The 288358-nt window shown below is 38.4% G+C and overlaps 1 protein-coding gene and 1 long non-coding RNA gene across 9 annotated transcripts; both read left to right on the forward strand.

Moving 5' to 3' along the window:
* Window positions 1-20519: 20519 nt before the first annotated feature.
* On the forward strand, window positions 20520-26164 carry LOC105706640 (uncharacterized). The gene is made up of 3 exons (XR_001104874.2): window positions 20520-20575; window positions 22554-22661; window positions 25766-26164. It is a non-coding gene; the product is annotated as an uncharacterized LOC105706640 (long non-coding RNA).
* A 40826-nt stretch (window positions 26165-66990) lies between these two features.
* On the forward strand, window positions 66991-213181 carry MME (membrane metalloendopeptidase). Of its 8 annotated transcripts, XM_021669536.2 has the most exons (24): window positions 66991-67137; window positions 72332-72449; window positions 123382-123551; window positions 124283-124318; window positions 153798-153959; window positions 155307-155387; window positions 155486-155581; window positions 155691-155809; window positions 157658-157723; window positions 169865-169999; window positions 172013-172114; window positions 174213-174349; window positions 174459-174552; window positions 175653-175781; window positions 176719-176817; window positions 179445-179525; window positions 180851-180954; window positions 191831-191889; window positions 198266-198385; window positions 199883-200016; window positions 200119-200184; window positions 203780-203875; window positions 204209-204285; window positions 211960-213181. In XM_021669536.2, the coding sequence occupies exons 3-24, from the start codon at window positions 123392-123394 to the stop codon at window positions 212057-212059; spliced, it is 2253 nt and encodes a 750-aa protein (XP_021525211.2). In that variant the 5' UTR covers window positions 66991-67137; window positions 72332-72449; window positions 123382-123391; the 3' UTR covers window positions 212060-213181. The 8 variants fall into 8 exon arrangements, with proteins under 8 accessions (XP_021525211.2, XP_021525210.2, XP_021525214.2 ...); XM_021669535.2 differs by lacking the exons at window positions 66991-67137; window positions 72332-72449 and adding an exon at window positions 118265-118387; XM_021669539.2 differs by lacking the exons at window positions 66991-67137; window positions 72332-72449 and adding an exon at window positions 118511-118654.
* The last annotated feature ends 75177 nt before the right edge of the window (window positions 213182-288358 follow it).

Consider the following 288358-nt stretch of genomic DNA (forward strand, 5'->3'; position numbering starts at 1 on the left):
CTCTTGATGAAAGGGCTACCAAAAAGATAATAATAATAATTATTTTTATGATCTACCAAAGAGAGAATCTTGAAATAGCTAGAATATAGAATTAAAAATAGTTGGTGGCAGCTGGTAAAAGAAGAAAGATAGCAAAATTAAAATTACTAACCAGAGATCCATGATTAATTGAATCCTGTTTTTGCCACTTACCTCTCCACATGGTTCCTAGGAAAAAAAAAAATAGACACAGAAAACAAAGCAAAGTAAAATTGACCCATTTTATTTCTCTCTGAAGAATTTGACTCAAAAACCAATAGAGATGTGTATTAGTCCATTCCCACACTGTTATAAATAACTATCTGAGACTGGGTAATTTGTGAAGAAAAGAAGTTTAATTGACTCAATGTTCCACAGCCTGTACAGGAAGCATGGCTAGGGAGGCCTCAGGAAACTTACGATTATGGTGGAAGGTGAAGGGAAAGCAAGCATGTCTTACATGACCAGGGCAGGAGAGAGAGAGGGAAGAGGGAAGTGCTACACACTTTTAAGCAACCAGATCTTGTGAGAACTCATTATCACAAGAACAGCAAGGGGGAAGTCCACCCCCATGATCTAGTCACTTTCCACCGGGTCCTTCCCCCAACATTGGGAATCACAATTCAACTACATGAGATTTGGCTGAGGACATAGAGCCAGACCTGGACTCTCCCAAATCTCATGGCCTTTTCACATTTCAAAACACAATCATGCTTTCTCAACAGTCCCCCAAAGTCATAACTCATTCCAGCATTAACTCAGAAGTTCAAGTCCAAAGTCTCATCTGAGACAAGGCAAAGTACCTTCTGCCTATGAGCGTGTAAAATAAAAAACAAGTTAGTTGCTTCCAAGATATGATGTGCGTGCATGCATTGGGTAAGTGCCCCCATTGCAAAAGGGAGAAATTGGCCAAAACAAAGGTGCTACAGATTCCATTCAAGTCCAAAACCCAGCAGGGCAGTCATTAAATCTTAAAGCTCCAAAATTATCTCCTTTGACTCACTGTCTCACATCCAGGCCACAGTGATGCAAAGGGTGGGCTCCCAAGGCCTTGTGCAACTCTGCCCCATTGGCTCTACAGGGTACAGGCCTTGTGGCTGCTTTCATGGGCTGGCATTGAATACCTAAAGTTTTCCCAGGTGCACAATGCAAGCTGTGCACTGTGCAAGCTATCCTGGGATCTGGAGGATGGTAGTATTCTCAAAGCTCCACTAGGCAATGCCCCAGTGGGGACTCTGTGTGGGAGCTCTAACCCCACATATCCCCTCTGCACTGATGTAGTAGAGGTTCTCCATGAGGGCTCCACCCCTGCAGCAGATTTCTGCCTGGTCGTCCAGGCATTTTCATACATCTTCTGAAATCTAGGCAGAGGCTCCCAAAACTCAACTTTTGTCTTCTGTATAGGCGCAGGCCCAACAGCACATAGAAGTTGCCAAAGCTTGGGATTTGCACCCTCTGAAGCAACAGTCCAAGCTGTACCTTGGCCTCTTTTAGCTACGGCTGGAGCTGAAGCAGCCATGATACAGGACGCCATGTCCAGAGGCTGCCTAGAGCAGTGACACCCTGGGCCTGGCCCATAAAACCATTTGTTCCCTCCTAGGCCTCTAGGGCTTTGATGGGAGGGGCTGCCATGAAGGTCTCTGAAATGTCTTGAGGCATTTCCCCCATTTTCTTAGCTATTAATATTCGGCTCTTCTTTACTTAAGCAAATTGCTGAAGCCTTGAATTCCTCCCCAGAAATTGGGTTTTCCTTCCTACCACATGGTCAGGCTGCAAATTGTTCAAACTTTCCCTTATCTTCCTGTCTTATTCTAAACCTCCCAAACTCTTCCATCCTCTGCCCATTACCCAGTTCCAAAATTGCTCCCACATTTTCAGGTATCTTTATAGTAATGCCCCACTCCTCCAATACCAGTTTTCTGTATTCATCTGTTCTCACACTGCTATAAAGAACTACTTGAGATTGGGTAATTTATTTATTTATTTATTTTTTGGAAGAAAGAAAGAAAAAAAAGAATGAAGAAGAGGAAGAAAAAGGAAGAGAAAGAGAGAGAAAGAATGGGAATATTGCTTTCTTGCCCAGGCTAGAATGCAGTTTAGTAATGGGTATTGAAAACCTCTTTTATACCAATAATTATACTTAATGATGTAGACAGGAAGGAATAAGGGAAGAAAATAACAAACAAGCAGCCAACCAATATTTCATTTAAACCTATGAAATGCTATGCGATTACTGAGGAGTGATTTACTTCCAATTATGTAGTCACTTTTGGAATAGGTGTGAGGTGGTAATGTATGTTTTGTGTATTTGAAGTGGAGAGTTCTATAAATGTTTACTAAGTTTACTTGTTCCGGGTCTGAGTTCAAGTCCTGGATGTCCTTGTTAATTTTCTGTCTCGTTGATCTATAGAATCGTTAGCTCTTCTTGTTACATTGATCCTTTTGCCATTATGTAATATCCTTCTTTGCCTCTTTTGATCTTTGTTGCTTTAAAGTCTACTTTATCAGAGGCGAGAATTGCATCTCCTGCTTTTTGTTTATTTGTTTATTTTTACTCTCTGTTTGGTTGGTAAATCTTCCTCCTTCTCTTTGTTTTGAGTCTTTGTGTATCATTGCATGTGAGATGGGTCTGGATGCAGCATACTGATGGGTTTTGGCTTTTTATCCAATTAGAATATATATAAGTTTAATACTGGCCTTTGATGCTAGCTGGCTGTTTTGCCCATTAGTTGGTATAAATTTTTCATTGTGTAAATGCTCTTTGCTTTTTGATATATTTTTGGAAGGGCTGATATTGGTTGTTCCTTTATATGTATAGTGCTTCTTTCAGAAGCTCTTGTAAAGCAGGCCTGGTGGTGGTGAAGTCTCTAAGTACTTGCTTGTTCGCAAAAGATTTAATTTTTTCTTCGCTTATAAAGCTTAGTTTGGCTGGAATGAAATTCTGGGTTGAAAGTTCTTTTCTTTAAGGATGTTAAATATTGGTCCCCACTCTTTTCTGGCTTGTAGGGTTTCTGCTGAGAGATCTGCTGTAAGTCTGATAGGTTTCCTTTTATGGGTAACCTGACCTTTCTCTCTGGCTGCCCTTAGTATTTTCTCCTTCATTTCAACCCTAATAAATCTGGCAATTATGTGTCTTGGGTTTGGTCTTCTTGAAGAATATCTTTGTGGTGTTCTCTGTATTACCTGGAGTTGAATATTACCCTGACTTGCCAGGTTGGGAAAGTTTTCCTGAATGATATCCTGAAGAGTATTTTCCAACTTGGATTCATTCTCTTCGTCACATTCAGGTACACCTATCAAACGTAGATTTGGTCTTTTCACATAGTCCCATATTTCCTGGAGACTTTGCTCATTCCTTTTTATCCTTTTTTCTCCAATCTTGTCTTCTCGTTTCATTTCACTGAGCTGGTCCTCGACTTCTGATATCCTTTCTTCTGCTTGATCAATTCGACTGTTTAAACTTGTGCATGCTTCGCGAAGTTCTCGTGTTGTGTTTTTCAGCTCCATCAATTCACTTATATTCCTCTCTAAATTGTCCATTCTTGTTAACATTTTGTCAAGCCTTTTTTCAAGGTTCTTAGTTTCTTTGCATTGGGTTAGAACAAGTTCTTTTAATTCACAGAAGTTTCTTATCACCCACCTTTTGAAACCTGCTTCTGTTATTGGAACACACTTGTTCTCCATTAAGCCTTGTTCCGTTACTGATGAGGAATTGCGATCCCCTGTAGAGGGTGAGGCATTCTGGTTTTTAGTATTCTCTGCCTTTTTAGGCTGGTTTCTTCCCTTCATTATATATTTATCCCTCTGTCGTCTTTGTAATTACCAACTTTCTAACTAGGTCTCTGAGCGGACGTCCAACTTGTTGATTCCCAGCGCCGAAATCTGAGCAATCCACTGCGCTGGCCAAAACAGCAGTGTTAAGATTGATGGTGCCTTTCTGCCCGGGAATCTCCGGACTCTGCACCAAGAACTGCTGCGCTAAGGCACCAGCAAAACCGCTGCGCCAGCCACAAGAGTCGCTCTGGCGACCCATGGGGCTCCTCTGCTGGGAATCTCTTGGTCTGTGAGCAACAAATATTTGTCTGAAAGTGTGGCATCCTCTCGTTCTCTGTGCTTTCACTGGGAGCTATGAGCCCGAGCTGCTAGTGATCAGCTATCTTGGATCTCTCTCCCGAGATTTGGTAATTTATGAAGAAAAGAGGTTTAATTGACTCACAGTTCTGCAGACTGTACAGGAAGCATGGCTTGGAGGCCTCAGGAAACTTAAAATCATGATGGAAGGCGTAAAGGAAGCAAGCATATCTTACCGTGACCAGAGCAGGAGAGAGAGAGTGAAGGAGGAGGTGCTACATACTTTTAAACAACCAGCTCTTGTGAGAACTCATTCTCTATCACAAGAACAGTAAGGAGGAAATCTGCCCTCATGATTCAGTCACTCCCACCAGATCCCTCCCCCAACATTGGGAATTACAATTTGACATGAGATTTGGGTGGGGCACAGTGCCCAACCATATCAAGAGGTCTTACGAATTATCTTCTTTCAAGAGAAGTTTCCTTTGCCAAGGAAATTCTATCTTAAAATCAACAAGAAAAGCAGAAGGAAAGATCTGTTTAGTCCACCCAAAAATATAAAGCTTTCTCCAAAATGTAGAAAGTTTGCACCTATGGGGATGGGAGAATGGAGGAAAAGAGGGCAGGAAAGAAAGAGGAAAGGTATGGAAGTGCAGAGGAGAGGAGAGAAGATGAGACAAATGAATGATATATGGGTGAACTCCCAGGAAGCCTACAGTACTGGGGGAAGAATGCATCCTCGAAAGACTTTCCCCATGTAAACTGGCCTCACAAGGGCAATGCCGAATATATGCTCCTGAACCTGATCAGTTTTTGGCAATATTGCTCCTACAAGGGAGTGCACGAGGGACTGCTCTTCAGCTTTCCTTTAGGAGGAAAAAGCAGGGAGAAGGAAACTATTTGGCTTCAGCTTCCATCTCCTCATCGGCTGTGAAACATTAGCTATGAGAGATGAAAAAAAGGGAAAAGGTCAAGAATGACTCCCAAGTCACACATTGGGCACTCGGGAATGCAGAGTTTTATTTGGACTGAATGTAGATATTTGGGCATACCAACTTCAGCACGAGCGTCAGCATAGTTGGTAGTTAATGTTGTGTGCATGAGGAAAATTGCCTGTGGAGCATATGTAAAGTGAGAAAAGAAGAAAGCCAAGAACAAAACCTTGGAAAATATTAACACTTAAGCAGCAAGTAGGAAAAGAGGAACTCATAGAATTGACTCAAAAGATTGGCCTACAATTTGCAAGTAGAAAATCAGGAAGGAACGTGGATGTATAAGACATCCAGGAAGAAGAAAGTTCCAAAAAGAAGATCATGCCCTACATAGTTGAATGCAGCTGAGAGTGAAAGTGAGATTAAAGACCGAAATAAATATTGCCTTTAGCAATGATCATGGGTAATACATTAGTTTCAGAAATCAGTAGAAAGTGAGATCAAGATTGTGGGTAATGACTATTTTATTGCATAGAGAGGGAGGAAGGGCAGAGATATAGGAACATGTGTGTTATACAAAAAAAGAGATAGTTTTTTTATTAAAGAAATTTGAGACGTATATACCTGCTGAGGGGAAGAATTCACTGAGCGGTTGAAGATACAGAAAGGGGGAGAAACTCGGTACAATAGTAGCCCAATGTATACGGAGTAAATGAGTTGAAGGGCATGCTAAAGAAAAAATCTCTTATAAGGAAGAGAGAAGTAGAACCTGGTCAGTGAAAGAGGTTAGGAGTTGTGGGTTTTCAAGTGGATAATTGTTTCTTTCTCTATCAAGCAAGGGACAGCCATCAGTTACCTGTTCTGACACAGACAGGAGGGGGCGTGGGGATAGCATGGATTGAAGGAGGAGAGGACAGTGATGAATGTAATATTATACTCTACACACATAATTTTTATTTTATAAAAATGTGGCAAACATAGTAAAAGAGCATAACTAAAAAATAAACAAAAAATTACAAATATTTAAATGGAAGATGATCTAGCAATGTTTAGCTTCAAATATAGAAGATAAACAGTTTGGGAAACATACAAGAGCAAGAACTGCAATGCATTTATTCCACATGTATTGAATAACTTGGCCAGGTCCTCCAAAAATTAATAAAGGATCCTATGCTAGCTCACAATCTGGCAAGGAAGAGACTCCAATAAATCATTGTAAGAAAAGCTAACCACAACAGAGATGCACATGATGCTCTGGAGGGAGATATGCAAACACTCCTTCCAGAGGGAGGAAATGAATCAGTCAGAGAAGATTTCAAGAAACAAGCAGGATTTGAGCTGAGATTCCAAGATAGAAAGAAGTTTATTAGGGGCCGGGTGTGGTGGCTCACGCCTGTGATCCCAGCATTTTGGGAGGCCAAGGTGAGTGGATTACTTGAGGTCAGGAGTTTGAGACTAGCTTGGCCAACGTGATGAAACCCTATCTCTATAAAAATATATTTATAAATTAGCCGGGCATGGTGGCCCACACCTGTAGTCCCAGCTACATGGGAAGCTGAGGTGGGAGAACTGCTTGAACCCAGGAGGTGGAGGCTGCAGTGAACTGAGATCGTGCCACTGCACCCCAGCCTGGGAAACATTGAGATTCTGTCTCAAGAAGAAAAAGAAAGAAAAGAAAAAAGAAAGAAGTTCATTAGGAAGCTGGGCATGGACATGGGTCAGAAAGGGCATTCTAAGAAATGGAACAAATACAGAGAAGTGCAGAAGAGTATCCAGAAGAATCCAATCTGATGGACAGACGTGGAGACTTCATCTCTCTACCAGTTACATAGGCAATAAGAGGCTGGGATGGTGACTCATACTTGTAATCTCAGCACTTTGGGAGGCTGAGGAGGGAGGATCACCTGAGCTCAGGAGTTTGAGACCAGCCTGGGCAATATAGTGAGACCTTGTCTCTACTAAAATAAAATAAAATAAAATAAAAAATTAGCTGGGCATGGCAACTTACACCTCTGGTCCCAGCTACTCAGGCTTCTGAAGCAGGAGGATAGCTGGAACCCAGGAGGCTGAGGCTGCAGTGATCACACCAGTGCACTCCAGCCTAGGTGACAGAACAAGACCCTGTCTCAATAAATAAATAAATAAATGATTCTCAGGCTCTACCAACTAAGCTTTCCAGGCAGTTAAATAATATTTGTATCCCTTTAAAGTTCTCCCACTCCTCATACGCATTGAGTAAGAAAATTGGAGCAAGAAAATCAGGGCTTTTCCCTTCTCCACTATCTTGTAAACACTTGATAACGTTATTCCCCTATCTGTAAGTTCTTGCTAGGTCATCTGATAAACACATTTACCCAGAAGAGTCATAGTTTAATCATTGCTTTGCATTTAACCCCTTAAACAGGCATTTGCATCTGCCCTCATACTTCTAGACACAAAGCCTTTCTAAGAGAGAAAGTTTAGGCCCTCAGGAGGAAGAAAAGGGAAGTAAATGGAAAAGAATGTCTCTCAGCATTTCTTCTCAAATCATAGTCACATCATTTACTCTGCTTATACTTTAATGCTGGTCCTGAATAACTGAAAAGGCTGCATTGTGTCCTGAATTTTAAAAAGTAACGTAATATACAATCTATTCACCACATTAATTCAGGTGCAACCTTGGACAAATTGCTTTGAACAATTTCAGCCACCAGGCAAGTTTAACTGCAAAATGCTCCATTCTCCGTGAGGGAAACCTCTGGGAAATATAGTGAATTTGAAATTTTAAGAGTAATTCAAATGTGTACAAAAAAGATAGAACAAAAATATGGTTTCTACAAAATTGGTTAAAAAATTCTATTCAATTTAAAGTACCATTATTCTAATCTTTCTATTAAAAGATAAAACGTGAGTGAAAATATTACATACTTTTCTAACCTTTGCTGATGCATAGGAATGCAATCTATTTTTTAAAGAACACAATCACTACTGTAATTCTTGAAAATACCAAGCTTTGAAATCCTCTTAGTTAACAATAAAGTTTTGGGAGGGGACTGCCTAGGGATGCAAAGAAAAGTATAGAATTTTGCATTTTGTAAGTAATTTTAACATCTATTTTATAATGCCTTCACTTGTCAGAGCTAGCAGCAGACAACACTAGCTTTGTCCTTGGTTCTGCTTATAAAGGTGAAGGGACAGATGCATGCAGGATTTTAAAACTAGAATCATGTTTTTCTCAGAATATGAAAGGGAAGTTTGACAGTATCACACGGTTTCCAGTGACACTAAATGAATACCATTGCCTTTTGTTTTTCACTCATAAAGCCCCAGGTATTCTGAAGGTCTAAAAATAGGAACAATTAGATCCATGGGACAACCCACGGTACACCTGGATCATTTGTTCTCTTCAAAAACCACATTCTTTCTGTGCCTCTGTCTCAGTTTCTGTCTCCCTCTCACACACACATGCACGCATGTTCTCTCTCTCTCTCTCCACACACACACACACACACACACACACAGAATTCCATAACTTATGTTATGGTTTTTAATCCCGTAGTGTTTTAAATCTATCAATCTATCTATCTATTTATTTATTTATTTTGAGACAGAGTCTCACTCTGTTGCCCAGTGGCACGATCTCAGCTCATTGCAACAATGCCTCCTGGGTTCAAGCGATTTCCTGCCTCAGCCTCCCAAGTAGCTGGGACTACAGGTGCATGCCATCACACCTGGCTAATTTTGTACTTTTAGTAGAGATGGGGTTTCACCATGTTGGCCAGGCTGGTCTTGAACTCCTGACCTCAGGTGATCCACCCCACTTAGCCTCCTAAAGCGCTGGGATTATAAGTGTGAGCCACTGCGCCTGGCTATCTATTTTTTATTTTATTTTATTTTTATTTTTATTTTTTATTTTTTTTGAGACGGAGTTTTGTTCTTGTAGCCCAGGCTGGAGTGCAATGGCATGATCTCGGCTCACCGCAACCTCTACCTCCTAGGTTCAAGCAATTCTGTTTCAGCCTCCCGAGTAGCTGGGACTACAGGTCCGCGCCACCACATCCAGCTAATTTTTGTATTTTTAGTAGAGATGGAGTTTCACCATTTTGACCGGGATGGTCTCGATCTCCTGACCTCGTGATCTGCCCGCCTCGGGCTCCCAAAGTGCTGGGATTACAGGCGTGAGCCACCGCACCCAGCCATCTATTTTTAAGTGTTAATATTTTAAATTTTTTCCAGCCACAAAATATATAACATTTTTAGATCTTCCCAGTCCTCATCAGAAAGGACCGGTCAAGATGATTAAGTACTATTACTATTATTGCCTTATTACTGCTATAATAAAGGAATTATGCCTTATTCCCTTATGTCTCTGTTAAAATGAAAAAAATACTCAGTACACACACACACACACACACACAAATATTCTTTAAAAATTGACATGTGAATCAATAGCGCTTGATAAGGAAAAATCTTTTTTGGCACAGATCTCAATTTCCTAGACAAAAGGGCATGACTACATAAAAATCTCATTAATGCAGACTTTTTACTAAGTCAGAATTTGTGATCACTCAAAATAAAACTGAGCCAAAGTGTAACTAATCGTGCACAATTATTACAAAGTTCTTTTTCTAGGCATGTAAATTCCTTTTAGTTATTTTCATGTATAAGAACGCATAAAATTAGAAAGAGCTCTAAGACGGCATTCCCTTCTCCATCCCACTCCCCAAGCTTGGTTCCCTTTTTATTTATTTCCTCCATCTCCTTAGGCAAGAATCTTAGAAGCACCGTAGATAAAAGAGTCCTGGTGCCTCCTCTCAAGGACTCTTTGCAAACCCACCTCACCCCATCATATTGCCCCACATCCCTCTGCCCTTTCTAGACAGTTACACATGCCCATATTTCCAAAGCAATTTATACTTTCTCTTCTCTTTTCATTTATCTCTTCTCATTGTCATTACGTGTCATTACTCTTTCACCCTCCATCTTCTGTTTCAACTTGGAATACAGGGTATTTCTTTTGGACTCTAGACCTTTTTACCACCTGTAATGCTCTTCTCCAAGATCATCGCATGATCTGATCCTTCTTATCAATCAAGTCTCATTGCTTTTGTCACCCAATAAGAAATGCCTTCTCTGGGCCAGGTGTGGTGGCTCACATCTGTAATCCCAGCACTTTGGGAGGCTGAGGCGGGCAGATTACCTGAGGTCAGGAGTTCAAGAACAGCATGACCAACATGAAGAAACCCCATCTCTACTAAAAAATACAAAATTAGCAGGGCATGGTGGTACCTGCCTGTAGTCTCAGCTACTTGAGAGGCTGAGGAAGGAGAATCGCTTGAACCCAGGAGGCGGAGGTTGCAGTGAGCTGAGATTATGCCATTGCACTCCAGCCTGGGCAACAAGAGCAAAACTCCATCTCAAAAAAAGGAAAAAGAAAAAGAAAAAGAAATGCCTTCTCTGAACACCCTATTCCATTACCCTGATCTTTTAGTATTTTTACTGATGCTATGTCATTTGCTTGTTTACTTGAATATTATCTCTCTCCTCCCTCTCCCCTATCCTTGCCACTGCCACTAAAACATAAGCTCCTCAGTGCTTAGAACAGTGGCAGAGGCATGATACATATTCAATGTACATTCTTGGAATGAATGAATGAAAAATGAATGCTTATCTCCCCTACTAGACAGTGAATTTCTGCAGGGCAAGGGCCATGCGTCATTCATTTTCTTTGTGTCTAATATTTTGGGTACGGGGAAACCTAGTAGGGTTCAATAAATGGTCACTAAATAAATAATCTATTAATCATGGAACAAAAAATCAATAGCAATATTTTCATTATGCACACAGGAAAATGTTGAGCTTAAAGAGATTATCTGCCAAATTTGGTTAAACAGAAGGGGCAACAAAGCCAGGACAGCTGCGGGGACTCAGATTTGGGATTTGAGTCCCTTAAATCAGTGGATTTGAGTCTCTTAAGCTTTTATTGTCTGTTTCAAGTGAAAGAGGTGAAGTGTTTTGCCCATGGTGTTTAAAAGTAATAAAATTGTATCTTTTTAAACAAAATGTATTTAATTCTTTGCAACACTATAGGCTAACCTCCTTTCCAAGGCCACAAAAACTGTGGCTTGTATATGCTGTGAGGCTCAGAAAGGTTGCCAAGTGTTCAACTCTAAAGTTTGAGGTCCTCAAAGAGAGTAGACAGTTCAATGCAGAGGCCAAAGCTAAGAGGGCTGGAGAGACAATCCATCACAGCCCTGTCATATCACTAGCGGACCGAGACTCACCAGGGACAAAGGGTTGCTGCCATTGGGAAGAACTCTCTAGCTATGTTTATTATATTTACCAAACCAAAACTGTGACATGCAGTCTAAGCAGATCTGTGTACAACAGACAGAATGCTTGAATCTAATGCCAGCTTAGAAAATCTGGGGCTAACATTTGCAGTATTCACAGGAGAATAAATTAGTTTGCATACTCTTCCATAGTTGGGTGAAATTTTCTGCAAAATTTCTCATCCCTCCCAACACTAATTTATTTTACTGATTCCAAATTTTAGTTCAGTTTGAATTGTCTTAATACTCATCAAAGGATCCTCATATTTTGAATGTGTTCTGATATCTAGCAAATATTATCTTAGAAATGGGTTATGAACCTATCTATTTTGAGTTTTGTTAGGCTGAGACACAGTTTTAGAGGAGAAAAAGCCAGAAGGTTCTTCTCAACTCTGGGATTCTGGGATTCTGTGATTCAATTCTTTGGAGCCTAATGATCCCAATTTGAACTGATGTACACTGGTAGGTGAAGTGATAGGACAGAGGAATGGATGCTGGAAACTGATGATGGATGTCTAAAGTCCTTCTATAACACTTGGCCTCATGAAACTGAAAGATTGCTACTTTTTTACCTCAAAAGTCTGTGCTAGAGGAGTTAGCTACTGTATATGGGTAATTGCCCCCACTCTGGACTTTCAACCTCTACCTAGGCTACACCCTATTTCTAGAAAACTGTTGTCATCACCAGATCATCAAGGTTATCTCCTTCCTTCCCTTACACAGTCTTTAGAATCCATTCCCACCATGTTGCCTCCCCTAAGTAACAAGAGAGCAAATAGAATAATACCTGCCCTGGGTTCTGTGTCCTGTGTAAATTACTTATCTACTACTCTGCATATACATGGTCTCAATGAGCAAACGTGTTGTGCCCAGTTTCTATTTCTGAGCGTGTGATTGAAAACCTATCAAACTGGGCCTCAGCAAAATTGGGAGGTGGAAAGTATGGGCCAAATTGATCACATTTCCTGGGAGAGAGGACCATGGGCCAAGTTACATTAAAAGGCCTGGCAATCAGTTTCAAGGTGTTTAACATTCAATAGAGAAACTGCAAGAAAGTAGGGAAAGTCATACACATTTTAAAAGTTACCTCTATCTTTTAATCAGACAACCCCTAAGTCATCAGCCAACTAAAATGTACTCTACACTGAAACACACTTGATACTCAAAGTGTGCCCCATGGACCAGTAGCATCTCTCAGGAGCTTGTCAAAATGCAGAATCTTCCCTTGACCCCAGGAGTTCAAGGTAACAGTGAGCCGTGATCATGTCACTGCACTCCAGCCTGGGCAACAGAGCAAGACTTTGTCTCAAAAAAAAAGAAAAAAAAGAAAGAAAGAAAAGAAAAAGAAAAAGTATAATCTTGAACACCACCCAGGACCTACTGGATCTAAATCTGTATTTTCAAAAGCTATCTAAGCGATTGGTATGTGACTTAAATCCTCAAAGTGTGCTCTCCAGACCAGAAGCATCAATTGTCATCAACTGAAACTTATTAAAAATGCAGAACCATATGTCACTCCAGACTTACTCAGTCTAAAATTTTGGAGTAAGGTCCAATAATCTGTGTTTTAACACACCCCAGTGATTCTGATATATCCTCAGTTTGGAGAATTTCTGCCTCTGGCCTTTTTCAATTGATATTAAAGAAGAGCCATCTTTTGACAAAAGTTAATTTAATTCTTTTTTTTTTTTTTTTGATAGAGTCTTGCTCTGTAACTAGGCTGGAATGCAGTGGTGCAATCTCGGCTCACTGCAACCTCCGACTCTCGGGGTCAAGTGATTCTCCTGCCTCAGCCTCCTCCCAAGTAGCTGGAATTACAGGCATGCACCACCACACCCAGCTAATTTTTTTATTTTTAGTAGAGACGGGGTTTCACCATGTTGGCCAGGCTGGTCTTGATCTCCTGACCTGCTTTGGCCTCCCAAAGTGCCCAGATTACAGGCGTAAGCCACTGCGCCCAGCCTAATTCTAAATGCTTTAAGTAACTGAGAGAACAATATACCTATCTATCTGGACACTTTTTAAAATATTGTCAATGCCCACTAGTATTTTCCAAAGATATATCCGTATGATTTTATTTAAGCACTAGTCAGAATCGATGAATGTGTATGCTGAATACCGTTTGCTAATTCATCTGGCATCTGGCAAAACCGTATCACATTAATATGATGGATTATCCTGCTTCTTTGGAATGAGAAAACTTCCACATGGAGGCACAGTAATTATTCCTGAAGGGGTGAACATAATGTAAACTGTCATTATGGATAAGTTTTGTGGGCAAAGGATGCCCAGGAGAAAGGCATTATGTTAAGCCTTTATTCCCAGCAATGGAGCTCTGCAGCCTTGCTCTCACTTAAGTCATTGACAGAGCTGCCTAGACCTTTCTGCCCTTTGTGGCTTAAGTCAACCAGTCAACCCTCCTAGCAATTTTATTTCTAGAAATGTATATTCAGCTATATCCCCAGATAAATATATAGACATATGTACAAGAACATTGTTGAAAACAAGCAAAATACCTACAGTCACATGGAGTAACCAATCAGAGCTAGTTCCCATGGGGAGGCCTCTAGTGTGCGCCAGGAATCAGCTCTTTAGTTTCCAGATTATGAGAGAAACAAGTGTATCAGTCTCCTTGGGCTGCCATAATAAAATACTGCAGACTGGGTGGCTTAAACAACAGAAGTTTATTTTCTCACAGTTCTGGAGGTTAGAAGTCCAAGATCAAGGTGTCAATAGGTTTGATTTCTCCTCAGAATCCCTCCTTGGCTTGCAGACAACTGCCTTCTGACTGTGCCCTCACATGACCCTTCCTCTGTTGGTACACATCCCTGGTGTCTCCTCCTCTTGTTATAAGGATATCAGTTATATTGGATTAGGATATGTCCCTAACACCCCCATTTAACCTCTTTAAAGACCTATCTCCAAATACGTTCACATTCCAAGGTCCTGGGAAATGGAATTTTAACATACAAAATTTGGGGATACCATTCAGTCCATGACAACCAGTCAGTCTTAGAGAGTAGCTGGATCACAGAGGGTTATTTACTAAATGGTTTAGAAGTAGTTTCATATTTTTCAAAACTGGCACAGTTACCTTAGTAGGTAATGGCTGACTATTACCGCTGGCATGGGCTCTGTGGCAATTGTAAAACCATGTTGTAAAAAACCCTAAAGTTTGCAGGAGCCCCTTCAGGGACCTCCAGGATTGAAGACTGAGGCTAAGTAGGTAGGCTCTGAGACTGTTTCTGGAATTTAGTTATTTTACATCTAGTAGACAAAATAATGTGGTACGGTTATAAACATAGGAGTTGGAATCAGAAAGAGTTTGCATTTCTGTTTCTCACCTGTAAAATAAAAATGATAATAGTACCCACCCCTAAGATTACAAGCAATAAGATAACGATATAAAATGTTGGTGATATGCCAGACTCAAAGTAGATAGTAAACAAGACATTATTGTACCTTTATATAAGCTTACTTTTCTAAATAATCTTACACACACACAGTGTTCCTTCTTCTTTTTTTTTTTTTTTTTTTTTGAGACGGAGTTTCGCTCTTGTTACCCAGGCTGGAGTGCAATGGCGCGATCTCGGCTCACCGCAACCTCCGCCTCCTGAGTTCAGGCAATTCTCCTGCCTCAGCCTCCTGAGTAGCTGGGATTACAGGCACGCGCCACCATGCCCAGCTAATTTTTTGTATTTTTAGTAGAGACGGGGTTTCACCATGTTGACCAGGATGGTCTCGATCTCATGACCTCGTGATCCACCCACCTCGGCCTCCCAAAGTGCTGGGATTACAGGCGTGAGCCACCGCGCCCGGCCAACACAGTGTTCCTTCTAACCGTTGTACTTGACCTCTAAAGACACTTTTAGCTCTAGCGCTCTTATTCTAATTGATATTTAGGCACGAGTGATTCACAATAAAGGATTGAAACTTTTGAACACATTTATTGTTTTAAATATAAAAATAAATAAGAAATAAATTGTACTTTCCTACTCTATGGGAATTCTACTTTTCGCAGTCACATTGCTTGATTTAACTGCTAAGTGTTAAAATAACAGTGTAGTACTCACCTGATAAAACATTGCAACTTCTGTTAGATTACTTTTTCTATGGTTATCATATTATTAAACTGCCACTTATGTGTTACAAATTGAATTAAGTAATATGTAATCATTAAAATAATGAAATACGTATTTTATGTACCAATATGGGATAATCTTAAAGATCTATTAGTGACAAAAGCAAAGTACACAGAAATACTCACAGTATATGTTTTTTAAAAACACATTTTTATATTGCTTAATTTTTTTACCATGTGTATAAATCACCTTTTGAAAAAAAAATAGATTTCCTTTCAGAGTAAAGTATAAAAGGAGAGAACAGATGCTCAGGATTTCATTTTCAAACAGAAACCACAATCAACAGCACCAGTAGCAGCTGCTATTTATCTGTATTTGATAAGAGCAAAGCAACAGATAGAAATGAAAAATAAACTAAATGAAAAGGCATCTACAGAGATCAAATTCCAGGTGATTCCTTTCCCAGTTGCCTTTGTTGTACGTTCCAGAATAGTTTCTTAGTACTAAGAAATTCTGTGATTTAATGGAGACAACAAAGGATGTGGTATCAGACTGAACTGGGTTCCAATTCTACTCTTCTGACTTTCTAGCTCTGCCAACACAGAAAAATGCTTTTACCCTCTGAACCTCATTTTTATCAGCACACAAGCATCAAAATGCCCATCCTTCCACCACTCACACTGGTTTTGAGGCTTAACTGAGATTATACGTATACAAGCAAGGCAACCAATACAGAACAAGTATGCTCACTTATCTTATTCATAAATTCCTCTTTAACTTGTAGGATACAGCTATACATTCATTAATTTACTCAATAATAACAAATAGACCCTTCTAAATACTGGAACTAAAATAGAAAGCAGAACACACTCCTTCTCTGCCCTCTTGAAGCATAGACTTTTGCAGGAAGATAGACAGAACACACATCCATCACATTAAATCGTGACAAATGCTATGATACAGATAGATGGGATACCCTAGAAATGCATATCAGGCACATCTACTCACCAAAGATGTCAGGGAAGGATTCTGGAGGAAGTTGTGTTCAAGTGAAGCCTGAGGAAAGATAGGAGTTCACTAAGTGACTCAGGGGAATGTCGTAGGCTTCCCACTGGCTTGGCTGACCCCTGGAAGATAAATCCTAACTGGTGAACAGTACAAGTTGAGAGCTCACAAAGCAGTTCCCTGAGCATTTAGCTTGTCATAGCCATTTTTTTCCATTCCTCTCGTGAAAGTAGTTGTTGGACACAATCGAGACGTGTGAAAACATCAGCTCAGAGAAAGGAAGTCAAAGGTCACATAGCTACTGAGTGATAAAGCCAAGATTTTGATTGTCTCTCACATTTCTGAAACACTCAGTTGATGGAATTTTTATTTTTTATTTATTTTTTGTTATTATATACTGATCAGTGGAGTGTGTCTTATGATATTGAAATTCTGACTCAGTACTAGGTAGGTCTAGGATTTCAGCCACACTGCAATACCTAGAAGAGTGCTTGGTGCATAATAAGTATTCAGCAAATATCTCCTGAGTGAATTAATAAGTCCCGTGTTTGAAGGATCACTTGGAGGCATCCTTTGTCTTTTGAATAATTGAATTAATTCATGTTGCCATCCTTGAATTGAAATTAAAGCATTTTAAAGGTCTTAGAGAACTTCAGAATCCTCCCAAACCAGGGTGTTTTGAAACTGGATCGGGTCTTATTTCTTTCTACAAAATGCTAAAGAGGCATCGTGGTATCTAAAGCTAGCTCCATCAGGAAGTCCACTTGGGCTCTGAGATGTGTGAGAAATGACACTGCACAACAGTCCAACTGAATAACTCAGGAAATAGGCCAAAGTTTAAAAATATATATATCATGTAAGAATTAGGAATTTACCTTAAGACATGGGTCCCTAGTATGTTGTCAACATGACTCATTCATTTTGAGTTGGCTGAAGAAATTTTAGATGCATTTTGAAAGATCATCTGGTTTTCCTCTTACAACATAGACTTGATCCTTGCACCATCCAAACAAAAGACTCCATTGCATTGAAAAATGTTCCTGCGATTAGAAAACAGAATCATCATGACTTTTTCATTTTCCTTTTACCTGAAACCTAGCTGTGAGGTGCTTGAGAAATTAGTTTTAATACATTGACCAAACACTAGTCCTTTCTGGAAAACTTTGCTCTTCTGGCATTGCACTGAGTATACTTTGCCCTATTTTAAGTCTGAGTAATCTAATCCTGGGAGGTAAATTAGGTCCTTTTAGTGGTCTATTAACTTTCTCCTACTCCTAAGGAAAAATTTATTTAATTATCTTTATGTGTTCCAAGAAAGCAAACTTTGAAACTGGCCAGTAAGCTTGTAAGAACCTAATGACGACCATGGCATGAGTTTCCATCAGCTTTTGGTGTCATTTTAATACATTCCAAATGTAGACTTAAGCTATTAGTGTGTGCTGTGTTCTCTCACTCTCTTTTCCTCTCTCTCTCTCCACCTGTCTCTTTCTCTTCCTTAACATACAAACACATGCACACACACCCACTTTCTCTTCCTCAATACACACAAACTTGAATATTCTATTTATTTTTCAGTTCTCCTTTCCTCTCAGAATTCCTTTCCTGACCCCCAAATCTAGATTCAGGTGTTCCACTAATGCACTCTTACTGCAACTGCTAACTTGTCTATCTCCACACTAGTCTGCAGACAATATGACCGACTGTTTTTGTAATTGACCACTGTATCCCCTGGGTCTTGGCAAAGTACCTGGTATGTGAAAAGCACTCAATACATTTTTGTTAAATAAGGAAATGAATGAGTACAATTATCTAGCTCTTGTATGCTTAGATCTGTCAAAAGACAAAGTTACAACAAATTTATCTTAAAGATCTCAATTGGTTTTACTGAAATTTTAGAATTGGGCAACACTTCATTCCATAAAATAGAATAAGTGTTCCAATAAGCTGAACAGAAGAGGTTGGTTTTATAGACAGAGAAGAACTGAAGAAAGCAGAAATAAAGAACAAAAAGTGACTGGTCATTTCAAAGCTATTTGCCTTGTAAGGCAGGAACAGGGAAACAATAGAGAAAAATGGTTGCTTAACATCAGGTTACTTCAGGTTACCTTTCTTATAAAGATTAAAGGCAAAGGAAACTTCATTATCTTGTAGATTGAAACCAGTCTGTTTGAGAAATTAAGCTGTTATTGCTCCTTTTGGGCTTCTCCAAAGGTTAGATAACAACTCAGTTTTGGTTTGGTAACATAGAACCATAGCATGTGTGACTCCATTTTGATTTTTAGTCTGATCTGTTGACGTCTAGTGTAGGAGCTTAGCTCAAAACAATGGCCTCCTATAATTTTTTATTTACCTGAGATAAAAGGAAATATACAAATTCAATCAATTCCTTGATGATTCTCTATAAAGTTATTAATTTCCCCAGTAAAAAAAAAAAATCCATCTGTTGCAATATGAAAACTTTCTTCCTAGAATCTCTGGAATGAACAGCTTTAGACCCCAAACCAAAAAATATATACAGTCAAGCTAACTCTATTTAATTAAATGTTTTCCATAAGTATTGAAAAACAACTTTTGAGCAATGTGAATAGCTATCGTGTGCAAAAGTTAGGTAGAAGGTAATATTATCCTTATTTTTCAGTAATTCTATATTGATAATATATACTTGTTTCACAAAACAAGAGAGAAACATGCAGATTTTTTTTTTACACCCGGTTTAATGGCTCTTCAGTATATGCCACTAACAAAAAGGTATTAGAAAGAAACAAAAGAAAATTCAAAATTCAGAATTGGCACAAAAAGATGGTCTTTGTTGCAAATGAGAAAATAACAGAAGTCAATTTCTACAGGTATGCACTAAAACATAGAGAAAATACCATATATCATGATTTAGTCCCTAGTACCAGTTTTGAAAATCTAAACTTCATTTTATACCTCTGAATTTCATAAGATCACATACCAAGGAACATATGAGGTCCTCAGTTCTTGGAAACTAAGTCTGTGGTTTACCTCCCAAGGTCTCTCCCTGGTTTTTATTATGACTGGCAACAGAAGCAGTGTTGGAAGCCCACTGCAGAATTAAGAATTTACATAATCTGAAACTGCTTATGTCAGGCCTTTCTTTGGGGTGAAAATAATATTCAAGAACTTTCAGCATGTGCTTACCACATCTGCACCCATTTTGGGTCAATCAGAAAAAAAAAAAAAAAAACTGCTGGAAAGAAATAAGCCACCCATTCAAAAGTAAAAACAGGGAAAGCCAGCTGCATACAAACTCTGCAGATTGTGCTGATGAGATCCATGGATGGGCAGAAAGAGCTGCTTCAGGAAAAGAAAATCTAACTTCTGAGCAAAAAGGCTCAGAACATAGATAGGACACAAATGATCTCCATTAAAAGCAATTCCTAAGAATTTAGGGAAGGTGATTCATTCTATCCCAAAAGTAATCACAAAATAGTCTTTCTTTCTCGTATGTATTGATTGATACATTGATTGATGTCCCCCCCATCATATTTTTTGTTGAAACGATATGGGGGAGCACAAAGAAGCAAAGATTTTACAAATCACTCACAATCTCATCACTTAGTAATACCTCTGTTATACTTCCACAGATGGCTAAAATCTCACCCACAATTCCTCATGGCCATCAATAAATTAGAGCGAGAACTTTTTCTATTAAACTTTATTCCAAGAGTTTATATCAGTTTTTTCTACAATCAAACCTCTTTCAGTATGAGTTTTTAATCAGCAAGACAAAACTCAGGATAGAATCTAGTATATTCCATAGTTCAAATTGTTTAACAGCTTGTTTCTTTGCTGTACTAAGTGAGTGAATTGAGACACAATTATGCTGAAATTGGAATAGATCTGAATGTTTAGAGGAGTTCAAGAACACGCTGCTGTCTCAGAGATAAGAGGGAGAGAGTTGAGTCCCAAGACACACCACTAGGGTCTAAATGATGAACCACCCTATGTCTGCAATTGATCTGCCTTCTTTGCTGTTTGCTCCTTAGGTTAGAGTTCCAGGTTTAATTTTGGCGCAATCCAGTTACTTTTCTCTTTCCCAAAGGCCACAGAGATCATCATTATCAAAAGGTGTCATTCATGAATTAGGAGGTTGGGAAAGATCATCTAGATGCATTTGTACAAAATAACCCTGGTAAGAAATGGACTCTTCTGATGGTTATTCCATCTCAGGCACGTTATCTACATTATGTAATGTACTCCTAAGAGTAGGATAATTGTTATTATTAGGTGAAAAAATAAGACACAGTGAGATCAGTAACTAACACAAGACTGTACTGTTAGTATGACCACACTGTTAATTTGACAGAATCAGGACCTAAAACTCCAAATCCATGCTTTCCCCACTCTATAACCTTGCCTGGCTGGGGAGAACAAACCTCAAATATGCCTATTTGATGATAAATGTGTGAGAATATATGTACATATAAATATATACACACACACATATATATACACATGTATATAATGTAGATATATATATGTATATGTATGTATATCTCACAGTGACTCCAAATTTTTTTTGTGTGGGGGTGGGGAGACAGGCTTGCTCTGTCTCCTAGGCTGGAGTACAGTGGTGCAATCTCAGCTCACTGCAACCTCTGCCTCCTGAGTTTAAGTGATTTTCCTGCCTCAGCCACCCAAGTAGCTGGGATTATAGGTACACACCACCACACTGGCTATTTTTTGCATTTTTAGTAGAAATGTGGTTTCATCATATTGGCCAGTCTAGTCTCAAATTCTTGACCTCATGTGAGCCACCTGCCTCAGCCTCCCGAAGTGCTAGGATTATAAGGCATGAGCCACCATGCCCAGCTGACAACAAAATTCTTGAGGTCCGATAATACCAAAGTCAAAATTTCCAGGGAATTTTTAGTAAAACACATCAATCTCATATCTGTATGTTATTTATGTAAGAATGACGCCTCTATTTATATGGTTTTCGTGATACTTAAACAAGAAAGTGGGGATGTGATGTATAAACTATAAACACCATGAATACATAACATATTATTGTTTAAAGAGTCCTCAGGGCCTTAGTTGACCAAAAAAAAAAAAAAAACCACACACTCTGCAAACAATCAATCATTCAATATTGACAGTGAAGTTCAAAAATGTTTGTGTTTCTTCTAAACTATCTGGTGAACATGCCTTTTAAATCCTTGTTGAAGTCACTAAATCCGTAACAATTTATAGAATTCTTTTGTATCTTGACCATAAGTCTGTACACATACAAAATCCTGTTTTCTTTTTGTGAGATTTCCATAAGTCATCTGTCTCTAATCCTATCTAGGAATAGAAGTAGAATGTATCCAGCAGCTCAAGTTATCATTAGTCAGTGCTATGTGACATGGGATAATGCCTACTCCAGTCTCTCTGCAAGCTAAAAAGAAAATCATTTGCTACATTCTCCTTGCTGAACCTCTGTATGCACAGAGGGAGAGCAGATATGACTGGCCTGGTCAATAGAACTATTTACTTAGCTGATGGCATGAGTAGCCAAATGAGCTAAAATTGGCCATATTAACTGATTTCTATCAATAATACTAATATATTTCCTGGATCAAAATCTTTAAAGGGCTGAACTTTATAAGGGCTAACTGACATTTTCTTAAAAATTGTTTAACATGACATGTACTGGTCCTGGGAAACTGCTGGGAAAATTACAGAAAATAAATTTTAGGGTAATTGGGAAAATGGCTTTGAGAAAATGATTTATTATTTCCAATAAGGAAAGAGGAGGTGAAGAATGAAGTATAAAAAGAGAAGGAGAAGAACAAGAAAGGAAAATGGGAAAGAATAAAAGAGAGAGAGAGAGAATGAATCCCACGACAATTTAATTTGACCATCCACTATCGTATGCAAAGGCCCAAATAAGGTACTTGGGAGTCTACAAAGAAAAATAAAATAATTCCATGCAACAAATTCAACAATTATTTATGGAGTTAGAAAACGAGCAACTATCTAATATGCCTCAGCAACTGAAAATATATCTAAGATTACCTAAATGAAAAGTAAATCAGAAGTGTACTTGAAAAATAATCTGCTTATTTAAACAAGTGTTAAAAGATTATATTTTCTTAAGGAGCAATCTTTGTCTTTTCCTGAAACAGAACTGGGTGATGGCTGTTACCTGTGGCTAAACAGATTGGTTCCGAACCACCATACACAGAAAACATTCCATCATCTGTTAAGAGGGCCAACATCATATAGACAATTTGGTAAGGAGAGCAACTTTCCAGGGTTTTTCTGATTTTAGCATCATGCAGCACAGGATTATAAATGAGCTGTAGTTTCCCACATTTAAGTTTTAAATTCAGCTGTGTTACTAATTGCCCTTGAGATAATTAGAGTCGAGGACCCAGCATTTATTTTTTATCTTAACAAGATTTTGATTCAATACATAGTATTTTCAAATACTATTTTGAAAAAATTCTCTGAAATAATTATACAATGAACATGCAATTCTTAGATCTTTCTAGTTTGAATAAGTAAACATAAATGTATTTCTGTTAAAAGGCTTAATACTGGGATGAGTCAAGAATGACTATAGGCATGAATCACTTAAGGACAAGGACACATTCGGAGAAACATATTATTAGTGATTTTGATTTTGTTGTTGTATAAACATCATAGAGTATACTTACACAAACTTAGGTGGTATAGCCTACTACACACCTAGGCTATGTGGTGAAGCCTATTGCCCCTTAGCTATAAACCTATACAGCATATTACTGTACTGAATACTGCAGGCAATTGTAACACAATGATAACTATTTGTCTACCAAAATGTGTCTACACATGAAATGTACAGTAAAAATACCACAATATACTCTTATGGGACCATAGTTGTATATGTGGTTCATTGTTTATCAAAATGCCATTAGTGGCACCTGTTTTGTGAACATCAAAGAGTAACTGGCTTACTAAAACTTCATTAAATTGCTCCTCTATCTTCTTGAGCATGTCCAAAAATCTGCCAGCTAAGCTTCAAATGTAAGAATATTTATTATTTTAAAGAATCACTACTATAAAACCCCAGGAGTAATATCAAAAAAATGAAGCTGCTATTATGCACTGGTTTCCAAGTGAAGCATACAGCTATATTTGGCTGAACAAAGTTCAAATATTTCTGCCCAGATTTATTCAAAACATGTTTCTAGTGCCACTGGAAAAGAAATTGTAACTGGAAAAGACAATAACTGGCATTATAAATAATGAATAAATGAGTACAAATTCCCAGGAAACACCTCAAATTATTCTCTGTAAATCAAAAGGACATGTAGTTGAATTCATAACATGTATATTTTAACTTGCTTCATTAAAAAGCATATTTTCTCAAGACATGCTTCATACAGTCTAAATGATTGCTTTAGTTAAGTGTGATTTGTATCTAACATCAGTTATGTGATATCAGTTTATGTATTTCTAAATCTCAGAAGAAACAAACTGTTATTTCAAGGGTTAAAACAAAACCAGGATTTGTCCAGATCCACCATGCACAGAAAACATTCCATAACATGGTAACAGTTCCAGCATCTCATAAATTACAAAGATCCTCTTTATCCACGAAGAGAGAGGCGAGGTGAATTATTGTAGAAATTATTTCATTCCATTAAAGAACATTATTAATGAAAGCAATCAAATGTTGAATTAAATAAGTAAAAAAAAATGATCCTTTCAATTTAATAGCAAGCTATATGTCAGCTACCAAATATTCTAGAGCAAATAAATCTTGGAGAAATAAGGAATGGAGGGGCTATTTGTCCCCTTGCAAGGGCTTTCACATGTTTGGCTCTAGCCACATGGAAAGTCCAGTTTCTCATTTGATCTAACACATTTGCACCCAAAAAATACCATAACCTTTGGGGCATATCAAGAACCTACTACTGGCACCCCTCTAGAAATTTGACCATCGCTCCAGTCTTCCAGTGAGATTTTTTGAGAGGAAAAAGAGAAAATATGAAATACCAACATAGTTCCCTGTAAAGGCTTTGTTTTTAATCAAGCTTTTAATCACTTTAAATAACAGATAATAGCCTTACATGGATGATGATGATGATAGCAGAATGTTTTGTGGGATTTTTTTTGACCATTTTACTTTTAAATGGATCTGCTTCAATTTCATTTTAGTTTAATTCTCTTGAAATGTTTTTATGAAGCATCTCTTTTGCTCTAGGTACCATGAAAAGACACAGCCATTAACATATGTATTCAACTAAGCACAGAGCATTGACTTCAAACTATACACTATCAGTATGAAGGCAATATTATAAGGAACTACAGGGAGAAACTAACATTGTCAGGGTGGAGAGGATAATGGAGAAAACAAAGAAGGAGTCATTATACCTAGGACTTTAGGGAGAGAAGGAAATGGGCATAGAAGCACATGAACATGAAAGTACAGGTGTGTTGACACACTGGTAAGTGAAAAGATATTAGATAAAAAATATAGTTATGGGCCACGTTATGAAAAGCTTTGAATGTCATGTGGAGGAATTCAGACCTTATCCTCCCTACGGTCAAAGTTGCGAGGGATGCATAGAAATGTAAACTTTCACTATATTTTGTTTACTCTAAGGTGTATATTTTTCACTTTTTTTTTTTTTAACAATTCTGACATTATAATGCATCTTTCAATGGATAGTTCTACAGTAGGAGTTGTGACATAATTGTCATTGCCTACACTTGCAACTTATATTTTCCTTCTTATGCATACACAGGAATTATACATAATAAAAAATCTGACAAAATAAATCTAAAAGAGTTATGGTATAAAAAGAAAAAGTCTAAGTGATAATAATTATTTTATAGCTTAGTTGGTAAAATTTTTTTTCTTCCTTGGTGATACATAAAATGAGTATGTGGTAGATTGTTTTAAATATGTACTGTTCATATTGTGAAATGCTTAAACAGGGAATGACATGATGGAATTTGTTTCCAAAGAATATTTCCTGTGAAATGCTAGTGGATATACTGGAAAAGGGAGATGTGAAGTCCAGTGACAAAGCTGAAGGTTATTCTAATAGTCTAGACAAGCAAAGATGGGGTAAGAACTGTAGCCATGGCAGTAGGAATTCCAGCGAAAGAGTCAAGATGCATTTTAACATTATAGTTGATAAGAATCAGTGCCCATCTTGATGTCATCTGATGAGGCAGAAGGACTTAGCAGTAACATCTTTAAGATTTTGTGATGTTGTTTGTTTTTGCTTGTCTGAATCCTTTATTCATTGAAATCAAAGTTCTGGTGTAGGGAAACAATAGTAAATAGTCATGCTGTCAAAAAAGGAAATGAAACATCTTTCTCTTCTGGCTTTGTCAACAGGCCATTTTATAAGAGCTGTCATTTTGGTCCATCCACAGTCTTTATGACTTTGAGGAGGAGCTGTGGCTAACACTAATAATCTGAACCATAAAACCACTCATCCAGACCACCAGCTGAGCCATCAGCTTAAATTCCCAGGAGATAACTTTTGCACCCAAATTACTGGGGAGAGAACTGGAACATCTGTTTTATTGCCAGGTCATCGGTATTTATTTGAGGAACTAAAGTCATGATCTTCAACATCCATAACTCTCTGACACTAAATAAGCCTCCTGATGGAGCTACAATATGGACCAAAAAGGAAGTAAAGCATGCCTAGAGGAAGCCTTCCATAAATTTAGTTTTGGAAAACTGGCTATAGTCCCACATATTTAATGGCTGTCTTTAAGCATGATTAAAATAAAGAACAATAACCAAAGTGTGAGAGTCTCTCTAATGTTCATTTTTTCTTTGGTGTACTTTTAATAAAATCAAAAGGCAAGACCGAGATCTCTTAGAGAAGAGTTTGATTTTTCAGGAAAATAAAGAGATTGCCCAGGAATGGAATGATCTTCTTAAAGGCTCACAGAATCTAATTGCATGATGATGATCACTTTTGGCAAAGAAATCATCTTATTAAACACCCTTGTAACTCCTTGGTAACTAGCACACTGTAATCCAGAACTCTCAAGAACAAAGACTGTGTAACATCATGGATCATGCCAATCTCCAGCCCACCCGAATAAATATTCATTCTCTGGAGTTAAAAAAAAGAAGATTAAATCATTTACTTTTTAATACAAATTCATACTTTCAAATGAAAGGGATATATTGTGTTTAGATGGACACATTTCAAAGTATGCTGAAAAAACATACAGGCTTAGCTTTGACCCCTTCCCACTACCTCCACCATTATTTTGTTAGTTCTTTAATGAAAAACATCTTAATTTACCTAAACTTCTACATAATTCTATTAATTATCATTTGACTATTTATTGCTTTGACAATGGAATTAACAACATTCTCAATAATTCTCCAAGTTTTTCTTACATAACCCAGCATTTTAGGCTAACTTTTAACCTCCTTTCACTGCGCTCCAAAGGGAGAGAATATCAAAATCCTGTCCATATGATCATCTTGGCAAATTTTTTAGTGGCAGATAAGTAGGTGGACTATAGAATTTATTATCTACACCAGGATATTTTTTAGAATGAAGGAGAGCATAACTGTTAATTATACAGGAATAACGGTGTAATCCAGCTCAGCAAGAATCACCTTATTACTTAAAACGCTCTGAGTGATCTGGCCTCTGAGTAGTAATCCAGCTCAGCAAGAATCACCTTATTATTTAAAACGCTCTGAGTAATCTGGCCTCTGTTGTGTGCCCTCCTCTGGCAAACAGCAGCTACTGTACCTCTCCAGCACTGAGACTCCATCTTCATTATACCAAGCCCATACCAGGGGCTGTATGCCACAACCCCAGCAGCACAGACTAGGCACAAGATCAGCTGTGACTTTCCTCCCACCAGCAGGGAAACCAACTCCTGTGACCCTCACTTCCAGCCAGAGGAGCAGTTTAACAGTCCTGTCCCAGGTGAACCCACTCTCAAGCAGCCAAACCATTGCACTCCATCCTCCAAATGAGAGAGGCCCTCAAGCCTCCAAGAAACTGACATATTCCTGAGCTGGTGTAGCAGGTAGGCCCCTGTACCCAGGGCCTGAGAAATAGCCCTGAGGTGCCCATCCTCCTGCAGACAAGCCCCTCACCTGCTCAGTGGCCCTGAATTCACAATCAGAGTCTGAGAAGTAGCTCTGTGGACTGCCCCTGGCAGAAATTCCCCTAGACTGACCAAAAAAACTATACAGCTAATTCCCAGAACTGAGAAACAACTCCACATACTGCTCCAAGGAGGCATGCCCCTGTGCTGGCCAAGAAACTATGTGGCCTCCTGGGCCCAAGGAAAAACTCCTTTGGAGATTCCCAACAGACACATTCCCAGAATAGCCAACAAGTTGTGTGCCTGCACCATGAGCCTGAGAAACTTCCCTGTGGGCCACTCCAGGCAGCCAAACCCCTAGGACAGCTGAGAAGCTTTGGTCCTCTGATTCAGGCCTGAGAAGCAGCCCCATGAGACATGCCCTCTGGTTAGTCATGCCCCCAGGTTAGTCAAGCAGACATGCCCCAGGCTAGTCAAGCGACCTTGCACCCACATCCTAGGCCTAAGAAGCAGCCTGAATTTCTGAGCTTGAAGGCAGGTTTTTCAACATAACACAGGCAGACCAAAATAAAAATTAAATATTAAAAAGAATAAAGGTCTGTCCACAGGATTTATGAGACACCATTATGCAAACCAATATTTATATTATAGGCAATTCAGAAGAACAGACAGGAAAGGGTGAGGAAAACATATTTAATAAAATAATCACAGAAAAACTCAAATCTTGGGAAGGAGATAAACAACTGGGTTAAGGAAGCTCAAAGAATTCCTAATAGATTCAGTTGAAGCAAATACTCTTCAAGGTGTAACATACTCAAATTGTCGGGCCAGACATGATGGCTCAGGCCTGTAATTCCAGCACTTTGGGAGGCTGAGGCAGGCGGGTCACCTGAGGTCAGGAGTTCAAGACCAGCTTGGCCAACATGGTGAAACCCTGTCTCTATTAAAACACAAAAAATTAGCTGGGCATGGTGGCAGGCACCTGTAATCCCAGCTCCTCGGGAGGCTGAGGGGGGAGAATTGCTTCAACCTGGGAGGCAGAGGTTGTAGTGAGCTGAGATTGCACACTTCAGCCTGAGCAACAAGAGTAAAAGAGCAAAACTCTGTCTCTCTCTCTCTCTCTCTCTCTGTGTGTGTGTGTATATATATATATACACACACACATTATATACATATATATATATATATACTCAAATTGTCAAAAGAAAAAAAGTATTTTAAAAGGAGCATGATAAGAGTGTCAGGTTAAACATACAAAAATCCCCATTGGACTAACAGCAGATTTCTCAGCAGAAACCTTATAGGCCAGGGAAGAATGGGATGATATATTCAAAACATTGAGAGAAAAAACTACCAATAAAGAATATAGCCAGCAACACTATCCTCTAGAAATGAAGGACAAAATAAATTTTTTCACATATAAGCAAAAGAGAATTCATTACCACTGTACTGGAATTACAAGAAATGCTCAAGGGAGTCTTTACATTTTGAACTGAAAAGGCAATAACCACTATCAAGAAAAAATGTGAAACTGTAAAACTCACAGGTAGAGTTGATACACAAAGAAGAAAGAGAAAGGAGTCAAACCTTATTACTACAGAAAACTACCACACTGCAAATATAAACAATAAGAGAATGTAAGAGACAAAGAATATACAGAACAACCCAAAGACAATCAATATAATAACAGGAATAAGTCCTCACCGAATAGAAATAAGCTTGAATGTAAAAGAATGAAATTCCCCATATAAAAGATACAAACTGGCTGAATGGATACAAAACAAAACTCAACTATACAAAAAAACATCAAATTTCAACCACACCATAGACCAAAAGGACCTAATAGACATCTACAGAATATTTCACCTACGGCTGTAGAATACACGTTCTACTTAGCACATGAAACATTCTCTAGGATTGACTATATGTTAGGACACAAAATGAGTCTCAAAAAATTAAAAATATTTAAAGTAATATTAAGTATCTTATCTTACCACAATAGAATAAGAAGATAAATACTTTAAACTACAAATACATGGAAATTAAATTTTCTTGGAAAAGTAATAGGTGAAGAAAAAAATAAGAATAAAATTTAAAATTCCTTGACACAAATATAAATGGAAATACAGCATACCAACACCTATGGGACATACCAAAAGGAGTAATAAGAGGAAAGTTTTAGCATAAAATGCCTACATCAAAAAAGCAGGTAGAGTTTAAACAAACAACCTAATAACACACTTCAAGAAACTAGAAAAGTAAGAACAAGCCAAACTCAAAATTAGTAGAAGGAAAGAAATAAGAAAAAAATACATGAAAGAGAAAAAATAAAATTGAGACTAAAAAAGTACAAAAGATCAATAAAATAAAGATTTTGGTTTTTGCAAAGGTAAACAAAATTGACAGTTAGACTAAGAAGTAACTAGAGATGATCCAAATAAATAAAACCAGAAATAAAAAAGGAGACAACACAACAGATAGTTTCCCAACAAAGAAAAGTCCAAGAATGGATGCTTTCACTGCTGAACTCTATCGAACCTTTAAAGAAGAATTAATACCAACTATTTTCAAACTATTGCAAAAAATTGAAGCAGAGGGAATTCTTCCTAATCCATTCTATGAGGCCACCTGATGTCAAAACAAGACTAGGACACAACCACAAAAGAGAAAACCACAGGCCAATATCCCTAATGAATGTAGAAATCAAAACCCTCAACAAAATTCTAGCACAACACATCAAAATAATAATACACTGTGATCAAGTGGGATTTATCCAGGAACACAAGCCCGGTTCAACATATGCAAATCAATACACATCAAACATCTCACCAATAGAATGAAGGACAAACACTATAAAGTCATCTTAATAGATGCAGGAAAAAGCCTTTGGTAACATTCAACAATACTTTTTAATAAAAACTCTAATAGGTAGAGAAGGAAAGCAGCTCCACATGATGAAGGCTATATCTGACAAATCCATAGCTTAACATCTTACTGAACAGAGAAAAGTCAAAAACTTTTCCTCTAAGAACTGGAAGAAGAAAAGGATTTTTATTCTCACCACTCTTATTTAACATAGTACTGGAAGTCTTAGCCAGAGCAATTAGGCAAAAGAAATAAAGGGCATCCAAACTGGAAAGGAGGAAGTCAAGTTGTTGCTGTTTGTAGATGACATAATTTTATATAGAGAAAACCCTAAAGACTACTATAAGATCATTAGAACTGATAAATGAATTTACTAAAGTTGCAGGATACAAAATTAATAGATAAAAATCAGCAGTGGGCTGGGCACAGTGGCTCATGCCTGTAATCTCCGCACTATGGGAGGCTGAGGTGAAAGGATCACTTGAGGTCAGGAGTTCAAGACCAGCCTGGCCAAAATGATGAAACTCCATTTTATATTTATAAAAATATAAAAATTAGCTGGGTGTGGTGGCAGGCACCTGTAATCCCAGCTACTCAGGAGGCTGAGGCAGGAGAATTGCTTGAACCCAGGAGGTAGAGGTTGCAGTGAACTGAGATTGCACCACTGCATTCCAGCTTGGGCAACAGAGTGAGACTCCATCTCAAAAAACAAAGCAAAACAAAAATAAGTAGTGTTTCTATACATGAACAAGAAAATAGCTGAAAAAGTAATCAAGAGGCAATTTCATTTATAGTAGCTACAATTTTAAAAAAAAGAGGAGAGGTCCAAGATGGCTGATCACTAGCAGCTTGGGATTTTAGCTTCCAGAGAAAATGCACAGAACGAGAGGACACCACACTTTCAGACGAATTTTTGTTACCCACGGACTGGAAGATTCCCAGTGGAGGAGCCCCACGGGTCGCCAGGGCGACTCTTGTGGCCAGCATCGCGGTTTTGCTGGCGCCCTGGCGCGGCGGTTCTTGGTGCAGAGTAAACGGGACTGATCGATGTTTGGAGCTCCGGGAAGGCAGAGTCTCCCATTTACCTGATTGAAGAAGGGACTCAAGAGGGAAGCCAGACTGGAGATTCCTGGGTAGAAAAGCACCACGAATCTTGATGCCGCTGTTTTGGCCGGCGCAGTGGGTTGCTCAGATTTTGGCACTGGAAATCAACAGGTTGGACGTCCACTTAGAGACCTAATTTGAAAGTAGGCAATTACAAAGACGACAGGTGGATGAACTCACAATGAAGGGAAGAAACCAGCATAAAAAGGCTGAGAATACCCAAGATCAGAATGCCTCTCCTTCTACAGGTGATCACAGTTCCTCATTAACAAGAGAACAAGGCCTGATGGAGAACGAGTGCGTTCCATTAACAGATTTAGGCATCAGAAAGTGGATAATAAGGAACTTTAGTGAACTAAAAGAACATGTTCTAGCCCAATGTAAAGAAACTAAGAACCTCGAAAAAAGGTTTGACGAAATACTAACGAGAATAGACAATTTAGAGAGGAATATAAGTGAATTAATGGAACTGAAGAATACAATACGAGAACTCTGTGAAGTATGCACAGGTTTTAACAGTCGAATTGATCAAGCAGAAGAAAGGATATCAGAGGTCAAAGACCAACTTAATGAAATGAAACGAGAAGACAAGATTAGAGAACAAAGAGTAAAAAGGAATGAGCAAAGTCTCCAAGAAATACAGGACTATGTGAAAAGACCTAATTTATGATTGATAGGTGTACCTGAATGTCATGAAGAGAATAAATCCAAGTTGGAAAATATTCTTCAGGATATTATTCAGGAAAACTTTCCTAATCTAGTAAGGCAGGATAATACTCAACTCCAGCTAATCCAGAGAACACCACAAAGATATTTCTCCAGTAGAGCAACTCCAAGACACATAATCACTAGATTCACTAGGGTTGAAATAAAGAAGAAAATTCTAAGGGCAGCTAGAGAGAAAGGTCACGTTACCCATAAAGGGAAGCCTATCAGACTCACAGCAGACCTCTCACCAGAAACCCTACAAACTAGAAGAGAGTGGGGGTCAATATTCAATATCCTCAAAGAAAAGAATTTTCAACCCAGAATCTCATATCCTGCCAAGCTAAGCTTTATAAGTGAAGGAAAAAGAAAATTTTTCACAAACAAGCAAGCACTCAGCGATTTCATCACCACCAGGCCTGCTTTACAAGAGCTTCTGAAAGAAGCACTACAAACAGAAAGGAACAACCAGTATCAGTCATCCCCAAAACTTACAAAACGTAAAGAGTATCTCTATAATGAAAAATCTACATCAACTAATGGGCAAAATAGCCAGCTAGCATTAAACGACAATATTGAACTCACAAATATTAATATTAATTCTAAATTTAAATGGATTAAATGCCCCAATCAAAGACACAGACAAGTAAATTGAATAAAAAGTCAAAACCCATCAGTATGCTGTATCCAGATCTATTTCACAAGTAACGACATACAAAGACTCAAAACAAAAGGATGGAGGAAGATTCACCAATTAAATGGAGAGCAAAAAAAAAAAGGAAAAAAAACAGGAGTTGTAACTTTTGTCTCTCACAAAATAGACTTTAATAGTAACAAAGACTAAAAGAAACAAAGAAGGACATTACATAATGGTAAAAGGATCAATGCAACAACAGGAGTCAATGATCATAAATACATATGAACCCAATATAGGAGCACCCAGATACATAAGACAAGCTCTTAATGACTTATAAAGAGACCTGGACTCCCGCACAATAATAGCTGGAGATTTTGACACCACATTGTTAATATTCAACGGATCAACGACATAGAAAATTAATAGGGACATCTATGATTTGAACTTAGACCTGGAATAAGTAAACTCAGTGAATATTTATAGAATTCTCCACCCCAGGTCCACGGAACATACATTTTTCTCAGTATCACATTACACCTATTTTGAAAGTGACCACATAATTGGAAAATTGGAAGTAAATCACTCTTCAGTATTTGCATAGCATGTCACAGACTTAAATGAAATATTGGTTGGCTGTTTGTTTGTTATTTTCTTCCCTTATTCCTTCCTATCTCCGTTGTTAAGCACAATTATCTGCATAAAAGAGGTTTTTAATACCTATTTTTAGATTGCATTCCAGCCCGGGTAATAGAGCAAGATTCCTCTTCTCTGTCCCCCTTTTTCTTTTTCTTTCTTTCTCTCTCTCAAAAAAAAAAATCAGGGCTTGTCTTTTGTATGCCTTCTTAATTGCGTTTTTCTAGTAGTGTTCTTCAAATGTCTCTACAAATGTATAGGCCTGCAATAAAAAAAAAAAAAAATAGAATACTTGGGAATAAATTTTACCAAGGAGATGAAAGACCTCTGCAAGAAAAACTAAAAAAAAAAAAAAAAAAAAAAAAAAGATGAAAGAAATTAAAAAGGATACAAACAAATGAAAAGACATCTCATGCTCATAGATCAGAAGAATCAATATTGTTAAAATGACAATACTACTCAAAGAAATCTACAGATTCAATGAAGTCGCTATGAAAATACCAATGACAGGCTAGGCGCAGTGGCTCATGCCTGTAATCCCAGCACTCTGGGAGGCCAAGGTGGGTGAATCACAGGTCAGGAGTTCAAGATCAGCCTGGCCAAGATGGTGAAACCCCATCTCTACTAAAAATACAAATATTAGCCGGGCATGATGGCAGGCACCTGTAATCCCAGCAACTTGGGAAGCTGAGGCAGATAATTGCTTGAACCAGGAGGCAGAAGTTGCAGTGAGCTGAGATCGTGCAACTGCACTCCAGCCTGGGCAACAGAGTGAAATTATCTCAAAAACAAAAAACAAAACAAACACAAAAAAACAGACAGAGAAAATATCAATGACATTTTTCACTGAAATAGAAAAAAAAAAATCCTAAAATACGTATGGAAGCACAAAAGACCCCAAAGTGCAACCCTCAGGAAAGAGAACAAAGCTGAAGGTATCATCCTCCCAAACCTCAAAATATACTACAAAGCGATAGAAACCAAACCAGCATTCTACTGACACAAAAATAGATACATAGACCAAAAGAACAGAGTAGAAAACTCAGAGATTAAATCAGTACTTATAGCCAACTGACACTTGAAAAAGGTGCTAAAAGCCCTCAGGGAAAGGATAGTCTGCAATATTTGTTGCTGGGAAAACTGAATATCTATATACAGAAGAATGAAACTAGACCTTCACATTTTACCCTATACAAAAATCAACTCAAATTGGATCAAAACTTAAATGTGAGACCCAAAATGATAAAATTACTGGAAGAATACATAGGAGAAATGCTTCAGAACATTGGTCATAGGAAAGATTTTATGAAAAAGACTTTAAAAGCACAGGCAACAAAAGCAAAAATAAACAAATGAGATTATATCAAACTGAAAACCTTCTGCACAGCAAAGGAAGCCATCAAAAGAGTGAAAAGGCAACCTACAGAATCAGACAAATATTTGAAAACTAGTCATCTGACAGGGGATTGATGTTCAGAATATTCAAAGAACACAAACATCTCACCAGGAAAAAAAATAAAATAAAAACACACACACAACAATCCAGTTAACAAGTGGGCAAATGATCTGAATAGACATTTCTCAAAAGAAGACAAATGGCTCACAAATATGTGAAAAATACTTAACATTACAAATCATCAAGGAAATGCAAATCAAAACTGTACTGCAGTATAATCTCACTCCAGTTGATATGGCTATTATCAAAAAGACAAAAAAAAATGCTGATGATGGTGCAAAGAAAAGGAAACTCATAGAAGCTGTTGGTGGGAATGTAAGCTAGTACAGCCACTGTGAGAACAGTATGGAGGTCCCTCAAGAAACTACCAATAGAACTACCATATCAACCAGCAATTCCACTGCTAGGCATTTATCCAAAGGAAAAAAAAATGTTGTATCGGAGACATCTGCACCCCCATGTTTATTGCAGCACTATTCACAGTAGTCAAAATATGGAATCAACCTAGGTGTACAACAACAGCTAAATAAATAAATAAATAATATATGATATGTGCACAATGGAATAGTATTCTGCCATAAAAAAAAACAATGAAATCCTGTCATTTGCAGAAGTATAAATAGACTGGAAGACATTATGTTAATTGAAATAAGCCAGGAAGAGACAGTGAGATATCACATATTCTCAACTCATATGTGGAAGCTGAAAAGCTGATTTCATAGAAGTAAAAAAAGTAGAACAGAGGACATCAGAGGTGGGCAGGTAAGGGAAGGAAGGAATAGAAAAGAATTGTTAAAGGATAGAAAATTGCAGCTAGATAGGAGGAATACGTTCTAGTGTTCTATAGCACTATAGAATGACCACAGTTAACAACAGCATGTTACGCAGTTTCAAATTGCTAGAAGGAGGATATTCAATGTTCCCAGCATAAAGAAATAATAAATGTTTGAGATTATGAATATGCTAATTACCCTGATCTGATCACTATACATTGCATGTATCGAAATATTGCTATGTATTCCATAAATATGTATAATTAGTTTTTGTCCATTAAAAAATACAATGTCTTTAACAGGGTTAAAGAAATTAAAAGACCTTTAAATAAACATAATTGTATTTATAAAACAAAAAGAAGAAAAATATTATACCTTATCTCCATATATAACTGGCCAAAGTGCTTGTTTTTTTTTGTTGCTGTTGTTTATTTTTTTGTATTTACTGCTTCAATATTTATTTACAACCCTGAAGTGGCAGTTTATGTTGACTTGAGAGTAATTATTTCCTTTGTTAATTTACTCTTTTCCTTGATATTGTTTATGATTAGGTCTGAGAAAATGCATCAATGCAGCTATGAGGCTCAGGGGATATAAACATTATTAATATAGTGTGTTTGTGGGTAGGAGTTTCTCCAGTTCCATAAGAAGCCTTTTAAAGTGTAAAGAACGTATAGCATTCCACTTAGTTTCCATATTCTTTTTAACAACATACTTTCGATGAAATGAAATCAACCTGGATGTTTTCTTTCTGAATAATCAGGAGAAAGGCCATGCTCTCTCTTGTTAGATAATACTATCAGGATATGAAAAATAAATCTTGGCAGAGCTATTGAGATAAATCCTCAAATGAAACTCACATAAAGACACATGTAAAGTTAGTAACTTTATATCATTTGCAGGGGAAAAAAAGAAAAACAAATTTAAAAGGATCCAATGAAAAATTTAAGACCAACCATTAAAGACAATTTTTTAAAAAGAAAATTCAGAAACACTGTCTTCCCGAGTATGATTTCTGAAGAAAACATAATTTAAACATAAATCTCTTTTGATAAATGGGTAAGTTATTACACTCAGCATTGGAGGGGTGTTTTTGTTTGTTTGTTTGTTTCTTTGAGACGGAGTTTCACTCTTGTTGCCCAGGCTGGAGTGCAATGGCGCCATCTCAGCTCACTGCATCCTCTGCCTCCCAGGTTCAAGTGATTCTCCTGCCTCAGCCTATAGAGTAGCTGGAATTACAGGCACACGCCACCATGCCCAGCTAATTTTGTATTTTTCAGTAGAGAGAGGGTTTCTCCAAGTTGATCAGGCTGGTCTCGAATTCCTAACCTCAGGTGATCTGCCTGCCTTGACCTTCCAAAGTGCTGGGATTACAGGTGTGAGCCACAGCACCTGGCCAGCATTGGAGTTTTAAAATATTTTTCCACTTGTCCTCTGATAAAACAGTTAAGCCTGAAAAGGACCCTACAAGATTTCTTATTGTCAGGTTTATTTATTTTTCTTTGCTTTGTAGCTCCAACACTTATCAAACACTTTTAATATAATTAATTTGTAATTATAATTCTTTTAGAATGTACATCTAAAAAGAGAAAAGAAACATTGACCACTAAATATCTGTATTAGTCCCTAGGCTAGGCTGCATACAGCGGCAGTGGGAGTGGGGTGAGCCTGGCCCATGAAACCATTTTCCCTACTAGACCTCTGGGTCTGTGGTGGCAGGGGCTGCCATGAAAGTCTCTGACATGACCTGGAGACATCTTCCCTACTGTCTTGGTGAGTGACATTTGGCTCCTTCCTACTTATGTGAATTTCTGCAGCAGGCTTGAATTTCTTTCCAGAAAATGGGTTGTTCTTTTCTATCACATTGTCAGGCTACAAATTTTCAAAATGTTTGTGTTCTGCTTCCACTTGAATGCTTTGCCGCTGAGAAATTTCTTCTGCAAGATGCCCTAAATCATCCCTCTCAAGTTCAAAGTTCCACAGATCTCTAGAAGAGGGGCAAAATGCTACCCATCTCTTTGCTAGAGCGTAACAAGAATCATCTTTGCTCCAATTCCCAAGAAGTTGCTCATCCCCATCTGAGACCACCTCAGCCTGGACTTCATTGTCCATCTCAAACTGTCAGCATTTTGGTCAAAGTCATTCAACAAGTCTCTAGGAAGTTCCAAACTTTCCCACATTTTCCTAATAAGCCCTCCAAATCATTCCAACCTCTGCCTGTTACGCTGTTCCAAAGTCACTTTCACATTTTGGGGTATTTTTACAGCAGTTCCCCACTCTCTATGGTACCAATTTACTGTTATTGGTACAAATTTACTGTAAATTGGTACCAATTTACAGACTTATTAGTCTGTTCTCATACTGCTAATAAAGACATACCCAAGACTGGGTAATTTATAAAGAAAAGAGGTTTACTTGACTCACAGTTCCACACACCTGGGGAGGCCTCAAGAAACTTAGTCATAGCAGAAGGAGAAGCAAATATGTCTTTCTTTATGTGGCGGCAGCAAGGAGAAGTAGAGAAGTGGGGGAAAAGTTTATCTCCAACCAGGTCCCTCCCATGACATGTGGTGATTATGGGAACAATAATTCAAGATGAGATTTTGGTGAGGACACAGCCAAACCATATAAATATCTTAATTATCCAAATATATCAAAAATACTCAGCTTAAGTCATGAAATGGAGAATTAGTAGGTAATATGCCAAATGTTGCCACCTTATTTGAAGAAGAAGGATTAGATCACCAGTGTATTTCTCATTTCTGCATGTTTCTTGAAAAATAAATGTTGCAGTGGCTCAGACCTCAGACTTCAAGTCAGACAGATGTGGATGTAAGTCCTAGCTCTGCCACTGAGTACTATGACATTAGATGAATGTCTACACATCTCTAAGCCTCATCTGCAGTGGAATGCTAGTTATAACTCACTTATGAGCTTCTTGTAAAAATTTTACAAACAGAAACATGTAAAATATTTGACTGAAGTTCTGACGTATAGTAAATATTTAATAAATGTCACTACTAAAGAGATTTAGTATTTATAAATGCTTTACATGAAGTATAGTTTGAATTGGCTGGGTATGTTCCAAGACGCCAGATTTCATTCATTCAACAAATACTTAGCCTGTCTACTATATATACTAAATATATATCTGTGCTATATGTATATACTAGATACATATCTGTGCTTCTATACATCTTTTGTCTAAGTCACTACATATCAAGAATAAAGCTTTTACTAGCTTCCCGTTTCTCTTCTCCTCTTTCTTTCACTAGCTTTTGCTTTCCTTTTCTTTCTTTCTTGGGATAGCAGTTCTGAAAATGCAACACTTGTTACTGTTGAAGGAAAATCTATAGAGAAAAGAAGTCTAAATAAAATAACTGTTAGATTCTACCCATCAATGTTTCCAAAAATCAAAGATTGCTGCCCACCCTACCCACCATACCTTACCATCACTCCAGAAAAATAAGCCAATACAAACTGTTATTACAGTCTGGACCCTTATATTAGTCTGCTAGGGCTGCCATAACAAAATACCAAAGACTGAGCAGATTGTACAACAGAAAGTTATTTTCTCATAGCTGTGAAGGCTAGAAGTCCAAGATTAAAGTACTATCAGTGTTGGTTCCTGAGGAGGACTCTCCTCTTGGCTTATAAGCAGCTACCTTCTCACTGTGTTTTCCCATGGCCTTTCTTTGTGAGTGTGGGGTGAAAGAGATCTTTGGTGCCTGTTTCACTTATTTATTTATTTATTTATTTTTTGAGATGGAGTCTTTCTGTGTTGCCCAGGCTGGGGTGCAATGAATGGCATGATCTCGGCTCACTGCAACCTCCATCTCCCAGGTTCAAGTGATTCTTCTGCCTCAGCCACCCTAGTAGCAAGGATTACAGGCTCAGGCCACCACACCTGGCTAACTTTTGTATTTTTAGTAGAGACAGAGTTTTGCCATGTTGACCATGCTGGTCTTGAACTACTGACCTCAGGTGATCCACTCGCCCTGGCCTCCCAAAATGCTGAGATTACAGGCATGAGCCACGATGCTGGGATTTCTCTTTCACTTTTTATGAGGACATTAGTCCTATCAGATTAATACCACCCTTACCACCTCACTTAACCTTAATTACCTCTTTAAAGGCCCCATCTCCCAAGTATGGTCACATTGAGAGTTAGGGCTTCAACATATGAATTTGAGGGGAACACAGTTCAGTTCATAACAGCTTGCTTTTTCCCATTACCAAGAGACCATATAAGCCCTTTCTCCCCCCGTATGCAGGCATCTTTTTGGGAAAAGATGCAGAGCAGGAAAAGGCTCATTCAGGGGAAGAAAGCCATGGTAGATGTCTGAAGTGGTTCAAATAATAAATTTATTTGTTGCACCTTTTTAAACAAGAGATCAGGATATTTTTGGAAACTAAAGTATAACACTGATTTCTCAACTGCTTTCTTTCCCTCTGTCTTAGTCAGTTTGGGCTGCTCTAACAAATATATCACAGACTGTGTGTGTGACTTAAATAATAAACATTTATTTCTCATGGTTCTGGGGGCTGGAAATCCAAGATCAGGATGATGAGTTCTGGGTTGCAGACCTCTGACTTCTCTATGGATATTTACATGGCAAACACAGGGAGTGAGCTAGCTTTCTGGACTCTTCTTAGTATTGCCTCTAATAGCTCCACTTTCACAGTCTAATTATCTCCTGAAAGCCTCACCTCCAAACACCATTACCTTGGGATTAGTCAACATAGGACTTTTGAATGGACACAAACATTCAGTCCATTGCACCCTCTAATGAACTCTTATAGCCTCTTCCTGTTTCATAATACCTGTGGTCTCCTACTTTGCAATATTTAGCTGTTTACATGTTTCATTTTTTTCTAAATATGCAGGTATCTTGAAAATGAAATCTGTATCCAGTTATTTTATTCCTCATAGTAATTAACAGTGTTTCCAGAAAACAATCTTTCACTGATTCAATGTATTTTGAGTCAGTGCCTACCATATGCTAGCCTACTGCAGTTACAATGAGAATTACCTAATAAATACATAAATGAACTTATAAATAAATTATAAAACATTTAAGAATAGTTGAAAAGCTGGAAATAACATATTCTGATCTACCTTTTAGATAGTTGTAAAGTATATTTAAATTCATCATCACTCCTGCCTAATATATGAGCAAACATATGGCTCAAAAATGTTTTCTTTTTGGTTCTACATTACACAGAAGTTTTGCATGTAAAAATTCTACATACGCTTTTTTACAATGAGGGAAGAATTAAATTTAAATTGCACAGCACTATGCCTGACACATATCCATTGAATGGTAAATATAGTAATTCTACGTACCACTGGACAGCGGATTCCTTGAGGGTAGGAACTGGTTTCTTTTTTTCAATATAATCAGTCTTTGTGATGGTTAATTTAATGTGTCAACTTGACTGGACTGAGGGATAGGATAAGCAGATAGCCGATAAAACATTATTTTTGGGTGGGTATGTGAGGGTATTTCTGGAAGAAATTAGCATTTGAAGAAGTAGTTTAAGTAAGAAAATTCACCCTCACCAGTGTGGGTGGGCATCTCTTAAGGGCCCAAATAAAAGAAAAGGACAAATGAAGAGTGAATTTTCTCTCTCTTTGGAGGCTGGGACATTCACCTACTTCTTCCCTTGAACGTCAGTGCTCCTGGTTCTCGGGCCTTCAGACTGACTTGAACTTACACTTATGGCTCTCCTGGTTCTTAGGTCTTTAGGCTTGGACCAGAACTGTTTCGTGTTCTTCAATTTGCAGATGACAAATTGTGGGACTTAGCTTTCATATCCCATGAGTCAGTCTCATAACAAATTTCTTTCTCTATATCTAGGCATGTCCTATTGGTCCTGTTTCTCTGTAGAACCCTAACATAATCCTCATAACCCCAGAAATTTGTCTCTAATTTAGCAGTTGTTCAAGAAATATTTATGGAATGGAATAAAACAGAACTGCCATCTGCCTGATTTCTCCTTTTAGAGTGGGAAAATACCACCTGAGTAGAAGATAACTGTGAATATAAAATGAGACAATTTAAAGAAGTAATTAGGATCACTTGAGCCCATGAGTTTGAGACCAGTCTGAGCAACATAATGAGACCCCATCTCAACAAAAATAATTTTTTAAAGCAGCTAGGTGTGGTGGTGCACAACTGTAGTTCCTGCTACTCAGGAGACTGAGATGGAAGGATTGCTTGCTTGAGGAGGGAGGATTGCTTGCTTGAGCAGGGAGGATTGCTTGAGCCTGGGAGTTCAAGGCTGCAGTGAGCCATGATTGTGCCACTGCACTCCAGCCTCAGTGACAGAGCAAGATCCTGTCTCAAAAAGAAAAAAGAAGCAATTATTCCTTCTTTGGGTGAGAACTGAGTGTTCTATACTGGATCTTACATGTTATTTTGTCTGTCATTTTAGCAATCATCCCAAGGAAAGATTAGTTTCCTCTTTCAGAGCAGGAGTTAGTTCTCAAAATTAGGAGCTAGGTTCCTCAGTGGATCTTCTGGATTTGAGGATAAAGTTTGGAAGAACTTGGGACTATAGGTACAGGTCTGACTTGAGAACAGTAAACCAAGTCAGGACAGCAGCAACTGCTGTGGGGCAGGGAGAGGGGAGGAAAACAGGACGCAGGAAAAGCAAGCATAAACCACGAGAGCAGAGTCAGCGATTTAGCAGGATCCAAAGTTTATACTGAGGAAATTTTCCTGGTTTTGGTTTTGGAGAGATTATGTAGGGCTTTGGGGATGCTTAATTAACTGTATGGTTCCATTTCCTTTTCATGGTCTCACATTCTTCAAAAGAATGTTTTGTGTGTGTCTTTAGAATTGGTGAATGAATGAATCTTATTTTTTTTAATACCTGAGATTGTCACTGAAGCACTGTCACACAATTTAGGCTTAAAAATCTGACAATGAATTGATTCTAGGTAAGGCGCTGGGCTTTTGTCATTTAGAAAGCATCAATCGGCTGGGCGTGGTAGCTCATGCCTATAATCCCAGTACTTTGGAAGCCGAGGTGGGCAGATCATGAGGTCAGGAGTTCTAGACCAGCCTGGCCAGCATGGTGAAATCCCATCTCTACTAAAGATACAAAAAATTAGCTGGGCATGGTGGCACGCACCTGTAATCCCAGCTACTTGGCAGGTTGAGGCAGGAGAATTGCTTCAACCAGAGAGGCAGAGGTTGCAGTGAGCTGAGATCGAACCCTTGCACTCCAGTCTGGATGATAGGGTGAGACTCCCTCTCAGAAAAAAAAAAACAAAAAATAACAATAAAATTTAAAAAAAGAAAGCATCAATCAAGAAAATACCCAGGAGTCACTGGACACAACACTCTCCTGGAATCAGGGGGTGTAGGATGATGCTGAGGCCCAGCATGGTCTCAGCAGCACACATTCTGCAAGAGGCCAAAGATTTTTTACTTGGCAAAACTTCAGTCCAGCTTCTTAATCTTCTGCTAGATCCTTCAGGTCACTTCATTGTAAAACCCATTTTTAGCAAAAAAAAACAACAAAAAAACAACCCTGCTAAGTCTGTTTAGCAAGAACCCCTCACCCTCCATATCTGATCAGGTTTACCCTCCATCATCTCTCGGGTGACATCTGATCACCCTGGCTTGTCTTAAGCAAGAATCCTGCTAGACTGGAATCCCCTTTACTTCTGATGTTTCCTCTTAGTCATTTTCTATCCAGGGACTCCCACACAGTTCCTTGGTTATAAATCCCTACTTGTTCCTGATGTATTCAGAGTTGAACCTAATTGCTCCTTCTGACTGCAAGCCCTCATTGCAGTGGTCCCTACACCTATGGAAATAGTCTTGAATAAATTCTTCCTTACCGTTCTGTTAAAAAAGAGAGAGAGAAGAAAACAGAACTGAATGTACTGAGAATATTGCTTAATATATGGCGACCTCTGTGTAACTGTTCTCACTTCCTTTTAACAGATTTCCTCACTATTAGCATAATCTTGGGGTTATCAAAACAGTAGCTACATGTAGCTATTTAATCCTTGAAGTATGACCAGCCCAAATCAAGAAGTGCCATAAATATAAAATACATATAAAATTTCAAAGATTTAGTTCAAAAAATAAAATCTTAATAATTTTAATATTGATTGCATGTTGAAATGACAATATTTTGTATATATTGGGTTAGAGAAAAGGTAATTTAATTTCATGTTTCTCTTTTTCAATGTGGGCTACTAGAAGATTTTATATCTCATAAGTAGCTAACACAATATTTACATTGTACAGTGCTAGTTTGATCTCTTCACAGATGCAGACTATTTTGCCTAAAATTATACTATATTATCATAGCATGGTAACAATTACTGTAGCCTGATACAATTTTTGAAACTTTATTTGTATAGAAATTCTTGGCCTCTTAAAAGCTTATTCACAGGAATGGAATGGGAATACCCGGTACAGTTCAAACAACATATTATTTTAGCACCTATTTAAACAAATTGTTGAATATTTTGGAAATTCACAGTGTGACATAAAATAGTACAATTATTGTAATGTGATTCCTTAACAATTACTTCCTTAAAGAGCACACAGTTGTGAGCCAGAAAAATCATAAATTCTGGCTCAGTCGCCTTTATATAGCACGCATGAATAAGAAACTAGATATTTTATAATAATTATCTCTAAGAAAAGTGAAATTTGGGTTCCTGTAACAGCAAATTTTTGAGGAATTAAGGAAATAATGTTAAAATAATAAATATTTAATAAGCTTTCAGATATTGTCTTAGTAAATTGGTATCTACATAAATGGCATTTCAAGGTTGCTATAAGCACTTGGGTGAAGAAAAAATTAGAATCTTGTATATTTTTTCATTAGAGATAGTGATATGGTTAGGCCTTGTGTCCTCAAATCTAATCTTGAATTTTAAGCCCCATAATTTCCATGTGTCAAGGAAGAGACCAGGTAGAGTTCATTTAATCATGGGGACAGTTTCAATGCTGTTCTCATGATATTGAGTTCTCATGAGATCTGATGGTTTTAAAAGGGGCTCTTCATCCTTCGCTCAGCACTTCTCCTTCCTGTTGCCTTGTGAAGATGCCTTGCTTCACCTCCATCTTCCACCATGATTCTAAGTTTCCTGAGGCCTCACCAGCCATGCTGAACTGTGAGTCAATATTTTAAACCTCTTTCCTTTATAAATTAACCAGTGTCAGGCAGTTCTTTATAGCCGTATGAAAACAGAATAATACAATAAATTGGTACCAAGAAAGTGGAGCACAGCTTTAAAGATACTTGAAAATGTGGAAGTGACTTTGGAACTAGGTAAGAATCAGAGGTTGGAACAGTTTGGAGGGCTCAGAAGAAGACAGGAAGATGTGGGAAAGGTTGGAACTTCCTAGAGACTTGTTGAAGGGCTTTGACCAAAATGCTGATAGTAATATGGACAATGAAGTCCAGGCTGAATTGGTCTCACGGAGATGAGGAACTTGCTGGGAACTGGAGCAAAAGTGACAATTGCTGTGCTTTAGCAAAGAGACTGGCAGCATTTTTCCCCTGCCCTATGAATCTGTGAAATTTTGAACTTGACAGAGATAACTTAAGGTATGTGGCAGAAGAAATTTTTAAGCAACAAAGCATTCAAGAGGTGACTTGGGTCCCCACCTGCCCACCTTATTTTGATTTTTATTTTTTGGAGTTTTGTTCTGTCACCCAGGCTGGAGTGCAGTGGTGCCATCTTGGTTCACTGCAACCTCTGTCTCCCAGGTTCAAGCAATTCTCCTGTCTCAGTCTCCTGAGTAGCTGAGATTATAGGCACCCACCACCATGCCCAGCTAATTGTTGCATTTTTACTAGAGACAAGGTTTCACCATGTTGGCCAGGCTGGTCTTGAACTCCTGGCCTCAAGCAATCCACCCACCTCAGCCTCCCAAAGTGCTGCAGTTACAGGCATGAGCCACTGTGCCCAGCTGACTTGAGTGTTTTTAAAAGTGTTTGGTTTTATGCATTCACAAAGACACGGTTTGGAATTGGAACTTATGTTTAAAAGGAAAGTAGAGCATAAAAGTTTGTGTAATTTGCAGCATGATGATGCTATAGAAAAGAAAAACTCATTTTCTGAGGAGAAATCCAAGCCACTGCAGAAATTTGCATAAGTAACAAGGAGCCAAATGTTAATCAACAATACAATGGGAAAAATGTTTCCAAGGCATGTCAGAGGTCTTTGCTGTAGTTCCTCTCATCACAGGCCAGGAGGCCTAGAAGGAAAAAATGATTTCATGGGCCAGTTCCAGGGCCTTGGTGCTTTGTGCAGTCTTGAGACTTGGTCCCCTATGTGCCAGCTGTGACTAAATGGGGCCAGCATACAGCTCAGGCCATTGCTTCAGAGGGTGCAAGCCCCAATCCTTGGCAGCTTACAAATAGGGTGAAGCCCTCATAGAGAACCTCTGCTAAGTGAGTGTGGAAGGGAAATGTGTGAGTCCCCACACAGAGTCCCCACTGGGGCACTGCTTAGTGGAGTGGTGAGAAAAGGGTTACCATCCTCCAGAACCCAGAATGGTAGATCCACTGACAGCTTGCACCGTGTCTGGAAAAGCCACAGACACTCAACACCAGCAATGAAAACAGCTGAGACTGGGGCTTGTAACCTGCCACAGAGGCAGAGCAGAGCTGTCCAAGGCCATGGGAGCCCACCTCTCGCATCAGTGTGACCAGGATTTGAGACATGGAGTCAAACAAGATTATTTTGGAGCTTTAAGATTTGACTGCCCCACTGGGTTTCAGACTTGCATGGGGCCTGTAGCCCCTTTGTTTTGACTGATTTCTCCCATTTAAATAAGTGTATCTATCCAATGTCTGTGCCCCCAGTGTATCTAGGAAGTAACTAACTTGCTTTGCATTTTACAGGCTCATAGGCAGAAGGGACTTGCCTTGTCTCAGATAAGACTTCGGACTTGGACTTCTGGATTAGCCCCAGAATGAGTTAAGACTTTGGAGGATTGTTGGGAAGGCATGATTTGGTTTTGAAATGTGAAAAGCACATGAGATTTGGGAGGGGCCGGGGCTGAAAGATATGGTCAGGCTTTGTATCCCCAACCAAATCTCATCTTTTATTGTTATCTCCATAATCTCCACTTGTCAAGGGAGAGACCAGGTGGAGGTAATTGAATCTTGGGGGCAGTTTTCCCCATGCTGTTCTGGTGACAGTGAGTTCTCACAAGATCTGATGGTTTTATAAGGGGCTGTTTCTCCTTCACTAGACACCTCCTTCCTGCTTCCTTGTGAAGAATGTACCTTGCTTCACCTTTGCCTTCTGTCATGATAGTAAGTTTCCTGATGCCTCCTCAGCCATGCTGAGCCATGAATCAATTAAACCTCTTGCCTTTATAAATTACCCAGTCTCAGGCAGTTCTTTATAAGAGTATGAAAATTGACTAATACAGAGAGTGACCTCCAAAACTCCCTTTATTTACTAAATATATTTCCAAATATGTGGTAGCTTTCTTTTCAATTTCTGCTATCAACGACTCCAAAAACCACTGATATCAGTGAACCACAATCATTAGGTAAGTAATCTGCATTAAGCATTTCATAATATATTTTCATATTAAATGCAGGAGTCATTTTCTTCCTCCATCAGTACTAATAGGTACCCACTCCAATTAAATGCAATAATCAAGAAGTATTTCTATGTGCTAGTATATCTCTCTTCGAGAGATATAATGATATCTCTTCCTGTGTCATCTGAAAAGGCTTAGATACAATGAGAAGCTATTCTGTCACAGTTAAAAATGGAATTAAGTCTGAGAGGAGTGTAAGAGTGAAGATACTAGTGAGAAAAAATAACAAGTGCAAAGACCATTTCAAAGTAGAGCAATCATTAGAAGTGTAGAATAAAATAAGGTACACTTGTCTTTTTAAAAAGGGAATGAGAAAGTGTCAGTTCTCAGAGATGAGTTCTTTAACCCCAGACAACTGTGAGCAATTTGTCAACCACTCTGAAGTGTGGTGTGGAGTCAACCCCAGGGTCTCAGCCAGGTGCTTTAGGTACTGGTTTCCATGAGGCTAAAAGCACAAGAGGATATTCTGTCTCAAGGGCATCCTACCTGTCACTGCAGTCCAAAGAATATCAAAACAGTAATTCTTAAAAATTAAAAAAGCTGCATTAATAGGCACCTTGGGTGGATGGGAAAAAAAAATAGATCAGCAAAAGCTGTCAAATAAAAGTGTCCACATAGCATGGTGCAAAAATCACCACTTTTTGCCATTGCTCTGAATTCTGGCTCCACAGTTTACCTTACCACCTTGGGCAATTCTTTTCACCTCTATGAACCTCGGTTTCATATTCTATAAAACAAAAGTAACATACAGTTTGTCCTCCATATTAACCACAGATTGACAATATTTGGAGAAAAAGAATTCCACAAAGTTCCAGAAAGCAAAACTTGAGTTTACCTCACATCAAGTACTACAATGAATCCAGGGGAATGAAGTGATGTATAGGCATTGTATTAGGTATTACAAATAATCTAGAGAAGATTTAAAGTATGAGAGGATATGTATAGGTTATATGCAAATATTGTGTCATTTTGTATAAGAGACTTGAGCATCTGCAGATTTTGGTATCCAAGAGAGGTCTTGGAACAAATCCCCCATGAATACCAAGAGATGATTGTACCTAGGGTTTAAAGAAATCGTGCTACTTAAAGTTTCTAGACTAGAATAGTTTCTTTTTTTTATTTTTAGAGGAAGTCTTGCTCTGTCACCCAGGCTGGAGTGCAGTGGTGCAATCTCAGCTCTCTGCAACCTCTGGGTTCAAGTGATTTTCCTGCCTCAACCTCCCAAGAAGCTGGGCTACAGGCACACGCCATCACATCTAGCTAATACTTGTATTTTTAGTAGAGATGAGTTTTCACCATGTTGGCCAGGCTGGTTTCAAAATCCTGACCTCAAGTAATCCACCCACCTCAGTTTTTCAAAGTTCTGGGATTACAGGCATGAGCCACTATGCCTGGCCAGTAGACTATAATGTTCTTAATGTATATATTAGTATCTTGCTACAAAAGGAAACCATATCAATAAATACATTGATTAAGAGCTTAGGGGATTGGTTTGCATTCACTCTTAACAATCTTTGTGATTTGGTATAGGAGAAATGTAATCATCTAGAAACTTTCTGGGCTTCTTGTTTGCACTTCACGTTTCCTTAAATGGCAGTCAGACAAGGACCTGGAACTGTCAGAGCTAGCCAGGAAGGTCAACGTGATCCGTCAGCTGCAATCTTCCTCACTACCCATCTTGACCAGTCAGACTTGTCTTCTGCTGTGGTTCCTACTCTGGAATTATTCTAATCTGGAGCTCTGGTTTCAGCTCCTACTCTCACCCACAGTGAGAAGAGCTACTGCCCCAATTTTCTTGCCAGTCCTTCTTGTGAATCATCCTTTTTTTTTTTCAGACAGAGTTTCACTCTTGTTGCCCAGGCTAGGGTGCAATGGCACAATCTCGGCTCTCTTCATCCTCTGCCTCCCAGGTTCAAGTGACTCTCCTGCCTCAGCCTGCCAAGTGGTTGGGATTATAGGCATGCACCACCACATCCAGCTAATTTTGCATTTTTAGTAGAGATAGTGTTTCTCCATAATGATCAGGCTGGTCTCGAACTCCCGACCTCAGTTGATCCGCCTGCCTTGGCCTCCCAAAGTGCTAGGATTACAGGCATGAGCCACTGGGCCTATCTGTGAATTATCCTTTTTCCGGCATATTCACAGTTACACATGACTGGCCCCCTAGTTACTTAGTAACAGGCTCTGTTATCAGATCAACGGTCATGGTATTCCAGTGCTTGCATTCCAGTAATCCTTATTTTACATACTAATGGCCCCAAACCACAAAAATAGTCATGCCAGCAATTTGAATTTTTTAAGAGAGGCTAGAAAGGGCTTCCTGTGAGTCTTGATTAATAAAAAAAAAAAGTTTCATGTTCCAAGACTGCTAAAATTTATGGTAAGAACAAATCTTCTGTCCATTAAACTGTGAAGAACAAAAAATAAATTTGTGCTATTGTACTTCAAACTGCAAAAGTTCTAGCCACAATACATGATAAGTGTTTGGTTAAGATGGAAAAGGCATTAAATTTGTGATTGGAAGACATTAACAGAAATGTGTTCTGATTTACAGCAACAGGGTTTGGTACCATCTGAGATTTCAGGCATCCACTGGGGTTATTAGAATCCCTTGTGATATGGGGGAACTACTATATTAGCAAAAGCCCAAAGTACACACTGTACTCCAAGCTCCTGGTGGAAACCTGTATTAGTCCATTTTCATATTGGTATAAAGAACTGTGCAAGACTGGGTAATCTGTAAAGGAAAGAGGTTTAGTTGACTCACAGTTCAGCATGCCTAAGGAAGCCTCAGGAAACCTACAATCACGGCAGAAGGCAAAGGGGAGGCAAGGCACCTTCTTCACAGGGAGGCAGGAAGGAGAAGTGCCTAGCAAAGAAGAAAGAGCCTCTTATAAAACCACCAAATCTCATGAGAACTCACTCACTATCACAAGAACACTGTGGGAGAAACTGTCCCCATGATTCAATTCCCTTCATCTCATTTTAAAAGTTGGGGGAGGTGGTTTAAGAATAGCAGTGAAAAAAAATGCCTTCCTTTATAACTCTGGGTTACATGTCTAAAAATTCGCTAGCAGTGAGGAATTAGTCTGTGAGAAAGTAACAAAGACATACACCCAATGGAATCTAGTGACATATCACAAAAGCATAATTGTTACTAATTTATGAGTTTGAGGTCCTCTCTCTTTTCAGCCAGGAAAAGCAGTCTCACCAATTTCTGACCCCCCTCCAATCCCAATGTGATTCTTCCACATCTCCTTTGAAAATGTCAATAAAATGCTGTAAACTCTTTGTTATATGGAATTGTGTGGAAACTGGATGTGCTGATTAATCTAAAAAATAATAAGCATCTTCTATATGTACATGTGACAAAATGATGACGAAACCACCTTGGAGTACCTTACGTTTTCTCTAACAGCCCTGCAAAAGCTCCAAAGCTCCACAGTTGGTATTGAATGTCTCCACTATTACTGTGCTATTGGTAGGCCCATGTATCAGTTTATCAAGAGTTCTCAGGGTCAGGCACGGTGGCTCCTGCCTGTAATCCCAACACTTTGGGAGGCTAAGGCAGGCAGACCACCTGAGGTCAGGATTTCCAGACCAGCTTGACAACACAGCAAAACCCTGTCTCTACTAAAAATACAAAACAAAATTAGTGGGTCGTGGTGGTGGGCGCCTGTAATCCCAGTTACTAGGCTAAGGTAGGAGAATCACTTAAATCCAGGAGGCAGAGGTTACAGTGAGCCAAGATCATGCCATTGCATTCCAGCCTGGGAAATAAAAGTGCAACTCCTTCTCAAAAAACAACAAAAAAAGAGTTCTCATTGCTAGAATGTCAAGAAACAACAGCTATATTGTAGTTTTGCTTGTGCTATTTTTTTAAATGTCACCATCTTTACGAGGCATATGGTAACGTTCCTCAAGTTATCCAAACAGAGCAAAGCCTGATACTGATTAAATACTAAAGTTCTTTATAATGAATGTTCATGAAGCATGTGGATAAATGACATACATAGTGTGTTCTATGAAAACAAAACAAACAATTAAAGAGAGATTTTCCTTTTTTTTTAGTTTTGAGTTTTGTTTTTCTTTATTGTCTCTATAGGTTAAATTCTTCCCGTCCGTGATTTTTAGCATAGTTATGCATAAATAACTATGGGTGGAAACTGGCTTAGTGGAGGAGGGGAGTAATCAAAGGAAATGGAGCAAGCTATATCGACTTATTACATTTAAGACTTATCTGAAACCTCTAGTGGGTAATCAATAGGACCCTAAAATTTCTTCCAGGTTTCTGTAGAATGTTGTCTCTTAAACTCCCAAGAAAAGCCTTTTAGACCTTCTCTCTCTTCTTAAACCTTCCTCAACCTTCCTTCACTGTCAGCCACTGCGCATAACTCGCACATCACTCACAGAATCCCTCCTCTGGGAAAATTTCCACACCTGACCTTCAGACTCCATGCAGGGACTCCTAGCCCCTCCTTCTTCCCTCTTACCTTGTGAAAGGCCAACCCCTCCTTGTGTGCCTGGATTCCATTCCCTCTCACCTTCACAGGAATGCTCTTTCTTCATTATCTACCCTATCCCTGTCCTCACAAGCCTCTCCCTTTCTGCCATCTTATTTTTGTCAGCATAAAAACTTGTCCTAGTGACTCTTTGCTAAAAAACAAACAATCTTTTCCCCCAGACATCTTCCCTTTTCTCTGATCTCTACCTTCAAATCCTGTCCATTTCTGGGCTTCTCTCCTCTCAGTTGCTGATGAGAAATTAGAAGGTAATAACAGGATGATAAGCATCATCATATTGTGCTGCTCTCCTTCATAGCTAAATGTTCTTCTCTTTCTCACCTTCTTCCACCTGCTTATACACTCACTACCTTACTGAACTTGGCCAATTATTATAAATCTCCTTATTGACAAAACAAATAATGGCCATGGCAAAATATATGACTTCTGTTGATGAATAGAGTCAAACTCTGTAAAATATTTGAAGAGATTTATTCTGAGCCAAATAGGGGTGACCATAACAGACCTCAGGAGATCCTGAGAACATGTGCCCAAAGTTATTGGGGCACAGCCTAGTTTTATACATTAGGGAGACATGAGACATCAATCAAATACATGTAAAATACACATTGGATTGTTCTGGAAAGGTAGGACAAATCAAAAAGGGCAGGAGTGGCTTCAAGGATATAGGTAAATTTTAAAAATTTCTGATAAGCAATTAGTTGAAAGAGTTATTAACAATAAAAAGGAATGTCAGCTGGGTGCAGTGGCTCATGCTGGTAATCCCAGCACTTTGGGAGCCTGAGGTGGGTGGATCACAAGGTCAGGAGTTCAAGACTAGCCTGGCCAAGATAGTGAAACCCCATCTCCACTAAAAATACAAAAATTAGCTGGGGGTACTGGTGGGTTCCTATAGTCCCAACTACTCCAGAGACTGAGGCAGAGAATCACTTGAACCTGGGAGGCAGAGGTTGCAGTAAACCGAGATCGCCTTCACTGCACTCCAGCCTGGGTGACAGAGTGAGAGTCCATCTCAAAAGAAAAAAAAAAGGAATGTCTGGGTTATGATAAAGAGTTGTAGTAACCAAAGTTTTATCATGCAGATGAAGTGTCCAGGTAGCAGACTTCAGAGAATAGATTGTAAATGTTTCTTACCCGACTTAAGGTCTGTGCTGATGTTAAATGCTGGTTATACGCTCGCTACCTTACTGAACCTGGCCAATTATTGTAAGTCTCCTTATTGCCAAAACAAATAATGGCCATGGTGTTTCATGAATTACAAAAGGGAGTAGGGCAAAATGAAGCATGTCTGACCCTCCCTTCCTGTCTTGGCCTGAACCAATTGTTCAGGTTTGGAATGCCCTCACTGAGAGAAAGTGTTCATTCAGGTGGCTGGGGGCCGTGGAATTTTATTTTTGGTTTATACTTCCTTCTGGTTTACATTTCCTCACCCCCTGCCTAGGCCACTCTAGCACAAGGCTTCCCTGTCCTTTGTGGGGATTTTTTATTTTGATGTTTAGTAGCTTAAAACTATCACGCATGTCTCTCACGTAAAGAGACCACGAGATAGGCTTTGTGTGGGCAACAAGGCCATTTATTTCACGTTTGGGTGCAAGCGGGCCAAGTCTGAGAAAGGAGGTAGGCAAGGGAGTAGGAGAGGGGATTGGTTACATAGGTTGGGGCAAAGTGTCAGCTAAAGGCGGTAATTTATCTTGGGGAGGGGAGGGCATCATAGGATGCATGATTACAAGGGTAGGGGTCATTTATTACAAACAGGCATGATCATAAGGGTAGGGGGTATCTGTTGCAGAGTGGAGGGTGCCGTAGATTACATAGTTACAGGGGTGAGGGTCTTGAGAAACTCAATGTCCAGCGGGGGGAAATTGTTGCAAGGCTGAACAGGAACAATGGGTGCAGGTTACAGAGAAATTAGTTGAGGCAGGAACAACGTGTTTCACTTCTTTCTGTGGCCACCTGCTTATTTATGGTTACCTCAGACTTTTCTGGATCCTGGGGACCATCCAGAGGTGTACGTGCAGGTCGCCAAGGCTAAGATGGCCAGGCTTGGACTTAAAGGCCTAACAAAAACAACAATTGATTACTTTCTTTTACAGTTCTGGGGCTAATGGGTTCAACCAGGCAGTCCTTGTTCACCATGCTTTGTAAAGTTGTAGACAAATCATGACTGTGGCTGAAGGCTTCTTTACTCATACTTCGGTGCCTGGGATAGGATGGCAGGGACAGTTAGGGGTTGGCGGGACATCTCTCTCCCTCTGCCTTGCCATCTCCTTCTCTAACACTCTCCCTTCCAGTGTCCCCCAGGTGCCTTCTCCACACGGCTAGCTTAGGCTTCCTCAAAGCCCTGGCAGTCTCGAGATAGCTAGACTTCTTTTTTTTTTTTTTTTTGAAACGGAGTTTCGCTCTTGTTACCCAGGCTGGAGTGCAATGGCGCGATCTCGGCTCACCGCAACCTCCGCCTCCTGGGTCAGGCAATTCTCCTGCCTCAGCCTCCCGAGTAGCTGGGATTACAGGCATGCACCACCGTGCCCAGCTAATTTTTTGTATTTTTAGTAGAGACGGGGTTTCACCATGTTGACCAGGATGGTCTCGATCTCTTGACCTCGTGATCCACCCACCTCGGCCTCCCAAAGTGCTGGGATTACAGGCGTGAGCCACCGCGCCCGGCCGAGATAGCTAGACTTCTTAAATGGCAGCTGAGTTCCAAGTTGCCTGAAAGGAAAACAAATTCTGGGACGCTCAAATCACTTAGCCAAAGAGAAAAGTCAAGCTGAGAACTGCTTAGAGCAAACCTGCCCCTGAGGTTATCCATTCCTAAAACAGACAGCTACTAAGATCTAAAAAAATAAAAATAAAATAAAGGGTACATACATCCCTTACAAGAAATTTCCTTCTAGACAAAGGACAGACAGAACTCCAAGTCATCCCACTGTTCACTAAGATAAATGCATATCTATTGTCTCCTTTGGAAAGACTAATTAGAAACTCAAAAGATGGGTACAGGGTAGACAGTTCGGGCGAAGGGTGAACCAAAATCTCAGAAATCACCACTAGAGAACTTATCCATGGAATCAAAAGCCACGTGCAGCCCCAAAACTATTGAAATAAAAATAAAATTAATTATTAAAAGAAAAAAAAAGAAACTCAAAAGTATGCAACTGTCTGTTACTTACCTATGACCTGGAAGCTCCTGCCTGACTTCAGGTTGTCCTGCCTTTCCAGGTGGAACCAACACACACCTTGCACATACTGACTGGTGTTTCACGTCTTCCTAAAATGTGCAAAACCAAGCTGTGCCCAGACCACCTTGAGTCAGGACCTCCTGAGGCTCTGTCACAGTTACATGTCCTCAACTTTGTGGCAAAATAAACATCTTAAATTGACTGAGACCTGCCTCAGATATGTGGGGTGCACACTGGATACTTTATGTAAATCCAGCCACACAGGCAGTAGTATAAGTAGTATTACCCTTGATCAGAAAGACAATGTCAGTTGCTTTTTGTTTGTCATATTGGATTCGGTAAGTATGGTTCGGTCCCTCACAAAACAGTAAACTCTTGTTTCTAGGTTGTACCCCAAAGTCCTTGAGGCTCAATAAGTTTACATTGTTTTCTTTCATTTTTCAAAACCACATTATAAAGTAGAACAGTACTTCCTTTTGTTCTCTACAGTGGTGATTTCTTTCAAGAGTTATACATCACTGGGTCTGTCTGGATGGATGTACAATGGTTACAGTCTGAAATTCTCTGAGAAGTAGACATTATTTCCATATTGTGGTCTACAGTGGATTCCAATTGCTAGTTTTTATTTGCTTACAAGTTATTTCTCCTGACAAAGGCTATATTTAGCTGAACTATGTGATATGATTTGCAAATCCTCCTCCCTCACACACACATATTTAAGTAATTGTTTCAAACAAAGGTTCATACTCATCCACTTTGTAAGGCAGGCTGAAGGTATATGTAAAGTGGGAGTAGCTGTGTTTGTTGCTGCAAGTTAAAAAGTCCTTTAATATGAATAGTTAAGCAAATTCCTATAGGTGAAAATTATTCCTATCATCTGGCTTATGTGTTTGATTTCCTTACCATGCAAATAGACAAATCCCTTCAGAAAGCCACCCACACAGAGTAAAACTGCTATGATAGGGTTCACTGCTTGTTTTGCTGTTATTGCAGTGAAAATGATTCTAAATGATGGGCATAAGCTAAACACAACTCCCCAGTAAATGAAAGTGGGCCGTCATGCTAATTGGAATAAACCTGTAGCACAATTTAGACCAGCAGAAAAACTGTTCAGTGAAACAGCCCTGAACCTAAAGTCAAAAGATGAGAGAGTCTAGCCTGAGTTCTGCCCATTGCTTGCTGAGTGACACTGCTTAAATAGCTTAACTTCTTGTCCAGGCACAGTGGCTCACGCCTGTAAGTCCAGCACTTTGGGAGGCTGAGGTGGGCAGATCACAAGGTCAGGAGTTCAAGACCAGCCCGGCAACATAGTAAAACCCCGTCTCTACTAAAAATACAAAAATTAGTGTGGTGGCACACACCTGTAGTCTCAGCTACTCAGGCGGCTGAAGCAGGAGAATCACTAATCACTTGAACGTGGGAGGTGGAGGTTGCAGTGAGCCACACCATTGCACTCCAGCCTGAGTGACAGAGTTAGACTGTCTCAAAAAAAAAAAAAGCTTAATTTCTCTGAGTCTCCTTTGTGAAACTGGGTTAAACTTAACTTAATAACTTTTATTGTCCCATGTAGCTATTTTTTAAATACAATAATCAAACCTTTTTTTTTTGAGACAGGGACTCTGTCATGAGGCTGGAGTGCAATGGCGAGATCTCGGCTCACTGCAACCTCCGTCTCCTGGATTCAAACGAGTCTCCTGCCTCAGCTTCCAGAGTAGCTGGGACTAAGGTGGGTGCCACCACACCCAGCTAATCTTTGTATTTTTGGTAGAGACAGAGTTTCCCCATGTTGGCCAGGATGATCTCAATCTCTTGACCTCGTGATCCGCCCCCCTCGGCCTCCCAAAGTGCTGGGATTACAGGTGCCAGCCAATCAAAACCTTTTAATTACATTACCCAGCCAACCAAAACGTTTTAACCACATTCTCTCTTTATATATTGATATGTTCTTGGGTACTGGGTTTCAAGATGTGTATGCTTTTTAGTGAGCAGAATAAGCATAAATATATCTAGGCGTTTTTTCCCTTTAATCACATTCCATTTGTTACACTCAATGCCTTAATTCTTTTCATCAGGTGGTTGCTTTTCCTTGCTATATTGTATTAGTTTTCTAGGACTGCTATAACAAAATACCACAGACTGAGTGGCTCTAACATCTGACATTTATTTTCTCACAGTTCTGAAGTCCAAGGTCAAGGTGCCAGCAAGGCTGGTTTCTCCTGACGCCTCTCTCCTTGGCCCCTCTCTTGCTACCTCTTCAAATGGCCATCCCTCAGGGCACCTGTGACCTGCTATTTTCCTGTGTGTCTAAATTTTCTCTTCTTAAAAGGACACTAGTCATTGCATTAGGGACCAACCTTATTACCTTATTTTACCTCTTCAAAGTCCCTATCTTCAAATACAGTCACATTCTGAGTTACTGGGGGTTAGGGCTTCAACACCTGAGTTTTAGGGAGATGGAATCAGTCCATAACATATGTAATCTTTTTAAAATGTATTATTTCTTATCTTATTTAGTTTTAAAATGTTATTTATTTAAAAATTTTATTTTTATAAAGATGGAGTCTCGTTATGTTGACCAGGCTGATCTTGAACTCTTGTTCTCAAGAGATCCTGCTGCCTCAGCCTCCCAAAGTGCTGAGATTATAGGTATGAGCCCCTGCACCAGGCTCATAGCATATATATTCTAAGTCTTCTTTATATTAATATAGACTTTTCCAATAACATTTTAGTATCATTTTAAAATTATGGTGACTATTTAAAGTCTATTTGGAAGAAGAATAAAATATATACTACTTCTAAATAGACTTTAAATAGTCACCATAATTTCAATTACATGAATCAACGCTTATAGGTCTTTATGAATACTCCTAGCAGATATATTCATTTTTTTCATGAAATTGTATACTGCAATATTTTCATAATTTATTCTTCCTTCCTTATGATATCTAACAAAGAAATGTATTAATAGCTAGTCACTTATAAACCAGCATCCTAGAATTCCTGGTATCACCTCTGGTATGATATAATCATATGCTCCCAATGTGTGCCTAATAAACACTTGATAGGTTAATTAATTTGATTCTTTTAACTTATAGGAGACTAAAGGCCAGGAAAAATAGAGATCAGTATCTAGGATTCACTGCATGGCACAAAGTAACAATTCTCAAAATTTTACAGCAACAAATGCAGAGGATAATGCTCTCTGGTACATGTCCCTCTTGCTGGATGCACAGTTAAAGACCTCACTCTTGACTGGGCACGATGGCTCATGCCTGTAATCCCAGCACCTTGGGAGGCCAAGGTGGGTGGCTCACCTGAGGTTAGGAGTTTGAGACCAGCCTGGTCAACATGGTAAAATTCGTCTCTACTAAAAATACAAAAATTAGCCAGGTGTGGTGGCTGGCGCCTGTAGTCCCAGCTACTTGAGAAGCTGAGGCAGGAAAATCACTTGAACCCAGGAGGCAGAGGTTGCAATGAGTGGAGACCACACCATTGCATTCCAGCCTGGGCGACAGAGCAAGACATTGTCAAAAGAAAAAAAGAAAAAAAAAACTCACTCTCGTGATGTGGCCTTGTCTCCTGCACATATAAACCATGTTCAGGGAAAATTCTGGGCATACGAATAGAATTGTGAAGGCAGTTTTTAGGCTCTCCATAGAATTTGTTGACAGTGTTAGTGTCTCTCTCCAGGGTTTTCCTGACCTTTTAGAGATTTGGGGAGCTTGGCTAGAATAGCCTGGCCTAGCCCTGCAGAGATCCACTCAACCTCATCACTAGACAGGGCGAAAACCAGAGTCAGTATTCTTTTTTTTTTTGAGACAGAGTCTTGCTCTGTTGTCCAGGCTGGAGTGCAGTGGCATGATCTTGGGGCTCACTGCAGCCTCCGCCTCCCAGGTTCAAGTGATTCTCCTGCCTCAGCCTCTCAAGTAGCTGGGATTACAGGTGCGTGCCACCATGTCTGGCTAATTTTTTGTATTTTTAGTAGAGACAGGTTTTCACCATATTAGCCAGGATGGTTTCAATCTCCTAACCTTTTGATCTGCCCACTTTGGCCTCCCAAAGTGCAGAGTCAGTACTCTTACTGGTGTCAGGATCACACTGGGGAGAGATTCTAAAGAACTACATGTAAGAAGAAGACATTTGGCTGGGTGCAGTGGCTCACTCCTATAATCCCAGCACTTTGGGAGGCCAAGGCGGGCAGATCACGAGATCAGGAGTTCTAAACCAGCCTGACCAACATGGTGAGACCCTATCTTTACTAAAAATACAAAAATTAGTCGGGCATGGTGGTACGTGCCTATCATCCCAGCTACCGGAGAGGCTGAGGCAGGAGAATGGCTTGAACCTGGGAGGCGGAGGTTGCAGTAAGCCGAGATCACGCCACTGCACTCTAGCCTGGCAACAAAGTGAGATCTCATCTCAAAAAAAAAAAAAAAAAAAAAAAAGACATTTAAGAAAACCTACACCTAAACACAGAACAGTCAATAAGTTGGGAGATCCAAGAACAATTGCACTCACTTTGGCGGTGTTTGGCAAAGAATGCCAGCCGTCTTGTACCTAGTACTTTTACAGAACATAGACCTACACTGTTTCAGCTCACTTCCTCTCCACAGCTTCTTGAGAGAAGAGGGCAAGAGCTCTTACCATGTACATTTGACAGACGATGAAGCTAAGGCTCAAAGAAGGTAAGGATTCCACATTGTAAATTCAAAGTCACAATGAGTAGCTGGGTAATTGAGGAGGCTGCAAACCTAAGTCTGATGACTTCCTGTTTTGCAATGTTTTCGCTAAGTCATACCTCCTTCCTTGGATGTCAAGCAGGAACTTGATATGTTTTGCTATTTAGTGAATTACCACCATGACTCACTTGCCACCATATGTACGGCAACTTGATATCATTTTTTCTGGGATGGTACTATCTAAACTGTCAGAGCAGATAACCTTGTGCAATCTCAATAAGCCACCATGGTAAAACTTGAGAAAATTTCATTGCCTAAGAGATGTGGGCAGATGTTTTTCAGAGCAGTTGAGTATATTCAAAGATTTATTAATTAATATAAGAATAGAAAATGTTAAATGTCCATTCCCTGGAAGTGAAAATAACAGGATAAATGAATCGCAGAGTTGCTGAATGTAGACCATCAGCCACACATTTTTGTATAGTCTGGTAAACTAGCAAAAAAAGAAAGTAAAAGAAAGTCTTGATGTGCACAGAAACAAATCAAAAAAGTTACTGAGTCTTTTCACCATCAGCTCCCTACTACCTAACCTAGTGCCCGGAAACAGTAAGAGACCAACAATGTTTTGGCTGAAATAAGTTTAAGAGCTAAAAACTTCCTAAACCAATAGTCTTTTTTTTTTTTTTTTTTTTTTTTGAGACAGAGTTTCACTCTTGTTGCCCAGGCTGAAGTGCAATGGTATGATCTCGGCTCACCACAACCTCCATCTCCCGGGTTCAAGTAATTCTCCTGCCTCAGCCTCCTGAGTAGCTGGGATTACAAGCATACAGCTTTCACATTTGCCCTGATTCAGTCTCTTCACACCCTGCAGCCAAGTAATCCTTGAAGAGTATAAACTAGAGTGTGTAATCAGCATAACTCTCCAATGACTCCCATTCTCATTCAGACCAAATGCCAAGGTCCTTGGAACAGTTTATACGAACCTGCAAGATTGACTTCTCTGTGTCTCTTCCAACTCATTTCCTACTCTCAGTTTTATTTACACCCCTCCATCCACTCTGCCATTTGCTGTTCCTCCAACATGCCCAATGTCAGATGCATAGTCATCCAGGGGCCTTTGTCCCTAAACTGCTCATCCTCAAGATATTATCCACTGCTCACCTTCTTCAAGGTACACAATTTATAGCTGAAACCACTCACTTACATGCTTTCTATTTACCCTTTCTACTTTACTTTGCCCTGAAATACTTTATAAATTTATTTATTTTGTTTACTGTCAGTTTTGCCCCACTTAAATGAGAATTCCATGGGGGTGGGAATTTTTGTTCATTTTGTTGTTTTTCCAGTGCCTGGAACATAAGTACTCAGTAAATATTTGTTGAAAGTAATACAGAGAGGTTGGGCATGGGGACTCATGCCTGTAATCCCAGCATTTTGAAAGCCAAGGTGGGTGGATCACTTGAGGTCAGGAGTTTGAGACCAGCCTGGCCAACATGGTGAAACCCCGTCTCTACTAAAAATACAAAAATTAACTGGGCATGGTGATGCACACCTATAATCCCAGCTACTCGGTAAGCTGAGGCAGAAGAATCTGCTTGAACCTGCAAGGCAGAGGTTATGGTAAGCCAAGATCACGCCACTGCACTCCAGCCTGGGTGACCAAGGAAGAACCTGTCTCAAAAAAAAAAAAGAAAAGAAAAGAAAAGAAAAGAATACAGAGGAATGTTCTAAACTCAGCAAGATCATGGCTTTTATAGAATGCCAAAGGAAAAGTTAATGAAGAAGAGAAAGATAAGAAAAATGTTTTCAGAATAACCTGGAGAGGAAGTATTCAGACTTTAAAGTAAACTGGAGCTATCTGGAAAAAAAAAGAGTGAGAGGAAAGAGAGAGAAGGAGAGAGGGAAGGAGAAGAGAAAAAGAAGGAGGGAGGGAGGAAAGGAGACTTTATGCTAGTTTAACAGGGCGCATGCTAAGACAGCTGTCTTCAAACAGTGTTTTTCAAGGTGTTTCAGCCAGTTCAGGCTACTGTAACACAGCAGCATAGACTGGGTGGCTTAAACAATTAAAATTTATTTCTCGCAGTTCTGGAGCCTGAGAAGTCCAAGATCAAAGTGGCTGCAGATCCAGTGACTGCCATCTTCTCATTCTCTGCTCACATGGTGCAGAGTGGAGGGAGTGGAAGCAAGCTCTCACAGCTCTCTTCTTATTAGGGCACTGCTTTAGTCCCTTTGGGTTCCTATCACAAATACCAGAAACTGGGTGGTGTATAAACACAGAAATTTTCATCACACACTTCTGGAGGATGGGAAGTCAAAGATCAAGGCACTGGCAGATTCGATGTCTCATGAAGGCTAATTTTCTGGTTCATAAGTGGTGACTTCTCACTGTGTCCTCACATGGTGAAAAGGGTGAGGCAGCTCTCCGGGTTCTCTTTTATGAGGGCACTATTCCCAATTATGAGGGTCAAGTCTCAGAAAGACCCCACTTCTCAATATCATCCCCAAAGCCCCCCACCTCCCAATCGCATCATCTTAAGGGCTGGGATTTCAACATACGAACTTGAAGGGGGTGGGGCACAAATATTTAGACCATAGCAGCCACTAATCTCAATAATGAGGGCTCCACCCTCATGACGTGATTACCTCCTAAAGCTCCCAGCTCCTGATACGAACATCTTGGGAGTTAGAATTTCAACATATGAATATTTGAGGGACACAAACATTCAGGCCAAAGCACAGGGTCTCTTCTATGGAGCCTTACAGATCAGGGAAGGAGTCAAGTACAGGCTTCAGCCCCCAAACCCATATCTGCCCCTCAATTTTATATCTTCCATATTGTTAGGTGCATCTCTCATGTAAGGAGACCACCAGGCAGGCTTTGTGTGAGCAACATGGCTGTTTATTCACCCAGGTGCTGGCGGGCTGAGGCAGAAAAGAGAGTCAGCAGAGGGCAGTGGGAGAGGAGTTGGTTTTATAGGTTGGGGAAAATGGACAGTTAAAGGTGGTAATCTATCTTGGGGAAGGGAAGGGCATCACAGGATGCATGGCCACAAGGGTAGAGGTCATCTATTACAAACAAGCATGATCATAAGAGTGGGGGTATCGGTTGTGAGCAGAGGAGAGGGTGAGGTAAACTACATAGTAACAGGGGTCCTGAGAAACCCAATGTACGGGGGGAAATTCCACAAGGCTGAGCAGGAACAATGGTTGCAGGTTGCAGGTTGCAGGGGGAGAGCAATTAGTTGAGGGAGGAACAAGTTGTTTCAATTCTTTCCGTGGCCACCTGGCTACTTGTGGTTACTTCAGACTTTCTGGCTCCTGGGGACCATCCAGAGGTGTACCTGTGGGTCACCAAAGCTATAATGACCAGGCTTGGACTTGGAGGCCTGACGTTCCCATCTTCTTAAATATGTATAAAGAAAAAAGTTAACGAAGGGAGTAGGGGCGATATTTCTCATGGCTTCTTTGAGCGTGACAGGGTGCTGCACAGACACCTAAAAGAAAAGTCTGTGATTTTTGTAGTTTAGAGGAAGCCTTGGGCCAAGATTGGAATAGTGTCCAGTGTAGGGGGGTGGTCCCAGAAGACTTGGGATTGAAAGGGATACGTGCAGGTTCTGGAAAGGTGTCACACTGCATTTTGACATTAGCCGGGCGTTGCCTAGAGTTCATGAGTGATGAATTGGTGTTTCTGGTTGATCCTAGAAGACTGAAGGCTGTGAAATAGGGCTGGGGATTAGACAGGCAAATGAACAAAGAGAGGGTGGCCAAGGATGGAGTGAGAGACAGGGAAGGTGCCGACCTACACAATAATGACTGTTAATATTTTTGAGGTTATGAGGAGAGATAGAGGGTTTGTCAGTGAAGCGAAGTGAGTATGCTCCTAAAGCCATATTAATGTGTGCATCAGGGCTTTGGAGACGCAGAGTAAAGGAGCACTTAGAAGGTGGAAGATTACCCAAGGGAATTCCAGTGGTTTGTTGATGAGAAATGCATAGAGAAGCAGGACTGGTGGTAGTTGTCTGGGTGGTAAGAGGTCCTAATATGGGCAGAGTGGAGTTGATATGAAGTGAGAGTTGCTGTAAATAGTTGCAGAGAAGTGTAGCAGCGTGTTGGTATGAAATGTCAGAGGAGGTTTTGCTAAACTTGTCTAAGAAATAGAGAAGCTCCATGGAGGGTAGAGATGGGACTGTTAAAAGAGGTGCGGAGGTGTAGGGAGACAGAAGAGGTAGCCCAGTCAGCTAGCAGGGCAGGAATAGTGGTATAAGAGGCCCAGTCAGCTAGCAGGGCAGGAATAGTGGTATAAGGGGCCCAGTCAGCTAGCAGGGCAGGAATAGTGGTATAAGAAGCCCAGTCAGCTAGCAGGGCAGGAATAGTGGTATAAGAAGCCCAGTCAGCTAGCAGGGCAGGAATAGTGGTATAAGAGGCCCAGTCAGCTAGCAGGGCAGGAATAGTGGTATAAGAAGCCCAGTCAGCTAGCAGGGCAGGAATAGTGGTATAAGGGGCCCAGTCAGCTAGCAGGGCAGGAATAGTGGTATAAGGGGCCCAGTCAGCTAGCAGGGCAGGAATAGTGGTATAAGAGGCCCAGTCAGCTAGCAGGGCAGGAATAGTGGTATAAGAGGCCCAGTCAGCTAGCAGGGCAGGAATAGTGGTATAAGAGGCCCAGTCAGCTAGCAGGGCAGGAATAGTGGTATAAGAGGCCCAGTCAGCTAGCAGGGCAGGAATAGTGGTATAAGAGGCCCAGTCAGCTAGCAGGGCAGGAATAGTGGTATAAGGGGCCCAGTCAGCTAGCAGGGCAGGAATAGTGGTATAAGAGGCCCAGTCAGCTAGCAGGGCAGGAATAGTGGTATAAGAGGCCCAGTCAGCTAGCAGGGCAGGAATAGTGATATAAGAGGCCCAGTCAGCTAGCAGGGCAGGAATAGTGGTATAAGGGGCCCAGTCAGCTAGCAGGGCAGGGATAGTGGTATAAGAGGCCCAGTCAGCTAGCAGGGCAGGGATAGTGGTATAAGAGGAGGAAGAAAGGGAGATGCAGAGCCAGCAATTTTTTGCCAACAATGGGTTGGAATAGTGAGGAGGGAATGGGTCAGATTGATGGTATGTCGAAGGTAATTAGGAAGAAATAGGGAGTGACAAAATGAGACTGAGAATAAGAGTGAGTAGAAAAGTAAAGAAGAAGGCTTTATTAGGTTGAAGGAACTGGAAGGAAAATTATTTATTCACTCAAGGAAGGAGTCAAGGGTGGAAGTTCATGGGTAGAACCACGAGATATCAGCTAAAATGGTCTGGAGGAAAACAGGAAAGCGGCAAGGCAAGCAGGCACAGGGCATTTAAATGTAAGGGAGAAGGGTGATTAGAAGTATGATTAGACAGAAAGTAACAGAAATAGAGAGTTTGTGAGGTGTAGACCAAGCTTTAGGGGTGAGTCCTGCTGCAAATAGCAAAATTAAGATTCCTGTCAATGTTAGAATAGAAACTAAACTCATGTGTGGTTTGTGTCTACTCTTCAGGAATTCGAGTTAGCTTAAGAGAAGTAGGAGAGAGTACTTGTGACTTCCAAGAGGATGTGTATGGGCTAGGCTGGTTGCCTGAAGGGCATAGTTTAATCTTGGACTGGTGAACACAGCGGGGAGGGTCTTGTAGACCAACAGCAGTTGGGGTACTATAGACAACCAGGTAGGGACCCTTCCACCAAGGCTGTAGAGCTGGAGAGGTTAGATCCTTGACCAGCACTGATCGTCCAGCTAAGGTGTCCTCATAAGGCCAGATATCTGGAGTGGGTAAGAGGAGGTAGCAGCTTGGCAAATTTCCTGCCTAGTTTGTTGCAGAACTGGAAGATAGTCTCCAAGAGGGCTAGTGTCTGAGAGAAGGTTAGGCCTGGGGAAAAAGGTGTGGCCATATAAGAGTTCAAAGGGGCTGTATCCTGTGGGTTCCTGGGGAGTGGCACGAATTCGGAGAAGAGCAATAGGTAGAAGGGATATCCAGTCTTTCTTCAGTTGAAGGGTGAGTTTGGTAAGATGTGTTTTTAGGAGGCCATTAGCTTTCTCTACTTTTCCTGATGACTGAGGGCTGTAAGGGCCATGGAGATTCCATTGAGTAGCTAAGGGCCTGAGAGACTGCTTGGGTGATTTGGCTAATGAAAGCAGGGCCATCGTCAGATTGTGTGGAAGAAGGCAGGGAATATTATTTAACAGACAAGAAACAATGGCAGTGACCTTTTCTGTTCCAGTAGGGAAGGCCTTAATCCACCCTGTAAAGGTATCCACCCATACAAGAAGATATTTGAATTTTCAGACATGAGGCATATGAGTAAAGTCAATCTTTCATGGGGGTAAATCCCCGTTCTTGCTGAATGGGAAAGGGAGGAGGTTTTAAAAATCCCTGGGGCTGGTAGAGTGGCAGATGGAGCACTGAGATGTAATTGTTTTAAAGATGGACTTCCATGAAGGGAAGGAGGTAAGAGGTTCTAAGAGGCGGGCCGAAGGCTTATATCCCATATGAAAATGGTTATGAAAAGAAGAGAGGCTAGAATGGGCTTCTGAGGCAGGGAGAAGGAATTTTCCTTGATCCAAAAGCTAACTGCCTTGAGTGGGAAGCGACCGGTAGGTTAAGGATTCAGAAGGAGAATAAGTGGGAGTAATTGATGAGAAAGAAAAATATTGTCCTCTAGGAGGGGTATTGGTGTGTTTGCTGCCTTTTTAGCTGTTTTATTGGCAAAAGCATTTCCTTGGGCAATGGGATTTAAAGTTTTTTGCTGTCCTTTACAGTGGACTCTTTATTAAGGGAGCATTGATAATAGAAAATCCCTGTGTGGTAAGAAAAAACCTCTTTCTGCCCATATGACAGCATGGTGATGTAGGATGTGGAAGGCGTATTTAGAGTCAGTATAGATATTTACATGTAGTCCCTTAGAAAGAGTGAGAGCATGGGTTAAAGCAATTAGTTCAGCTTGCTAAGAAGTGGTAGAAGGAAGGAGTGTAGCAGCCTTAATGATAGATGAGTGGGATACAACCACATAAACAGCTTTAGCCGGTGCCAACTGACTGGGCTTTGAAGAACTGCCATCAATAAACCATGTGTGGTCTGGGTCTGGAATGGGAAAGAGAGAAATATGTGGAAATGGGGAGGATACTATATGAATTAGGAAGACACAGTCATCGGGTTTAAGGCTTGTGTTTATGTTTGGTATTAGATGAGAGGCTGGATTAAAATTGGGGCAGTGTGCAATAGTCACAGTGGGAGTTGCAATAAAGAGTGACTAGAGTTGGACAGGACGTGGGGCAGATAACGGACGTGGGGCAGATAACGGACGTGGGGCAGATAACAGACGTGGAAGATGCGAAGAGGATATGAAAGGCTGAAGACTGTGAGAGCTGTATAGAGTGAGTGAGGCACAGCCTGTGATTGTGAAGGCCTTAAGAAGGAGTAGAGCAGAGGCAGCTGCCGCACGTAGGCATGAGGGCCAGCCCAGGACGGTGAGGTCAAGTTGTTTAGAGGGAAGGCAACAGGACACAGACCCGCTCTTGTGTAAGAACTCCAACTGCTCTGAATTTCAGCAGGGTATAAGGAAAAGGGTTGGGACAAGTTGGTATAACAAAGAATGGGTTAAGTTAAGGGTTTTGTACAGGTAGTTGGAAATAATAGTTGCAATTACGTGGAGCAGCCGAGGGAGCAGGAGGAATAGGCAGAGAAGTTACATGGGGTACCTTGAAAAATAAGGTTATTTATTTACTTTAGAAGAAGTTAGTTGGCAGCCGGGGGTGAAACCAAGAAACAGAATGAAGGAAGAGGATAAAGCGGCACGATAGACAGGAGCAGGGCATTTAAGTTTCCTCAGGAATTCCGGCGAGTTTTAGAGAAGCTGGAGAGAGTACAGGGATTTGGCACCACAGGGTGGATGGGAGGTGGTGTCCCACACCCTAGGGTAAGATAGGGGGACATAAGGGGAGCTATTGAGGGAGGTGTGGGTTCAGGGAGGAGGGCGGCAATGAGGTGTGGCTGTAGCCCAGGAATAGTTAAGGAGGCAGACAATTTTGTTAGGGTATCTTGGCCTAACAGGGGAACTGGATAAGTGGGGATGATTAGGAAAGAATGTGGAAAGGAGTGTTGGCCTAATTGACACCAGACGTGGGGAGTTTGAGAGGCGTGGAGGCCTTGCCGTTAATTCCCACAACAGTTATGGAGGCCAAGGAGACAGGTTAGTGTGGAGTAGGTGGCCCCCATATTGACTAAGAACTCTTACCCTTTTAACTCTCACCCTCCACCGTAAGAGTTACCCAAAGCTCGGCATTTGTGATGGTCCAGGGGCCTCCGCCGAGATGTTCCGGCAGCGTCAGTCTTTAGCCGCCAAGCCGAGGAGCAGTGACATGAGTCGGACAGTCCGACTTTCCATGGGGACCCAAGACAGACAGGGCATGGCTTAGGAGGAATCCCAGGCTGTGGGCATTCCTTAGCCCAGTGGCCAGGTTTCTAACACTTGAAGCAAGGTCCAGGAGGGGCCGCTGGACACTGCAGTCTGGGCACTTTGAAGTCTGTGAACCGGTGTTGTGGCTGGGAATTGTCTTACGGTGGAGGCGAGCGTTTGCAGTTCTGAAATGCATTGCCGCTTGGCTGCTTTCTCGCCATTGTTAAACACCTTGAAAGTGAGGTTAATTAAATCCTGTTGTGGAATTTGAGGGCCCGATTTTTTATTTCTGTAGCATTTTTAATGTTGGGACTGATTGGGTGATAAATGCCTATTAAGCGTTCTTTAGAGGGGAGAGTCGAAGGATGACATTAAGTTACTCCAGGTGAGATTATAGGACTGGGTGAAGTATTGGAGGATTTGGTGAAGAGGAGTCTAACTGTTGGTCAGTTTGGGAAAGGTTGGATAAAGAAAAAGGAACATGCACCCTAACTATGTCTTAGGCTCCAGGCACCTTTCAAAGGGGAAATTTTGGGGCAGGGGTGGAGGAGTTAGCCACAGGACTACACTGCAAGCCCAACTGCGTATGAAGTTGGAAGTTGGCAGGAGGGGCATAAGGAGGTGGGCTGTGGGCAGAGGAGGAGGAGGGAGGCTCTGAGGGGTTTAGGGCCTAGATTTGGGTCTGGTTTGGACAGGCAGGGAGGAGAAAGGTAGGAAGGGCTGATGGACAAGGAGAATTCTGAATCACTGGTGGAGGTAGGAGGAGCGGATGGAAGGAAGAGAAGGAAAATTTGGGATGGGTTACATTGAGAGCAGAGATTAGGGAGGGGTTGGAATGTAAAAAAAAAATGCCTGGATGTAGGGAATTTCAGACCATTTGCCCATTTGTTGGCAAAAATTGTCTAGGTCTTGCAGAATAGAAAAATTGAAAGTGCCATTTTCTGTCCATTTAGAGCCATTGTCCAATTTATATTGTAGCCAAGTGATATTGCAGAAGAAAATAAGATGCTTGGGTATTAGGTCAGGCGATAGCTGGAGGGGTTTGAGGTTTTTTAGAACACAAGCTAAGGGAGAGGAGGGAGGAATGGAGGGCGGGAGATTGCCTATAGTTTAAAGAGTGGTGGAGACAGGGAAAGTGAGTGCATGACCAAGCAGTTTAGCAGACTAATCCTTGGTCTGTACCTGGGGTGAATCACCTGGGGTTAGTCAAAGGGGGCATCCCCCATGTTGATCCATCACCTACGAGTGAGTGCAAGTGAGCAACCAGAGCAGAGGTCTCTGCAATGATCAGTCACCGAAGGAAATGAGTACGAGTGAGTGACAAAGCAGACAAAGTCTCTGCAATGATCAGTTACTGAGGGAAAACTGACTTCCTGGTTCCATGACCCACATAGGATTTTTTCCAATCATAACCTTCATGGAAAGTCCTGTCTTTCTTGTCTCCGCTGAAAGGGAGAGGAAAATGAAACTGAGAGGAGGAAGAAACTGTCAGGTAGCGAGAAGGGCTAAAGGAGAGAGCTGAGGCAAACCACTTACCTGATAGGAGGATGGTAAGTGGATGTGTGGGCTGGTCTGATGAACCTAGGTCATAGGTAGGTCTCTTCACGGCGGAAGCACAAGGAGTAGGGACAGGGGGTTTGGTCTCCTGTAGGAGTTCCCCTGCCCCGGGTTTTGGCACCAAATGTTAGGCGTGTCAGTCACATAAAGAGACCACCAGGCAGGCTTTGTGTGAGCAACATGGCTGTTTATTCATCCAGGTGCTGGCGGGCTGAGGCAGAAAAGAGAGTCAGCAGAGGGCAGTGGGAGAGGAGTTGGTTTTATAGGTTGGGGAAAATGGGCAGTTAAAGGTGGTAATCTATCTTGGGGAAGGGAAGGGCATCACAGGATGCATGGCCACAAGGGTAGAGGTCGTCTATTACAAACAAGCATGATCATAAGGGTGGAGGGTATTGGTTGTGAGCAGAGGGGAGGGTGAGGTACATTACACAGTAACAGGGGTTGGGGTCCTGAGAAACCCAATGTACAGGAGGAAATTCTGCAAGGAGCAGGAACAATGGTTGCAGGTTGCAGGTTGCAGGGGGAGAGCAATTAGTTGAGGGAGGAACAAGTTGTTTCAATTCTTTCCGTGGCCACCTGGTTACCTGTGGTTACTTCAGACTTTCTGGTTCCTGGGGACCATCCAGAGGTGTACATGTGGGTCACCAAGGCTATAATGGCCAGGCTTGAACTTGGAGACCTGACAAATATTTTTAGTTTCTGGGTAAGATTTTATTCTTTTAAAAAAGGATGGCCAGGTGCAGTGGCTTACACCTGTAATTCCAGCACCTTGGGAGGCTGAGGCAGGTGGATCACAAGGTCAACAGTTTGAGACCAGCCTAGCCAAGATGGTAAAATCCCACTGCACTCTAGTCTGGTGACAGAGTAAGACTCTATCTCAAAAAAACAAACAAAAAATGCCTTAGATTAAAAATGATCATAAAAGAGTGAAACTACTATCATAAAGTATGTTATACTGGGAAATTGTTGAGAGATGTGCTGGAGACTGCCGATAGAAAAGGATAGGATCACAGAAAGTGGACTATTCTCTGCCCTCTCTCAGCATCCAGGCTTCAAGTTCTAATGAAGCTTGGGAGAGAGAACAGAGCTAAGGCAAAGAAAATGAACATGTTCTTTAGGGAAATGCGTAACTGAACTTAGAGTGGAGGTGGTCTGGATGACGGGCAAGGGCTGAAAGTAGCAACAAGAAAAACTCTCTTCCAAAGACCGTTCAAACTTCTGTTTGTGGAAGTGAGTGTCCTGCGCAGTGAGTTTACAACTTCAGAGGACAGCAAGATAAGAACACAAAGGCCTTCTTGGAGATAACTCAGAAACAAAAGCTGGGGATATGTGGAATGTGGTGGGAATACAAAAGCCTCGTAGTTTTTAGTGTTGGGAACAGTGGTGTGGCCTCCTTACTGAGTGATATTATACATGCTTTCATCCACAGTTCCTGTCTCATAACTCACATAGCCCTTGTTATGGTGTTGAGGTGCCTCAGGCCTCAGAAACAACAGGATTTTTCTCTCTCTCATTCTCTCTCTCTCTCTCTGTCTCTCTCTCTCTCTCTGACCTTCCTCTTCTCTCCTTTTATGTGCCCGAGGCAGGGCTATAATCTGATTTTGAGTTATAAGACCCTCATTCCGGAAAGCATTCTGCCCCATACTCTGGAAGAAAGAATGCTGCACAGAAAGGTCAAGAAGAATCTGAACAGACAGCCCTTGCTGGGTTTTCCCATTCGGCCTACTGGTACTAAATTATACCATTTTGTCCAATCACGTTTCTATGTGATTGTCAGTCATGCCTATCCAATGACGTCTTCATCAAAGGTCCAAGAAGACAGGGTTTGGAGGCTTCTGGATAGCTGAACACGTAGAGATTTACAAGAGAGTGGATGAGAATTGACCCACGCTGGGAGGGTAGCACACCCCAACTCCACAAGGACAAAAGCTTCTGTGTCCAGGATCCTTCCAGACCTCACCCTTGCATCCCTTCTTCTGGGTATTTATTTGTATCCTTTAAAATATCTTTGTAATAAACTGGTAAATATAAGGTTCCCTGAGTTCTGTGAGCCACTCTAGAAAACTAATTAAACCTCAGGAGAGGGCTGTTGGAACCCCAGTGGAAGCTGGTTGGTCAGAACTTCTGGAGATTGGATTTGTGACTGGTGTCTGAAGTGAGTTGGGGAAGTCTTGGGGACTGAGCCCTCAACCTGGGGATCCAAGGCTATCTCCAGGTAGATAGTGTCAGAATTGAATTAGAGGAAACCCAGCTGGTGTCCTCTGCTTCATGTGTGGGGAAAAACCCAAATACATTTGGTCAAAGAAGTCTGTGTCAAGGCCAGTCATGGTGGCTTATGCCTGTAATCCCAGCACTTTAGGTGGCCAAGGCGGGTGGATCACTTGAGGTCAGGAATTCAAGACCAGCCTGGCCAACATGAATGAAACCCTGTCTCTACTCAACATAGCTGGGCGTGGTGGCACATGCCTGTAATTCCAGCTACTTGGGAGGCTGAGGCAGGAGAATCACTTCAACCTGGGAGGTCAGGGAGGTGGAGGTTGCAGTGAGCCGAGATTGTGCCATTGCCCAGCCTGTGCAACAAGAGCAAAACTTTGTCTCAAAAAAAAAAAAAAAGAAGAAGAAGTCTGTGTCAATTGTCATGGTGAGAGGAGAAAAAAACACCCACACTGAATGTTGTTTTTTCCACATTCCCACTGAGTATGAAGAATGGTTGTTGATGGTTATCACTGGAGATTGAAAACTGGATTCCTTTTTCACCAGGAATTGGTGCTTGCCATGGTTGGGGATACACCGTGATGGATCTGTGACTTGTTCCTCTGAAAGCTGGCCCAAGGTTGTACGTGTGTGAATCTGGGGGAATTTACACAGGCTCTTGGCTGTAAGTAGTTCAGTTTCATTTTTAAAGTTTATTACTAACTGCTTAACTGTAGTTGAAGCCTGAGAATCTTATCTACATTGATATAACTTATGCTGTTAGCATTTCACTTTATGCAGCTCTTAATCCACTCCCCATGCCCCAACTTGAGGCTTAATTTGGTATATGTAATGATTTATGTTGTTTTCACAAGAATAATAAATAGGGCTGACAGTTCAAAGAGAGGACAATAAAGCCGTAAATATAAAAGGGGAGTAATGCCATTGAACCTTAGTTTTACTGATATCATTTTACTTTTCCTGTTATATTATAACTGATATTATCAACATGTGTCTATTTTGTTGATACTTTTTGCACTGATCTTGCCCTGATTTGGTCATTTTTGGTGAACAAATTTAGAAATATGAGCATAACATAGAAAAAGAACACCTGTCATAGAGATACATTTCCTATAAAGGTGCATACTTATATGCACATAAAATTATATATGAATGCAGAACATGTTATACAATGAAAAATAAAAATGGTCCTGCCTATGGTAGAATTACTGCTGTAGGAAGTAGAGGGGAATTGCAGTGATATCTTTGGAAGCATAGGAAAGACCATCAAGCAACTCTAAACTATGCCACATAAAAAATAGCTGAAAAAGTGTGATTTTTCAACTTGAAGAAAATAGACCCACTAAACTTGATATCTGCCTCCAAATATGTGAAGTCTGTCTTACAGAATGAACAGGATTGTTAGGTAGGGCCCCAGGGGCAGATAATGAGGGATGTATCTTCCAGAAAAGTACAGCAGAGTATCTGCAACATTCAAATCTCCGTCCCTGGCTCTGAGAGGAAAAACACCACCCGGGTTACAGCCCAGCCTTCATCACTATATGCCTGCTAACAGAGAGGACAGATAAAAGCATCTACTCAGCCAACTGTGCCAGCAACCAAAGATAAACCCTGATGGGTTTGTGCTTTATTCTTCTAAAATTGGTGTCAGGGTGCACAGTAAATGCATTCTGGAGAATTAGGGGAAGTTTATAGGCAAAAGTAGAGACAAAGTAGATACTAACTAGTATCAGATTTCGTCTTTCTTTCTTTCTTTCTTTCTTTCTTTCTTTCTTTCTTTTTGAGATGGAGTTTTGCTCTGTTGCTCAGGCTAGAGTGCAATGGCGCCATCTCGGCTCATTGCAACCTCTGCCTCCTGGGTTCATGCAATTCTTCTGCCTCAGCCTCCCAAGTAGTTGGGATTACAGGTGTCCACCAACACTCCGGCTAATTTTTGTATTTTTAGTAGAGACAGGGTTTCACTGTATTGGCCAGGCTGGTCTAGCACTCCTGATCTCAAGTGATCTGCCTGGTATCAGATTTTTGCAGAGACTAATAGATATCAAGTATCAAGTTTTAGCAAACCATAAAAATATTAACAATCCCAAAGAAAAGCCAAGCATGGAAAGAAAGTACAAATTCTGCCCCTCGTTTGCTGGTGTAGCCATGGACATTTTAACAGCAGTTACATTGATCTGTTCTGCTATAGGCACGCTCCATGCATTTCCCTGGGGAAACTGCAGCAACCAGGATTGAATGCTTAGGGTTGGTTTGTTTGCTGGGGGGGGGGGGGGGGTGGGGGGGGGTGGAGTTGTTTTAAGGAACACTCCCAGCTCAGTGTCTATTTATCTATTCATTGAGGTCCTCACAGCTTGTCAGTCAGAAAACTCAAATGGGTTAAAAGAGTGAACTCTGGAGCCAAGGTGCTGGGGTTTAATCCCATTTCTACACAATGATTGGCTTTTTATTGTTATTATCACTAGTCCCTCAAGGTCATAGGCAGAGTCAGACCACTATTTCCCCGTAAGAAAAATAAGCCTCAGCCAGGTGCAGTGGCTCATGCCTGTAATCCCAGCACTTTGGGAGGCCAAGGCGGGTGGATCACCTGAAGTCAGGAATTCAAGACCAGTTTGGACAACATGGTGAAACCCTGTCTCCACTAAATATGCAAAAATTAGCCAGGCATTGTGCTGCATGCCTGTAATCCCAACTACTTGGGAGACTGAGGGCAGGAGAATTGCTTGAACCCGGGAAGTGGAGGTTGCAGTGAGCCAAGATTGCACCATTGCACTCCAGCCTGGGCAACAAGAGTAAAACTCTGTCTCAAACAAAAAAAAAAAAAAAAAAAAGAGAGAGAGAGAGAAAAGAAAAGAAGGAAAAAAAGAAAGAGAAAGAGGCCTCTTAAGTAATACCCTAGTCCAGCTATCTTGGTATCTGGGTGTGATTCTTGGTGAATAAAGCTGTAGAAACACAGACGTCCAGAAGCAGGTTGATGATGGTTCCTAACCCCTCTTTCCTTTATGTCTCTAAACAAAACAAGAGTTTATGACAGATTTGCTACTTTATTCTGTCTATCTGACTACTCAGATAGTCAGTAACCATAATTTTAACAAGCATTGATTCAAATATTAAACTACTCAATAGATCTATCAGCGTGGATATCTTGCAAGCACCTCAATTTCAGCATCCCAGAAATTATAGACTCAGTCTTCTCTTGGCATTTCTAATATTTGTCAACATGCTTAGCTATTTCCAAAATCATTTTCAGTTTGGCAATGCTACCCTGCTAAATTTTTCTCAAATCTATCTCTCCCTTTGACTCATTTTGGAACTGCCCTGATTCAGGGCTTCTTGACTTACTGTCTGGATTCCTGCTCTAATCTCTCAATGCTTTCTCTCAAGGTGGGTGGATCACCTGAGGTCAGGAGTTGGAGACCAGCCTGACCTTCTCTTCTGTATAACACTTCGCTCATCTATACAACCATAAAGAGGAGCTTTCTAAAATGCAGATCTGATCTTAGACTCCTATTTCCTATAAAGTCTAAAGCCCTGGGCACTGTTTTTATGGTTCTTCATGGTTCCAATTAATCTTTCTAGTCCTGCCACTCCCTGCTGTTCTTGTTCAGCCTTGAAGGCTATTAGCAGATTTCTCCCAGCTGCCTTCCCTGCCCTCAGCATCACAGAGTGCCAGGACCCTTCTGGGCCTTTGCTCATGCTACTTGCTTTACCTGAATGCTCTTTCTCCTGTCCCTGATCTAAAAACCTCTATTCAATCTTAAAGGCCCAGCTCAAATATCACTGTTGTTAAATTTCTTTGTGTTAGGATTTCTTCTACAGAATCCCTTAACACTGGGCTTAGACAGCATTTTAGCATTTTAATAGCATTAAAGATATAGCTGGCTTAAAGGCAACAGATTAAACACACAAATGGTTTACTCTGACAATTAGATTAGGTGCTTTTTAAATTATATTATTTATAGTTTTATGCATTTTAACCTTCGCAGCTAGCCCAATCCTAAGCACATGGTAGGTACTCAAAAACGTTTGTTGAGTGAATAAATGAAATAGATATTTTACCTCAAATATATTAATATGTTTACTTTTCATCAGCACAATCAAATAGAGATGTACTTTTTGCCTGCTTTAAGTTACCTACTTACTAATTTATAGCAATCTATTAATGCATGGGTGAATATCACCCTAAAAAGATAATTCTGCCTTCTTTTTGAAGTGGCAATGGACTCAGCGAAAGGAAAGGGGTCAGGACCATCATTTATTCATTCATTTGATGCCTATTATCATGCACTGCTCTAGGTTCTGGAGAGTCAGTGAAACAGACAACATTCCTATTCTCCAGGATCTTCTCTTCCATAAAGACACAACAGGAAAGAAACAAGTAAACAGACAAACAAGGTAGTTGTATTTAGTGATAAGGACTAAGAGAACCATAAAATGGAATAATGTGTACAACCTAATTAGGGATGGGGAATACATGAGATTAGGTGGTACCTTGCTGATGAAGTGAGACCTGAATGTTGAAAGAAGCCAGCCATGTAATGATCTGGAGATAGAGAGGACAGTTAGGGTAAAGCCTAAGGACAGGAATGAGAAAAAGGCAGGAGGCAATGTGGCTGCTGGTATTTAGCAAGGGGGTCACATGGTGTAGCGGATGCTTTCCATGGTTCTACATTTATGTCTGAGTATATCTTCAGAAGGCTATGCAGACTTAAATGGGGAACAGATCCTCAGAGCAAGATAGCAGACTTCTCCAGGTCTTGTATCTTGGAAATGAAAGGTGTAATTATTCAAAAGGATTCTGACTGTCTCAAAAGTTTAGGATCAAATGTCAGGCTAAAGTAAAATGATTTTAGATAGCATTACACCTTTATTGTCTATTGAAATGTTAACCTGAAGTAATCAAAAGGGTCAGAATTTATTTTTAAAGAGAATTCATTTAAGTCTAAATGTGCCTCTCTTGTACTTCTAGGGGTTTCTATTTGTTATAAGTTAGTTTGGGTTACAAAGACTTAATTTTAGTGTTTTAAATTTGATTTGAGGAAGTATGGCAAATATCAAAAGTTTAAAACACTTCATATCAAAATAGGATCACAAGTTACAATAAAAATAAGTCAGTCATTTTGTAAAAGTGATCATTTAAAGGTTTCACAAACAACAAAAACTTTTAATCTTTGATAAAGAGGAGACCAAAGTCTTTAAACAAAGGCCTAATGAACACAACATGAGACCAACAGAATCTGTCTCTTCCTCTGTCCAATTTTTTTTTACAGTTTTTGCAAAAGGTAAGCACAATTTTTCTTAGTATTTCTTGTTAATACTACATGAAATTCCTGTTCAAAGGAGGAAACCAACTTTTACTTTTGTAGTAGTGTATTATCAATACTAAAGCCAATTTTAATAAACCCCCCTTTTTTTTGAGACAGAGTCTCACTCTGTCATCAGACTGGAGTTCAATGGCATGATCTTGGCTCACTACAACCTCCGCCTCCTGGGTTCAAGCAATTCTCCTGCCTCAGCCTCCCAAGTAGCCGAGACTGCAGACATGTACCACCACACCCAGCTAATTTTTGTATTTTTAGTAGAGATGGGGTTTCACCATGTTGGCCAGGATGGGCACGATCTCTTTACCTCGTGATCTGCCTGCCTCAGCCTCCCAAAGTGCTGGGATTACAGGCGGAAGCCACTGCACCCACACCCAGCCAATAAAACCTTTAGAACAAATCCATTCAAAAGCTTGTATTACTTCTTAAAAATTTTTTTCTATTTATTTCTTTCCCCAACATTTTAGAACTTTTTAGTTTATTTAATCATACTCCTTTAATTTAAAATAATTTTAAACAACCTCTTAACTAGACAAATCACTTTTTTACTAAAAAACCACATTTTTATGTTTTAGTTTTTTCTAAAAATACATCATTTTTATATTTGCATCCAAGATTGTTTTTCCCATGCCTAGTATTTAATTACATATATAATTAATTTGGCTCACAGCCAAGTCAAGCAAATATCAAAAATATAACAAAAGGAACAATTTATGACCTTAAATATCTATTAGAAACAGTGTAACCTTGTCTAACCCATAGATCCTGGCAAAATGTCTGAATTATATTTAATACTAACAATTCTGAAAACATTTTTATGTTATTTTGGCAACAATTTTAAAACTAGTCCTACTTGCTAAGGATTACTAAAATCATGTGAACTAAAAGGCATTTGAGTTAGTTTCTATTTTTCTGATAAAATATTTAAGTATTTACTTTTTCTTTAAGCCAATTAATTAAAGTTCTTTTCCATATTTTGATAGTGAAATATCACGTACTCATGACACATATAAATGTATAGATATATAGACATACAGACAGAAGTAGATCTTATAGCTTTAGAATATTCTTCATTTGCCAATTTTTAAATAGCTTTTTTCTCCCTTTAGACTCTCAAGGCCTAAGCAATTGTTAGTTAGGCAATCCTCAATTTGCATGCCCAAAGACATGACTTTTGGATGAACATTTATATACCAAAGGCACAGGAAGTAGATCTAAACACAATTATTTGTTCAGATAAAGAAGGGAATAGGTAAAGATTCAATCAAGACAAAATTGCTGAAAAGAGTGTCTTAAGAAAGGTAAATTACCCAAACTTTAAGCCAATGTCTTCCCCACTGTAAAAGGTTCTAGTGGTTTAGGTGCAAGAGGGAGATGCCCTAACAAATGGAGATTTTCTTTATAAGTGTAATTTTTTCTTTTATATAGAATTTCAAAATAATTCACTAAATACCAGAAAGTCATATTTTAGAGACCAATCTACACATAGGTGGTCTTTTTAACTTTGCTTGGTGTTTTTTGTTAGATTATTGACTTCAGGGGTAGCCCTTTAATGAGTGGGGCAAGGAAAGCATTTTTTTTTTTCTTTCTCTCTCTTTTTTTTTTTTTTGAAATGAAGTTTCACTCTTGTTTTCCAAACTGGAATGCAATGGTGCAATCTCGGCTCACCACAACCTCTGCCTCCTGGGTGGGTTCAAGGGATTCTCCTGCCTCAGCCTCCCTAGTAGTTGGGATTACCATGCCCTGCTAATTTTGTATTTTTGGTAGAGACAGAGTTTCACCATTTTGATCAGGCTGGTCGCGAACTTCTGACCTCAGATTATCCGCCTGTCTTGGCTTCCCAAAGTGCTGGAATTACAGGTGTGAGCCACCATGCCCAGCAGAAAGCATTTTCTATACCTGGACTCAGTATAGGTAGCTCTGAAAAGAAACAAGAATACTTTTCCTGAAGATTTCCTGAATCTTTTATAAACATTCTATCCAGCTTTTTTCCTAGTTTAAACCAAGAGTATCGTTTCACATGCCACACAAACCAATAAGTCTTAACAAAGGTTATGACTTAACTGATAATAAACTAGGCATCACCAAAGAAGTGCAAAGCAGTCCTCACAAGATATAGAACCACACCAAAGACAGGTCAAAGGAAGAAAAGTTTTGCTAGCTGCAAATGGAGTACACCTCACATTTCTGTCTGGCTATATTTCTACCATCTCAGCTTGTCAGCTAAGTGCCTATGCATGAAGGTCCAAAAGCCTTGTATGCCCCAGAAATGGAAAGACCAGATATCAAAATCTGTCCATAGAAGAGAAAAAAATCAATAACCAATGGGTACTCCAAAAGAACGAAAGTGATATGAGTAATTTAAAACACATCAGACTGGTTCCCTGACAGGGAATTGATCCTGGGCCACAGCCATAGCAGCACAGAATCTTAGCCACCGACTGCTGTGTGGAAAGCTTTCCTTTAAGTCCTACAGGGGATCCAAAAAGGACATTTTGAGATATAAGGGATTTTAACTTGTTTCAGATCTGAGTCCAGCTGTAATGTTGCTTAGCTAATCCCCTGGATGTTAACATTTTACAGACATGTTAAGCTTTTATCGTTAAGGGACTGCAAAGTTCAGCAGAGCATTTAAAGGGTAGTATCTGATATTGGGTCAATAAATCATCAGTGTCATTTATTAATTCCAGTGTAGAAAAAAAAAGTTGGATCTGTATTTTATAATTTCAGTAGCTTCATTTTCATTCTGTAGCAACTCTGTTTGTTCCCTCTGGTCCAAATTTAAATACATTTTCTCCTTTTGAGAGAAAGAAATGTGTGCAATATGGAATTCCAAAAATTTGCCTAGGAGATGTGTGGGAGTTGAGGGAACGAGCAAAAAGAGATAAGTTCAGATCATAGAGGTAGAAGAAGGAGCAGTTGGAAGTAAAAGGGAGAAAGCTTTCAATGTCTTTTTAAATTTAGAAATAGTTTTAGGCAATCTCTTGTAAAGAAATGACTTTATCAGAACGTCTTTTAGAAGCTTCTAAGTACCATTGAAAAATAGCTCTCTCAATTATTTTGTTTTTATTTTATAGCCACCTTTTGTTTTTAATTAAACTTGCATATAAACTAATGTAGGTATTTCAAAGGTACCCCATTTTTGCTATGGCTTAAGTAAAACCATTCTTCTAGATAATGATGGGCAATAACACCTTAAATATTATATATAAATCTAACTGTAGTTTTAAAAGGTAGATCTCTCCTTTAGAAGCATGATAGTGCGTAAGTTAGATTTTCCTTTTGAATGACCAAAAAGACCTTGTAGGAGAAATTTTGGTCATTCAAGGAGAAAGTGTAGATTCACCAATTGAATCAAGCTTTAGAACCTGACCAGTTTTAAAGACTATAAATTTTCCCTTAAGCCACAATTATTTCACTTTTTGTTTATAAAAAGAAGTTGTTTCTCCTTAACCAAATTTCATACAACAGAAAAGGTTGGAAACTCTAACAAGAAAGACGTTCAAAATCTTAACCTCAGTAAAAAGTGAAAATCCCAAATCTGCAGTCAGCAAAATCTCTAGGTAATAGCTAATGAAACTCCTACCTTAGAAGCAGAGCTTCAATTCGAGCTCCATTGATTGTGAATTAGGTTGATTGAATACAGTCTGAATCTCCAACCCAAATCAGGGAGATTTGAAATCCGAAAGGAGCCTCAACAGATGCCCACTGGCTCTGACAAGGTCAGATGAACAAAACCCATTCACGCTGGTACTAAGTCTCTAATTGTGGGCAAAATGACAGGGATCACTGGAGACTTGTTTCTGGTCCCCCTGGGTCACCAAAATGTCAACCTGAAATAATCAAAAGGGTCAGAATCTAGTTTAAAGAGAATTTATTCAAACACTAAGTTTGAGGATAGACCATACAAGAAGAACAGATTTCAAAAAATGGAAGTCAATGTTTTGAAGCACAGCAGTTTGGAATCAGTTATATAGACAAAGCGAGAGAAGCTTAACAGAATTTCAGCATCTTTCTGTGTGAGGCTTAATGCATAGTTACGATAATCTAATTAGCTGAGGTGGTCTTTTTCTTTTGAGAAAGGCATATTTAACATTCCACACTGAAGATGTAACTGTCATGGAATCTTGTGTGGCATCTGGTCTGAGTTAGGTACAGGACAATAAAGGAGAAAGTTAATCTATAACAAAGATCCATGATTGGAAGAGGGGAGATCTGGTTTCTGTCTCTTTTAGTCATTTACAGAACAAGAACATTAAAGAGGAGAGTTAAGCTATATTCTAAGAAGCAGAATTGCAAACATGCTATGTGACTCAGGCTCCAGGGCTTAACTTCCTCTCTGGCACAATAAAGTTAGGGTGTCCTGAAATTTTATTTTATTTCACAATAAACTGCTGTGAACATGGTAAGAAGCAAATACAGTAAAATCCCTTAATATATTGCTGGTATTAGAATAGACAATATTGCCCCTGTTCAAGTTTAAATCTATTATATTAAGCTTTTCTTTATTTGCAAGTTATATGTTTCAAAAATTGTTTTCTATCATTCAAAACTATGGTAGATACTATACAACAACAAGCTTCATTATAACAGAATTTTAATAGATCAAATGAAAATACTTATTGCTAAATTTAATAAAATTAAAACTCTTGGTTAGATGAGAGTATAAACTACTTGGATTTTTTTTACAGTTTAAAGATAAAATAAGAGGCTTCAATGTTAAAAGGCAAGATTTGCTGGGTAAACATTGTTTTCTACTTGATGTTAAAACATCCTATCAATTCTTCAAGGCTGAACTAGCAGATTAAACAAATAAGAAAATGCAGTCACCAAGCAATTGAGGGAATGTCAAAAGAGCAGGCAGTTTGTAGTGAATACAATGAACATACGCCTTTGTTTTATTTTTAAGAATTTAGTCCATCAGGGGTCAGTAACCACCAAAAGCCTAATTAAAATGTTAATGAAAATCCTATGCAACTGTCTTCCCTTGGACCAGAATAAACTTGAGGCAATACGGAATTTAATCACACCTACACTGGGAGACATTCCTTTAACCTAAGATACCAGTAGATTCAAAATTAGAGTATTATCTCAATTAATATATGCAGCACACTAGGCCAATTGCCTTAAGGAATTAGACCACAGATTTTTAAAATGTACAAAAGAGAAAAGACTACCTCCAAAGTCCTTTCTAAGAAGCATGACTTTCTCCTCAACTTAACAATAAGATGTAAGATTTGAAGGTCCAATCTTTGGACAAGTTTAAAATAGAAACCCTTTACCTATACAGCAAGTACCAGAGCACTGTAGCCACAGTTCATAAAGAGGATTTGGGTGAGTGTGTTCTCCGACCATCTAAGAAACTTATCACCAGTAAATTTCTGAGTCCCAGAATGTGCTTTGCTTGTTTTCTGACATTTATTTTCTGTGCAAGTAGCTTTTCCTGCCCAAGTGGAGATTCCCTGGCAATGATAAATAATGTACTTTATGCCCAAAAACCTCATTAGAAATACAGACCATGTTTATCAACTTGATTTTAGGAGCAAGAGATTGGACGTGATGTTTTCCTGGCCTTGTGCAGTCTGCCTCACTTTAGAAGAGGTACAGAGCCTTATTATTAACAAGGAAAAAAACAATTTATAGAGTTCTTTGAATATGCCTTCGAGACCTGTGATTGATTAGACTTCAGAAGGTTAAGAAGGAATATGACACAATTTGAGATTTATATAAAGGACAAATGAAAAAGAACTGGGAGTTTTATTTTAAAATAACCCCCCTAGGGTCTTAATAAAATACGCAGCAGTCATTACTTGATATCCTCACCACCTCTTCTGCCCCTTCCTAACGAAACTGGAAGAACTTGAAAGAACCTTAAGTTTATTTTACCCCATGGGTCCATGTCTGTTGGTCAGTTTGAAAATAAAGCCTAAAACAATAACCAAAGAAAGTTTGAATATACATCCAGGATAATAAACAGGTTTCATATTCCTGACAAATTCAATTAGTGGTGGTGCCTGGAGTTCTATGTTGAGCAGAATGGCAAAGTATGTTGGTTTGGTGAGAAAGAAGCCGTGATCGATTTTATCATAGACTCAGGAAGGGAACGTAGCAGCACTCACACTATGCTTTTGCTAACTCTGTTAAAGACATTCAAAGAAATCATGGAGATGAAATGTTTGTTTTAGAGAATCATGATGGAGAAAAAATAAAACTTTCATACCAAAAAGGGAGAAAAGGTAAAATGTGTGTGTGTGTGTGTGTGTGTGTGTGTGTGTGTGTGTGTGTGTCTATGTGTCTGTGTTTTCCATGTAATGCTTCTATGGTAAAGTCATTCATATATTCATTAATTACATATTTATTTAGTGCTTATTTAATATTAATAATACTGTAATGTCTATAACATATAATGTAAATATAAAATATTTCATATTTAATGTACTTACCTACAAAGCACATAAATATAAAATAATATGAATTATAAATTATATATAAATAATAACATAATAAATATTTATTGAGTACTTCATTCCAAGGTGATAGAGATATGATAGGAAACAAACTTCCCACACTATTATAATCCATGTGAGGAAAAATCAAGAAGGCAGTTGAACAAGTTAACATATTCTGGGAGTTATAATGGCTGGGAATTTTTTTTAAAAAGCAAAGAAAGGGAATAGAGATTATGGAGGGAGTGATTTCATATGAAGTGGTCAGGGAAGACTTCTCTAAGAAGGTGGCATTTGAGGAGAGCCTGAAAGAAGTGAGTGGCAGAGCTGTGTAGATATATGGTGGCAGGTACCCAGTTCAGGAAGGAGTGATGGGGGAGTATCCTTGACATGTTTAAGTTCAGTGTAGCTGGCCTGTAGAGAGCATTAAGGAGAGTGGAGGAGATAAGGTGAGAGAAGAAGTGGAGGGGAGGGGCTACAGCCGGGAGCAGATGATGAGGGGCCTAGCTTCACTGTCCATTGTAAGAGACGTGTCCCTTATTCTGAAACAAAGTTACCAGTGGAGAATTCTGAGCAGAAGAGTGACATGGATGACATGGATGACTTGGCTGCTGTTGAGAAAAACTGTGGCATGGAAGGGAAAGGGACAAAAATAGCAGAAAATACACCACTCAGGAGGCTGCTGCAATAATCCAGGCAAAAATGATGGTACTCGAACCAGTATCGTTGTGTTGGAGGTGATGAGAAGGGATCGCATTGAGAATATATTTTGAAGGTAAAGCAGACGGAATTTGCTAATGGATTGGAGGTGAGATGTGAGAGAAAGAGAAGACTCCAGGAAGACTCTAATATTTATGGCTGAGCAACTAGTAAACTAGATGTGTCATATGTTGAGATAAGCAGAATTGTGAGAGCGGCATTTTCAGGAAGATCACTCCTTAATCTTTGAATCTGTTAGATTTTTTAAAATGTTTTAAATCAACTTCATTAGATATAATTCACAAACAATAAAATATACCAATTTAAAATGTTTAGTTTGATATGTTTTGACAGTTGTGTGTTTTTATGTAACTATCACTGCAATCAAGATATAGAATTTTTTTTTCTTAACCTCAAAATTTGTCTTGAGTCCTATCCCAGTCAATTCCCAGCCATCACAGGCCCCAGGCAACAACTGATCTGATTTTTGTCCCTATACCTTAAACTGGTTTCTTCTAGCATTTCATATACATGTGATCATATAGTATGTAATTCTTTGGGTTGACTTCTTTCACTCAGAGTAATATTTTTATGATTTTATATATGTTATGTGTATCAGTAGTTCATTTCTTTTGTTGTTGTTTTTTATTATTATTATTGAGTTCTAAGAGTTCTTTCTATATCCTGGATATTATTCTCTTGTCAAATACATGCATAACAAATATTTTCTCCTAGTCTGTGGCTTGTCTTTCCTTTTGAATAGAACTTTTAATTTTGTTAAAGTTTAATTCATCAAATTTCTTCTATAGTTTGCGTATCTTGTTTCCAAAAATCTTTTTACCTGTCCTAAGGTTGCAAAAACTTTCCCCTATGCCTTCTTCTAGAAGTTTTACAGTTTTAGTTTTAAGTTTAGGTCTATGATTCATTTCGAATTAGTTTTTGTATACGGTGTGAAGCTTGTTTTTTTCCAAACTGATATCTTCTCCAGCGCCATTTGTTGAAAATAATTTACTTTCCCCATTGAATTACCTTGGCACCTTTTAAAAAATTCCATTGACCATAGATGTCAAAGTCTATTATTGGACTCTATTCTGCTGAATCTATCTATATGTGTATTTGTCATGCAGTACTACACTGTCCTGAAGACTATACCTTTATAGCAAGACTTGCTTTGACCCTCCAGGAAGTGGTTAATATCTGGATTTCCTTACCATCTGTTGATTGCCTTCTCAGTTCTACGATTTAAATGCATTAAGTTCTCTTTGTTCTAAATACTTGAAGTGGGTTATGTTTCTTAGGTTAAATCTGATCAATAGAAATTCTCACAAAATTGCTAGGTAAGTACTAGCCATTTTAATTATCCTCACTTTAGAAGAGGAAATTGAAGTACAAAGAAATTAAGTAATTTGCCCCCGTTGAAAGAGGCACAAAATGGTGGGGGCAAGATTCAAAGCCAGGCAGTCTTGCTCCAGAGCTTGTGCCTCTAACTTCTGCTCTGCTGCTGGAGGCATCATCGTACAGATGATATTCAAACTGAGTGAAATCACAGAGAATGGGTGTAGGAAGAGGTCAGTAGACTGAGTCCAGGGGAACTCAATTGTTTAAGTCTCAGAAAGATGAGGAAGAACTAAGGAAGGAGGCTGTAAAGAAACAATGAGTGAAGGAAGACAACCGTGAGAAGGAATTGTCCTAGAAACCAGCGAAGAAAGTGTTTCAAGAGAAAAGGCAAAATCAACTATGCCAAATGTTGCCAGAAGGTCAAGTTTTGTGAGCCTTGGGAAAAGGTCATTGGCCACACGGGTTATTGATGCTCTTGATAAGACCAGTTTGGGTAGAATTGTGGGGGAAGAGTTAGCCCAATTAGAATGGGTTCAAGAGTGAATAAGAGGAGACAAAATGGAGACAATTACACACCACTCTTTAGCTGTGTGGGTGTTGGGGAATGGGTGAGAGCTGTGGGTAGGGAGGGGAGAGATGAAGTCAGGTATGTGTAATGAAACAGATGATCTAGTCAAAAAGAAAATATTGATAATGTAAATGCCGGAGACAGAAACCACACACGTTGAAGTGTTTCCAAACACATAACTTGCTACATAGTGCCGTATGCTTTTCAATGATAAGAACATGAAGTGTAATTCCCCTCCCCACAAGAACGTTACATCACATCATATCAGATCTACACATGTGAGTTAGCGGCCTCAAGTACTGGACCCTAAAACGCTTATAAATCCAAAGTTTTGGACAAAAATATTGAGAACTTAGGTCCTGGCAGGGCTACACTCTGTCAGCTGCCTCTCTGAAGACCAAGAGCCCAAGCTGTGGCAGGGCTACTCTCTGTCAGCTTCAGGCTACTCTCGGAAGCCTTACCCATCAATCCTGGCACTGCCCACTAGTGTCTAGGACCTTGCTGGTCATTATGGAGGCACACTGTGTTTGTCAAACTATTTCTTCCAAGAACCTCTCATAGAAAGGTCCACCTCAAACTTCTATTTGACTTTAGATCTACAGATGCTTGCTTCTATCCTAATTGAACAACTAAACTTTAATAATTGGATTCTAAATGAAATTACAACTCACTCACGATGTGGTTAATATACAGTAGTCTCCCTTTACCTTTGGGGAATATGCTCCAAGACTCCCAGTGGACACCTAAAACTACAGATAGTACTGAACCCTATATACACTATGCACAAGCTTTCTTATTTCTTCTTTACAATTTTGTGGGTAGAAGATTCATGCTTACCATAGATCTTAGCAACCTCAGCATACTTTTTTTTCTTTCCTTATTAAGTTGACAACTTTCCCCTTTTCACTTAAAGGTAGCACTTTATGAACTCTCTTTTGAATATCTGGGTTGCCTATATCACTACTCTGGTGCTTTGGGGCATTATTAAGTAAAATACAGGCACCTCATTTTTTGAGTGTATTCCCTGTAATATTTGTTCTCATTATTCTCCCCTACTTTGAGCATTGTGTGGAAGAAAGAAAAGAACCTCATTGCATGGCAATAAACAATGTGATTCATAAAACCACACTGTGATCTTCTTATTTTAACCACACAAAACATCCCAAGTTGGGCAGTACCCAAATTCATGCAGAGACAAATGAGGAAGGGGGCCAGACCCAATGCCAAAAGGAAGAATCAAGTGCAAGAGGAGGAAAAATAGCCCATTCCTAATGGTGGAATAAGGCAGAGGATATGGGAGCAAGGTGGTTTGACAGACGTTGTGGTGGGAAGGTGTGAAAGTCCTCCTCTAGTGGCTTCTATTTTCTTGGGAAAATAAGGAGTTAGATCATCAGTTGAGAGCGAAGAGAAGCAAGAAAGTTGTGGAGGCTTAACTAAAGTGGAAAAGGTATCAATTAGGAGACTGGAAAGTAAACTGATCAGGGCTATATTGTAGAATTGCCCAGTGGCAGCACTAGAGACCTGTTTGAAGTTAATAATTGCAACTTTAAACTGAAATTCAGTCACTTGATACTAAGTACCTTTCATTTTCTGAATGGTCACTTTTTTTTTTTTCTAATAATATAGTTGGAAAAGGATAATAAGACAGATCTCTGAATTTTAAAAACTGATGAAAGGAATCTCCATAAAATTTGCCAATTAAATCATAGTAGTCTATCAAAGATAATTTTATGATTTTATTAATTCACTTCAATTATGTAAGAGAACTCCTGGATTTTAGAAAATAAACAATTAGGTATTTAGAGGAAAAAGGGATAATCATATGAGCAGCTTACTCTTAAATAATTTAGAAAAAAAATGTAAGTATAAAAGGAAATATATGTATATTTTTTCCTTCCTGGCTTTATTAAGATATAATTAACAAATGAAAATTGTATCTACTTATGGTATACAAAATAATGTTTTGATATATGTATACATTTTGAAATGACTAAATCAAACTGATGAACATAATTTTGAAGTAAAGATTTATTTTTAACAAAATGCACATATAAAAAATAAAAGTCAGGGGAATATGTCCCTTATGGCATTGGATACTTTAAACCCTACTATATGGAGAGAAACAAAGTAACACTACTCATACTAAAAACAAAGTAGATGAACAAAGTGGGTTTCTTCCAAGGCCACTTGGATAAATTCTTGTACAGAGTAATCAGTCTATATAGGGGGTTATGGAAGGGGAGGTTGATTGACTTAATGCAAGATTTCTCACCTTTAGCGCTCTTGACATTTTATGGCCAGATAATTCTGCAACCTCCGCCTCCCAGAGTCAAGCAATTCTCCTGCCTCAGCCTCCTGAGTATATTCTTAATCGGAATCTTTGTAGTATTTCTCCATTAAGTAGCTTCATTATGCTGGATGTTGGTCAAATAGAGAATAAGGTTCTAAAGAAAAATAATTTTTGTACAATTGTATGATGTTTTGTGTTTTAAGCTAAATATTATTACAAAAGAGTCAAATAATTTTAATTTAAAAGTCTATAAAGTAGAAAAGTTACAGTAAGCTAATTTATTACTAAAGAAACTTTTTTATATAACTTTAGTGTGTACAGTGATTATAAAGTCTACAGTAACATATAATAACATTGTAGGCCTTCACATTCACTCACCCCTTACTCACTGACTCACCCAGAGAAATTTCCAGTTCTGCAAGTTCCATTCAAAGTATGTACCCCATACAGGTAGACCATTTGTTATCCTTTATACCATATTTTCACTAGACCTTTTTATATATGTTTAGGTAAATAAGTACTTGCCATTGTTTTACCACTGTCTACAGTATTTAATAGAGTAACATGCTGTACAGGCTGGTAACCTAGCAGCAGCAGGCTATCCTGTATGGCCTAGCTGTGTAGTAAGCTACACCATCTAGGTTTGTGTAAGTACACTCTATGGTATTCACACAGCAAAATCACCTAACAACACATTTCCCAGAACATACCCCTGTTGTTAAGCAATGCATAATGGTACTTATCACCTCTAAAATTTCTATTTGGTTCTTTCTAAAAAGACAAGTCTCTACATGTCTCGTGAGACTTTCTCTCACTTCATTTTTTTAGGAGAGTTTTCTCTGCATCATGTTGCCTAGTTATAATAGCTGCATTAAAGTGTCTGATAGTTCCAATATGTAGAAAGAACTCAAAGATGGTAGGTGTTCATTGTATTTTCTAGTGAGGATTAGACACATATTTTAGATTCTCTGTATGTAGGATAATTTTTTTTTTTTATTGTATCCTTAACATTGTAAAAGGTGGGTTGTGTAGACTATGGTTTCTGTTGTAGTCATCTGTAGAAGCCAGTCTGATTCATCTGCCTCATTTCTGTGGGTGGTAATTCGAATTTCAGTTCCGTGTTCTGAGCCTTTGTTAATCTGTTGTGGGTGTTGCTCATGTATTTATAGTTCATGGGTTAGTTAGTATGAGGGTGCTTTGAGCAGTCCAGTTTCATTTCCGTTCTTTTATCCTTTGTTTAGGTCTTTCCTGAGTAGGCTTTATTCCAGGGGCCATTATTCCTGAGTTAAAGCAATAGACTCGTGCATGGAGATCAACGTTCAGTCCCATTCTGAAACCTCTATTATGTGCTAATTTGATCTGATTTGTACATACATAGAACAGGAGTTAAGCTGAAACCTGTGTAGGTTCACATACAGAATTAGAAAACTTCTTTAGCTTTCTCCTTCCTAAGAATTTCCCCCTAACTCACTTCAGCTTGTGAAGTCCCCTTTTTCTGGTTTCTATGGGGCCTGCTCTTAGAGCCGGGTCACAAAGGAAAAATAAAAATAAATTCCCAAATAAATGGGAAACTCATTCAATGTGGAGCACTTCATTCAATTTTTGCTCTCTTCTACAATCTGTCTGCTTTTGTTTCTTTTCAGAGTAATTCAGATATTTTTGTTTGTTGTTCAGAGTTTAGTATTGGGAGAAATGGGTTGTAGTGGGATTATTTTCTGAGATTTTGGCATTTGTTAAATGATACCTTTTGTATTTAAATGACAACAAAGCTTGAATACTTTTTCTTTTTAATCAACTCATTTCATCAGCGTTCTAGAGACATCACGTCACTGTAAAATTGGAGGGAGTCTGAAACTACCTGCATGTAGTCTTTTTGCACCTGGATCCTCATAGAATTCTTTGTCCTTGAAGATTAAAATAGAATGTTCTTGATGATGAACATTCTTCATTAGTTTTTCTTAGTACATGGTAGGGATCTTAATCTGTGGTTTCAGTTCTTGCTTTTCATGTGAAAATAGTCATTATTTATATTTGAATATTTTTCTCTCTTCCAGTACTTGGTTTATTTTATTCACGGATACTGAAGATCTTCATATAGAATTATTGTTTGCTATTCATATCTTTTACATACCTTCTCATTGTTTTAATCTCTGTCTCTTTCACATAAAAATTACTGTTATTATCCCAGATCTTTTCTCCATTTCAAAAACTCTGTTTTTAACATGTTTATCCTAATTCTTACTAATTCTAATTTATTATTAGTTCTGTGTTAAGCACCCAGTTTGTTCCCTTAACCCTGAAATCTCCCATTTTATTGCTTTCTATTGCTTCATTATTTTATTTTTTATTTCAATTTTACTGATTGTATGTTCTTCTTAATTCTTCTGTGGTCAGATCTCTCATGTATGTATAGTGGATTGAATAGTGTTATCCAAAAATTTATGTCTGGAAACTAAGAATATGACCTTATTTAGAAATTGTCTTTACAGATGCATTTAAGCTAATAATTGAGATAAGATTATGCCAGATTAGGATGGACACCATGTCCCAAGAGAATACCCTTGTAAGAAACAGAAAAGGTCAAACAGAACTATTCAGAGAACAAAGCCATGTAAAGATCAATGTATAGACTGGAGTGATGCGTCCACAAACCAAGGAATGCCAAGGATTGCCAGAAACTACCATAAGCTAGGAGAGAGATATGGAAGAGGCTTTGGAATTGGGAAATAAGTAGAAGCTGCAAGAATATTTGAGGCATTTAATAGGAAAAAAAGTTTAGATTGCCTTGAAGAGATGCTTGGTGGAAATATGAATGTTAAAGACAATTCTGCTGAGGGCTCAGATAGAAGTAAGGAGCATGGTAGAGAGATCTTCTATCATCTTAGTGTATATATACTATATACACTAAGATGTTATATATATATAATTATATATATAATAGTTATATATATAATAATTATATATTATATATATTATATAATATATAGTTATATATATTAGTTACATATAGTTATATATAATATATAATATATAATATATAATAGTTATATATAGTTATATATAATATATATAATGTATATAATGTATATATTATATATAATATATACACTAAGATGATAGAAGATCTAATATATATTATATATAGTTATATATAATATATAATATATACACTAATATATACCGATATATATAATATATATACTAATATATAGATACTGATATATATATATCAGAATGTTGGTAGAAATATAAGTGTTAAAGATGTTTCTGATGTGGTCTCAGAAGGAAATGAGAGGTTTGTCATAAAAAGAATGGAAGAAAGACAATTCTCATTATAAGGTAACAGAAATTGTTTTTATTTTATTTTATTTATTTATTTATTTATTTTAACTTTTGTTTAAGGTTCAGGGGTACACGTGCAGGTTTGTTGTATATGTAAACTCATGTCACAAGGGTTTGGTGTACAGATTATTTCATCATCCAGGTACTAAACACAGTACTCAATAGGTATTTTTTCTGATCTTGTTTCTCCTCCTACCCTCCACTGTCAAGTAGATCCCGGTATCTATCATTTTCCTCTTTGTGTCCATGTGTTCTGGTTGTTTAGCTCCCAGTTATAAGTGAAAACGTGGTATTTGATTTTCTGTTCCTGCATTACTTTGCTTAGGATAATGGCCTCCAGCTCTATTCATGTTGATGCAAAGGACATGATCTCATTCTTTCTATGGCTACATAGTATTCCCTGTTGTATATGTACCATATTTTCTTTATCGAGTCTAACATTAATGGGCATTTAGGTTGATTCTGTGTTTTTGCTACTATAAATAGTGCTGTGATGAACATATGCATGCATGTGTCTTTATGATAGAATAATCTATATTCCTTCAGGTATATACCCAATAATGGGATTGCTGGGATGAATGATAATTCTGTTTAGTTCTTTGAAGAATTGCCACATTGCTTTCCATGCTGAATAAATCGATTAACACTCCAGCCAGCAGTGAATAAGTGTTCCCTTTTCCCCACAACCTTGCCAATATTTTATTTTTTTGACTTTTTAAACAATTCTGACTCACATGGGATAGTATGTCATCATGGTTTTGATTTACATTTTTCTAATGATTAGTGATGTTAGGCACTTTTTCATATGCTTCTTAGCTGCATGCATGTTTTCTTTTAAAAAGTGTTTGTTGATGTATTTTCCCACTTTTTAATGAGATTGTTTGGTTTTTGCTTGTAAATGTATTTAAGTTCCTTGTAGACTCTGGATGTTAGAACTTTGTCAGATGCATAGTTTGCAGATATTTTCTCCCATTCTCTAGTTGTCTGTTTATACTCTGTTAATAGTTTGTTTTACTGTGCAGAAGCTCTTTAGTTTAATTTGACCCCATTTGTCAATGTTTGCTTGTGTTGCAATTGCTTTTGGGGTCCTCATCATGAAATTTTTGCCAGTTCCTATGAGGTGACAGAAATCCTAAGTGAATTGTGCTCTGTAGTAGGGCAGAAAACAAAACACTTAAGTGATTAACTTGGATGTTTAGCTAAGGATATTTCTAAGCAAAGTGCGGGAGGTTCAGCCTGATTTCTCCTTCCTGCTTGTAGAAAAATGTGGCAGAAAAGGCATAAATTGAGGAAGAAACTGTTAAGCAAAACCAACCAAAGCTTGATGATTTGGAAAATTTTCAGCCTATCAGATAGCATGCTCTAGAAGTAAAAACAAATATTCTGAACAATATTTTGCTGAAAATATTACATGTATAACTCAATAGTCAGATCAACCTTCTCAGCAGAAGCCAAGAATTGAGATGAAGTTATTTAAGGAAAAGTTTGTGGAGGACTCTCTTATTCAATAACATGGACTGCCATCAATTCCATGGGAAACCAACAAGGCTTTTCAGAATGTTACACTAGCAGAAACACTATGTATCAGTTTGTTTTCACACTGCTATAAAGACATACCTAAAACTGGGTAATTTATAAAGAAAAAGAGGTTTAATTGACTCACAATTCTGCATGGCTAGGGAGGCCTCAGGAAACTTATAATCATAGCAGAAAGCAAAACAGGCACATCTTACATGGAGGCAGATGAAAGAAGTGAGTGCCAAGTAAAAGGGACACTCCTTATAAAACCATCAGATCTCATTAGAACTAACTCACTATCATGAGAATAGCATGAGGGTAACCACCCCCATGATTGAATTATCTTTCATAGAGTCCCTCCCACGACACATGGGAACTACAATTCAAGATGAGATTTGGGTGGGGATACAAAGCCTAACCATATCCTTCTGCCCCTGACTTCTCCCAAATCTCATGTCCTCACATTTCAAAACACAATCACGCCTTCTCAACAGTCCCCCAAAGTCTTAATTCATTCCAGCATTAACTCAAAAGTCCAAGTCCAAAGTCTTATCGGAGACAAGGCAAGTCCCTTCAGCCTATGAGCCTGTAAAATTAAGAGCAAATTAATTACTTCCTAGATACAATGGGTATTCAGGCATTGATATAGCTGTTCCAAATAAGATAAATTGGCCAAAACAAAGAGGTTAGAGGCCCCTTACAAATCTGAACCCCAATAGGGCCATTATTAAATCTTAAAGTTCCAAAATAATCTCCTTTGACTCCATGTGTCAGATCCAGGTTATGCTGATGTAAGATGTGGGCTTCCACAGCCTTGGGTAGCTCCACCCCTGTGGCTTTGCAGGGTACAGTCCTCTATCTTGGCAGTTTTCACAAGCTGGCATTGAGTGTCTGTGGCTTTTCCAGGTGCACAACATAAGCTGTCATTGGATCTACCATTCTGGGGTCTGAAAGACGGTGGCCCTCTTCTCACAGCTCTGATGAGCAGTGTCTCTGTGGGGACTCTGTGTGGGGGCTCCAACCCCACATTTCCCTTCTGTGCTGCCCTGGCAGAGGTTTCCCATGTGCACACCTCTGTCTGGATATCCAGGCATTTCTGTGCATCCTGTGAAATCTAGGCAGAGGTTCTCAAAGCTCAATTCTTGTCTTCTATGCACCTGCAAGGCCAACATCATGTGGAAGCTGCCAAGGCTTGGAGCTTACATCCTCTGAATTAATGACCTGACCTATATCTTGGCTTCTTTTAGCCACAGCTGGAGCTGAAGCAGCTGGGATGCAGGGCACCATGTATCAAGGCTGCACGGAGGAGGGGGTCCCTGGGTCTAGACCATGAAACCATTTTTTATCCTCAGCCTCTGGGCCTGTGATAAGAGGGGCTGTTTGAAGGCCTTTGACATGCTGTGGAGACGTTTTTCCCATTGTCTTGGTGATTAACATTCAGCTCCTCATGACTTATGTAAATTACTCCAGCAGGCTTGAATTTCTCCTCAGAAAATGGCTTTTCCTTTTCTGTTGTATCATCAGCCTGCAAATTCCCCAAACTTTTATGCTCTGCTTTCTGTTGAACACTTTGTTGCTTAGGAATTTCTTCTGCCAGATACTCTAAATCATCTCTCTCAAGGTAAAAGTTCCACAGTTCTCTAGGGCAGGGGCAAAATGCCACCAGTCTCTTTGCATTGCAAGAGTGACCTTTACTCCAGCTCCCAACACGATCCTCATTGTCCTCTGGGACCACCTCAGCCTAGATTTTGTTGTCAATATCACTGTCAGCATTTTGGTCAAAGGCATTCAACAAGTCACTGGGAAGTTCCAAACTTTCCCACATTTTCCTGTCTTCTTCTAAGCCCTCCAAACGTTTCCAATCTCTGTCCATTACCCAGTTCCAAAGTTGCTTCTGGATTTTTGGATATCTTCACAGTAACGCCCATTCTCTGTGGTACCAATTTACTGCATTAATCTGTTTTCATGCTACTTTTAAAACATATTTGAGACTTGGTAATTTATTAAAAAAGGAAGTTTAATTGGCACAGTTCTGCATGGCTAGGGAGGCCTCAGGAAATTTACAATCATGGCAGAAGATGAAACAGGCACATCTTACATTGTGGCAGGTGAGATAAGTGAGTACAGAATGAAAGAGAAGCCCCTTATAAAATCATCAAATCTCTTGAAAACTTATTCACTATCAGCAGAACAGCATGAAGGTAACTGCCCCAATTATTCAATGACCCCGCATAGAGTCACTCCCATGACATGTGGGGATTATTGGAATTACAACCCAGATGAGATTTGGGTGGGGGCACAGCCAAACCATATCACACTACCAGCCTGGACTGAAAGGGGCAGAGATAAGACAAAATGAAGGAAGGCCACCAGATCTCTGGGATTTTAGCAAGAAATGGGTTGATAGAGCTATTCATTTGCAAATATTTGCTCATCCTTAAGAGAAAGGAAGAATTATTCTGAGGGCAGAACCACAGATGCAAACATAAAGGCCAGAGACAGCAGGGTGACTACTATGGGCCCAGAAAACAGAGGATCAAGCCTTAGAGGATTATTTTTAGGCCTTGAGCCTAATGCAGTTTGTCCTACTGATTTTTGCACTTGCTTGAAACCAGTAACCCTTTATACCTTCAAATTTCTCCCTATGGAAATGAAAATGTTTATCCTATGCCTGTCCCAGTGGTCCATAGAAGGAAAGGATTGTTAAGAATTGCCAGCAATCACCAGAAGCTGTTCTCCAGAACTGTGAGAGAATAAATGTATGTTGTTGTGTTACCCAGTTTGTGGTAATTTGTTTCGGCAGCCCTAGTACACTAGTCCGGTGTAGAATTTACTTTTATTTCTTTGGTATTATTTTCTTATATGATGGATTTCAACTATTGGATTTTTTTAGGACTATGTTTCTTTCTTTAATCATTTTTATTTTAGTGCTTTTTATGTAGTCTTTATGCCATTCCTTTTTGCCTTAATTATTTTTCATTTGTTCTATTAAAACCTTCTGTTTGCTTCTAGATAATTTTGGAATTTTTTCCTTTCATGTGGCTGAAAGGAATTTTTTATTCTTCACAGCTTTGATATGAGTATTTTTTTTTTTTTTCCCGAGACGGAGTTTCGCTCTTGTTACCCAGGCTGGAGTGCAATGGCGCGATCTTGGCTCACCGCAACCTCCGCCTCCTGGGTTCAGGCAATTCTCCTGCCTCAGCCTCCTGACTAGCTGGGATTACAGGCACGCACCACCATGCCCAGCTAATTTTTTGTATTTTTAGTAGAGACGGGGTTTCACCATGTTGACCAGGATGGTCTCGATCTCTTGACCTCGTGATCCACCCGCCTCGGCCTCCCAAAGTGCTGGGATTACAAGCGTGAGCCACCGCGCCAGGCCCTGATATGAGTATTTTTATCTTTCTGATTTAGCATGAAGAGGAAAAGTGAAGTCCAGCCACGGACAATCACAGATAGATGACCTTGCCTATGCACTCTCCCATATAATTTTGTTAAGAACTCACTGTATAAGAAAAATGGCTAAAGACTTCAGTACCTCACAACAGCATATCCAAATGGCCAATTAACACATGACTAACATTAAAAACACTGAGTTTCCAAGGATCTGGAACAATCCTAAATGTCATTGATTGCTGGCGTAAATTAGTTAACCACCTTGAAAAATTGTTTGGAGCATATGTCTATATGTATGGTAATATACTGTGTGTATGCTCTATGAACCAGCAATTAAACTTCTAGATGAATACTCAACAGAGGTGTATCATGTGTTCACAAGAAGACATGTAAAATACGTTCATAGCATTTTGAAACTGAAAGCTGATCAAATAACTCAACTGTAAAATGAAAAAAAAACGAAAACATGCTATGTTTACACAATGTAATACATACAGTAATAAGAATGGACAAACAAAAACTACACACAAGGCCAGGCATGGTGGCTCATGCCTGTAATCCCAGCACTGTGGGAGGCCAAGGCGGGAGGATCACAAGGTCAGGAGATCGAGACCATCCTGGCTAACACAGTGAAACCTTGTCTCTGCTAAAAATACAAAAAAATTAGCCAGGCATGGAGGCATGCGCCTGTCGTCCCAGCTACTCGGGAGGCTGAGGCAGGAAAATCATTTGAACCCAGGAGGCAGAGGTTGCAGTGAGCAGAGATTGCGCCACTGCACTCCAGCCTGGGTGACAGAGCAGGACTGTCTCAAAAAATAAAAATAAATAAAAAATAAAACTACACACAATAAGATACAGCAATAAGTGGACAAACTAAAACTACTAACAACAAGATGCTAAATGTCACAAACATAATATTGAGCAAAAAAGAGATTTAAAAAATCTATTGTGTTGGCTGGCGTGCTGGCTCATGCCAGTAATCCCAGAACTTTGGGAGGCCAAGATGGGCAGATCACCTGAGGTGAGGAGTTCAAGACCAACCTGGCCTACTTGGTGATATCCCACCTCTACAAAAATATAAAAATTAGCCAGGCGTAGTGGGGTGCGCCTGTAATCCCAGCTGCTCAGGAGGCTGAGGGAGAAGAATTGCTTGAACCCAGGAGACGGAGGTTGCAGTAAGCCAAGATCATGCCATTGCACTCCAGCCTGGAAGTCAGAGGGAGACTCTGTCTCTCTGTCTCTCTCTCTCTCTCTCGTTATACAAACTAAACAACTTGTATAAGCCCCTGTAAGCAATGATAATAATAATAATTCCTCCATTTACATAAATTTCAAAAACAGGCAAAATTAGTCTGTGAAATTAAAAGTTAGGATAACTGTTACTCTTGGGAGAGGTGGATAATGACTAGAAAGGAGCCCAGAGGGTTCCCCGAGGTACTAGCCATGTTCTGTTTCTTGATATCATTGCTAGTTATGTGAATGTTTAAACTTTGTGAAAATTAAAGATGTACACTTATGACTTATTCATTTCTAATTGTATGCTGTGACTCAACATTATAGGGTCGAATTATAGGATTTTTGTATTATTTTAAATTCAGTGCCTTAATTTACTCCTTCTGGTCAGGCCATTGCTTGTTTGTTTGTTTCTACTTTAACTGATCTCAGAACGCAGTTCATCAATTCACTTACCATCATTCACCAACTGCCACTCTCAGCCCCATCCCACCCAGTTTTTCTTTTCTGTTTTTAACTACAAATCATTGGTTCACAGAAAGGGAAATTGAATTCCACCTGCAGTATTCCAAATGCCTCTTCCTTCAGATAATGTTTTATTTTCTCTTCCGGCATCGTTTATACTAGATCTCTAAAAAGCTTTAAAGATCAGTTGATTTAGATGATTGCCGTAATTTTTCAGACTTCGTTACTCAGCTTGCCCCGCTATGGTGAGCCCTGGTAGACTTGCCGGCCTCTGGTGCATTAAGGAAGTGACTTACAGTTTATACTCTCAAAGTGTTTGATGTATTTTCCCCAAGCTGACCAGGCACTTCACTTCTGGCATTCATTTTTCTTTCTTTCTTTTTTTTTTTTTTTTTTTTTTTTTTTTTTTTTTCAAATTGTGGTGACTTTGTTGGGGAGAGAAGAGAAGAGTGACAGGAATAGAGATCAATGATATTTTTTAGGATCTAATTCATCCCCTCTCCCCATACTGCTTACAGGATGAGTGAAGAAGGAGATCTTCACTATGCCTGTCATGTTGTACCTCTCTTTCCCCGTCTTACTTATATATCTGTATATTTGATTCTTGCTGCCATACTAACTTATTCTTTCGTACATATCTATAGTTGTTGTTTTAAACTTATTTATTTATTTTGGAAGAGAAAGGTCTATGATACAACTTTTGCTACCATCTTTCCAAAAGCAAAGGACAAGTCTTTCTAAGAGCTATTATATATTCTAAGGCACACTAGTAGAGAGTCCATATAAATAAATAAATAAACAACTTGTATAAACCCCTCTAAATAATGATAATAATAATAAATGCATCCAGCAAGTCAAAAATGTTAATGAAGACTCACACAATATTTGACCCAAGGTGTTATGTAGTAGAATTCAATCAGTTTAGATGCAGAAGTAAAATGAACGTCTCCCTCTCCTCAAAAGACATGTAAGCACCCAGTGTTTTCTCCTTGAAGGCAATGCTAGTATCTTACTTACTCTTCACTGCCCTACCCCTACCACTAGGACTCTGGACAAAGTCCAGTTCTAAATAAATATTCGTGACTGAATAAATGAATGGATGAATGAGAATGTAATCTTAACAAATAAAATATAAACATGGTATGTTAATGTGAGAAAAACAGAAGAAACATCTCTTTACTATTCCTTTATACTTTTCAAAGCAATTTGCTGGCATCATGCCAAAGAACAAATAAGCATTTAACAATAATTTAGAAAAAGAAAAACCTAAGGAAAAAATATTAAAAACGCAACATCAGAATTGAATGAATAATAAACAAATAAATAAGTTGAGAAAACCATAAAGGGACTCTCAAAATGAACAAAGAAATAAATTTTAAGCCTTACCAGGAAAGGATTGAAAACTAAAGCTCTACATTGATACATTTGAAAAATCTTTATATTTTGCCAATAGTAAATGTAATTTCCTAGTAAAACACCCATTTCCAAAACTACTCTATGAAGAAGAATATGTGAACTTGTCAAAGTATTCTCTCAAAAAAGGCACAGGTTCCAAATAATTTCATAACTGAGTTATTTTAAATTCTTAAGGAATAAAAAATTCTTCTTCCTCTTAACTATTTCAGGCTTATAGAAAAAGAAGGATTGGCCAAGTGTGGTGGCTCATGCCTATAATCCCAGCACTTTGGGAGGCCAAGGTGAGCAGATCACTTGAGGTCAGGAGTTTGAGACCAACCAGGCCAACATGGCAAAACCCCCTCTCTACTAAAAACACAAAAGATTACTCAGGCATGGTGGTGTACACCTGTAATCCCAGCTACTCAAGAGGCTGAGGCTGGAGAATCGCTTGAATCTGGGGGTCAGAGGTTGCAGTGAGCTAAGATCACACCACTGTACTCCAGCCTAGGCTACAGAGCAAAACTCTGTCTCAAAAAAAAAAAAAAGGACCAAAAAAAGAAAGGATCACTTCCAAGTGTACTTCATAAGATTAGCAAATTGATACCAAAACCTGCCCAGAATGACATCAAAATAGCTGATATTTATAAAGAGCTTTCTGTATACCAAGAACATTGTAAGTGTTCTAGAAATATAATGAATTATTCCACAAAATACTTATGAGATTGAGCATTTCTCTCATCTTATAGATGAGAAAACTTAGGGAAGTTAAATAACTTCTCCAGGATTCTACAGTTAGTAAACGGTGGGACAGAGCTGGAACCTAGGTAACCTGCATTGAGGAGACAAGCTATTAACCACTATACTGCATGTTTCCCATAGAAAATAGAAACTACAGGTCTATTTCATTTATGAATGATGATGCCACCATCTGAGATAATTTGCTAGCAAGTTTATTTCAAAAGCATATCAAATGAAAAGAAAAGGAAACACATCTAAATCATGATGAAAGTAGGGTTTATTTAAGAAAATTAATAATAACTAATAGTGTAAGAACTATATAATTCTTAAATTCTGGGTAAATTTGAATTTTATGTAGTCTAATCAATCACAAAAGATACACACACACACACACACACACACACACGGAACAGAAATTATCACTTTTCACAAACAACATAATAAACAAAAAAATGAAAAAGTATTTTAAACAACACAAGAATTTGGTACAGGGGTTGGTGAGTAGATTTTCTAAGGCAGGCCACTAAACCCAGAGTTTCAAAGTAGGAGTTGTTATTCAGTTGATTACTCTTTTGAGCAATAACAATAAGAGTAGAGGGTAACCACAAATACTTTACTTGCCACTTAAAATTACTTTGGCCTACTAAGTCATAGATTACTGACTCTAGGAATAGATCTTCATACCTGCCCTTTGGGAGACTGGGGACAAGAATGACATGCCGAGAGGTTGCCGCAAAATTATAGTTTCACAGCTGTGAGACAGCCTCTTTGATCTGCAAATGTCCTCCCTTTGAGATTGCTGAAAGCTGAAACTCCATTATTAAAGATCCTTCTTGCTGGCTGGAAGTTTTCATACTGTGTTAAATGAAATACTTATGGTTAAGATGGTTTGGTTTATTCATTTTCAAATGGCATTTCTACCTTAGGACAGGTAATTAAGGGTAAATATATTGGTTTCTGTGGTCCTTAGTTTACTCATTTGTAAAATGAAGCAGTTTGAACAACATAATTTAAATTGTCTTCCAACTCTTACACTTCATGATCCTAGAGTCCTTGCGGTCTTCCTACGAAGCAGGAGCTTACTGTTGTGATGGAGCAGAAGTCATGAGCCCCTGATGATATCAAGAAGAAGCAAAATGCTGAGAATGGGGAATTACAAGGGCAAGATTCAGGGAGAGTGTGTCACTTATAGGCTGCAATAACAGAATACCATTTCTCACCACAAAGAATTGCCATAATAATTATTTTGTGGCTTAAACAATAAACACTTATTCCTCACAGTTCTGGAGGCTGGAAGTCTACAATCATAATGCCAGCATGGTTAGGTTCTTGGTGAGGGCCCTTTTTTCCTGGTTATGTTCTCACCTGGATTTCCTTGGTGAGTACATGCAGACAGACAGACAGAGAGAGAGAGAGAGCTTTTGCTTTATTCCCTTTGTCTTCTTATAAGGACACTAATCCCATCATGGAGGCTCCACCCTCACAGCATCATCTAATTACTTTCTTAAGACTCACCTCCTAACAATATCCCTTTGGAGTTTTTGTTTCGCTATATTAATTATGGGTGGACACAAGCATCAGTTAGAGGGCTAAAGAGAAATTCTGAATCTTTCAGAACTTTGAAGTGTATGCATTATCAAATGATCATTTGCATGTAACATTTTTTAAACGTGTATCAAGTTAAAAGCAGCTGTATAAATAAAAAGTATCAAGCATTCTTTATACAGCTTTATTCTGGGACAAGAAGTCACAGAGGGAATTCTAACACTATAACAACCACATTACAAACTTGTATTTGTTAAAAATGAATTTTTTATAGTGACTTTATGTATCTCAACCTTACTAGACTTACTTCTTAATTCTAACAATTTATCTGTAGGTATTTTTTTTTTCTTGAGATGGAGTCTTGCTCTAACAATTTATCTGTAGGTTTTTTGTTTTATTTCGTTTTGTTTCCTTGAGATAGAGTCTTGCTCTGTCGCCACGCTGGAGTGTAGTGTTGTGATCTCGGCTCACTGCAACCTCTGACTCCCTGGTTCAAGCGATTCTCCTGGCTCAGCCTTACGAGTAGCTGGGATTACAGGCACGCGCCACCACACCTGGGTCATTTTTGTGTTTTCAGTAGAGACAGGGTTTCACCATATTGGCCAGGATGGCCTTGATCTTCTGACTTCGTGATCCACCTCAGCCTCCCCAGTGCTGGGATTACAGATGTGAGCCACTGCGCCCGGCCAGGTTTTGGTTTTTCTGTTTTGTTTTTTGTTGTTGTTGTTGTTGTTGTTGTTGTTTTCTTATTCGAGACAGACTCTCTCTCTGTTGCCCACACTGGAGTGCAAGGACTATTTAACCCAATAGAGTATCCTTTGGCAGTTTCCTTAAAGACAGTATCATTTGTGAAGTGTGTGTGTGTGTGTCTCTTTTAAACCACCACTTTGGACATTTTTTCATCAAGACACATAGAGTGTTTCTCTTGCTCTCTCCCTTTCTAGACGAAGACTTAAGAAAAGAGAACATTCTATTTATCTCTATGTGTTATGGACCTACGAGAATGGCTAGCATAGGTGTGTACTTAGTAAATATTTGTGAAATAAAATGAATGAATTACCCTTCTTTTAAGTCCTAAAGACCCTACAGATATAAAGACAAATGGAGACACCTCCCCCAGCACCATCTACGGAAAAGTGGAACAGGATATAGTCATACACAGCCTTCAACAAAAAGCAGCTTATAGTTATCTTTAACTTTTCTTGGAATCTATATAAATAAAGTGAAATTTTGTCTCTTTATCTGTTAATATATAACAACAAAGAAAAAGTGGCATGATAGAGTCTTACCAACCACAAAGGTTAAGTTTGGGATTGCCTAACTTCAAACATGAGTTAGATGACTTAAGCTCATGTGGAGCCCTGGGAGGTGCCTTAAATAGACAGGTAGTCAGTCACCCTCCAGAGCAGGCCATCCTGAGGTATAGTGAGAGGGCGGGCGACTCATAGCAGAAGGATTTCATACATAATATGACACTGTGGCCAAGAAAGCAGTGGTTTCTAATACGGGCTCAAGTTGTAGAGATACACAGTGGTGTTCCAAGTTGTTATAGTTGCTGTGCAGTGGAGCTGCTTCTCACACAGGGAGTTCCATGAACTGTCGTTCAGGGTGAATAGGACAGGGATTTAATTATTTAAGTAATTCAGGAGTGTTTAGCTATTCACTTAACAGAGCAAAGGACTGTTAGACCAAGAAGATAATCTAGATGTTGTCTAGTCCAACTTTCATTTTATATAGAAGTGAAACTAATACAGTTTGAATAAATATTCTATAGCCCAAAAATTAATTTTTAAAGAGCATTTAATGACAGAAAATTAGCATTTTATATTATTAGTTTTTTAAAGTGTGTATCATTATGACAATCTAATTTTAAAAATAATGTGTATGAGCTTAGAAAAAGATTGAAAGAATATACAATAAGAAGAAATAATATGATGTGAATATGCATGATTATTGCCTCTTTGTATTTTTTTTGAAGTTTCCTGTTTCCTACAAATAAGTAATATGAGTTGCTCTGGTTGATTCCAGGGCTGGTTTCCCGAAACGTGTTTGCTCACTCTCTCCTTGCCTACTCATTGCCCTCTCCTCAACCCAATAGTTGAGGCACCTCCTTGTAAACCCTAGTTTTCCATGGAATGAGTATAATTTGAAAGTAATTAGGCTAGCCAGGCATGGTGGCTCATGCTTGTAATCCCAGGATTTTGGGAGGCTGAGGTGGGTTAATCACCTGAGGCCAGGAATTTGAGACCAGCCTGGCCAACATAGTGAAATCCCATCTCTACTAAAAATACAAACAATTAGCTGGGCGTGGTGGCAGATGCCTGTAATCCCAGCTACCAGGAAGGCTGAGGCAGGAGAATTGCTAGAACCCGTGAGGCGGAGGTTGTGGTGAGCTGAGTTTACGCCATTGCATTTCAGCCTGGGCAACAAGAGCAAAACTCTATCTTTAAAAAAAAAAGTAATTGGGCTAAACATTAAATAACTTTTGTCCAAAATCAGCCATTTGTGTATTATTGTAACAACTTTGATGAATCTGAATATCAATTGAATATTACTTATGTAATGTGTTTTCTATCAATTAATTCATTTCCTTTAACTAAAATACATGTTGTAATGACATGTTGTATTGCTGTCACTGGCTGACTGATTGAAAATCTAAGTCACTTACTATAAAAGTAAATACAATGAAAAAATACAAAGAAAAAATTCTAGTTTGGTACTCTCATCTGCAGAAGGTCTGAGACTAAGGACTGCTCTCTCTCTTGAGAAATGTGATCAGCTATTGCTACAGAGGTGTTACACAAACATAATTTCTAAGTTGAGACTTTTTTTCTTGGTATAAGTAAATGAATCTAAAGAAAAGTCAAAATAGAATACCATTCTGATAGTGAGATTTATCCTTAAATAATAACTCTGTATACCCCTACAACCATCTCACCTACCACCAGTAGAACTCATAGCATGTTTTAGAATTCACTGCTTTAGAGATGGTAGAGGAACCATGAGTAATAAGGCAGACTATTTAGGTTGGACTCGTATAATGCATTTTCTGGATGTAGGTAATATTGAAGAAAGTTATGCTTTTCTTGTGCTTCCAAAAGATTCTTCCAGAATTTATTTGTAGTTATTTGGAAGAAAACACAGATAATTTTTAAATACCTCTCATTCAAAGATAAAATAGAGAGATTTTTGTAAGTTTTAAAAATTTGTATAACAGATTTAGCCTTTGCCATTTATTTTCCTTTTAAAATACTTTTTGAACACTTCACCAAACGAGGTATATGGATAACAAATAGACACATGAAAAGATGCTTAACATCATTAGTCATTAAGGAAATGCAAATTAAAACCATGAGACACTATCATAACACCAATTATAATGGCTAAAACTAAAAAGATTGACCATACCAAATATTAACAAGAATGTGGGGCAAATGGAGTGCTTATACAATGTTGGTGAGAAAAATGCTACAACTACTTTGGAAAATAGTTTGGTAGTTTGTTAAACAGTTAAACATTAATGCCATACTATTCAGCCACAGCACTTCTGGATATTTACCTAGGAAAAATGAAAGCATATGTCCATTTAAATACTTAAAAATGAATTTTATAGCAGCTTTATTTGTAACAGCCCCAAGCTCTAAATTATACAAATTTCTAACAAGTGAATTGATAAACAAACTAAGGTATATCCATTCAATGGAATACTATTCAATAATAAAAAGTAATGAACTAAAGCTACTATGTGGGTGAATATCAGCACAATTGTGCTGAGTGTAAAAAGGCAAAAAATATATATATATATATACTGTGTAATTACATCTATTTAAAATTCTAGAAAATGCAAACTAGTATACAAACAGTATAGTAACAGAGAGGCAATCAATGGTTGGCTGAGATAAGAGATACGTGGGGAAGGGCAGCAGGGAGAGAGTACCACGTTACAAGAGGTACTTTTGGAAGGTGTTGGATAAATTTATTATCTTGATTGGATGACTCTTTCATGGGCATATGCATAATAAATGTCACATTTTATTAAATTATATACTTAAATATGTGCAGTTTATTATTATATCAATTATGCCTTAATAAAGCTGCTGAAGCCAAAATCATTCCCCCCAAAACTTGAATATTTTAGGCTAATCTGACAGGGTGTCGCTGGTGTCATGGTATCAGCTACATTTTTTTGATTCTATACTTTTCCCATTCTAACAGGCCTAGCACGTGTTAAAGTAGCACAAGTTTTATTAAGTTAGACTTAGCAGGCATAAAATCTGAAAATACAGAATTTTGCAGACTTAGAGAGTTATTGAAATTTTTTGAACATCTGAGTGAGTAAAATATTCTGAGTTTCTATTAATCAACCAGGAAATAATGTGAACAATGAATTGAGATAAGGAAAAAATGAAATGGTGTCTTTCTAAGGGTAATGCTCAAAACATTAGTATAATAATGCAGGAAAAATAAGAGAATAGAATTTCTGCTGGCTAATGTTGGCTTTGGAAATAAAATATAGGGAAAAGGATTCAAGAGATCCTGTGGAGATACAAACATTAAAATTTGGAAATTCATTGTTTGTTGGGGAGTAATAAAGGAGTCATCAAAGGCCACTGGGATGTGTCAAGCCTAGATGAACTGGAACAGTGCTGAGCCTATAAAGTATATGGCTTCACGAGAGCAAGGGTTTGTGAAGCATTCTACAAATGAAAGGAAAGTGGGAAATATGTTAGACTAATTGTTGTAGGTTTGGGAGTTGTCTGCCATGAGATCTAAGCTGAAATAATGAGTATGGATAAAAACAGTCAAGCAAGAAATGGTAGAGAGAGAGAGACAGATGAAAGGAGAAGAAAACATGCTTTATTTAGTAAGCAATTGGAGGACAAAGAGGAAGGCGAGATCAGCACAATGTTGTAGAAGCTAAGAGAACTGAAAGTTCAAGAAATAGATGTGTTAAAGATTAAGAAAGGTCATCAGGCTAGAAATAAAGGAGAAAATTAAAGATGCTTTCAGTAAAAGGGATGAAAGAATTGATCAGCTTGGGGCAACTCAGAGTCAGGAGAGGTTTGTTAAGGCCCAGGATGACTGAGCTCACTAGTGATTGGCTTGGAGGGAAGATGAACATCTCGTTAATTGAAGAGCACTAACCTGGTCCTTTTTCTTTGAGACACCTTCAAATGATATTAGTATCATTCTTTGCTATAATGTGAAATTCTGCCTTAGCAATTTATTGGTGATATTATAGGAAGAGAAACATTGTACTTTATGGAGAACCCTTCTTTCTTTTAATACCTACTTAAATAGTGACTGAAGAAATTAATATCACCCTGAATTCCTTAGCAGAAAGAAACTCACTGGGTTTTAAATGAATAGAAAACAAAATCATCAGATTAATGGACTATGAATAGGCTCCATAACCTTCAGCTATTTTAATATCCTAGTACTCAACAAGAATGTGACTCCCCCGCCTTTGTCCATGTGATGTCGGTCAACATCAACAGAAGGACCTTATTGAGAACTGCCTCCCTACCCAGCTCCAGAAGCAACAGGAAATGGGCATAACCACAGGGAACAGGAAGAGATTGTTTTCCCTTGGGAATGTAACTGCCGCCTCTACCAATAACCACTAGATAAGACAGGTGGACGAGGCAAACAGACAACTCTCCTATAACAATATAGTTAGTGTGATAGAGACAAAAGTAAGACACACCGCATTGTTTAATGTTTTTGGAGCTATTTTTCAACTGTATACAATATCGCACTTGTCAAATGGGGCCTCTTAACGCTTTTATTTCTTTTTCTGGCCTAGTTTTAATATTTGCAGTGCATTAATGTGCATTGAATAAGTTTTTGTGAAATAACATCCCAAATCACTATACTTGAGAAGATTTCTTACATTAATAATATCTTGTAACAAGGAGCAGTTCATTTCTTTAGGACTTGGCATTGAGATATTTTAAACGTTATAATGAAAGTATACACCAGAAGCCACTATGTACATACATCTGCATAAACAGATCAGAATGAGTTTTTTAAAGTGTTCTTTTTGCTTGGACTTACAGAATATAGGTAAATGCAATAATCTGAATTAGTAAGAATGCCAGTGGTAAGAATGACCACCTAATGAAAAGGATTAAGAATGATGGGGTTCCAGATAAGCTTTATCTTTGCAAAAGGATTGGTATGGTATAAAGCATAAATAAATAAATAAAGCATGGAACGTAAAAGTCTAAGTTTTAGATATTTCTATTTCACCTGGCACTTTTCCTGGAAACATTATGGATCCAAGAGAAGTTGGGGATTGATTACATGTGGAATATGATTATTTCAAGACACAAACTTTCCCACTGAGGAGTTGCTTAGAAGCTACATTTCTTCATTTCTTGCTTGTCCTAGTTTTGACTATTTGAAATCAGCACCTCTGCCCTCAACATCAGAGTTAGAAAGAACCAGAGATTTAAAGGTAAATCATGCCAAAACTGAAGAGCTGAGAAAAATCTGGGGTGTTTGAGTTTTTTCCTGTGGCTGCTGCTGTGTAGTATTCAATACCCTGCTCTCGAGCCCCCACAGTCAGGGCCACAGTTGTCCACAGGAAATGCATCAGAGAGGTCTAATGTGAGTGAATCAGATGCACATGTTCCTTGGTATGTGGTGATGGGCATACCAAGGGCTCAAAATCAGCCCTCCCTCCGGGCCAGAATTGGTTCCAGGCTTATGAAAAGTGTCCACACAAGTTGTGCTGTGAAGCTACCCTCCTTTGCCCTTTCTCTATGTAGTGCCAGGAAAGGAATTTTAGTGTGTTGCTGGGATGAAACACACAATCATCTTGGGGACATGAGGGGATGAGTGTATCTCTGTAACTGAGCTTAGTCACATCCTCATACGAGTGGCATATCCAGCGTGTCTGGGAGGGACTTTCCTGCTCCACAATATCAGCACATGGAAGAGTTTAGCCAAGGAATAGCCCCAATTCCGTGTTTTGAAATTTAATTTTCAGTCACTCTGCTGTAGTCAATTGATAAACTGCTTAGTGAGTGATTGTTTTCAAAATAATCATTTGGTAATTAGAGGGTATTTTTTTCTTGAATGAAATTTGAAGGTATAATATTTCTGAGCCTTATTTATCCCATCATCACAGTTAATTATTGCATTTGGCATGTAACAAATAGATGTTTTACCAAACTGTCAGGAGCAGCAAACATCCCATTGTTATGATAGTAATGCTACAATTTCAACAAGATATCCATCATGCTATCCACAGCTCACCACCACCACTATCAAACGTTCCCTATCTCAGTGAAGTAACAGATCTATCCAGTTGCCCAATACTGTAGGAGTCATTCTAGATTCTTTCTTCTTTACCTTCAATGTGAAAAAGTCCCTAAGTCCTATGGATTTGACCTCAAAAATCTCTCCAATTGCCTTAAATTACTTATTTATTTTTAAAATGTCTCTCATAAGAATCACCATCCCAGCCGTTTAACAGATCTCCCTGCCTCCATCCTTTCCCATCCTCCTTACTCCCATCAATGCAACATAGGCATCGTAAAGGACACTCCGACCTTATTGGTCCATTGCACAAAATCCCACCATGCATAAAAGAGTAAACACTTTTCCATCACATGCAAATCTATTGTAAATACTCGTTTGCATTTTTCTTACCCGCTAAACTGTGGATTGCCTGATTACATAATCATTACATCTTCTGTTTTCTTCGTATCTATAATATTCTGCAGAGAATTTGCTTGCTTTTTCATTCAACATTACTTTTCTCATTTGTTTAGCTACAACTGGTTATTTTGTATTCTGTGCAGTTTAGCTGCAGTTGATTTGTTTGGTTGGTTGGTTTGTTGATTTGTTTAGGGCAGTTGGTTATTTTGTATTCTGTGTAGTATTCTATTTTATGAATGTATTACAATTATCTATCCATTATCCTATCAATGGACTTTTGTGTTGTTTCTACTTTTTTGAAAATTATTACAGACTGTGCTGGTACAGAATCTTGTGCATATCTGTAGGTTTTTTCTGAGATTGTGTACCTAAAGGTAAATTTGTTGGATTGTAAGTCATATGCTTCTTTAACAATTCTGGATAATATAAATGTTTTCCAAAATGGTTTACCAAAGTTTAGTTTTTTAAAAACTATGTTGGCCTATCAAATCTTTTATTAGCCTATAAAATGTGATGTTTAGAGTTACCGTTTCCATGGAAATCAATAGGATCTCCACTGGAAAAAGTTTATTTGCATGGTTTTAAGCAAGAATCATTTGTATTGTTATGCCTCCTATAAATTCCTAAATTAGTCCATTTTCATCACAACCAGTTTCCAACAAGGGCAACTTTTTCTGAGTTGTGGAATAGCTAGGTCGAAGAAAAGTCAACCAAAGGCGCATATCCCAATAGAATCACATAATCTCTGGAGGATCTACTAGCCAGGGATCTGCACACTACAGCCAGTCAGCCAAATCCAATAGTGGTCAGTGGCCCATTTCAGAGGCTACAAGCTAAAAAATGATTTCACATTTTTAAGAACAAACAGGCATTAAAATGAAGAATAAATAGAAATGACCACAGCACAGGAGATGCACAATCTCATTAATTAATAAGTAAATGCCAGTTAAAACTCTAATATAAAACCAAGTCTTACTCATCTGACTTCTTATATACCACTAATGAGAATATCAATTTAGGCATTAGCCAGTGGGTGAAGTCTATTAAGCCTTGTACATCACATTAATTTGTTGTAAATAGAATGTTTTAAGCAATAGTAGTGGGTAATAATAAAACACAATGGCATAAATTTTTTAAAAAGTATCAATTTGTACAATCTGCCAGAAGAGAGAGCGAGAGAGGAAAAAAAAACAGCACCCTTGTAAAGAGCAAAACTAATTATTGGCTGTCTTTCCAGTAGAAGTATAGGCTTGGCTAGCATAAGGGTAGCAAAACTTGCTCTGTATCAAGCCAGATAATAAATGTTTTAGGCTTTAAGGCTGATTTAAGTATCTGTTACATATTCTTTTCTGCCCTTTCTTTTTTTTACAACCCCCTTTTTAGGATATATCTATATATTTATATTTATATCAATGACTATCTATCTATGTATCTATTGGACTGTAGATGGGTCTTTTAAGGTTACATTTTCTCATTTTTTTCTCTTATAAAAGTGCAATTAATTTTGTAATATTGAGCTTATATCAATCATATTACTCTTATAAGTAAGAGTAATATTTTGTAGATTATGTTGGTTTTTCAGTATTGATGATCATACTAGGTAATTTGTCATTATTTAATTAGTTCTTTCTTCTTTTCTATTCACTTCCCCTCATCTCTCTTTCCCTTTCCTCTCTTTTTTCTTTTTTCTTTTGAGATGGAATCTTGCTCTTGTTGCCCAGGCTGGAGTACAATGGCATGGTCTCAGCCCACAATAACCTCTGCCTCTTGGGTTCAAGTGATTCTCCTGCCTCAGCCTCCCAAGTAGTTGGGATTGTAGGCATGAGCTACCACACCCAGCTAAGTTTGTATTTTTAGTAGAGACAGGGTTTCTCCATGTTGGTCAGGCTGGTCTCGAACTCTCAACCTCAGGTGATCCACCGGCCTCGACCTCCCAAAGTGCTGGGATTACAGGTGTGAGCCACCACTCCTGGACCTCTCTCTCTTTTCTAACTATACTATCCAGACTTTCTAACACAATAATTACTATTGAACTCATATTTAATTTTAATAGGGTAAAAGAAAACTTTTTGGTTATTTTTATGTACTACAGTTGTTTTTTTTTTCTAACTTCCTAAGTTATATGCTCACCTCATTAAATTTTAGCTATTTTTCCCTAAAATAAAATTATTTAAGGCTACAAATTTCCTTCTATTGATAGATACCTCAGTTGACACGTATTGATGTCAATTGACATGATAGACAAGAAATATTTTTATTGTCATTCAGTTATAGGTTTCGTCACTTCAATTATGATTTGCTCTTTATCTGTTTTGTTTTTGTTTTTGCTTGAGACAGAGTCTCACTCTGTTGCCCAGGCTGGAGTGCAGTGGCGTGATCTCAGCTCACTGCAACCTCTGCTTCTTGGGTTCAAGCAATTCTTCTGCCTCTGCCTCTTGAGTAGCTGGGATTACAGGCATGCACCACCATATCCATCAAATTTTTGTCTTTTTAGTAGGGGGGGTGGGTTTCTCCATGTTGGCCAGACTGATTTTGAACTCCTGACCTCAGGTGATCTGCCTACCTCGGCCTCCCAAAGAACTGGGATTACAGGCATAAGCCACCATGCCTGGTCAATTTACATGTTATTTTAAGGTGTTTGTGTACATTGTCTAACAATTTCTAGATGTATATGTGGTTTTAATTTATTTTTATTTAATCATATTAAGGTCCAAAAAATGTGTTATGAAAAGTCTTTGAGATTCACTGAGGCTTATTTAATAGTTTGGCTTATAATCAATGTTTGTAAATAATAATAATCAATGTTTGTAAATAATCAATGTTTGTAAATATTCCATGGATTATGGAATAATTCCAACACATTTTTTGGACCTTAATATGATTAAATAAAAATAAATTAAAAATGTATAGTCTCCAATTCTTGGGTGAAATGTTCTATATAATTCTATTAGATTATCTTTTAATATTGTTATTCAAATCTTCTATATCCTTGCTGATTTGTGCACTTGATTTATCAAATATTGTGAAAGGTATATTAAAATCACCCATTAATATGGTGAAATATCAGTTTACCCTTTTAATTCTTATTTTTTGTAGTATATACTTAAAATTTATGCTACTAGATGTAATCAAGTTTATAATTTTATCATGCTGCTGAATTGATTGTTTTCTTTTTTTTGGTAAAATTTTAGTCTTATTACAACTTTGCTATACCAGCAATCCTTGTTATATTTGTTTGATATATTTTTTCCATTATTTTACTTTCAACTATTCTATAGCCTTATGTTTTAGGTGTGTCTCTTTTAAACAGAAGACAGCTGGATTTTGTTTATTTGTTTGTTTTATGCTAGTCTGTGTCTTCTAACTGGAGAATTTAGTCCAATTGTATTTATTGCAATTAATATATTTTGATTTATTTCTAGCATTTTATGTTATACTTCCTATGTTTTCTCCTCTAATACTTTTTCCTTTTTGTCCTCCTTTAGATTGACTTGTATTTAATTTTTTTTCTTTCTGCAAAACTTGACCTTATGCTCTCTATTTTTATCTTTTCAGTGGTTTTAGTAGTACTTTTTACATACAGAATTAACCTAATAAAGTCTAAAGTATATAATTAATCAATATCATTTTCCTTCCCAACAACTTAAGGAAGGACTTCATTTTATTTATTTAGCCAGGATCTCACTATGTTACTCAGTCTGGTCTCCAACTCTTGGGCTCAAGTGATTTTCCTGCCTCAGCTTCTTGAGTAGCTGGGGCTACAGACGCACACCACCAGGCCTGATTGAGTAAAGACTTTCGATTGCTTTAATTCTAATTAAACTTTCCTGACTTACACTCGCCTGTTGTCTGGTTTTTTAGTTGATGTTTTTTATCACCATAATTTTATTTTTGTTAATGTTTGCTTAGATTTATTTATGTTATTATTATATTATTTGCTTATCATTATGTCTTGCATATCAGATCTTCCATAAACTGTTATTTTGCTTCATAAATTCATTCTCAAGAAGTTCCTTTGGTTAGAGTCAGTAGTGGTAGGTTTTTCAATTTTTATTTGGGATAGAATTTTTATTTGTGACTACTTTACTGTAAATCTTTAACTTGGAAATACTCAGGCTACGCAGTTAGTATAAATGCTAGCCCTACATCCATCTAAAGTCTGGCCCAATCGTGAATTCTTACAGAAAGATTTTGTTGTAAATTTACCAAACTGAGTCATGACTGAAAAAAGCAAATATATTTATGTTTCTTGGGGGAGAGTAGGGGTGAGGAGTGGGAGTTGGGGCTGAGTTTCATTTTTTGTTAGCCCACTTTTTCACTTTGCTCTGGACTAGGCTTTCTATGAAGTCCCTTGGAACTTGCAAGTCCTATTAAAGTGAAAGTTCTAGGTCACTTAAGTCTGGTGAGGCCTCTTGAAATGGATAGATACCCCCAGGGCAGCTACTGTTTTTGGTACTCACATTTCTGTCTTGAATTTTTTTTGGCTGTGTTACAGGAAAAGAGATCCTAATCCAGACCCCCAGAGAGGGTTCTTGAACCTTTTGCAAGAAAGAATTCAGGATGAATCCATAAAGTGAAAGCAAGTTTATTAGGAAAGGAATAAAGAATGGCTACTCTATAGGCAAAGTAGGAGCATAGGCGGCTTGACTGAGTATGCTTACAATTATTTCTTGATTATATGCCAAACAAGGGGTAGATCATTCATGAGTTTTCAGGGAAAGGGGCAGAGATTTCCTTGAACTGAGGGTCCCTCCCCTTTTTAGACTATATAGGGTAACTTTTGGATGTTGCTGAGGCATTTGTAAACTGTCATGGTACTGGTGGTAGTGTCTTTTAGCATGCTAATACATTATAATTCACAAATAATGAGCAATGAGGACCACCAGTGGTCACATTCATGGTCATCTTGGTTTTGGTGGGTTTTGGCTGGCTTCTTTACAGTATCCACCTATTTGTGACCTAATTATCTTGTGCAAACCGACCTCCTGTCTCATCCTATAATTAAGAATGTCTTACCTCCTAGGAATTCAGCCCAGCAAGTCTCAGCCTTATTTTACCTATCCTCTATTCAAGATGGAGTTGCTCTGGTCCAAATGCCTCTGACAGCTGTCCTTGTACTTGGCTTCTAAGGTTTTCCTTTACTTGCCTGCTGGCTCAATGGTGCATATAAAAATGCACTATTACATTTTTAAAGGACTTAAAAAAATAATTTATCAAGCATTTGTGTCACATACAGTGGCGGTTTTTAAGGATCTATTCTGCATATTGCTAGAACCAATGTATTCCACTCTTAATAAATTATGTATGGCCACCAGGAGGACTACTTTCTCCTCCATTCCTATAAGTAGCCAAACTAAGTGATCTTGGACCACCTCGGTAAGCCTCCCTTTTCTAGATTTAATTACTGTAAGTACTTGGGGCTCTTAATTAGATCCCTTAAAAAATTATTTCAAGCTTGCATAACTTTCTGGGAGGAGATTTAGTGTTCTTGATTAAAAAAAAAAAGCCTAAGTTTCTAATGAACTTGGATGAAATCAAGATATTGTAAGACAGGTGTATGAGCCTGTAATTCAAGCTATCAAGAAGCTGAAGTGGAAGGATCTCTTGAGCCCAGAGTTAGAGACCAGTCCGGGCAACACAGTGAGAGCTTCATCTAAAAAAAAGAAAGAAAGAAGAAAAAAGAAAACGAAAAAAGATTTGTTCTGGGAAACCAGTTACTAACCTATACTGTCGACTATCAGCTGAAAGTCAGAGTCTAAAAATAACTTTAAGTAGGCATTTGTCTCTTTTGGTACATTGTAAGTAAATTCCTTTTTTCCTTTAAAATGCCCTCACCACCAGGCATGGTGGCCCACACCTGTAATCCCAGCACTTTTGAGAGGCCAAAGCAGGTGGATCACAGGGTCAGGAGTTCAAGACCAGCCTGGCCAACATGGTGAAACTAAAATTACAAAAATTAGCTGGGCATGGTGGCACGTTCCTGTAATCCCAGCTACTTTGGAGGCTGAGGCAGGAGAATTGCTTGAACTGGGAACCAGAGGTTTTAGCAGTAAGCTGAGATTGCACCACTGCACTCCAGACTGGGTGACAGAGTGAGACTCTGTCTCAAAAAAAAAAAAAAAAAAAAAAAAGCCCTCACCAAGAGTGAATCTTTGAATGGCTTCCTATGGATTTTTTTTCCTTTTGCAACAAGATTGAAATAAATCTATGACATATGTTCATAACTGGAAAGTTTGAAAAGTTTTCATTAACAGCTCTTTAATTAAAAAAATTAAATCAATTACATTTTCAGTTTTCAGCTCTATGTTTAGAGGCACTATAAATAAATCAAACTGTCCTATTTCTACTAATATGAAGATATTCCTGAGCTGCAAGGGTATACTATTACCTGGCAAAGGAAACTTTTCTATTACACTTAAAATTTTTGTGCAAATTGGAAAACAGAACTTAGCTTGAAAAGTTTAAATGAAAAGGTTAAGACTAGGCATGTAAACTTAATTTGCATATTCTGTTGATATGTAAATTTTAACTGCCCTTGTCCAAGTCACATCCCCATCAACAATAATTATGTTAATCAGAAGAAATGTATTAAACTGTAAATGGACATGACTCCATATGAAGAAACTGATAACAGACTACAGTAAAAAAGAGGAAAGATTTTTTTAAACTCAATTTTATTTATTGATGATCTTGTAAGGCTGAAATAACATTTTACTAATTTAGCTGAAGAGTAATAAAAACGAAGCAGTAGAGTGTTAGAAGATCTAGATTTCTCACCAAATGAATGTGAGTAAATTCCCTTTTTAGGCATCAGTCATCTCTGTAAGATGAAGTAATGGTATCTCAGCATTTGAGTAAAATGAACTGGGTTCAAATTCCAGTGGAGGTCGGGCGCACTTTGGGAGGCCGAGGCAGGTTGGTCACTGGAGGTCAGGAGTTCAAGAGCAGCCTGGCCAACATGGTGAAACTCTGTCTCTACTAAAAATACAAAAATTAGCCTGGCGTGTTGGTGCATGCCTGTAGTTTCAGCTCCTCGGGAGGCTGAGGCAAGAGAATCGCTTGAACCTGGGAGGCAGAGGCTGCAGTGAGCAGAGATCACTGCACTCTGACCTGGGTGACAGAGAGAGACTGTTGAGAAAAAAAAAATTCCAGTTGAGATGCTTTCCAGGGCGCTAGTCAAGCTCCGTATGCTCATTTGTGGGAGTAAAAACACCAATATTTTGGGATCGTTTTGAGGACTAAGTAGTGTCTGTATGATGCACAGAGAAAGAGTAAATTATACAGACATGAATAACACTTGTTAAGTCTACACACTACATTTTTCTCTATATTAACCTAATTATTTAAAGATTGGTTCGCTTTTGGGGGAAATGTCTCTCCTTTTCACTTATCTTATTAGCGTGAACTACCTTTTCTCCTTGCTTTCCAGCTTTCTCTGCTATGAAAAAGATGTAAAATTTTTTAGTGTAAGGGGACTCCCCTCAAGCAGTAAATCATTTTGATATTAAAAACAGATTATTGCAAACCCAGTTTTATTTCAGTATGAATTCTGCAGGGGAGTGTGAGAGTGTGTGTGTGTTTAATTTCATGTGATTCAAAAGAGGAAAGGGATCGGTGTTAAAGATACTTGTATACTGGAAGCTTAAAAAAAAAAAAAAAAAAAAAAAAAAAAAAAAAAAAAAAAGAAGTTCCTCTGAGTTCCTTGGCAATTATAGCTGCTAAAGGTAGCTTTTACAAAGAAACTGCCTTTGTGCCAGAAGTATTTCCTAGTTTGTATTTGCCCCTTTGAGGATGGAATCGCTGTGTCTTGAGTGAAAGTGGTGTGCTGCTTGCCTGCATGAAACTGATGAGGGCCCGGGCGCGTTACAGCTGATTTCAGTAGGTAGAGCAGGCACACTTTAGTTTATTTCTCTCTTTCTCACTCCCCACCCTCAACCTCCCAGGTACACATGTTACAAGATTCCCTGGAGTCAGGAGGTGGGAGCGGAGAGTTTCAGCACAGATCTTGACATCAGAGTGCTACGACCAAGAAAAAGAAAGGAAAGAAAGAGGGAAGAGGGTTGAAGAAAGCGGGAGCAAGGAAGGAAAGAAGGAAAAGGGAAGAGAGGTAGAGAGTAAGAAAAAAGAAAATGAGGGGGGAGGGAGAGAGGAAATTTAAATGAAGAAGGAAGGATGCTTGGATTCCGGGAGGAAAGGGAGCAAGAAAGAGTGAAAGTAGAGGCACGCATTATAGTCTCCGGTCCGCAGGGGAGAGATGGAGCCCTCCTCAGCACTAGAGAATCCCAGTGTATTGTTTTCTTGAAAGCCCCGAGGCTAAGCAATTCCAAGAATGTGTAGCAAAGCCCTTTTGGGAATGGTGAGGTGGGGTGTGGGGAGGATAGGACATTCTCATTGCCACCGCCCGCCCCCCGTCGCCCCGGCCCCCTCACGCGAAGTGACTGGATTTGGGAGACCTAGCGGAAGCCTTCAGGTCACCCAGGGAACTGCTCCTCTCGCTGGTCCTGCAGCGCCGAGGCGGGCGGGGGGTGGTGAGAGCGCCGAGACGCGCGGGACGCGGAGATGAGCAAGTGGCGAAGCTGGACCGAGCGCCGGCTGGAGCGGCCGCCCAACTCCTGGTGCGGGATCTGCTGAGAGGTCACGGTGAGTCTCTGCGGGTGCGGGTCGGAGGGATGCCCGGGCTCCTCGTAGCCCACTGACCCGGGCGGAGGCGGGTCCAGAACCTCCCCCAAGTCCGGCCTCAGCCTGGAGCCCGCGCCGCTCGGGGCGCCTGGGGCGGATGCACCGACCGAGCGGCGCTCAGCGGGGCTCCCCAGCCGCCAGCCCGCCCGCCGCTGCCACCCGGCCCCGCGCGCTCATTGGTCGGGATGTGTCGGCTCCGCAGTCTCCAACTTCTCCCGAATCCCTCTGGTGAGTCCCGGGAGAGCGAGCTGAGGGAGAAGGGTCCAAAGGGCGCGAGCGCCCAGGGCGCTGGGAGCCCGTGGGACGGGCACGGGGAGGGCAGAGCCGGCCGAGGGGAGCGGCCGCCGCGAGGTGCGCGGAGCAGGGTCCGCCGCTGAGGTCCGGCGCCAGCCGAGCGCCCAAGACCCTGCGGCCGCGGGCGAAGGAGGCGTGCCCTGGGAAAGAGCGGCTGCTGGGACCTGAGGAGTGAGGGGAGGGAGAGGGACCCGGGGGGTGACCTGAGGAGGGCTCTGGGAGTCACGTCAGGTTGGCGCTTAAGGTTCATTTCCATAGTTCCCTGCGGCCTCTGCCTCGGGGAGTTTTGTTTTGTTACCGAGATCCGCGCTACCAGATTGCACCGGGGCTGATTTGGGGGCTGGGAATTTGCCATTCTGCTGTACAGACACTGATTTTTTTTGTCTTTTTAAAAAGCAAGGTTTGTTTTCATTTTGGTTTATGTAGGATTTTCTCATTTGTAACTCACTTTTCTATTTTTACTTTTCTTAACTGGAAGATCTTTTCATTATCCCACCTCTTCATTTTGCTTTAAACCTGATTTCCTATTATATAATTTATGCTTATATCTCACAAGGGTTAGTCGGTGCTGGTGGAGGTGTTCTTTTGTAGATGAAAGTTTAAGACTTCTTACTTAGTATTGTTTGAAAATAAGGGTAATTGCAACCAAATATCCTTCTTTAGCCTCTTGATCAAGTCGATTCCTCCCCCATATATGATTCAAATGGCAATTTTATTAAACTGAAAACTAGTACCTGATTTGCAGCGTCAGCATTTGGAAGCTGCTCATCGGCAAATCGACTGTATGAAGGCGGGTAGCTTCATTCCCTGGCATTTTTGTGGGTTCCAGCACTTTCAAATATTGTCTGGTAGTTTCTTGGACTTAAAACTGTGTCTTCGGTTGTAGAGCAGCACTACCCAGGGAAGTAATGTGGTTTGCACTTTGTAACCAGAACTCGGTATTTCGGGCCGGGAAACACCTAATTAATGTCTGGGAAACAACAAGATGATTGATCCTGAGTACTTCTGTCCTCAGCTTCTGCAGACACAGTCTAAATATGGAAACTGTTTCTCCGTCTTCTCGTACCTCAGTTTCCATAATGCAAACTGTAATTGCAAAGCACAGCTTCAGGGACCTACAGTCATTAAGTTAATGTTATAATGTGCTATGAAGATGAAAACTGCTTAGCTAAGACTAAGTCTGTAAGTCTATAAGTAGACTTCCTTTTTAACACCTCAGTTATCCAGGTTTCCTGCTTTGACTATCTGATATAGTTATACGTATGCTCAACTGGTGTAAGAATTGCTGCTTTACATTGCTTTAAAATTCAGCTTATACTTAAACAAAATAGTAATTTAATCTGTTGATAATGTTATCAAGCTGAAGTTTGCAGGGTTCTTGTTATCTTAGACCTCCTAATTATTCTCTTCTGTAGCAGTGTCCACTTTTCCTTTTAAACTTTTTAACATATCTTCAGTTGAGGCAAAATATTTTAAGAATACAGGTATGTTTTTGCATACCCTGCTTTATATGGGACTACGAGTATCAACTTTTTTTTTTTTTTTTTTTTTTTTTTTTTTTTTTTTTTTTTGAGACGGAGTTTCGCTCTTGATACCCAGGCTGGAGTGCAATGGCGCGATCTCGGCTCACCGCAACCTCCGCCTCCTGGGTTCAGGCAATTCTCCTGCCTCAGCCTCCTGAGTAGCTGGGATTACAGGCACGCGCCACCGTGCCCAGCTAATTTTTTGTATTAGTAGAGACGGGGTTTCACTATGTTGACCAGGATGGTCTCGATCTCTTGACCTCGTGATCCACCCGCCTCGGCCTCCCAAAGTGCTGGGATTACAGGCTTGAGCCACCGCGCCCGGCCAACTTTTTTTTTTTTGTATTATTTTGTTTACTTGTCCCCCTTACTCCCCTCTTAAATGGGACTGGGTGTGGTTAAGTTGGATATTCAGGTATCTGGGGGTTAGTGATATGTTCCACAGTGAGATTCCAGATACTGTCCCCTGATTTCTTAAAGAAAAATAGTGAACCTTCTAGAATTAACTGGAAATGAATGACAAAGTTAATTTGGAGGTTAAACTTGCATCTTTTCTGCTTTTGTTCAATGCTTTTGAAAAAATGCTACTTAGGAGAAAAAGACTTCCTTGAATAATTTACAGAGGGTTTACAAGAGGGAGAGATGGAGGAAGACTTTGCAGGTGATTCAAAGATTATATTGTTTTGATGCAGCTTATGTCACTGTCTTCATTTCTCTGGAACTGATTCTGCAGACTTAGGTGCTGAACCATTAAGAGCCCAGCTGTTTCAGTACCCCAGTCTCAAGGATAAGAAGGAGAAGCCAAGGGAAGATAAACTCACAAGAGAGAAGGAAATGCCTACTCACTAGCTTTACTATGCCACAAGGCATGGAGTTGCCACAAAGCACCTGTAATTTAACCCTGAGGATGCTTGGTTCACCTCTTCGCTTTACTTTACAGAGACACTGACTGCCATTTCTAAGGAAGAACTAAAAAAAAACAAAAGGCATTTTCTACTGATAAACATTTCTCTACATTGTCTTCCGAAATATTAAAGCAGGGGGGAAGAATATTCAGGAAAGGGAAATACTTGAGCAAATGTGTTTAACATTCAGATGTTCTTTAGGACAATCAAGAAACATGAGGAGACTGAGAGAATTATTATCGTTTACCTCTCTGTAAGGTGTCCAAAGCATTATTTAATTTGTTCCCATCTTTTCTTTGCCCAACCAATACTCTATTAAAATAGGACTACAATCAATGCAATTCCGTATCATAACCCCAGGGGTGGTGAGACTAAGCCAGCATGCCTTACATAACCATTAAGTAAGACATTTTAACATTCAGGTACATTACATTCCACTTTTATTGAGCAGACACGGTTTTCATTGTCTAATAAAATATTTTTATTTGATAGTCTGTCCTTGCTTATAGCCTCATGTAATCAAGCGGACAGCATGTTTAAGACTTTGTATCCAGAACTTTAAGGTCTAATTGTGGTTCACTTATTAATAATTCACTGGGAAGGTTAATTTCCTAGTTTTCTGCTGGGTCTCCCAGACCATACTTCAAATGTAAAATGTTTCTTCTTTCTCCTATGCCTCAGTTTCCATAAAATACACCCTTAGGGAATTGTGTGTATTCAATAAAGATCTTTAACTGTAAGAGCATTTCTGAGCCATCATTTCATCCAAGAACCAAATTCTAAGAGTAATTTGTATTGAGCTTATCTGTTAGTTTAAGATGTTCTTTTATACAGTCATGCAGAAAAATGGAAATTCTGTGCTCTAGTCCTTGGGGACTGACTGATAAAATATCACTAGGCCCCTGATGAAATTTAATATTTAGGCTTATATCTCCTTAATTTTCCCTCTAAATTTCTACAATAAGATCTAAATTAGTTTTTACTGCATGATGATACAACTTTATTTTGAACAGTGACCAAATGTGTTCTTTACAAAGAATACTGACTAGTTGTGTAGTCTAGAGCACGATGCCTGACTTCTCTGTGCCCCAGTTTCCTAATTATTCTATTCTGTGTCAGTTTCCACTTTTAGGCTAAAACTTTTTAACACATCTCTAGTTGAGATGAAAGATTTTTAAGAATCCAGTTATGTTGCTTGGCACAGTGGCTCATGCCTGTAATCCCAGCTCTTTGGGAGGCCTAGGCGGGCGGATCACGAGGTCAGGAGATAGAGACGATCCTGACCAATACCCTGTCACTCCTAAAAATACAAAAAATAGCCAGACGTGGTAGTGCCTGTAGTCCCAGCTACTTGGGAGGCTGAGGCAGGAGAATTACTTGAACCTGGAAGACGGAGGCTGCAGTGAGCCAAGATCGTGCCACTGTACTCCAGTCTGGGTGACAGGGCGAGACTCCATCTCAAAAACAAACAAAAAAAAGAACAGGTATGTTTTGCACACCCTGCTTTATACAGGATGACAAGTATCAACTTGGTAATTTTTTGCATTATTTTGTTTACTTGTCCCCCTTACTCCCCCTTAAATGGGATTGGGTGTGGTTAAGTTGGATATTCAGGATGTGTGACCATTTTCAGCATGTTATCTAACCAGTTAATAGATACCTATATCAGTAGTAGTAGTAATTTTGAACTGTAAAAATAAAAGTTGTTTTTATAACTAAAATAAACTACCTCATGTTTTCATTCCTTTTGCTGTTTATCTATATTAGTATTTCAAATTATTACTTAGTCAAAACCTCAAGGTATTAGTCATTGATTTTTGAGCTCATAAAAAAAGCCACTGGAGCAAGATATAAAATTAACCTTTGTTGTTAGTCCAGAGTTCAAAAGGGTGAGTTTAAAACTTTCTTAATGATGGTAGAGCAATTATTTGCTTATAAACTGCTGAAGCAATCCTACTTGAGTATTCAACCAAGTCTCACTGTCTAATTTTGCTGAGATTTCCAGTGATATACCAAAAAAAACAAACCCGAAAGGTAGTGACTGAGACCTGTCAAATTCATTTGGCTCTATATTCTCCGCTTTCAGCAACACAATTTTGACTTCTCAACAGCAAAAATGTACTTCTAATTTAAAATAACTGAACCTTTTACTTTTATCCAGCCATATTAGGCATTTGAACATTTTCTTTTTTATCTATATATTTTTCATTATCAGTATTTTCATTTTTTGCAGATTTTAGGTGATGGGCAGATCAGAAAGTCAGATGGATATAACTGATATCAACACTCCAAAGCCAAAGAAGAAACAGCGATGGACCCCACTAGAGATCAGCCTCTCGGTCCTTGTCCTGCTCCTCACCATCATAGCTGTGACAATGATCGCGCTCTATGCAACCTACGATGGTAAGTTACTCCCACACCTGTGCATCCATAAATGCAAAAGAGAAGGAAATCTTCCTCCATGTTTTTACCATCTATCTAATACATGTGTTAAGGATAGAGGCATTTAAAGACTGACAAAGAGATTCATTTATAGAATGTAACATCAGTATGTCAAACCAATTAACTCTGAAGTACAATACCTTTTATGTTGAGCTAAGTTATTAATTGCAAATATATTTAGTGCACTCATGTTTACTTATGAGGAATCTGATGTATAGTTTTTATTTGATTAAAATATACACAATTTTGTGGCCAGCTTTAGTAATAGTCATTAGTTAATTTTTGCTGTGTCATTGAAATTCTAAAGGTCTTCACAGAATTTAACAAATTTAATTCGAGTCTTAGAAGTTTTTCACAATAAGGATTAAAAAAGATTGGTTGTTTAATGGCAAAAAAAAATGATTACCAAGCAAAAACAACGAATTATTTCAATTTAATATGCCTAGGACTCAGTTGGTAGAGAAGACATAATAAAACATTTTTCTTCATAATCAAAGTTTTAAATTTAGATTTTACCTACTTTATTTTCTTATATTTTCTCTAACCACTGACAATGACATATAATGCTCAGTTTTTAGTTCTTGCTTTAAGGAATTGCTTATTTAATTGGCAGTTTTTAAAAGAACAAAAGATAAGTAGAAAATTAAAAATATGTGTTGCCAATATTTATGCATATTTTCTCCTTTTCCTAGATGGTATTTGCAAGTCATCAGACTGCATAAAATCAGGTAAGAAATGGTTTTTTACATGTAATAGTTATGCAGCTGATGTATAACGTTTAGAATTAAGTGCTAATCTTCGTTTGCTTTGTTTATACTTTTATTCATTTTATTTATGTGTCTGGCTCTTTTATTTATGTGTCTGGCTCTATAATCAAGGAAAATATAAATGTATTTAAGTAGTAGATTAATTAACTTGTCTACTCTGAAAAATATATCACTGTTTTCAGTCCTGGGCTGTATGGCAGGGCAATAGAAAACTGTATCTCTATTTGTATGGAGCTCGCCATGTAGTTGGAGAAAGAAAATGAACACATATGAAACCATAAACATCGTATATTGTGTTAAATTTCTCAATGCACATCACTAGGTGAGTGAGAAGAAGGGAGTGAGATGTAGGCCTGTAAATCTAGGCGGAGAAATTAACATTTGAGGAGAACCTTGAAGTGGGGCTAGAATTGAGATGTGGAGGCGCAGAAGAAGGAATTCCAAACACAACAGGAATAAACTATGTTACTGAGAAGTAGTAAAAATGAATGCTTGTTGGAAGAGTGCATTATGGAGAACCTTGAAGCTCCATGTTTATCCTTGATACTGTAATATGGGAGAAACAGATATTTTTGAACAGAGGAGTGATCAGGCCAAAGGTGAAAGATGATTCCGGGAATGTGAAGTTGGATGGATTGAGTGAAAAGGAGGACAGGCAGGTGGGGGCTGCTGCTGTACTCTAGGTGTTAGCAAAAAAAGGGTGGCCTGTGGTGAGATAAGAGTGCTATTAAGATAATGGAAGGGAGAATTGGGTGACTCAATAGAACTGACTTGCCAAATAAAATGAACGAGTTGAGAATGATGCCAAGTTTTAAAACCCAAGGGACTAAGAAAAATGGTGGCAGCCCACACAGAAATAGAGAGGTTATGAGGTGGATGTGGATGTGTTTGGTCTAAGCCGTGGGTAACAGCCACATGAGGATAGGCAGCAGGGAGGTAGAGATGAGGTTTAAAAAGCTGGAATTTGGATTTGGGATCTGTCAGTTTAGGAGTGATAGTGGAAGCCTTGGGAGTATTTGAGTTCTCAAAAGAAGAGAAGAAATTTAAGGGCTGAACTTAAGACAACATCAGTGATTAGAAGAGAAAAAATATAAGAGCGGAAAACAGGAAAGTGTATGGAGCTATAGAAATCCTATCAATTACAGTGTGTTGAAAATGGGAGTATTTGTTCTTTCTTCAAGAAGAAGAAAGGTGGTAGCTAAGGGCAGCACCCTGGGATATGAAAACAATGCTTATGCCCTTTAACAAGAGATTCTAAACCTCCTTTCTAACGTCTATGTGTCTTATAAGTAAATAAACTGTCCCAAATAATTTTAAGCATTTTCTGCTGGTTATATATATATTATTTTGGCAGGGTCTTGCTCTGTCATCCAGGTTGGAGTGTAGTGGTGTGATCACAGCTCACTGTAGCCTTGATCTCCTGATCTCCTAGGCTCAAGGCATCCTCCCGCCTGAGCCTCCTGGGTAGCTGGGACTATAGGCACCTGCCACCACTTCTGGCTAGGTTTTTAAAAATTTTTTTGTAGAGGAGGGGTGTCACTATGTTGCCCAGGCTTGGTCTTGAACTGCTGAGATCAAGCGATCCTCCAACTGGTCTTCCCAAAGTGCTGAGATTACAGGAATGAGCCACTGCACCCAGCCTTGGATACTCTTTACATAGATTTTTGTTATTCACTGAACTTTGCAAAAGAATGATGGGAAAATATCTGGCAATTCTAGGTTGTAGTCTAATGTTCTGTATCTGTGCCTTTTGCTTTTTTTGTATTGCTTTTTGGTGGGTTTTTTTTTTTGGCTCTGGGTCACAAGTGCAATGGCCAGACATCTTGAGATGTGACGTGGGGAGCTTGAGGGAGACTTGATTTAGATGTTAGCTATTTACTGCTCAACATAAGATGCACTTTCTCCTTCAAAGTTTGTCTCAAAAACAAAGCTTCTTTATTCCCAGGGAAATGGCTGCACAGGTTGGTACCTTGGCTGGAAGATGTCCATGGTCATGTGCGAAAGTCAGCATGTGCCCAAGTTGTCAAAGTTAACATTTACTTCCTCCCCAAGTCCTCCTATGCTTTCTCTCTCTACCAGCTACCCTATTAAATGCTCAGGCTGTCCTGCTTTGAGAAACTTCCACTTACATATTGACTACTAAGGGTTAATTCCCCTGTCTCTAATGCACTTGACATGTCTCTTCAGTATGTTAATCTATAGATTCTCTCTTCTCTCACTATTTTTTTCCTTTTTGTCTTCTTTTCCTTGAATTTTATTTTCAAAGAAGCTGGATTTTTTAACTAGGTAGGTGTATTTTTATAAACGACAAGTGATTTTGCCTCAGAGATCTAGGCAGTTTTCTCCTCCCAAGGAGCAATGTGATATTCAGAATCTGGAATCTTAAATGTGACTTAATGTTTAGAGGTACGGTTTTTAAATAATGTGTGGCAAGTCTCAACTCTCTAAAATGTATTTAACCTATATCCTTTAATTGTAGCTTAGAAATCAAACCAAATGTAAAACACCTTGCAGAACTGTATCTTGGCAGAAGAATGTGTACAATAGAAATAACTTCTGTGGTAAACAAGGTTGCTGTATAGCTGTGTATTTTTCTTCATTCTGTTGGTTCACAAGCCATTAGAACGCTTGTTCACATTGGTAGTTACTATTCTTCCTAGGAGAATAAATAAGATGACACACACCCTCATGGATACATTCTTCATACTCACGCATGTGCGCGCGCGCACACACACACACACACACACACACACACAGTCTTTTGCTGATTAGGAGATCTTTTCTGCCACAGAAAATACAACTATTTCTTTTAGAAGTTGTTGCAAACTAGGAAAACCCTAGAGGAAATCTTGGACAAAAGCAAGTATTAAAGTAGAATGACAAGAGTAGAGCAGATGGAAAGAAAAGGAAATATGAAGGCCGAGCGCGGTGGCTCACACCTGTAATCCCAGCACTTTAGGAGGCGGAGGTGGGTGGATCACCTGAGGTCAGGAGTTGGAGACCAGCCTGGCCAGCATGGTGAAACCTCGTCTCTACTAAAAATACAAAAATTAGCTGGATTTGGTGACGCACGTCTATAATCCCAGTTACTAGGGAGGCTGAGGCAGAAGAATTGCTTGAGCCTGGGAGGCGGAGATTGCTGTGAGCTGAGATCATGCCACTGCACTCCAGCCTGGGCAACAGACCGAGACTCCATCTCAAAAAAGAAAAAAGAAAAAAAGAAAGAAAAAAGAAAAGAAAAGAAAAGAAAAGAAAAGAAAAATATGAAAAGAAAGATGTTGAAAAAATATAAAATATCTCACCAGCAAGTCTATAGGGCACTTTAAGAGACTGGGTGGGTTCAAACCTGAGCTCAGAAATTCCTGAGAATGGGAAAAGTAAGTATTGATACTCAAGGTCATCCATTAAGTGAAAGATGGCCCCAACTCAAACCTTTCTCCCAGTGGAAGGGAATGTCACAGCAAATGTAATTTTCTCTTTGATCCTTTGAAGTCAAGGAATAGAAGTCAAGCCATACCAAGACAGAAGTAAAATATTGCAGAAGGCTGTTTCAAATCTGTTTGGTGTTACATATTTTAAATCCAAGCATCTAGGATTTAAATATTTATGATGTACATAAAATGATGTTTATGTATACTTTAACTTGCCCATATGTGTAATGCATCAGTATGAAAGATTACACCAGACCTAAAATAAAACAAATACCACTTAAGAAATAACAACTTAAGGAAGGGATCAAAATGCTACAAAGTATTATTCATCACTTATTTACCCTATAAGATTGTCAAAAACTTAGAGTTATAGAGCTTGCATGTGGTTTTGCAGACTTTTCTATGTAAGTCTAAATCCTGAAACTGACTTCCATTGCATTGTAACCTTCCTAACTTAGATTTCAAGGAATCTTATGCTTTAAATCCAGGTTTCTTGACTCAATCACTATTGATAGTTTTGTGCTATATAAGTTTTTTGTGCTATTCTGTGTATTATAGGATATTTAGCAGCATCCCTGGCCTCTACCAACTAGATGTCCAGTCCTCTCCTTGTTATGACAACTAGCAGTCCTCTCCTAGTTATGACAACCAAAAAATGTCTCTAGCCCTTACCAAATGTCCCCTGGAGGCAGCACAGTCACTTGTGACTGGGTACAACTGGTTTAAATGGTCTCAAGATGTTATCAGTGGTTCCTTCTTAATGGTAGGCAGAATAATGGCCTTTCAAAGATATTCACATCCAACCCAGAGCCTCTGAATATGTTACCTTACATGGCAACATGCCTGTAATCCCAGCACTTTAGGGGCCCAGGCAGGCAGATCACTTGAGGTCAGTAGTTCAAGACCAGCCTGGTCAACATGGTGAAATTTGTCTACAAAAAAATACAAAAATTAGCCAGCTGTGGTGGCACGCACCTATAATCCAAGTTACTCAGGAGGCTGAGGCAGGAGAATTGCTTGAACCTGGGAGGCAGAGGTTGCAGTGAGCCAAGATGGTGGCACTGCACTCCAGCCTAGGTGACAGAGCAAGACTCTATCTCAAAAAAAAAAGACAACAGAGAATTGAGGGGTCTACAGAAGCATACATTAGAAGTTAGAAGTGTGGTCCTAAATTATCCAGATGCCAGAGAGACCAAGTTAAGACATAATCAATAGAGTTTACAAGAGAGAGTGGTCCACCTGTATAGTCATGCAGGCTGAACACTACACATTTGTCGATGGCAGCCCTGAGAAACAGGCTTGTGGAGCATTAAGACCTGGATGAAACACTTCTCTGAACTATCCACTCCTTTTATTTTAATTCTGCACATACCAAGAAAACATTTTATGATTATTTAATTATTAATACAAGGAGAGGTGGTGTTCTGTTACTTGAGAGATATTTTCAGCATGGTGAGATAATGCACAGCAGTCCCCCTCTTGTTCTCTGAGGATTCCCCCAAGACCCCAGTGGATGCCTGATACTGGACTGAATCAGTACTGAACCCTATATATGCTGTATTTTTTCCTATATATACATACCTACCATAAAATTTATCAATTGGACACAGTAAGAGAGTAATAACAATAACTAATAAGAAAATAGAACAATTATAACAATATTCCAGCACTGCTACTCTTGTGCTTTGGGGCCATCATTAAGTAAAATAACGGTTACTTGAACACAAACACTGTCATCCTGAATCAGCGGATGTGATGATAATGGAGAAGCCTCCTCAGTGACTTTCATCACACTACTCAGAATGGTGCATGACTTAAGACATATGGGTTGTCTGTTTCTGGAATTTTCTATTTAATATATTGGACTGTAGTTGATCATGGGTAACTGAAACCATGGAAAGTGAAACCACAGCTAAGGAGGAGACTACTGTATGCACATGCTGATTTAATTGTCAGTTTTGCGTGCCTTGAGCTATGACCCTTGAACTGAAACGAAGCTTGCAAATGTCTACAAGGGCTCCATCATGGTGATACCCTTGTGAACGTATCTTGGCAACAGCTGACCTTTGCCTGGCTACAACAAGGCATCTCTGCCTTATTGTGAACCATGGTCTCTACCTTCTTGTCTGTTATCACCTTGAAACCTCCATGAAGAAAAATAGCACAATTAGGTAAATATAGGAAGGACTGATGGCTAACTCAGAGGGGCTGCTGGCTCTGTAGCAGCCTTTCAGTGTAGGAAATAAGGCTATTTCATTATGTAATTAAGTTTGGAAAAAATCCTTCATGGAATGAGAATATCTTAGTGAGAATCTTAGTGGGAAGACCATAGAAGTACACCTTTGTTAATTTGACTGTGGCATGTAGCAATTTGCTTTGGGTGGCATCCCTGGCACAATTCTCATGAAAATTGTGTAGGGATATTACCTTACATTTCTCTAGTCAAAATTAGTATCTATCAATCAAATCCTTTCCAAGAAAGGGAATCAATTATGTGATAAATACACAAATATATAACATGTGTTTTTTACCCTCCAGGGAAATTTTAAGCAAGTAGTACACCATCATTTTTTAATGAATGGTCAAGAAATTGAAAACATAAAAAGTTGAATTAAGCAGTTAAAGGGAAAGAAAATTAGCAATGCCTGGTAAGCTAAGTGGTACTCCAAAGGTTTATTTTATAGCTACAGAAATTATCTATATGTAGAGGGGGTGGATACAAACTTACTTAGGTTGGAGTGAGGATCCTGGTTTGATATTTAACATTTTAGAAGAAGAGATATAGAAAGATTCCTCTTTAGCTGAAGGATCCCATTTTGTCCTACACATAAGCAAATCCACGAGGTAGCAAGGTGCTTTCTGGTAAGCCTTTGATATGATACGAGGCTCAAGTTGATAAAATAGACAGATTACTTGAAGGAAATTGAAAAATACAGAATTTAAAAAACCGTAAGGAGTATGTTATACAAGCTTTTGAATCCTGTAAATTTTCATTCTTTAAGACGATTTAGAAAAGGAGTTTTTGTCAAGGGCTGGTGGTGGCTTGTTTGATCCTATTTCTGAACTGACTGAAAACTCGCATACATTCTTTTTGTTCGAAACATCCTAGAAGGGCCACATATTAGTCAGGCCTTCTCCAGAGAACAGAACCAATGGTATGTGCATATAAAGTCTCAATTACCAAAGGCCCAAGGACCTGGAGTTCTGATGTCTGAGAAAAGGAGAAGGGGGATGTCCCAGTTCCAGAAGAAGGAGAGAATTTCCCCTCCCTCTGCCTTTTGTTTCATCTGGGTCCTCAACAGATTAGATGATGCTCAACCACAATGCTGAGTGTGGATCTTCTCTACCTAGTCCACTGATTCAAATGCCACTCTTTTCTATAAACACCCTCATGGAAACACCCAGAATTAATGCTTTATCAGCTATCTGGATATCTCTTAACCTGGTCAAGCTGACACCTAAAATTAACCACTATAGGCTACAATGAAAAGGATAGTCTCAACTGTGAGTGAGGATGTGGAGAAACTGAACCATCATACATTAATGGTGGGAATGTAAATTTTAGTACATCTGGATCAAAATGTTAGAAACGTTTTGGAAAACAGTTTGACAGTTTTTACAAAATGTTAAATATATACCTTCCCTACAACCCAGCAATTCTACTCCTAGGTATTACTTAAAAGAAATGAAAACACATATCCTCACAAGAACTTTTTTTGTGATTGTTCATTACAGCGTTATATATAAAAGCCAAAACATGGAAACATCCCAAATGTTATCAACAGGTGAATCAACAAAATGTCATATAGCCATGAACTACAAACCACACAGCAATAAAAAGGAGCAAACTACTATTATGTGCAACAGTATAGATGAATGTACCATCATTCTCAGCAAACTGACACAAGAACACAAAATCAAACACCGCATGTTCTCACTCATAGGCGGGTGTTGAACAATGAGAACACATGGACACAGGGAGGGGAGCACTACACACTGGGGTCTGTTGGGGGGAAATAGGGGAGGAACAGCGGTGAGTGGGGAGTTGGGGAGAGATAGCATGGGGAGAAATGCCAGATATAGGTGAAGGGGAGGAAGGCAGCAAATCACACTGCCACATGTGTACCTATGCAACAATCTTGCATGTTCTTCACATGTACCCCAAAACCTAAAATGCAATAATAAAAAAAATTATGCTAAGTGAAATAAGCCAGACACACAAAAAAACTGCATATTGTAAAATTCAATTTATATGAAACTTCTAGAAGAGGCAAAACTGTAGGGGCAGAAGAGAGAATATTGATTGCCTGAGGCTGGAGATGAAGCAGGGATTGGCTGCAAATGGGCATAAGGGAACTTCTTGGAATAATAGAAGTGTTCTAAAATTGGACTGTGACAGATTCTCAGCCTTTTGGCTAAAGATCAAGTGTAAATTGGATTGCGGTGATGGTTGCGCAACTGTGTAAGTTTACCAAATATTATTGGGTGAATTTTATGGTGTTCAAATTAATAACCCAAAGATGCTAAAAAAGAAAAAAAAGAAAGAAAAAGAAAAATCACCCGCATCCTTTCCTCCATCTTTCCAATGTCTATTTTTACATAATTATCTTATGCTTTGATCTTATGCTTGCTATTGTATGTTGAGTCTATTGAGTTCCATTTTTGCAATTTAAATGATTATTTGTAGTTTTCAACAGCTATGAAATCTTCCCTAAATAAACTCAAGCTTTTTAGTTTGAGTGAGCCTCTATTAATTTAATTATATTAGCATTATATTGATGAAAAGTCTCTGGAAATAGTAAATCAACTGGGAAGTTAAAATTGTTTCAGGATTAGGTGTTGGAAGCCCTGTTTTTTACTCCCTGGGGTTTCACTTGCAGAGGAAGTGAAAGACATATGTGCCCAGGTGTACCAGCCGTCTGGATCAAAGCCAGATACTTGGTCTACCACAGAGCAGTTAGTAGTTCCTGCTTCTGGAAAAATGTGTTGGTTTTTCTCACGAGTGCTGTGAGATGTTTCGCTTTTCACCTTGACTGGTAGAAAGTCAAGAGCCAAATCTGAATTTAACTTGTAATTATAGGACCTCTTTGTATAAACTTGCTTCATCAGCTTTATTCCTGTTCCTCTTTTCTTCCTCATACAATGTATATTACTTTATTTTATGTAGCCCTCTAAGGCCACTTTGAATTCTTTTAGGAAGAATGTAGGTTAATAATTAGATAAATAGAATATAAATTCCAGCAAGAAATACTTGCAGGAGAAGGGCTGTTAAATTATAAAGTTTGTTTCAAAGCAATGCAAGTGTTATGGGTAACAGAGGCACAATTTTTGGAAGCTTACTGCTTCTTTTTCCACTAAGCCAACTTTTAGCATGGAAGATCTAGGATGTAAGTTTTGGCCACATCCTGTGTTATTGGTATGTGTTCCTAATTAAGTCAGTTCAGCTTTCTGCATTTAATTTTCCTTATCTACAAAATTGGAATTAAAAGTGTCCATTTTACAGAGAAACAGCAAAGACTAACAACAGCCTATTTCATGTTACACATCCTTCAGGAAGACACACCATAGGTATACTGTACAGCTCTGATTCATTTAACATCTTATTTCATGAAAATCACAAATGCACTATTTATTTATTTATTTATTTTTGTGATAGAGTCTAGCCCTGTCACCCAGCCTGGAGTGCAATGGCACAATCTTGGCTCACTGTAATCTCCGTCTCCCTCCCAGGTTCAAGCTACTCTCCTGCCTCAGCCTCCTGAGTAGCTGGGACTACAGGTGTGTGCCACCAGGCCCGGCTAATTTTTTGTATCTTTAGTAGAGACCGGGTTTCACTGTGTTGGCCAGGCTGGTCTCGAACTCCTGACCTTGTGATCCGCCTGCCTCAGCCTCCCAAAGTGCTGGGATTACAAGTGTGAGCCAACGCACTCGACCTTCAAATGCAGTATTTAACATTTTTTTCTTTTTTGAGAATCAAATAAAAATCAAATCAAAAGGCAAACTACATATATATATACTATACACGTATATGTAGTTTGCCTTTTGATTTGATTTTTATATATATACACGTGTATATGTATATATATGTGTATATATATATACGTGTATATATATATGTGTATATATATTTTACATATATAAATATATATACACACATGTATATATACACATGTGATATATATTATAATATATATACTATGTAATATATATTATAATATATATACACACACATATTACATATATATATAATGTGTGTATATATATAATCCAAAATGTGTTTATTGAGGTGGTTTCCCACTCATCTTGATTCAAAGTGCTTTTAGTGCTGCTTCCTCCTGAAAGAACATCCTTCTGTAAGCCTTGCTTTTCCTCTTGTAGACTGGTAGAGGACAGTGGAGCAGCCAATACACAAAACTATCATTTGTGCATGACTCAAGACAGTGGTGATTTTATAGCATCCTGGGTATTTCACACCCAGGAAGTAGGAATTGGGGCTCTACACCAGGCGTTTCTTCTTGTGTTTCCTCTTCTCCTCTTCTGGAGAGGGATGAAGGAGAGCAAACAATATACTTTTAAAGAGGAAGTTATAGCCAGAGAGAGAGAGAGAAAGAAAGAGAAAGAGACAGAATGTAGTACATTTTAGATATTCTCAAATAAAAATGTATCATCCTTTATTAACATTTTCTTTGATTGCGTGCTCTTAGCATGGGGGTGACAGTTCAGGCTTTGAATCAATTAGAATGAGAATAATCAGAAATGAACACTTGAATCTGTGTTTCCTGTGAAGAAAAACCGACAGGCACACCTTAGTTTTCAAACGTAGTTACTCTGTGCTCACCCTTGCAGACCTTTGCCATTATCCCTTTTCTTACCACTGATTAATCCCTAAAAGTAAGTAAGTTAGAGACCTACATCAAGAGAATGACTAGATCCTTGGTATTCAATGTGTGGTCCATGGACTAACAACAGCAGCAGCAGCAGCTGAGAACGCGCAAAAATGCAGTCTTGGGCCCCACCTCAGACCTACTGAATCTACAGCTGCACTTTCAGTAGCCCTTTCAGGTGATCTGTCTGCACAGTAAGGTTGAAAAGCACTAAATAATAGTGATTTTCAAATATGGCTGCTTATTACAATGGTTTGGGAAGCTTTTGAAATATACCTATGCTACTAAACTTTCTATTCTTCCTGGGCACACAGAATTTCCATTTCTTCAGTAGAGTAGTTTCTGTTATGTGTTAGGAGGAAAAGCAATTTAAGTAAATGAATAGATGTTAAGCAGTACAGGAATTGCCTGGACATTTGCATTTTTGAAAGAAGGTACATGTTGACCAACTGATTGCTTTAACAGGTTCAATTTCAGCCTGCGTGCCCAGTGAAGACTTTTAGAGAGGAGAGACACAGCCTGATTTTCTGCTAATCATGGAGAAGCTGAACCTGGAATGTCTTCCTAAGTTTCCCCAGTGTAATGCAGGCACGATGTTTCTGTAGAGACTTTAGAACAACTTTTTCCCTCGTCCATTCATTCATTTATTCATTTATCTATTCATTAGTTAACTAATTTTATCTTTTAAACTTTATTTTTTACTTTTTTAGAGGCAGGGTCTCCCTATGTTGCCCAGGCTGCCCTCAAGCTCCTGGGCTCAAGCAATCCACACGCCTCAACCTCCCAAGCAGCTGGGACTACAGGCACGTCCCTCCATACCTGGCATTCATTTTTTTTCCCTCACAAAAGCATTAATCAAGCACCTTCTAAACGCTGAACATTAGACATTGGAAATATGAACTAAAATACCGCCTGCCCTCGGGAAAATCTGGTCAGTGTGAGAGATGCAAACAAAATGGTTTGATAAGTGCTATGACAGTGACAAGAAGATTGTGTGTGCTACAGATGCTCTGAGAGAGGAGCAGCTAAACCAGAGTGGGTCTGGGAGTGGGCAGCTGAAGTGATGGCAACGAGGCCAGGAAGCCAGTCCCACCTCACCCGCTAAGTTCTGAAGGGTAGTTGGATTACCCAACCAATGGGAGCAGAGGAGAGCATGCACTTAGGCTGTATGCAAGATGGAGGCGAGAGCTCAGTGAGTTTAGGACCTGGAAGTAATTCATGATGGCTGGGGTGTAGAGGCTAGCAAGATGTGATGCTGGAGAAGTAACCAGGGCCCAGGTTACAAAGGGTCTTATATGCCATGATGAACAGGTTGCAATACCTCCTGAAGTCTACAGAAAATGAATAAAATTAAAATGCCACAGGGAGCATGTAAGGGATTTTAAACAGTGTATGGCATTGTCGAGATTGGCTGCTGTCTAACTCAGACCTGGTAAAGTGGAGGCAAAGATTTACCCAAACAAGGGAATAACATTTCAGTGCACCTTGTGTGTGAGAGAGCTTGGCGAGATTGGGAAACTGAAAGAATTTCTGTAAGGCTGTCATGGAGGGTGTGTATGAAGATAGGAGAGTGGAGGCAAGAAGGAGAATTGTTCGCTGCTGGCAAAAGAAATAAGCAGGAGTTGAATGTTGTAGTCTTTGTTAAAGTGAATGCACTTCCTTCTAGTAGCGGTGAGAAGTCACAGAAGGAAAGGTTTTAAAGGACGCATGACTTTGTCAGAATTATTGAGCAAGATCACTGACTAGAACTAAAGAATGGCTGTGGGCAGGAAATTGGGCTACTGCACTTATCTGGATGAGTGTTGTGGTTGCCTGGATTTGAATGGCAACAGTTTTGTTGTTGTTGCTGTTGTTAGTTTGTTTGGAGATGGAGTCTCACTCTGTTACCCAGGCTGGAGTTCAGTGACACAGTCACGGCTCACTACAGCCTCGACTTCCCCAGACTCAAGCAATCCTCCCACTTCAGCCTCCTGAGTAGCTGGGACTACAGGCATGTGCCACCATACTCCATTAAGTTTTGTGATTTTCTTTAGAGATAGGGTTTCCTCATGTTGCCCAGGCTGAGAAATGGATAGATTTGTGAAATACTTACTGGGAAGTAGAATTCATAAGACATAATATTTCTGTAAATATGTGAGGTTGTGAAAAAGAAGTGAGGGAAAGGTAACTCAAGTTTCTGGCTTGGTAAATTGAGTGGTAAGTTTGGCCGTTCACCAAGCTAGGGAACACTGAAGCACAGCTTCTTGGGTAATAGGCTGGGACCAATGCAGTGAAGAGTTCACTTTGAGACAGTTTAAATTTGAGATACTGGTACATATTGATGTGGTAGAGTTCAGGGAAGATGGCACTGGAAATAAAGATTCAAGGGTCATCAGCATGTGGATGATATGGTTGAGATTTCCTAGGGAAATGGAGAAGGGAATCCAGAATGGCATCACATAAAGCAACATTTAATAATTAAAAGAGGAAGAAACTCCAAAAGAAACCGAGAAGTAGTATTCAGAGAGGTAGAAGGAAAATCAGCAAAATATAAAATCACCAAAGCAAATGGAAGAGCAGATGTCAAAAATTAGAGAGTGATCGTTGGAATTAAACACAGCTGAGAGGTTGACTAGGTTAAATGTTGACGGCAGAGAGGAAGACATTGAAGATTCAGGTGGAAGATTGGAAAATTGATGGATCTTGTCCATGGGGAAGTAAAAGAGGATATGTATCCAGGGAAAAGAATGTAGGATTATTCTGAGATAGAGAATGGCTGCCTTCTCCTTTTATTTAATGCCAGGGTGAAAGAAGCCAAGATGGCTAAAAGGCAAATATGTTTGGAGGCTGGAAAGGACGGGGGGTTGAATGGGTCATCATCCAGTTGGCCTCTATGAAGTAACAAGCAAAAATCTCCCCCTGGGAGTGAACTGGTAGAGAAAGTAAATAAGGAGAGTATGAAGACTAGAAAGGGTCCATGTGAGGAGTGGGCCATGCACACAGAATTGATGGCTCTGTTGAAGTGGAGGGCTGTAACTTGAAATGGCATTAAACCAGGCAGTTGTGGGGTTTCTCCAGTATTACCAATAATAGCTTCAACAGATATTGTTGGGCACTGTTTTAGATGCTAAGGTTACCCAGCACCTAAACACAGAGTGAACAACACAAAGTCCCTGCTCACAGGAGCTTACAATAGTAAAGGAGACAGTAAGTAAGCAAACACACACACATATAAAAAACATTATTAGCTATCTTAGCCTAGAGCTGGAAGGGAAAAGGAAGGCAGCTGAATCAATTCAGGGTAGGCTCATTCACAGGGGTAAGGGAATGAAATACTTTGGTGAGATGATGGTTTCAGGGATGGCACAGGATGTACGCTGGATAGAGGATATAAATGAAAGGTAAGGTAAAAATAGAGTGGCCATAGGGTGAGAGTTGTCGGTGAAGTTGAAGAGCAGGTGTAGAGGGAATAAAGAAATGAAACAAAAAATTCTAAGGATCAGAAGATTCTTATTGTAGAGGGGGTTACTCGAGATGAATATTTCAGGGGTACAACTGTTCTGGGTTGTGAGAACATTAAGATCTGAGAACATTAAGATGTCATTGTGCAAATGTACTCACCAATGTGAAGTGAAGGTGAAAGTCAGGAGAGTTCAGATGGTCAAGAAACTCTTAAGCTAGAGTATACCAGAGGTTGTCCACGGGGTCTCTGATATTACATAGCAAGATGGTAGAACTTATCTGTGGAAAGGCAGACTGCAAAAGGTGCCAGAGTCTTTTTTTTTTTTTTTTTTTTGGAGATGGAGTTTCACTCTTATTGCCCAGGCTACAGTGCAATGGCACAATCTCAGCTCACCGCAACCTCTGCCTCCCGGGTTCAAGCGATTCTCCTGCCTCAGCCTCCTGGGTAGCTGGGATTACAGGCATATGCCACCACGCCCAGCTAATTTTTTGTATTTTTAGTAGAGACAGAGTTTCTCCATGTTGGTCAGGCTGGTCTCGAACTCCTCACTTCAGGTGATCTGCACACCTCGGCCTCTCAAAGTGCTGGGATTACAGGCATGAGCCACCGTGTCATATCAGAGTCTTAAAGAAGCACAGATTAATGCTTTTGGAGCCAGTAGAAGACAGAGATAAAGTAGGTGAGGCTGGGACGGTCGACTGACAGAAGCTTAAATAAGCTGAGTGGAGAGTATAGATTTGGCTATTGCAGAGTGATAACAGAAAACTAGTTTGGCTTTTCCATGTTGGGGCAAAGTGGAGGGATATGCCACCTGATGAGATTAGTTCATACAGGTCAGGATTTTCAGTACAAGTGTTGTCATATGTAATTATCACACAAAAGGGTAAGCAGCAACTAATAAGAAGAGGTGCTGGAGGGCCACCTGTCTGGCATACAGTGTGGGATTCCATATGATACAATTATTAATGAATTCATTCCTACTCATTTTTATCTTTCTACTATCCTAGATAAAAACTCAAAATGAATCAATGAGTTTTTATCTTAAAATGTTTTGTTTAAACAGTTCTCAGAGGTATAATCTTCCTTTAATCTTCCATTTCTTCAATCCAGAGGAGTCCAACTGTGGTCCCTTAACTGTGAAGCTAATGAAATGGGAGTTGGTCCACCTCATAGACTAGACTAGGTGGTTGCGAAGTTAAATTGAAGTCACCGATCAAGTATCCAATAGCCAGCCGTGAATTTGTTTCTCTGTGTTTGATGCTTAAGCAAAAACAAGCAAGCCAAGTATAAAATGATGGATATGGCCCAAGCCATATCTTCTAAGGATTTTTTTTTTGTTTGTTAATCAAGGCTTTCCTGAACTTCAAGGAAATTCTTATTTAAAGAACTCCCAAATCATTAAAGACTTCTAACAAGATATGCTTGAAGATTTGTTAATTACTTAAAAAATACTTCCAGAAAAGAAAGCTTTTGTTACATTCTTTGGCTTAATTTTCTGAAATAATGAAATTAGCTGAATGAAGTTAGGATGTTTCTGATACTTCTGCCAGTTTGACACTAAATGAATTATTTTCAAAACACATGTATATAGTAATTAATGATATTACTAACTTAGAAGCCAAGAAGCAAAATAGTAATAATTGTGTTTGTGACAGAGAAATAAATTTTAATCATGTTTGAGTGAATCAGATATACAAATAATATTATGATACAATATACACACAATCATTAACTCAACTATAAATTACTCAAAGCACTGTACATAATACTCTAGCAAGGATCTGACACTATGTTGAGAAGAAATGATTCAAGTGAAACCTTGAAAGTCACCTTAAAGAAATTCACATCATGCAACTATGAATCTTTTAACAGCTACTGTAGAATAGTAGAGCTGAATGCTGTGGCACACATGTGTAGTCTTAGCTACTCAGGAGACTGAGGCAGCAGGATCACTTGAGCCCAGGAGTTGGAGATTAGCCTGGACAACGTTGCAAGACCCCATCTCCAACAAATAAATCAATAAGTTCGTAGCAATAGGTGCTATGAAACTTTGTGATGTAGTTTGGATATTTGTCCTCGCCCAAATCTCATGTTGAATTAATCCTCAGTGTTGGAGGTGGGGCCTGATGGGAGGTATTTGGATCATGGTGGCAGATCCCTAATGACTTGGTACTGTTTTTGCAATAGAGAGTGAGTTATGAGATCTGGTTGCTTATAGGTGTATGGCACCTCCCCACCCACTCTCTTGCTTCCTTTCTTGCCATGTGAGATGCCTGCTCCTCCTTTACCTTCTGTCATAAGTAAAAGCTCCCTGAGGCCTCCTGAAAAGCAGATGCTGGTGTTACGCTTCCTGTAAAACCTGCAGAGCCATGACCCAATGTAACCTCTTTTCTTTATAAATTACTGAGTCTCAGGTATTTGTTTATAGCATTGCAAGAACAGCCTAATACACTTTGTATAGTGCCTATCAACTGTGGTAACAAAATGAAAACAAAGAAATGGGAAGCTCTGGAAAGTTGACAGATTGGTTGAGTTCCATATGGGACTCCAAGGGTCAGTCCCATTCCAGGGCCAGGCACTCACTGGGGCCAAGGTCAGTAGCTCAAATGTCCCACATCCAGTCAGCCCCCGACTCCTGGTGATCTGTCTCTGACACCAGCTCTAGTAAATAGGTTTCTGCGTTCTCCCTTGGGGATCTCACTCCTGGCTTATTCTCCACTTCTGGAAAATGAGTTTCTTTTTTTTTTTTTTTTCGGTCTTCTGGGACTGAAATCTAGCTTAGCTCCTAACCTCATGACCTTTTGCCAGACAGTGGAGAACTGAAGTTTCTTGGGTCAGCGCACACCATCTGCTGGTTATAGCTCCCTCCTCACGCTGCCTGTGGGTGCCCTCCGTGTGGCTTCTTTCTGTTGCTTGTAGCTGGATACTTCTTCTGTTGATGGTCCTTTATAGTCTAGCTAAACCAGGATTCAGTCTCACTGGTCTCGTCTAACCACTTCTACCAGAGCCCAGTTTATGTGAATGATGAATGTTTTATATGGAGAAAGAATGTTTCTTCATTTACTGAGGAAGGAACAACTTCACGGATTTTGTATGCCAACACAGACAGCCAAAGAGCCTGCGTGTCCTTCACCTATCAGCCATCACACCTATTCATTTTCAAAACCTAGGAGGGGGGAATTGGTTTTTTGTTTGTTTATTTAGCAGAAGAAAATCTAATTATATGAAGTTCAAAAAATTTTAGATCCTGCCTATCTGACTTTAAAATGAGCATTAAAAGTCATTTTTTATTCAGGGATAGTAACAAGAAAAAGAAGCTAGTATCAGAATATTTTAAGATTCTGATACAGTGCATGTGTGGGTTTTAGTTTACAAATAGCAGATGGCGATGATTTACTACAAGAAGATGTAATTAATTGAGAATGAAGGATCCTTTTGGAGCGTCCATTATAGGCTAGTCATTGTGCTAGGGGTAGGAATTAGAATTCTTTCCCTGGGTGGAGGTATACTTAAAATTATTGCTTTTGTATTCTATGGATTACCTTGAAATATACTTTGAGTCATTTCTCAAAAATTGTGCACACCATAGCGATCTGATAACTCATTGTATTGTTGACCTGAGGCTCTATCCCCTCACCTAACCATATGGTCATGCATATTTGCAGTTCACAAGAGCCCTGTCTGGATTCATGGAAAGAACTTGCTCACGCTTGGGCTTGAGAAAGCATTAAGTCAACTTGGCAGGGCACGTGTTAACAAGATGATTTAGAGCTTTGCAACCAGCCATAACCATAAAGACAGCTTGGAATAAGAGTAAAGCTGTTCCCATGAGGGCTTCTAGGGCAAGGCTGCTGTTTCTTGCAACCTCAGCAAAAGTGAGGTCTCTTTCCTATGATCATATCCCTTCTGTTCACTGGGCAGGGTGACAAAGACCAGGCCTCTGCTTCTACCAGTCAACAACAGGCAGGGCTCCTGGCATGTCAAAACCTTGAGAGTTACCTCTTCCTCCTTTATCCCTTCTTCAGAGGGTGGCCTACCTGTCCACACCTGCAGAGAGTCACTCTGCATACCAGTCTTCTTTTGGTTGCCTCTTTTGTCAAAAAACGTCACCTACTTTCTCCGTCTGGGATACAGCTCAGAACCTGACTCAAATATTTGTTGAATGGCCAAAGGAATGAATGAATTGCTCCTCTCTCCTCTACCTTAGACTGGTAGCTCCTCCTTCATTCCCAGAGCATCCTATACACTTTACCTATAACCCATATCTCACTTGGTATTAGTTGCTCAATGTCTGGGTTTTGTGTACTAAAATGTAAGTTTTGACTGTTTCAATCTTATTCATTATTCTGTTTCTAGCACCCAGCAATGTGTAAGTTATCAATAAATATTGATTGAATAAATATACTCTCAGAATCCTTATCTTGAAGTCACAAAACTATTGATGCCTATGCAAGGTGATTTATAAGCACACTTGATACACAAATATAGCAGCAGCAAAGAAACGTTTTCGGTCTAGCTAGGTCCTGCTTACGCAAGTTCAGATTTCTCAGTTCAGTATTTCTCTATCAAGCCTCCTAGGTTTAGTCCCTTTCTGTCTGATCCATCTTCTTTGCTAGCAATAAAGTCAATTACTCTCTTCTCACTTGTCTAATTCATCCTGCTAATTCTACCCTCCTAAGCTAGAACTAGGTTAATGAGGAAACAGTTTTGGGATGTGTTTCTCTTTCCCACTATTTTCCTGTTTAAGGGAGAATTTCAACTAATTTTCTACTTGGGTAAGCATTTCCAGCTCTCTAAAGGCAAAGTCTTTATCAGTATGGTTTCTCTTTTCCAACTCCGGTTTGTTCTGAATTCCTCCCTTCTCAATAATCCATTTCTTCTCTCCTTTAATCGTCTGTGCTCTCCTTCTCTTGAATACCATTGTTTAGCTAAGTGTTGCTGTTCTTCAACAACCACCATCCTGTAAGGCTCCTGTATCTCTGCTTACTTCATTCCTAACACACCAGTTCAAATTCCTAGCCAGCTCACACATACATGCATAAACTCATTTATGGAAGGACATTACAAGTGACTCCTTACCTCAGCTGAATAAAGTAGGAGCTTTAGTTGTCAACTGAACACTGAGTAAGTTTGAGAATTGAAAGTAAGACCTGAGCATTGCAAAACAATCTTTCATATCTAGATATAGTTACAATGTAGGAGCTCACGTGCATTAGAAAATAAACGGTCTTGTTTAAGATGAAACCCTGCAAACTCTGTGAGAGCAGAGATTACGTCTGTTTATCACACCATGGTATGTTCAGTTCCTAACAGTGTTGGATATATAGAGGCCCTCAATATTTGCTGAAATTAAATGAAAAGTTTCAGTCTTTTCATGCTTCACAAGAAGAAAATGCTTTGGAGAAAGCAAACAATTTAACATAAACTTCTGAATCTTCTATGATAGAAAATAGCTATTCACTCAGTAAAAAATATAAACATATGGAGCCAAACAACTGCCTTGTGCCAATCAAATGTTTGGCTTATTAATAGTTACTAAATTTATTAGTGCACTCTAGAGAAGAGCCTTTTTAGAACTTGACATCATTTTAGGCAGCATTCAGGAAGCACCATTGGCTCAGCTTGTCCTCTCGCTGTTGTCTTTTTGTACCACTCCCTAACCAAAATTGATGCAAAGGCAGGATGCTTTGAGTTACTCTCAGTAATTACATATTATTGAAGTTGGCTGGTTGTTCTTGACCAACAATATGATCCAAAATAACACAATGTTTAAACAGGAGGAACATGGGTGTGGATCCTCGTTGCTCCCTCTTCAGAGATGTCTGCCAGGGTCCAGGGAACTTGAGATCTACCTGAAGAGTGTTACCAAGGGAACAATGTAGCCTTTTCGTGACCTTCTATAGCTTTAGTTTAAAAAAGGAACGTTATCATCATTTGCTAACATTATAATCAACAGCAGATCTGATAATTCATTTTAAGTGATATACTGTATTTAAATTACAGTATAATCCCTAATAGCTTTTTGCCAGCAGAGTCTTTCAGGATTCAAAATGCAAATTGCACCTGAAGAAGAAACATTATTTTTAGACTTATGGCACTTTAACTTAACTGTAACACAGAGTACTTTTTTGTATTATTACTAACAGAATATGTTTCTGCTGTGAATTCTGGAGGAATCCCTACTGGAAAATAATTGCCAGTCCTCCCTTGGCTTTGAGCCACTCATTGAAATGGGCTATGAGATAAGACTGAAGAATTTCACTAATTTCGGGAGTGCCAACTAAAGATTATTATTGTGAATCCATTAGTCACGAGATTTCTGTTATTATCTCAACAAGTTCTAAAATCCAGGGCCAAATGAGGTGAAAAAAATCTATGTAAATATATACATGTTACAGAGCAATTAAAATTTTAATTCGGTGTCAAGAAAAACAGTGTTTGCTCTATAACTTAATTTGGGTTCTCTCTCCCTCTCGGTAGACTTTCTGAAAAAATTTAAATGTTATTTAGAGTTAAGGCAGAATGATACTGTGGAAAAAGCATCAGCTTAAAATTAGACCTAGGATCAGCTTTAGATGAACTCCTTAAATTTGTATTGGTGACCTTGAGTTTGTAACCACCTCATACCTAGATTTCCTTAACGTAGGAGTAATATGTTCTATTTTATAAAGCACTTCTAAGGAAGAAAAATGATTAAAACCCAAGGCAGTTTCACATAGTATAAGAGCCCAGACACTGGCCATTGGGCTACTTGAATTAAAACCACAGCAATATCCTTTGCCAACTATGTCAACTTGGGCACAAATTACTTACCCTCAATTTCTGTACTTGTACAATGGGGGAATTATATAGTTACCATACAAGGTTAAAAGAAAACAAATATTAAAGAAAGCATTTAAAAAATTGCTAGCATGAAGTAGGCACTTGGTGTTTGATGTATGTCAAGTGTTGGCTTCTATTGCTATTATTATTACATTTAAGCATCTTTGGCTAAACCCAAATGAAAATCCTATCATTTACATTGTATATTTAAAATTGATAGTGAATTTATCGGACAGCAAATGGATCCAGGTTGATTATTCATATGCTTGTGCCTATGTGTGTATATGCATATTTGTGTTGTATGTGTAAGACCTATGCATTTAAGGTAAATTAGTCACATGTATATATGAAATATTGTTATAAACTAATTACTCCTCAAACTAGAACAGCAAAAATAGGTCTCCTTACTTGAGAGTGCAGCTGTACAGAGTAAATTCACTATGCTTGGAAACTTCCTTCACATCTACTTATGTAAGTCTGAACAGGATGGTTTCTTGGTACTCATCAATTAAACAAGTATAAGTCATGACCTTGGCTTTCTTGGAACATAACCACTGGTTGACAGGGAGTGTTTGAGTTAAATGATAAACTAGCAGTCCAGATTACACTCAGCATCTGGTATCCCCCACTCTCCATCTTTCTTCAACCAAGGCATCACAAAAGCAATTTGAGGGCAGGGATTTTCATTTAAAAATGGAAGAGTAGATTGTGGAAGTATCCTGAGTGTTGGTATGAAAGCCATTTGGTTTTTATTAGCATTAGAGTCTATGTGCTTGCTAGTTTTCAGTCATTTTCTCTTCAAGAATGGTCCCCCTGATTCCAGTTTTCACATTGCTGCCTTTTGAATTGAATCCTTTGTGACCCGTTGTGATTACATTGCATTTTCCTTGTGTTCTTTTAAAAAGTTCTGACTTTGTCTGAATTTTGGTTGGGGGGATGGTGGGAGGAGGGTGGCAGCAGAAGAATGGGGTCAGCTGTACTTGAAGAATGTTGTCAAAAGAGGTTTTTAAACTGTCAAAAATTGCCTAAAAGTAATATCAAGTTTAGTATCTGTTAATAAGCAAGCATTTACAACAGAAGGTTGGGTCAGAATGGGGGTCCTAAGGTCTTTACAAAGAGCATTTGCTTCTGGGTGCCCCAACATTTCTCTGACCTCTTTTGGACACTTCTAGAACAATTATAAGTCAGACTAATTCTAATGATGTTACGATACTGGTGTTGTGTGTTTGGCGTTAGGAAGCTGAGAACTTAGGCAATTTGCAGACCTCAACAAGCTGAAAACAGTTTTGTTTATATACCGTTTCCTAAACCTTAATTCAATGCAGATTAAGAATAGTCAGAGGAGGAATTTTGTCATGGCACCGGGGCTATATATGTAGTATGTATGTCGTAAATAGATGCCTAACCTATTTAAAACATGGCTAATTTATAGTGACCAAGAGTTTTTAAAATAGAGTAGTAATTGAGAAAGAAATTATTTGTACCATATTCCCACTTAATTTTCTTTCCTGTTTTGTACATTTTTCTAGACGCTTCAAAAAGCCCCAAAGAAAAAAGGAATATAAGCATACTTATTACTCATTATTTCTGGATTCTGTGTTTGCTAATTCACCTACTCCCTAAACTGTATTTATTACCCCCAAATCACTACTTGCAGCTCTTTCACAGTCATTTACAGACATGCACAGACTGGTGAAAAATCTTTGAGTCTTTCTACACACATGTACTCAGCTGAGGTTGAACAAGGGAGCCATAGACAAGGATGCTTTTTGTGGTCTATTTACTCAGCATTTTTTTGCATTTTTGTGCTTTTCGCTGATTATTTCACTGTTAAAATGCTTCCACAACCATAATGTGGAAGTGCTATCTAGTGTCTTGAAGCACAAGAAGGCTGTGATAGGCCTTACAGAGAAAATACATGCAAGAAACATCATTCAGGCATCAGTTACAGTGCTGTTGGTGTGAGTTAAATGTTAGTGAATCAGCAAATATATTAAATAAGGTGTCTTTAAACAGAAATACACATAAGACAAGGCTATGTATTAATCATCTGTGACCAGAAGCTCACAGGAACCTATCCTTGTATTTCCCCTAGGGTCAATAATTCAGTATTCGCTAATTCAGTATAGTAGTGACTTTATATAGAACAAAACTCACACAAATAACAAGAATAAACCATACTTGTTTTGTAATTCCTGTGAAATCATTCATACGGGAAACCCTCGATGACCTGCTAAGTAATGACTAGCATTAAAAAAATTAAACCCATAAAAGTGTACTACAGCACAAAACTTTATGCTATCTAGTGTATTCATTTGCTGTTTGTGACTACCATATTTATTTCAACTCTCTCCTGTTTATTGACTATTTCCCCAGGAGCACTGGACAATGCAGAAATTTCTTTAAGCCCTCCCTCACCCCCTCACCAGAAAACAAGCTTCCAGGGATTGTGCATATATAAATATCAAAATAGTTGTTGTGTATAGTGCCAAAGTCTTATTTTCAGTTAGCAAACTATTGGTAATGTTGGAAAGCAAAGGATGCAGATAGGAAAGGGGAGATCTTGTGGCTTGGAGGTCATTCAAAGGCAGATTTAAGGTTGCTTCTTTTTAAGGGAGACATGTAGTGGGGTCCCATGTAACTGGAATTTCACCATGTCTAATAGTGTCTAACAGAACGATGGAATGCTATGCCTCAAGTTTCTTCTGAAAGGCCTATGAGCCTCCTGAGATATCAACAAAAATGTTCCTTGGCTGTCAGAGGAGAGAAGTGATTTTGAATATAGTACAGTTTTTGCTATTATAATTTCTCCAGAACCAGGCCTGTTGGCGCTTGTGGTTCTTGAGAGAGGAGGCCATGCGGGTAAAATTCAAGAGACCTATTTACATGTAGGCACAAGAGCCCTGCTCAAGACTGGAGACAGTGAAAGATGAGGAAGGGAGGCATTCTCCCTGCATTATCCAGCTTCAGCACCCAGCAGGGACTGGATCATGGACAGGGTTTGGGTGGGAGGCTGTAGAGGCTAAAGTCAGTGGAGCAGAGTGGAGGGAAGCCTTGGGGTCGTGGGCTTGTGCATGAGACACATGTGAGGTTCCCTGCAACACTTTGCCAGCCAATTAGGCTGAAGTCACTGCAAAACATAGGTTGCCATGATGTGAGCCCATTTGCATTTGCAGCCTGAAAAGGCAAAAGGAAATATTCCTACTTCACGTAAGTATGGGGCTATACTTTTCTGATACTGGATCTGTTGGTCCTCATTTCCATGTTTCTCTATTGTCTAATGTGGTGGTTCACCCTGACTGCACATTAGACCCACTCTAGAAAACCTTAAAAAATGTCTGTACCCACCCCAAAGATTCTGAATGAATTGATCAAGAGTAGATCCTGGGCATCTGTGTGTCTAAAAGGCTTCTTAGATGATTCACATGTTTAGCCAGGGTTGACAAGTACTGCCCTAAAACATATTGCTGAGATTTTTCACGCTCCATTTTCCAGTGTGCTCCAAAGACAACTTAGGCAAGATCCTGCTACATGTCCACTTCAAAAAGATGCACCCCTGCATGGGCCTTTGAGTGCACCCACCTAGAGTGGCCTCCATGCCGCTTCCTGTCTGCTTGCTCCACTGTGAAGAATTCATCTGCAGACTCTCCAAGTCTTGATGCTGTACTTTGTCCTGCCTTTGTCCCAGCACAAATTGCTGGTGATAAGTCCTACAGTAGGGAAGGAGGGTGGCTGTGGCGTCAGTGGCAGGAAGGAGAGGAAGTAAAGAAGGCAAGGCAAAGGAAGACTAAAAGGGTACTTGGGAAGGAATAGAAAAGAGGGCTGTGCAAGGCGCTGCTTCTCTCGTGCCCCCCACCAGCCTTCTGCATCCAAAGCAGGGAGGGAAGTGTGTGGGCTCAGAGCCATATATGCTTAAGTGCAAGTCCTGGGGCCCCATAATTTACTAGCTGCTTGATCTTGGGAAAATTACTTAATCTTGTGCAACTAAAAGTGGTGGAACTCTGGGATTCAAAACAGGTCTGTCTGGCTTAAGAGCCCAAACATTTTCCCAGTATGTACACAACATCTTCCAATCCATATGCACACAATACACCTTTCAGTGAGGAATACAGTAATTAATAATTTCCCAAATGGTAGTTGAACTTGTTTTTAAATTCCTATAGTCAAATAAGTTGGGAGAATGTTACAAGAAGATTAGTTAGAAAGAAAATAGTGTCATTTATTATCAGCTCAAAACATTCAGAATTGTCATTTGTAAGAAATAAGCTCATTATTAATAGAAGATTACTTTTCTTGTCTTTATGTGACCATTTTCTTAAATTAAAAATAAACTTTTTTCCCTCATTGCAAAAGCAGTGCATGTACATCTAATACAAATTGGAAAATAAAGATAAGCAAATAATACAAAATTAAACACAATTATAATCCCTCCTCCCAGATCTAATGTTATGAATATGTTAGTATATATCCTTCTAGATTTTCTGTGCTTTTATACAGATTTTTAATCTGTATAAAATCTTTCACTTTACAACATCTGGTCAACAACATTCCATGTCAATACATTTGACTTTACTACATTATTTTTTTATATTTACTTATTAAGGTGAACAATTTTGTCCGATTTTAAACGACATTTGTTTACTCAGATGTCAGAGACCCACAGATAAGGAAACATCTGAAAAGCCCAGGTTGGCTATGTGGAGAGGTTGAGTAATTCAAAACAAAGTACAAAACATAAAAACAATTACAACCAGTTTGACAGTTGCACGTCTGTTTCCTACGGCCTTCTACCCACAAGTCTATGCTGACTTCAAAGAAAAATCAGCACAGAGGAGGTCCAGAGGATAAGGTGCAAAACGAGAATCAAACCCACGATAAGAGATTAAAAGAAGGTTGATCAAAGACCCAGCATAACAGTGCTAGCCTATGACTTACCTTGGCCCATGGCCCCAAAATATTCATCAGAACAGAGAGCTCTCTTTGAAGTGATTGGATGCATCCATGCTCAGACAAGCTCTCTGGTCAAAGGGAAATTTAAAGAGTGGCCCTGGAAGGAGTTAGCAAAGTTGCCTCTTCCTTTCTTTGCTCTGCACAACCCTCACAAACTGAATACTGTTTCTTTGATTTGTTGTGCAGATGCAAGTAGTTTAACTGTAGTGGGTATTCGGTGAGGAAATTCAACCTAGAAGAGGGAAAAGCTAAACTTTTTGCCTCCTGGAAGATGTGGGAAGTACAGTTGCATTTGTGGGACAGAGAATTTGCACTCATGATCAGAGAACAGCAACCACTACCCATCCTTTGTGTTCAGTGTTTAAGGACAAGTGGCATTTCCAAATAGGCAATAGGACTTGTTCATGACTATTCTTGTTCATTCTGCTTGTTCATTACTTTTATGAGTCGAGTTTATTGCTCTGTGGTGTTGTGACAGAAGCCATTCATCTCCCCAGAAAGGGGAAGAAAACAGAGGTCCCCGTCCTAATGGCACAGACTTCACAACATTCAGTTTAAATGTTTTTAAGTATCTTAAAAGAGAAGAGTTATGTGCTGCTGAGTGTGTTCTTAGAATGTCTGTAGTTAGCACTTCTTTCAGGCTCTAGTTTTCTGGATTTTTACTTTACGTAATAATCCTATGTATTTAGGATCTTTGTTTTCACCTTCCCCATTACCATATGGGTGAAACCCCATCTCTACTAAAAATACAAAAAATTAGCTGGGCATGGTGGTGTGGGCTTGTAGCCTCAGCTACTCAGGAGGCTAAGGCATGAGAATCACTTGAACCCAGCAGGTAGGGGTTGCATTGAGCCAAGATTGTGCCACCGCACTCCAGCCTGGGCAACAGAGCAAGACTCTGTCTGAAAAAAAAAGTTCAAGGGAATTGCTTTTTCCCTCTACCTTTTTTAGATCAGTTTTCTACTCTTTAACTGAGGTGTTAAAGTTGGAGTTTTTACTGGCAAATCTTGAGTGAGCACAGTGTTAGGCTCTGTGAGAGAGAAGATGCATTTTCTATTTTCACAGAGCCACAGTCCAGGTGAGGAGATAATGAGTTTGCATGCAAAAACTGAATATGTTGCAAGCTGATACAGACTTTTGTCAGGCCAGTCTTTCATAAAGAAGGAGTATTTGGATTGGGCTTTGAAAATGCCTGAAATTTCAAAATGTGAAATAATATGAAAGAATATTTATGAGTACTCGTTGGGGCCGGGTAACATGGTCAAAGTTACAGAGGCAGAAAACCATAAGGTGTCTCATAGAAACTGAATATACTCACTTAACTGTGGCAGATGGCTCATGTGAGAAATTTGCAAAGGAGAAGCTTCATTAGTTCTATTAGTGTTCAAATGTGCTATGGAATCTGCATTTTATTATGAATGCAAAAGGATGGTATTGAAAACTTTGGAGTAGAAAATGATATTCTGAAGTATTTTGAGAGCATTAATATGCCTGTGGAGTGCAGAATGGACCTGGGTAAAAAGAGGTCTGGAGCCACAACTTGGTCAAAATGGCACAAATAGAGTCTGAGAGAAAGAGAGCTTGAGACAGAATGGAAACAATGGGAAGGATAGAACGGATTCTGGAGGCAATGAACTGAGAACTGATTTGACCTCTGTGGGGAGGGGAGGGGAGGAGAGTGATGGGCTGTAAGAGAAGGTGGTAAGAAGACTCATAAAGGATTCAGTCACACATAGACATAATTGCACCCCTACTACCCAGGTGCTAGGTGATGGGAATACAAAGAGATTAATCACATCAACAAAATAGCTAGATAGACACGGTAGGTATTCACAAGGAACAACTCAAAGTAGTCTCATCTAAACATTGAACACAGTGAGGCAGTGAGCTCTCAGGAGTTGGGAGAATGAAATATTCCTTGAAGTTTGGAGTCACAGAAGCATCAGGGAAGAGATGGAACATGAGCTGAACATTGAATGATGGGTAGAATTTGTAAAGAATGGCAGGAGTAATCAAAGCTGTGGGATGAGGAGGATTAAAGTGAAGGCACAGGACCAAGAAAACACAAGGAATGTTTGTGACACGTTGAAGAGGCCCATCTGGTTGGAATAGAGTTTACATGAAACACCAAAAGGGGAAAAGGGGAAGGTAGAGACATACATTTAATCTGGTAATGGTTTAGCAACCAAGCTAAAGATTTTATTTTTATTTTTATTTTTCTATTTGAGACAGATTCTCTGTCTGTCACCCAGGCTGGCGTGCAGTGGTGTGATCTTGGCTCACTGCAACCTCCGCCTCCTGAGTTCAAGCGATTTTCCTGCTTCAGCCTCTCTAGTAGCTGGGACAACAGGTGCCTGCCACTATGGCCAACTAATTTTTGTATTTAGTAGAGTTGGTGTTTCACCACCTGTTGGCCAGGCTAGTCTCGAACTCCCAAAGTGCTGGAATTGCAGGCATGATCCACTGTGCCTGGCCAAGAGTTTGTAATTTAACCTGGGAAATGTCAAGCCACTGATATTTTTCAGCAAGGTTGTAGCCAGTGTCAAAGAGTCTTTTGCGAAGTTTGGTCTGTGAAAGATGTGTAGAATATATCAAGATGAAGAACTGGGTAACTTCTAGTCAAAAAGGAATGAAGATGTAAACCAGGTACCAATCAGAATAAGAGATATGGAAAAGAGGCAAAGGAATTACCAGTAAACCAAAGGGAGAGAGAAATACAGTTTTGCCCAAGGTTTCAAACCCAGGAGGCTATGATAACAATTGTGCTGTATACTAAAGCATAAAAATCATGAGAAGACTGGTCTGGAAACAATCCTGAGAGTTTTGTGTTAAAGAGCTGGGTCCTGAGGTGGCAGACAAGCAAACATGCCCAAAAGGTGGTTCAAAGTAGGGGCTTGAGGCTCAGCTGGAAAACATATTTATCGTACCAAGTTTCAAAAATCCATACAGCTCAGCAATTGTTTGAAGTTTTTAATTAATTAATTCAGAAAGTGAGGTGTTTTCAGAAGCTCATCTGAGAACTTATATTCTCTTGATACAGACGAATTCTCAATTGCTCTTTTGTTCTCATTGCAAAACAGTTCAACTTGTATGAGATGGAAAGTGGGGAGGGCAGTAGCAGAATTGTCTCGGTTCCGGATGTAGATGTTATGGGCATTGGGCCATGTTCTCCTCTTCATTGGAAATAGTTCCTGTTTTATGCATCTTTCTATCAATTGCAGCTCTTAGCAGAGTCAGCATCTTGATTATACTCAGTCTTGGTTGATTTGCATTTTCATCATAGTCCTCAAAGAAAAAAGTGGACCTGAGAAAAACTAATAAGCTTACAGCCAGTTTTATGATGACAGTCTCTATATAAACAAATGCAAATTAGATGTCAAATTTGAATTACAAAATTTATTTGAGAAAGGTCCGGGAAGTAATAACTGTGGCTTCAGATCCTTTCTAAAATGATAAAAATTCATTAACAATCTTCCATGGCTTGGAGCCTCAGAGACATTCAAAAGTCACAGCACTTTGAAGAGCAGAGTTGGCAACTAATGTTATCAGAGTGAAGAATGACATGCTAACCTCAGGCCCAAGATGGCCAACTCAAAGTAGACCTCTATGCTTTGTTCTTCTGAAATAGGAACTAGCAAGAAACTTATTCGGTGGTGGGGTGGGAAGGCTGTGGACCCAGGGTGGAGGGATCCACACAGTTCAAAGTAAAATGAACCAACTATAGAAAAGGAAAAGAGAACGATACACAGATAGTATTCCTCATCCATCTGAATTGACTGTTACATAAAAAAGAAAACGGAGCTTCTGACAAATTGATAACAATCAAAAGGGAGCAAAATGCCTTTTTCTACTTTTAAGCTACATAAGAAATACACCCATCATTTTATCTAGTCTTTTCTCTGTTCTTGCAGCTGCTCGACTGATCCAAAACATGGATGCCACCGCTGAGCCTTGTACAGACTTTTTCAAATATGCCTGCGGAGGCTGGTTGAAACGCAATGTCATTCCCGAGACCAGCTCCCGTTACGGCAACTTTGACATTTTAAGAGATGAACTAGAAGTCGTTTTGAAAGGTTAGTAGAGATTGTATCTGTGCATCAAAGATTTCTCTCTTAATATATTCATTTTTTAAATATACAATTGTTAGCCATTACAAGGAATGTCACAAAAGATTAAAACGTTAATAATCCTTCCAGGATTTGTGTACCACTACCGAGTCACCCGGATAATGGCAGACACCAAAATTAATATGTTGACATCTCTTAGCATTCCTGCTTTCATTTATAGGTGTGCAAATGATAAAGCTGTATCATCCCTAGAAATGGCAGGTTTTTGTTCTTGTTTTGCTTTATTTTGTTTTGTTTTGAGATGGAGTTTCGCTCTCGTCACCCAGGCTGGGGTGCAATGGTGCTATCTCGGCTCACTGCAACCTCCGCCTCCCAGGTTCAAGTGATTCTCCTGCCTCAGCCTCCCAAGTAGCTGGGATTATAGCACCCACTACCAAGCCCAGCTAATTTTTGTATTTTTAGTAGAGATGGTGTTTCACCATGTTGGCCAGGCTAGTCTCGAACTCCTGATCTCAGGTGATCCACCCGCCTCAGCCTCTCAAAGTGTGGAGTTACAGGCATGAGCCACCATGCCCAACCAAGATGATAGTTTTATGCCATTTTACAGAAGAAAAAAGTTTAAATGATTGCCACAAAAACCTATTTCTGTAGTCTCCCTACCCAAGCCCTGTGTTAAAGTCACTGTAAGATGTTACTAAGATTTACCTTCCCAGCGTAGGCATATTCTAACCTGGCTAAGGCGCTCCCTCTGGGAAGTTAGCAAAGTCTAGACAAGTCGTTCCTATCCTCTGTTCCCTGTTCTCCCCGCTTCTAGAAGTGTGCATATATTGGAGTATGCATATATTGTTTTGTAGAAAACCAATTTTTACTACTTTTTAACATCCAAACAAGTGAGACAATTCAATTCATTCATTTGGAGCATTAAAAGTACAATCACACAGATAATTATTTTCCAGCTATCAAAAGGACTATTCATATTAAATTCCAAATTCCCTGTATTATTGCTTTCTTTTTAATCTTAATTTCAAGAAAATAACTGTTACCTATGGTAGAGCAGTATGCATCACTGTTCATAAAAAAAAAAAAAAGATAATCTAGTCAAAAGGACTTTCATCTACATTGGCTGATTAAACTGACTCCTAGTTCTGTGCTAGGAATGATAATCTGGTAAGGGGTTTGGTTTTTCCTATAAGGTTTTGGAACTGCAGGGAAGGAGTGAATGTACCTCCAGAAAAGCAAAGTATTTTAACTGAACCCACCTTGCAAATGTTAATTACTGCAAATGAGCAGTTATGTGTGCGTAGTGCAAATGAGCAATTATGTTGATGTATTTTATTAAATGTCCTATTTCAGATGTCCTTCAAGAACCCAAAACTGAAGATATAGTAGCAGTGCAGAAAGCAAAAACATTGTACAGGTCTTGTATAAATGAATGTAAGTGCTCTTCATTTGATTTCATTAGGAGTATGTATATATTGGTGCCAAACTATGCCTAGACTTCTAATTGAATTTATGTTTGTTGTTTTCAAAAGCTGCTATTGATAGCAGAGGTGGAGAACCTCTACTCAAACTGTTACCAGACATACATGGGTGGCCAGTAGCAACAGAAAACTGGGAGCAAAAATATGGTAAGGCAATTTTCCTACTTAAAAAAAAATCCATGTAAAATTTATGTTATTATAATATCATTAATGAACTAAAGCTTCTAAAGATATATTTTATTTTTTATTGCTTTAGGTGCTTCTTGGACAGCTGAAAAAGCCATTGCACAACTGAATTCTAAATATGGGAAAAAAGTCCTTTTTAATTTGTTTGTTGGCACTGATGATAAGAATTCTGTGAATCATATAATTCATGTAAGTTTGTGTGGCAAATAGCTAAAGTTATCTTTAAATTGTAATAAAACTTCCACACACGTTGTTATTGATACTTAGAAATAATGCTGTTTTCAATTGAATTGAGTAAGCAAGGAGGTGATATATTCATGCTCTGTCCCTAATACCTGGAGTCCCAATTTTGAAAGTATTTTCTTAATGCTGTGTTTTAGACGCTCACCTCTTGCTTCTGCTACCTCTATTTTAGATACCTCTCCCTTCACAAAACAAATGTTAAGAAGGGCTCCAGGCCCCTCCTATTCAGAAAAAGTCCCTGATTCTTTGTATATTACTTGAAAGGAGTATACTTTGGTTTATAGAAGTAAGGCAGGTCTGGAAATCAAAAAACAATAATTGCTTTTGAAAATAACATAGAAAAGGGATTTTAAACATAATTTTTTTTCTCACTAAAGAATATCTGTATTTTTTTCTCAATTAAGGAGAAACAAAATGCCTTTCTTTTAAAATGGATTTATTTTATTTTTAAAAATGTAAGCAATTTGATTTAGATGTCACCTAAGACTAGATTCATGAGTATGTTTGGAATGTACTGAGAATTTTAATGAGTCTTTCTTTCTTTCTTGGTTTCTTTCTTGATTTCTTGATTTTTTCTTTCTTCTTTGTTTCTTTCTCTTTCTTTCTCTCTTTCTTTCTCTCTTTCTCTCTTTACCTCTCTCTCTCTTTCTTTCTCTCTCTCTTTCTTTCTTTCTTCTTTCCTGTAAAAGAAATTATACCAAAAGTTGCAGGTTACCAAATCATACCTGTGTCCCTATTGCATAAATCTTTATGGTCATTTTTATATAAAATTTTGAAAGGAATTGAACCAAAATCTCCTGCAGTAGACTCTCTCTTCTGAAACTTTCTCCTTGCAGGATCACCTTGAGGGTGAGGGGGTAGGGAAGGATCAGGGCTCTTCATCTGGAGGTATCTTCTGGCTCTTTCCATCCCAGTTCTTTGGGTAATGTTTCTTTCGTATTGGCCTAGGCTCTCCACTGCTGCTAGGATTCTCTCTTTAACCCAGAAATGCTCTGTTTGGCCTCCACACTCATGTTGCCATGCAGTGAGTAGGAAACAATCTCACAAAGCTTCAAGTATGCCCAGGCAGCTCTCACTTGGGTATTAAAGATGGACCAGACACATTAGCACAGAACTGAGTTTCATCTTTTACACATTTAACTGCTATCTGGGTCTGCTGAAGTTCTTCTGAGCAGAGCAGCTTTGGGGAGAACCAAGGAGAAGGTGCCCCCATTCCCTTAGGGTAGAGAATCTTAAACATTTTCTGGCAAGAGTTGCATTAGTGGAAAGGTTCTGGAGTTACCATAGAGGTTTTCCACTTCTCCTCCCCTTCTTCCCATCCATCCAAATCAACTTGAAGAATATTGACCTGCTCCCACCAATGAGAGTGGATCCCAGCTCAGGGTGAAAGCAGATGAGAATGTTCCCAGGGGAGCACATTAGAATCTCAGGAAGCTGGGAAGTCCTGTGAAGATGTAATTTAGAAATTCCCACGTCCTAGAATCTAACATGATTTTGTTCACTTGCGCCTGCTGCTCTGCATTAAAAATCTCTCCCAATAAATCGTTTGTTCATTTTCTTTGGTTTTCCTTAAATATCTGCAGCACAGGCCCCCAGATTATCTAACCACCCATTAGTATATCACTTATAAGTAGTGTAGAAACCATTTCCTAATTTTGTATTTACTCAGTGTCTGATAGTTACCCCTATAAACAGCAGACTAGGATCTTTCACATACATAAATAGGCATGCTTGTATTTTTCTAACTTTTCTATATTTGCTGAATGATTTTTTTTTTATGTATATTTTTTATAGGTTGACCAGCCTCGACTTGGCCTCCCTTCTAGAGATTACTATGAATGCACTGGAATCTATAAAGAGGTAAAAAGAAAAAAGAAAAAGAAAATAACCAAAACCAAACGACAGACCCATCTGGTGTAAACTTATAAGTAATGAAAAAGATGAAGCCAAATTCAGATTTAGCACTCTTATGTTCTTCATTCAGGACAGGCACTTAAAATCACACATAATAGCGAGCGGTCTTTGATAGAATGAACATTCTCAGTAGAATGAATGAAGGTATTTTACAAAACTAGGAAACTTGAAATTCCTTATTTGTATCTTGGTTTTTAGTATTTAAAACATATGATCTATTTTGAAAAGTTAATTTAAAATATTTTAATCCACATGTAACTGGATTATTTAAAAAATGAACAGATTTATCATGGGCTAGGGTGGTGCCAGTGAGAACCAGAGTGGGTCAGTGAGAGATATAGTCTGCAGCATCCTTCTGGAACCTTCTGATTTGACTTTCAGAGAACAATGCAGGTAGAGATAGTGGACTCAGACAAATCTTTGCACTTACCTTGTGACTCTAACATTGGCCAGGTAGCCAGTGGGCATCATACCCCATGGTGGACGTTTGGATGTTCTGGAATGCTTTCTTATTGTTTCACAATCTTCCCTTTCTTGGGCTGATGTTCTCGTGCTCTTCTTAGAGAAGTAAGGAACAACAGGAGACAAAACTAGTAATCTTACACAGCGTTAGATATTGGGGAAAGGTGTTGGTTCTACAAAGGTTTTTCTTATAATTATTTTGTAGCTGAAAAGTAAGTTATCTTTGATGATCCTAATGGCTCACAGTGTAGTGACATAACTAAAATTACATTTTAGTTAAAATTAGTAGATAAATATGTTTATGATTGGCATTTATTTTACCTAATTTTGAAGTTCAAATAACATGGAATGAATTCACTGTAAGGTATCTTTTTGAGTGACTACATAACACCAAAATGAAGAAAAAGATATATTACCAAAGGCCACAATTAATAGCACAGATAATTACATTGGTGTGGGATATTTGAATTCAGTGCAATCTAGTTACCGTGTGGGGTCCAGCTACTGGCTTGAAGAGCTATGCAGCTGCTTTCTGTTACAGATTTGAAAGTAATTGAGGTATTTGGTTCACTACTATACATTTTTATCACCATCAACTGGGATGCTTTTCATATTTAGGATTGTATTCTTATATTGTATTTTTCAAATCCTAGGATACATAATTTTTTTACATTTTAATGTTTCTGATATCAAGATTTACCTGGCAATCAATGTAGATATTTAAGGCGGTAAAAGGTTTTTTTTTTTTTTTAAAGTTATTAAGATGTTGTATTTGTGCATTTTATACTCAGTGCTGTCCCATAATCTAGGACAGGTCACAAACTGGCAGTCTTTGGCTCAAATCTGATATAGAAGCATTTTTGTTTAACCTGTAGTTGTTTTTTTTAAAATTTTGAATTAGTTGCCAATATTTTACAAAATTGAAAGATTTCACCCGAGAATCCAGATTTCTTAGTAAATCAGTAGAATTTGAGCCCCTAGCTTGCATTCTTATATGGCAGCAATTGAGCAGAGTGGTGTTGTGGTTGCTCCTTTTAGAAAGGGCATTTGTTCTCCAAGTTTGAACAGTCCTCTTCAACGTGATTCATTGATTTATATTGACTTCTTGGCTCCTGTAGGCACTTGATTTTGCATATTAGTCTGGTCTTAGCTAAGCCACAGCAATAAAAACACTCACAAATACAGTAGCTCAAACAAGCGAGAAATTCACTTCTGTCTCTCATGCCAGTCTGGAAGTAGGGAAGCTGTCCAGGTGAGGCAGGAAGCTCTGCTCCAGGGGAATGTCTGGCAGCCAGCTTCCTTTTATGTCATTGCTCTAATATCAACCTCCTCTAGTGTTTCTCTTAGTCTGTTTGGTCAAAGTTCGTTCACCACTGCCCTGTTCACATGCCAGGCCACAGGAAAGATAAAAGAGGAAAAGTGGTAGACAGATAGTTAACGTTTATGTAAATGGTGCAGAACTTGCTTACATTCCATTGGTTAAAATGATGTCATGTGGTCACAACTAAATATAAAGGAGGCAGGAAAATGTAGCCTTGAGCAGAGTGGCCATGTCTGTGCCTTGTTAAAACTTGACTGGCAGAGAGGAAGGTTGTGTCTTTTAAAAGAGGAGCACATATACTGATGTCATTTAGCAGGCTCTGCCACAGTTTACATTCCCTGATCTAGGGAATACTGTATTTGTGATCAAGTAACACAGTGGTGATCAAATCTAGAATTAGTAATATGTTTACAGAGTTTATGAGTGAGAAATCTGAGGCTCAGAAGTTTGCCCTCAACATTCAGCAGAACAGTAGTATAGTGGCAAACTTTGGTCCTTCTCTCTTTTCCATTCTGTTACATTATTACAACTTCTCCTCCTCCTCCTCCTCCTCCTCCTCCTCCTCCTCCTCCTCCTCCTCCTTCTTCTTTCTTCTGTTTTTTGAGGCGGGGTCTTGCTTTGTCACCCAAGCTGGAGTGCAGTGGCATGATCTCGGCTCACTACAGCCTCCACCTTTTGGGTTCAAGCGAGTCTCCTGCCTCAGCCTCCCGAGTAGCTGGGATTATAGGCACGTGCCACCACACCCAGCTAATTTTTGTATTTTTAGTAGAGATGGGGTTTCATCATGTTGGTTGGGCTGGTCTTAAACCTCTAACCTCGTAATTCGCCCACCTTGGACTTCCAAAGTGCTGGGATTACAGGCGTGAGCCACCTCACCCAGCTACAACTTCTTAAGAGTTTGTACTTAGTAGAGTTCTTTAAATGAGCAAATGATAGAGAAAACTGACTTACACTGGCATTTACAGCCTGGAAGTTATTCTCAGCTTAAATTAGGTGCTCTTCAGCGATCTGAATCAGACTAGCAAACACACAGCATGCTTCCTGCCTTGCTCCCCCTTCCATAACCATATACTTTGGGTGACATCCTTCTTTCCTGCAAACCTGAGATCTCAGAATCCTTCTTAAAGCAGTGTGCTCCAAGCTATAAACAACCTCCTTTCAGTGGAAGGGAGTTGCATATAAAATAAAATCTATGTGTCATCCCAGAAATGGGTAATTACCTGAATATTTCTTCACCCTCTCCCTCTTTTTGAATCCATTCTTTTGGGCATGGGGGTGACAGTGTGTGTAGTTACAGTAAGAATTCCAATGTTATCCTTATTCTTCCCATGATATTTGCTATTCTCTCCTAATCACTACCACTTGCAATCCTTTGGTTTCCCCTGCATCTCTAGCAAGCTATCAAATAAAAGTTAATTCTAGTTTTTCCACTACTCTGCCATCTTTGCAAAATGTCAGCCACCTTAAGTATTCCTGTCTTGTGTCTTTATGCTTCATGAACAAAAAATGATGAGCAGTGTGGAATAAAAAGATAACCTTCAGTAGAGGAGTAACGAATCTGGAAGAAATCTTAGTGTATCATTGGCCTTCAATGATTTTCTCTCTTATATGTTTTTCCCTTTGCCTAAAACTTGCCCCCCACGCACACCACCTGCCCACACTCTTTCCTCTATTATGGTTTGCCGAGCATCCAGATTTCTATATATTTTTTATTTAATGTCTTCTTTTTTCTACAAGACTTTAAATTAAGTGGAAGCAATGCTTCCACTTCTTATCAACTATGAAAACAACCCCTACAATTACTAATTGTCCTTTGCTTTTTTTCTGATACTTACCTCAGTTTCTGGCCTTTAAATGCTACAGAATCAGTGAATGAATGATTGATGGGGAAGATGGCAGGGACAAGAGGAAAGAAAAGAAAGAACTCAATCTTTGAGTTTCCTTCCCTTGATTTTGGGAAATCTGAGCTCTAGGGCATCAACAGCTAATAGCATACGTTTCTTGAGCATTTTACGAACTATGTGTCCTCTTGTCTCTTTTCAATCCCCAGTCGTTTCTTTGCTAAACTCAGTTTGCCTGAGGTATATTTATACATTCAATGGGTATCACACATTTGCAATTTATATTATTTCATGGAAAATAACCAAGAGAAGTTTTGGGAATTGGCATAGGGTCACCAACGTTTTTGTCAAAGAAAAGTGTCCTTAGACCATAGAAGGCTGGCTTCCTTGCCTTTCATGTTAGCCGATAATTTTTAAACTTTAGTGTGGGGTCTGCCTTCTGCAGATATGCCTCAGAGGCTGAGGATCAGAGAGGGTCACACCTCCTCTTCAGTCAGAAGTACCCTAATCATAGGTCTCCTTGATCGAATTATTAACTCAGCCCATTTCCCCAGGTCTTTGATCCTTCCTTCTGGGATACCCAGGTCATCCAGAGGAATCATATTCCATAATCTTACAACCAAACTTTTTATCAACTATGAAAAGCCCCTACAATTACTAAGAAAGTTCATTTCACTTTACAGAAGTCCTTTTTTTTAATTTTGATACCCTCATAATGGAATTTTTGTGTTGTAATATTTTATTATTATTACAATCTAGAAAGGAAAAATGATACAGAACAGCTCCGTCATGTCAGTAAGGGGCCCACATTCACCATGTCTGCTCTTCCTAACAAACTGTTCTCAAACTGTTCTCATCAGGAAGCCTCTGTGCTGTATCTTTTGTTAAAGAAATGGAACCTGAGTTCTGAGGTATTCTGATTATCTAAAGAGATTACTTAATGACACACTGCTACCTCAAAGTACAGAAGTAGTGAGATTCAAAACAATTCTATTCCTTACAGGGATACAAATTTCTATGCTAGGAAAATAATGCGAAAGATATACATGGCCCAAAAACATAACCATTCCCATTAACAAAATGTTTAAATGAAACCATCCAGCCATTTTATGTGAGAAAGTTTTTATATATTGATTCACTGAGAGGACTGAGGACCTTAATTTTCTTAAGAAATCACCCATCATCAGAAGAGTCTGAGCTCTCTATTGGGGGTGAGTTGGAATTGGTCTCAGAGCTTCCCTTTCTCTACCTTCTTAGCTTATCAAGGGTAATTGTTATCTTACTTTGTTCTCCTTTATAGGGAAGTCTGAAGGTTAGGAATCCAAAATAATTGAGCATAATTAGATAATGGATATGTTTATGCCCTGCACTGATGTTTGTCTGAAAAGAAGGAATAAGCTAGGCTAGCGGTTTCCAACCCTAAGGATTACTTTGTTTTGTGCCAATAACAGGGTTCTGTGCAGAAACACCTCATATATACACACACTTCAAAAGCCATTGTGATTTATTTTACTTGTGCGTTTATACATCAACAAAATATTTCTTTGAGTAGAACATTTCAGGGCTAAAAGAAAAGGGAGAAAACTGCTGGGGCTAGAGTTTGAGAGCACAAGGAGGCGGGGAAGGAACTGGAGAGTAGAAGCTAGAGGGTATACTGCTGCAGGGCATGGCAAGGGAGGAGGCCAGAGCTATGAAGAAGTTTAGAGCCTTCACAAAATCTGGGGGTTCGTAGAAATTGAGACATTTTAGGGATGAGGATAGAGGACTTGAAGCACAATGGACTGAAGCCAGAAAGCGATGACCCAGAGTCTATGTGCCTCAATCAGATCAGAAAAGCCAGGAGAAGTCTCTACACTGCATGTACCTGGGAAAGAGCATAAGCTGAGATTTGTCATCCTGTAGATGAGCAGGTGCAAGCCAGAAATGAAATTTAAAAAGAGGGGATATTCTTTGTCCACTTACTCAGTGTACAAGCTGAGAGCATCTGTTCAGAACTTGAGCTACAGTTAGAAGTTCCGAGGAAATATAAAGTGAGAGAAACTTAATATATTTACAATTTAACTTCATTTTTTAAAAAATTCAACAGATCTTCATTGAGATTGTGCTATGTGACAGATACTTTTCTAGGCAATAAAGATTCCAAGGAAACAAGGCGCTTGTTCTCATGAAATTCATGGTCTAATGGGAAGAGATAGACAATAAATAACCAGGTAAATAAGGAAATAAGACAAATTGTGAGTGTTGTAAAGAAAATAAATCAAGGTGATAGAATAACGAGTGACTGGAGTAAGGCATGGGTGATTCAGTTTGGCTTGTTTAAAGCATCTCTGGCTGCTGTTTGTAGAATGTGTTGTAATGGAACCAGAGAGATCAGAGAAGGCCACGTGGTAATTCATGTGAAAGATAATGATGATAGCAAGTCAGATAGAGAAATTTGAGCAGACCTAAGATAATCTTGTGTAGGTGGCTCTATCATTATAGGGAAACAGTTTGTGTACTTTAAACTGCTCGACCAGCATGTGCTAGGGTGATACGTGGCAGAGCTAGTCTCACTGCATAACACAGCTATGACATGATAAGACAGACCCTGCAAGGGAAACTGCTGACCTCGCTTTGTCCTTTCTGGACACCAGGTGACTAATAGTCAGAAGGTTTCACTCAGTCCAGTTATCTGTGCTTAAGAAAACAAAAGGGAGCTTTTAAATATGAGACAGTGAATATGATGAGAATTTTTGATATCAACTGAATTTGGTTTGTAAAAAGAACTAGATGCAGTCCCGCAAGCATGGAATAAACCGTGTAATATATAAAAGAAGTTGTACAAATCTTCAGGTTCTTATTGATAACCTGATGAGAGCCCCAAACAGTCCCTATGCAAGTTTGTGTCCTCTTGGGTCCCATGTTTCTCCTGCTCTAGCGTCCTTTTCGGCTGGAGGCTATTTTTTATTCCCAGTGCCCAGGAATGGCTGCGTGACTGTATATTTGCAGTCTGTTGGAGGGAAGCAGGTATCTCTCTGCTGGCAACTGCACACCAGCTGACATGCTGCTTAAATTGAGAAATGTTTCTAAGCTTTTTTGACAGGAAATATGTCTTTACTGCTTAGTCTCCCTGTGTTTTCCCCTAACTTCTTGTGTAGCACTATTAAATATTCCCCAACATCAGTGGCCAAGAGTGTCACAGTTCTGTGATTACTCAGTCACTTCCTGCTCCACATTATGTGGGAAGATAGAACATTGGTAAGAGCTGGGTATCTCAGAATCTTTTGAAATAAAATCCCTGATCCATAGATAATTGGCTCGCTAGGTTACCCAGATATCAATCTGACAGGAGAACTTTCTGTTCCTCCCTGGGTCTTGATTGTCATTCATTAGGAATGATATTAAAGTTTGAAGGACAGCAGTCAAATGACATTCATTGCTCTCTTCTTCTTTAACAAATCTGACAAACGTCAGGTTATTTCCAGGCAGGAAGAGCCTCATTTCTAAAAAGGTAATTATATATATCATTACCTGATTCAAGAAAATGAAGGTAGTCCTAATTAGAGTAACTATCCATGATGTTGGGTGTTAGTAAATATCGTCTCATTGGGAGTGTGTGATTTTAAAATCCACAAAACTGCTATTAAATGAATTTTACCTAACTGTTTAAAACGGATCATTACCTTTGAAACTACTGTTATAAGTACTAGGATTTACAATTTTTGTTTTTTAAAGAAAAAGGCTACATAAATGTTTCAGTGGATTCTTTTTCACATAAGGAATCATTGATTTGCTATATCAAAGCTTCAAGAAAGCTACCTATGACTGTCAAAAATGAGAGCTGACTCTGGCCTCTGTTGTAATAACTAATTGCTCTTTCAGTCCCACACACACAAAATTGAATTTCAATTTAAAAGATATCTTGGCCAATCTATATATGTTGATTAATTTCTTCCCAAATCATGACAATTATAATCATTTGGCATTTTCCATATCTGGAAGTATCATAACAAAGAAAATTAAAATCTTAAGGTAGAATCACGTCTTGTACAAGGGATTTAGCACAGCAGTAACCTTAGAGTCTGACACTAGATAAATCTGGAGTCAGGAAATATAGTCATGATACTAAGACATATGTTTTAATCCGTTATATTGGAGTAGCTACCAGGTAATGGAATTCATTAAAGGAAGTAGTATATTCCATGTAGCTATATTATAAAATACTCAAGCATTCCAGAAGCTAGGGATACTGTATGCTTCCAGTTTCCTAAGAAATTTGACCAGTTTAGCAGACTAGGAGCATCATCCAAAGTTCTGTGCTTTCCTTATACCAAAGTTCTATAGTCTTTAAATACATTGGTAAGGATAAAGAGACTGGAGCAGAACTAGTTGGTTGAATCAGCAAAGTTGGTTGAATCAGCCCAAGATCATTACTGTTACTGTTTTCTCACCTCCTCAACAAAAAAAGCATCCCATATACAGAAAAATCTCAGTAGATTGATATTGGAAAATTAAAACTACCATTTTGTTTATAGTCAGTAGTAATTCCCTGCTGAAGGTCAATTGATTTATACTCTTTGGGAATACAGTTAATTCAAAGCACTGTATGCTTATACTTCGGAATAGTCGGTCCCACGAGGTATGAACTCAGACCATTTATTTACTTCAAAGTGAAACAAAAATTCTGATTACCTTTAAAAAGAAAAAAAATTGGGTTGCTGAAAATATATGTAAAATTATCTTTTCATTTCTGTTATCTTAGTGATTAGGGTTTTATAAAAATATAATTTCAAGTTTTATTTTAGATTCAGAGGGTACATCTGTAGGTTTGTTACATGGATATATTGCATGTACTGAGGTTTGGAATATGAATGAGATAATGAGCATAGTACCCAATAGTTAGTTTTTCAGCCCTTGCTCCACTCTCTCCCTCCACCCTCTAGTAATCCTCAGCATCTCTTATTGCCATCTCTATGTCCATACTTACCCAACATTTAGCTCCTATTTATAAATCACAACATGTGATGTTTGGTTTTCTCTTCTTGCATTAATTCACTTAGGATAATGCCTCTAGCTGCATCCATATTGCTGCAAAGGACATGATTTCATTCTTTTTTATGGCTGCATAGTATTCCAGGGTGTATATGTACCACATTTTCTTTATCCAGTCTACCATTGATAGTTATCTAGGTTGATTCCATGTTGTTGCTATTGTGAGTAGTACTGTGATTAACATATCAGTGCATATGTCTTTGGTAGAATGATTTATTTTCTTTTGGGTATATATCTAATAATGAGATTTCTGGATCAAATGGTAGTTCTATTTTAAGTTCTTTGAGCAATCTCCAAAACTGCTTTCTGTAGTGGCTAAACCAGTTTGCATTCTTACCAATAGGGTATAAGTGTTCCCTTTTCTCTGAAGCCTTGCCAGCATCTGTTCTTTTTGACCTTTTGATAATGGCCATTCTGACCAGTGTGAGATGGTGTCTCATTGTGGTTTAGATTTGTATTTCTCTGATGATTAGCTTTGTTTAACATTTTCTCATATGTTTCTTGGCCATATGTATGTCTTCCTTTAAGAAGTGTCTGTTCATGTCTTTTCCTGCTTTTTAATGGGGCTATTTGTTTTTTGCTTGTTAAATTGTTTAAGTTTCTTATAGATTCTGGGTATTAGACTTTTCTTGGATGCCTAGTTTGAAAATGTTTTCTCCCATTCTGTAGGTTGTCTGTTGACTATGTTCATAGTTTCTTTTGCTGTGGCAGAAGCAGCATAGTTTAATTAGGTCCCACTTGTCAATATTTGTATTTGTTGCAGTTGCTTTTGAGGACTTAGTGATAAATTCTTTCCCAACGCTGGCGTCCAGAAAGGTATTTCCTCTTTTCTTCTTGGACGCTTAGAGTTTGAAGTCTTACATTTAAATCTTTAATCCATCTTGAGGTAATTTTTGTATAGGGTGAAAGATAGGGGTCCAGTTTTATTCTTCTGCATATGACTAGTCAGTTACCCTAGCACCATTTTTGAATGAGGAGTCGTTTCCCCGTTGCTTATTTTTGTCAACTTTGCCAAAGATTAGATGGCTGTAGGTGTGCTGCTTTACTTCTGTGTTTGTTCTCTATCCCATTCCATTGGTCTATGTGTCTATTTGTGTAGACAATGCTGTTTTGACTACTGTAGCATTATAGTATAGTTTGAAGTCAGGTAATGTGATACCTCCAGTCCTGTTCTTGTTGCTTAGGATTACTTTGGCTATTTGGGTTCTTTTTGGTTTTATATGAATTTTAGAATTGTTTTTTCTAGCTCTGGGAAAAATGACATTGGTAGTTTGATAAAAAGAGTGTTGAATCTTTAAAAAAAAAAAAAAAGAGTGTTGAATCTGTATATTACTTTGGGCAGTATAGCCATTTTGACAATACTGATTCTTCCAATCCATGAGCATGAAATATTTTGCTATTTGTTTGCTTCCTCTATGATTTCTTTCAGCGCCGTTTTGTAGTCCTCCTTGTAGAAATATTTCATCTCATAAGTCACATATATTCTTAATTATTTTTGTAATGTGTATGTGTGTGCCTATTGCAAATGAGATCATGTTCTTGATTTGGCTCTCAGCTTGAACATTATTGGTAAATAGATATGCTACCGATTTTTGTACATTGATTTTGTATCCTGAAATTTTTCTGAAGTTGTTTATGAGTTCCAGGAGCCCTTTAGCAGAGTCTTTAGGATTTTCTAGGTATTGAATCATATCATCAATGAAAAGAGATAGTTTGACTTCTTTTTCTATCTGCATGATTTCTATTTCTTTTTTTTGCCCAACTGCTCTGACTAGGACTTCCAGTATGTGTTGAATAGGAGTGGAGAGAATGAACATCTTTGTCTTGTTTCAGTTCTCAAGGGGAATGCTTCCAGATTTTGCCTATTCAGTATGATGTTGGCTGTGGGTTTGTTAGAGATGATTCTTATTATTTTAAGAATAGGTTTCTTAAAATAGGTTTCTGCAATACCTAGGTTCCTAAGAGCTTTTATAATGAAAGGAAATTAGATTTTATTGAAGCCATTTCCCACATCTATTGAGATAATCCTGTGGTTTTTGTTTTTAATTCTGTTGATGTGGTGAAATTGATTAGGTTCTTAATGCAGATTCACAGATGAAAAATTGTTTGTTCTACTGAGTAGGAAATTCATGGATAGAGATCCCAGATAGATAGTCACAGCATTGTAGAATATCCACGAAAAAACTGTTTACTTAGCATTTAGTGAAAGTCATGGAATACCAGTATATAAACCTCTGGACTTACAAATTGATAATAATTTTATATGTTTCCCTTAAGTTCTTGCTTGATTGAATATTTCTATTTTCCTATTAGTTTTAGATTTGATTAATGGGTCATTGTAAATTCAGATGTACCTTTGCACTCAAAGTGAATATAAGGATGTCTCTTTCACTTCTAATTGATCAGTAAAGATGTAAAATACTCTTAAAACTGTGAAAATGTTAAAGCACATTATAGGACACTTTATAGCCATTCTTTGTATTTACCCTGCAAACAAGTCTTTGAAGCATAGAAATCTCACCTATTCCCAATTGCAATTGACTGCTTTACTAAATTTTAACATGAGATGGAATTATAATGTATTTTAATTGCTAATAGGTAATAATGGCTAATTAATAGCAATTGGTTCAGACCTAACAAAAGTGGTTCTCTATTTCCTAGTGTTCTTACCATTCTGAACTTGAATAAACCATTTATATATTCTGTAAAATGTTAGTAATACAACTATTCTATAGTTTACTTTTGCAAATTAAGATGTATGTGAGAATAAAATATAAAGAATTTGAGTTCTTAGAAGAAAGCTAATATCTAAATCTATGGTATCTTATAGTGAAATCTTACAGTAACAGGAGCTATTTACAGAATTAACTAAAACCTACAGGTGTGTGTTGGTGGAGCTCCTGACAACACAGCCTCATAGAAAAGAAACTGCTTGACTCGAGGAGACAAATAAAAAGGTGTCTGATCATATTATATGAGTTTGTGGTCACTTTTCCATGAATAGTTGAGAAAATAATTATATATGAGGACAGAAAATCTGAGAAAAAGAGGTATGGTAAAGAAATGTATTATTATTTATGGAAAAAAATTAGTATGTTGTTGCTTATCAAGTGTTTTGCTACTCCATTCTAATTAAGGCAAAATAACTTGATTGAAAATTGATAATTAGGAAGTCACCATAACCAAGTGGTTATACATTACTTAGTACTTTCAGAGTGATACTTTATTGCTCTCCTTTAAGCTGTAATTCAAAGATATATTGACTGTCTAAGAATCTGCGCAGGTCATTTCTTTAAGTATTTAGAGAAGGATTTTTATTTTACTAAGGGTTAACTATTACCAAAAATTAATATTGAATTGAAAATAAATTTTAAATACTATGACGAATGTTTAGAAGGTTCTTCAACGGTTTATGCTATTTATTTCTTCCAGGCTTGTACAGCGTATGTGGATTTTATGATTTCTGTGGCCAGATTGATTCGTCAGGAAGAAAAATTGCCCATCGATGAAAACCAGCTTGCTTTGGAAATGAATAAAGTTATGGAATTGGAAAAAGAAATTGCCAATGTAAAACACATTTTTTTTTTTCTGATATACTGAATAATGTCAACTGCTTTTTTTTCCCCCGATCATATTTTAAGAGTAAAAGGTATAGCAGTTTAACCAAGTAATAAAAATACATGGCTTGGTAATAGATCATTGAAAAGGAACTTTGAAACTAAAGAATTTTATAGTAAACTGGTTTCCTGACATTTAAAAGACACACTAAATTGGACACATATTAAACTAGAAACACTTAATTGCCTATTATAAGTGGATTCCATCAGAATTCTACTATTTACAGTCCAACTATTGTTGCACGCCCTTCAGACTAAGGGCAAATGCAAAGCTGTTTTAGTGTGTGTGTGTGTGTGTGTATGTGTATGTGTATACATATATATATATATATATATTTATAAAATGTTACTTTATTTTAAGTTTAAGTCACAGAGATTGTCTCTATTTCTTTGCTAAGAAGTATTAACCCCTGAACATAACCATGTGGCACTGTGATACCACTGAGTTCAAACTGTCAGGCTGCTGAGCTGACAGAGGATAAAACAATAATTTCACAACAAAGCCCAAGATGTGTATTCCTGCATTTCTTCTGACTCTAGATGAACCCTTGGAGTCTGAGTTGGCACTTTCTTTCCTCATTATTCTTTGATACAGCATTGCAGTCTCAAGCGAGTGAACTCTGAGTCTAAGCAGCATCCAGGTTATTGATTAAACCCACGGTCAGAGTCAGTCTAGGACCCACAGAACTCTCTTTGTCATTGCAAACAACAACGTGCATCCCTGACTCCTTGTGTGCTTGCCTCTGCCATCTAATCTCATCAGAATCTTGAAGAGTCAAGATCTTGAAGGGCAATTTTAGCTTTCCTGGGGCTACATGAAACCAAAAATCTCCTATCAGAGCCAGGCTGTTTTTGGAGCTGCTGCTGGATGAATGGCATTTGGATGGGTTACATGTGGTTCTGTGTTGGAAACAGACTTGCTAGAGAACTGTTTCCTGCTCTGGGTTTTGCCACTTGCACCTTCCCAGACCATGCTCTCCTTTGACCAGCACTGGCTCTGGAGTAGTTGTGTCTTACCTCAGCATTACCTGTCTATATTTACAGTCTTGTATTAGACCCTTGTATTAGATTGGCATGAAGTCTTAGTTATCTTTTAATCATTTATGCATCTCTAACAAAATCCAGCATAGTATTTCACACAGGACATGCTCAATAAATAATTGTTTTCAGTAAATAAATAGGCACGTGACCTATAGGGGAAACTGGAGCTATTGTCACTGAGAAATAATTCCAATTTTAAGCCTTTACCTTTTGTCTCTTCTCACTTAAAATTTGTTTTAACTCATTTCAACCACTAGTTGGGGAGTTGTTATTGTAATTTTTCTTTTAATTCAGTGAAAGAAATAAAATTGGATGCTGCTGCATGTAGAGCACCGAGCTGGTCAGGCAAGATGGGAAAACTGTCACGAAGGTCCATTATGTTCCCATTCGCAGATAACCTGCAACCCAGTTGCGCTCTGTATTGGGAATTCTCTGTGTTACTTGCCATAAATTCTTGTAGAAACTGTTGCACTTTTTTTTCCTGGCTGAATTTTAACTAGGACACTGAATGGTAATAGTGAAGATGGGAGAGAGAATATTTAAGAGAGAAATTGGAGATGACTATCTCAAAGAAAGTTAGAATATGAAACAGCCACAGACACAACTGAACTGGCCATTAGCCATAGCCCATAAATATTGCCTATATGGCTTGGCGGTTGTCAAAATATAAAAAGATTTTTGAAAAAATTTTAACTTGACACCACAGCCAAATCTCAATAATTGTTACTTAATAGATTTACTCTAAAAGTCTCTTACATTTCCCTTTTTTTTTTTTTGAAATGACAAAAAAAAATTACAAAAACACGTACAGACTAGGACTTAAATCATGTTATATCTATTCTATATTTTTACCCCCATATATAGTTCTGGTTTTCTAAAGAATTCTTAATTCTAAAATTCTGATCAAAAATTAAATCCATAGGCCACGGCTAAGCCTGAAGATCGCAATGATCCAATGCTGCTTTATAACAAGATGACATTGGCCCAGCTCCAAAGCAACTTTTCACTAGAGATCGACGGGAAGGTAAGTGGTAAGTTTTATGTGCTCTCTTTACTGTGCCATGTTCTAAATTATAACATTGAAACACTGTTTCTAAAATTCATCAAGTTTTTATTTATTGAAATAAATGGGACTTCAATATGAATTTAGAAGACACCAGCCATTTGACTTCACGACAAGCCCTAAAAAAACTATTTGAAATTATTACATATACATCAGAGTAAATTTCAATGGTAAAATTTCTTTTCTTTCTCCTCTCCCCTCCCCTCCCCTCTCTTTTTCTGACAGAGTCTCACTCTGTTGCCCAGGCTGGAGTGCAGTGATGCAATCTCAGCTCACTGCAACTTCTGCCACATAGGCTCAAGCGATTCTCCTGCCTCCGCCTCCCAAGTAGCTGGGACTACAGGCATGTACCACCACATCTGGCTAATATTTGTATTTTTAGTAGAGATAAGGTTTGGCCAGTCTGGTCTCGAACTCCTGAGCTCAAGTGATCCGCCCACCTCAGCCTCCCAGTGTTAGGATTACAGGTGTGAGCCACCATTCCCAGCTGGTAAAATTCCTTTTAAGGCAGCTATTGAATAATACTAGAAACTCCCATAGAAAAGGGTTTGGAAAATACTAAAACTGAAAATCTTTCCGAGAGGCCATTATATAGTCATTAAACTTGGACAGTCACACAAAAAAAGCACTAGATTTCCTTTTAACTCCTAAAAAGGATAACTTATTCATAGAACTTCCCATGTTCTCATCAAGGCCATCTATAGAGGTGTTCAGAACAATAATTCAGAAATAGAACACAAATAAAAAGAAAATCTGTCTTGTAGTTTCCATTTATAAACAGAAACTGACTTCTTTTTTCTTACCTAGTATCCAGTAATCTCTTTTTTTGGCTATGCATTTATTCTTGTATATTACTTGATGCATACAGCCAGAAAATGAAGCAACATCCGTGAGAAAATCTACAAACTACCACATTCAGTGATGACATTATCTTTGGCACTAATTCTAGTTAACAAGGATTTTTCCAAAGGTGTTAATTATTGGATTAGGCGTCTTACACAGAACTTTTTAATATAGTAAGTGTTTAATAAATATGTTTTGAAAGAATGACCTAAACCATCAAAGGAAATGAGAAAAAGTATATAGCATGGCACCCCATACTCAATAAATGATGTGTAATTGTGTTTGTGTGTGTGTGTGTGTGTATTTGTGTGTGTAAAATACAGCCTAAGATATTGATAGTCTTAAACATTCTCAATTCCCATTTAGAAAGATAAGATTTCATCTTTTGGTAACTCCAAACTTAGCTTCTAAAGTATAAAAATGGCATGCCTGTAGACCCAATGTTGGTAATTGAGAAGATGCTGTTTTCTTTGACTTCATAACATCACTGTACCACTGCTATAACAGTATGTTTTCATCCATAGTAGGATTTCCATTGATATGTGTTACTGGGTTTGAATGAATTGTTTATTAATAGCCACTTTTAAAAGATAAACACTTTTGATGAAACCTCATCTTTACTAAAAATACAAAAAAAAAAAAAAATTAGCTGGGCATGGTGGTGTGCACCTGTAATCCCAGCTACTCAGGAGGCTGAGGCAGGGGAATTGCTTGAATCAGGGAGGTGAAGGTTGCAGTGAGCCAAGATCGTACCACTGTACTCCAGCGTGGGTGACAGAGTGAGACTCCATCTCACAAAAAAAAAAAAAAAAAAAAAAAGATAAACACTTTATACACATTTCCACTTTTGCATAAATCGAAAAAGCTTTATTTTGAAATGTTTCTATTTTTATTTTCTATATCGGTTAGAGCCAGAAGATGACATTAAGCCTAATTTCTAGTTATATGTTCGCTAAGCTTAGCGGCTTTGTTTTTCCTCTCAAATGGTTGGTTTAATTATGCTGTGTAAATAATCACGTTGCAGAACTAGGTTTTATTTTAAAACTGATTGAAACAATTGAGGAAGAATCCCAAGTGAATATCATACTGATCATTGTGATAATTATGTGATGCAACTGATACCCTTTAATGTCCAACCCTGTAACTATAACTGAATCTTGGTACCAGGAAAGAAAAATCCCTAATTTCTGAATCTTTCATGCCTGCTTTTTTCCAGCCATTCAGCTGGTCAAATTTCACAAATGAAATCATGTCAACTGTGAATATTAATATTCCAAATGAAGAAGATGTGGTTGTTTATGCTCCAGAATATTTAACCAAACTTAAGCCCATTCTTACAAAATATTCTGCCAGGTAGGTATGTCAGAGTGCCCATGTCCTCAAAGTTTGCATTTCATATCACTCTTCAGAAACTTTGCAGCCTCATCTTTTCTGTTGCTGGGTGGCGGTTTTTTTTATACAGAGATCTTCAAAATTTAATGTCCTGGAGATTCATAATGGATCTTGTAAGCAGCCTCAGCCGAACCTACAAGGAGTCCAGAAATGCTTTCCGCAAGGTGAAGAAAAAATCTCTCTTTTCTTTAGACTTAAAGCATAAAGGGATACATGGTAATGAAGGCTTGCCATGTACACTGCTAGGATGTGATAAACTTTGCGAAGGGACAAAATGCCAAAATTGGTTATCTTTCACATATTTAGGATATGTTACCAAGAAAGATAAATATTCTGGGCTTTGCCATCTTATGATAGTCTACGTGGCACCATGATTGCATTGTCCTGTAAAGATTTGCATTTGGTTATCTAAGCAGTTCATGGAAGAATACTGTCTTGATTTTTTAAATAAAAATAATTTCAGGGTTATCTATCTCAATTAACTTGATTTTCAGGTGCTTATTGCACCCTGGACGTATACACAGATGGACTATATTGATGCTGACAGTCTATTCAAAGCACACCTACCTGGAGTTAAATTTAAGACCTTTTCTTAGCCTATACTATGTTATTGAAACAGTCACCATTTTGGTACTATGGTGAGGGGAGTAGACAGTAGGGATTGAGGAAGAAGAGACTCTAGCAAACATATTAATTGGTGTCTTGGAAAGAAAGTAACTTTGATTTATTGAAATTTCCAGTTTTTATCCTTGAAAAGAAACTGTAGACATATTTTTAAAACTGAAGAATGCAAAAATGGTGCTGTGCTAAAGCACCCTTGTTTAGGTTACCCCATTATTCTTAAATTTATACACATACAGGTTTTCTAAGTACTCAGAGTTCAGCTAAAACCTTGAAAAGTGGGAATGTGTTTTCTTGTATACCGTATTTCCCCCATTGCATTTATTGAATATGACTTCACATTTAAGTTTGTGTAGTGGTTACAATGTTGTATTTTTTTTCTAATGCTTTCTACAATGATATTAACTTGTAATAGCCAAAAGTTCTACTGGGGCATCTACTGAAAATATGCCAGTTTTCAGGTCATATATAAGTAAACAGTCCATTTGGATCACATTTCATTATAGGCTAGGAACATGGACCTTGTAAGGAGAAGTGATCAATAATTTAAGAACTTAGATGAGACGTTTTTGAAATGTGTGCTGTTAATATGCTCCAGACCTGTCCTTCTGGTCAAACGCCATTTCCTTTTTCTCTTCTGTAGGCCCTTTATGGTACAACCTCAGAAACAGCAACTTGGAGACGTTGTGCAAACTATGTCAATGGGAATATGGAAAATGCCGTGGGGAGGCTTTATGTGGAAGCAGCATTTGCTGGAGAGAGTAAACACGTGGTAATGTTTTCAAAATAATACACTGTCAGTTACACATGACACTATCAGTTTGTTCATACTAATGGGTAATTTCAGTTCTCCATCATTTGGCTAAAATTTTATTAATTTAGGCAGAGGACTTCTGAATCATAATATGCCATTGTTTCCCAATAAATCTTCCCTTGCCTTCCTCAAGAGTCTAGTTATGTTTCTGCTCCTAATAGTCCAAAACCAACTCACCATTTTCCAGCAGCAGTATATTCAGAGTGCCCAGCCACATGTTCGAATTACATAGTCATTTACAAACTCTTCTATTATCAAAATTTCCTCAAAATTATTAGCATTTTCTTAAAAACTTAGAAAGGAAGACAGGATTTATTTGGAGTGTAAGAAATGTGCCTTATGTACCTATGCAACAACCTTGCATGTTTTTCACATGTACCCCAAAACCTAAAATGCAATAAAAAAATAATAAAAAATAAAAAAATAAAAATAAAATGGAATAAACCTTCCAATAAAAAAAAAAAAAAAAAAAGAAATGTGCCTTATTTTTTGTTGTTATAGAAATGAAGACAATGGAATTTAATAGTATGGAATTTAATGAAAGAGTTTATTGAAATGTCACTTTATCCTTAGCTAAACCACTAATAGAAATGACAGCACTAATATTTTATGTTAGTTCTTCCAGTATGATAGTGAAACCGTTACATTCTGAAAATGATTTTTACATTAATCCATATATTAAGACCTATTTAATCAAGAGTGTTGATAGCAGCAATGTTCCTTTAAAATATAATGATCCCTTATATCTATTAGCTTAGGTCACAGTTTGTCTGTAAATTTACACTTATTAACATATTATTAAGTCATATGAAGACAGCATGTTGCTCTATTTTTAAAAATCTATGTTACAAAGAATGAATTAATGGCCTATATTTGTCTTTTGTTCTGATTTGAGGTTGAGGACCTGATTGCACAGATCCGAGAAGTTTTTATTCAGACTTTAGATGACCTCACTTGGATGGATGCCGAGACAAAAAAGAGAGCTGAAGAAAAGGTAAAGAGCAGGCAGCTAACTAGAAAAGATTAACTTTAAAAGCATTTAGAAAAAAATATAATCAAAGATTGCATAAAATCTTGTAAGCTCCTTCAAGATGCAATGTTTCCAGGTAGAGTTTTTTTGAATAAAGATGTATTTCTATGATTTTAATCTTTTATCTCTGCAACCAATACTCTAGCAAGGTGAAAATATTAAGTTTCTGTTCAAGCAAATGTACATTATTGGTGCATTATAAGATTAATAATTAAGGAGATGTTGAAAAAGCTTTTTTATAACTATTCCTGCCTACCCATAATGTGCAGCTATTATTGAGACTTTTACTGTCTTGCTTAAGTTTAAGATATCTCAGGAAATCTTAGGTTTAAATTTACCGTGATCTTTTGTCTTTAGAACATGTCCTGTGAGAACTGTGAACATGCTTTATGAGCAGCATTCACATGCATCCTGACTAATCTCTGTAGTTAGGATGGCAGAAAAAGCAGACTATTTGGATTGATAGAGGAGGCCATAATAAATTTATTTTAATAAGATAATCAGCCTCTGGTCTAGTTTTATTTTAGAATTAAATCACATGGAAGGACAATCTGTTTTCAGCTTTCAAAGAGCCCTGAGTGGGTTAGGCCTAGAACCTAGGCCCCCAGTATTGCTATCTTTTCAACGCTCTGGCCAGCTCTTCAGATACTCAGGTTGGATTTGCTCCTTTCATGTCACAGCTGTGCATGACATGGTTCTGCTTGGTAAAGCCAGTTGGATTGTTCTAGATCAGCATTTCCAGAGTTGTGTCACAAAACACTGGACGTGCAAGTTGTTCCACAAGAGGCTCATGGTCAAAAGAGTTTGGTGAACACTTCTTGTAGGACGTCTTCCCTCCTCTCACCCTAGGCTAGGTTACATGCTCCTAGGGTGCGATATTATCATCATACTTTGGAGTTAATGTTTTTTTCACTGCTTATCATTGCAGTTTACAATAAGCTATTTATGGGCAAGGGAGGGCAGAAAATACTGCTTAGCATTATATCCTCAGCCCTTTAAAACATACCTAGTTCTTGGTAGACCACTGAAATATGTCAAATGAATAAATTGATAAATTAATTTCCCATCTTGGACATTTATAATAACCTATGATTCTAACCTTAGAATCTAACCTATTTTTAATTGTGAGAAGTTCTACAGTAAAGAAACTTGCTTAATGTTTTTGCTACAGTGTTTTTACCCAAAGCAATTGACAATAAATTTTTTGTGTGTACTACCTTATACTTTCTATAGAATTTGTGTCCTTTAGAACATTCCCTAGGGAAATGTCTTACAGGAAATAAAGTTTCATTGAGTGGGGGCTGGTTTGTAATGACTGATGGTGTGGAAACTTGTAAGAAAATGGGCTTGGCCTTAGTGACTTCAGTGATACATATGAGCCTTGATCCACTGACTGGGGAAACCCTGAACTCATGTAAAAGATTTGTAATAAAACCACATCCATGTGATGGCAAACCATGTAACTCAGAGATACAGGCTAAACTCCCCATGAAAAATTTAAATTAATTAAATCATTTAAGAGTGATATGAAGTGGTAGAATCAAAAGTCAGGTGTCATTGATAAAATCAAGAGAGAAATAAAAATAGAAATAGCAAGTAGTAAACAAGCAATAATGAAATAATAAAATAAGTAAAATAAACCATTTTAAAATAATTAAAAATGAACATTAGAAATAGTGGTAAATAGGCCAGGTGCAATGACTCACTGGTGTAATCCCAGCGCTTTGGGAGGCTGAGACAGACAGATTGCTCAAGCCCAAGAGTTTGAGACTAGCCTGGGCAACATGGCAAAATGCTGTCTCTATAAAAAATACAAAAATTATCTGGGCGTGGTGGTGCATGCCTGTAGTCCCAGCTGTTTGGGAGGCTGAGATGGGAAGATCACTTGAGCCTGGGAGGCGGAGGTTGCAGTGAGCCCTGATTGCTCTACTGCACTTTAGCCTGGGCAACAGAGCAACACCTTGTCTCAAAAGGAAAAAAAAAAAATAGTAGTAAATACATGATAAGTATGAGCTGGAATAACAAGGAAAATTCTGTTTTCCGCTTTTCTAATTAATGTCATTTGTTGAACTTGAGAAGATAGGTACACTGACTTTAGAGAATAAAGGAAAACATAAAAACTCTAGGAACCAATATTTAGGAATAATATTAGCAGTAAACTTGTAAGCCCATATCTGTTTTCTCAGCTGAATCAATGAAGTGGAAAGATAATTATAACCTGCTAGAATGGAAGCTATTTTACTATATTACTCCTGAGAAATTGAAAAAAAAAAAAAGCCTTTAAAAGAAAAAGTTTATAAAAGTACAAAATATGTAGAATAATGAGTTTCGTCAGTTTTCATGTTGGTTTTCTTGAGAAAGCTGCAGCCTATAAGGATAAGGCATTAGAAACTAAATTTCAGACCCGTTTTTCATTTATTCTTGAACCTCCCCAAAAAAAACCATTGCTATGATATCTATTTAAGTTTGTCAGACACTCATTTTATAAACAGTATGGATCAAGTTATTCAATTGCTAGTTATGGGCAGATTACAAGTTTGTATCTGAAAGTTATATTATCATCTTCACATTCAATATTTTAATTTCCATAGGCCTTAGCAATTAAAGAAAGAATCGGCTATCCTGATGACATTATTTCAGATGATAACAAACTGAATAACGAGTACCTGGAGGTAAGTCTCTATAAAGAGTCTGGGCCACTGATACCTGAGGCTGGTGGTAGTGTCGTTTTTAGCTATGGGGTGACTGAAATTATGTGAAGTAGCCTAAAACCCCAGGTCTTATTATAGAAAACCTTCAACGCTAGTGCCAGAATGATATTTGTTTTAGCCTTTTTGTTTTCATTAGCCAGGATTATATTTGGTTATTGTTCATTTGGTTTCCATACATTCCATTTTAAGAACAGTAAGTAAAATCCGGTGTCCTTTAAAGGGTATTAAGGGATAGACATCAAGGTGGTGAACAAGAGGCAGACTCTCAGGCTCCTTATCACGTTTTACACAGACTTTGAGTTTCCCTCCACCTTCTAAGTTTTCCTGTACTGGATTAACCAGTTCATGCTTACTCTATTTTAAAAGCAAACTAAACAAAACAAACCCTGATTTTGAGAACTAAAAACTGTTTTGTTCTGCCCTGGTAATATAACAGTTAAAAGAGCAGAGAGTTGCTTAAAGTCACTACAGTGCTGATTTCAGACTCAACTGAAAGTCCTGTTGCTAACTTTGTGGTCACCACACTACATGATACCCTGGTGACAATGAGGTGATCCTTGCCCAGGTCCCGGGATGACAGTGATTTCTCATTCATTGATTACTAGTTTAGCATGGGGATTTGCAAGCCATAGTGCCTTCTTCTCTTTCCATTTGCAGAAGAAACTTGACTTTCTCTTTTAAATGAGCTGGTTACAGCTTGTAAGCCCCAGGGGTCCTTATAGCAGGAGTGTAGTGGCTAGGAACATAGATTCAAAGCCAAGCTCCTTGGTTCCAGATCCCAGTTCCACCACTTATTTAAACTTGGGAAAGTGACTAAATTGTATCTCAGGCTCCTCGACTTTAAAATGGGGATAGGAGCCCTTAGTTCATCTGTACTAAATGAGCATAATGTTAGATTCTATTAGTATAACAGAATTAAATGAGTATAATATATAATTTCAAGTACTTAGAACAGTACTTGGCACATGGTAAGTACTAAATAAGAATGTGCTGTTATCCACCTGTGTTATGTGAGGATTAATGTCAACAATGTGAGGTTTGTTTGACACTTGGTTTCCTTTGATTATTATAAGATAATAGACTGAATTTGTGATTTGGTTAGTGTAGTGACCTGTGATATACTAACAGAACTAGGCTAATTGGAACTACATCCTTTATTGGTAAGTTCTTTAATGCTCTCTGTTAACTTTATTGACTAATTTAAGAAAACATCCCCTATGTTTAAAGTAAAAATTTAGAAGATAATTGGTTTTAATATTTCTCCTGAAATCTTTTCTGTAATCTAGTTGAACTACAAAGAAGATGAATACTTCGAGAACATAATTCAAAATTTGAAATTCAGCCAAAGTAAACAACTAAAGAAGCTCCGAGAAAAGGTGGACAAAGACGAGTGCGTATATTCTTGTTTCTAATGTGCTCATTTAGAAGCAGGTCTTTCCCTCCCTTCTTTGTTAGATTAAGTGAAAGAGCCTCAGTTAGAAAAATATTAAAAAGTACAGCATCCTCTTTTTATTAAGAACTTCTAAACGCATCTAATTATGGTATACTAAAGATATGGATCAAGAATTTAACCAAATTAAAATATCGTTTTCATTAAAGTAGCCTCAAATTTACCTCATTTCTTTAGTTTCTTCTTATATTATTGTCTATCAGCTCAATTTATTTGTAAACAGCATTCTCAAAAACACCTTAGCTTAAATAAGCCAATCCATAGTTCCTTTAAGCCTTCTCTTAGGCCTTACTCTGTATCCAGAATTTTCTTCTGCTGACAGCCCCACCTTTTTTCTATCAGTCAATCCCACAACTCCATCCCCTTCAGAGACAGTTAATGTAAGACTTTCTAAACCCTGTGGTAGTCAAACAGGAGATACCAAGAACCATTCTTATTCATAGTCTTCATATACTCTTAATTGCTGCTTATTAGTGATATCAGTACTTCATAAATAACTATTAGTTTAGAGTTTATTTTTTCTATTGAATAGATATATCTAACATATTTATCAGCATATGCGTTTATGCACTTAAATTTCTAGAACCACTTATGTTGACTTTTTCTCCTGAGGCTCCTAGCCCCTAGAAAACAGGGGCTATTCCTTTTGACCATAAAGTCTCAGCATCTAGCACACTGAAGAATATCAGTTAAAACTAAATTAATGAGTGAGTGAGCAAGTGTAAAATAAATCTACTAACTTAATTTGTGTGGTAACTAACACAATAACATGCCAAAGAGGTGCTTGGTTCATTCATGCATTCATTTATTCTTTCATGCATTTATTTATTTAATATTTTGAAACATGAAGTCCAGGTGTCATTGGGTACTGGGAGAATCAAAGGTGAACTTTGATTACATGACAGGAGCAGAAAGTAGACAGGACATGATGTAATAAACTGCACCACCAGGAGGGAAATGTCATGCCAAGAAAAGTACAAAGTGCTGTGGGCTTATTTGATGATAAGTCTGTTCTGTTCTCAGTAAACCAAGTACAAGTTGGACAAAACTGCTAATGGAAATGCCAGTACATTTCAATCCTTACTCAACATGTTGAACTCTTGCAACACTGAGGTGTCCTGAAAGAGAGAGCAACTCTTTTGCTGACTTCTAAGTTTATGTTGAAACAAATAGTGTGTTGTCTGATGCTAAAAATGGGATTGCAAATATTATACAATGTTTAGTGTCTCATCTGGGAAAGAAGGAGTGTGGATAAACATGCTTGGCATTATAATCAAGTTACCATATCCCGTCACTCAGAACACACAAAAAGTTATGCAAAATAATTATCTGGGTGAATTTATAATCTGAGAAATTTCTTAGAAGTCTGTATATTTGTATTTCCTTAAAAATAGACATACTAAGATTTAATAATTGTTAGCACTATAAAATATCTATAGATAAATACTGTCAAATAGTATTTCTGAAATGGCCAAATTAATCAGTACCCATAGGGCATCAGGTAATTTCTTCATAATTCTAAAAATAGTTGTTGAATTATTGCTTGATGTTTTCTTTTGAAGTTAATGTAGTGCCAGTTTCATAATCATTTTTTCATGTAATTTACACTGTTCATTCCCTTCCATCATATGGGCTGATTTTCTCTGCATTCTTCTCTTTTTAAGATAAATAATCAGAAGCCAAAAGTGTATACAATATTTTAATGAACATTTGGTCAATAGCATGCATACTTCAGTAGTACTTTTTGGGTCCTCCCCTTGAGCTTCTGATGATCAGAAATGCAATATGAATTCTGAGGTCTTCTTTGCTATACAGAGCCAGTTTTTCTTCCTTTCCTATATTCTGCCTGTTTACCAGATACAAAGGTTCAAAACTCTAGCTGCACATTATAATCACCTGGGGAACATTTAAAAAAATACTGATTCCCCAACTCAAGCACCCTAGAACGTGATGTAATTGCTCTGTAGCTGGAACCCAGTTACTGGTATTCTTTTTAAGTACCACCCACCAAATGAGAACCCCTGAGTTAGTGTTAGTTCCTTTTTGTATGACATCATTCCTATTCATATTCAATTTTATGGAATTTTCACAAGATGATGCCTTTCACTTGGCAGTTTAGGTTTAAAATTTATTTTTATCCTCCAAAATAATCAGAAACCCTCTGACAGTAATTGCATCAAATCATTAAGACTGAGCCCTCTAGGATACAACATGATCAAAGCTCCTCTTATTTTATTAAGGTTTCTTGCAGGAAAAATTACTGACTTATTTTGAGCCTGCTTAAATAGCAATAAAGTCATTACTCTTTTTTCTTTTCTTTTTTATGGGGCACCAAGTTCAAGTCCTTACTATGTATGTTTAGAGAGATAATTCCTATTGCTTCTACTTTTTCACATAGCCTGTAGTTACAGCTCAGAGAATTACATTTTCAGATGCTCAAGATCCTCACTCCCAAAGTCTCGAAAGAGAAATATGTGTGCATACCCAAAATTGAGGGTACAGAGTTTAGACTTTTGTAGGGTTATATTGTAGGATACTTTAGAGAAATGATGATGCATTAAATTTTCAAGGAGGCAACTAATATAAATTCAATTCGCCAAACAGTAAACCTCTAGACACATTTTTTCCCCAGTTCACTGCTCTCACTGGGCAAACTCATATACTTCTTGATATCTTCTATCATCATCATGTTAGCTGAATATTTGTGTTTGACTCAGATCCATTTGCTGAGGTTCAAATCCAAATGTCTAGATGCTTATGAAACTTCTCCATGTAGATGTCTTACTGAATCTACAAACACAGCATTTGTCATTTAGGCAAAAATTAATATCTGCCAATTTTCTAACAACCTCCATTTTACTGCTACCAAGAGAGAAACCAGGGACTCATTTTAATCATCCTAGACTGATACCTTTCTGTTATTCCTGACATATACAGTGATAGTTAATTCAAATCTCCATTTTAAAAAGTCTGCATCCACCAGCTGTTAATTAAATATGATGTAGGAATGGGGAAAGGGGATCTCCAGCTCACCATTCCCATGGTCACCTCTGTAATTCAGACATTTCTCATTGGTCGTCGACTCATCTAAGTTATTATCCTAATTTTTATTACCAATCATCTTATATACCTTCAGTTTATCCTCCACACTGCTACCTTAGAGATTTTTTTTGAAGTCACAAATTGGCGTGTTATTTCCTGATGAAAGCACTTCAGTGTGTCCCTGTTGCCTGTCTTATGATGTGTGACATCTTTGAAAAGAGAACCAAGGCTCTTCATACCCCACACTAGCTCTCCATAGTTCCTTCACATTCATCCTACACCTCACCATTCCCCGAAGTTCCAGCCATATGAATTATTTCCATATCTTTTCTCTGTCTTTCCCGTGTCTTGCTCTCCTTCTCTGGACCACCCTTTATGCCCTGGTTCACCTAACAGAAACCTACACACGCTTCAATTAAATGTTAAGTATCACCTCCTTCCTCATAGCACCCCACTGCGTATTTCCCTTTGCCTTGGGCTGCACTACACTTTGCACGTTTTGGTCAAAGTTCCAGTACATTTTACTACATTTAGTTGGACTAGCCCCTGTTGAAAGCAGAAACCAGATATTTCTGTCACCCGAGCTTAAACACTAATGAACATAATGTAGCTCTTCATAAATGTTTATGTGGTGAATAAATGATAAAATTGCCAATTTGTGATAATGCTAAATAAGAATGGTCACATCCAAACATTTTACCATCATGGCTGGTGAAGATGCACATCATCTTTAACAAATCCAAGAAATTGAAAAACTCAGGAAGTCTGCACGTGAGACACCCAAGTTAATCATTTGGCTAAAAGGGCCTCCCTCTGTTCTTATGAGCGGCTGGCAGCTGCAAAGGACAGGGGTTTAAATTTCAAAAGCTATTAGTTCATGTGGTTTCTGATGCTTAGTATGTGTTTCCAAAACCTTCTCAAACATTATGTCTTTTAAGGATTTGGCACCAGTTTGTAAAGAATTTTAAACATATCATTATAACATAGAAATAGGGCTGGGTCAGGAATATAATATCCATTGGTTACTTAGTAATATTTCTAAAATATTTACTTTTAGTAACATGAATCTTCATTTAAAGTTCATAGAGCAAACATAAATCTCTAAAGAAAAAGATGTACAAGAACAAAACAAAACAAAATGTTGTTTTTAGACGATGTTATTTTGTTAGTTTCTCAGGACAGAACTTTCTGTGATATAATTGTTGCTAGTGTTTGTGAATCATAACTGTTGAGCCCTGGAGTTAACTTTTTATAAAGTACAAAAAGGAATTTCATTGCTGCGTCTCTCTGGCTGTTCTGCATCAAAATGAAAGCACAATAACATTGACAGGAGCCAGGTCAATAAACATTTATTGAGCAACTACTCTGTGTAGAGCACGGTGCTAAACACAATAGAGGATAAAGAGGTGAACAAGATGTTGCCCTTTACTCAAGGCTATGATCTTAAGGGGCAGGTGATTAAAAATCAAATCTGATGAAAGGCAGGGTTTGGTTGGTGCCATTACCAGGAAACAAAGTGCTAGAACAACACTTTTTTCAAACCACAATTAAACCTTGACTTATTAATAAAATATCCTCTGGAATCAATATGTCATCATTTAAATTGATATTGAGGTGAACAGAGGATTCACTAAAGACAAACAAAAATGGGCTCGTTTCTGTCTTCCCCTTGGTTGCTTCAAACATGGTGTTTTTTTTCTAATCTCGTCCAATTGGATGGTGGCACACCCCTGAAATAAGTGGAACCCCTAAGGCTGGCAGCTCAACATCTGTGATTCCATGGTGCATATAGAAATTCCTGAGAGGCCAGCACTCCCAAAAATGGCACAGCAGTTGGCACCCTAGGAAGTGACGCTAGTTTTGCCACTGAGATGAGTGCCCAATACTCTTTTAGTGTCCCAGTTCTGCCATTCACTACCTGTGGCCTTTTAAAAGCCCTGCGGTTTCCTTATTTATAAAAACGAGTAGGCTGCGCTAGACTGTAGAATATGTTTAAGGTTCTTTCTGGCACTAAAGTTCTGTGGACCTTACTGTGAAGTTTTCATAGGAGTCAGGAAGTTTTCCTCTTTGGCTTCTCCACATCAAATAATCCAAGAGAAAAAAAACACCTTCTTGAGTGGCAAAGAAGTACCTCTCTTCTTTCTAAAATATCCTTTCTGATTTTTCCACTTCACTGATGTTTCTAGAACCAATCTTCTTTCTAGTTACGTTCTTTATAGTTCAACTTGGGTATCAAAGGAAAAATAATTATGCAGAACTATATGGGTGAGTATGATCGCCTAGCAGTGGAAAGTTGAGTCTATCCAGGGTGCGCAGGCAGAGACCGGACACTTGAGGCAAATGATTTATCTCCATAAATGTAGACGGAGATGATTTGTAAAAAAGATTATTTGACTCAGCAAGTATTAGCCAGAAAGAAGGGATTGACTAAACTTGAACAAATCACTGTAATTTCCCAAGGCAGTATCTGCCATGGCATCCTCGTGTTCTGCACATGTTGTAACAGACAAAAGTTTTAGATTTTTGCCATTATGCTTCCATTAAGCCAACAAAGTCTGCAGATTTTCAATGTGTTTTGGGGTTGTAAGCAAAATATGTTTTATTGGCAAAAAGATTTCTGCTTTTTAGTTAGCATTTGATGAGGGATTCTGTTTACTTTAGTTAGTTTTGTTTTCCAGAGCAGGAAGGGGAATTAGAAAAGGAAGCTGAATAATTTAAAGGTTGAAGTTTCAGGTAGTTCTTTTTAAAAACAAAACAAAACAAAAAGTATAATCTCTTGAAAGGACAACATTCAGTGGTGCACGGCTTCTGCTACAATGTGCATTGCAACAGTGCCCTCTGCCTTCTTAGAGTCACCAGATAAAATGGGTCAGCCCTCCGGGAGCTTGGAGGACCCAATGATATACCAAGGCCTAAAGAGCTGAGTGCCTACTATGCTCCCACCACTGGTCTTAGCCCTAGGGATTCAATTAAGAACAAAACACGGAATATTCCTGCCTTCATGGAGTTACCTTCTCATGAGCTAGGTAGACAATAGTTTTATGTCAAGTTATGTAAGTACTGAGTGTTATACAGTATGGAATCGGTTTCAGTTCCTGGAAGTTCTCGGAATTACTTTAAATCAGGAGAAAGATCACCAAAGAAAATTCTGACAGAAACAATCCACCCACTCCTGTGTCTCTGAAATTGGGAATTTTTCTGAATTTAGCATAGCAAGAGTGTGTGCACACATATGTGCATGTACACATATATAAGGCTAGCGAAGACTAAAAATATTATGCCTTATTGCCAAACAGAACTATACGCGAACAACTCGTAACATCTAAGAAAGAAGTAGTAATTTTCCATTACCTTTTGTTGAAAGAGAAATGGCTTCTCCCAGGTTAGTGTCAGAATGAGAGTCTTAGCCTCAGACAGATTCAGGTAAGTCACTGGGAGTACTTCACTTATGTTAACAACCATTACACGACAATAGAAGTTCTTTGATCCTACTGTGCTTTTGCCTTTGTGTAAAAAGTTACACTTACAGATAGGGTCAGGGAATGAGGGAGTAGACCTGAGTCAGAATTCCTGCTTTGCCTCCTAACCTCTGAATGTAGATTTTTTTCTTTATAATCTGGTGATAATCACTTCACTTTTGTCTTGCATGGTTGTGTTGTATGTTGTGTCATACACCTGGCACATAACTTAGGTGCTTGTTAAATAGTAACCCAGTGTGACATAGTAGCAAGAAATGATCTCTTCATTTTTAAAGAGGATGGCAAAAAATGGCATTAATCCCTGTAATGAAATTTTGTGTATGATGCAGATCCGCAGCTTAGGAGTAGATTTGATTGTAAGGTGAGCAGGTTCCTATTTTTCTTAGTTTAAATATTATTTTCCCAATTATATAACTTAGTTTGTATGTATATTAGGAAAGAGTTTAATAACCATATTGTGCCTCAGTTTCTGTACCTGCAAACATATTATATGAATGGTTTGAAAGATGAATGAAAGTATATGGAAAACTTTGAAGTCTTGATGAGAGAATACTGATAAATGTAAAGGACTGCAGTGATGTTGTGATTCTATAAGATAAGAATTCTTTCCACCCAGGGGACTGGAGGAAGACAGAAAAACTATCATATTGCACTGCTGATTTCAAATGAGTTGCTTTGAGACTACTAAATGCTGAGAAATTGAACGCTTGCAGTAAAGGCGCATAACAATTTTGTTGTTTTAAATTTTTAAGTTACACGAGAGTAGGTGAAAAAAATTTATTCTAGGTGCTTTTGCAATCTAGTGGGTTTATTATATCCAAAAGGCTATAGGATCAGTCTGTTGTCTTCTGCTTTTCTTCCCAGCTATAAAAATGATTTCTGCACACTACTATGTGTGTGTGAAATTCATCAGCACTAAGCTTCTTCAGGGTAATAAGAGTTAGAAAAGAAACACCTGGCTCCTCTGTCAAGTATATTTCAGTTCTATTCACCACCCACATTGTTAGCTCAGCTTTGAGGAGCCATGCTGCTTCTAGCGGCCCCTCTTTGCTTTACTGCCGAATGCTCCCAAACAAGAATAAGCTTACCTGACAAAATTACATCTCAGAAATTAAAAATACAGTTTCTTTCTTCCTGCTTCCCCACTCTTCACTTCATACCACATACACCCCACATTCATATACATACAGACCACTGGAGAAAGGATGAGAAATGGAAGAACACAGTGCTTCATCTCTCAAGTCTGATACTGCTCTGTGGAGGCTGTTAGTGTTTGGCCTCTACACTTCAAAGATATCTTCAGGTAACCTACACTATCTATTATTTTAGGGCAAGAATCACCACCATTTCACTTTCTCTTCTGTGTGAATTTTCTCTTCTCTGTGTTGCCAGTCAGGGTCAAATTTGGACTGCATTCAAATCAAAATAACTTCCAGTTTTTGTTACATCACTGTTTAGTTGGCCCTGTTAATTTAGCTTTTACATCAACATTGTGAGATATTTCATGATTGACCACAAATATTAGACATTCAGTCTATAGCTGTTATCATCACCCTATTTAAGATGTAATGGTCTAACCGTGGTACTTCTAGTTCTGATCGTTACCAGGGACAAAATGTCCTGTGCTTTTGGTAATTCCCCAGAGTGGTTTGAGGACACATCAAGAAAGATCTCAAAGGAGAAAAGGCAAATACCTATACACTCATGCTGTGTAAGCCCAACTGCCATAATTCTAATTTTATTTGAATGTTTGGTGGTCATAAATAGCTACCTATTTTCTTAAAGGTATAATTCACAGTGGACATTTTAATATGCAAAACTCTCCCTGCTGGAAAGTTACAAACATAAATCAAAATGCAGTCTTAAAGCCCTCAAAGTAATGTAACAGAAGAGCAGAGAAGCACTAAAACAAAAGGTATGACATCTGTTTTTACAAAAGCAATAGACACAAGATGGATAATATATAAACCTCATTCATTTGTGTCCTATTTTTCTGATCTACTGTTACCTGAAACATTAGTTTCATATATCTAGTTCCTCCCCTCTGTAATAACAATTTAAACAATTTGGATTGGCACCTTTTCTATTTCAATATTCAGATTTTTGACTAGTCCAGACTCAAACAATCTGCAACTATTATTTGTAAGGACCTGTAAAAGCCCATGTAGAATTTACTGTCACTAAACCAGAAGTTCACAGCTGAGAAACTGAACCCTAAAACCACTGGGATCTAGGTACCTTTTAAATTAACTTTTATAGCAATTAAAAACTATAAGCTATTTACATGTAAAATTTGCTGCCATGTTTGCTATGAAAATGTCGAGGACACATCAGAATTACCTTTTTCAAATTATGCGAGGAACAATGTTTCCCCCAGGAGTACTAAGAGCACATTTTCCATTTTGACCTTCTTGCCAGGCAGCTTGGTACCATATCTGAAACTGAATTATAGTAACTGTTTGAATATATATAAACATAGTCATAATATATTTTCTAATCATGATTTTGTTTATATAAGTATTTTCTTTTATAATATTTCTTAGTCACATAAATGAAATCTACTTGTTCTACATAGTTTCTGATCTCTCAGTTCTAGTCTAATATCCCTGGGTTTACAAATACATGTTTTTCTTGTGAGTCCCCACAAATTATGTGGGAAGCAAATAGAGTTTAATTAAAATAAATAAAATTATATTGTTGTAATCATCAACCTGCAAGAAATATCAAAATACTGATGACTCAGCTGTGAGGAAATTAAGGAGGACTGATATATCAGTCCCCCCATCCTGTTTAAAAATGCTTTCTCAATTTAAAACAACAGCAGTCACAAACTAAGAAAGAAACACATTGATCAATCATTCTTCCCCATCTCCAAGCTTATTTTCTTCCTGAAGAAAACTTCACAGAAATGTTAACCAGATTGTTTTTTAAAGTCCCACATCCTTTATATTAAAAGTCTTATCAAGTTGTTGGAGAGAAAACCCATTCTTAGAATTTATCAGTCAGTTGTTATTTATTGTCCTCTGCTAGTTATTTTTAAGAGATCAAAATAAAATTTACCTCTGACATTCCACAATAGTTACTGACATTGTAACTAAAGTGCTGATTTGGGCAGCTGACTTTGTACAGCTCACCTGCAAAGCAGGGTCTAGAAACAGTTCTGATATAACCGCATTGTACTAATTACTGTACATTTCTTCTGTCAGTAGGAGAATAATAGTCTTGCTAACAGTTGCCATGAAAGTACAATATCTGCAGTGAAGCCATTAGTGGATGATATATGATTATCTTAAGTGCATGCATGTGAGCTGACATTTAAGAGGTTATTTGAAGTCAAGCAGTGTCCATTTTTCCAATGAGTAAATAATGATATATATATAATAGTCTTTTAAGGTGAGAATTTTAATTCTGTTGCACCAAATTTTTTTAACACATGATTATTAATATGCAGTCTTTATAACATCTAAGCAGAAAGCCATGGTAACTTTGATTCCTAGCCTCATCCCTCAAATTATCATGCAGGAGCCATTTTTTTCCATTTTCTCATTCATCCTATAGTTATTTATGCATTTTTCTCATCTCCTCAACTGAACTATCATTTCCTGAAGTCAGGAACTGTATTTTACAACGTCTCTAGATTCTATATAGAGCCTAAGACATGGTATAGAGAGACAGACAGACAGACAACTCTACTTAAGAATGACCTGGGTTTCGTTTTAAAGGCATACAAAAATATTTCTTTGCTCAATTAGCTGGAGTGTTGCGTTTTTTGAAAATACTTTTAAGTGGCAATAATCAGAGACATATTACTCTGAGACAACTACTTGAGATATCTTAGTTCCCAAAAAGGTTCTTTGTAAACCAGGAATTAATTATTTTTAATATACTTGAATCTGAAGTTTTAATGATCCACACTTCAGTATTCCGTCAACTGCTCCAGAATTGTTGTCATAGTTACCTAGTATCAGGAACATAAAGCTAAATAAATTTTAATGCAATCTTAACCCATTGCAATTTCAGAAGTGATACATTTTAATAGGTTTTGCAATATCAGATGCCTCCATAAAAATTCATGCAAATAAAAGATTACAGACTTGAATATATGCTGATGTTTTTCAAGAAATAGAAATACTTTCAAAAGTGCTCTCACCTAATGAGCCAATTTTTATTTGTTGATCATGTTTCAAACAGATAGGTAAGATTAATCTAGGAATAGTAATAATGCTTTAATTGTATGAGTGGATTGAATCAGATAATGCAGTATCATTTGTAATGAGTTCTTATGCTTTCTGCAGGTGGATAAGCGGAGCAGCTGTAGTCAATGCATTTTACTCTTCAGGAAGAAATCAGATAGGTAAGATGTATTCTTAAATAATTATTTAATATTTCTCTATTGTTCCCAAACTGTAGCACATTGTATGACCGATTACAATACCTCTAAACAAGCACTGCTGAGGCTGAGTTATTGATCTATTGAATACATTTCTTGAAAATAAATGAATCCAATAACTTTTTTCACTATAATAGGAAAATTCAAATTAGTACAAATCACATTAAGTAGTTTTGTTTCTTTTACAATATTCCTACTTATATCTAAAATAATTTATTGTGTTTTTGAATATCTTTATTTTTAAGTATTTTTTTAAGTCCCTTAAATAGATCTATATAAAGTTATATTTACTTTAAGACTCATTAAGCATTAGCTTCTTAAAGTGGTTTAAGGTTTCAAAAGCCAACTTTTCACAGATCCAATCTTGGCAATTCTGTATGCTGGCTCTATGAGAGATGGTCCTATTCTATGTCATCTTCATTCAGAAAGGCTCCAACGGGTTTAGAAAGTTGGAAGCTCAATTATATTAGATTGAACTATTTGAAATTGTATTTACCTAACCACATTGGATAAAAAAAGAAAAAAATTCATATGTTCACTAATAGTATTATTAAATATGTATGCATAAATTAATACATGAATAAATTATCATATATGATGAATAACTGAATGACATAATATGACAAAATAGTTTTCTCTTCCTGGGAAGGCCTGGACATCTTTGACCTTTATATCACTTATCACATACATTGGCCATTTTTTTTCCAAGGGGATTTTAGCATTAGAAAGTACTCAGCTGATTCAGTACTGCCAGAAATATTCTAAACAAATAGTAGAGCAGACTTCTACTGGTGCACTCAGTTCTTCAGGTGCACTAGAATTAAGAGAGATGAAAACCTCAGCATTATTCTAAACCATTCTTCTTGCATCTCAGAGTCTGTTGTAAGCCTCATTTTTATTTAATTCTATTACCAATTAGATTAGAAATTATAAAAAATCTTATAAGATATTTATCATTGGTTAAAAATAACTAACCTTTAAATAAACTATATATTTTTATGTTAAAGTTTGATTATACCTTTCCCTATTGCTTTCAAGTCAAGAGTTAAGAAATTATCTACATTTTCTTCTAGTATTTTTATTATTTCTATTTTTGAGTAAAACCTTAATCCATTTGGAATTTACTTTGGTATATGACCTGAAAATGAATTATATAAAGTACCCAGAAAAGATTGTTTTATATAACATATAAATAATAAGTAAGATATGTTTACTCAGGTTAAAATTACTTAGCTCAAAGTCTAAGCTAATGTTTTCTGCTAGGGAAATGATTGCTAAAACCCAGACCAGAACCTGCTTAATGATCAACTCTTCAGAACCTGTGCAGTCAGTCCTTTATAATATAGTCTTTGAAACCATTCAGATCTTGTTTTAAAATGCCTTTATCTCTAGAAGGTCTTCACTTTGAAGCCCTCTTTTTAATATTCAGTGGTTCTGTCAGTGTAGGATCTAGTTCATTTGATACTGAGACAAATGGAATAATTAACTTTCAGTGGAATTTCAAGTCAAAGTGAGGCAACTTAGACCTCTTAGCTCTGCATTAGGGCAGACTAAGGGATGCAGCTTCATTTCAGTCCAGCCCAGGGAGGACCCTGGATCCTATCAGACCTGGTGCTGATGCATCCTCAGTAGGACCACTCTGGCATGTTCAGTCCTTCAGCCCTTCTCTAGAACAGGCTAAGGCATTTATGCCAAGACAGGACCTTGTTTGATTCTGAATTACCCCAAGTCCCTGGAGGTGGCTCAAAATGGGCCCAATTCAGAGATTCCCCAATCAGAGAAGAGATGAAAATATTTTCATTTTGAGTTTAATGTCCTGAAACCAAAGAAGCACAAAGAAAAAGGAAAAAGAAGGTAAAAGTGGCCCAACATTTCACAAAATAAACATAATCCTCTGGCAAATCAAGAATTAGCTATAATAACAATTCTGACTATTTAAAAAAGATGTTTTCAAAGATCCTTAAAGATCCAATGGAAATATAAAATAAGAAAACTTGTTAACCTCTTTTTATGTGATTGTCGGCTTCTTGAACAATAAAGAGGGGAAATCCTGGAAATGTACACTTTTTCTCTTTGAAAATTTAAATCTTCAAAGTGAGGATTGTCTTAACTAAAAATAGTTGAAGAGTCAAATATCCATCTTTTTTCTTGATAGAAATGTGTATGTGGGCTGGGCGTGGTGGCTCATGCTGTAATCCCAGTACTTTGGGAGTCTAAGGTGGGTGGATCAACTGAAGTCAGGAGTTCGAGACCAGCCTGACCCAATATGGTGAAACCCCATCTCTAATAAAAATACAAAAATTAGCCTGGCATGGTGGTGGTGCCTGTAATCCCAGCTACTCAGGAGGCTGAGGCGGGAGAACTGCTTGAACACAGGAGGCAAGGGTTGCAATGAGCTGAGATCATGCCACTGCACTCCAGTCTGAGTGACAGAGTGAGACTCTGTCTCAAAGAAAATGTGTATGTGTATACGAATACACACAGACATACCTATATACATGTCTTCTGCAACACTCTCTTAATGAATTTGGGATAATGTCCATTACAAAATTAGGGTTGGTATAGAATAGCATGTGCCACATAAATGACCCCCTCTCCCCGCTACACACACACATAGACATATAAATACTCCAGATTTGATTGCATATGCTTTCTCTTGGGACTGGTCATTTTATGTTATGTTAAAAAAAAATTTGTTTTGTTATATAGAGACTTACTCATATCAATAATTTCTACTTCTCAATTCAGTTTTTACCATTTCGTTAGAACTCACATATGTAGGCGACATTCCAATTTGTATGCATTCTTACCTCTTCATATCAACAAAAAAGTCAATTTCCAAGAAAGGCAAACTAAAAGTGCTTAATCCACTGTTCCTCTTCTTTGCATGTTTATTTCATGGAGCTCTAGAAGGCCTCCATGCCATAACATTAGGAAAGCTGCACTTGAATGTTTTGTCACATGGTTCTCTGTAAGTTCTAGGCACTCTTCTGTCATCATATTAAACCTTAAAATCTCAGTCAAGGAAATGATTGAATGTATTCTCATTTTTCATTAAAATTGCAGAAATAATTTTTTAAATAATTTTTTTTTCAGTTTCTCAAATGTATAAGTTCTTTAGTGTGTTCAGCCTGTGTGGAATATAAATACCTTGAGATAGTTAAATTTTCTAAATTGTCTTATTCATTCTTAGGAGTTTTATTTTCAGACTTGAAAATTAAGACTATTTCCAAACACATTATTACTCCATTTAATATAAAAAGAATGTTTAGGCTGTGCATGGTGGCTCATGCCTGTAATCCCAGTACTTTGGAAAGCTGAGGTGGGCTGATTACTTGAGCTCAGGAGTTGATACCAGCCTGGGCAACATGGTAAAACCCCGTCTCTACCAAAGACTACAAAAAATTAACTGGGCATGTTGGTGTTCACCTGTGGTCCCAGCACCTTGAGAGGCTGAGGTGGGAGGATTTCTTTTGCCTGGAAGGTAGAGGTTGCAGTGAGCCGAGGCCACGCCACTGCACTCCAGCCTGGGTGACAGAGTAAGACCCTGTCCCCCCCTACCCGCAAAAAAAGGATGTTTAATTATTTTCCACCAAAAAAAAGTTGCTTAATTGCTGCCTTAGGCTTTATATGAAATATTCCAAAATTGAATTGCTAGCAGCCTTCAAAAAACAAACCACAGAAGTTGTGATGGGGAGGAGAAAAAGGGAGAAGAGGAGACACAGTCCGTTGCTTCATAGACCAGTGACTTATTTAATTAACTAACTTGTTTACAATCATGAACATAAAAAATGCACAACTAAGCAGTTGGTTATAAACAACAGCTGTGACACCTAGTAGTAACAGCAATAAGGCTAATGGGGAAAATCCTCCTTACAGAAATTTAGCTGACAAAGGAAAAGGGGAGGTCATAATTAGCAAACCTGAACTTGAAGACTAATATTTAATAAGAACCATAAAAGTCTTATCACTTGCCTGAAGAATGGCATATCAGGGTATAATTAAAGCAGCAGGATCTTTATAGTTAATATTTAGTCTTGATAGCACGTTTCATAACAGCACTTTATATAATGGGTGGATTTTAGTCAAAGTACATAGTGTGGGAGATAGTATTCACTTTAAGTTAATAAAGTACTGCACATAATTTTTATACTTTAAGCTAAAAATAATTTCCTGGCTCCATTTAGCTCAGGCTGCTACACGTGAGGTATAACTTTCATCAAAATTCCCTAAGAACAAAAGTACTTTTTTGTTGTTGGGTCATTTGAATGTTATGGCAACTTTCCAAATTTTTGGAGAAGTCTGGAGAGCAATTAAATTGCTCAGCTAATTTTTAAAATCTTCTCTGTAAATATCTAATATTTATCCCTGAAGCCCATGCTAGGTTATATTGTATTCAGCCCAACTGAAAGACAAAGAAATAACATTTGCTACTCTGTGCTGCCTAAATCTTAAATTTCTTAAGATCAGGGCCCTTATTTTGTAGTCTTAATGTCCTGCATAGGGGCTTTGCACTTAATATGTGTTGATACTGAAGGTTTTTTTTTTAATTACAGAAAATAATGTTTTAGTTATTCAGTGAATACTAGAGTTTTTAGCCATTAAAGATAGAATTACTAAACAATGAACATTTAATTAATTTAATTTTAATTTCTTTCTAAGATCAAAGATTAGTGATCTCTAAATAACATGACTGAAAATTTTATTAAATAGGGGAGATAAATACTAATAAAAGATATAGATTATCTTTCCTTGGAATATATTTATATATGAGACACATTATTATTAGCGTATTTCAGAAATAGTGAAATATATTTGGTCTCCTATTACAGGAGAATACTGGAATGGGGTGGGGAGGGGAGGTATGATGGAGATGGAGATGTGGGAGAGGACCCTGGAGTCACAGGCCAGAAAGATGTGTTTACCTAGAGAGCAATGGTAAGTCTTCCAAAGACTTTTAGCAGGAGAGTGAAGATGCCCAGAGTTGTCTTTATCCTGCAGAGTTGGCTGCAGGATAGATTCAGAGAGTAGATAAGATTTAGAATAGATTATAGTTGGGTGAGACAGGAAGTAGGAGACTGATTAGGAAATTAAGTCATTCTTGAGACAAGGAATGAGAGGATGTGTGAACAGAATAGTGACAGGAGGAGATAAACCAAAGATGCTCCTGAAAGCTACCCTCACCCGGCCTCTGCCTAAGCAGACTTGTAAAAGACTGTAAAAGAAAGGAGGCATCTATGATAAATAGAAATATTTATTTCTGCTGATAGAGACCCTTCAAGTGCCATTAGCAGACATAATACAAAGACTGAGCGCCTAGACGGGAAAATGAATTTGGTGTTTGATGCATTAAATGTAACATGTTTGTGAGACATCTGAATGAAGGAAGTTAGCAAGTTAATGCAGATGTCAGGGAAGACATATTGAAAACTACAATTCATTTATTTATTTACTAAACACTTTAGGACACATTAGTAAGTTACAGTGATCATTCATTTATTTATCATTGATTATTCATGGATGCAATACATTTCCTGAGCACTGATTTTGTTCCAGGTACTGTTCTAGTTTTACATATTGTTCAATTTTAGGCATTTAGATAATAAACTAGAAAAAAGTATGAAATAAAAAATAAACACATGTATATGCAGACACACAAATCTGCTCTCAAAGGGCTAATATTTGAAGAGGTGGAGGGGATTGGGGCAGACAGGAAAAGGAAGGACTCTGATCATAAAAAAAGAAATATATAGACTATGAGGTAGTCATAAGTGCCTTGATGAAAATAAGGTAAGGTTATGTGATTGAGGTATACCTTCAATTCAGTGGCAATGTTTATTTAAGATATTATTGTAGATGGATACAATTTCTGCAATAACATTAAAAATAATACTTGTGCTATTAAGAAACTATTTCTTCCAAATATTTATAAGGGGGAAAGGACCTTCTGAATGAAGGTTATAACTTCCCTTTGCTCCAAACTCCTTACAGCACAAAACAGTCTTAAAAGCCATCGTAAAGTGAATGGTGATGATAAATCCTAGATTATTGCACCACTCCAGGATGAACTCTGTTGTCATCCATAAGAAAATGTCTGCAGTGGCTGCATTGGTTTCTGTTACAGAAGGTTTTTGTATATAACTAAGTGAAACTGACATAGTGAACAGCAGATTAGCAAGCACAAAGCCAACCCCAAGCCTGCTGTCACTGAATAATGCCATGGTGGCATATGCCTGTAGTCCCAGCTACTGAGGAGGCTGAGGAGGGAGGATTGTCTCTAAGAAAATAAAAATTAAAAAAAAAATAGGCCACAAATAATCCCTGTCTTCTCTCCTTGCAGTCTTCCCAGCTGGCATTCTGCAGCCCCCCTTCTTTAGTGCCCAGCAGTCCAACTCATTGAACTATGGGGGCATCGGCATGGTCATAGGACACGAAATCACCCATGGCTTCGATGACAATGGTAGGTGCAGTTGACATTTTCCTTTGGCTGAGGCATATGCTCATAAATTGCATTAAGAGTTATTATAATGTATCAATACAAAACCACATTTATTCAAACAGGTATCATTTCTCTATTTTTTACCACACTTTCAATTTTTCCTTCAAGTTGTTGCTTAAGAAGATAAAAAATTTCTTATAGTGAGTGAAGCAATGTGTGCTTTACACTCTGACAGAATGAAGCAAATATTCCGATTGAGAAAATACTATGGTATTTGTCAGCAGCAGCGATAATGCTTGGTCTTAGTTTCCTGATTGCATATGACTTATCTTGTCATACTCTTAAAGGACAGGCTGCATGACTATGTCTTAAAATCAGATGTAAAATTAGAAAATATTGCCTCTCCAAGTACTCATAAGACTCTTAAGCTGCTTTGGGTCAAGGACTTCTTTGTTTTTTTGTTGTTGTTTTTTTTTCCCATCTTGTACCTACTACCTAGTTCAAGTCTTTGCAAACAGTTAGGCACTTAAATGCTACCCTAAATGGCAAAACGATTTAGAGTTTCAATCAAAGCTGAATTCCTGAGAGGAATAAAGACATAAAATATGTAAAGAGATGATAGTTAAATTTATGACAAGGTTCGTTCACAAATGGAAAGAAAGTAGAAAGAGAAAATAGAGAATAATCAATCCCCATTTTAGAGAGCCAGAGAAAGAAAAGGAGACAGGAATGTTAGAATTCTTGAGAAGACTTACTAAGTGTCTATTAACTCAAACTGCAACAGTCTTAACAGGTAGGTTCTAATACTGTTTCTGTTTTTCAAGTGGAAAAAGACAAAAGCTCATGAAAGATTTGCCCAAAGATACAAAGCTAGGAACTGGTGAAACCAGGAGGTGAGTTCAAGTAGGATGGCTACATAGCCCTTTTCTTAATCACTACATCATAGATACATATGAAAACAATGGTAATATTAAGTGTCAAAACACATGATAAATGCAATTGGAGCTTAAAAGGGGGAAAGATCAATGTAGTTTATGGTTGGCAGGGAAGCTACAGGAGAGAAAGACTTTGTGTGTGTGTGCTTGAAGTTGAGGGAAACTGTGAGCCCACAGTGTCCAATGAAGGATTCAGGAATATGAAATTAATGCCAGAATCAAAATGTTGACTGTTTAAAATCTCGAAATATCAAACTAAACATACTTGGCTCAGGTGAAAACCATTCAACAGAAGAAGGCATAATTTCAGGAATATTTTGGCTGGTGGCTTCATCTGAGGTATCAAGAGCCAAACGAGTGAAATGTCTGGGTCAATACTGAGGCACATCTGCAAAGACAGCTCTGGCAGTCCGGGCTTTGCCAGCTCTGTGATGAGGAGGGATGACAGTTTCTCTCCTCATCTGTCTTAATTTATTGTTCTGTCACACAGCAGTATTTCAGTCCTTGCACTTTGAATTAAAGATATCTTATGATAATTCTTGTTGCAATGAATTCCCATTTTACTTAAATAAATATGTTACAGGCAGAAACTTCAACAAAGATGGAGACCTCGTTGACTGGTGGACTCAACAGTCTGCAAGTAACTTTAAAGAGCAATCCCAGTGCATGGTGTATCAGTATGGAAACTTTTCCTGGGACCTGGCAGGTGGACAGCACGTATGTCATTGGTATTCTCTTGAAAAGTTTAGACATGTTCAATCTTAAATGTATTATTGGTGCTTTTTAAAAACAATCTGAATAAAGTGTCTTTTTTAACAGCTCAACGGAATTAATACACTGGGAGAAAATATTGCCGATAATGGAGGTATTGGTCAAGCATACAGAGTAAGTTAAAAGATTTTCTTTCCATGTTAGTGATTTGGAGCATTTCTCATATTTAATAATTCATTTAAAATCTTTTGCAAAAAAAGAAACTCATATAATGTAAGTTGTAAATAATGAATAGAAAATAGAAAAAATGTGAGGAGAAAGAGCTGTGAATATGCCAGCCATAAGGGTCAATACATTGATGTGACAGAGCTGAACACTTAAGTTTGCAAAGAGCTAAAAAGAAGAGAAAATATGGAATATTATGTCAGCCAAAATGAGGAGATATGCAAGTTCACAAAGGAGGCAATGTTTTTCTAAGACATAATCTCTGAAATAATTTTTTTTAGGAAAGATGTCCCATAAGAAGGATTATTTCAGGGTCATTGACCAATAGAAGAAACAGGACCTTCAGTTTTGTAGCAGGTGAAGTAGCATTTGGGAACAAAAATCAATGTAAACCACAGGCCTATTAAACCATAGTTCATATATGACACATTAAGGGACTGAAGTGATATGGTTCCAGCACATGGCCTTGTAGTCAACCACACTATTATACACAGAGGAGTATTATCATTGGAGCATCCCTTAGAATCACATTTAGCCTTCCATTTATTCTTGCATTCAACACATATTCACTGAGGCTTAATAGGTTTGGCATTATTCTAAGAACTGGAGATAAATCAATGAATGCTTTATAAAAGGTCATTATTTGAGAATCGGAGCAATGGTTAAAAAATAGTCTAGTGGATGCCACGTACATAAGAAAAAGCAGGGAATCTCATAAAAGCGTGGAGGATTGATGGTCTAGGAAGCCACAAAGAGGAGTAAGGATGATTTTGAGTGTTTCTCTCCACTATGAAGTAGCCCATATGTAGGAGAACAAGCAGAGTTTACTTGAGATGTCACAAGGGATAAGTTGTCCCTAGGCTAGAATTAGGCTTCGCTAAGACAAGGATGTATGGAATGATCAGTGGAGTGAATGAGGATGTAGAATCATTTGTTCATTATAGAAATGTTTGGTTTAGAGTGGAGGAGGAGAACATCAATTGTTGGGTCAGGGAAGAGGAAGCATCAGAGAAGTGTAGGAAGAGGTGACTGATGGGGCCTGCAATTTGTCAGTGACCAAGGATGATCAGAGTGTGAAGCTTGGGAGATTAAGTCTGCTACAAGATTTCCAAAAGAATGAGTCCCAACCAGTTCCAGGGTTTGGAACTGGTTGGGACTCTTTGAATGCTTAGTGATTTTTTACCTTTTCTTTTTTTCTTTTTTGAGATTGAGTCGCAGTCTGTTGCCCAGGCTGGAATACAGTGGCATGATCTTGGCTCACTGCAACCTCCACCTCCTAGGTTCAAGTGATTCTCCAGCCTCAGCCTCCCGAGAAATTGGAATTATAGGCACACACCACCACGCTTGGCTAGTTTTTGTATTTTTAGTAGAGATGGGATTTTGCCAGGCTGGTCTTGAACTCATGACATCAAGCAATCAGCCTCCCTTGGCCTCCTAAAGTGCTGGGAATACAGGCGTGAGCCACTGCACCCAGCTGCATTTTACCTCTTTGGGTGCTGGATGTTCTTTGTTCCTATAAATATTCTTGAACTTCATTCTAGGATACAGTTAAATTCCTTGAAAATGGTTTGATTCTTTTGGGTCTTTCTTTTGTAACTTTGTTAGTTGGGAGGGGGTCAGGGTTCAGTCTGGGGACATTATTCCTGAGTGCTGCGATAAGAATCTACTCTGAGAATCTTGGGGGTTTCAATTTCTTGTTTTGTGTAAGTACCAGACATTGTTCTGTCTAATCCTTTTGGGTGTTTTGCTCACACACATCTTCAGATCAAGACTAAGCTAAATGCTTGAGGGTGACCATCTGTAATCTCTGAGGTTCTCTTTTTGTGTAGCTTTCTCCAGTTTAGTACCCTGTTCTTGGTGTCCCTGAACTCTCAGCTCCTTCTCCTCAACTGAAGGAGTCCCCCTGGCTCTGACTGGTTTTCTCCTATGATGTAGCCTGAAAACTCTCAGGACAAAAAGCTCAGCAGTCATAGGACTCACTTTACTTTTTTACCATCTCTCAGGGGTCATTCTCCTTTTTGTCTGATGTTCAATGTTATGCAAACCATTGTTTAAAATATTTTGCTCATCATTTGGTTATTTCGGCAAGAAGTTAAATCTAGTCCCTATCAGTCCATCTTGGCTCGAAATAGAAGTCATTGGCACTCAATATTCCCATGTTGATTCTAACATGGGAATGATTGAGAATCACTGCTATAAAATCCAGCCAAAGTTGGGATTGATAGTACTTCTGTGGAAATCCTCACCTAGATCAAGTACAGAATTGTAATGATGATGCCAATTACAATTGTGCAAATACTTTATTACACTTTAAAAATATGTAAATTCTTAACATGTAATGCCTGCCCCCCACCCCACCGCCCCACTAGATTGCGAGCTCTCTAAAAGGGAGTAGGTGCAAGCCTTTCCCATATCCCAGCATCTTTACATAGTAGAAGTTCAGGCAGTGTGCAGTGGCTCATGCCTGTAATCCCAGCACTTTGGGATGCCGAGGCAGGCAGTTACCTGAGGTAAGGAGTTCGAGACCAGCCTGGCCAACATGGTGAAACTCCATCTCTACTGAAAATACAAAAATTAGCTGGGCGTGGTGGTAAGCACCTGTAATCCCAGCTACTCAGGAGGCTGAGACAGCAAAATCACTTGAATTCAGGAGGAGGAGGTTGCAGTGAGCCAAGATTGTGCCATTGCACTCCAGCCTGTGCAACAAGAGCAAGACTCCATCTCAAAAAAAAAAAACAAAAACAAAAAACAAAAACATAGTAGAGGTTCAATAAACCTATGTTGATGGTAAGTAGGAAGAAATGAAATATATCTTCTGTTTATCTAGTTGGTCCCCTTCTAAAGGTGCATTAAATTGGAAATGACACATCTCAGAAAGTTTATTATCAATTCCTTTTGAAAGTATATTTAGCAGAGGAAAACTCAATTTTTTCAGTAGTGCACATAAATCCTTAAGAACTAAGAGTACTTTCTGACGTTCAGATTACCTAAATATTTTCCTCTGAATGTAACTGAGGCTCAGTCCATTTTGTCCTGTCTTCAAAAGACCAGAATAGTTGCATTTTATTATCCTCAGACTCATAGGAGACTAGGCCTCTGAAGGATCTCAAGAGAATCCTTTGACTTGGCAAGAATCACTCTTAAGTCTGGTGAGTCTATTTTGGTAAGAGAGTAGTAACTAAGCTAATTGTAGACTTCCTTGGCAATTCATTTGTCCTGACTAGCTTATTTGTCAATTTATAAAACAATATTTAGACAAGCTTTTCATTGCTTAAGTCATCCATTCATTCCATTGACATTTATTGATCATCTGACATGTGCCAGGCTCTTGTCATCTACTAATTATATCTTGTTCTTTTCAGAGCATTTGTAAATAAATTTGATTTGTCTTTCTAATTCATGAAATAGTTGTAAGTAACCATATTTAAATGTATTGTTAGGGTGATTTTAATATAAGAAATTACTTGGTAACAATCTTTTACATAGGTTTATGTATAACCTTAGGAATTATAATTATTGTTTTTCTATTTTATCAACTGCCTAGGCCTATCAGAATTATGTTAAAAAGAATGGTGAAGAAAAATTACTTCCTGGACTTGACCTAAATCACAAACAACTGTTCTTCTTGAATTTTGCACAGGTATTGTGTCTTTCTTGATTGATAGATATGAAAACCATTTTGAGTTATAATTTCACAGTAAGTTAGATATCACATGCTGAGTTCTCTTGTTTTAATCATTTGTGGCAGAGCATTTGACTTGATTCACTTTCATTGTTTATAATAGACTGTTGGATCATACTAATAATAAATAACAATGTTCCTGGTTGCCTTTCATTGAACATTATTTAAGAGCTAATGGTTGAGGAATACAGAATTCCAGTTTAATTTTTCTCCCTCCCCCCAGATTGCTCAAACAAATAATCCTGGATTGAACCTGAGTACATTCTTTGCTTTTTCTATTCCTATCTCTAGGTGTGGTGTGGAACTTATAGGCCAGAGTATGCGGTCAACTCCATTAAAACAGATGTGCACAGTCCGGGCAATTTCAGGTGTGTGGGTATGAACAGCAATATTGGGTCCATTGCTTCCATATTTGGAATTTAGCCTTTTCTAATTCCGATAGGATCAACAGAACACATCAGAGCATTTTACATAAGCATAGCCTTGGCCACTCTTTTCCTTAGAATCTACATGTCCGAGTCTCAAGGCTTGATCAATTCCAATAAATATGTCACCTCAGAACAGTGGCTCAATTTAAAGCTAGCACAAAGACATTTCTAAGAGGCTGTGAATGGTTTAGGCCCAGACCAAGGAGCTCCAAATTGCAAAGAACAATTCCAATAAAAAGGAAACTTTCTACTAATTAGAGGTTCTTCAATATGGAATAACATTATTCCCAAAGCTTCAGGAAAAAGTACATTGAAGCAGAGGTCAGAGAACAGCCCATCCAGGACGCTAGAGAAAAATGCTCTATGGAGTGGAAAATTGAGCTAGAAGAAGTTAAAGTCCCTCCCAAATTAGAAAATCTAAGAGAGCAATGGTTGAAGAGAGTCATTCTAACCAACATTTGAATGTTAATCGTAGATCCTATGTATTTGTTTTAGAAAAGAATTCCTAATGCTACTCCTTTCCCATGTACTAGGACACTCGGTCACTCATTTGCTGATCAACAACACCTCTCAGGCCAGAAAGTTTGGAAAAAAAAACCTAAAAATTTTATAGGGTGGTTGGAAAATGAAATTTGAGAACAAAAGAGAACTAACAGGCTAAATTTCAAAAGCCATACGTAAAATGAATGTGAACATACTTCCCAGATCATTTAATCCTGGGGAAAAAACACATTCAATTATGGAGAAAAACACATCCAATTATGAAGCAATAAAGTAGCACATTTAAAAATTAAAGAATTTACTCAGCTTGTTCTGGTATCATCATCGTCATCATCATCATCATCATCATCTAGTATTTGCCTGAACATTTCTTTCAATATTCATTCACTTAATAACTGCTTATGGTATGCCTATTATCTCTGTAATCCAAGCTAAATTTAGTTCTGCTAAGTTATTCAAATTAACTACTTGACAGATAATGAGCAACAAAAGTCACTGGATTAATTCCCATTGTGGTTTATTCAAGAAACTTTGAGCTTTAATTTTTTACACATTATCTTTTTCCTTACTAAAGTGAACTTAAACTTTGAAGTAAGAAACGCTTGAGTTGCAACCATGGCTTTACCACTTACTGGCTGTTACTGTAACCTCTGTGCCTCAGTTTCTTGATATGTAAAATGAGGATTAAATTATCATGAGAGTTGCTAGAGGATTAATGTTAGTATAAATGAAGAGCTGTGTGTGTGTGTGTGTGTGTGTGTGTGTGTGTGTGTGTTTGAAAGTTCATACTAGGATTATTTGTAGTCAAGAGGTATGAACAGAATAAGAATTCTTATATATTTTGCAATAGTCCCCTATCAGTCAAGGCCTTTTTCTTATGTTCTGCACAGTTCAGAATGTTATAGTAACTGATCGGCGATTAAGTAAAATGTGGATAAGTATATAACTTTTGTAGCTTCGATTTTAAACTGCAAACAATATTTTGCTATAAACAAGTTAAATTATTTGTATCTTTAAGTTTTTGTTGTTATTTCAGCTCCAAAGATCCCTCATTGACTGTTTTTCATTCATAATAAGAGAAGGGAGACAGAGAGAGAGAGTGTGTGTGTGTTTTAAGGGTAAACGGAATGGCAAGGAAATTATTATTTTCTCTGGAGGTAAGGAGATTTTCTTGGCAAAAGTTTGAGCTTACATTTAGTTTTGGAAACAGGCCACTTCCTGGCTGTACAAAGTAAAACATATTTTTAAAGAACTTTAAAAACTAGTAGATACCAAGTTGCTATTTAAGAATTGTACTTGGTGATTATATAGAAATTTTTCTGAATTAGAGAGAGATTTGTAACTTTATGTTTACATAGCCATAGTATTATAACAAAAGGCAAGATACACTTATACAAAGCTGAATCCATAAAACCATATTTGCTGTGTCTAACCTATCGTTGTTTTATTCTTCCTGACTAAAGCCTTATTTATGTACTTTAAAATAAACTTTAGAAGTTAAGATATAAGAATTTAATTCTGAGGATAGCAGCTAGCATTTATAAGCTTATAAAAACCACCATACAACCTAATTTGTCAAGAGTTTGCCCTGCGTATCTCCATGAACTAAAACATATGTCCATAAAAACCTAGGTGAATTTCAGTATTATTATTGTAATACCTAGTATATCTACCATCCTCAAGAATGAGAGGCTGCAAATTAAATTTTAATAGGTAAATTTTGTCTCTGTTAAGTATTAACAGTTTTATCTTAACCACTGGATTAAAATTTCTCTGTTAAAAATACATTTCTACCTTCCTGCCTTAAAACAATCTCCTGAAAAGAAAAACCTAACCTTTTTTAAAATTTTAATGGCACAGACTACTTTATGATCATTAGTTATGGTTCTACTGTTTATTAATTTAGTGTGTGAAGCCACATTCTTATACCAATTGTGATGCTATTTGACTTATTTTGGCTTTTTATTAGAGTTTTTCTCTGTTTGTTCCTTTCCTAGTTTTCTTTCCTATTATTGTATTGCCTGCCTTTAGTTCCCTAATTCCTCAACTATTATTAGCTCAGAAAACATGTTGTTAAACTTAAATGGTATTTGAGCCAAAAAAATTTTTCTTTTAATAGTCTAGAAATTGAATCTACAATTTAAATATTGACTTCATTTTGGAAATTCAGTTTTTTGTTAACCATCTATAGTCATTTCAGGGAATGGTTATTATAATATTTATATGTAATCTATAAATATGTTTTTTAAATTATTTAGATATAATATTTCTATATAATATATAAGGGTTTGATAATTTTGTAAAGCAAGTCCAAATAGACAAAATGACTTAGGTGCTTAGATTATTATTCAACATTGTCTTCCAGTCAGGAAGAAAGGGCACTTTATAGAACTGACATCACTAGCAAAGCAAGACATGTTTTTCAAAGCTTAATTTCTAATATTTTTGAAGGAATATTTTTTCTAGTATTTTATGCAGATATGTTCAACTAATATGCCTATTTTGTTCCTTCATAACTCTGTAACTTGGCATGCTAATAAGCCCTCTTTGAAATTCTTCTGTTTCCTCCATTTACCTTCAGTATTAGCATTGGTTCCTGATATTTTATAGATATCAGTGTAGATTTTTGTGAGCATCATAGAATTTCTATTAGCATCTCTAATCTTTAGCTGATAACCAGAAATCTATTGTGGCGTTTATTTCTTTATGAGTATATAGCAGAACATACACTCATTAGTATGTTTTTGCTTTGAAAGAATAGTATAAATTAGTTAAAGATTGGATAGCATATTGCTGAATGAAGCCAATTAACTTTGTAGCCAAGTCATTCATTTACAAGAATTAACAAAAGGTTGTCCGAGGACCCATTAATTGCAAAGAGTAATTCAGAAGTTCAGTTGTTGTAGGCAGGAATAGCCAGATAGGATATAAAGTCCATTCTTGGTCACAATGCCAAATCTCTTAGATGTTTTTAACACAAGTAACTATTTTCCAAGAGAATAAAGATATGCAGTACAATAAGTTACTTTATAGAAAAAATTAAAAATTTCAAGTAAATCACCTTAAGAAATCATCAATAAAAGCTTTATTATCTTCTGTTATTAGAAATACAGACACAGGCAAATCATTCTATATGGCATGAAATTCAGGTACATATCTTCTAATAACAGAAGATAATTCATGTAATATAATCTCATTCTTAGAAAAAAGATGTATTTTAGTAATAATGTATTCACTTTTCAAAATAGATTATCTAGGCCAGGCACAGTCACTCACGCCTATTAATCCCAGCACTTTGGGAGGCCAGGGAGGGAGGATCACTGGAGCTCAGGAGTTGAAGACCAGTCTGGGTGACATAGTGGGACCTCATCTCTATTAAAAACAAAAAAAATTGGCCAGGCATGGTGGCACAGGCCTGTAGTCCCAGCTACTTGGGAGGCTAGGGCAATAGGATCACTTGAACCCAGGTCAAGGCTGCAGTGAGTCGTGATCACGCCACTACACTCCAGCCTGGGTGACAGAACGAGACCCCGTCTCAGAAAAAAATAGATGATCTATTCAAAGATTTGATGTCGTAAACCCCAAAGGTTAACTAGGAAAGTAAGTGAAGCCCTGGTGTGTTGTTAAACTATTCGGGATCAAATTAAGTAGATTCTTTGAATGGAAAGAAGACGGGTGGAGTGCACGTGGAGAGCTGAGTGCATACCAGGCTGAGTGTTTCTGCAGCCCTTACTTTCCACAGTGTTATCTGAAGACTTTTCTTTCTTTGAGGTGTTTTTTGTTTGTTGTTTTAATTTTGAGATTTATAAATATAAATCTTAAAAATACTTTTTAAGAGAAATGTAGAATTAAGTCCTGGGTTTGGACATTTTTACTGAAGTACTTGTCCCCATCTGATTAAATCTGACACAGTCCTTTGGAGAAAAAAATTAATAAAATAAAAACAAAAGCATGCAGCTCTTCCAGTCAGTGACTCTCATAGCTACCCTGTCAGCCAGGGAGCTTGCTCCCTAGTGTGAGGAATGCTCAGGATGACAGGATAACTGTCTTTAACCACTACCTAGGCATTTCAGTACCTAGTTTTAGCCAGTACCTAGTACCTTCCCCATTTAGTACGTGAATTGGGAAGAAGGTTGCATTAATGAATCAAAGCTCCTCTCTAACATAAAGAATCCTTGAGCCCCAAAATCTGAAAGACTAAAGACCAAGCAAATTTCTGATTTCTGAGATCTTTTGATTCCTACATAAACAGTCACTTTTGACTACATTGTAGAAGTGGGTATTTTTTGTTTTTTGGTTTTTGTTTTTTTTGGCTTATGAACAATGGAAATTTATTTCTCACAGTTCTGGAGACTGGAAGTCTAAGATCAGGGTGCCAGCATGGTCAGGTTCTGGTGAGTGCCGTTTTCTGATTTGCAGACTACAGACTTCTCCTTGTACTCTCATATGGTCCAAAGAGTGAATTCGTTTTTCAATTTTTCAGACGTAAGAAATGGACTTTTTTTTTAAATCAAATTAAGCCAAACTCTAAGCTCACAGACTAAGCTAGGAGATGAGCCATTTACTTTCAGTGGTTTTTCAACGTACTTTTTCAGGGTTATTCAGGAATCCAAAATCATCACACAGGCACAGAAATTAGAGAATAGGCTCCATCTTTAGTCCACCATGGTCACTGCTGAGATCCGTACATTCCAAATGCTCCAGCTGGAGTCAGTGGTTCCATTTCCTTCCAATGCTCATGAGTTTCAGAGCCTCTACTCTTCATGTCCAGGTTCTCCCAGCAACCATGTGCCATGCTAACAGAGAGCCTCTCAGGGCCTTGCTCAGAGTGGGAAGCATCTCCTTGTCATTCACACAATCTGCCATTACTGGAACCTACCCCATTCTCGGGAAGGCCAGTCATCTCCGTGTCAAGTGAACTAACATATAAATTCCCCAGCTCCTGGCTCCACTTCACTATAACCCTCTCACACCAGGAGATTATTTTCATCTCTAAGACTCCTCTAGGAGTCCTTAAAAACCAACAACTAAAAAAGGTTACATCCTCCATGAAAGATAGGGGAGTTGTGGTGGGGAGGGATAGAAAAGTTAGTTGATGGGTAACATATTAGAAAGTCAGACTTACAAAAAATATGAATCTCTCTTTTCTGGAATGAAGAAAGGGAAAGGAAGTGCTTTTCTTTCATTCTAGTTGATCCATAGTATCAAACAACAGAAACACTAAGTAGTGTTTTCTTCATAACGCCCCATTGCTTCTCTACAGGTAATCACTGTGACCAACCAGGTCACAGGTTCATTCATTCAGTATGTACCAAGTTCTGTGCTGCGCTTTGGGGGTGCAGCAGGGAGCAAGACTTACACAGTACAGTCTTCTCTCAGCATCTGTGGGGGATTGGTTCCAGGCCCCCTGCAGATACCAACATTTGTGGATGCTCAAGTCCTTGATATAAATGGTGTAGTATTTGCATATAACCTATACAGCTTCTCCCTCCTGTACTTTGTCACCTCTAGATTACTTATAATACCTAATACAATGTAAATGCTATGTAAGTAGTTGTTACACTGTATTGTTTAGAGATTAATGATAGGAAAAATAAGTCCTTTACATGTTCGGTACAGACACAATATTTCCCCCACATATGTTCAGCTGCATTTGGTTGAATCCACAGATGTGGAACGCAAGGATACAAAGGCTGTATTTTGCCCTTATAGACATTAGTCTAGTGGGTGTATCTGGAAGTAAAAAGGGAGAACAAATCATTGTAAATGTGGTAAGTGCTTTGATAGGGATAGTCCCAGTGAGAGGAGTTAGTTTAGATGGTATTCTAAGACGGCCAAGGAGGGGATATTTAAGCAAAGGCATGAGTTAGCCATGTACTGACTGGTGAGTACTTTCAGGGAGTGGGGTCTGCAGGTAGCAGCAGGCCCTGAAGAGGGACAGGGTTTGCCTAGTTTGAGAAACTGAAGGTAGGTCAGCATAGTTTGAGCCTAAGGAGGAACAGGAAGAGAAATGCACCACAAGGAGGATAGAGAGGTAGACGGGGGCCGTCAGGAGGACACTGCAGGCCATGGGCAGGAGTTTACATTTCTTTCAAGTCCATAGAAGGTTTTAAATAAGAGATTATGGAACCTGATTTAAATTTTAAAGATCATTCTGACTGTAGTGTGGAGAATGGTTGGAAGGGAGAGAAGTGCTAAGATGCACACACGATGGGACACCTGCCATGTAGGGAGAGTTCCGTCAATCAAAATGGACTCACCTGTCACTTGCGCCTCATCCTTCCACCACTTCAGTCTCCCCTTGTCACTGCGCCCCTCCTCCCAACCTTAGCAAGCGTGATAGGCTGGCCTTAACAGCAAGACAAGGAAAGGAGCTGGTTCAGGGTACAGGGTGGGTGTGAAAACATCACCTCTGCATCAGCGCACTGACCCATGTCTCCCCTCAAACGCTGCTAGGTGCAGATAGTGAGCTGGACTGTGTTGTTTTTGCCCACTGGGGTCAGAGATAAGAGGAAAGTGGCATTTTGCCAGCCCTTTCCCGTTATTTGGGCTGAATCCAGTTTCTGATATTTAAGGAGTCCTTTTTGAAAAATGGAAAATAATCCTCTGTCAAATCAACAAAGCATATCTATTTAAAGCCTATTATATGTAAGTTGTTATGTGAGCCCTTTCAAGACATGTGAGAAATCATGATTATATTCTTTGACCAAACTGTTATTATAATACAACTCCAAATAACTGCATTTTTGAATGTGAATTATTCATTTGTTTTACAAACACATATAATGCTTACAAATGATTAACTCTCCACGACAACCTTAAGATGCATGTTCCATTGTGCAGAAACCGAGGCACAAAGAGACTTCATAAGCAGGATTCAAGCCACGTGGTCTGTCTCCCACATCCGTGCTGTCAACTCCTGTACTTGGTTACCTCTCCATTTAAAAATTCTGTTAATGAGAAGGAACTGACTCATTGTACCAGGTTATTTTAAGTTTAACTTTAAATTCCAAATTCATTCACTTGGCCTGCAGAGGGAAATGCTACAGGGCTCCAGTGTGGTATAGACATGAGTATCAAATAATGATGGTGACTTTTTTGTTTGCTTCAAAGGATTATTGGGACTTTGCAGAACTCTGCAGAGTTTTCAGAAGCCTTTCACTGCCTCAAGAATTCATACATGAATCCAGAAAAGAAATGCCGGGTTTGGTGATCAACAAAAGAAGCAATGCTGTCCTTGGCTAGACTTGCCAACACCACAGAAATGGGAAACTCTCCTATCGAGAGAAAATGGGCCCTAGGGGTCACTGTAATGACTTGGGGGTAACTAACAGAAAGGAGAGCATCACAATACAAATAATATTAGGTTGTTCTAGAAAGGGTGTGGAGGGAGGAAGGGGGTCTAAGGCCTATCAAGTCAATCACTTCTCACTGTGTAAATAATGCTTCATTTCTAAAGATAATATTACTGTTTATTTTGTTTCTCATATGGTCTACCAGTTGCTGATGTCCCTAGAAAACAATGCTACACCTTTGAGGTAGACCAGGATTTCTAATCAAAAGGGAAAAGAAGATGTTGAAGAACACAGTCAGGCACCAGAAGAACAGTGGTGACACTATAGTTTAAAACACATTGCCTAACTACCAGTTTTTACTTTTATTTGCAACATTTACAGTCCTTCAAAACCCTTCCAAAGAATTCTTACACACATTGGGGCCTTGGAGCTTATATAGTTTTAAACTCATTTTGCCATACATCAGTTATTCATTCTGTGATCATTTATTTTAAGCATTCTTAGAGCAAAAAATGAATGTCTAAAATTGTTTTTTGTTGTACCTGCTTTGACTGATACTGAGATTCTTAAGGCTTCCTGCAATTTTCTAAGCAATTTCTTGCTCTGTCTCTCAAAACTTGGTCTTTTTAAGAGATTTATATAAATGTAAAAATAATTTTTATATTTAATTATTAACTACATTTATGAGCGACTATTATTATAGGTAACCAATGAATATTGAAGTTTTAGCCCAAAATAAACAGTTGTGAACCAGTATCTGTAAAGTGATATACAGATGAAAATTTGAGACTTTTTAAGCTTATAAATCATATTGATGAAAAACTTTAAGCACCAACTTTAGAGTAAAAATTGCCATTGGACAGTTGTCTAGAGATACATATACTTGTGGTTTTCAAATTGGACTTTGAAAATTAAATCTGTCCCTGAGAGTGTCTCTGATAAAAGGACAAATCTGCATCTATGTAGCTCTGCGTCTCCTGCCTTTTCAGGTTTATAATCAGATGGAAATATTTTGATAATAAATTGAAATTGTGAACTCATTACTCCCTAAGGCTTTGTGACAGCTGTCTAACTTTAGAAAGTACATTTCTGAATAGAAATGGGAAGTCTCTGATGGACCTCCTAGAATTCTAAATCACGAAGAGTTCTGGAAAAGCACTTGATAGGAATTCATCTTCTGAGGCTTCTATTTTCTCTTTTCCTGTTCTACTGACTATTTTAGTTCATTGCCTAATTAAGAGTTTACAGAAGAGGTGCACTTCCAAAATTCTTATTTTTCTTAAAGAAGATGAAAGCAAGGGAATTTCTATTTAAATGATATTAGTTTCTTGTCTCTTGAAGATGCCCATTTGCCTTTTTAAAAATAGTAACAGAAATATCATATGTACATAAATTGCATAAAGCATAAGTATACAGTTCAATAAACTTACTTTAATGGCCCTGTGGCCAGCACCTGTGAGAAACAGAGCAGTACTAGCATTCTAGAAGCACCTCCCTTGTCACTTGATTTCTCCCAGGACAACGACTCTCCTGACTCCTAATATCATTCACTAGCTTTGCCTGGTTTTGCGTTTTATATAGATAGAATCCATCAGTATGTATTCTTTTGTGTCTGGCTTCTTTCCCTCAGCCTTACATTTGTGAGATTCCTCTGTATTGTTGTGCTGATCGTGGCTCTTTCATTCTCACTGCAGAGTAATGTTCTATTGTGGGACTTACTACAATTCGTTGATCCTATCGTTCATGGGCACTGGAGAACTTTCCAGTGTGGCACCATTGCAAATAGTGCAACTATGAATGTACTGCATATTACCATCTTACTGAGCCTTTAATGTACATATTTCCTCAAGTCCTTCCAAAAACTATCATAAGCGTTGAAATTATAGTTTCAGGCCAACTGTGGATAGCCTTATGCTTTCCTCCTTTATCACAACATAATAGGCAATTTCAAGTATACTTATATCTATATTTCCAAAATAAATTTAAAACCTACCTAAGTGATATTTGTAGCTGGAGTAGTAGGAACTTCCAACTCTAATAAAACAGCTATCTCTAGCTTATTTTATTTCCATCATGTCAGAGCAGGTGAAGAGCCAGAAGTGATGAGTGCCTAGTACAAATTATAAAAAGGCACTAGACTCCTCACTGCTAGCTTTTTTAAACATTAGGCTCCCATCCCTATGTTGCGACAACTCTCTGGTGCCTGGATCCCCTCTGTCTATAAATATAAGATTTTCTGGGCCTAAATGATAGATAAGACAAAATAGCAATGCCTCCCTATCCCTCACACATCCAGATGTCATGAATTTTACATGGTACTCTTTTTGAGTTATATAGAGCCTTCGGATATCTCTAAAACACTACCAATTCTTTGGAGTTGTCACATCAGATAAGACATTATCTGTAATCCCACACATAAGTCCAGTTCTCCCATGGCTGAGTTCTGGTTAAAGAAAGTCTAGAAGCTGAGACACAAAGGGTTGGGGGCTGATGAAACTCAGGAATGAGGTAGGAAGAAGCTCTTGGCAATACCTGTTGGCAAGGAGCCTCCATGCTACAATGTTCGAGTGGATGCTAGATGCAGAGTGGAAAGGATGCTGTCCAGGGAGAAGAGTCCTTGTTCGAGTCCTTTTCTGCCACTCTTGCCAGGATGACCTTGGGTATTTGCTATATTCTTTTGAGCCTCCCTCTGCTTCTCTCACCTAAATAAAAGAGAATTCGAAGAGAATTCGATTATATCCGTGGTTCTCAGCAAGAGAAAGAGTTATGTGTCCAATGCTGCCTTACCGTGAATCTGTCTCCTAGTTACGAATCAGTGGGTAGGATAATCTGAAAACTCCCATTTAATTGTCTGAGTCAAATTAAACAAAATTTTAATCCAAATAACAAATACCAAAGTTTTATCAAGTTTGGGTCTGTGCTGCTGTTACTATTAAGCGTTTAAGTGGGGCAAAAGCTTGCTAACTTTCTCAAAAGCATTTATCATTCCTGTTGCCACAGATGGAGCTCTCAACGTGGAAGATATTGGTTATTTTGAAAAGAAGAAAGACTCTATTCTCAAATTTTGCTAATCAGAAATTTTTATCAGTTTCCAGCCTCAAAAATACAAAATAAAGACAAACATTTTTAATACTATTACTTTTATGCCTAGTCAACTCTGTTCCAAACTGCCAACTCCTATGTAAATCTCTACCCCATTTACGTCTTGAAAAATGCGAAGACTAAATGGAGCTTTTATCTCTGTAATCTTGCACTTCCTTGCACTAGCTTCAAATTGAATTTTTAAAAAAATGAATGATATAAACTGTATCTAATATGTCCTTGTTTTTCCCACCCTTTTTCAAAGATCACCGTGATTTTCTGATTGGATTTGTTTTCATGGCTGCCAAATGTTACAGGAAGCCACAGATGACCTAGGAAAAGTCAAAAGTACGTGTCTTTGTCCACAGTCTCTAGGCTGAAGAACCTGACCATTTGGTTGGTCAGGTGGAGACAGGAGTCACATCTGACTGGTGTCAAAGTGGCACATGTTTATTGCATTATAATCTTTTACCTAACAAGGTTTTCTTAATTTCAGCTTCTTTGTATTTTGCATTTTCTCTAAAACAGTGAGAAACACTACTTTTATTTTCAACCTCATATACAAAATGTTGTGCTTCTATTTTGCTTGACAAAATAGAAGTACAACTTCTCAGTTGTACAAGGGATACCTGGCAGAAAAATAATCATTGGTTCTTGCCAGAAATAATGATGAGTTTCCAGCTTGGGAAGTATAGAAAGAAGGGAAAGCCTAATGTTTATGATAAATTTTTATACTCTGGATTTTCCTTCTACCCAGAAGCTAACAATTTTCCAGGTATTAGGCATATTAGCTTCTCATTTCACTCTTATAAATACACTTGATAGAATCTCCAATCTGACGTCTATTCTATATTCAGGAAGACACAGATGGAGTCAAGTATCGGGGTTATCGTTTTACCCTGGTGTAAGTCCTTCATATGTGCCATGAGTGCTCTGTGTCCTCTGACATACAGCATCAAAGATGTAATGCTAAGATGTATGGCAGCTTTACAATACCAAATAAATAGGAACTAACACACTAACTAACGCTGGTACAATGGCTCACGCCTGTAATCCTAGCACTTTGGGAATCTGAGGCAGGAAGATTGTTTGAGCCCAGGAGTTCAAGACCAGCCTGGGCAACACGAGGAGACCCCATCTCTACAAGAAGTAAAATACAAAATTAGCCAGGCTTAGTGGCACATGCCTGTAGCCCCAGCTACTCGAGAGGCTGAGGTGAGAGGATCACTTAAGCCAGGGAGCTCAAAGCTGCAACGAGCTGTGATTATCCCACTGCACTCCAGCCTAGGCAAGAGAGCAATACGGTCTCAAAAAACAGAAAACCTAACCAGCAGAAAATATTTAGATTTACTAAACGAAAATACAGAAAGGACACAATGTTCAATATGCAATATCATACCAACTATGTTAAAATATTGTTCCATAAAAAGAAGAGTTGGAAGAATATACGCCAAAAATTAACCTGGGCTCTCTCAGGTGGTAATATTATAAGTGGCTCTTAGTTTCATTTTTTGGTTTTCTACATTTTAAGTTTTTCTGCAATAGAAAAATATTCCTCTTAAAAAGTCACTTTTAAAATGTTATTTGGAAGGAAAAAGAAAAGGAATATGAGGAGAGCAGTGAGGGGAAATTGACCCAAAAAGAGAAAATATAATTTCCCTGAATAAAAGCGTTGTTAATTCTTTTCAGGATCTATTCAATTTGATGTCTCAGGCAACTTAGACTCAAGGAAGTAGTTTTTGGTCAAGAGCTTGCCCCTGCCCAGGGCAGGCCAGATCTGTTTATAGAGCGACTTTGACACACACTGCCTAACACAGAATGGAGGAAGTTGCTGGACCTGCTTCTGATACTCAAAGTGCGTCTGTGAGAACAAAGCATGTAATCTAGAGGAGGTTTTGGGCTTTTTCCTGAAAATGCTAAAAGGTTGACTAATCCAGCCACACTCTCTCCCACCTCCACCTAGTCCTACGCACCTCCCCCACCTGCCCACGAAACCCCAGCATTTGCCAAACCCTGACCCAGGTCGAGGATACAGTCTATGGCTGTGAAACACAAGCTAGTAGATTATGCAGTGATTCAATCTAAATGCTTCACCTGGTAGGCACCACAATTTACCCGATGGTCAGATACTAAAATTTAGAGGTTGAATAGGAAAAAAACAGTAGGATACAGCCTCACTGCTTGTATGTTTAAATTTGATAAGACTTTAGTTGCAAATGAGAAAGCCAAACTCAGGCTGTGTAAGGCAAAACAGGAGATTTTGTTGACCCGCCTTACCAAATGATGGGGTAAGTGTGAGTACCTGGGCCTTCCTTTCCTGTGTCTGCTTTATTGTTGCAGACTTGCTCTCTCTAAAGTAAAGCCATGATGGTCAACCACACTCAGGCTCAGAGATTCTCTATTTCCTCTTCAAGAGAAGGACAGATTTCTTATCACAGTACACATTTGACAAATCCTAGAGAAAAACCAATTGGCTTATTTTGGAAACATGCCCACCCCTGTGGATAATGCATGGGGAATTGGGGAAGTTGTAGAAATTATGATCTTTCATCTCCTTTGGAGCCAAAGAAGGACGATTTCTCAAAAGAAGAAAAGCACCATTCCTAGAAGAAAAAGGAAAAGAAAAAGACATTCAAAACACCAGTAATAACCAGATAATTCTCAAAAGTGTCATAAAACATTTCAAGTTGTATTATATTGTGCATATTACACTTAGAATAAATGTTGTCTTAACTTTCATTTTGTTTGATCAAAAATAATACATTTTACAGTTTAGTTAGATTTAATATTTAAGAAAATGAAGTCATTAATAGGGTGGGAAGGAAGAGCAGTGACATTTCACTGTGAGCTGGGCACACAATTTAGGTTGTTTGTATAAAGTGTTTATTTAATTTAGCTAACCTGTGAGGCTAATATGAAAACCTCTGTTTCATGAATGGTAAATTTAAGTTTGAGAGAGTTTAACTGATTTATCCAGATTCACACAGTAAATGAGAAGACCAGGGACTAAACCAAGTTATTGAAGTGCAAAGTCTACGTAAATTTACTATTGAATCTGTACCTCACTGTAAAACGCACTTAGTCTCACCAAATCAACTTATTATTTATAGCTCATAATTCCCAAAAGGTATATCTTTCTTAAGAAAAATGAATGAAAAGTAGTTTTGTTTTGTTTTTGTTTTTTCTTTTTTTGAGACAGAGTCTTGCTCTGTCACCAGGCTGGAGTGCAGTGGCACGATCTTGGCTCACTGCCACTTCCACCTCCCAGGTTCAAGCAATTTTCCTGCCTCAGCCTCCCAAGTAGCTAAAACTACAGATGTGTGCCACCACACCACGCTAACTTTTGTATTTTCAGTAGAGATGGGGTTTCACCATGTTGGTCAGGATGGTCTCAATATCTTGACTTCATGATCTGCCCACTTTGGCCTCCCAAAGTGCTGCAATTACAGGCGTGAGCCACTGCTCCCAGCCAAAAAGTAGTATATTTTTAAATTTCTTTATAACTTATATTTTCCTGTTTTAAAAGAAATATGTATTATTAAGTATTTTAAATAATTCTACCAATAAACATTTATTAAACATCTGTATGTTCAAGATACTATATTGGAAACACAAATAAAAGTTAGAAAAGAAAAGCAAGAGAAAGCAATATTGTTTAGCCAGCACTGTGCTTCTCTGCTACGTGTGTTCACTTATTCATTGACGAAACATTGAACACTATTTATGTGTGGTTCACTATACCACAGTCATTAGAAGATAAATGAAAACAGCTGTCCTTTTAATATAGTAGAGACACTAAAAATGTACATGAACATATTACACAGCTAAATATATGATATGCCAAGAGATAGAGAAAGCAAAATTTTTAAATGGAGGAGAATTTTCTTTCCTACCATGGCGAAGACATCCTGGATGGGATAGAATGTAACTTGCATTTGACAGTATGGCTGGGATTTTGGCAATTAAAGCAGGAGGTAAGGAAATATTCTGGTCTAAGTCTATCTCACATGCAAAATTAGACAACAAAATAGTAAGAACCCCACAATTACTCTGTAGCAATGCTAACTCTAGAAGAACATAGCAAAGGGACGTATAGGAAGTATACACTCTGTTGACACAGTTATTCATTATTTACAGTTGCCTTTTTGATGCTTATACCAAGAAAAGCCTTCCTTATGTATTTGAACATATGCTGCTCTCAAAGTTTATTCATGATCATTCTACTGTGAAAGATGTATTGAGGATTTCTTAGCATTTTGCTAGAGGTGTGATATGATAACATTTCATCCTTTTCCCGAGAATGTAGAGCTCTGCTTTTATTTTAGCCCTGTTGCTAATTCATTGCACAGAGCAAGTAACAACCCTCTCTGCATTTCTATTGTCTCAGAATTAAAATCATAGTTAGGATCAAAGCCTTGTCAAAAATCAGAAGGCAGGCGGGTAGAATTTTGCAAACCACACTCCTTGAGAGCGGTGAGAGATATCAGAGTGCACAGGAACTAGTGTTGTGAAACAATCTGAATCCAGAGAGAGTCAGATAGACTTAAGGACACAGAGGGTCAAAGCAAAGACCCTCCAAGTGTCTATAAGCATTTGGCTCCTCTAAGCCTCAATTTCCTCCTCTGCAAAATGGTCATAATTACCTTCACCTCTCTGGGAAGGATACTGTACCAGTTGCCAACAAATTATATTTGCAATTGCATTAAAATTTAAGACCTTAACTCTTACCTATGACTTTTCCCTGGCATTAATTAAGCCCTATGGATCTTTAAAAATCAGGGCTTTTGGCTAAAAGACCAGAATTTTATTTTTTGTCTTTTTTACCATGTTATCTTTCATATTGCTCTCAGTGAATCACTTGCTTGATCCCTTTTGAATCGTTTTTCTCACTAGACACTTTTGAAACAGAAAAGGCACAAAAAGTTCAATCCTTTAAATAGTAAGAGATTTCTTCAAAAGTTGAGCGAAAGCAGGAACATACTCAAAACAAAATTGAAGGTTTTTTTTTGTTTGTTTGGTTGGTTGGTTGGTTTTGTTTCTGTTTTTGAGACAGAGTCTTGCTCTGTCACCCAGGCTGGAGTGCAGTGTTGCAATTTGGGCTCACTGCAACCTACACCTCCCAGGTTCAAGCAATTCCTCTGCCTCACCCTCAGCTGGGATTACAGGTGTGCACCATCATGCCTGGCTAATTTTTGCATTTTTAGTAGAGACAGGGTTTCACCATGTTGGCCAGGCTGTTCTCAAACTCCTGACCTCAAGTGATCTGCTCGCCTTGGCTTCCCAAAGTGCTGGGATTACAGGTGTAAGCCAAGTGCCCAGCCCAAAAATGAAGTTTTGAGCAAGATGATAATTTGGGAGAAAACAGTTTATAGTATTATGCAGGTATCATCACTTTGCTCAAAAAATGTCATTGGCCCAAAGATCTTGGGAAAGCTATATAACTCCTTTGAAACTTAGTTTGCTCAGAAAGGAACTATGAAAATGTTAAACACATTTTTGCCATTTAGGCATGTAGCAGGCAGAATAATGGTCCTCCAAGGATGTTCATGTGCTAACTCCCAAAAGCTATGAATATGTCAGAGTATACTGCATGCAGAACTAAAGGATGCAGGTGGAATAAAGGTTGCTAATCAGTTGGTATTAAGAAGATGAGAGTAGCGTGGATTATGCAGATGGATAATAACCCAATGCAATAAGGGTTCTTAAAAGTGGAAGAGGTAGGCAGAAGAGAAAGTCAGAGTGATGTGATATGAAGAGGGCTTGACCTGCTCTTGCTGACTTTGAGGATGGAAGAGAAGGGCCATAGGTCAAGGAATAAAGGCAGCTTCTAGAGGCTGGAAAAGGCAATGAAATGGATTCTCTTCTGGAGCCCACAGAAAGGACCACAGTCCTTTTGGTACCATTGTTTTGGCTGAGTAAGACCATGACAGATTTCTGACCTGTGGAACTGTAAGATAAGTTTGCGTGGCTTGGGGTCCACTCATATAGCAGCTGCAGAAAACACAGAGTATAAGTAATCTTTCAGCAAATAATACTTCAGAATTATTTAAACCTTCTGAAAAGAATTCTAATTGCAGATATGATCTTCTAATGGTGAAGTATATGCAACTATAAAAATTTCATCTCAAACTACTTACTGTTCTTCACTTACCTGTTTTTAAATGGTGACTATAGGGATACAACATTAATTTGAGATAACTAGAGATGAGTTTGTATTATTTTAAGCTAAAATTAGTAGTCATAATTGATTCACTCATGTAAAGACTAAAACATTGGCCTTTATACAATAAACATAATTTGTCATACAGAGGTTAGGTATTTGGCAGTTAACGAGCCTTGCCTGTCACCTACCTTTCATCCCAGCATGCAAACTAACTAACCACTGGGAGGACCTTCCCTGTATAAGCACTAATATGTCAGGAAAATATTTATGGCTTTATCCACTAAAGTACATAAAATATAAATTGTTTATGCAAAGCTTTTAGGAAATAGAAACCCGGGACCATAGAAATACTAATCATAAGGCACCCTTCAGATTTTACTGCACTTGGCACACTGCATTTTCCTGAAAGTTATTTATATGTATTATTTTTACCTTAGGCAAGCTAATAATGAATTGCTCTGTTCTAGGGAACTTCAGCACTTCAGCTTTAAAGAGAATGTCGTTAAGATATATTCCAAATGCTTAAACATTATGAATAAAGATGGATGGTCATACTGGCAAGTGTGTGCTGTCCTTGGTAACAACATAAAGAATGTTGCCGGTTTTTAAGTGTACAGCATCTATAAGTTCTTTATTTACATTGCTCAGGGCTTCCTCAACATTTGAGTTCTGTAGATAGCAAAATAAATGTATAAAGCCCAGCCCACAGTGTGCTGGAGCCAGCCTCAACAGTTCACGAGAGCTGATTTGTTAGATTTTCAGGAATCCTGTGAGCTAGGCGATATCGTGCTGGTAGCTTGAAATCAGCCAACACTATAAGTCAGGCTCAGTTGGCTTATTTTTCCCAGAGAATCAGCTGTTCAGCATTTGGCGGCACTTTACAAAGGCAATTTACAGTCCAGTAAATGAAACCAGGGTCATCATCTAATGCATGTACAATCTAGCGGACTTCTTATCTTAGAGTAGACTTGCATATTTGTGATAGATGGCTATAATTTTCTTATTCTTACAGAACTGGCATGCTGAAAATACTTTCCAACAGATGAAAGTCAAGTATCTTGAGGAAGAGGTGCCTTTTTCTACTTCACACAATGGCAATATGTGGGCTAATGCTAACCTGAGGGGCTAACCTAAGTCAGTGTTAGAGACTGAATGTTTATGTCTCCTATATTGATGTGAAACCTAATTCCTAATGAGGCAATATTTTAAGGTGGCACCTTTGGGGGTGATTACATCAAGAGAGTGGAACCTCCATGTTTGAGATTAGTGCCCTTATAAAAAAGATCCCAGAGAGATCCCTGGTTCTTTCTGCCATGTGAAGAAACAGTGAAAAGACAGCCATCCATGAATCAAGATGAAGGCCCTCACCAGACACTGAATGTACTGGTGCCGTGATCTTGGACTTTCCAGCCTCCAGAACTGTAAAAAATTTCTGTTATTTCTATGCCACTTAATCTACAATTTTCTGTAGTAGTAGCCCGTACTGACTTAAGATTATCAGAATAACCAGAATATGATACAGGATTTAATAATGATGGAAGTGATGGAGAAATCAAATGAAGAAATTAAATTTACCTGTGAATATTTGCAAAGGCTTTAGTGAAATGTGTCATTGAGGTAGATTTTAAAGATGGATAGATTTTTTTTTCCCAAGAGTAAATGGTAGGATGGGAATTCCAAGAGAATAATACAACCTGAATCAACATTGGCAATTGGGACAGTTCTTCAAGTCAGTTGAGTTATCTCAAACTAACCAGACAAAAAAAAATTTTTTCAAGGTAATTCAGAGCCAAATTGGGGGCATCTAGAATTTCAAACTAAGAAGTTTTAGTTTTGGAAGTGCGTTTGAAATTTTAAAGCCATATTTTCTGCCAAAAAGAGGATTGTGCTCACATGAAAATAGAGACCTGGTAGACAACACGAGAGCAGAGTTCATGTCTGTTTTCTTCACCATTGAACTTCAGGGCTTGTCACAGCACCAAGCACATTTTAGCACTCATTTTCTTTTCTGTTTGGGAACTAGAAGCTGAGTTTATGCCATTGTCCTTAATTATTCTACCACAAAACAAGCCTGTTGAAATATCTTCAGCACACACAACTAAGCCAACGCCCAAACCATCTCTTGAGTCATTTTATAAAACAATTTTTGTATCCTTTCCTCTGGTAAAACATCTTGCCAGATTAAAATGCTAAGAAACAAAGTTAATGATGAGAAGAACGTAATTAGAAAAATTGTTGACAAAAGGCTAGAACATGAGAAACTTGCTTAATAGTGTGGTTCTCATTCTGTTACAAAGCTGTGAATCAGAAGCAGAAAATGGTACTCAAAGTGAGACCAAGGCAGAAAAGAAACTGAAGTTGAATGAAATGAGATATTTTAGGGAAGAGGCCCATTTTATTTCAGCCTCAGGATTGTGTGTCCCTGAATAGAAAGGGTGCTCACTCACTGGCGCCCTTCCCTCTTCTGGGAATCCTGGCAAATCAATGAGAGGACAAGTGTGGTGGGGCAGCAAGGATAACTGGCTTGAATCTCTACCTGATGAGGACCCAAGCACTAGATGAAACAGATCAAGAGCACTAACTGTGAGGTCTCTATTTCTAAAACAATCAACAGAGAGAGATGGTAGAGAAAGTGTCACAGTAAATGACAAACAATCTGTCTTACCTCACATCATCATGTAGAGACAAATTCCAGGCCCTCTTAAGCTCCTCTCAAATATTTCTGAGAGTCCTACATGGCCCACACATAAGTCCTATATCAAACCAAGTTTAGGATCCTTGACGAATAAAGAATTCCCTGCTCTCCAATTCCAGTATTCTGCAAAGATTTCCTCTGTTGATGCCAATTCCTGATGCAGCAGCTATGCTCCAATGACCACAAAGGCGGCTACTGCTGCCAATCCACACCAAAGGGACAGCCACAGCTACCTGTCCCTAGTAATATATCTCTGAGCGTGCTGATGCCAGACATTGATGGCATTGTCATCTGACCCAAGGGCACAATCTCTTGTTACTGCCAAAGATTCCAGCATAGAATCTTTCCATTGCATCAACTATGAGATTATTGAAATCTCATGTTCCTACATCTGACAGATTTTTATGGGGGGAGGGGAATATATCTCTGCCTGTCATATTTATTTGCCTTTTTGCTGACTTTTTCACACAGGACTCAAATTTGAACTTATGGTGACATTCCAAGTGACAGACAATGCTGTGAGTTTAGAATCTTTTCCTTCCCAAACCAAACTTTTGAATTTCAACTCACTTCCCTTCGGCTGAATTATCTCCTATGAGTCTCCTCACTTCATTCTGAAATTCCTATTGAGATGCCTCATCCCCTAGACAGGGCTGATACTCAGCTGGTATGTGCCTAGGTAGGTGTGCCATTCGTCCACAGCTGGCACCCATTCTGATTGATTGGTGTTAAATATTCTGGCTAGTGCCCGATCTCCAGGTCTCCCTCAACCCTAGGGTAAACACAGTGGAGGCTTACAGAATGCTACTTTTAAAAATATCAAAGGAAAGTGTTTTCCATGCCTTCATTTCTTAATAGTGGGGAAAATATAAGATTGCTACATCATATTAAAGGTATTGACTGTTATTTGAAGAGATGTCAGTGCTTGTCACTCACAGATAAATACACTGCAGTATAGTTCAGAATATGACAAAACTGATTCCTTCTGATACTGAAGCATGACCTAAAGGTTTGGAAGTGGTTTGTCAGGTAAAAACTACTAATTGTGTCTCAGCACCCACTCTCATCTTTTTTTTTTTCGGTCACAGAATTCCTGAATTTTATCTGAGCACATAGCCAATCTGGCTAGAGACTACATTTTCCAGCCAGGAGTGGACATGTAATTAGAATAGAATGTGAGATGAAGCTATATATACCACCTGGGTCACATCATTTAGGAATGAAGTTGCTTGCACTCCAAGGTGCAGCCTGGGCTTGACAAATGTGGTGCTAATGAGCCAGCCTCAAGCTGGGATGGTAAACTAACAGGATAGAAAAAACCTGGGTCACTGGTCACCCTCACTGTGGACCTATTCTGGATTATTGAGAGAGAAAGAAACTCCCATCTTGTATGGGTTTGACTTGTTAACTTTGGGTTTTTTGTTTTTGTTTTTGTTTTATTTATTCTTTGGTGGAAGAGGGCTGTCTCTTCGTTACAGCAACTTAAGTCTGTGTGCCGACAAATACAAGAAGCTATCAGTCTCTGGAAGAAAGAAACAAATGTTTAAATATGTGTATATGAATGACCAGAGAAATGCCTGATAGAACTCTGGGGACTGTGTAGTCAACATGGAAATAATATCTGTTTGGAGGAAAAACTGCAGGCTGAAACTTTAGATGTTAGCCATTAAAAGATACATGGCAGTCTGGAAATCTATTCCATTCAGGATTTAAAGACAAAAGAGAATTATGTTAAAGACATTTTCTAATCATGTCCTCTGTAGCCACTTCTTTCATGTGACCTCCCAGCCAATCATAGTAAAATGAATGAATGAGTTAAATTTTTAAAGTAGTTGGATTTGTTGGGGGTGATTAATACTGGCTACTAAAACACATACTCCCCAAATTTTAAAAACAAAATAAAAGTTTTGTTCTCCCTCACACAAAGTCCTATGCAACTGGGCAGGTTTCTTGGAAGGCTCGTCTCTAACCTGTGACTCCACTATCTGGACTCCTTCTAGTTATTTTGTTTTTAAAACAGGATCTGACTTTGTTACCCAGGCTGGAGTGCAGTGTCATGATCATGGCTCACTGCAGTCTCGACATCCAGGGCTCAAGCAATCCTCCCACCTCAGCCCCCAAATAGCTGGGACCACAGGCGTGTGCCACCACACTTGGCTAATTTTTAATTTTTTGTAGAGACAGTTTTCCCTGTGTTACCCAGGCTGGTCTTGAACTCCCGAGCTCAAACAATCCTCCTGCCTTGGCCTCCCAGAGTGCTGGGATTACAGGCGTGAGCCACTGTGCCCACCTTCTAGTACTTTTACTCACCATCTTGAAATTATTTTCTTCCCAACACATCAATGGAGGAGGGCGGTAGAGAGGGGTCCTGGAGAAGACAGAGTACCTTGAGTCTGGACCTAGAAGCGAGGACCCAAATTTTCACGTGCATTTTATTGATCAAAACTTACCACGTGCAAGACTGGGAAAGGTAGGGAGTTCATGAATATTCGTAAGTGCTCAGCCTCTTCCACAGCAGTTATTTTGACTGCTCTAAAAAGCAACATCCTTAAACATTGGCTGTAATTTATTGTCCTTTTAACTGCTTCTCTCTGCACTTCTGTACTTCAGTTCTATAACACTGCTCTCCATAGTTAGGTACACCCTTAAGCATAGTGTCTAACATATGCCAGTTAGGAAGGATCCAGAATAGTCCTCATTTTGCAATGTTGGTCTTAATTTTATGGGAATTAAAAGATTAAAATTTATTTTCTCATTTCATTCGAGATCTTTGGTTAAATGCTGAAATTGCATTCTTAGTTCCAACCCAGAGTATAGTTGGCCTTTTCAAGATATAGCTATGAACTGTTGTGTGATGGGCCAGGAGATACACTTGTGCACTCACTCAGGCTGTGTCCTTAACTGGCTGAGCAGATTTGGGAGATTCACCCTCTTTGGACTCTACGTCCTCATCTGGGAGCCAATAAGCAAGCAAAACTCTGAAACTAGAAAGGATGGAGTGGAACTAGATGATTTCTGAGGTGTCTATCGCACCTAATATTCAATGGATCTCTAATTTTAAATTTTATGTCTTAGAAACCAGGGCTTTTCAGGAGCTTCCAAGACCTTGTTCATTTTTACTTTTAGACACTCCATCCTATTTCATATTAACTATCGAAATGTACACAGATCCCACATAAAATACGGTTTATGCATAACTATACAAAAGTTTGCATATGTTGGAGCCAATAACCTTTTCAAGTCTGAACTTCTTTTGCTGATCTTAACACTGTGCCCATAGAGCCTAATGATACATTGATCCTCCAAAGAAACACTCTCCAGATTCTCACAAAATGGATTTCGGTACAGCTCAGTGGGTTCCACAGTGCAGAATTCCTACAAAATGGAACAGATGTTAAAATACTTTATCCCTAAGAAACAGTGACCACACAAGTCACTACCCTCACTTGTGAAAAACAAAAGAGCTGGAACAAGGATTGGCAGAAAGCATACCCGAATGTGACAAGGAGGCCCAAAGCTATTTGAGCAACGTGGGCCCACAGCCTCATGGCTCATACACACTCTCAGAACATAACTGTGGAGAAAGCTGGGTGTATTTAAAACAGTTTAAAGATTTGAAAGGGAATTTTATATTGTGTGGAAACATTATTTACAGTAGTTAAGCCGCAAGAAAATGGGAAGCAGATACCGTAAAAATTAAATATTATATGGGTTATTAGCTTAAGTGGTCTCTGATCTGAACAAATTCAGCCGGTTGAACCCATCCTACCAAAGATTAGGCAGCTTGCTCAATCAATATGCCACACTGCCCTTCCCGGAGAGAATTGTTGCTCACATGTAGATTGGCTGTATTACCCAGAAGGGCAATCCAGCTGGAGACATTACTGAGAGACTTGTGAAAAGAGCAACACTTCTTCAAAAGAACTCTCTCTCCAGGGACCTTTTGCATTTGAGCAGAGAGCAGGAAAATCATGGCCTGTAAACCTGCCTCAGCCTAGCCAGACAAGTATCCACTTACACTGTTCCTTTCCTAGGATTCTAACTCTTCCCTGATGAGTTATCTTGGAGGCAGTGCAGATAATCTGAACTGATGAAGACTTTGGCAATCCAAGAAATTCTTGTTAATAGGCTTACTGACATGCAATGTCAAAATAAGATCACATTCGTGGCCATGCAGACTTCCAAAATTTCTGTCACCACTGGTCAACCTGGTGGCTAATAGGCTTACATATCACTTAGGTCTTCAGAAGGAAGACAGAGACTGCTTCTTTCTTGACACTAATAAAACTGGGTATTTGTGCAATAAATGCCTGCAAGATACCAGCTTTATTAAGAAATATAAAACTGACATAATAATCCCTTGGCTTGTTTGAATGCCTGTGGCTTATGAACCTTGAAGATCAAACTTTGAATTTCTTGGCATTCCCAGCTTTGAACATTATGAAATGACTTTCTTTTTTTAATTCTAAGATCACAAAGTTGTCATTTAAGGCTAATATTAAAAATTAGTGAAAAATATTTAAAAACCATGGCTCCTTCTGAAATCAACAGAATTTGGCAAGCATCTCACTAATTACAAACCTTTTGTAATTTGGAGTTAGGCCAAGCCATTAAAATAGTCTATATGAAACAGTCCAGGCTAATAAAGGAGTAACCCAAAAATTAAGATGAACCCAAAATGAGGATACCAGCTGCCTAACACCTGGTAGTTAATAAAAACTGAAATCAAATGGTAAGAATAGCCAGAGGAATGGTTGAAGCATGTCAAGATGACTACAGACAAAGAAGGAACGCTGCAAAAAGAGAGAGTTCAAGTTTCCCTAGCTAATGAAGTCTATTGCAAACAATTCAAGCACAAATCACAGAAAATCTCAGCACCAACATTTAACTTGAATTTGATGGAAGTGGGTAAAAGCAGAAAGTCTATGCCCCATTTGTAAGTGCACATGGAAAATTTGACAATTAAAAAATGTGAATGACCTTATTTTTATTTTTTTACTAACAACTTTAAAAGGAAAGAAAACAGAAATGGAAGTAAGGAAGAAAACCATGACCTTGAGCAAATTATTCATCTTCACATGCTTCAGTTTTTCATCTAAATTGAGGAACTTGGACTAGATGATGTCTAAAATCTGTTCCAGCTCCAACATTGCTTTTCATGAAAACACTTTTGAAGTCTCAGCATGATTTAATAGAGGGAGTAATGTGTTACTGTGAACCATCAGAACAAGAGCCTGAGGGGAGCACATGCTTGCTTTATTTCTTATCATTAAATTAGGTCCATCATGCCTAAATTCAATGTTCCCTCCTTATTTCCATAACAGGACATTGTTACTTATGCCTAGTAAACAACATGGCTGCCTTTAGGATATTGTACAAACTCACCTACTCATTTTTCAATGTGCTTTGCTTTGAGGTGTATTCTTCATGGGATAACCACAGCAAAAACATTTACCTTTGCCTTATCACAGTAATTACGGTTTAAGGAGCAAAATGTATTTATTTTTCTCCACTGGGACCAGTTGTAAGGCATTAAGTGAAGTGGGTCCTTGGAGCCTTACCCTCTTCGCCCATAGCTTTGAGAGCATCCTTTCCTCAAGTTCCCTACCTTTGGCTTCCCCAGCCCTCACATCCAGGAACCTGCCTTCCCCACACACAGAAGCACAGGCTTCCCATGGGAGGAAAAGACAAGTTTTTCAAAGGTAGACACCCACGCAGATCACAATGCCTGGCACAGAGTAAGAGCTTAATAAATAGTAAGTAAATGACTCAAAGCATTTTAGACCTAACAATTCTGACCTTATATTTTCTCAAGACTGCTGACTTATCTAATAAACAGTCCCACCCCTCAAGAGCCATTGGATGCCCATATGTTCAGGTGACAATCTCCTAGGTCAGAGGAAGCATTTGAAAAAGAACTGCTGAGACCAAATGCCTTTACCCTAAATTCCAGGATTCAGAATAGGAAGCAGAAGAGTAGTTCAGAATTCTTCAGGTTTTACAATATACATTTTCCATAGTGCAGCCTCATCCTTCAGTGACTTATCTTTTAAAATTACAGTATGGCCCTGCGCGGTGGCTCACGCCTGTAATCCCAGCACTTTGGGAGGTAGAGGCAGGCCAATCACGAGGTCAGAAAATTGAGACCATCCTGCTTACACAGTGAAACTCCGTATCTACAAAAAAAAAAATACAAAAAATCAGCCAAGCGTGGTGGCACAGGCCTGTAGTCCCATCTACTCAGGAGTCTGAGGCAGGAGAATTGCTTGAACCCACAAGGCGGAGGTTGCAGTGAGCCAAGATCGCACCACTGCACTCCAGCCTGGGTAACAGAGACTCCATCTCGAAAAAAAAAAAATACAGTATGAAACTATAAAATTTTCACTTATTTAAAGTCACTAGAATGGGCAATTTTAGGACTTAAGGGACAGAATGAAGAAGAATGGAAAAAGGAGCAGGAGAAAAGGGAAGTCTTATTTTTGAGCTCTGCTAAATCACAGGTACATTTCTGGGTACTTTACGTAGGGTGTCTCATTTAAGCCTCAAGCTATGAGATCTTCCCTTTACAAAGAAAACGAGGTTTGCAGAAGTTGGTTTGCTTAGGATTACTCAGCTGGAAAAACAGTAGAGCTAGGACTGAAATCTAGCTCTTTTATTGTTGTTGCTGCTGCTGTTTATCTCTTTCAAAAAAGCTTTTCCATTTGTGCTTGACTCAGGTATCACACAGCCATCAAAGGAATCACAGTAAATCCGCATTCCCACAGCTCGAGAAGCATTCCGTTTCTCTCCACTAGACCTTGTAGTACTCTGTCCCTTCCGGGCCTAACTCAACATTTCCAAGAAATTTCTACTTCTTATTCACCTTACTTTACACTATTCCTTAACAATAATATGCAACTGTTATAATTTAAATTGTGTCCTTCCAAAAGATGTTGAAGTCTTAACCCACAGCACCTGTGAATGTGACCATGTTTGGAAATAGGATCTTTGCAGATAAGGCAAGGTCATTAGTTAGCCACTAATCCAGTATAACCCATGTCCTTAGAAGAAGGGGAAATTTGGAAGCTAAGACAGACATGCACACAGGGAGAATTCCCATGTGAAGGTGAAGGCAGAGATTGGGAAACCAAGTCAGGAAACACCAGAGACTGTCTACAAACCAGCAGAAGAAGCCAGGTGAGAGGTATGGAACAAATGCTTCCTCACAGCCTTGCTGACACCTTGATCTTGAACTTTTAGCCTCCAGAAGCCTGAGATAATTTTCTGTTGTTTAAGCCACTATGTTTGTTGGACAGCAGCCCCAGGAAACAGACAGCCACCATTTAGTAAGCGCTAAGACACAGGGCAAAAGCAAATAGCTGCAAATTACATAACACAAAGTTATTCAGAAAAATTAAAACTTCAGAAGGCAAAGGGAACACAGTATTTGATCAATATTTATTCTGCCGTGGTCACTATTTAGCAAATTAGGCAATCAGACATAACCAAGTATTTTAATTACATTAACTGCTTACAGTATAAAAGCTTTTAGTCTGCTAAGTAATTTTAATGCTTCCTAGAACTGTATTTTCCAAGATTCATGCATGTGATATTGGCAAATGTATTTTTAATTCACAGAGAAAATTGATATTGCTCAGAAACTGAAAGATGTTTAACTAATAAAACTCAGTCATAAATTTCAGCTCAGTGCAGGCAGGTCGTGATTCTGATGATCCAAGGAGTGAACAGTGACAGGCTTCATAGATACCTTTTCCTAGAACCTTTGGCGCTAGCCCCAACAGCCCAATCCTGGTCATACTTTCATATGCATTTCTAGTTTGCTTTAAAAAGTGCAAAGGGAATAGAACTCAAACAGTGTGGAAAGTAAGACTGTGTTTTAGTCAACCCAATTCAATTCGTTGGCAAATACTGAACTTCATTTGTGAATTATGTGGAAATTGCCAGAGAGTTGAGATAACCATGCTTCCACTGTGCATCACATGATGTTAGTTGGCACCAAGAAAAGAAAAAGAGAGCACAATCATAGGTCATACAGATCAGAACATTCTGTATTTTTCTGTAGGTATTTTTCATCAATCATCAAACACCACGTCTTTTCTGGCTCCCGCTCATTGGAATACATTATTCAAGAAACTATTTAAAAATTAACTGCGCGACTATTAAATTTTTATTTGTTCAACAAATACTTATTTTGCTTCTAATGTGGGCCAGGCACTGTCCTAGGACACCACGGTAAACAGAACTGATATAATTTCTGCCCTCATAAAAACCACCCTTGAGCTCATGTGTAAATTTGTGTTTGGTACAAAGGGAGGGCTTAGAAATGTGATGCTCCCACAGAAGTTTATCGTGTACTGTAACAGCCAGCCCTACATAGATCTCTCAATTGGCAATACAATATATAACACAGGATTAATGGCCCAATAGTGATATTAGTAATTATACCTGAGTTAAGTAGAGAAGATTGTTGTTTGAAACAGACTCCCATTGCTTTCCTGCCTGGAACCTCCTTCTTCTAGGAAGTGGCCCAGTTCCCGTTCAACACCCATAACTAAAGCCGAGGCAGTTGTGTTTCAATGTGACCCTGCCCCCAAGACTATACATATCACCTACAGTCATTGCTGATCTAACATGGATTGTGATAACCGCTATGATTGAGGTGAAACTCAGAAGCAGCTAAACTTTTCCTGTCCCTTGAAATCTAGAGAAGATTGACATAAATCCCCATTTTTTTTTCCTGACTCGAGCACCTGCAGCCTTGACTTTCTGCTCTGACAACTTCTTATTTTTAACTCCATGCCTTTTTAGTGTATATTTATTTCCACCACTTTTAAACCAAATATGCCTCTCCAAAATAAATAAAATAACATTTTCATGAGGCTTTTGAATATGTGGCATACTTCACTGAAAGCTTTAGAAATACAGATGGGATGAACACTATAAGGATACAAATGCCCTGAAATTAAGTATTGATATCCCTGTTGTAAGTCTTTAAGCTGCTCTGCCATGTTCCTCAACTATTTTTGCCCAGTCCCCTCCACTCAGTAATTCCTATTCATTTCTCATTCACAGACATTGGACCACTTATTTTATTGCCAGATCTTTTGCTAACATGTTACCTATTTTGAAGATTATGAAGACCTTTTCCTAAACAAAGGTGAATTTTCTTTCCTAAGAATAAAATTCTGTTACCTGATAATGAGATTTTCTTTCTGCTTTTACTTCACTACAGATTATTTGTCAAGTACATTAAAAGGAAAATGTGAAAAGGAAACAGTCATGTTGAGAAGACTTAAGTGAGGAGGCAACAGTTAGTTGGGTTTTCAAGGACTAACAAGCTTCCTCAGGCTCATTTAAAAATGAGACGAAGGGTGTCCTGAGCGGAAGGCATCACATAAGAAAGCGTAGAGCGATGTAAGAATACACAGCAAGGGCCAGGAGCCTTAAGTGATAGCCCAGGCATCTCCCAAGTAGAACTTCCAAGTCAAATTGAAAAGGTGCTTTATGGTAAGAGGGAGAGCTCCATAAAAGGGTCTTGAAAAAGCATAGATGAATGCATAGAAGTAAGGCTTTATTATGGATCCCCAAAACTTTTTCTCATCATAAAATGAAGAATCTTTGTTTCAAGATATCAGCTTTAGAACTTTATATCAATTCAATGACATGCATTAGGTACTTAGTATGTAATAGGCACACTGTTAAGAATTGGCTATACAAGATAAATAAATGCTCTGAAAGCTAACGTACTGGGAAGAATCTAGTGCAGAGCTTCCAACCCAGGGTGCTGGAAGGACATAACACCTGTACCTGTAAATCCATCAAGATATTGATCTCTTCCGTCTTTAGGACAACTAGGAGGAAACTGGAGTAGCCAGAATCTCTATCTGCTTCCAGCTACAAGCACAAATTTTCATTGACATGAGTCTGCAATGCAAATGTCTCATGCTGTGGATGCCTTTAAGAAGCAGGGGCAGAGAATTATGATGCCATTGCACAAGTCCGGATGAGCTGGATCAAGCTGCTGCTGTGATGATGGTAAAGAGCATATGGACTTGGGAGCTACGTATGAGGCATAATCAACAGATGTTGCTAACTGAGTTCTTGTGGGAGGCAAGGATGAAGGAGGGGACAATGGATTCAGCTCGAGAGGTGTTTAGAAGGAGGGGCTTTTACAACGGGCCATCCATCAGGGAGGAGTAGAGCAAAGTTTGGAGAATTTAAAAAAGTTAAACCTGGTTCTGGGGGAGAGATTTTATAGCCAAGAACTGGTGAGAAGTTCTGAATTGCAATGATTTGTGTTCTGTAAACTTTTCCCTTGAACCTCCCTAAAATATGAACTTGACATAGTCTTAACAGCGTCTCAGAAGGGGGCATCAGAATTGGGATTGTTACAGGACTTTCAGGTCGAAGCTCAAGTCATTCAAGGTGAGAGTGGGGCTTTCAAAGTGAGGAACTAATTGGGATTCAGCAAAGTCTGTGACACAATAGTTTAAGATTGATGGGTCCAGCAAGGCAAGGGTCTTAAAGCCAATATGTAAACAGTCTGATAAGCAAGATTTTGCCCAAATGAGCAGACTGCTGTCTTCAATTAGTTGATCTGTAGGAATTGGAGACAACAGCAAAAAAATAGAAAAATTATTTATTGGTTAAAGTATTTCTTCCCACCAAGACAAAATTTTCCTGAAACAAACAACAAAATCATATTGACTTAGATTATCTACAGTTTTGTTGTCATAGACAGTCTCAGTTATCACTCTCAACTTTCCAGAAAAAAGTTGTTTTATGTCTACGACCAAGTAGGATGAAACTTAACTACTATGACGAGTTACTAGAACCTCCCCATCCATCTAAGACAAGAAATTCCTCAACAATATCCTGAGTAGCCACACCTACCTCTCCACTCCTGGCTGCAAACATGGATTTTTGCAGCAAGGTAATGACTAGGAATAAGTGTTTTGTAAGTGACGTTGTGGATTGAGAACACAAGAAATTAAAGACAGCAGGTATTTTTGTTTTGTTTTGTTTTGTTTTGTTTGAGATGGAGTTTCGCTCTTGTCGCCCAAGGAGTGCAATGGTACAATCTCGGCTCGCTGCAACCTCTGACTCCCAGATTCAAGCGATTCTACTGCCTCAGCTTTTCTAGTAGCTGGGATTACAGGTGCCTGCCACCACACCCAGATAATTTTTGTATTTTTAGCAGAGACAGAGTTCGCCATGTTAGTCAGGCTAGTCTCGAACTCCTGACCTCAGATGATCCACATGCCTTGGCCTCCCAAAGTGGTGGGCTTAACAGGCATGAGCCACTGTGCCCCACCAAAGGCAGCAGGTTTTCAGCGTTGGTCATTTTAACAGGCTGCAAGGCTGCTAGAGAAAATTATATAACACAGACCGCATGGTTCCCAACATCACGTGAGCTCTCGAAGCTATCTGGAATTTTTCTATATTTTCCTAAAAGGTTTATTTCTCATTTTACATGAAATGAATTTCATGCATTCTCCAGTTTCCTCATAACTCTAAACCAACTTTCCCCTTTACTCTCAGCATATGACTTTGGTTACTACTTCAAAGATAAAAGAGAATCAAGTGGATTTAGACTCAAGTTGAGTTACTGCCATCTAAGTTAAAACTTAGTGCCAGATGCGGTGACTCACACCTGTAATCCAAGCACTTTGGGAGGCCAAGGGAGGAGGATTGTTTGAGTCTAGAAGTTTGAGACAAGCCTGGGCAACACAGTATTCCCCATCTGTATAAAAAGTAAAAACAAATAAAAAGTTAAAATGTACATGTCTCTGTATTTATCCTTTTCTACTTCTCTCCTATTGAACTGGAGAAGATAGCGTTCCTTCTCCTTTATCGGAAAGTCACTCATCTCCTCAATGCATTGTTCTCTTAATTATCTCACACTTGTCAATCTATTATTTTTCTTAATTGAATCTCTGTCTTCTGGTTATCTTTTTGCCAGTTTGCCACTTCTTTCAGTTTCTTCTTCAGCCACCTTATCCTTTGACTATTTTGTAAATACTTGCCCTCCTCACTGTTCTGTCCGGAAGTGTCTCTTCTTCTTATTCTCTCTGCTCTTCTTTCATATTCTCTATATGTCTTCCTTGAACTGTCACCTGAGACTCTCAACTTTATGTCATCTGTAGAATTCTCTCTCTAGTGCTCTACTCTAGATATTTGAACATATGTGTTGAATTGTCCTTTCATATGAAACTTAATATACCTAAAATGAAACCAGATACTTTTCCCTTGGAATCGGCCTCTCTGTTACATTCGAGAATGATGCTATAATTTATGCCATTACACCCAGTACCTGACTGTCCTTTTTACTCCTTTTCTGTCATCAGTTCCCATATTCAATCAATCACTAAATTCTAAATTCTATGGAATTTACCTTCCAGTATCTCCTACGTGTCTGCACGCCACCATTTCACTGACTCTTCCCTAGTTTAAGCTAATACTACATGGGTTGCTGCAATCACCTTTTATTATCCATCCTTATGCCTTCTAATCTATTCTACACATGCAGTCCTGCATATAACTCTTAATGTCTCTTTGTTTCACTTTGATAAAGTGCATAATTCTAATGAGAGTGTATTAGGCATTATTTAATCAATCTTTTCTGAATAATTTCTTTTTTAACCACATCCTTTTGAATGAAAATACACACACACACACACACACACACACATATACATACACACACACACACATCCAAGACAATGTTATATCAGACATCCAGTGCAGTGCAGGTGGTCAATAATATTTGTTGAATAAATAGTTGAATAATGAAATCCTTATTTTTTGGTCTCTTTAGATGGCTCTACTCTTTGATATTCTCTGACCTTAAAGAAAATCTAGGACAGGTAATCTAGGACAGGTAATCTAGGACGGGTCTAATGCCTCAAAGAAGTTACAGCTCTTTCATCCTAACATGTCTTCCATATTGATATCTCAACTCAAAGCATTTTCTGTTAAAAGATCTGGTTGATCTCCCAGATATCAATGTTTAAATCAAGGCAAGGTCTAGCTTCTCTCTGTCTTCGTTTTTGTCACTGTCATCCGTCAGCAGTTTGTCCCATCCCCCTTGTTTTTCTTTTCTAGTGCTTCTGAGTTTTGTATTTTGTAATTTTTAATTTTATGAAGTTAAATCTGTGCATCACTTAGAAAGTCAAATACTTTTACAAAACTTATTATGAAAAACAGCAATCTCTCAGCCCTCTAATGGATTGCCCACACTCCAGAGCAACCACTTACAAAGTTTTTAGCTTTCTAAATGGCATGCTTGAACTGCTACTTTTTGATATTTTATTTTTGATCATTATCTATTGACTTCCCACCATGGAAGAAGATAATTAACTCCTTCACACACACACACCCCCCATTACACACATGTACACTTCCTTTCTCCCTCTTCTCCATTAGTTAAACTCTTTCCACAATTGAGTCATGTAGTCAGCCCAGAGAACGCTTTCTTCCCTGCGTATTTTTTGCTTCTATGGAGTTAATAATTTTCTTGCTTTAAAATTTGTTTGGTTTCCCATATACTCCTGATTAGTTCAACCCCAGACTCTTCGTGGGGTTCATACTACATGGGTTGCTGTAATCACCTTTCATTATCCATCCTTATCCCTTCTGTTCTATTCTACACATGCAGTCCTGCATAAAATTCTTAATGTCTCTTGTCTAAAGCTCCTCTCTATGCTACACCAATTGTCTAAAGCTTCTCTCTATACTTTGCAGTGGCTATTGTGTCAATTTCATTTATTGGAATAAATTTCTCATGTTGTTTTCCTCCCTACTTTATTCTAGATGGTTGCACCCTGTTCTCAGTGCAGAATTTTTATCCCAGAATCCTTTTTTTCTATCACCATGGGGATTCTTTTCCTGGTTCTTGTTTTTCCATGTTTACGTTGAGTATACCTAGCCTGGGAAATAAGAAAATAACTTGGGAAGCTAAAAAATCCTGATGCCCAGGTTTCATCCTAATGATTGCCATAGTATGGGTCTATTTTTACCAATTTTCTTGCAATTCATAGCCTCTTCTAATCTTATAGCTGAGTCTTTTAATTCAGGGAAATTTTTATAAATTTCTTCATTAATGACTTCCTCTCTCTCTCTTTCTCTCTCTAAGTCTGGAATACCAATCAATTTAGTTTATTTTCCTAATGTTAAGGACGTGCCTGGAAAAAAGGAACACAGAATCACAGAAACAGTCTGTGGTCTGTGACTTTCTCTAACGATGATTGAAGACTTTAATATTTAAAGGGAAAAAAAGCTGGAGGGAAAAGAGGGAGGTATGGTTACACTACTGAATCCACATGTTGCAGGAGAAAAGGTGCAGGTAGGGGAATAGTCTATTACGTATTCATCCAGCACTCAGTAAATTGACACTTTACATAACATAAGGTGAATATAGAGTCGCTACCTGTGGAGATATCTAAACTTTTTCTGTAACTATCTGCTCAGGAACAAAAAGAAAGGCCGTTTCTTGCATGACTCAGCTTTCAGCTTAATTATTACCTCTTGGCACAGTGAGTTGAGGTCCTGAGGTTTTATTTTCCTTTCACACACCTCAGCCTCCTGGGTAGCTTGGATTATAGACCTGACCACTTGCCTGGCTCTCACTTTCCATTTCTAAGTCTTTTTGGTCTGTATTATGGGCTGTGGTGTCCTCTCTCCCCTCCCACCTCATTCATATATTGAAGTCCTAACTCTGAAAACCTCAGAAGGTGATATTTGAAGACAGGGTCTTCAAAAAAGTAACGAAGTTAAAATAAGGTCATTAGAGTGGGCTTAATCCAATATGATTAGTGTCTTTATAAGAAGGGAAATTTGGACACAATCACACACAGCGGCGGTGGGGGGCAGCGGTGCTATGTGAACATGAAAATATAACCATCTACAAGCCAAGGGGAGTAGCCTTCAAAGGAACCAATCTTCTTAACACCTTGATCTCAGATTTTGAGCCTCCAGATCTGTGAGAAAATAAATTTCTGTTACTGAAGTCACCCAGTCTGTGGCACTGTGTTATTATAGCAGCCACAGCAAAGTAATACAGTTTGCTTCACAGGAACTTTTCTCAACTTGATTTTCCAACATTAATCTTAAATTTTTCTTAGATTTCCTTTCACACTTTGTATGTTTAAGGTTCTTTTTTGTTCTCTGAATGTCCCGTGTATAATAGCACCTTGCTCGTGCTTCGAGGATACAGTATCTTCCTATCTCACTGAGGATGCTAATGGTAGTTTTCCTCTTCATGTTTTCATATTTCTGTATAGTTTTGGTTTCCTCCAAGTTGTCTATTTTGTGTATGTGTGTTTGTTTTTTAGTTTTTATTTTCAAGGTAAAGTTTTCTTCAGTTATCTGATTGTCTGATCATATTTAAGAGTAAAGCTATTTCTTTAAAAGCTGATTTGACAGTCTGCCTGGTGGATGGGGGTTATTGACTGTGGTTTCATGCCCTTTGTTCTTTAACCCAAGGAGTTGAAAACTGGTAACCCACAGGCTGAGTCTGAAACAAACATGCCTGTGTTTTGTTTTGTGTTTCAAGTAGATTTGGGTCCCTTTAACTAAGTACGTCAGGCTTAACTACCCATGAACCCCACACATGCTTTTTTGATTGCAGCTAATTTAAGTTTTAAAATTTTTACCTAACATTTTTTTTCTTTTATTATAGAGACAGGGCCTTACTATGTTGCTCAGGCTGGTCTCAAACTACTGGTTTCAAGAGATCCTTCCACCTTGGCCTCCCCAAGCGCTGAGATTACAGGGGTGAGCACCACACCAAGTCTGAAACATTTTTTTCTACCAGTCAAAATCTTCCTTATCCTTTAACACAAGCTGAGATGTTTCTTATTCTGTGACACCTTCTGTAGTCCTCCAAGGCAGAGTTCAACTCTGTCTTCTCCCAGCCCCCCAAGTTTCACATCCCCATTAGAGTCCTCACCACAGTCTTCTTCATTCTGAGAGATATTTGATGTGTGTATGGGACACTCCATAAGACTATGCATATTGTCTCCGGTGGAGCAAGGACTCTTTCAAGCATGTTATTATCTCATACAGTAGCTTTGGTAAATGCTCAATAAAAGATTTCTTGAAAGTCTTCATGCTCAATTGGGCAGGGGTTGAAAGAAGGAAAAGACAGGGGAGTATAATTTGATCTTCTTTCTAGAACTCAAGTATTTGAGTGTTTGATTATTAAAATCAGGAACTATAGTTTTCCCCACCAAGTTAAGCAGCATGCCAGGCCAAAGGACAATGTCGCTTTAATATATTTTCAGATGATCACATAGAATGTAATCTGTTTCACATGATACAACATTTCTCAAACTGGAACAACAGAAAGAAGGAAAAACAAGACTGCAACATATCTGCATCAAAAAAGAAATATTTCTGCATTTGAAGAGGCAATTTTTCCTCATTTGTGATTATCTGCTCTTTCAGAACTCAAAACTGCTACAAGCATAAATCTTGGCACATCTGCCAGGATACTTATGACAATAAATCACAGTTTGTGCTAAATGTTTTGAAAGCCGTTTTCAGATACCTGAGGCCTTCGCATTTCTTCTACTTTTGTTTCACCCTGGCCTTAATTGTGAAGTATCCTTCATGCTCCTAAGAAGCATGGATTTTTGCCATGCATTGCATCCATTTCCATTTAAAGCTCCAGGACACAATCCACATTCTCCCATCGGTGACTGAACTAGGCTTTTTTCTTTTTTATTCAACTACTCGTGCTGGCCCAATTAAGCAAGATTAGCTAACTCTTTGTTCCTATTAATCTTTCTCTCCCAGGATGATCTGAACATTGTGGTTTTTTTAATTATTGAGAAAGCCCTGGGAGTTACCAAAAATAGACTCATTCATGTGAACAGTAAACAAAGTATGTTTGGATTCACACACAAATTTATGACTCTGGAAAGATCTTGAAGAATCAGATAGATCTTAAGAACTGTGTCTCCAAGTACTACTCTTAAACTGGATATGGTGATTAAGGGCAGACTGTGGTACAGGTGGCCTGGATTCCCACCTGGCCACTGCTGCTTACAACTGGGTGGCCTTGGTAATTATTTAGCCTCTCTATAAGCCCCAGACACCATCAGTGAAATGGACAAAATAATTGCATCTACTTCAGAAGATTTTTGTGAAGATCAAACAGAATAATATGCTTGGCACACCCTCTGCGAATATTAGTTGCTATTTTTTTTTTTATTAATAAGAGCAACAAGGCTGAAACAGGGTAGTTTTAGAAATTTGTTAGACTTCTATACCTGCCAAATACAAAGCTAAAATAAATGTGTTGAATTAAATGAAAATATTCAGAATTTTATGTTCAAACAAATAATTTTTAATACAACATCTGGGAACAAGAGTTATAAAGGAATTGGAAGCAGATGACTTCTAATTCTTTTATTTTTATGAAGACAACCTTAGAAGTAAAGCAATAAACTGCCAGGTCAAAACCAGTTTTTCAAGAATCTTTTGTTTTCATTACAAACCTAAATTTAATGGGTTGAAAATTCAAATGTCTCCTGCCTCCCAACGGTGTATGTCATGGCTCAACACAGAGGTCACCTCACTCAGAGTAAGAGGCCCAGCTGAAAATGACAAAGGCCACTGAAAACCCAAACTGGACAAAGCAATAAACCTTTGCCTAAGAGAGAATTCACTTAACAGCTGTTATTTTGGGAGGAGTGAGTGGGGCTCAGGGTGAAAAAAAAACAAAAAGAAATATTTTTAAGGTGGGTGTACTTTACACAACGTACTTTGCTTTCTGTGTGTTCATTTTGTTTGGTCAAAGTTGGTGGTGAATTTACATATATCATATGCAATAATCTGTGTTGGTTTTCTGAAGTATTGGGATAAACTATTAAATTAAATTTGAATTCGTTTTTCCTTAACTGTCATCCACAGAACATGTTCTTAGACTATTAATAAATATGCTAAGAGAAAGTACAATAGCAGAAATAAGTTTAAAGTAGAGGTGTTCATTATATGTATTTATCAGTACACGCAATGCTTTTTATTAGCACAGAAAAACTCTTAAGATAGGCTGTAGTAAAAAAGTCTATTTTTGTTTCCTTAATCCAAGAATTATTTGAGCCCAGAATCCATTTTTCCCAGCAGACCTTTTAGCATTTTAGCTAACAGTTTGCAGAATTCCAATATGGGGATACATTGTTTACATTTGGGCAGGGCCCAGCTTGCAATTCATTGAAAAGCTGTCAGGCCAAAAACTGTCAGGGTTCTACATATTAATGATAATGATAATAGCTACCACTTACTGAGCACTTAGTAAATATTAGGGAAAATGCTTCTTCCTCACTCCCTACCTTTTTTCCAGGAGGAGGATTTCTCTTAATACCTCTGGTCTCTTGTTCCATCCTTGACTCCTCCCTTGGGGGAGAGCTTTTATTAGGGAACAGCCATTGGCCAACCTTTCTCAGTAGAGTAGAAATAATGTATCAAAAGTGAAAGCAACCAAAAACATCAAGCCTTCTCTCTTTCCTCTGCATCTGAACCAAGGGTAATTAGTAACCTGGGTTAAGTACTCCTTTAAAGCAAAATTTCCCTTAGGTAAGCTGTTCCAAGTCTGAGAATGGGGATAGGCAGTTAGCAAGCCCATTCTGTTGGTCAAACTAAGTTGTGTCTTGCAACCTAGCCCTTATCATTGATAATGGTGATATTTTAGTTCTTCTTGGAATAATTCTATGTTAACTGGTTCAGAACATAGGCAACAAAGAGAGGTGTTATTTTGGGCCTCCTTTCAAAACCTGAATAGCATGTATCCTTTATTCTGCATGATCCTTTTAATGCATTATCTCATTTAATCTTCACAACAACCTTTAAAGGTAGACACTAATATATCCTTATTTTACAAATGAGAAAATTGAAAGAAAAGTTCAGTAACTGACCAGAAGTGACTTACCAGAGATGACTGATTTTGTCATTCATATGACATTATGCAAATTATTTAATTGTTGAGACGACCACCACCTGCAGAGGTCTGTCCTGCAGACTCTGACTCAACGATGGATTAAAAAAAATGCACCCTCACACCCATTACAGTGATTCAAGTGGGCTAGGGATGGTCGTCAGCCGCTTTCAGAGGGCAAATGCAGGCAACCAACCTGTCCATCCTCACATTTATTCAATATGAATTTCATAACAGAGGTTCTAAGTCAACATTCTTGTGGATACTGAACATGGTTAAAAGAGTGGTTTTACGACTGATAAAAGCTTTAGGTTCTGGGGCCCAGAGTAAACACTATTAACGGGTAATTCCTTTTTGATCTTACCCGGAGAGGGCCATCCAGCACAAAGTTTACATTAGGAAACAGAGTAGAGACAAAGGGATGTGGGGTAAACAGACTTAATTAGGAAAGCCTCTTATCGTCTCTATCTTTTTCCTCTCCTAATGTAATGAACTGGCTGCTTTCAGCCTGTCCCAATAAAACCTTTCAGCCTTCTAAAAGGTTTGAGACTAATCTATAACTTTCACTAATATTTCCCTAATATTTTGCCAGCCATCCCGACTGAACCCCAACAAACTGTACTATTAACTAGTGCATCTGATAGGATTTTTTTTTACCTCTGAATTCTTCCTCTATTGTATATATTGATCTGTAAGGCCAATCTTGGTTATATGGAAGGATGAAGATAGAAAACATAGCCTTGGTAAATGAGTAACATATTCTGGTAAGGTCTAAATCAGAAATTCCAAATATACAGGAGCCCACAGATACGTTTCGTTTGGCTCCCAAACTGTTAAAGATTTGTATTAGTTATTAAAATATAGATTTAGAGCTTCTCTCAAAAAATGTAAAGATCTGGGCGACAATGAGCTGGCGCTAAAGAGCTGTTGTCCTCTTTGGATGGGGCATGTATAGCACAGTCACCTTGGGCCCCACTGTGTCACTTGGTTTATCTACTTTGCCCCCATTTGCTCTTGAAAACATTCAATTTGCAACCCTGGTGCCAGCTAGGTGGCCTCCTACTCCCACCTGTTCACTCCTGTGGAACATCAGGGCCATTGCAAGAATTCTGGAGGCTGGATGTCAATGTCTGTGACCAGGCCACTAATTGAATAGCAGGTGTCTTGATATGCAACAGCTGAGCTATGAGTGACAGCTCTTCAGAGTGTTGCACCATTCAGTGTGGGTGCTCATTCCAATCCCTTAAGCAAAAATGTTCAAGTTGCACCCTGTAGAGACTTTAGGCAGTGAGAAGAGCAGTTGGACTCTCAGGGATCTGTGTCCACTACACCCTTGGTCTGGATCTGCTTTAGGTATGGTATATCTGTGTAAATGTTCTTAAATTATGAGCTTCTGGCCAGGCACAGTGGCTCATGCCTATAATCCTAGCACTTTGGGAGGCCGAGGTAGATCACCTAAGGTCAGGAGTTCAAGACCAGCCTGGCCAACATAACAAAACCCTGTCTCTACTAAAAATACAAAAATTAGCCAGGCATGGTGGTACATGCCTGTAATCTCAGCTACTCAGGAGGCTGAGGCAGGAGAATTGCTTGAACCCAGGAGGCAGAGGTTACAGTGAGCCAAGATAATGCCACTACACTCCAGCCTGGGTGACAGACTGAGACTCCATCTCAAAAAAAAAAAAAATATATATATATATATATATATATATATATATGAGCTTCTTTGGCACTAAAAATGTTGTGAAACTATTGCCCTTGAGTCTTCTATATTTTCACCTCTGACAGTGACCTTTCTTTCCGTATCAATGTCTTTTATGTAGCAGGTGCTTAGTAAAAATTTGTTCAATGAGCAAATGAATAGATAGGCTGTGAATTCTAGGAGTGGATTATTGCCCTCCTTTAAGAAATATTTATTTGACAAGTGATAAATACCTCACCGAGGTCTCTTTCCACCCTGTTGTTAGGCTCTTTTCCTCATTTTCATCCTCAGCTCATCACCAGGATGAGTAAAGCCTTTTCCCATTAAGGTTAGGTATTATCTCTTGCAGGGGAATTTATATTCAAAGGATTCTCTAACGTTGACATGAAAAATCTGTCTCCTTTTGTAGGGATATCAAGCTTCAGAAAGCAGGTAGAGTCAACATTTGTATTTATGGAGCAGCCTGAAATCTTTCAGAAGAAAGTGGCACATTCGTGTGTATATATATATACGAATGTGCCACTTAGGACATTCAAATATTCAGTGAATAGATTTTCTCAAATGTTACTAACATACTTACTGATAGCCATTTTAAAGCTGGAAATAGACTGGGTGCCATGGCTTACACCTGTAATACCAGCACTTTGGGAGGCTGAGACAAGATGATAGCTTGAGCCAGGAGTTGAAGACCAGCCTGGGAAAGACGGTGAGATCCAGTCTTTAAAAAAAAAAATTTTTAACTTAGTCAGGTGTGGTGGCACTCACCTGTAGTCCCGGTTGCTCAGGGGGCTGAGATGGGAGAATTGCTTGAGCCCAGGAATTTGAGATCTCCTCTCCACAAAAAAATTTTAAAAATTAGCCAGGCATAGTGGTGTGCACCTGTAGTTCCAGCTACTCAGGAGGTTGAGGCAGGAGGATTGCCTGAGCCTGGGACATTGAGGCTGCAGTGATGACTGTGCCATTGCACTCAGCTGGGCAACCGTGAGACCCCATTTAAAATTTTTTTTTAAAATCTCTTAAATAAAGTTGAAAATATTATAATAGTAATTAACACAAACATGGGGCTTGAATAGTGTTATGTTTAAGTGCACTAGACTTAGATAGCTATAGAAAAACAGCTGAGAGTTCCTAAAGGGTAAAAGCCTGAGAAATTCAAAGAAATTTGTTATTCCATTCTCCTTTAATAGAGGGGAAATCAGCCTCAACTAAGCATCCAGCTGGGGATCTAATTAGTCAGCCTGGGTCTATACTGAGCACTGACACTTGAAGAGAGCATGGGTCGAGTGTTCCCACCACCAGGTAGCCTACTACTTACAGTCAGGGCAAACATTAGCTAACCCAGTCAGCCTTTCCAACACTCTTCTTGCTTCCTGCTTCTACCACAAAGGCTGACAAAGCTAAATACTCACTTTCTCCACCCACCTCACCTTGTATTTAGGAAAGGCCAAGTGATGCAGTTTAGACCAATGATGCAACAGAAAGTGTTGTCTAGGATTTGGGCAAAGTGGTTTTTTTTAACCTTTTTCTTATAAAAGCAATACTTGCAACCATTTTCTCCTTTTCATTCCCCTTGAACACACATGCTTGTGCCTGGGGCTTTGGAAGCAATTTTGTGACACTGAATCTCCTAAGCAATGCCAGCGGCTTCTTCCTCCTGGTTACAGCACTGTGAAAATGTTTACTTGCAGCCAAAATATATAGTTGAAGAATAGTAACACCTTTTCTTTGTGGTTTTTAGCCTATTTGAAATAACATTTCAGTAGATGGATTTCTCTCAGAGAAAAAAAATAAAATCTTTAAGCACACTGCTTGAGAAAGCATGGCTTGTCCCACTCTCAGTCTGGAAAAATGCATGTGAAGGTCCCTGCAGTTCATACATTACACCATTTTCTTCGAGAGTTTTCCTCTTTGTGGTTGGTGTGCTATTTTCTATAGTTCCCTTCACTTTCATCTGAACAAAATGTTATTTTGATATATGGCACTATTCCTCTGAGATCTGCCCATTCTTGCTTTTTCGCAGAGGCTTTATAATATTTTTTATATCTTGGATAGAAAACATAGTCATTTGGTTCATAAAATGAAACAGTACAGAAATTAATACAGTAAAAAGTCTTCTTCTCATTGTTCGATCCAAGTGTTAAAAAGTATTTTCAGATATTCCTCTTTCCAGTAAAACTATTAGCCATATGGTAATTGCAAAACAAAGAAAAAGATGTCTCAAACCTACCAATCCCTGAATCCAATTTTCTCCCCTTATCCGCAACCATTTTATTAGTTTCTTATTTGTCACAGAGATTTCTTTTTACTTTCAAGACGTTTATTTTGAAAACCACACTTGTTTATATGTATGCATCTTTGTATCTAGTAGCTAGTCAGTATTAATTATTTATTGTCAACTCTTGTATGTTGACAGTACTTAGTTGATATCAGTTCTCTTTTAGACCTCATGCTCAAAACTTCCTTTCTTTTTTTTTCTAATTTCCAATTTATATCTTTAGTTCATGGGTACATGTGCAGGATGTGCAGGTTTGTTACATAGGTAAACGTATCACAGAGATTTTAAATTCAAATACAAGGTAATGCGAATGTGCACTCTTCTCTCTTTCCTACACAAAGGTTAGCCTGCACATGTTGCTCTGAACCTTGCTTTATTTGTGTAACCATATATCTTGGAACCATTCCATATCCATGTATATGGTGTCCACATGTTTCTGGTGACAAAGTAGTATTCCATTTTGTAAGCTATTTAACCTGTCTTCTTTTGCTGGACACTTGGACCATTTCCAACAAACAATGCTATAACAAATAACCTCGTTCATACATCATCTTGCACAAGAGGAGGAATATCTGTAGGATAAACACCCAGAAGTGACCTTGCTAAGCCAAAGGGTAAATGCAGTTGTGTTACCAGAAGGCGGTCCTGATTCAGACCCCAAGGGGGTCTTGGATCTTGTACAAGAAAGAATTCAAGGAAAATTCAGAGCAAAGTGAAAGCAAGTTTATTAAGAAAATAAAGGAATAAAAGAATGGCTACTTCATAGGCAGAGCAGCCCCGAGGGCTGCTAGTTGCCATTTTTATGGTTATTTCTTGATTATAAGCTAAATGAGGGGTGGATTATTTATGCCCCTCCCCTTTTCAGACCACATAAGGCAACTTCCTTACGTCACCATGGCATTTCTAAACTGTCATGTCGCTGGTGGGACTGTAGCAGTGAGGACGACCAGAGGTCTCTTTTGTTGCCATCTTGGTTTTGGTGGGTTTAGCTGGCTTCTTTACTGCAACCTGTTTTATCAGCAAGGTCTTTGTGACCTGTATCTTGTGTTGACTTCCTATGTCATCCTGTGACTTAGAATGCCTAACTGTCTGGGAATGTAGCTCTGCAGGTCTTAGCCTAATTTTACCTACCTCCTATTCAAGATGGAGTTGCCCTGGTTCAGACGCCTCTGACAGTTATAATTTTGATCATTGTTATCAAATTGATCTCTACAGAACTTGTACCAATTTACATTCCCACTCGCAACAAAAGAATGTACCTGAAGGGAAACTTAGATTTTACCAGTTCACTATGTGAGAAATGATATCTTGATGAAATTTTAATTTAGATTAATTTTATTATACAGAATAAACATTTTTAATGTAGTTTCGTTTCATTTTACACTCTGGGATACATGTGCAGGACATGCAGGTTAATAACCTGGGTAAAGGTGTGCCATGGTGGTTTGCTGCTCCTATCAACCCATCACCTAGGAATTAAGCCCCACATGCATTAGCCATTTATCCTGATGCTCTCCCTCACTCTTCTCCCCGACAACAGGTCTCAGTGTGTGTTGTTCCCCTCCCTGGCCACTGAGAATCCACACAGCTCTGTGCTTGGGACCCAAGGCCCTGGTGGCATGGGCTCACGAAGGGGATCTCCTGATCTGCGGGTTGTGCAGATCTGTGGAAAAAGTGTGGTTTCCCGGGCAGGGTAGCATGATCACTCACCACCTCCCTTGGCTGGGGGTGGGAGCTCCCCTTGTCCCATGTGGCTCCTAGATGGACTGTGGCACCACCCGTCTTTTCCTTCATGGGTTGTGCCAACTGCCTAGTCAGTCACAACGAGAGAACCTGAATACCCCAGTTCTCAGCACAGGATTCACTCTCCGTTATCTCCTTCTTCTCAGTGGGAGCTTCCAACCACAGCTGTTCCTAGTTGGCCATCTAGGCCTCTCCCTGAATAAACATCTTTTCATATGTTTTAGGGGCCATTTATATTTATCTTTTCTATATCCGTTCATTTGTTTTGTTGATTTTTAAAAATTATATATACTTTTTAATTTAAAGAAACTCTATACACATTAGGGATATTAGTTTTCATTTATAAATAAACTGAGGATTTTTTTCCCAGTTCTTTTTTTTTAAAACATTTTTCTGGTGAGGGTTTTGGTGGGGGGATCAAACAGAGATTTTTGGTTTTTACTCAGTTAATCTTTTATGGCATCTGAAATTTGAGTCATGGAAAGACCTTTCTTGTTCAAATCTTAGAACTTATTTAATGTTCTTTCAGTAACTGTATGGTTTTATTTTTTATACTTAAATATCTGATCCATTTAAAATTTATACCAGTAGACAATGTGAGAGATTAAACTTATTTTTTCCAGTTAGTTAAACAATTGTATCGACATCTATTACTGAGAAGTCCATATTTATAGAGTCTTGAAATATGAACTTTAAATGTCTGGCTAAATGTAGTGGAGTTTCATTATTTTCTAAGTTAAGATTCATAAAACAAAGGAGTTAGGTACCTACTGGTTTGTACACAATCCACTTGAAGATGAGAATGAAAAATTTAATTTTGCTCTTGAGATTCTGTCTTTAAATAAATAGACTGGAATCAGCATAGAAAGTTATGCAAGAAAAAATTAGATGATGTTAAAGGAATATTGCTGTGATATTTTATTATTTTCCTGTTACAGATTTAAGGCAAGAGATTAGCAAAGATTATACATAAGACTCAAACGAAAATAATGTACTTAATTATAAGTTAATAAACAACCTAAAATGGAATTTGATACAATTCTGGCTCAGAGACATTTCCAGACCCCACCTTTAATCTAATGAATCAAAATATTAGGAGCTGGAAATACTGTATCTATTTTTATAATAAATTCCCAGATGATTGTAATAAAGGCAGCTCACATATCTAGGAACCTCTGACTTCTGGCCTGAAAAAAGGAAGTTCAGAAGCCAGTTTTAGAACCACAGAGCTAGAAGGAATGGGAAGACATGATCCAGCCCAACCCATTGTCTTTACTCCAGTTAAAGGATACTGGAATACTGGAAAACTATACATCGCATATGTTTGTATTCATTTAAGTAGTAAACTGTAAGATGCGGATTCTGGCCGGGTGCAGTGGCTCATGCCTATAATCCCAGCGCTTTGGGAGGCCAAGGAGGGTGGACCACCTGAGGTCAGGAGTTTGAGACCAGCCTGACCAATATGGTGAAACCCTGTCTCTACTAAAAATACAAAACTTAACTGGACATGGCAGTGTATACCTGTAGTCCCAGCTACTTGGGAGGCTGAGACAGGAGAATTGCTTGAATCCAGGAGACGGAGGATGCAGTGAACTGAAATCACACCGCTGTACTCCAGCCTGGGCAACAAAGTGAGACTCCATCTCAAAAAAAAAGCAGATTCTGCATTCCAGAAGAATTTGTGAAGAATTAGATCAGCGTCATCTGGAATAGTCTGAGACAATGGAGATGGTGAGGTTCAAAGCAACTCTTTTAAGGAAGGGTGAATATTACATGGCCTAGTATCCAAAAGTCTCAGTAATCCACAAATGCCATCACAAGCTCAGTTTCAAAGTCATCAGCCCATCAAGCTTAAAATACAAGCGATTATTTGCTCAGAATTCTTCAATTTGGGCAGAACTTGGTGGGAAGGGCTCATTTTTGTTCCACATGATGTTGACTGGGAACATTCATGCAGCTCCTACCGGGATTAGAAAGCCCAAGCTGGCTTCTCTCTAGGTGGTCTCATTATTTGACAGTCCAGCCCAATCTTCTTCCATGGTGGCTGGATACCAAGAATGAGTACTCCAAGGAGGAGTGAAGAAAAGCTGATGGTCCTCTCAAGAGCCTGGACTGGAACTGGCAAGGCATCACTTCCATCACATTCTATTAGTTAAAACAAATCATAAGCCCAGCCCAGATTCAAGAGAGGGAGAAGTAACTTCACCTCTTCAAAAACTCTGTGGCCATCATAATTTATTAATGGCCTTCCTTTAAAGTTGGGCCACTCTCCTCTTCTTTAAACACCAGCCTCTATATACTATATTCTCTCAGGACAAGCCTATGATGATTTCTATGGACCTAAATTTGCAAAACAAAGATTTCCAGGCCTTCAAAGACAAAAAGCTGCTAATACAATCTACCTGCCTTCCTCTAAGCAAAGGAGCCTGCAATTCTGGACAGAGGCTTCTTATGAGAGAGAAATGCCCTTTCGGAAATGAGAAAACAGCAGCAAAAAGTCAAGAAATTTATTATTTCAATAAGTTCCCCAGTTATGGTCACATTCATTTTTAAATATAGTCTCTTTCTAATCTTCTTTTGTAATTTGGTATAGATACAGGAAAACAAAACCTAATGATGTTTACAAAGTCATATTTTGATAGTTTCAACTTCATTTATATTCAGACAGACGCTATCATACCTTTTAAAAGTAGCATAAAAACAATCCCCTTCTTAGTGTTTAAGAAAAATGTATGGGTAGTCATTAGTACAGAAATTTAGCTCAAAATAACTCAAGCAAAAAGGAAACTTCTTTGTTTCCTAAGTCTGGGAAATCAGAATTAGGTCTGATTTCAAGTATATACAGGTGTTCAAACATTGTCATCACGACCCTTCATTTCCCTTCTCTTGACTACAATTGTCCATTCACTGGCTTTATTCCCTCCTGCTTGAAGGGAGCTTCCTCTATATAACTGGAAAGATAGTTGCCAGCAGCCTAACATCATTTTCTTCAGGCTTAGCTAATCCCAGGAAAAAAAAAACTTCTCTTCCTACCCTAATAACAATCCTAGGGAAGCCTTTAATTTCACTATTCAGGTGACACGTTCAGCTTTGGATGAATTACTTTCCCAGAAGGGTAGTGTAGTAGAGAGAACAGCAACTCCCCAAAGACGTCCACATTCTAATCTCTACAACCTATGAATTTGTTAGTTCACACACCAAAAAGGACTTGGCAGATGTGATTAAGTTAAAAACTTTGAGATGGGAAGCTTATCTCGAATTATCCAGGTGTATCCAATATAATCGCAGGAGAAAAATGCAGGAGATGTCAAAAAGAGGAGGTATTGTGATAATGGAAGCAGAGGCAGAGACTGTAGTGATGCACTTTGAAGATGAAAGAAGGAACCCCAAGCCAAGGATACAGATGGTCTGTAGAAGCAGGAAAAGCCAAGGAAACAGATTTCCACTACAGCTTCCAGAAGGGACTAGCCCTGCTGACACCTAGAGTTCAGCCCAGTGAAGCTGATTTTAGACTCTGGCCTCTAGAACTATAAAAGAGTAAATTTTTATTTTCTTAAGCCACTAAGTTTGTGGTGATTCGTTACAGCAACATGAAAAGTAATCAGGGGTTTCCTGCTTGGCTCAGTTTAGTTTTCAAGCTTTGATCTCTAGTCAAGGAAGGGGATAGGATTGGCCAGGGATGGTGGAAGTGGAAGTACATGATTGACAGTATAGCCAAGACCACAGAAATTCAGGCCACATGAAATCTCCCCATAGTGAAATTGTTTTGTCATAAGAGGAAGCAGATAGGAAAGAAGGCTTAATAATAAAGTTAACAAGGAAACAATTCCACAAACAATAATTACTGTAGTCTAATGCTACTCAAAAGTTAAAATGCTGAATCAGGTGGAAGCGAGGAGGTAAGCAAGGAAATGACACTAGGGCTTACAACTGGGCTGAACAGGCAAGAATCCACAGTTGCAGCAGCAAAGGTTTTCCTGCTCTAATGTCCTGAAAGAAAGAAAATTGTGAAGATAAGCATGTCTTAGAAACAGTAATATCTAAATTCAAACCTACTACTAAGGGCTGGTACTTTTATCTTGGTTTTCAACAATAAAGTGAAAGGGCTGGTTCTTCATAAACTCTTCCACGATGAATCCCTAGTGTCACAGAAGAGAAGTGAATGAATGGATACAGAGAATCTGGGAGCTTCACAAGGAACCCTAGGCCCATGAAAATTTTCTTGAATATTATCTTCATCATTTAAAATTCAGACCATTTGCTTTAACATAAAAATAATATTTTAAACGTCCTGCAAGTTAAATTACTTTTTTACTATTCTCAAATATTTCAGTTAATTGATGCTCCAGAAAGGTTTACCAGTTTTATTCTAGCTTCAAATACTCTGATTTATATGACTTACGTGGCATGTGTACCCTAATTATGGCAGCAGGATCAGGACCCTGCTAGATTTCCAATTCTAAGACAATCACCACAGGTCTGCTGTCCCCATTGTCACTCACCTGGCCCCTGAGATGGGAGAAGTATTATCAGCAACAGTAAGAGCAGAATTGTGTTGATGAAGAAGCTGCTGCCAGGCTTCCATCAGAAAACAGTTCAGGGCAACACAAAGGGAGGGTTGAAGGTTTTGTGGTTTAAAATATGTCTGCAGTTTCTTTGACATTCCTCCCATGAAATTGTGGTGTTCTATATCACCAGAGGATAACTACAGTTAACATACATTTTATATAGTTTCAAATAGATAGATGGAGGGTATTGAATGTTACCAACAAAAAGAAATGATAAATGTTTGAGAGGATGGAAATGCTAATTACCCTGATATGATCACTGCACGTTGTATGTATCAAAACATTTCTATGTACCCCACAAATATGTATGATGATTATGTATTAATTTTAAAAAATGAAAAAAAAGTAGATTCTATGTCTTCTTCCACTGAAATAGGGCAAGTCTTTACAAGAAACCATGGAACTTCTGAAGCAAAGTTAGAAAGGGCAACACAGCTTCCACCTGGCTCTCTCCTTCCTGGGATGCTTGCCCTTGGTACCCAGCTGCCACAGTGTGAGGAGATCCAAGGCACATGGAGAGGTAGCATATAACACCCCCCGGTAAGATTTCTGCTATAGCCAGCATTCACTGCCAGATATGTAAGTCAGGAAGCCCTTGAGAGGATTCCAGCAGTAGTAATTGTTGAGACAGCCTTTGAGCTGACTCCAGACCGAGTCTCTGCCTGATTGCGCCCACAGAGAGACCTCGAGCAAGAACGGCCTAACTCAGTCCAGTCAGCTCACAGAGCCAAGAGAAGCGATAATAAATTGCTGTTGTTTTACACCACTACGTTTATGCATATCCGAACATATCTGTAGGACTGAATCCCTGGATAGGGACAAGGATACAATATGCAGCTCAGGTAACATAACCTTCACATGTCCGGGACCCAGATTTTACCACCTCGCCTCTGATGCAGTGTTCCATGTTGGATTGGAATGTGGCTGTTTACGTCTCCACTCCCTGTCCGGAATATGGTAGATACTTTATAAATGTATAGGGGAAAGGGAGTGAGAGGATGGCAGAGGCTATGATCTGACCTCAAATCATGAGAACAATAATCCCAGGAATCTACTAAAATCTTTTATAGTTGAATTTGATGAATAGCTCCAAGTAGTGCAATGTGGCCAGAAGGTGCTAGTGGTGATGCCACCAACACCATCACTTACCAATGCAGTGGCCATGTACTTCATATTCCAGAGGACATTTCTTACATTAGGATACAGGAAACAATCAGCAGGGTATATATGTATCTTCTATGAGTACAAATTTCACTTTAATTGTTCACTTTACACATTTTAATTGAAGAACTATCATATTCTAGACATAAACATAAGCAATTTAAAATAAAATTTTATATTAAATGCAAATGTATCATGGAGAAGGCAAATTACCATGAATTTTTTAGGAAACAGAGGCCAAGGCGGGTGGATCATGAGGGCAAAAGATCAAGACCATCCTGGCCAACATGGTGAAACCCCGTCTCTATTAAAAATACAAAAATTAGCTGGGCGTGGTGGCGCGCGCCTGTAGTCCCAGCTACTCGAGAGGCTGAGGCAGGAGAATTGCTTGAACCCGGGAGGCAGAGGTTGCAGTGAGCTGAAATTGCGCCATTGCACTCCAGCCTGGCGCCTGGCGACGGAGCGAGACTCTGTCTCAAAAAAAAAGAAGAAAGAAACAGACAAAAACTATTCATCCTCGCAGTGGCATCATACGAAATCCCTGGCATCTCAGAGGTAGGTGTTCACTCTCCTCAGTGATTAGGAGTGCAAAGTATAAGAAATCCTCATTTAAAATATTAACAAAAGTATGTTTTTGTTATAATGTCTTCCTGTACCATAGGTCAAAAATCGGTAGCCAAAGGCCTTAATCTGCAGGTGTGCCTTGTGTGAACCACAGAGTAAATTGTTTTATTACAGCTTGAATTGACAGCCAATATTTAAGACTCAGGGGTTTCATTTGCTATGCTGACTTTCTGGCTTATTATGGAAAAAAAAAAACCCTGAAAGAGCTAGCATCCTTGAGACCACATCCTCATATGGCCACAGCAGCTGATGCTGGGCTTCTGCTCCCCCATTCAGATTAGTTAAAGATCTGGTCCCAGTAGCCCTTTCCACACCACCAGCCAGACCCATAGGCCTACTTTTCTTGCCCATGTTACTTGCCTGGCCCTAGGAAGTATTGAATGTGTGCCCTTGTTCCAGACTGACGCTGAATCACTTGGGTCATTTTCCAGTATTTAACACTGTCTTCTCTAACTTCAATGTTTCTAATTTTCAAGACTCTAGTCTTCACAGTCAGATCCAGAAATTGAGCCCTCTCTGCTCAAGTCACAAATCAGAGAACCACAGAGCTGGAATAGACCTACTTTTCTGATCATGTTTTAGGATTCTGAAGGCAGCCACATAATCACAGGGATCAGAAAGAGCCCCAGGTTCACCTGACTTACACTTGAGGAAAGAGTCAGGATTAAAATATACATCTTCCCCAAGTTCAGGTCCCAAGAACATCAGGCAAAGAGAGAATAAAAGAAGGTTAGACCAGGTTATTTCAGAGCATGCACTCTCATCACAGGGCGCAGACGCCATCCCACAGTTGGGAAAGGGGAAGACAGGATCCCAACTGTTTTTAGATTCTGGCAAGAATGAGTGGGCGTGGCCTCTTCGCCAGGACAAGCTGGAAAATGGATCGCAAGTTTCCATAGCACTCTGTGTGCATGGTTGTCATTGTATCCATGGGACAGTGAACATTCACCATGAGTCATGGTTTTGCTTTCTGGGCCCATTAGCCTGTGGTCTGGCAGGAATCGAGGTCTGTGATTTTGCAACAGCTGTTCATGTCACCTGGAAAGGCAACCGAGCATGCAATGGGATAATTTTTATCAACTCATGAGCCCTGGCTTTGCCTGCCAAAAGGCCATGTTTCTCAGCTAGGAAAACTGTATTCATATCTGGAACGAGTATAGAGTCTTAAATGCCTTAAATGCCAGGATCTAAATTCTTACTTTATGCTGCATAGTCCTAAATTATTCTCACAGTCTCTAATTCAAATTTAAGGCATACTAAGTCCCAAAGGGCACAGCTATAACATCTTTTCAGATGCTACCATAACTTAGAGCAAATCTTCAGCAAATAGGGTGGAGATGAAGGCTCAATTCTATCTCCTTAACTTATAATTACTTTCTTAAAATGACTTTCTGATGGCATCAGGGAGCAGCCGCCCTGTTCTCTATTTAGGACTTTAATACATACACTTTTCTCGAGCAACTGTTCCAAGCTCATCCATGTCACCTTTTAGCTCTGGTCTCTCTAAATCTCATTTTTGACCCATCTTCTGGGCAAGTCTCCCTAGCCCATGATCTTGCATTTGCCTTTCTCTGGGACCCTTCCAGCTTCTCCATGGAGAGAGGCACAGTGTCCTTTGGACTGCAGCCATGGGAGAAACACTGACTCCATGATGACCACAGGCACTGCCTGTTCCCTGAAAACAGCACTCAGCAGTGACGGAAGGATGCCACGGGGGACTGCTCACTCCCTTCTTGCTGTGGGAAACCCTATGAGCATGTGTGGGATAATAAAACCAGCCAATTTGATCAGCAGGTGTCGCATGAAAACTTAACAACATACTTAGCAGGTCAAAGATCTGAGCCATAGTCAAGTTCTGAAAGATAATTAAGTGAAAATCTAGCAAATCTGTCAGTAATAACTAACTGGGAACTCATCAAGAGCTTCTCATGTAAATGCCTTCAAAATAACATGCTTATTTTGAAAGCGGAGGTTTCAAGGCAAAAAGTATTTACGTGTGTGAAATATGAAAGAAGAGTGGATTGAAATATTTTATTTGGGTCATTATCTAGTAAGATTATCTGTCTGCTGTTTCCAGATTCAAAAATAGTGTCAACGGAAAATTCTATATACAATTAATTGTGGTAAATGTGTGTGGTTGTCAGTTTTTGATATGCAGTGATCTGCTTTTAATACTGCTTCTTGGTCTCATCCACTCTGAGCCTGTTATCGCAAAGTACTGCTCCAACACTGATAATTCTTTTCTAATTACTATCTCTATTTTTTTAACTTTTATTTTAGGTTCAGGGGCCCATGGGCAGGTTTGTTGTATAGGTAAATTGTGTGTTGCAGGGATTTGGTGTACAGGTTATTTCATCACCCAGGTAATCAGCACAGTACCCAGTGGGTTTTCTGATCCTCGCCCTCCTCCCACTCTCTACCCTCAGGTAGGCTTCAATGTCTGTTGTTCCTTTTTTTGTGTCCGCATGTACTCAGTGTTTAGCTCCCACTTATAAATAAGAACGTGCAATGTTTGGTTTTCTGTTCCCATGTTAGTTGGCTTAGCCTAATAGCCTCTAGCTCCATCCATATTGCTGTGTAGGACATGCTCTCATTCTTTTCATGGTTGCATAGTATTCCATGGTATGTAAGTATCACATTTTCTTTCTTCAGTTTACCATTGATGGGCATTCCAGTTGATTCCATGTCAGTGCTGTTGTAAATAGTGCTGTGATGAACATACACATGCATGTGTCTTTATGGCAGAAAAATTTACATTCTTTTGGGTATAAACCCAATAATGAGATTGATGAGTCAAATGGTAGTTCCCTTTTTTTGTGCTTTGAGAAATTACCTGACTGCTTTCTACAATAGCTATACTAGTTTGCATTCCCACCAGCAATGTATTTGCATTCCCTTTTCTCCATAACCTCACCAACATCTGTTCTTTTTTGACTTTTTATAGTAGCCATTCTGACTGGCATGAGATGGTGTATCATTGTGGTTTTGATGTGCATTACCGTAATGATTGGCGATGCTGAGCATTTTTTCATGTTTTTTGGCCACATGTATGGTCTTCTTCTGAAAAGTGTCTGTTCATGCCCTTTGCCCACTTTTAATGGAGTTGTTTTCTGCTTGTAAATTTGTTAAGTTCTTTATAGTTTCTGGATATTAGACCTTTGTTGGATGCATAGTTTGCAAGTATTTTCTCCCATTCTGCGGGTTGTCTGTATATTCTGTTGATAGCTTCTTTTGCTGTGCAGAAGCTCTTTGTCAATTTTCACTTTTATTGCAATTGCTCTTGGCATCTTCATCATGCAATCTTTGCCAGGTTCTATGTCCAAAATGGTATTTTTTAGGTTATCTTTCAGGGTTTTTATAGTTTTACATTTTACATTTAAATCTTCAATCAATTTGAATTGCTTTTTGTATATGGTGAAAAAGAAGGGTCCAGTTTCAAACATCTGCATATGGCTAGCTAGTTATCTCAGCATCATTTACTGACTAGGTAGTCCCCATTGGTTTTGTTTTCAATTTTGTCAAAGATCAGATGGTTGCAGGTGTGACATTGTTTCTGGGCTCTCTATTCCATTCCATTAGACTATGTATCTGTTTTTGTACTAGTACCATGCTGTTTTGGTTACTGTATCCTTGTAGTATAGTATGAAGTTGGATAATGTGATATCTCCAGCTTTGTTCTGTTTTGTAGGATTACCTTGGCTATTTGGACTCTTTTTGGATTCAATATTAATTTTTAATTTTTTTTCTAATCATGTGAAGAATATCACTTGTAGTTTGATAGGAATAGCCTTGAATCTGTAAATTGCTTGGGTAGTATGGCCATTTTAATGATATAAATTCTTCCTATCCATGGAATATTTTTCCATTTGTTTGTGTCATCTCTGATTTCTTTGACCTGTGTCTTATAATTCTCATTGTAGAGATGTTTCACTTCCCTACATAGCCGTATTCCTAGGTATTTTATTCTTTTTGTGGCCATTGTAAATAGGATTGCGTTTTTGATTTGGCTCTCAGCTTGGATGTTGTTGGTGTAGGAATCTAGTGATTTATGTACATTGATTTTGTATACTGAAGTTGTTTATCAGATGAATGATCTTTTGGGAAAAGACTGGGGTTTTCCAGGTATAGAATCACATTATTTGCAAACAGAAGTTGTTTGTCTTCCTCTCCTTCTGTTTAGATATCTTATTTCTTTCTCATGCCTCATTGCTCTGGCTAAGACTTCCAGTACTATATTAAATAGTAGTAGTAAGAGAAGGCATTCTTGTCTTGTTCCAGTTTTCAAGGAGAATGCTTCCACCTTTTGCCCATTCAGTATAATGTTGGCTTGTCATAGATGGCTTCTACTATTTTCAAGCATGTTCCATCAATGTCTAATTTGTTGAGGGGTTTTAACATGAAGGGATGCTGAATTTTATCAAAAGCCTTTTTTGCATCTATTGAGATGGTCATGTGATTTTGTTTTTAGTTCTGTTTATGTAATGAATCACATTTATTCCTTTGCATATGTTGAACCAACCTTGCATCCCAGGGATAAAGCCTACATGACCGTGGTGGGATAGCTTTTTGATTGTTTACTATTAATTTGTTTAAATAATTTTAAATAATATTATTTTGTTTATAACAAAATAATCGTTTACATTTTAGTATTTCAATATTTTTTCATACATGCAAAAAATAGTATTTTTGCATCTATGTTCATCAGGGATATTGGCCTGAAGTTTTTGTTGTTGTTGCTGTGTCTCTGCCAGGTGTAGGTATCAGGATGATGCTGGCCTCAGAATGAGTTGGGGAGGATTCCTATCTGCACAATTTTTTGGAATAGTTTCAGTAGGAATGGTACCAGATCTTCTTTATATATCTGGTAGCATTTAGCTGTGAATCCATCTGGTCCTAGGCATTTTCTCATTAGTGCACTTTGTCTTCAATTTCAGAACTCATTATTAATCCGTTCAAGGATTTGATTTGTTTCTGGTTCAGTCTGGGGAGGTTGTATGTTTCCTAAAATTTATTAGTTTTTTCTAGGTTTTCTAGCTTGTGTGCATAGAGGTGTTCGAAGTAGTCTCTGAGGGTTTTCCATATTCCTGCGGGGTCAGTGGTAACGTCACTTTTGTCATTTCTGACTGTTCATTTAGACCCTCTCTCTTTTTTTCTTTATTAGTCTAGCCAGAGGTCTACCTGAATTATTAATTATTAAAAAACCAACTTCTGGATTCATTGATCTTTTGTATGGTTTTTTTGTGTCTCAAATTTTCGTCAGTTCAGCTCTTATTTTGGTTATGTCTTGTCTTCTGCTAGCTTTGGGGCTGGTTTCCTCTTGTTTCTCTAGTTCCTCTAGCTGTGATGTTAGGTTGTTAATTTGAGATCTTTCTGACTTTTTGATGTATGCTGTAAACTTCCCTCTTAACACTGCTTTGTCTGTGTCCCAGAGATTCTGTTACATTGTAACTTTTGTTCTCATTAGTTTCAAAGAATTTGATTTCTGCTTTAATTTCATTATTTACCAAGAAGTCATTCAGGAGCACTTTCATGTAATTGTATGGTTTTGAACGATTTTCTTAGCAATGACTTCTATTTTTATTGTGTTGTAGTCTGAGGGTCTGGTTGGTATGATTTGGGTTTTTTTAATTTGCTGAAGATTGTTTTATGCCGGATTGTGTGGTTGATTTTAGAGTGTGTGCCATGTGCAGATGAGAAGAATTCTGTTGTTTTGGGGTGGAGAGTTCTGTAAATGTCTATTAGTTCCATTTGGTCGAGTGCCAAGTCAAGTCCCGATTATCTTTGTTAGTTTTCTGCCTCAGTGATCTGTCTTATAATGTCAGTGGGATGTTAAAGTTCCTCACTGTTATTGTGTGGTTGTCTAAGTCTCCTCATAGGTCTCTAAGAACTTACTTTATAAATCTGAGTGCTCCTATGTTGGGTGTGTACATATTTAGAATAGCTAGGTCTTCTTACTGAATTGAGCCCTTTACCATTAGGTAATCTCCTTCTTTGTCTTTTTTGCTCTTTGTTGGTTTAAAGCTTGCTTTGTCTGAAAAACTCCCCTTCCCCAGGAGTTGTTGGGGGCCAAGAATGAGTCCCCATGGGTGGTAGCCCATTCCAGGACTCCCGGCCTCCTTGCCCTTCAGCCCAGCATCTGTGTCCTCCCTCCATTTATTCTCAATGCCGTCCCTCCAAAGATCTGCTTGGAATGCACCCATCTTCTGAATTTCCTGGTCCCTTGGTGGCAGATGTTCTTTCTCACTGCATCTACTCAGCCATCTTGTCTCCCTCACATTTCCATGGGTCAGAAGCTTAACCAGATCTTCTGATCAACATCCCAAAGGCTGTAAGCAGCATCTGAGGTACAAAGGTGTACTTCCAAGCTCACCTTGGCTGGGCTGTCTGCTCCTCATTTCAGCGCTGGGTGCCACAGGCTCAGGGCCTCTTGGGCTCTGGGAGGAGATGCAGTGGAAGACAAGGCCATTATGAGGTCACTCCAGAGTCGCCTAGCACTGTGGCCACCTCATGGTCTCCAGCATCCAAGGAGAGTGTGGGCAGCTGGTGCCAGGTCCTCCTCCTCCTCTTCTTCCTCCTCTTCCTTCTTTTCTTCCTCTCCTCCTCCTCCTGTCTATTGCAGAGCAGCAGAGAGCAAAGGAGCTAGAAAAGGGTGAAATCGCTTCTTTTTCTGTGACTTTTTTGCTTTGCTTTTATTAAGTTCTTAAGGCTTTTGGTCTTGAGTCCTAGATAAGATGCAAATAATTCTGAAAGGATCATAACTTTTAATATTATCCATGGATATTTCAGGAAAAAAAACTATAGGATAGATTGACTGATAGTAGAGAATAAAAAGAAGAATCAGGAGTGGCCATGGGGAGGCAAAGAGAGAGAAAGGAGTGGAGAGTGTGTGTGAGTGTGTATGTGAATGTGTGTGTGTGTATGTGTGTGTGAGAGGGTGAGAAAGCAGGGGAGGGAGAGATAAAGAGTGGAAATTCTAGAAAGGAATTACCTCTTCTTCCATTCAACTACTTCACTGTTTTGTCAAAATCTAGCACTGCCTCTAAGGTCTCCCGCAACTCACACACCTACCCTCTTACTCCATCCTATTCAACTTCTAAACTAAGAGATAAACCCGAGCTAGAGGCCTATGCATCAATCAGGGAAGCCATGCTGAGAAGAGTAAACAGGGAAACTGTAAGTGGCTGAACACTACATAGGGACAAAGAATAATTGCTTGGTTCTAGGAAGGGCCCGGCCTGACCAGATCAGGCCAGAGTTAGCCTGTTTCCAGGACACTTGGGGGTCATTAGTCCCAGAAAAGGAATCATTGCATTTGATCCTATGAGAAGCCAAGCATGCTCTCCTGATGAAACAGCATGCCAGCAGATTCAGATATTGTTCTAAGACAAAGGGGAACATATGGGAACTATTCTGAGAAGGATAGAAAGTCATGATTACCCCACGGATTGACCCAGACAATTTAATCATTGCGAGGGCAGTGTAGAAGAAGAGCATTTTATTAATATAATTTTCCTTTTTCTTTAACACAACTGGCCATTCTTTTCAAATTATGCTGTGTGGGTCCAACAAAGAGCAGCAGAAGAAATATTTGCTTTTGATTAAATGCATTGTTGGTTTCTTTGAAAAGGAAATTATCCTCAAAAACATAATATATTTTGTTTATGGAAATCACCTCAAAAGTAAAGCTCAGAAGAATTTCACACCAGGAATCTCAACTTTTTAAAGAAGAAAGAATAGGCGAGAGTTGAAAATTCTTCTCCATAATATTGTATGTCTGGAAAAACTTAACGCTTTTAAGAAAAAATGGCATGAATAAAACAATGGCATAAAAACTCCCTTTTTTTCAAAAACATATACAGATGTATGAGTTGGAGAGAAAATTTGCTTTTGTCAAATGTGTCAGAGCCCTCCATTGGGTGCACTGATACTACTCATCTCAGCCTTCATGGCAGAATGAGTTCTAGTAGAATCAGGCATATGCTAACCAACATTAAGGAGCCATCTGAGTTCCCTTAATATTAACATATTTCCCTCCCCTAGGAAAGGGTATAGATGAGAGTGAAGGTTAAAAAGAAGGAACTGTGAGACATAAACAAGACCATATTCTTGGCTCTCACTTAGAATGAATCAGAATAGTTGAAGCAACAGCACAGGCATTTGATAAGTACCTATGCTCAACGGTCTACCAAAAAAGATTTATTAACATCTCACGAAACTAAATCATGAAACGTTTGCATCAAAACCTTATTTGTATTCATAATTATTCTATTTGGTCCACTACCAAATCATACATGTGTATGTGTTTTTCAAAAAAAAAAAGAGGACTAATACCATTGTTTTATTCATGCCATTTAAAAAAATAAAATGTTAAGTTTCACCAGACGTACAATATTGAGAAGAATATTTTTGAACTCTTGTCTACCCTTTCCTTTTTAAAAAGTTGAGATTTCTGGTGTAAAATTCTTCTGAACTTTATTTCTGAGGTGATTTCTGTAAATAAACTAAAATGTACTATGTTTTGCAGATTTTTTTCTCTCAACTAAAACAACTATTTTAATCAGTATTTAGCAAGAAAATACCTACATGTTTCATCTTCACTGGTTATTTCCATAAACTGGAAAGAATGACTGTCTAAAAGGTAGTTATATCTCATGAGATGTTTAAGCAAAGGGGAAAAATATACAAAAAAGAATATCATATTTTGCCTGGACCACCAGAATGACAATAAAAATTTATTATGCTGGAAAGTAATGCCATGGTATCCAAACAGGAGCTGCTGAGATGTTGGTCCGTACTGAGAGGACCACAGCCCTTGCCTCCATGAATTCAGATGCCATCTTGTCCTGGGACTCCAAACCAAATGTCATTGTTTAGACTGTACCCTAGAACCAGACATCCCTAAGAAGGCAAATTATTTGGAGAGACCTACCAAGGATTCTAATCTACTTTGGTCAGTGTCACTCAGTTTGACATCGACTGTTGCAGGGAGCTAAACAGAACTTACTTCAAGATGACTAAGAGAAGTCCAGGGAACTCAAGTATTTGAATTCAGAAAAGCCACTTTATTGTGGCAGCGAAAAACAATGTAGATTTCTTGATGTAGACTTACCCCAAATCCAACAAAATAAGAACTAGGAAACACCAGTTAAAGTATATGAATGGCTTTGATCTAAATAGCAGAAGAAGTAAACTCAGTAAGCATTTGTTATTTTGAAATGCTGAGTCACAGGCTGAAGAAGGGCTTAGATAAAATCATGGTTTGTGGATCCATAATATTAAAAAGAGTTGGTGACATTTGGTATGCATTTTGTGGTTGACGTCAACAAGGTTAATAATATCCTTCTATAAAACAGGACTTGTTTCTTAAGAGTTTCAAAAGGACTGAAAGGTCATATGGTTCAGTCTCCTAATTTTAGAGAAAAAAAAGTAAGGCCTTTAGAGGCTAAGACTTGAATAAGATCCCACAGTGAGCTAATGACTCAAACTAGGTGCCAGACCAAGGCACTGATTCTCAGTAGTGGTACTTTTCTCCAGAGCAGTATTTCCCAAATTGTGTACCTCAGATTTCTTGGTGTGATTAAACACACACACACACACACACACACACACACCCTTATCTATCTATATCTTTTCTTAGTGATTCACAATGTCACACGTACCCTTTATGTATTATCTATCTATCTATCTATCTATCTATCTATCTATCTATCTATCTATATCTTTTCCTAGTGGTTCACAATGTACATTATCTTATTTAAAAATCTGAGTAATCTTTTAGTAAAGATATCTGTTTAATGTTACTAAGCTCAACTCTTCCCAAACTTATTTGATCATGAAGCCATTTTTGCCACTCAACAATTTATTAACATCTCATGAAACTAAATCATGAAATGTCTGCATCAAAACCTCATTTGTATTCATAATTATTCTATTTGGTCCACTGGTTCATTTTTTTTCAACCTGGTTAATTCAAGCTAGAAAGATGAGCAGCAAATAAAAATAGATTCTTAAATAAAACCCCAACAGTTTCATTCATTCAACCAACTCATCACAGTAACAGTGAAATCCCAAGGTTACTTGTACACAGACCAGCTGCATGGCACAGAGCCAATGGTGATCTCTATATTTTTATACAATTGCAAATCAGTTCAGCATTGCCCCACTTTTTTCAAAGGCAGATAGTCATAACATTAGATGTATACCAACTGATTTAAAGAAAATTGTCTTTGACACTTACAGATATTTTTTGTATAAAACAGAAAGTGAGTATCCTATACAACAGAGTTATGTCTATAGATTTTTGTTGTATCAAGAGTACACTTAGCTTTAGCGGTGAATCTTTATCTCTAAATAAAATGAAAAGAGATTCAAGTTAATATCTTATAGAGATTTATAAAAGCTTCATTCTATTTTAAAACCTATTCATCAGTTCCTGTGGCATTGTCATTTCACCTTTGTGAAATGAGAACATTAGGCTGTCAAACTGGTATGGAAATTCTAAAATTCCTAAGTGTTTATATAATCTTCTGGCTTAAGAGAACAGATCTGGAAAGGCATCATTTGCGTTTGTCAAATGTGGCAGAGCCTTCTCATGCTACTCATCTCATTCCTCATGGCAGAATGATTTATAGTAGAATCATGTATATGTCAACCGACATTGAGGAGTCATCTGAGTTCCCTTGAGATTAGCACATTTCTCCCTCTCCCTCCCTCTCTCTCTCTCTCTTTCACACACACACACACACACACACACACACACACACACACAAATGCTTGGAAGGTACTTGACAGACTCTAATGATTAATTTTATGTACCAACTTAACTAGATCGAGGGGTGCCCAGGGAGCTGGCAAAACATTATTTTTGGGTATGTCTGTGAAGGTTTTGCTGGAAGACATTAGCATTTGAATAAGTAGACTGAGTAAAGAAGATCTGTCCTCTTTGAATGGATGTGGCAGGCATCATCTAATCCATTAAGAGTCTGGATATAACAGAAAGGTAGAGAAAGAGCTAATTTTCTCTCTACCCTGCACCCTGTCCCCTGATCTGGGACATCCATCTTCTCTTGCCCTCAGACATCAGTGCTACTGGTTCTTGGGTCTTTGGACTCCAAGATTTATACCAGTGCCTCCTTTCTTGATTTTCAGGCCTTTCCCTACTCCTCCTGGTTCTCAGTCCTTCAGCCTTGAACTGGGAGTTAAACTGTCAGCTCCCCTGGCTCTCAAGCCTTCAGACTTGAAGTACATTACACCATTGGCTTTCCTCATTCTCCAGCTTGATGATGGCATATCATGGGACTTCTCAGCCTCCATAATCTTGTGAGCAGATTTCCATAATGTGTGTGTGTGTGTATGTGTGTGTGTGTGTGTGTGTGTATACACATATCCTATTGATTCTGTTCTCTAGAGAATATTGACTGACTGATACAGACTTTGGTACTGACAATTGTTCTTAAAAAAAAAATAGAATTTTAAGGATGACTCTTCTGAATTGATTTTGGATTTTCCAGGATTGGCTCTCTAATTAGATTTTAAAATGCTAATGACTTTAATTTCCAGTAGTGAAAAAAGGCACTGTCTATGGCATGATCTGATTATAGAGATATGAAAAATATCTGCACTGGATATTCCTAATCAACCACTTATATGAAGTAAGGAACTAGGTACTCTTGTTAACCTTCTCAGATGGAGGCACAAGACCTTATTTTATGACTGGCTGAATTACAACAAAAGCTAAACTCCGAGCTTCACAACTTGTCTACTATTATAGTGAGGATATTCACTGGGAATAAATAGGATCCTGTAAGTTGAGATGGGGACATACGGAAAGACCCTAATGAGGTTGGGGATACTGAGCCCTAAATTTGGGTAAATCTTCTTTGCCAGTGGAAGAGGTCTCTTCACCCCTAGCAAAAGCAGCCTCTCACCAATCCCCAATGGTATCAGCCTCTCTGCCTCCATCTGAGCAGATTGGGCCTGCATTGCCTGAGGAAATGGTAATGGCCTCCCATAAGGCAATTGCCATTCAAGACAATATCAGTTCTCCTCAGGACTCACCCCTACCCCTTTTTGCTTCTAGACCTATAACTAGACTCAAGTCCCAGCAAACTCATGAGGAGGTACACTACACTCCAAAAGAACTACTTATGCTTTTAATTTATACAAGCAGAAATCAAGGGAACCCATATGGGAATAGATATTAAGGGTGTAAAATGATGGTAGAAGGAGCATAAAATTGGATGAGGCTGAGTTGATTGATATAGGCCCACCAAGAAGAGATTCTGCATTTACTGGTACAGCCCAGAGAGTAAGAAAGGGCTCTATCTGTCTGGTGGTTGGCTGGCTGATACATGGTTCAAAAGACAGCCTACCTGCCTAATCTCTTTTGCTTTAATGTAGATGAAGGGATTCAAAGGCTTAGAGAAATTGGAATGTCAGAGTGAGTATCTCATTTAAGACCTACATTTTACTAAATTTATTTTGAGAAATACATTTATGAGATCCCTAGCATTGTTGAAGACATCTGTGATTGTTCTTCTCTGTAGGCCAGACCTTTGAGTGTGAATTACAGTCACTCAATTGGAAAACCTAAATGCAATGGAAGTAATCGAATCCCAAGCCAGTACTCAACTGCCAGAGGCAGGGTGACTGTAGTTACCGTAAAGGACAACAGCAATCAGAATTGTCTGATTCTCAGGGAACTATGAGGATAGCTAGTTAATAATGTGTTCCTAGAAGTGAAATAGGAAGCCTACTAAATTCTTACTTGATTCTGTAGAAGCAGATAGCGAATAAAAGTCTATCTCATACAGACAGAGAGTCACAGACCTTCAGTTAACTCCCAAACTTGAGCCAGTTTGCAGGCCCAGAACTCCTCGAATGAGGAGAGACCAGGTGCCCTCTAAGGAAGAACCCTGGTACACTACCAAAATTTTATACTGTTAATTTTTCTCTCTGCTTTCCCTAAAGGGACCCATGGCCTCTTAAAAGAGTAACTGTGCATTGAAGAAAAAGAAATAATCAGACCTTTGAATAACTGTTGGACAATGGTTCTCAACTAAAGTTGTGAAAGTTTACCTTTGAATGATGTGGGGTTTGGGGTGCTGATCCCTGCACAATAGAAAATCAGCACAAAACTTTTGACTCCCAAAAAACTTAACTACTAGTAGATTACTGTTAACCAGAAGCCTTACCAATAACATAATCAATTAACACATATTTTGTATGTTATATGTATCGTATACTGTATTCTCACAATAAAGCTAGAAAATATGTTATTAAGAAAAATCACAAGGAAGAGAAAATATATTTACTATTCATTTAAGTAGGAGTGGCTCATCATAAAGGCCTTCATCCTCATCATCTTCATATCAAGTAGGCTGAGCAGGAGGAGGAAGAGGAGCCAGTTGGTATTGCTGACTTAGAGGCAGAGGCGGAAGAGGTGGAAGGGAGGCAGGAGAGGCTGTCATATTCGGTGTGACTTTGAGAAAATACACTAATTTCTGACATTTTTCCTTTTTCAACTCTCTAAAAATGTTTCTTTATGGTACCAAACCTTCTTTCACTGTTTGCTTTAGGTTCAATGCCCATAAGGGTCCATATCATAAAAGAAGTCAAAAAGCAATCTTGAATAATCAGAATGCTGCTGCCAGATTGTCTCATGTACATTTGTTTCTTGGTGTTACTTCTACGTCTCTTCCTCATCATCTGGCACTGATCGAGTCATCTTTTGTTAATTCCCCTAGTGTGTTTATTCATGATTGAATTTCTTCAAAATCTGTATTTTGAAACCCTTCTTTTTTTTTTTTTTTTTTTTTTTTTTGAGACAGAGTTTCGCTCTTGTTACCCAGGCTGGAGTGCAATGGCGCGATCTCGGCTCACCGCAACCTCCGCCTCCTGGGTTCAGGCAATTCTCCTGCCTCAGCCTCCTGAGTAGCTGGGATTACAGGCACGCGCCACCATGCCCAGCTAATTTTTTGTATTTTCAGTAGAGACGGGGTTTCACCATGTTGATCAGGATGGTCTCGATCTCTTGACCTCGTGATCCACCCACCTCGGCCTCCCAAAGTGCTGGGATCATAGGCGTGAGCCACTGCGCCCGGCCTTTGAAACCCTTCTTTACCCCTCATCTTTTTGCCTTATCCAGAGTCTCTTTCATGAGTTCCTTGATTGGCTCTGTTGTAAATTCTGTAAAGTCATGCACACTTTGACATTTTTCTCCAGCAGGAATTTATTTCAGGCTTAATGGCTTTTGTGGCTTTTTCTGTAACAATGATGGCATCTTTAATAGAGTGATCCTTCCAGACTTTAATGATGTTCTCTTTATCATAATTTATCTTTCATAGTGTTGACAATTCTTTCCATAGAGCAGCATGTGTGATGAACCTTAAAAGTCCTTATGACATGATTGAGAGGTTGACTTACAGATGTTGTCTTTGGGGGAAAGTAGACCACTTTGAGACCTTCATTGTTGAACTTATTGGATTTTGAGTGGCCAAGGGCATCGTCTCATATCAAAAGAACTTTCAGACCTCAAGGACAAATTATCAATGGAACTAAACCAGAGAAAAGAGTTCTTGTTGTCTAGGTCTTCTTGTTGTACAATCAAAGGCTGGCAGCTGGTGTTTAATTATTCCCTTTAAGGCTTGAGGGTTAGTGGCTTTATAGATAAGGGTAGTCTTGATTATAAACTTGATTTCATTTACACAAAACAGTAGTGTTAGCCTATTCCTTCTTGCCTTAAATCCTGGTTATCACTTATCTTTCTTACGAATACATGTCCTTTGTGGCTTTTTCTACTACAATGGGACTTTTTGTCTGCATCTAAAACCTATTCAGGCAGATGTCCTTTCTCTTCAGTGATTTTCTTAATGACTCCTGGAAATTTGTCTGCTGCCTCTTGGTTGGAAGAAGCTGCTTCTTCTGTTATCTTGATTTTTTTTAAAAAAGCCAAACTGCTTTCTAAAATTATCAAACAATCCTTTGCTGGCTTAATTTCTCCAGCTTCAGATCATTCACCTTTGCTTTAAGTTGTCATGTAATGACTTTGCTTTTTCTCAAATCGTATCAGACTTCATAGGTATGCCTTTCTTGTAGCAATCCTGTACTCACATAAAAACTACATTTTCAGTACAAGATAAAAGGATATTTTACAAAAAATGCAAAATTTTTTTGCATGCTGAAGTAGCTGCAGCAAGGGCTTTATGAATTCTCTCTCCCTCTCTTTCTCCCTCTCTCTCTGTTTCTACTGTGATTCTTACACTGGATTCATTTATCTTGAAATGATGGACAACAGCTGAAGAACTCAATCTATGGTACATATCAAATAATTACATTTTTCTTGTAATGTTATAACTTTTCTCTGTGTCCTAGAAGCACTTGTGGCATCACTAGTGGCAGTTTTTGTGGGTCCCATGGTGTTATTCAAGGTTTACAGTATTGCACTAAACACAATGAATAACAAGAGAAAACCATGAGACATCACTTTTTACTGTAATATGCAATTTACTGGAGAGATGAACTGCTTATGTAGTGAGAATTAGTATCACATGGTGTTTTAATAAGATACAATACTTGAGCTCACCACAACAGCAACAGGAGGTGGCTACAAAATTATTACAGTAGTACAGTATATGCTATAGTTAATTTTATGCAGCTATAATGTAATACTGATCTTTTTATTTATTTACAGTTCTCTCAACTGCTAGTGGTGCCATGTACTATAAGTGTGTGCATAAATTTAACTTTTTGTAACAGATTTGTATATATTTTATGGTAATAAATGATAAAGTATACTAGCATCTACATATATTTTATGAATTCATCACATACTTAAGTTTTTCTTAATTATTTTTTTTTTCTTTTTGAGATGGACTCTTGCTCTGTTGCCCAGGCTGGAGTGTAGTGGCACGATCTTGACTCACTGCAGCCTCCACCTCCCGGTTTCAAGTGATTTTCCTGCCTCAGTCTCCCAAGTAGCTGGGATTACAAACATGTGTCAGCATGCCCAGTGGTAATTTTTGTATTTTCAGTACAGACGGGGTTTCACCATGTTGGCCAGGCTGGTCTCAAATTCCTGACCTCATATGACCCACCCACCTCAGGCACCCAAAGTGCTGGGATTAGAGACTCGAGCCACCATATCCAGCCTTTTTCTTAATTTTTCTTTTTATATTTCCAGTCTATGTAGTTCATCTTCAGGTTTTTTTGAACTGTTGCATATCTTCAAAACATTTTTAATGCATTTGTTGAAAAAAAATCCACATATAAGTGAACTTGTGTAGTTCAAACTCATATTGTTCAAGGGTCAACTGTATATTGATTCTGGGAGACCCATAATGTCTCTCCAGTCAGAATAGGTAGGGGCTTACAGAGGTCAAGTGATCAATGTAGTTTTAGCTTAAATCTGTCTCACCATGGATTTAGTGGGTCCCAGAACCCATCCTGTGGTTATTTCTTCAAATCCAGACTGCATAATTGGAACAAACATACTTAGCAGCTAGAGTTTCCAAATTGCTTCTCTTGCCTATTATGGGGAGAAAGGCCAAATGGAAGCCATATAACTGCCTCTACCTAGGAAAATGGTGAAAAAAAAATACAATATTCTTGGAGGATTGCAATGGTTAGTGTCACTATTAAGGTCTTGAAAGATGCAGGGGTAGTGATTCCCACAATATCCTCTTATAATCCTCCATTTGACCTGTACTGAAGACAATTGACAGATCTTGGAGAATTATTGTCAGCTTAACCAAGTGGTGATTCCAATTGCAATTAGTATGCCAGATGTGGTTTCATTGCTAGAGCAAAATAACACATCCCCCTTGGTATCTGGTATGCAGCTATTCACATGACAAATGACTTTTTCTCTATACCTGTCCATAAAGCTCAGAAGTAGTTTGGTTTCAGCTGGCAAGGTCAGTAATCCACCTTCTCTTTTCTACCTTGGGAGCTTGGGAGCATATCAACTCTCCAGCCATATGTCATAATACAGTTTGCAGGGATCTTGATTGTCTTTCCCTTCCACAAGCTATCACTCTGGTCCACTACATTGATGACATTCTGCTGATTGGACCTAGTGCGTGGGAGGCAGCAACTACTCTAGACTTATTGTTAAGGCATTTGCATGTCAGAGGGTAGGAAATAAAACTGACTAAAATTCAGCAGCCTTTACCTCAGTTGAATATCTAGGGGGTCCAGTGGTATGGGCCATGTGAAGATATCTCTTCTAAGATGGATAAGTTGTTGTGCCTGGCTTCATCTACAACAAAAAATAAAGAGGCACGATGCTTAGTGGGCCTACTAGGACTTTGGAGGCAAAATATTCCCCATTTTAGTATGTTACTCTGGTGTATTTACCAAGTGACCTATGAAGCTGCTGGTTTTTAGTAGTGGGGTCTTGAACAAAAAGAAGGCTCTGAAAGGTCCAGGCTGCTGAGCAAGCAGCTCTGCCACTTGGGCCATATGCATCCTTATCTTTAAGCACCATTGGTGCTTAAAGTGTCAGTGGCAGATAAGGATGCTGTTTGGAGCCTTTGGCAGGCATCCATAGGTAAATTGCAGTTCAGGCCTTTAGGTTTTTGGAACAAGGCCCTCCCATTATCTGCAGGTAACTATTCTGTTGTGAGTAACAGCTCTTTTCCTGTTACTGGGCCTTAATAGAAACTGAATGCTTAACCATGGACCATCATGAGTCCAAGGAACCTGACCTACCTTTGATGAACTGGGTGTTAGATGACCCTCTAAGTCATAAAGTTAGGTATGCACAGCAAAATTGCATTATCAAATGGAAGGGGTGAATATGTGATTGGGCCCCAGTAGGCCCTGAAGTCACAAGTAAGTTACATGAGGAAGTGATCCAGATATTCATGGTCCCCACTCCTGCTTCACTGCCTGCACCTGTGCCCTGTACCTATGATCTTATGGGGATTTCCCTACAATAAGTTAACAGAGGAAGAGAAAACTTGGGCCTAGTTTATAGATGTCTCTGCATGATACACAGGTACTATCTGAAAGTGGATGGCTTTAGCATTACATCCCCTTTTGGGGACAGCCCTAAAAGACAGTGGTGAAGGAAAATGTCCCCTATCCCTGTGGGTGAACTTCTGGCATTGCATCTGGTTGTGTACTTTGCTTGGAAGGAGAAATGGCCAGATGTGTTATTATATACTGATTCATGGGCTGTAATCACTGGTTGGCCTGGATGAAACTTGGAAGGAACATAATTGGAAAATTGATGATAAAATTGGGGGTGGCCGGGCACTGTGGCTCATGCCTGTAATTCCAGCACTTTGGGAGCCTGAGGTGAGCAAATCACAAGGTCAGGAGTTCAAAATAAGCCTGGCCAACATGGTGAAACCCAGTATCTACTAAAAAAACAAAAATTAGACAAGTGTGGTGGTGCGTTCCTATAGTTCCAGCTACTTGGGAGGCTGAGGCAGAAGAATCACTTGAACCCAGGAGGTAGAGGTTGCCGTGAGCTGAGATCATGCCATTGCGCTCCAGCCTGGGTGAAAGAGCAACACTCTGTCTCAAAAAAAAAAAAAAACTGGGGACGAGGTATATGAATAGACCTCTCTGAATGGGCAAAGAAAATGTGAAGATATTTGTGCCTCATATGAATGCTCACTGAAGGGTAACCCCAGCAGATAGGATTTTAACAATCAAGTAGATAGCATGACCCATTCTGTGGATACCAGCCAGCTTCTTTGCTCAGCCACTCCTGTCATCACCCAATGGGCTCATGAAGAAAGTGGCCATGGTGGTTGGGATGGAAGTTATGCATGGGCTCAGCCACACAGACTTCCACTGACCAAGGTGGACCTGGTTACAGCCACCATTGAGTGCTCAATCTGCCAGCAGCTGAGACTCTGATATGGTACCATTTCCCAGGGTGATCAGCCAGCAACCTGGTGGCAGGTTGATTACATTGAACTGCTTATATTGTGGAAGGGACAGCATTTTGTCCTTATCAAAATAAACACTTTGGATACAGTTTTTCCTTCCCTGCACACAATGTTTCTGCAAACACTGCCATCCCCGGACTTACAGAATACGTGTTATTCTTCATATCATTGCTTTTGATCAAAGAACTCACTTAAAAGCTGAAGAAGTGCAGCAATAGCACTTGTGCTCATAGAATTCACTGATCTTGCTGGAGTAGCTGGCTTGGTAGCAGTAGAATGGCCTTTTGAAGACTCCATGCCAGCTAGGTGGCAATACCTTGTAAGGGCTGGGGGAAGGTTCTCCAAAGTCTAGATATGCTCTGAATCAGTCTCCAATATATGATGCTGTTTCTCCAATAGCCAAGATTCATGAGTCCAGGAATCAAAGGATGGAAAAGGAAATGGCACCACTCACTATTATCCCTACTGGTCCACTAGCAAACCTTCTGCTTCCTGTTCCCATGACTTTATGCTCTGCTGGCCTAAAGGACTTAGTTCTAGAGGAAGGAATGGTCTCACCAGGAGACACAATTCTATTGAACTAAAAATTAAGACTGCCATCCAGCAACTTTGGGTTCCTCATGCCTCTGAGTCAACAGGCCATGAAGGGAGTTATAGTGTTGGCTGGGATGATTACTGTGGGCTACCAAGGAAAAATTGACTACCACTCCACAATGGAGGTAAGGAAGAGTATGTTTGGAATACAGGTAATACCTTAGGGCATCTCTTAATATTACCCTACCCTGTGATTAACATCAATGAAAAATACAACAACCCAATCCAGAGGGAATCCTTCAAGAATGAAAGTTTGGATCACCTCAGCAGGTAAAGAACCATAACCAGACCAGGTTTTTGCTGAAGGCAAAGAAAATACAGAATGAGTAGAAGGAGGAAGTTATAAATACTGGCCATGACCACAGGACAAGTTATAGAAATAAGGATTGTAATTTTCCCAATTATTTTCTTCTTATTTTGTTATGAATGCATTTGTGTATACACACACACACACACACACACTTATGTGTATATTTAAAAATATATATGTATATATGTACATACTTAAGCAAAAATCTTTATTTCCTCACTTATTCCCCAATTATGTAACATAAGATGTATTGACTTTATGTCAGCATTTAAATACTGCAAATTTTACATCATAGTACTTAAGTTACAGGATGTCAAGAGAAGAGTAAACATGCAAAGACTTTACTACCTCTTCTGGGGAAGGGGTTAATGCATTTTTAACTATACACAGGATAGTTGTATCATGTTAGGTAGAATTATAACCTCATTATTGTGTTTATTTTGAGATAAAATATGGTTTAAGGAGATTGACAAGGAATGGACTTGTGATGTTTAATTTTATGTGTCAGCTTGACTGGGCTAAGGGATGTCCATATAGCTAGTAAAATATGATTTCTAGGCGTATCTGCAAGGGTGTCTCCAGAAGACTTTAGCATTCAATTCACTGGACTGAATAAAGAAGATTCATCCTCATCAGTGTGGGTAGGCATCCTCCAATCATTGCAGGCCTAGATAAAATAAAAAGATGGAGAAAAGGTGAACTGTCTCTTTCCCTGAGCTAGGTAGGACATGCATCTTCTCCTATTCTCAGACATCAGAGTTCCTGATTCTCAGACCTTCTTCCACCCTCTCAGTTCTCGGGCCTTTAACCTCAGACTGGAAGTTATGTCACCAGCTACTCTAGAGTCAGGCTTTTGAACTCAGACAGAATTACACTACCGACTTTCCTGTTCTCCAGTCTGCAAATGCCATATCATGGGATTTCTCAGCCACCACAATCCCATAATAAATCTACTCATATATATCTCTATGTATCCTATTTGTTGTTTCCCTAACTAATACACAGGCCTCTGGGCTTAAACTGTATTAGGACATTTTAATGAACTAGTATGTTAAAATGTACAAGTAAATTAGTACATTTAGTAATTTTAGGAGCTTTAAACATCAGCCTAGGCAAAATTCTGTCCAAGCTTCATCTGTTAGCAATCTGTATTCATTTCGATTCCCCATAGTTCATTCTTCTTGAGAACTGCTAAGTTAAATAGAAAAGCACCTAAACTCATGTAATTATCATAGTCTAATATTGCTAAATTGCACCCCATGGGACAATTTAAGAGGAAATTACATTTTTATCTCCAATGAATGGACCAATGTTATGGCTTATTTTATAACAACAATTCTTTTGCCTTTGCTTATCTCCACCCTTGAGTCGATATTTTTAGACTGAGGTGGAAAAGATTAATTGCTATAATCCTACCCTTAATATTGCTTTTTTGTATATTTCCTTACATATAATTTGTGCTGTGAGAATTAGAGGATAATAAGTTTGTTAATAAGCACTAATTTTCTCTACAGTTTCATAGGAAATGTTCTGAGTTTCAAATAATTTACAGAACTTACAGCAATTGTCTTTGAGGAGTGAGTTCCCTCTATCTGCCTCATAGAATAGCTGAGATCAACCTTGATTGCCTTTTAAGTCAAGTAAACTGGAGGACAGGCTGCCCAGTATCTTAGTTTTTCTAAGACTGCTTGCAATCCAGAAAGTCTGAACAGTGTGATGATGAAGGCTGTTAAGATCAGGTAAAAATGAAGTTCTTCAAACTAATTTATTCTTTTGAAACTAATCAATTAGAATATTTCTCAATAGAAGCATTGAGTTTAACCATGTCTAAATAATGAATACAAGTTTGGTGATATTTTTACTGTTTTTTGCTATAGAAGACAATTATAGAAGTACCAATTTCTATTGAGACTATGAGAGAGATATTATTTGATTCAATAGTTTTGAGATGATATCCCTACATTTTTAAATACCTGATGTTCTTCCTACTTGTATTCAGTATCCATTTTAAAATTACACCTCCATTTTAAAGCATAATCTTTCCAAGTCAGACTATTCAGTTTCACTCTTACTAAGCAGCTAAAATCTGCTCTTCTTAACGTACTCTCTGCTTCATGTCCCTCTTCTCTACAATTTCTTAATGTTGGCTAATGCCAGGACTCATTGTGGAACATTATGAGCTGCTTCTCTGTTTACACTTTCTACTTTGGTTATCTCATCGGGGCATCACATGCTATCTATGTGCTAGTAGCTCCCAAATTCATAGTTTCAGTTCAGTCTTCATTCCAAAATTCCAAACTCTTATATCCAAATTCCTAGAAAATAGGTCTACCTGTATTTCTAATAAAAATCTAAAACTTACCATGTACAAGACTGAATTAATACTTTTGAGATGATGTTCCTACATCTTAAAATACCTGATATTCTTCCTACTAGTATATCGTATCCATTTTTAAATTACGTCTCCATTTTAAAAAAGACCTCACTCTGAAATTCCAAACTCTTAGTCAAGAGCTCCACTTATATTTCTATAATAATAAAAATCTAACATTTACCGTGTCAAAGACTGAATTCTTGCAAAAGCAACTTTACCTAAAGCCTTTCTCTTCTCGGTTGGTGTCAGCTTTGTTCTTTCAATTGTCTAAACCGTAAGTCATTCTGGACTCTTCTTTTTCTCACACCTTATACCCAATCTAACTGGAAATTGAGTTGGTTCTATCATCAAAATTGATCCAGATAACAGTATGAACTCAGGTTTATTTTAGTATATATACAGACAGGTGAATACATAAATAAACATAGTTGTGTATATACATGAAGTGGTAAGTGAAAGAATACCCCCTCTTCAAATATATTTACATTCTGATCTTGGGAAAATGTGAATTTATTATTTTATGTGACAAAAGGGACTTTGCAGATGTGATTAAGTCAAGAGCCTTGAGATAGGGAGATTAACCTGGATTATCTGGGTGGCTCCAACGTAACTTTTTTTTGAGACGAAGTTTCTCTGTCACCCAGGGTGAAGGGCAATGCCATGATCTCAGCTCACTGCAACCTCCCCTCCTGGGTTCAAGTGATTCTCCTGCCTCAGCCTTCTGAGTATCTGAGATTATAGGCACCCGCCACCACGCCTGGCTAATTTTTGTATATTTAGTAGAGACAGGGTTTCACCATGTTGACAAAGCTGGTCTTGAACTCCTGACCTCAGGTGATCCGCCCACCTTGGCCTCCCAAAGTGCTGGGTTTACAGGCCTGAGCCACCACGCCCCGCCCTTCTGGGTTATTTCAATAGTCCTTGCAGGTCTCTGCTCAGTGCCCCTCACCCACCACCTGTAAGTCTTAAATCTACTCTCAACAAACCAAACAGAGTTACTCTTTTAAAATGTAAATAAAATTATGTAACTCTTTTGGTCAAAACCCTGAGCTGGCTCCCTATTTCCCTCAAAGCAAAAGCCCAACGACCTTATGGTGACACTCAAGTCCCTAATGATTATTTTGCTCTCGTGGTTGCTCTAACTTCATTTCCTACCACTGCAGACCGCATTCTCTGGGTTCCCACATGCTGGCCTCCTCCCTATTCCTGGAAAATACAGACACATAGGCCTTGGATCTATTTGCTCCCAGGGCCTGAAGCACATTTTCAGATATCTTCCTTCCTGGTCCACTCCCTTACCTCCTTTCCTAGACAAAGATTTTTATATTGCGAAGAGACCCAAATCTCTGCAATCCATATCTCCCAACGCTTTGCTAACTTTTCTCCTTCCCAAAGCACATTTAGTGTTTTCTGTAATTCGGGGTTTTTCCTTTCATTATTGTTTGCTGTTTGTTTCTTCTGATTAGAATGTACATTTCCCTCCATGGATAAAGGAATCTTTGTCTTTTTTTATCCACTGATAATCCCAAGTACCTAGAACAGTATCTGGCACATAGCAAATGCATAACAAATTGTTAAATTTAGTTTAAACTGACACATTAAGGTCCCTGGGGCTATGAAACAACCTTCAAGTGGTGTCAGAACACCTAGAAACTTTTAATATAATTTTTTTCTTTCTAAGTCCATGTTCATTTAAATATAGCCAACACCTCAGGTTGAGATAGAGTGACCAACAATCCTGATTCACCCCAAAATGAGGCATTTCCACGAACTATTTAAGTTCAGTCTTTGCAAGGGATGCCACACCAGCCAATGGGGCATTTAGACACTAACCCCAAAGAAGGATGGCTCAGGAATCTGCCCCATGGCTCAATACTTTAGGAAAATGCTCCATCTTGAACCCACCATCTCTATAGCCACCAGAGAAAGAGGTAATTAAATGCCGGCTCAGAGGACATAACCAGAAAATTGTACCTCACCCACAACTTGTTTATTTTTAAAAATTAGTATATAGCATTTTACAAACAGGAATTTCACATTAAAGATAAGATATTTTCAGCTTCTCTTGAAAAATGGCAAGATCTGGTAACATTGGTCTCAAGTTCTCCTATACTAAAAATTGTTACCAAATCTTCAGTCTCTGGCCAGGCATGTAGCTCATGCCTGTAATTCCACCAGCACTTTGGGAGGCCGAGGTGGGCAGATCACAAGGTCAGGAGTTTGAGACCAGCCTGACCAACATGGTGAAACCCCATGTCTCTACTAAAAATACAAAAATTAGCCAGGCATGGTGGTGCGCTCCTGTAATCCCAGCTACTCAGGAAGGTGAGGCAGGAGAATCGCTTGAACCTGGGAGGCGAAGGTTGCAGTGGTTGCAGTGGGCTGAGATCACTGCACTCCAGCCTGGCGACAGAACGAGACTCTGTCTCAAAAAAAGAAGAAAAAAAAATCTTCAATCTCCACCTAGTCAGTTTTACTCTTTCCCTCACCTGAGCTCTGAAGGGATTTGAATTCATAACCCAAGCTTTAGCTGAAAGGCAGAACAGAAGAAAAAAATTCTTTAGGAATGAATGATTCACATTTCAGCTCCACAATTAGTAAATTGTTTAGAGTTTTATCTACTTGATGTTTGACAATACCACAGAATTTCAGTGGTATTACAATAAAAAAATATAAGTTTTAAAACATATAGATGATGTTGTTTAAAGGAAATCACTAAAAGAGAACCTACACCTAAATCTTTAATTTTACAGTTACAGTTTTTAGAAGCCCCAAATAAATAATGTTCACTAAGCTAGAAAGAAAGAAAGGTCTATTTCTTTATTATGTCTGTTTTTGAGGAAAAGGAATGGGGGAATTAATGCAAACCAGAAAGTTATTATCTTCTCTTGGAAGGGAAAAAAAGCCCTAAAAATGTCATTTTCTTTTCTACAAGTCAGATGAAAGGAAATCAGTAACACTTGCATTACTTCTATTAACTTTTTATCCAAAAACCCAAGAGTCCTGTAAAATAGTGCTCTTAGATCAAAAAAGTATATATTACATTAGTTTCTCTGGCTCTTTATGCTTTAATTTCTTTTCAATTGGCAGCTGTCTTGGATTTGCTCTTGCATGTATTTCTTAGCTTAATGCTAAGTGAAATCAGATGAGGAAATAAAATCAAGTCATTGTAAAAAGATCTCAAAATGTGCCTAAATCTAAACCGTGCTAGAAACCCTACTTCGATTTTCTAAAGTCTGACTCAAAGCAAATAATTTTAGCATACTATACATTTTTATTTTTTTATTTACTCTGAAGTTCATATTTATCTAGAAATATATGTAATTCCAGCAATCAGAATTAAATAATTTCCCTATTTATTTAATACATATCATTTTCTTGAGATAAGCTTTAAATAGCTTTCCTTAGTGTAATAGACAATAGCGTCAACTGAAAGCTGCAGTGTAAACATGTCTGTTTTGTTTCACCAGACAATATTCTTTGAAATGTGAGTTTCAATGGATTTAAGCAGGAAGGAATACACTCTTCATTTGTTGGCACAGTTGTCACTGTTCTCTATTTTCTTACATTGGTTTTATATTACCTATGCCCCTTTGCTGCCCCAAAGACATGTGAATTTATGACTCATGAATTATCAGTCAATGTGACTACAAAAGAAATCCAACTGGATGTGGTGGTTCATGCTGTAATCCTAGCACTTTGGGAGGCCAAGGTGGGTGAATCACCTGAGGTCAGGAGTTCGAGACCAGCCTGATCAAATGGTGAAACCCCATCTCTACTAAAAAATACAAAAAATTTTAGCTAGGCATGGTGTCACGTGCCTGTCATCTCAGCTACTTGGGAGACTGAGCAGGAGAATCGCTTGACTCAGGAGATGGAGGTTGCAGTGAGCTGAGATCGCACCATTGCACTCCAGCTTGGGCAACAAGAGCGAAACTCCATCTCAAAATACATACATATATACATACATAAAAAGAAACCCACGGATTTCAAGGAACAGATTTTGTCAGATTTTCATAGACACATGAACAAGCTGAGATGATAATTTAGGAAAAATTAGGGAGGTCACTTGGAAACAGTATGTATTGGTCAGGGTTCTCCAAAGACACAGAACCAATAGGATGGATGGATGGATGGATGGACAGATGGACGGAAAGATGGACAGATGAGTGGATGGAGAGATAGAGACAGAGAAACAATAGAGAGAGAGAGAAAGAGAGAGAAACAAGAGTGATTTATTAGGAGAATTGGCTCACTTGATTATGGAGGTTGAAATTTCCCACAAGAGACCACCTGAAAACTGAGGAACCTGGGATGGCTTAGTTCAAGTTTGAAAGCTTTAGAAGCAAGGAAGCCAATGGTGTAATTCTCAGTCCAAAGTGGAAGGTCAGAGAATCTGGGCGTGCCATTGGCATATATTATGGAATCCAAAGGCCCAAGAGCCTGGAGTTCTGATGTCAGAAAAAGAGAGTCCTGACTCCAGGAGAAAGAGAAATCCTTTCCTCTTTATGGTCTATCTGGCCCCCAGCTGACTGGGTGGTGCCTGCCAACATTTTGAGAGCGGATCTCTCCTATGCAATCCAGTGACTCACACGACAATCTCCTCAGGAAATACCCTCACAGACTCACCCAGAAGTAATTCTTTAGCTAGCTAGGTATTCCTTATCCAATCAAGTTGACATAAAATTAGTCATCACACAGTGGGTCTCAACCTTGAGCATCAAAATCATCCAAAGAACTTGTCAAAGCGTGATTGCTGGGCTCTACCCCATGGGTTTCTGATTCAATAGGCCTGGAGCTGGAGCCCAAGTATTTTTTTTTTTTTTTTTTTTGAGACCTAATTTCGCTCTGTTGCCAGGCGGGAGTGCAGTGGCGCAACCTCAGCTCACTGCAACCTCTGCCTTCCTGGTTCAAGGGATTCTTCCACCTGAGCCTCTCGAGTAGCTGGGATTACAGGTGCCCACCACCACACCCAGCTAATTTTTGTATTTTTAGTAGAGACAGGGTTTCACCATGTTGGCCAGGATGGTCTCGATCTCTTGACCTCATGATCTGCCTGCCTCAGCCTCCCAAAGTGCTGGGATTACAGGCGTGAACCACTGCGCTTGGCCAAGTATTTGCATTTCTAACAAGTTCCAAGGTGATGTTAATGCTACTTGTCTAGGGAAAAAACTTTGAGAACCTATGAAATAAGAAATGCCCAGGGAAGGAAATATCTTCATCAAATTTATTTTTCAAGACACACACATATACCCACACAGATTTTATTTTCTTTGATTGAAAATCTTTTAGATAGAACTTAGTGATACGGTTTGTACCCACCAAATCTCACATCAAATTGTAACCTCCAGTGTTGGAGGTGGGGCCTGGTGGGAGGTGATTGGATCATGGAGGCAGATTTCCCCTTTGGTGCTGCTCTCGTGGAAATGAATTATCTCAAGATCTGGTTGTTTAAACCTGTGTGGCACCTCCCCCGTCTCTCTCTCTCTCTCTCTTCCTCCTGCTCTGGCCACATGAAGATGCACCTGCTTCCCCTTCACCTTTGGCCATGATTGTAAGCTTCCTGAGGCCTCCCCAGCCATGCTTCCTATACAGCCTGTGGAAGCGGGAGCCAATTAAACCTCTTTTCTTTATAAATTACCCACTCTCATGTATTTCTTGTAGCGGTATGAGAATGGACTAGTACACTTAGAGCAAAAGTATCAGTATCAAATTACTGAGAATCAATAAATAAGATTTAGAGTGACATAGGAGATGGGTTGGAAAAGTGGTTTGAGAGAGTAGGTTTAGAAATACAGAGTACGCTGACTTTAGGGAAACCAATCTCCAGACAATTCTGGACAAAGACGGGGCTTGGGACACTGACAAAGATGATTCATACAACATAGATCTTTGGTCTGGTTGGGAAAAAAACATTTTTATCAACTTGCTAGTAAGAAAAAAAATGTTTTAACCCACTACTGTTATGATCTTTTATCAAATGATGGGCCAAACATGAAAAAAAAAAGCACAACACATAGAATAGTTTTTTTTTTTTTTTTTTTTTTTTTTTTTTTTTTTTTTTTTTGAGACGGAGTTTCGCTCTTGATACCCAGGCTGGAGTGCAATGGCGCGATCTCGGCTCACCGCAACCTCCGCCTCCTGGGTTCAGGCAATTCTCCTGCCTCAGCCTCCTGAGTAGCTGGGATTACAGGCACGCGCCACCATGCCCAGCTAATTTTTTGTATTAGTAGAGACGGGGTTTCACTATGTTGACCAGGATGGTCTCGATCTCTTGACCTCGTGATCCACCCGCCTCGGCCACATAGAATAGTTTTGCCAAAAATTAATTAGCTGCAACAAGATTGATGATTACTGAGCCTTCATGTTTTCGTTGCTGTTCAAGGCCTTCTCCAGGCAGTGACCAACTCAATATGCCATCCACCCCAAAGGCAGAGGAATTCTGCCAGATTTTCCAGTGCCAAATATTAAGTAGGACTTTTTCTTCATTGTTTTCTTAAGACTAAGACAATTAACCAGAAGGACACTAATGCTTTCATTAGCTGAATATGGTCTTCTTTTATAAAAAATGAAATTTTAGTTGATAATAGTTAAGCAAAATTGTTTTAGGCAGTAAGTTTCAAGGGCTTCTCAGTAGCTGAATTTCTTTCTTTCTTTTTTTTTTTTTTTTTTGAGGCAGAGTCTCAGTGTGTCTCCAAGTGCAAGGCTGGAGTGCAGTGGCGCGATCTCGGCTCACTGCACCCTCCGCCTCCCAGGTTCAAGCAATTCTCCTGCCTCAGCCTCCTGAATAGCTGGGACTACAGGCGCATGCCACCACGCCCAGATAATTTTTGTATTTTTTAGTAGAGACAGGGTTTCAACATGGTCTCGATCTCTTGACCTCGTGATCCGCCCGCCTCGGCTTCCCAAAGTGCTGGGATTACAGGCGTGAGCCACCGCACCCAGCCGAAGTAGCTAAATTTCTTCAAGTGACATCAGAAGAAAACATAGACATGGTTTAAAATCTAACACTGAGCTTTTCCCACACTTGACCCTGGGTCTGCCTTTCTCAAGATAATGCACCACAGAGCCTTGTTTTCTGCCTTGACTCTCCTTTGTTCCTAGTACCTGACATGTTTACACACCACACCACTTTTCTTTCTCAAAAGTTCTCCTTGTCACTATCAGTGGCAATGAAGTTACGAGGATTAATGAGCTGTAGCTGCTGCCACCGCTGTTGCTGTTGTTGTTTTTAAACTTCTTTCCTGGATAAGAGTCCCCATTGGAATACCCACTGATTTTATTTTTTATTTTCTATAACATGAGTTTATTTAGATGTGGGTTTAAAAAATAAAAACTATTCTAAAGAATTACTCTTGTGAGTATTCTTGCATCATATCTAAATGAGGGGCTGTGACTCAAAATCTCTAAACTTGAAGTATTTTTAAGTCAGAACCTTTTAGATACGTGTACCAATGTGAGGCTTTTAGAGCTCTCACATTATCTTCACTATACCCACCTGCAGTTCACAATCACTCAACATTGATAGGAAAATAATATCTCTTCCTTAGTCTTACTTTAAAAAGGAGAAGAAACCTCTTGAGTACCTCACACCAAGTAGAGGTACTGGCAGTGCTTTAGGTATATGAAGATATAGTCTAATCAGATATAAAATATAAGCAACATAGATAGGTACAACAGCATAAATTAGACCTAAATCATTTCCTGTAGGAGTACCATGTTCTCACCCTTTCTATCAGGCTTAAATATATACCACTGTGAGGTGGCATGTGCAACAGCAGAAGATTATACAATATAATACATTTATAACATAGTGATTTATACAATGGTGATTAATGGAGCCTAGCAAATGTCTAGGTGCAAAAAGAGCCTTCCTGGATTCAAGCTCTGACGCTGACAAACTGTACAAATGGAGCTTCTTACTTAACCTCTCTGAACTGCAGTTCTCTCATCTTTAAATGGAGATTATAATCACGACTCACTGAAGGGGACTGCATAAAAGTTAAATGAGATAACACATGCAAAATGCTTAGAGAAATGCCTAGCACGTTCTTCAGAGACCTGGATCTAAAGAATTCAAGTTGTGCTGAACAAGTGACCAGCTGAGAAACTTTGGCCAAGTGAGCCTCTATAAGTCTCATCTCACACTTCTGGATATACCTACTTTTCATGAGAATCAAGTGAGATAACATATAAGAAAACACTTTTACAACTGTAACATGCACCCATTTTTATAAATACATTGAAATCATTTTTGGTTCATACCCACTAAGCTGCTAGTCGTGATTACCTCTGGGAAAGAGTAGAATTGAAGATAGGTAAAGGGCATTTGAGCTTTTCACTTCATGCTGTATTGTTTAAAATTTTCAGGGAGATGAAGTTCATTTATTACATATATGTCTTTTAATAATAGAATCCTCTTCATATGTTATTGTTATTATTGAGAACTATGCAAGAATCTAAAAACTTTAACATCCAGGGATTGTAGTTTTCTTTCCAAGCACCTGTGTGAATATCTCCGAACAGTACTTACAACATTAAAACCCTCTGTTTGTATTTGCAGATATAGGGAAAGGTTTAAAGCTCCATGTCCTCTTGCGTCTTAGAGGAAGCTCACATTGAACCAAAATTTAAAGGCTGGAATGAGCCAGTTGCATGAATTTGGGTATTGGGAAAGGGGATGACATATGTTAGGGCCAAAAGGGGCTCTTGTCCAAAACAGAACATGCAACACTGGCTTGAAGCTAGAAATGGAAGCAGGCAATCCAAATATATCTGGCTAAGAACCTTAGTTTCTATGATACAGAGATCTTTTTAAGTCAAGGGACAATATAAGACATAATGAAGAAAATTATGATAATAATGACTAAAATAATCTCAGGTTAGTTGTAAGATAATATATAATTATATAATTATGATAATGACTAAAATAATCTCTTACATTAGTCTCTGAGCACAGCATCTAGCCCCTATTGAATACTTTTGTTGAGCATTCAGTAGATGCTAGACACTATGCTAAGAGCTTCACACATTTGATGCATCTCATGAGGCTGTTCAGGTATTCATTCATTCACTTGACATATATCTATTGGACATATTCCTGTCATCATAGTGAATCCTACATTGTCACACATCCTACATGAAAATAACTTACAATCTAGTGTGAAGGTGCAGAGGGGAAAAGGTCTCAGGAGGAACAAAAACCCTGGTTATGTGTGTCTGTGTGCATGTGAAAGTATAGGTGGTGAGGGAAAGCTTTACCAAGATGGCAATATCTGCAAAAGAAATAATCATCAGAGTAAACAGAAAACCCACAGAATGGGAGAAAACATTTGCAAACTATACATCTGACAAAGGACTAATACCCAGAATCTGCAAGGAACTCAAACAAATCACCAAGAAAAAACCAAACCCATCAAAAAGTGGGCAAATGACATGAATAGACATTTCTCAAAAGAAGATATACAAATGGCCAAAAACATGAAAAAAATGTTCAACATCACTAATCATTAGAAAATGCAAATTAAAACCACAAAAATATCACCTTACTCCTACAAGAATTGCTGTTATTAAAAAGTCAAAAAACAATAGATAATTACAGATATTGGTGTGGATGTGATGAAAAGGGACCACTTGTACACTGCTGGTGAAAATGTAAATTAGTACAACCGCTATGGAAAACAGTATGGAGGTGTCTTAGAGAATTAAAAGTAGATCTACCATTTAATCCAGCAATTTCACTACTATGTATCTACCCAAAGGATAAGAAGTCATTATATCAAAAAGACATCTGCATGCATATGTTTATTGCAGCACGATTCACAATTGCAAAGATGTGGAACCAACCTAAGTATCCACTGACTAATGAGTAGATAAAGAAAATGTGGCATATATACACCATGGAATACTACTCAGCCATAAAAAAGAACAAAATAATGTCTTTTGTAGCAACTTGGATGAAGCTGGAGGCCATTATTCTAAGTTAAGTAACTCAGCAATGGAAAACCAAATACCATATGTTCTCACTTACAAGTGGGAGCTAAGCTATAGATACACAAAGGTGTACAAAATGATATAATGGACTTTGGAGACTCAGAAAGGGGAGATTTGTGGGGTGTGAGGGATAAAAAACACGCATTGGGTGCAATATACACTACTTCGATGACTGGTGCACTAAAATCTCAGATTTTACCACTATACAATTTATCCATGCAACAAAAAAACACTTATACTTCTATTGAAATAAAAAAAAATTAAAGAAGATAATATCTGAAAACACTGAATCCTAAAATAGTGCTCTTCAAATTGTTGATCAGTCTACCGGTTTTGAAATCAGCTGGGTGGAGAAGGACTTGCATTTTGTTTTAAATGATCACTGACCCCACCTGTTTGCATCAGGAGACTCTGAGAATCCAGACATGTTGCTTGAGTGGAGGTGTGATCCAAACAGTTCTCAGCATTTTTGCCAACTTTATGGGGCAAATAAACCCAAGCCCTGCAAAAACCTGAGGAGCATCCTGGGAGAACTCAACTTTGTCAAAAAAGGAGCCAGGCATGATAAGCTTCATGCAGTGATTCTGAGTTCAGTGTGGCAAGTGCCACTTGAGTTTGTCTGGCCCTGCCTTGGATGTATGTCTAGGTTCTAGGGAGAGAATAGGATAAGAAAAACGTATTGAAGGGTCTATTATTTAAGCTCTGAGGAGGGGACATGAGAGCCAGAAAACTGTGAGTTATCATTATTAATGTGATCCCATTACTCCACAGGGGCTCCTGGGATCAACAGAGTGTTGGTTACATATAAATGAGAGTAGGAAAAGAAATTAGAGAGAATAGTAAATAATAAGACAAGAACAAAACACAAAGCAAAAAAAAAAAAAACAAAATTGAGTGAATCTGGCTACATGCTTGAAGAGGCAATAGTAGTCTGACCCAAAGCAATCTATGCATCAAGTTGACACCATTATTGTCAACAGGCTCAAAAGCATGCTTGTACCTTTAGCAAGATAAATGAGGAATATGCCCAATGTCTATAACATGCTGGTGAGATTATGTCTATTAGACTAAGAGACTGTGTTTTCTAAATCAAAA

Source organism: Aotus nancymaae, unplaced genomic scaffold, assembly GCF_030222135.1.
Source record: "Aotus nancymaae isolate 86718 unplaced genomic scaffold, 86718_ANA_hifiasm-v0.15.2.pri h1tg000019l, whole genome shotgun sequence".
Taxonomy (NCBI): domain Eukaryota; kingdom Metazoa; phylum Chordata; class Mammalia; order Primates; family Aotidae; genus Aotus; species Aotus nancymaae.

Excerpts from the sequence above, each read along its gene's own strand:
- MME (XM_021669536.2), top strand. The coding sequence starts at position 123,392 with ATGGGCAGATCAGAAAGTCAGATGGATATAACTGATATCAACACTCCA. Across the intron at positions 153,960-155,306 it reads ACTAGAAGTCGTTTTGAAAG|ATGTCCTTCAAGAACCCAAA; the intron begins GTTAGTAGAGAT and ends GTCCTATTTCAG. Across the intron at positions 174,553-175,652 it reads CCAGAAATGCTTTCCGCAAG|GCCCTTTATGGTACAACCTC; the intron begins GTGAAGAAAAAA and ends TCTCTTCTGTAG.